The sequence below is a fragment of the Psittacula echo genome (genome assembly GCF_963264785.1).
Source record: "Psittacula echo genome assembly, chromosome: 1".
Lineage (NCBI taxonomy): Eukaryota > Metazoa > Chordata > Aves > Psittaciformes > Psittacidae > Psittacula > Psittacula echo.
The window spans coordinates 100,065,678-100,354,035 of record NC_137735.1 but is presented as its reverse complement, the minus strand read 5'-3'; the positions used below and the strand labels follow the sequence as shown (position 1 = coordinate 100,354,035).

At 40.1% G+C, this 288,358-nt stretch overlaps 2 protein-coding genes across 2 annotated transcripts; one reads left to right on the top strand and one right to left on the bottom strand.

Annotated features, from left to right (window-relative positions):
* Positions 1-77,258: 77,258 nt before the first annotated feature.
* Positions 77,259-85,820, top strand: LOC308219657 (aldo-keto reductase family 1 member B1-like; the record flags this gene model as incomplete). Its single annotated transcript, XM_080614919.1, has 10 exons — positions 77,259-77,327; positions 78,066-78,233; positions 79,241-79,357; positions 80,100-80,177; positions 81,076-81,198; positions 82,919-83,025; positions 83,232-83,313; positions 84,413-84,496; positions 85,359-85,441; positions 85,778-85,820. 10 exons carry the CDS (start codon positions 77,259-77,261, stop codon positions 85,818-85,820), a joined length of 954 nt encoding a protein of 317 aa, XP_080471045.1.
* A 3,636-nt stretch (positions 85,821-89,456) lies between these two features.
* Positions 89,457-284,138, bottom strand: CALD1 (caldesmon 1; the record flags this gene model as incomplete). The annotated part of the gene is made up of 15 exons (XM_080614850.1): positions 284,024-284,138; positions 183,341-183,453; positions 121,577-121,723; positions 116,331-117,378; positions 115,618-115,701; positions 110,654-110,802; positions 105,649-105,904; positions 103,894-104,034; positions 96,801-96,844; positions 96,633-96,711; positions 95,305-95,442; positions 94,157-94,252; positions 91,596-91,676; positions 91,228-91,261; positions 89,457-89,485 (listed from the first exon to the last, which is right to left on the bottom strand). The coding sequence occupies exons 2-15, from the start codon at positions 183,409-183,411 to the stop codon at positions 89,457-89,459; spliced, it is 2,397 nt and encodes a 798-aa protein (XP_080470976.1). The 5' UTR covers positions 183,412-183,453; positions 284,024-284,138.
* Between the last annotated feature and the right edge of the window lie 4,220 nt (positions 284,139-288,358).

Below are 288,358 nucleotides of genomic sequence, written 5' to 3'. Positions count from 1 at the left end.
CTAAGCCACATGATGCATATATTAAATAGCTGCAGTGCAAAATTAGTACTGCATGCTCAGCATGAGGTTAAAAGGTTCTGATAACTTTAAACATGAAATGACATGCTGCAACAGTGATTTGTCTGAGATCTGCAGTAAGCCTCCCAGCACACACTGGCAACTCAGGGAAGTGTTGCAGAGACCCTAAATGCAAGCGGCATTCTTAGCGTTAGCTATTGAATGAGACAGGTCAGATTCAGACAGTGCTCCAGAGAGGTCCCCACCTTCCCCTGCTCACCTCTGGGTTTTTGGTGAGCCCAGGAAACAACGGGACAGCATACTGAGGCTGTGACATATGCCAGGGACACATATCTGCCTGCAGGTATGCACTAGCTCTTTTCTCCAAGGGAAAGAGAAAGATGCCCTTATGGACTTAAAAAGGCTGCTGGCACAGAGGTAGATTACATTATTAAGCCCACCTCAGGTGCTGCTGTTTTCACCCCTTTTGAAACAGAAATGATTTGGGTACTGACAGTGCTTTAAGTAATGAAAAACAGGGGCAGAAGATGCAACAGAGCATCTGCAACAGAGCAAGGTGCAACAGAGCAAGGTGCAACAGAGCAAGGTGCAACAGAGCAAGGTGCAACAGAGCAGAGTAACAGAAGCAGATAAATGAGCCATGTGAACATGGCCCCCCTGCACTACAGTCAAGGTAAGGAGAAGTGCAGAAGAATAGAGTCCAACATTAATTTGTTTTGATTGCTTATTCAAGTAGTTCTTTGAATATCAATGGATTTTGGTACTGCCTAGAAGGCATCCAATTCACCTTATTTCTCTTCGGATTTGGACACTCAACATTGAAAATACATGAAATGTCTTTTCAGAAATTGAAATACGTAAAGGTTTAGGTTTTTGGTTTTGGTTTTTTTTTGTTTGTTTGTTTGCCAAATTCCTAATCATCATTCAGCATTCAGATGGTCTTATTTCATGGGAAATGGAAGGAGTAGAGTAAGCAATGTTGGTTTTGAATATGAGCACATCTGGCATGGCTTCTCTTCCTAGTGTATGGTAATAGTTCATGGTTTAATTAAAGAGAAGATAAAGGACAATCATGCTCTAATAGCATTTTACGATATCAGAAGTTGTGAACTATACAGCACTCTAGAATCAGTTGCCTTCCTTGTTTTCCCATCTCCTGAAAGCAGTAAGTTTTGTATCCCTGTAAGATGCAATCAGTAAAATGTCCCCAAGAGCTCATGAATTAAAGAAAGGCAAAAGACAAGCATTATCTCTCAGGACACCCAGGCTTTAAAGTAGAATTACCTCCATTGACAGATGAGACATTACAGACAAAAGAATTTATAGAGGGTAATGCTAGGCAATAGGAAGGATCACAAGTAGGATAGAAATGTATTTTAGATGAAAGAGTGCTGATGAATCCTTCAGGATACTGGCCACCAAAGATCAAATATACATCACTGATTTGAAACTTCTTGTGTACTTTCACTGTAACAGCAACCTGAACAGTGATGTTTCATATACCCATCTGTTGCAAATGATGCATGACGTTGCGTAAGGTTATGTATATTTGCTGATCTACCCCACTACTGAAAGCCTGGGACAAAGAGAAGCTTTACAGAACTTACAGAAGGATTTTCTAGAACCATGTTCTGAGTGTGAAGGATTTGGTTTCAGCTCACTACAAAACTAGAAGTCAACTGAGGTTAGCAGGTCTATTTGGAGGCATTGTGTAGGTTTCATATTTTTTCAGTTCACTTAGACTTAGCTTTGATACACTTGATTTTTAACTTCAATAAATATTAAGAATTTCCATGATAGGTTTTCCATTTCACTTGCAATGTCAGAAAGGATGTCTGCACAAAGAGGAATAGTACCAAGCCTGTATTAGCTAAAGCCTATTATCTGTATCTCTAAAACTGATCAAAAATACAGAACCACAAGGATTCAAAGACAGATTTTGGCTGGTTGAATAACACCAGCCTCAAGAGAGGTACAACTCCTTTGCACAAAAGCTGGCATCAAAAGTGATCTTGTATTTTTTCATCTCCCACTCTTAAAAATCTATGAATCCTTTCTTCAAAATAGTAACAGTGTCAAAATAATAATTAATAATAATAATAATAAATCTGTCCAAGCTCAGCAACATGCAGGGTATCATAATTCCTATCTAAAATAACACTGGCTGAGCAGTGAACCTGGAAGATTCACCTTTAGCTGGGAAACAGCAGAGGTACTTGTGAAATCATACATTTCTAGTCAAAATTCTGTGGAACAGAGATTTACAAAAGCACTGCCCTGGCTGGGCTGTAAGACATTAGCTTTCTCTGCAAGGAGATGCTCTTTTGACAGTGACCAAGACATCAGTGATAGCCCAGAGGAAGCACACGTTACTAGTGGCACGTTGTTTTCTGCGTTGGCAAGCATGCCTTGCTTGCTTACAGACATGTGAAAGCTTCACGTGAGCCTATCTGCTGGGCTCTGCCTTGAGCACAGGCTTTCCTAATGTTTTTTTCTCTTTACTTTTCTCAAAGTGAGACCTTAACCTTCCTTGTTTATTTCTTGTTTATGCACTTTCCTTGTTTATTTCTGCTTTTGCCTATGCTAGAAACAGTTCTAGTACTCCAATTGCTTTTATCAGAAGGAATACTCCTATAACAACAAATCACTATGGGTTTTCAGTTTGAAAGCCATTCATTGTAGAACAGCCTTGTTCTAATTCTGTTCTGTTCTAATACATTTTTAAAAACTTTGTACTTTTAGAGGAACACCTGCCCCCAATTAAAATGCACACAAGTTGGTTTCATCTGGGGGTTTCTGTTTGAAACGTAAGAGAAACTTTTGAGTGCAGATCCTTACTCACAGTAAAGCAGTGTGAATATTAATACTAGTAGAGTGATGTGGATCAATGCAAAGTGGTTGGTGGTACTGAATGGAAAGGAAGGGGAGTATTTTAATCAGCCTGTCATCTCCAAGTCAGTTTCAGCTGCAGACATCATAAAACACAGTGCCTTATTATACAGCACCGGGTGCTGGGCTCAGCACTCACTTGGGAAACAGTGGAAGTGGAGGAGATAAATGTTAAAGCAGAAGAAAAAACAATTGCTTGGAGATGGAAGAATTAATATTTAGTGTTGATTTTTTTTCTGCTGTGCAAATCATTACTTAAAATACCACATGAAATACCATATACAAAGAGTATTTTTCCCTTTTAATTTGGCCCAGACCCTTTGTTAGCATCCTGTTTAAGCACAGAAAAGGTTTTGAGAGTTCAGAGCTCAGTGACATTTTTGAGGTCTGTGCTCCTTCTCAAGTTATGCTCCAAAGAATGCCTAGGTTTTGCTGGGGAGATTATGAAGTTTGAAAATATGAACAATCACATGAGGAGAAAAATAAAAGAGAGAGAGCTAGCTGTAGGAGTGACTTTGCAAACCGAAGACCTGCTGCAATCCAGCATCAGGGGAGTGAAAATTAGAGCTGAAAAGGGAGCTATAGGAGAGCTAAATAACAACCTAGGGAAACATTCCTGTTTATTGAAATAAAAGCTGGGAGGGGTAAGCAGCAGAAAGTTCTCTGCAGAGAAATTAAAAAGGTACGGTAAGCTTGCTCCAAGTTAGAAGGAAGTAAAACACAGGAGCTGTAAATTCCAGAGAAGATGGTATTTCTGTATTGCTTTTGCTGCAAAATGGATCCCTTTTTTCAGGGCACCAGTCTTTGTGCCTTTAAAGCCTCACTCCCCCTTCATCTGTGCTCTCAGGTGTATTTCAGTATTGCCACAAATCTTCAAATTAACCAGAGAAATGAGGGAGGGCAGAATGGCACCAGTTTTGCAAAGTACCACCATAATTCCCTGATTCACTCCTTTTAGAGCACTAAAATGCCATCATTATCATCCACTGAGGCATCTCAGACCTAGTAGCTAGTCCATGTCCAGCTATAATCAAAGACCCATTGAGAAAGGACTGAATGAGTCACCAGACAGAACATCATTACCTCCTCAGAGTGGAGTAAACCAGCAGTTACCCTAAGATAAAGGATAATCAGATCTTGAAAGTTCGTGTCATTTCCTTCAAAACATATTTTGCAAAAAAAAAAAAAAAAAAAAAAGAAGGAAAAAAGAAAAGTCCACAAAAAAAGAATCATTGTAGTAATCCCTCCTGACCTCTTGGTTAAGAATAAGAAAGCATGGCCCTTTTGACCTGCTTCCCATGTCAGGGCTTTAACAGCTTTTATGAAAAGATCTAGAAACACTCCATTCAGCATCTTCTAAAAGCTCAAAGCCTTGAAGATGCTGACCTTGAAGATGCTGATTTGGGTTTATTTACATCATCAGAAAAACTGTACAAAGTTAATGCACTCCTTCGAAACTGGTCAGGCTTCAGAGGCACACAGCAGCCAAGCCTATAATGTGTTTTCTATGAGTAGCCAGGAAGTTTCATCTCTATTCCAAAACTCACTTGTCCAAATTACAGAAAACCATGCCAAGCTTGGAATCTCTTTGGCTCCAAATGTTAAGCTTATTAACTGTGGTACTAAACAGCACACAAAATGTGTGCCACGCGATTTACCACACAATTCTTCCAATCGTAAGAGCTTTTGGAAAGAGAAAAAAAAACCCTTCTCAAAATTATTTCTTTTTACAATTCAGCTCCAAAAGAGCTAGCGTGTCCTCAGTCTTCGAATACCAAAAATTCAGTACTAAAATATTTTCTAAACACAAACGTATATGAATTATGCTGGGATATAAAAATATATGTCTTTCACAAGGCTCTCCCAGAAAACAATCAAAGACAATCTTACTGAAATAAAGACAATAACAGGACTGTCTAGACAAGATGCTATATGTTCCTTCTGTTGCAGTCATCATTCAAATGTCATCTTTGCAGTTGTTTCCTTACAAATAATCCTTGATAAATAATTATGACTGTAAGGAAAAAAATCCTATCTTATTTCTCCATATACACCTCTGATAGGAGAAACACAATGTTAAAAAACAGGAAATGTGGTAAATTTTATAGGATTTTGGATAAATAGGAAATGAAGTATTAAATAAATAAACCAAATTCATTTTCCTAACATCTGGATCTTCTTCCAAGCCAAGGAAGAGGCTAACCCCACAGCTAATCATTGTGAAACTTCAGTGACCTGAAATTTGTAAACTGTACGAAAATACTGAGCCTGTTTCTGTTCAAAGAATAACACAAACCAACTGTGATAAACAGACTGGTACCTTTTTGTTTTGTTTATTCTGCTTACTTACCTCATTACGCATTCTGAACACTTGCTCTGCTAAGGTTTTGTACTTATTTACTGTTGGAAATGCAGTTTACTTGCACTGGCAGAAGCTCTTCATGCCACACTGTGGCTTCAAAACAGCCACATCAACATAGAAAGTTTAAAATACAATCACTGTATTAAACAAAAAAACCAAAATCAATAAAGTAACCAACAAAACCCACAGAAATTCTTGGTTGCCTACAACCAAGAACGCATGTTTTGGGATGCACCATCACTAGGAGTCTCCCTTAAGACTAGCCTAATCCTTCTGAAAACCTGATCCTTCTAACTCCTTATCAACCTGCAGCCTTTCCCCACCAGAGTAAATACAAGCAGACTGAAGACTACTAGACTGGTACTACCCCTTATACACACGGCACAAATTAAAGTCTTTAGCAGCAGCCCCTCCACAATCCTGTGGGCACTCAGGTATTTTCTCTCTTTTTTTCAGCAGATTTTTTCCAGCTCAATTTTGTAAATTTTCTACTATTAGGCTTCCTCCAGGCTTACATGAATGTCCCATCAGCACCAGGCAGGAGAAAAGTCATCCCAACTGCTCTGTCAGACCTTTCAGATTCAAAGCAAGCACTGCCTTTCCCTTTCTGTATCAGCTGGGGAAAAGGCAGCATTTCATCCTTTGACCTATTTGCATACATGCCTTGGTAACTGGAAAGCAAATGAAAGTGTCAGGAAATTTTACAGGAGCTGGAAAATAGAAAGGAAAAGAAGTCACAGAAAACAGAGAGCGAATCCAATGCACAGCCACAGTGCAACCAAAAAAAAAAAAAGAAAAAAAAAAAAAAGAAAAAAATCCAACTCTCTGAACTGCTGCATCCTTTAAAAAAAGGATTTTTGCCATGTACAGACAAACTGAAGTAAATCAAGTACAAAGCTTGTGATTTTGGATATGAAATTCATTTCAGCAACCAAAGAACTGAGCCAAAAATCAGCATTGCCAGTAGCAGGATCAGATATGCATTTTGGATACAAAATTAAGAAAATATTATTGGACAGCCAACAGAAACACTTGTCCGCTGTGCTGAATTTCATGAAATTAATTTTATTTTCTTGCAATTGAAAAAAAAGAATTTGGAAATTCATTATATCCAGAGATAGCCTTGGGAAAAAAATAAAGTCAGTGCATGGTTGACTTTTTATTTGAAAATATTCTAATGTGTGTGTGCACAATGAAGACTGCAGAGCCCTCATGGAGTTAAATGTAGCAAGGATATAAACAACACCTCTTTAGACTTCTTACACATCCTTCACCTTAGCACTTAGGATCATTCGGGTTTAGAAACTACCAAATTATCAATCTACATTGTCCTAACTTCCTGCTTATAGAAAGTAATCACTGGATAAACCTGTTGAAGTCACTGGAGATTAATATTCTAATTGCTCAAATTTCAGCTTATGGCTTTGACTTTAGTAGAGAGCCCTGTCTTTGCATTTTAAAGAAAATTGGCTTCAAAACTCATGCTTTTTAAGCTGGGTCTTTACATGCGGTTATCAAAGTTGGAAAATATCCACTTGAAAAAGTTTGGTTATGGTCAGAAGATTGACATTACAGAAATATCATCTTCTTGATTCCATATCTGGTCTGGGGGAGCTTTGATTCTGAGTTGCACAGGAGGGTGAAACAAGCATTTATTTCTCTTTGTATTGCCGGGCCTTGGCTGGAACAGAAGAGGTAGCTGACACTAGGAATCATTACTGAAGCTGTTAGCGAAAGTCATGCTGAATAATCCTTATTGCAGAGTGGTACAAGAAGCAGAAGGCATCTTTGGCATTCCAAACTGGAATGAGATTTTAGGTTGATAGATAGCGTGCTACATATCCCTGTTTGCAAGTTAAGAGACTGTTTCACATAAATAAGAGTGAAGGAGGATAAATAGAACATCCCACTGCCATTTTCACAGGATATTTTCCTAACTATAATTCCATTTGGCAGTTTAAGATTGGCAAAAGTTTTAACTGACACCAGTTCAGGGAAATTTCTCACCCTGATATACAGCATATAGCCTCCTTAAGACACTAATGAGGCTGATCGTTTAGAAAAGAAATCCAAATCTCTGATTATTCAGCACAGGCTTGTGAAGGTAAACAGCTCTTTATTTTGCAAAATCACAGAAAAATCATAGGAATAGTTGCAAGTGACAACAATTAGATACAGCTTTTAAATATAAATCTGCTTTATCTCCAGACATAAAATTTTTGTAACTGGTTGATCTTGCATAATAATTATTTTGCCATTTGTTTCATATGAGGCAAGGTCAGATTCTGATTGGTCTTTCTTCACAAAGAATGTGACTCAATGATTAGTGCAGTGGACTGGAAGAACTCTGGCTGTGATTTTTGCCAGGCTCCCAAAGCTACCTATCCTGATTTCATTAATGACTACAAAGACAGATTTATGCAAGATATGTTGCCTTTCTGAGCTGATGCAAAATGATATGGATATAGCAGCAGCTTGTGCATGCTTACAAATATTTAGGTAGAAGTTTATTGGGCACATAAAACAGTTTTATGCATATTTCTATAGAGAGGTTTTCATTGTTTCAGTGTGATATTAAGAAATCCTGTTCTGTATCTTAGTGACAGCTTTGTTTCAAATAGTAGAAGAAAAACAAACATCATTATTGTTACAATTTAATAAGCTTATTCAAAGGTCACTGAAATCAGTAGGAGTCTTTCCTCTTACATCAACAAGCTTTAGATTTGGCCAACAGTTTGAGAAGTACTCTGGGATCCTTTTGGATGAAAACATCTGCATAAATGAAAGCTTAATTATCTCTAGTGAAGCACTATGGATATCAAATTGCAGAGAGTCCTCAGACAAGCGATAAAGAAACCTGATTATGTATCTTTGGAGGTGTAGCCACCTTTGCTTATTTCAAAAAATGTTGCCAAGAAATATAATTATTATTTTGCTGAAGCAACATTACCTTAAACAGGAAACTGCATCCACACAGTCAGAAAGAAAAAGAGAGGAGTTAACTGACAGGTACAAGCACTGATGTGCTTTGCTAAGCTCACATTGCCAAGTGGAGCTATGATTATGAAAATATAATATCTAGTAGCTTCAAGTGTGGTTATGCCCCATTGACAAAGAACAAAACTGATTCCTAAATCTAAGAACGTTCTCACATCACCATTTAAAAATTATTTGGTGTGATTTGGCTGTATGTCTAAGACCCACAGAATTCAGTAGAGCAACACCATCGACACTTTTCATTGCTACTTACAGTGAGAAAGTGAACTTCAAAATAAAAGAGGAAGATAATTAGATAAAGAAGTCACGGTTTATATAAAATATTTTTAATTGTGTTTTCTCTGACAGTCATCCTTTCCTGCAATTAAGCAGATCAGATGACTCGAGGTTCACATGTAGGAATGTGCCACAGAGTTATTTATTTTCAGTGTTCTTTATCTGTCAATAGAGTCTGCCTCCTCGGTGCTAAATCAAACATATCCATGTGTGTTTTCCCCACAGTAAAATTTAGAAAATATTATGAATTTCAGGTTGAGTAAATATAAATTACACAACGTGATCCTAGGTTACATTTACATTAGTGTATTAGAAGCGAATTAGGAGATCAAAGCAGAGAGTGTCAAGACCTATACATGTGCACTGTAGACATCTCAGAACTTTAGCTCTAGTGTAGTGTCTGAACCATACTGTACATTTAGTTCAAAGGATAATTATACTATAAAACTTTGGTTTTTCTGATACAAGCCCCTTCATGGATCACTCTAGGAAGAGCCATTCAGTCTTTTTTCTGTCTCATACAGAGAATGCAGCACACTGCTCAGTCCCTGACACTATCACCTATCTAAGGCCCCACAAACATACACAGATCTCATTTCTATTCCTGATTTTGCTCCTGTTCTATTTCTTTCCCTCTCTGTACAAAAAAAATAACAACGATAACTTAAAAGAGTGCTTAAAAGCACGATCCTCAATGTATGCACTCAGAATCCTTCTATATAAATATGACTAAAAAATATGAAAAATTACTAGGACTTTCACTCTAATAAGACTTCATTAGACTAAAAAAATGTAGCTTTTTAAAGCATACAAAATAGATTTCATGGATTCCCTGTATATCTTGAAATACTCCATAAACTGCCAATAAGAAAATAAGAAGGTATCAGTACCAGGCAAAAATCTCAGGTCCAGAGAAATTCAGATCACAAATCTGAGGAATCTCACAGAATTTCACTTTGTATTTGATGACAAAAGAAGATTTAAAACTCCCAGCTAAGTGGGGACTCTCACCTCTTCCTGGTTAGCCATAAAAGGTCCAGAATTCAGACACTTTGGGGCCAATGAAGAAGAAGAAAGATCTACTTCAGGGTCTTCTGTTCAGCTTTATTTTTCCCCAGAAAGAAGAGGTAGTATATGTTGGCCTACTTATTCTGGAGACCTTCCTAACACTTCTTTGCATATCCTTTTTCTCCTAAGGACTTCTACCATCACTCTACTCAGCTGGAGCAGCAAGTCATTGCCAAATTCTAACTTGTTAGAAGTTCCATCACACTTAAGTTGTTTCAAAGAAATGCTGAATGTACAGTGAAATAAGACTGTTTAATCACATTTGGTGGATATATTACCTAGATTAAGGTTTTGGAGACTTGCTTCCCATCTACCTCAGCAATTTTATTCATAGTTTACCAGCTGTTAATCTTTGTAGTGAAAAATGGTGTGGAAGGAACTGATTTTTCCAGCTGATGACTAGATGGTAATTTGTCAAAACACCCACATGTTTGACAGAGGAGAAGATGGGGAGGGAGATCCAGGTAGCATTTCCTGGCTAATAAAAATCTGGAATATATTAGTGCTAGGGAGTGGGAAAGAAAGAAATATTAAATGGCAAGAGGATGGAGGCATCTTCGGTAATTCTACCTCCTTCAGAGATTATATGGAAAGGCTGAATGCCTAGAACCAGGGAAAGCTGGCTCCCTCTTTATAGCTAACTGCCTGAGCGTTATACCCCTGAGTACACTTCAGTACCTCCCTTTCCAGATGCAGTCTTGGGAAGCTGCACCATTCAGATTAACATTTGTATCATCACAGATCCCCAGAGGTTTCTCCTATCTTCTGCTACACTTTCAACACTCCCTCATTTTCCCACTTGCCCCTAGGCTGAAATTTTCTTGCACAACCATACACAGCAGCAGCCCCATTTTTAATCTGTATCTTAGGTGGCAAGAAACTTCCCCACTTTTCTCCTCCCACCATGGCTGAGGAATGGTTTAGTCCCCTGCCAGGAGCTGCCAGTGAGCTTACTTCCTCAGCTATTTCTCTATAGGATGCAGTGCCACAGAGCTGGTAACCTGTCCCATGCCTATCCCTGCTCCACCACAATGACTCATTATCTCTCTTTTGTGGATTTATTTCACCCACAAAAGTCATGGTGATGATGTATTTACCTTCATTCTTTGCAAAGCCCTCCGTGCTGAGGGTGACCCACCACTCACACTGGGGCTCAGCGCTCCTCCCTGTGGTCATCTGTGGGAGGAGGCTGACGGGAAGCACTGACAGCAGAGCAGGTAGGCACTCAAGCTGCCGACCAGTCAAGGAGGAAGCCAGTTCCCACACCCTGTCAGAGTAGGTGAGAGCCAGACTGCCCTATAAACACACAGCTGAGAAATAGGGATGAAGTCCCGCACTACAGAATTCACTGAATTACAGACCCCTTAGAGGAAACAAACTTGAGTACAGAAAACACAAATCTTAATAAACCCTAGCAACTAATATTGTTTTAATGCTGAAAGCAAGCTTAACTATTCCTTCCTATCATTTTGTCCCTTGAGTATGTACATTAGGATAAATTCTGATGCGAGTTATTTGAAAGAAGTTTGGAAAAATAAATTAAGAAAACAAAATAAAAACATAAGACTTGTGTTTGTTGACTGCTTCAGCATCTTTTTTAGATTCTTTTACTTGTCAGTGCTTACAAACTGTGTTACCTATGAAGAGATTTTTATATATAGATGAACTCAGAGTCAATAGGAGAGCAAAAGGGAACACTGCACTGGGGAATGAATATTACCAAACAGCTTTCAATAAACCAGATCACCATCATTTCATAAAATACATTCTTACCCTCAATAATTTTTATTTATATTTTCATTATTGAAAATTGGCTTCTGAGCAAACAAATTTTAAAAGCACTTTCTTCCTCTTTTCTCTATATAAGCAGTGAGATCTACAGGTATAACTAAGGTCAGGCGCAGGCATACACAAGGCAGGCAATGCAAACGGCAGTAACCTGTTAGTGACTGCAAGATGGACATGGCTCTGGTGCCCATTTCATCTCTTGCAAAAAGCAAACTTGCTGTGGCTGCCATTGATGCAGAGGCCAGAGCAGGTGAGCTTCATTCAACAGCACCATCAGGGTAGCAAGCCCAACTTTCCAGCATTTTGTTCTTTCCTGTGATGAAAGAAGTCACACTTAAAGCACTGATGCTTAGCACTGAGAAGAGGTGACTAACAAAAACACCATATTACCTGGTACTGTAGGAAAGGCAGAACACAAGAGCAAAGATAAAAGGTGAGACCTTGCTTCACATGGATGACCTCTCCTCAATCACTGCTTGCCATGCCTTTAGAATTAGATCTTTCAGATCTTCATTCAAATTCATCAGCCCTATGCCACGATCTAAAGATTTGTATTTTGCTGCTAGTGCCAAGGGCTTATCCCCTTCTGACTAACAGCTCACCACAGGGGTTATGCAATGATGAAACTGTCCTGCAGCACACAGGCAGAAGAACCTTCTTTGCTTTGCCCACAAAGCTGAATATAGTCAAAGATGGCCACGTTGTGCCTATCTTTAAGGCCAGACAAATTCAGGATTTTGGGCATCCTGGCTTTGCATCTGACACTTACAGGAACAACCTGCAAAAGCCACCTTCAAAGTCCCATATGTCTTTCTGCTGGTCTGGTAGATGGGTGGGACAACTTTCCCACCTATCCTATCCCTCACCCAGCACACCGCTTCTGGCTCTCCCCTCTGGCTGAGAAACATGCTTCTGATCAGATCACAGCATTTAGTGGAGTATGGGGCACCTTCAATATCCAGCTGGCAGTATAAAGAAGCTGTAAATACAAATACAGCTTTCCAGGACAGTATTTTAATATGGTTTTAAGCCCAAAGTGATTGTGTCTGGGATTCTGGAATTGTAAGACACAACTCCAAAGTTTATATGCACACAGGTAAAACCGACTGATTTTAAACCTGGGGTTCGCAAATCAAGTAGAGAGTAATGAGAGATTCACACTGGAATTTAACTGTATGCTGCTTGATGTGAACAGCATTGCCCATAATTTCTCTCAAAAAATAACAATAAATGGATGGTTCTATATAAAAATTTGAAGTTTTTATGCTGAGAAGCACAATGAATTATCAGTCTGTAAGATGACATATATATAAGTAAACTGACACTCATTTCTGTCATGCCATTTCAGTTTCTCAACCTCTCTCTTTCAGAGTTTTTACTTTGAAAGTATACCTCTACAAGAAAATAGTCCCACAAACTCAATTTGTTAGATTATCTGGACAAACACAAAAAATTATCATGAATGGTAGTAACTTTTCACCTCATACAGCATTAGATTTTAATAAAAACAGCATAAATTCAGACAGGCATTTTGCAATCACTGACCATTTGATGTCTTTTTTGAACTTAAGCCTATGTTATTTATTCATCTTCTTCTGTGCATAGCAAGAAATTACTGCAGATATCTCAGAGCACAAAACTCCAATGGAATAATGAACAAGAGTGTTTTAAAACCATACTTTTAACTGCAGCAGAAAAAGAAAAAGCAACAAACCTACCCAACACCAAAATATAATACTGTATGTTGACAGTTCTGCACTGAAGAACTTTCTGTTCTTTAGGGTTATGAGTAAAGCACTCTCATTCCTTTTTTATGGAGCAAGCCTCTTTTTGTTTCTCATCAAAACCGATTGCTACCATAGTTGTATAATAAAACTAGAGAATACAGTACGCCCACCTCTCTCCATTTACAGAATATTTTTTATGATCAGCCCTACTCCTAGCCAAGGATGACAACACACCTTAATACAACGAATGAGGTACCTTAGTCAGGGTATGTAATGTTTATGCCTCCTTTACAAAAAAAGGGAAAGTCGAGGGAGAGACATACAGCAACTCTCCTGCTATCACACAGCCATCAGATCTGCTGTGTGGAAGGCAGCATGCTCCATTCCCACCCTTTGCTTCAAAGCCTGCCCTGAATCAAACCCTCTGGTTTTCATACCAGAGGTTCAAGCACAAGTGAAAATGATGTAGTTGCACTCAGAAACAACATAGCTTAGGTCAGTGAGAAAGCAGAGCGATGAAGAGGAGAGCTCTGTGGCCTTTTTCAGGTGATTGACATGTTGTAAACAAAGATGATTGAAATCCTAGGTCTTAGTAGACACACGGATGTTAACAGCAGGCAAACAGGGAAATATCGTTGATGACTCATTTTGCATCTGTATTACTGGCAAAGCTCTATTGTGTTTTCAAAGATATGAAATATTTTTACAGATCTAAGGGAGTGTATAAAGGGAAAAATCCATAGGTAAAAGATTATTTGTTTTTAAAGTCTTAAAAATATCAGAATGCCAAGATTTATCTTCTTTGTTATACTAGGAAATCTAGTGAGAAAGCAAGGAATTGGGACAAGGGACCATGTACTACTTAGCTGGTGAAAGTAGCAAAAAAAAAAAAATATATATATATAATTTTGTTAATGTTTCCTCCTTCTTATCCCAATATAAGACTCACACAGATAATCCTGGAAATATTCCCATCCCTGGAAGTGCTCAAGGCCAGGTTGGGTGGGGCTTTGAGCAACCTGGTCTAGTGGAAATTGTGCCTGCCTGTGGTAGGGGGGGATTGGAACTAAATGATCTTTAAGGGACCTTCCAAACCAGTCCTCAAGTGGTCAGTCCTGAGGCCACAACAGCACAAACAAGCAGTGGGTAACTGGAATGACTTCTACTAAAGTATTAATACAGAGTGCAGCAACGCCTTTGCTAGCTGATACCCAGAAGTTCTGATCATTATCTCCCTCACTGAAGCCTAAGTTTCATCTGGAGGTAACAACCTGGTTCAATTTTCTATTCTGCTGCAAAGATAGGGCAGATGATAGCACTGAAAAACAAGAGTAATATGCAGAAGGTCAAATAGCAGAATAAACAACAGTATCCTGCACCCTGCAAACTAAACAGCAGCACAAGAATACTAAAGTAGAATTCTGTGCTTATTATCATAGCATCTGCAAACAACAAATCCCTGAATCTAAATCAGGCTGCCAGAGAAGTTTTAACATGAGGATCTAGCAAAACTGAAATACAAATGATTCAGCTGATGGTTTGGGTAAGGCAAAGAACAAATATCAGTCTTTATTCAGAATTTCTCTCTTTACAGCTCATATGGTTCATGATATATTGAGAGCATAACAGAGCAAAGTGACCTATGGTTTAGCTTGTCTAGCAGTGTAATTTTTTTTCCTCACATGGACCCCAGTCCCCAGAGCGTAATAGCAACTTTTTCTCCGTAAGTTTAGAGTTTTCTTTGCAGCTGCAGTGATGATGAGGATAAATATTTCACACCTTTTTCACAAGAGAGAACAATTCAGTTTGTATCTTTCAAAAAAAGACAAGCATCCCGCCACACATTGTCAATTTCATGTGTACTATATAAAGAAACTGTTCAAGTGGTTCTTGTTAGGAAAAGCCAAATATAACAATCCCTTTAATTATGAATGTAAAATGCTGAAAGCCTCTGTAGCTAAAGGAGCTAAAATTAATTGCAAACTATTGAGACAACGAAAGAGTCACAATATTTGCACGAAATGCCACTTAGAAACAGCTCTCTCCCTGTCTTCTACTGGTAAAGCATTAGAAGATAAAAAATACAAGAAAATAGGAATTTAATAAAGGAAAAAAAAAATAGAAGTTCAGATAAAAACCCTGCTATCAGGATGAGTGGATGGATTAGCAGGCAGAAATCCTAAAGATTGCAAAAGTAAATATGTTTTTTTTCCTTGCAAATACCTCTTCACAAGACATTTTACTTGTCCATATAATAAACTGATTTGCAACAGCCCCTCATTCCTCTGGAGTCTGCTGAAGTCCACTTATGGCCTGCATACATGGTAATATTTGCTAATTTGAAGCCTGTTTCACAAAAAAGCAGACACTGAAGGAGTGGTGCTGAGTAATTTCCCAGGTAAATGGTTTTGTATGACTTACATGTAACAGATACCTGTCACCACTCAGGCATCTTTGCATAATAAGAAGTAGCTGCAGCAGGGCAAGAATATACAGTATTATTCTAATTCTACTTAACACTAAAACTAGCACTACATGATTTACCTGGCTTCTGACCCAATATCTCCTCACTCCCATCAATGGCTTCAAACCTGCAGATATTTGCCCTCCAAGGGGCTCCTTGGATGTGTGTGTAATCGTGGGCCTAAGTCTTTACCTGTGTTTAACAAAAACAAAATTATCTATGAATTTTCATGGGAAAAATTGGAGGCCGCTTGAAGAGACTGTGGAGTAGTGCTTGGAACAAAGAGAGACTATTTCATAACTAAGTGATTTTGTATGGGCTCAGACTTATAACTGAAACACAAAAGGAACAGTTACTCGTGCTAGCTAAGTGAAAAAGGCTAAGTTTAAGCAACAGATTTAATCAAGAGGAGAGGCAGGATGATATTTGTAGTAATTTCTATTGAACAAGCCATATGATTGGGAAAATTACACCAGTTTTCAGGTATGCAAGTCTGAAATAGAAACAGCAGCTTTCCAATCCCCATGCAAGCTGAGAAACGCATTGCTCAGAGTTTAGCTAGAAGAGTAACTGTAAGATCATTTTTTGAGAGCAAAGGTAGTTAGCATCCCTGTGGAATAAAGTAATGCGATGAGTGTGAGGAAGAAAGAAAACAGATGGGATAATTTCACCCTTGGGAGAACAAAGGCTGGTCACAAAGACAAGTAATGTATCTCCTGTGGACCACACAGATTTTAATGAACCATAAACCACTCAGTAGGATCCGCATTTCTGGAAGCTAGTAGTGTCCTGAATTTTAGCTTTCAGGCTCATCTTCAGATATTTTTCTAGTAAGGGACCTACAGGTCTAAGGATGAGGACCACGGAGACTGATTGCTTTCTACAGAATATTTACTCCTTGTCAGTATGGGTTTTGTTGCCTTTTATAGATTGCCAATGAGGGTTTAGTCTGCTACAATAGGGTTGCTTAGCTTCCTCCCTACTGCAAAAGCACTTTGGGTACATTCCTGGAAAGGCAGATGCAGAATCTGGAGATGGCAACAGCATTTCTACAGAAAAGGGAGCATTTGCTGTTGTACAATAGCAAAGATGAACCGGCAAGTTCTATATGTTTTTCCCTCAGGTATGTGTTATATGTGTTATGAAGGGTAAAGGGCTTTGTCTGTGCTCAGGGTAATACAAATGTGGATTTGTATGAAGTCCAACACAGATGGTTCTGGGAAGGTTTATTTCAATACATAGGCTTCTTTAGTACAGTCTTGAGTGCTTCATGAATTTCATGCAATACCAGAGAAGGATGTTGTATGACAACCAAATTTATAAGACTAGAAGAGCTTCCTTTGTACTGAAGTAGCTCCTAAACTTCAAGCAGTTCTTTCAGAAACATGCATCCTTCTCTAGGAAAGCATCCTTTACATGTAAAAATCCCCTTCTTATTGAAGGCTTTCTTTAGAGCAGAGACAACAGTATCCGATCTTCAACTATGACATTTATCTTATACATATTGTATACATAGATAGATAGATAGATACATTTAGATATCTATATATATTATATGTATCTATGTATATCTTGATACTTATCATTAAGGTTGTTGAATTTAACAGCAGCAGCTGTGTTAGCTGTCAATCTTCTTTATAGATAGTTAACCTGTACCCTTATGTGGTTGGCTGTGTTAAAAAAAGGGACATCATAGAATCAAATTTATAATGGAGATTCAGAAGCAAAGAAGCTCCAGTATCTGTGCCTACAATAGCACTATATTCCTCTGATGTTAGATACATCACAGGCATAGTCATACAATTTTTAAGAAGTGTTCTTCCAAGCTAGCCCATGACAAAATTGATGGTATGGTGCCAGTGGAGACACAACTAGTAACTACAGTGTGGGAAGGAAGTTTTTATTTATTTATTTTTTATGTATTTAAAGCTGCTGCAAGTGAAGTGCAGAAGATCAACAGTAGCTTTCAACATAGTAATCTGAATGCTGTCTCTCTTGTAAGCATGCAGACAATTTGAGTCAGCATGGTCCAGATTGCTAGTGTAGGGGATAGTGGAACTAGACATTTCGATATGTAAACTGTCAAGGTAAGAGTACAAAACTGTCAAAACAAGCATACATAAAGCCAACCTAATCACAGTGACTTTTCTTACTCTTGACAAAATGCACATTCTCCTGCACAGAGATAAGATTGGCAAGATGTTCCTGTCTTCTTTGGACTGAGGAAGAAATTTGAGGCTATTGCAGTTAGTTAGTCCTGCAATTGTCCCTCCAGTTTTAGAAGGGATCTAAAATCAAAGTGCCACTGAAAGGCACATCCAAGTGAAGGCAGAGAGAGGGGATTTAATAGAACCTGCTAAATGTTAAAGCAGTGCTTAGTTCAGTACCATTCAAATCTACACCTTGCATTCACTCCTGCAGAGCTCCACGGGAAAAGAGTCTACGTATTTTCAAGAAGCCATAGATTAGGGATGTTGGTTACCCATCTGAAAGACTCATTGGCATAGGCATAATGCTGAGCTGCAAGCCTTGATGTCTAAATAGAAATAGTTACCAGAAACCAGATCTGAATCCTTTGTTTGAGTATAGGAACATTTTCAATAGCAGCATTCAACTTCAAAACATATTATTAATATCTGAGCTAGTGGCTTTTGTTTCATGATTAAAGTGCATGAAGTGTTGTACCCAACTGCCTCTTATGGATGCCATGCCAGAGCTAGACTTGGCTGTGCAACTGCTCCAGCAATCTCTTCTATATATTTTAAATTCAAATTGCAAATCAAGAGGAACATTTGACTAATATTACTATTTATCTAATATGAGCCCCTTCAGGAGCTGTCTGTGATTGCAGCTTCATTTACAACAGCAATATCTCTCTAAGTATGCTATTTGGCACTAGAACTAGTCTGAATTGGAGTTTAATAGACCTGAAAGGACAAAGCAAGGCTTGAGCTTCATCTGCTAGTAGCTAACTTCAGGCTTCTTTTCCTTGCTTTGTGCAGCTGCATAAGTTGCACACAGCTACCAGAACAAATGTCAGTCTACAACTCAAGTTGCAAGCACTACACATCACATATGCCAATAGCTCAGAATCTCCCCAGGACGTGATCATCTCCTCTTGACTTTGCTTTAGGATACTGTCAGAGAAGTCTGAAAAGGAATAGGCAATGGAGAGGCCAAGGAGATCTCCCCCATGTGTTTCTAATCAAAAAGGGCTTGAATTCTGGATACTAGACCAAGGCACCACAAACCATTAAGATAATATCTGCTAAGAAATGGGAAGTCATTCTGCTTCTAACTCTGGGCAAGTTTATTTCAAAGTTGGCTTCCACAACTGCATGCCATCTCTCAGTTAGCAGTAGCTACAAAGAAAGTAGATCCCAGCTGACAAGACCAAGATGACTCTTTAAGCAGAGGTTGAACAGGGCTTACTGAATACGTAGATCCTATTAGTAAAAGATCTGTGTTTGCAAATTTAAGAACTATACTCCAGAGGAGAGGAAGTACTCCGATGTAGACTGAGAGTCCAAGCTAGAACTTGGAGACAGCAGAGCTTCACTGGCACTCGGCAAAATACAGAGCAGCAGCACCCACAATTATGCTGTTGATACTTGTCAGTTATTAGTTTCAATTCTTATATAGCCCTTCCCATGACACTCTTAAATTCTACAGAAACATCAAAATTTTATTGCTGCAAAGAGGGACCTATGTCCTTCTTGCCTTTTGGGAGATGCCTGTAATATTTCTGCCATCTTTGACTCAACTTGGGGTTTTCTTTTTTGATTTCTGATTGCATTCTTTGAGGCTGTGAAGCAAGGTGTCAATATGCAAGACCTAAATGAGTGTCTATGACCTTATTATATAAAGTTTCGTTCCACTTCTCCTTATATCTCTGGGGTCTCAAAATGATGCTCAGCATAGTAAGTGGATAGGCCATACTATTTTGATTAAGGTTGCATCACACTTCATGGAACAGTTGCAGTAACAATCTTTTTCCCCTGAAAAATAGGTTCTAGGAGAGAGGGAAGCATTGCCTCACTTACAGGTGCAAGCTCATGCTTTACTTTGACCACCAAACTCTACTATTATGGAAGAGACTAGGAATTCAGAACCAAGCTGAAAATACCATGAAAGAGAGCTTGATGCTCCAGCTGGCACATCTGATAGTTAAGATACTCTTTTGAATGCACTGTTCAGCCTCTCTCACCTGGACTAGAAAATACTCATAAGCACACTTGAAAAGACAAATGAAAAGGAGCCAAGATGCACAAACTAGCCCTTCTGCTTTTTCACTTGTGCACAAGACAGTTCATCTCAGACTGCAGAATCTTAGCTAAGTGAACAGAACGAACAAGTTGTCATTCTTTAGTTCAGAAAGAGAGGTCAAACATGAAGAAAAAAGTGATTTGTACAACATTACCTCTCTATCATTATACAAATATTTTACTAAAGACAAATTTGAAACACATATCCAGGGACACCTTTCTTCAGTCTTATGATAGCAATTACTTTTCACAGCCAAGTTGGTTTCTCTCTCACAGACTCATTTCTACTGATGTGACTACTTGAAATCACACACAATCACCCCTCTTATTAACCTTCTGCCTATCATTATGACAACAAATGAGATCAATACTATATTTCCCTCCATTAAGACATCCCTCTGTCAAACTGAAAACATTGCAGAACCAGCCCACTTAATGAATGCATATAGGTTGATGGATGCCAAAGGAGCAGAGTTTGAACTTAAAGAGTGTCAGCAGTACCTATGAGGTAGACAAGTAAGCCAAAAGCTAGTGTATTATATACTTGCCTAAATCTTCATCTTTTTTATCTAGAAAAGAGTACTCTACCAGCTTTTCACATTTATCTAGCACTGCTTCCTTTCCTTTCCACCCATTGCTACCTGTCTTATTCCTGAATCTATAATGACACTCACGCTGTCAGTGATCGGTTTGGTGATCTTCACACTAACCTGTACAGCATTTTCTCTTCTAACATTATCTTCTCCAGAATCTACCATTTTATGACATGGAAAAAGCAACTAACAGTGAAGTCCCTGAACAGTGACTAAGAGCACCAGTTACATTCCTCAAACAAGTAGCTTCATTGCAGTTAGCCTATAGATTTTAAATAGCATCTCACCTTGCCAGACAGAGGGAATAGTTTTCCCCCCCCAGAGGCATAACAGCTCTGTCCTCAGATATTGGACTACAAACACTAAAAGCCAAGCTAGTCAATATACAAGCTAATATAGTATCATAGTCACTACCAGAAAACATAGTGTAAGAGAAAGCTTTTCCATTTACAGTATTTGACTTGCATCATTGCTGTCACCATGAGATGGAAGAAATTACCTTATCAGGCCTTTGCTGAAGAGCAGTCAGATCCTCCTGCTTGCTTAATGCAAGCTAAACTGTACTTGATCTCCATAGAAACAATAGGAAACAAATATGCTCTTAGCAGCAGGTAAGTGTCATGGTTTAATACCAGCCAGTAACTAAGTACCACACAGCAGCTCATTTACCCCCTACTTCTCCCCCTCCCCAGTCGGGATGGGGAGGAGAATCAAAGGAATGTAAAACCCTCAAGTTGAGATAAGAACAGTTTAAAAACTTAAATAAAGCACAATACTAATGTTATTAATCATAATTATAAAGGAAATAACAAGGGGAGAGATTATAAAACTATGCAGATGCACAATGCCACTGCTCACCACGTGCTGACTGATACCCAGCTCAACCCAAGCAACAGTCTGGGCCTTCTTGGTGACTCCCCCCAGTTTATATACCGGGCATGATGCGCTGTGGTATGGAATACCCCTTTGGCGAGTTTGGGTCACATGTCCTGTCTCTGCTCCCTCCCAGCTTCTTGTGCCCCTCCTCACTGACAAAGCATGAGACTGAAAAGCCCTTGATCAGGGTAAGTGCTACTTAGCAACAACTAGAACATTGGTGTGTTATTAGCATTGTTCTTGGGCTAAAACCAAAACATAGGACTGCACCAGATATTAGAAAGAAAATTACCTATCACAGCCAAAAGCAGGACAGCATGTGTTCTGCCGTCAGATAGCAAAGAGAAACCATGTCTGAGCTTACAATCCTCACCAATAGATTCCTAATGCCATTCTAAAATGTTTCTAGGGATATCATCTTTCAAGTAATTTTCCTCCTTATCTGAAAGAAGTAGCATCCTAAACCCTACCAGCTGGCTGGGGCAAGTCAGACAACATGCAGTAGCCAGTAAGGTATGGAGATCTTTCAATAGTTCTCTCAAAGTCACTGACAACAGGCCATGAAACCATCAGACAATGCAACACTACTTGCAGCAGTTATTTCTGTGGCTATTTCCTCATTCTGAAGGGCAATAAAGGGCCAGATTAAGCACTGAAATTGCACTCACCTTTAGAAAAGTCTTTTCATAGTATGCTCACCCTGCAAATCCAACCTATTTGGAACTAGTGGTGAAGAGACTTTCTCTACTGCACCTGAAGGGGACTTTACAAACAGACTTTCCAAAAATGTGTAGGTAGTAGCATCCATTCTGTAAACTTTGGTTACTAAAGATAAAATGTTCTATACTCTAGCCAGTCTAATAAAAATAAGGACAGTCAACAACTATCAAAATAGCGGCACTGATTAGGTGTAAAACACTGACTTTATGGACAGTTAGTTCTTAGTATATTTTATATATTGCATGGCCTGTAAGACTGGTGAGACTAGAAACGCAACAGCTCCTTGCAGAGTTATTAATTTAACTACTTATAAAAAGCAAAATGTAGCAGAGTTTTCCTGTGTGCAGCAGGACATATCATCAAGATGTACCCACAGTAACAGGTATGCAAGCAACCAACACTTACCTTGTGCATCTGTCCCCCATCCTGAGATGTAGTTCTATGCATTTCTTTTCCAGTACAGTTCCTCTGAAAAAGAAGCTGAAGTTACACATTGCAGCCTTGTGTCACTGCAGGGGCCCAGGGCCAGCCAGTCAGGACAGAAGCCCTGCAACATCTTTTCATCATATGTACATTTAGAGAAGTTATTTTTAAGGAAGCAAAATCACCTTCATCGTCTTTAGGCTACAGCTGTGTAGCACTTGGTCCTCCGAGTGGTGGGCTCTTACATTCCCTTTTTATTTCCACCACTACTATTAAAACATCTTTTCACGAGTTCAAAATAAATAAAGAAGCCAAGTCACATACAGACGATAACGTATTCCAAAAAACACCCTTGCTCACCTACATTCAGATAAAAGCCAAGCTCTTTCCCCAACCAAAGGAAGACAAATTTAGAAAAGACCAACTTCCAAAGACTACCAAGCATTGTCCTGGCTGCAGCTTTTCAGCAGCATAACTACATCAGATATTCACATACAGAAATACTACACAGTCTGCTGAACAAAAACTTTATGAAATCCTACTGAAATATCCAAACTATTTTGACAGCTTAAATAAAACTAAGTTCAAACTCTTCATGCATAAGTCTGATGTCTTAAAGTAGTCCTTCTAATTACTAGCTCAGATTTTACATAGCCTTGCTGATGACTGACATTAGATTGAGAGTTCAGCAAGGCAATAAAAATAAAGCATCTCCTGTCCTTGACAATAAGAGAAGGTAATTTGGGTCTCTTTATAGACTTCATGGCTCAGCAATAAGCACTTCACCACGTCTGATTCTAATTAATACCTCTGATCTTCTGATTGCAGCAGCATGTCATTCAGGTGACTTCACTTGAAAAAAAATCAATGTTTTGTTAGTAAACACTTGTGTAAGAAGGGCTTCTAAGTGTAAGTAGTTATCCTTGATCCTTCATTAAGGAAAAGGTGGTGGAGTTCAAAGAGGGGAAGACATGGGAGGGAAAGAAAAAAAAACCACCAAAACCCAAAAGAACTCAAAACCAAAAACATCAAACCAAGAAAAAGAACAAAAACACAACTTAAAAACTCTGGAACAAATTTTAGGTCTAATATAAATATTTTTCCAGGAAAAAACCAAGGTAATCAGTAATAAGTCTCTCATGTTTACTTGCAAGTGGGCCGTATCACAATTTTACACACCCTGAGGAAATCCTGCTGCCTTATTTTTCTGTGCTTCACTAACAATATGGGTATAATAGTACTGCCTTGTCTCATGAGCTTAGAAAAAAGATAAATCTGCTTCTAAATGTAGACAGGCTTTGGGAAAGGAAAAGATAGCACAGAGTGACATTATCCCAGGCCATTAGAAGATAATGTGGCATTTCCAGTGCAATGGCCAAACACAAATATCCATATGCCCATTGTGTGCTTGACAAGAGTCATGAAAAGGCCAGCACAGAAAGATACTTCTCCTGACACTACAGACATGGCTTAAGGCTGGTCAGATTGTCTGCTAGTGCAAATTGTGAGGCCCTCACAAATAAATGAGCTAGTTTATATCATCTAATGCCTACTTCCTACTGGGTGGGAAGTAAAATTAAATAGTCATCTTTCTTTCATTTGGGACCCATATCAGAAGCAGCATCTCAAATCTTCTAATTTGAATGTTAATTATGACATGCCAGTGCAAACCAGAGGCTAGGGTTGAGTCTCATCTCCTCCTAGATGGGCCCATTTGTTTCTCCTCTCCCTTACAAGTCTGTGGAAGACACATTTGGATCTGCCTTCTCAGAAGATGGGGAGCCATCAATCATAATTAGAAGTACAAGGGAAATATAGGGCAAAGTTAGATTAGCCGTTTAATGAGCTTAGATAAAAGAAAGAATACACATTTCACAGTGAATTACAGCATAAAGTGACTTATATGGAACCAGATCCTCATCTTACTTTCAACAGCAAAAATAAAGTTACTTTAGAGATCTGACAATCTTCTTCTCCCCTTCTGAAAATGAGAGGACTTTTTTTATTAGTATTATTCTTATTAGTATTATTTTTATTTAGAAATGAATCAGCAAAAGTGAGGAGGAGATGAGCAGTCAGGAGAAAGGTCTCACCTCTGACACTGAGAGTCTTTGTAAGTTTTATCCTCCTATTATCACTATCAATTTGAGTGATTATTCATGATGAAATGTCAGAAGAAAGCAAGGCTTGAGAAGGGACTGTGCGCCAGCGGGTGGGGTTTTTTCTCAGTTCAACAATCCAGGTAGCGGGAGAGCAACTACGATCAATTAATCAGACCAGTTAAGCCTCCCTAAAAGCATTATGGCCCCCCACCCATTGTGTACAGACCCTTCCACATGCAGCCGGCTGCCCAGGATTAAAGTACAAATCTAAATAAGCACAAAAGTGTCACTGCTGTTTCATAATCCAGAGCCTGCCATCCTACAAGAGCACACTAGGAGCTGGATACAGTCCAGCACAGCAAGTGCTGTGCATGCAAACCCAAGCACTAAGGAGCTTGCATACAGAGGGAATACCAGGGAAGCTGGTCGGCTGTAATGTCACTGTTGCACGCCTAGAAATCCACTCCCACCAAAATGGAGGTGAAATGACAGACAGGAATATTTAAGTAAGTACCTAATTTGCATGCTGAATCTTACACAAGTTCCTAACTTCTGGGACATCATTATTTTTCATGTTTTTCCCACATCTCTCTAATGTAAAAGACCCATGAAGATTTTAAAATGCACCTGTACCTCTCTCTAGTACTATTTGAGCCACAGCACAGAAACCTGTCTGTCAGAGGCCAAACCCAATGCTCAGTCACACGCCAGCCCACACGCACCCCTATTTAAGAAAAAGACATCAATTTGTGGCAGCCTGCCCTCCTGGGCTGCGTCAGTGCCTGACTCACCCTGAATACACAAATCCTCCCCCCTCCGCTGATCCCCCAGCCAGTGCTTTTCGTCAGCAGACGTTAATTCAGCAAGACATTCACACAAAAGATGTTGCCTGTATCCCCACAGCCAACCGCCCACCCCCCGGGACATGTTTCAGTGGCACTCCCTGCCTCCAGGCTCTTTGTGCACTGTGAGGCTCCGCTTCCACTCCTTCAGTGGTTCCTGCCCTCCCTGCTCACATCTTTGGTAGCTCCAAAGATCCACCATGAGTCATCCCTGCCAGTGTGCATGGAGATGGGTAGGGGTCCTATCAAGTGAGCTCAGAATAGGGGATACACTTACTAGGGCCATCCAGGCCCTTACACAGGCAGCACAAATGCTGCAGTAGAAGCAGAGGCACCATGCAAAAAGCGGGGCATAGGGAGTGGATGTGTGTCAAGAGATTCAGGAAGAAGGCTGGGAAATGAAATGTAAAGAGATTAACTAACTTAACAAAAATCACACAGGACATCTGCAACAGAACTGGAGGCAACACCTGAATCCCATAGCCTGGCTGTAACATCCTGCATCCTTTGGAAGAAGCAAGCAGTGCCCACAGTGGCAGGTTTGGGATCATCACCAAAAAGAGAGCAATATTAGCCTTTCTCATCCACATATCATCCACTTATTCTGCTGGTAATTATCTTGACCTGCAGAGCCACTCTGTGTTAATGATCAGTGTGCTATACCTTAGATACATTTTGGCACAAAACAGCACCTTTTACATGGGTCTTTCAAAACCTAGCATCAAACATAACAAAAAGTAACTGTCATGTTGTTACGTGCAACCTGGTGTTTGTGTTCAAGAGGCACATAATGCTATCCTGGGAGATTTTTTGGAGGCACTGTAATGCTTCTCAATCATTTTTTTACTATCTGTTTATAAAAGTTACCATTTATCTTCAAAACAAACAAATATATGCTTCTGGTCCTTATTTGAATTGACAACATAGCTTGCAATTTCAGTGGTTCTGGTCAAATGAATCAGCACATCTATGAATAAACCAGCTTAAGTCTGAGGTCCTGTTTCCTATCTCATGTCTGATTCACTAGCAAATCACTTCAGAGGATAGGAGTTTAATTTCTGCTCACACAAATTCATAAGTATTCCGAAGTCATAAGGAATGCCTTTATTCCTGTTGCCCATTTAAAAAGTCAGAATGTACTGCACTGCGTAAAAATGATCTATACTTGCAGCTAAAGAAAACAGTTCTTGAAATAGAGCTAAATTAGGTTTAACCATCCCTCACACATCCCAGCCTGAAGGAGCACCCTAGCAACAACCTTTCACATCTTGCAAACATTTGCTACTAATTATGGGTTCTTAGAGCAATAATACACGGCTCCATGCTTTAAGGAAAGAGGCCAAAACCAGCCTCAAAAGTAACCCTTAGCTTTTAATTTAAACCAGTGCCATACAAATTCTCAAAAATACATTGCAAAAGCTTCCCAAAACACTGCTCTGATTAATGGCTCTGAAAACTTGTAAAAGCTCGGCTGTCAAGCATTAAAATGTAGGCTGAGAAAAAGCTCGTGTAGAACAGCTAAATAAAAATCTTTTGAAATAGCTTTTCCGTATACCTTAAGCACAATACAGCAATACACAGCGAAACTCCAAAGAGCTACAGGGCTCACTCTGTACCAGTTCAAGGGCTCCTATACCTGCTTCCAGCATGTTACTTATGCCGCAGCAAGCCTTCCCTCATCTCTTACACATCAGCCAATCTTCCCCATCTACTTTCATTCCCAAACACACAGTCTTCTCTAGTCTAAAAGCTCCCCTATTACTGATTGAGCTGCTTTTAGCCTTCAAGTGCTCTTGAATTTCCCTTGACCCGAAGCAGGAGCCAGAAAGAAGCAGGCACACAAGAAACACTATCCTTTCCAGATTCCTCTTGGTTTTATTCTCAGATCTCATCTTAACAAGCAGCCAAGCCATACTCCAGCTTATCTGCTCCAGGTGACAATGCTTGAGCAGGGAGCATTGAACAAGATGACCTCCTGATGTCCATTCCAACCTCAACCCTTCTGTGATTGGCATCCATTGTGCTTACAAAAGAAATTTAGCATGGATAACCCTTTCCTGGGAAGTGGTGCTGGGTACCCTTAGACATAGCTGACATGTGAGGATGTCAGCTGGAACCCTGAAGGCTGGAACCCTTCCAGCAAGGCTCTGGAAGATACAACATCTGTTCAAGATGAACTTGGGTCTTAAGGCAGAATATCAGCTGGTAGGGATGTCTGTTGCTAAGAAAATGAGAGGCTGGGGTTTGGGTTTGGGTTTTAATTTCCTGCTCTTCTCACTTTGTACTATTTACCATTTCCTAGATAATTTTTAGTGATTCAAATCTGTGTCCACAACCTCTGTGATACCTTTTCAATTTTCTTCATGAAAGGGTAAGGAAGTTGTTACAAAACAATTTTATTTGTTATTAACGCAAGAATTACATTGGCTTAGAAACTTAAAAACTAATGCAACAGCAGAATGATAGAAATGAGTAAAGACACTAGACTACTGGCATTGACTCTAAAATACTCAATTATTTAAGTTATAGCAGCATTTCTTCTACTCGCTGGAAGTGAGAATATGAGAAACATCAAGGAAGTAAAAAAGTTCTATTGTTTGCTGAGGCTAGAGTCTCCTTCCAAGGGCTTAACAATGGATTTGAGCATCACAGGCTTTCCAGTTCTCTGTGTGCTTAAAACCAAGAATGAAAAAGAAAATGGTGGGATTTTTCAGCATGTAGTGCATTGGGAAAGGAATGTTCTCTTTCAGGGACCAGCTACTATGTCCCCTGCCAGGAGATTGAAGCCTGTTCATACTACTGCAAAACTATTACTGTAATAGCCAAAACTACCCCTGAGTCTCCCTAGGTCTGTTGGATAATTTATTGCTGAATATACAGCATGTCTCATGCAAATTCCATTTGTCAATGCTGACCTGTCAAACCACAATGCTTCTTATACATGGAAAGGAGGCATTTAGTCTTTATCTCTCACACCAAAGTGCTATATGGGACAGCACTTCGCTACTTTAAAAGGCTTACTGAAAATCCAGTATCTGTGTGAAGGGCAAATTGGTGGAGGAGGAGAAAGGAGGACTTACAGGCCTTCTAGGGACACGGATTGTGATACTCATATAAAGAAAATCCCAGGGTTCAACATTGCAGCAAAACAGTGAACCTGCAACTGCTTGATGATTGTACTGCTGTGTCTTCTAACTTTTTTTTGAGTATTCAGTTAGCTATAGATGTGAAGCAAAAAGCCCCAACCTGCTGTATCTGAGCTTCCTCCAGGCAAAAAACAAACAAAAACAGACAAACAAACTTCGATCTGGGTCTTCTGGAGCTTTGGGAAAATTTAAACTCCAAGCACTTCAGTTCTGGTCAACACTCACCTAAATCTAGCATTAACTTTTGATTTCCCGTGTTCGTCATGAGATCACATAGATAGTGAATTAAAAACTGATGAGTTTAAGCAATTTGATAGTGATGGCAAAATAATAAAATTTTCCTGCTGCTTCAGGAAAAAAAATCCATTCTGAGGAAAGCAGGCTTCTACCCCAAAGGCATCTCAGGATTTCATTAGATTATGGGCTTTGTTTTAAGAAAAAGAGAGTGTATTTTTAAGTGGCAAATATTTTTTGCTTCTACAGTATATCAGAAAACTGGAACATGTTGTATAACAAAAGTTTCTTGCTGAAGTGTTTGGAAATGATTGGGATGTCTAACCTGCTGAAAAATGATGTTGATAAACTTAGTTACAACCTTTGTGATAGACAGAGAACAGGCCCTTTTAACATGAATTTTAATAAATATCAGCAATAAGTGTGCTGTGTACAATTATTATGTCATTAGACTAAGATTGAGATGACGCAGCTGCTACAGGGTTGAATTATCCAACTAGAAATATTAAATGGACAAAGTTTGCCATTGGATCTGAAATTACGATTAATCAAATCTTTTGCCACTACATTATTTGAAACATAACTGATGCACTAATTCTTGGAGTAATTCTTTAAAGTTTTGGCTTTTTGAGCCGATAGCAAAAGCAGAGCTTCTGTTGCCATATCTGCTCTGTTGTTTATGCATATGGCAACTTCCAGTTTACAAAGAACTCATTCCTTCTCTGGCATTCTTCATCCTTGGTGTTTAAGAAAATTATACTTCCAAACACTCCTGATCAATATTCAACCTGTGAGGCTTCCTGTTATTTGTGACTCTTTGCAAGTCTCTTCCAGTGAGTGTTTCCAGGGACTTTTCTTAATTAATCCAGTCTCAAGCCTCAACCAACAGTAAGCACCAGCATGAGTTTTCTTGGTATGATTCATGTGCGGTTGGTTTTACAGATGACATGAAGACTCAAAATTCAGACACCCATAAGGCTGAAGCCAACTACAAAGCAGGGAGATGCCATTAAAATAGTGGGAGAAAGAGTCAATAAAAAGGGATGGAGTACTAATAGTTACAACATCCCCTTAGGAGGGAATAAAAATAAACAGCTCACAACAGATGGAAGATAAAACCAAGTAAACGCACTACATGATTTAAAGGGACTAGATTTCCATCTCATCTCCTTCTTACTATCCTAAGCTTTGCAGTTTGTTTTCTCCCAGAGGTAATGAAGTCCTGTTACCTGCTGAAGGTAAAAGGGAGAAATCAGGGGTTCTGTTTGAAACAATTAACTGCAATTTTCTCTTGCATCCATCAGGACAGGGATTAGGGTTCAAATCAGGACTCATGTTTTCTGGGACAAATACCAGTTTTAAGGCTCATTTATATTATAGAAAAGGTTGTATTTCACCCTCTTATACAAATGAAATTATGTTGTGTTAAGGAATTGCATTGCTATAAGCAACAGCAACATTTGCTACCTGTTGCTGAGTCTAGTTACCACCCATTACCATGTTTTTAGTCTTCTTTTACAAAAGGTTTGCACCTTAGTCCTTGGTCAGTAAAAAACCTTGGTCCTTAAAAAGGAGCAGTGGGGTCAGCACATGACTCATGTAAATGCTTTGCAGTAAAGCATATAGCATATCTTGAACCCTTTAAATGTCAAAATCTCTACTGTTTTGTTTATAAAGCAGTTTTAATAAGTATTTTACAGCTCTGTTGAAGCACAGCCCCAAAGCAAGGTCATCTCTTCTAGTTTTGATATCCACAAATTAGCACACCCCATAAGCCCTAAAGAATTAAATGCCATCCATGTCTGCACCAGTGTGATCCATCCAAGGTATCATAATGTTTTGTGGTTCAGTTTGCATAGCTGGCTCTGTGAATCATCTATAATGTATTTTGAAATGGAAATAGGTTGATGATGTGATGAAACAAAGCACATTAATTCCATGGAAGTTCAAGACTAGCACTCAGCAATTAGGTAAGGAAACAAAACTAGGCAAAACACTTGGATCTATGTAAGAATGTGCAGGGGAACACATTTTCTCCACTTCGTTTATATCGCATGTGCTATTCCATATTTTAGGCTGGTTTTACAATACTGGTAAAACCTACGTGGCTTAACCAGTGGTTGAAGCCTGCAAGTAAATGAAGCTTTGCAGCCAGTATGAGAATAAACACATCAAAGCATACATTTCTTTTCTTTTATTCTTTTTACTGGGATCAAGTTAGCTGTAAATAAAGTTATGTTGGTCAGAATTCTTCCCTCAGGAATATATATTTGTTCAGAAATGTTTCACAGAAATATATTTCCACACTATTAATTTTCCTAGGGTTAGGGAAAGGAACATTTTTTTCAGCATCATTATAGGGAAGCAGGTGATCTGGTTATGAAGTTTTCTGAAACAAATGTTTTAGTCTTACTAGTCAGAGTAACATTTTATTTATTAATTTTTTTAATTTTAAAACTTAATTTGCATAACAACATTGACAGGATGAAAGGAAACATCTCAATATTATTAATTTACCTTAAGTTATCGTAGGATCTTGTCTTCTGAAGCATATTAATGTTTTGGCTAAGTTAAAAATCAGAAAAGAAAAAAAAACAACCAAACTTTATTATTTTTCTGCTGTTGGAAAACTTATGCTATCAGTAATTTGAGTGTTTTATATAAACTGATCTCACCAAGGCATAGTGCTGCGTTATTATGACTTTCAAGTATTGTGATATTTGATTTGCGTATGTTAATTAATAGATAAATTTAAATAAAAAAGGAGAAATATTGCAATTTCCAAAATTCTGCTCCATTTCAAAGCTAGATTGAGTTTAATGGCAACAGGACAAGGACTTGACTGTAATAAATATCTCAAAGAGAAAAAAAAAACCAAACAGTTGAAAGTTGTATATGGCAAAGTATACACATTCATTTTTTGAAGGCCTCCTTGTAATAACATTTTAGTTGTGACAGACACTTATCTGCATCAGCAGAGCAACATGTTTTCACAAGATCAGTTATTATCTTAAATTTTATGAAGTACTTTTTTTTTGGCAACTCAGAAAGCCACACAGTTTATATCTGTGTCTTCAGTAATCCCTGCACAGGCAATGCCCATGAGAATTCTTTGTGCCCCCTTGGCCCCCAGCATACCAGAACCCAATGGAAAGTATCCACAGTAGAGATGATGTGTAACAGCATGGGGTTTCCAAGTTCCAGAGGCAGCCTGGGACCTGTCAACCCAATGGCCAGTACAATTTTACAGCTGCTTAGAGCTGTTAGTCAAAAGGCACAGTAAACAAGGCTTATAAATCCTTAGTTTTCTTATTTTGATTTTGGGCTCCCTCACCAGCTTCCATCTTTTTTGCGATGGTGTTTACTGTGTATTTCCCCATACATAGCTCCTCAACTCATTTAAAACATGCCTTTCTTCATTCATCACAAATACCTAAACAATCTGCCTTACCAGATTCCTTAATAAATAATGTAACACCAATGCTTAGCTCCCTTTGATAGGTGAATTTCTAATAAATGACAATATGAAAACTTACAGATAAAATTAATCTCTTGAAGTTCTCCCTTAAGTTCCAGCTGCAGCTGCAAAGCTGCATTTGTTCTCCTGTAAAGTACTACATCAAACCATAAATCTGCAACACTCCTAAATAGATCATGGGGAAACAGAAGCAATTTGTTGACGTGAGTTAGAGGCTTCCATCAGCTTCAATCCCATGACTCAGAGATGCCATCTTCAAGCAGATATCTCTGACAACTTTTTCTGAGCTGTATCAAGACACAAGGGAAAGCTGAATGTAGAAGTGAAAGATTTCCAAATACAAGTGAGGTAACATACCTGAGTACTTTTTCAAAACAGCAGGACAGGTGAACACAAAAAATAACCTTTTTAGTGTGTCCGCTACGGATGCCAGCTTTTTGTCTCTGCATTTTCCTCATATGTTATAGTTGAGGCTTGCAGAATGAGGCCAGATTGATTATATAAGATCTTTCTGGTGTTAACTCCTCATGCCTCTTTGTCTTAGCCTCTGTCACACAGAGCACTGACTCAATCCATTGCAGTAGTGACCAGGTACTGTTTGTGATCTTATGTTTCTTCCAAGTCATAAGGCTTACATGTGGATCACCTGGAAAACTGGAAACTACAAAAATTCCTAGGTGCTGGATAATCCCCAAACCAGTACCTATTAAAGCACTGTAAGAAAAATACATGTTTATTTAAATGACCTGAAGAAACAACATCTTTACAGAATGGGTGGGATCAGGTGAAAGCTTCCTGCAGCTAATTGCTCCGAGAGTTCATGCTTCCAGGACTCTTCAACCCACATGATGGACCTTACCTTCTTAATTAAAGAGGAGTTGCCACTTCTGCTGATACATGCATCTGCAGCACACAAAATGAAGCCTAAGGAAACAGAACATCAGGAGATTAGATGATGGTTGATCTAAGAAAATTTACCTAAAATACAAAGGGATGATAAAACATGGAAAGATTCACACATACATTGTGTGAATTTGCAATGTGAGACAGCAAAAATGTCAATGCAGTTTTAGAGCATTTGGTGCTTAGGCAACAAGGTACTGAGCTTGGGAGTAACAGGGGTTATTTCTCATGTAGGCTCCCGTTCTCCAAAGATCTCCAGACAAATGGGCTGCTCTGTAGGGAATCTGACTGAATCAGTAGGACTGTAAGCATACGCAAAGATCTGCCTTCATAGGCTTCATTGTAAGAGAGAGGCCTTGGAGACACAATTTTTTGTAGCTACCTTTGGTGCAAAGTGTTTAATTCCAAGAGCCTTAATTCTCAGACACAAATAACCCAAATGAAGGGATTTTGGATAAAATAACAATAACCATATATTTATACTTAAAGTATGCAATGTCAAAAATAAAAATAAGTAAAATCTAGGAACAGATTGTGTTCAGAGATGCACATTGTCACATCTTCACAGAGGCAAGAAAGCTAAAAGAAGTCATGCAAAATAAAAATCTCTCCTGACAGAACAGCAAAGGAGTTCAAAGCGGATCTGGCAGAACACAGGGTAGGTACAAAAAGAGCTGAAAACTAAAAGAAAGGTACAAAATGGTACTAAAGTTTGAAATTAAGAAAGGGCAGAATGATCAACCTGGAAATTGGTGCTAACAGCCAAATCTAGGTTTTGGTACTATAGTGGATGAAGAACAATGTGCCAAACTCAGTACCACAAACTCAATGAAAAATAAGGTCTCAACTTTGTAACTTCTCTAAATCTCTCAGAATTTTTGGGTTTGGGAAATATTGTTCTATGACAGATATGAAGAGAGATGCTCACAGAACAATTTTCTCAAGGTCACAACGAAAGAGCCACTAGATAGGAGGGCTGTTACACAGCATGGTCTCTAATGAGTGAAAGGAGCTCTCAATAGCTTAAAAATCCCCTTTTTTTAAAAAAAAGTCACTTTAATGGCCAAAGAGAAGTAAGAAAATAAAACTTAGATAAGGTTAAGTACAGGAACTGGAATCCATAGATTCCATCCAAATAAAACTGAAGAAACCATCCTGTGAAAAAAAGAAAAACTGCTTAATAGCTTTACAGACTTAAGCATACTATAAATATGTACTGAGTTACACTTCTCCTGAACCAGCACTTCCCCTCTCTCGCTCCTTGCACACCAATGCCAAAAGGTTTAAAACAGTGGTAAACTGAGACACTTTTGAGCAGAGTGGAGTCATTCCTGCAAAATGCGATAATAAATTTACATTCTCTTTAAACAAGTCACAACAGAGCTACTAACACAGAGTACAAATAATAGAATAAGCAAAGATAAAAACATCTGCAAATGTCTTTCTGTGTCACAAGCCTTTTCAAGAAGTGCCCAAGCTAGACTGAAGAGCAATGTGGTAACATTCATTTAGAGACGTGTTAAACTGGTCAGTGCACACCGAGACCAAACTTGCCTAGAATCTGAGGGAAAGCAGTTCTGAGGTTAGGTGCTGACCCATCATTACGTTTCATTCTGGCTCACATAAACATCAGGCACTTAAGTAACTACTTTACAATATATTTAAACCCCATGTAAAATAATGAAGATAACTGTGCAACAGCTAGAAACAACTACTTTAACCAGCCTCAGGCAGCTAAGAGCTTGAATTATGGCAAGCATCCAACTGGAACTGGTTGAAGCCAGCAAAACTCTTTACAGCTGGAAAGGTCTCTGGTGTTAATTTTAAGATTTCTCAAACAATGTGCCTAAAAGCGATGTGACGGTTGGACCAGAAGCTAATGCAGCGCATTGTGAAAAGGAGATATAGTGATATTTACATGAACCACAGGTGCATATATGGAATAGATTAGCTAAAGGTCATAAAGACTCCTGAACATCAGATAAAGATATTTGTGGGAGTATCCAATTGAAATTTCACCTTGTTTGTCTACTGCTTTTTTCAAGCAGAAAAATAGAAACAGAATTGTAACTACTCCAGTATTACTTTTTCTCCTTTAATATGCATCACGCACACATCTTTCTCCCCACCCACCCCAACCCCCCCCCCCCCCCCCGTGTTTCCTTTGGGGTTTGAGTAAAACATCTGAAATGCTTTTATAAATCTGGCTCTAGTGAGTGATATTTACTTGTGGAGTTCATTGTTTAAGAATAAGATAACCATAAATATCTATCAGAAATAAGCACTTTCTGAAACTCACATGCGATCGAGTTAAAATCGTGCTAACTTCCTGGGAACCCTCCAGAAATACCTATTCTTATCACCTTTCCTTGAAGTGGCATTCATAGAAACCAGACTATTTCAGAATACACAACAGTTTTCTCTTGCTATCATGCATCAGATTTAGACTTTGATACTGTGCTTTTCCTCATCTCCCACATCTCACAGAGATCGTGAGGAGCCACAAGTTGTAATCAGAAAAGGACTCAGTCCTGACATCAAGAATAACCATCAACTGGAACTGGCCCACATGCCTTTCTTGGGGTTATAAATATATTCCCCTAAATGAAATATATTTCAGAGCACCAACAATGCTTTCCTGGGACATGTTGGGATAGCGAGCATCCTGTTGGAGATGAGAACTCCATGCCTTTCATCTTCTGCTAATTTGTCTACTTAATTTACATTTTTCTTTTTCATTTTTCTCAGCTCTAGGATGGGAAACGACCGTCCCAGCCTCAGGGTTAATGTGGTTAAGATTGTTAATACAGTTCAGCCTAACTACAAAGATAGAGCCTGACTTTGTAATGCATGTGGAGGATGCTAGGCATCAGTTTTACATTCAGCAGAAATTTATACATATCTGCTAGGTCTATCCTGAGCCATTTGCCCAGTTATCAGCAGGACATGCTGCAAACATTGACACTCCTCATACCAGGTTGTGTACGTGAAACACAGTTTATCTTTGTGATACTGATACAAAATAATACATTACTAATTATATACCATAGCATCTATGTATATAAAACACTTTGTAACCATTAACATGATGTATGCCATATTATACTGATGGCACAGTATAGGAATAGTTCATGGATTGATTTCATTGCACAGCTAATGCCTTGTGCTTCCAAAGCAGAGGTAAATAGTAAACCAGCTTACAGCATTTGAAACCTAATCTTCACATCTGCAAGATAAAGCATTGGAATAGTGATTACAGAGAGTTTATGCCTAAAGCAGGTTTTACTGCTTGTAAGTATCATAAAACTACATACCATGCCTGCTACTTTAACTCTAGTAAGTGCATCTTGCATTCAGTTATGCAGTTTCCAGATGTCATTACTGTCAATTCGTTTGTTATTGCCCCAGTTCCTCTACTCTGGCCCTGTCTGAATGGTTCTTTTTTTAACATTGTCAGAGGATTTCTAATTCTTCAAAAGTATGCACCCCACATAAGATCCCTGTAGCTGCAATAGCAGTTGTTCCAAGTAATATGCAATAGCAGGACCAGCAGATATATAAACATATGAATCTTCATTATGTACAGCACTGGCCTGTTATCCTGACCAGCAAAGTGAGCCAGATCATTTCACTCAGTAACAATCCATTCAGACGAATTCACAGCTGCTTTCCTCTTCAGCGGAGAACAGGACAGGAAGGCAACCTGAGGCAAAATGGAAGCCCACTTTCACTGGGAGAACAGGTAGCTTTCAGTCTTGCAAGAGCTTGTGTGAAAAAAGTTAAATCAAAATCCCACTTGGGACCAAGCATGCCACTTTGAAAGCTTGGTGAAAATGCATGGTTTTGGTTAGAATTTGGTGTGACTTCCACAAGCAGGGTCAGCCACAGAGCTCCAGCGATCAACATGCATATGTGCAGCTCACAGCCTTATCAAGTGGTGACATTCAACCTCTGAAGACATGTCATGGTTTAAGCCCAGGCCGTACATCAGAACCACACAGTCTACTTCCCCCCCCTTTCTTCCCCCCACTCCCAGAGGGATGGGGAGGAGAATCGAAAGAATGCAACTCCCACGGGTTGAGATAAGAACAGTTTAATAACTAAGGTATAACACAAATCACTACTGCTACCACCAATAATAATAATGATGATAAAGGAAATAACAAGGCAAGAGAATACAACACCTCACCACCTGTCGACCGATAACTCGCCCCCACCCAGCAGTGATCTAGCCCTTCCGGGAACTCTCAGTTCCATCTCCTGGGCATGACATGCTGTGGTATGGAATACCTCTTTGGCTAGTTTGGGTCAGGTGTCCTGTTCCTGCTTCCTCCCGGCTTCTCCTCCTCCCTGGCAGAGCATGAGACTCACAAAGTCCTTGGTCAGGGTAAACATTCTGACCAGCAACTGAAAACATCGGTTTTATCAGTATTATTCCCAGGCCAAAAGTCAAAAACACAGCACTGCACTAGATACTAAGAAGGAGAAAAACTGACTGCTGCTGCTGAACCCAAGACATAACACTTACTGACAATGCCCACCACTGGAAGAGCATTGCCACAGCACTGGCATATGTCCATTGCCACAGAGCTGCTTCAGGCCCTAAGATTTCATTGAAAGTCAAGTTTCTAGTGTCTGTATTTACCAGTATAGTTTTCTAAATACAGAGCACATCCAAACCAAAGGCAGCGATTGCCTTACTTACCTCACCACTGTGGAAGTCTGAAGTCTATCAAGATTACTTATAGATGAGTATTCATTTTTTTATTATTCAGCATTTTTGCAATCCAGGCTTTCGTTGGTATATCACAACTTCCAAAACCCTAAATGCCATACTCACAACTGCAGTTCTTGACAAACACAACCATGTAATTAAGTGCTGGCAGTTACTCAAAAGTATTTTAAATACCAGGAAATGTGGAAACAACATAAAATAATAGCATAATACAAAAGAATAATAATACAAATCATAGAGTACATTTCTTATGTCAGCTATGTGAAAACACTCCAATTTTAAGTTTAGCTAAAACTATTGCAATATCTTTATTTTAACTGATCTGGACTGACATCAAGGGTAATATGTCCCATTACAGACCATAAATCAAGGTGAGATAAATGATGTTAAGTCTTAGATGTGATTCCTGTCTGTGATTCTCTATTTTTGCTTTTTATCTCCTGCCTTTTTGGATACAAGAGATTTGTTCTGGCCAAGCAGAAGTTATCTTTTCCCACAGCCTGCACAACTTTGGTGGAGACCACAGTGTTCTTGCCAAGTGGCCTGAACTCTATCTAGGGTTTTGCTCCAAGTGCACCAAAGTTTTCCAAGAGGGTATCACCTCACCATGGAGCTGTTGCCAGAGTCTTCTAGCAGCAGGAGATAAAAGGTCTGAGGCGAGTGATTCTTCAGCTTCTAAATATGAACCATCTAAATATAAACCATCTGATTTCAGAATATTCTCATAAATTATACTTCTAGTCACTTTCTTTAAACTTCATTTTGTTCGAAAACTGAACAACTTACAATATCAGTAACTATGCTTGGGACTGGTGGATGAACAAACACTTCAGAAAACAAGGGAATTGTCCTAACCGTTGTTTAAAGAACCTTTCGTTTCATACCATGGCTGAAAATTAGACACAGAATTGTAACTGTTAATGATGGAGGAAGCTCAAAACCTTCCAAGATGCTTTTCTGCACTCTTGATCATGGGAACTCCCTGTTCTAAGACTCACCTGCTTTGTTTCTTAATGCATAGTTGCACAGGGATTGATGTCCTGCCCTTCATTTTTGCTGTTTCCTCCACCCTTCCTCAAACATTCTGTAGACCAAAACCAAACCCTAACTCCTGCCAGCCCTAACAGGCATAATCTTTTAAGCATTTTGAAAAGCAGAACACCTACAAAAGACGGCTTAGGGAGACTTGAATCATGAGGCAAAGAGGTGAAAGAAATTTTCAGCTGATTCACCTCATCAGTATGTCTGATGCCAACCATAAAATAGCTTAAGTGATGTTCTTGGTCTCCTTAACTGTGAGGATTTGGTTTGCTCTCACATAATTACTTGCAGGTAGACACCATAAACTGAAGAAAAACATCAGATATCAGAAGACTGAAAGAAAAAGACAAGAATTGAGTATTTCAGTCTCTCTTGCTCTAGCCACTGTGACAATGTTTTGTTAGCAATATTTTACCAGTGGAGAAATTAAAGCTTGTGGATGGGTCTCAGCTGTAGAAGAAAGGGAGAGAAATGCTAGCCAAAGTGGTACCTTCTGCATGTTTCAGACTGGTCAGAGAGGCTCAGAAGGAGCGAAGGAGTTTCCTCTGACACAAAGGAACATGATTCACGCTGGGGTCCTATTCCTTCAACCGAGGGAAAACAATGAATGGAGGTGAAACCAGTACTCAGGATTTATTTCCTAGCATCACAATGTGTCAGAAGAATAAGACAGAAAGGCTCTTGTGCTTTCTACAGTGCCAAATGCCACAGACAAACTGAGTAAACAGGGACAAGGTAAGGATAAACTAAGATAAAGACTTGTCACCCTCAACTTGTAGAATAAGAGTAGAGTCGATCTAGAACTGCTCTGGCTGCCTTGGGACTGCAAAACCTCCCACATCTGCTATTCAGCCACCCTTAATGTATCTAACAGGCTGCTTCACAAAATTCCCATCACAAGTGGAGCTTCAATAAAATCATGCTTCTCAGTAAAACATAAACAAAATGCACAAAGTTATCACAGAGGCTGTGACACCTCTGAATCTTTGCTGCCTCTGGTGCTAGGATAGCTACTTCTTTTCTCTATCCTCTGCTTTTCCCTGACTGAAACAGAGAAACCCAGGCAAACACTGACTGTCCTTTGAATTGGGGGGGGGCGGGTAAGGGAGAGAGGGGGAGTTGGATTTAAAAAAATTATTGAAAAAAATAAGTACTTTATTTGCTCTTTGAGGATCCAAAAGACATTTGTACAACAAGCTAAAAAGACAAGAAAGTAAGCTAAATTTTCTTAAACGTTTATTCTAATTAGTGAACATGGTGGGATAAATAGCACGTCACATAAATGCCTGAACATGTCTTAAAATAACAAATCTATAATATACAGCAAAAATACCTTCGTTAACTCTTGACTTTTTAATTTTACATGATTCGATGGGTCTATTTCCAGCATGAACAGCTTTGAGTTATTTATACAAGGCAGCTGTATGTTATGCTTTTTACTGTTTTGCTAAACCTGAACATATAAATCTTCATGCTTCAGGTGAGATCTGCATTTTTATTTTCCACAGCTGAGCATTGTCTCATCAGCACATATTTCTCCAGAAGCCAGAAAAGAACCTAGTAACACCTGCAACTCTGCTCAGAGCATACACACTGCAAATCAAAACACAGAATGACACTGATGGAGATGCTTTTCTATGTATGTCAGAGACATGGAGAAAGGCATACAGCAAAGAGCTGTGTGGACAGTCCCTGCTGCAATCTGAGCATGGAGAAACTGGAAAAGAGACTCCAGAAAGGTGAGAAATCATTTGAACCAGACAAATAAATACTCCAAATTAGTTACTGCAAGTACCTTTCTGATAATGCAATATCCCACTACATTTTCTGAAGGATTTCTCTCTTTATTAAGCCAGATGCATGCAAGTGCAAGAAGGGAATTCAGATCATCAAACTACAGCTGTGTAGACTTAGTTGAAGACCAGAAAGGAACCAGCTTGCACAGGATTTTATCCGGAGGACAGGGCTTGGCCATCTACCCTAAGGTGAGATGAATCACTGTGGGGACTAGTCATGGTTTCTTTGCCTGATGGAGGAGTCCAAATGAGTGGGTAACATGAATTACGTAGATGTCTCAAAGCAGGGAGAAGGATTTGCACCCTTGTATCATTAATCTGTGCAGTAATTGACTGGCAACAGCATCGTTAGAAGCCAGTGGATGCAGGACCTTTTGTTTTCCTTTTCAGGGCCAGAAGCCAGCTCCCATCCTAGCCAGTGAGTGTAGCTGTCAGTTGCAGAAACTCAGAATTATAGCGGGCGTAAAATAACACCCATCCTTTCAGGAGCTGGTGCAGCATCATTCCCCACTCAAAAGCTGTTCACTAGCTTTGGGAAAAGAGCAAACACTATTTTTATGAACTTTTAGAATGCGATTTAATTTATTTAATGTTTTGCTGGTGTTTTTGAGAGAAAGGGCAGCAGAACTTGTGGAAGTTCTGGAAGCGTTTTGCAATATGTGTTAGGTTGGGAATAAGCATGAGGAAAAGCTCCTCTTTCAAGATACCTCTCCTTCCTTTCTGCTATGATAACCATGTCAGCTGAAAGCAAGCTAGGAATGTATGATATAGCTCTCACAGCTGGGGATGTTCAGATCTGAGATGTTGATGGGCAGTTGCAGAGCTAAAGTACATATACAAAATCAGAAATAGGGTTCATGCAGCAGCGTCCATCATTTTGGGTTATTCTGATTCAGACTTCTGCCTGGGGATATCTTTAATCTATGATTCTAAAGGAAAAAAAGGAAAAACAGACAAGGCAGCCCCAAAGAAACATTTCAACCCATTGCTTTAATTCTTTCTTCATAACTTACTGCAAGTCTGAACTACTTTTGGGTTAAAAAAAAAAAAAAAAGGATAAGAAAAAAAAAATCAATGTTTCCATACATCTGACACTTGCTCCTGCCTCCATTATGTGCACCACTGAAAAGCAAGGAAGATGTGCCAAAATAACACAAAATGACTGTTCTTCCTCCCATGCTCCCAGCAAGGCAAGAAGCACTGGCCTCACGAGAATGTGTTTTAAAAAGCAACTCTGTCTTATCCTGCACTGAACTCCATGGAAACATTAATGGAACACATTGCTGGACCGTAGCCTAAAGCTGGGGTTTAGCTCAGGTTTTTTGCATTTGTTCTTATTTTGTCTGAAGAGCCTACGCATCTCTGGTGCGGCTCTGCTGGCCTGTGAGGAGCTAAACTGAGCTCCCAGACTTCTTTTTAAACAAGATACCAAGCAACCATGAAATGGTATTGACTTCCAGTATTTGACCTAGTAACCTACAGGAGGAATGCAGGTAAAGCTTTGTTGACTAATGCTGCATTATGTAAAGCCACTATCAGATAAGTGCTGGTATTTTTCCTATGCTTGCCATGATGAATAAAAGCACACAAAGCTTTATTTCAAATATAAATGAGGTTAGACTGAGCAATTCCTGTAGCTCTTTTAAAAATTACACAGTTGGAAAAAGAATTGTCAATCAATTTTATAGAGAACAATGAATGCTAAACCTCATTCAAGACTGTTTCTGTACTGGTCTTATTTTCTTAGTATAGAGCGCATTATTGTGATGCACATATCAGATGGTATCTTTATGCCCTGTTTTTTGAATGATTTCATCTTTTGTACATAAAGCCACAAGAGAATCCTGAAAAACCCTTTCAATTTGTTGATCTGAAAGAGCATTTGAAAACTGGAGAAGCCTAGTTATTTCATATCCTTGACTTCATTATTTTTACAAAGTACAGCTACATGTGTTCCATTTTAACCAATAAGTAGGCCCCTGAAAATTATAAATATGCCACTCAGTATGCAGGGTTTTTTCCCTGTCTGCAACAGGATGTTCTGCCAACTAATTCACATTTGCATGACACTGTAATATTTCCATTAGTCTGGCTGATGAAAGTTTTGAGAGTCTGAACATGTTGGCAAGTTAAGGAACTTTAGCTCTACCTCTTCTTGAGAAGGAAAGAAGGAAAACAGAGTCAGACCAAAGAACTGAAACAAATCATCATGACTTAGAAAAACATGAATTTTAGTTAAATTAGCTTCTTACATTTGTTTTAGGTAGGAGAACAATTCCAGGTTTTAATGTTCTGCTGTTTGAAATGTTTTGAGTAAATCAACATTAGAAGTGAAAGGGGCATAAAAGTTGGGCATAAAGCCAGAAGAATAGGTCACATTCATGAGTGAATGTAGTCCAGAACTCTGCTATCTTCAAAGACAAGAAATGAGTCAAACACTGAAAGCAGCCAAAGGTCAGAAGGATGAGATAAAGGATAGCAAGGAGACAACCCTGAGCAATTCCCTACTTTATAAATCCTAAGAGTAGCTGTCAGACCTTGTCCATCGGAACCTTACCTTGGATAGGCAAATAGGGTCTACCAGAACAAGTCTCCTCCCTCAAATGGCAAGAGGCCAAAGCAGTAGAAATTAATGTAATACAAGAGACAATAAATAAAGAAATAGATACCTCTGACTAAAAGCAGGCAGGTAATCAGGATGCTAAAGCCTCTGCTGCTTTGAGAAAGAAGGGTCAAAGAAATCACATAGGCTCACAGGCTTTCCAAAGAGAAAAGCACTGTCCTGTTTGTATCCTCAGAGACCCATGTGAAATTCAAGCCCCCTTCAATCACAAGCCCTGGAATAGGGAAGTTACCTTTATTTTTGCTTCTTTACATTGGAAAACCCCAGCAAACAAAAATATGAAAGTTAAATGATAAAATATGGCAAAAATAATAAACTTAGATCAAGAATATTGGACAAGAACCCATAGCTCCAGATCCTGCTGCTGAGGAGAGCGGAAAAGAATATACCCTCCTAACCCTCCCATAGGTTTCTTCTTGTTGTCAGGCAACACTCCTACATACTTTAATGCACTCATTAACCACTGATTAAGGAACTTACAATTTACCCTTAATTAGCTCATCAACATCTTGCAGTCAGTGATGTGTGGCATACGCATTTCTAATCCTACTTCACTGAAAACTAACTTGATCTGCAGATTATTTTGTGCACCACTATTCCTCAGTGCAGGCTGTTTTCAAAATTGATATTATAAGTCTTACTATGTGGTAGAGCTGGAGGGTTTTCTTCTCAGGTTTACACTGGAATAACATTTGTGGCTTCCAGAAATGTTACACAGATGAGGAATCCAGCCTGTCTCAGCTCATAAGAGTTGTTAGTAGGTTTGTTTGGGGTTTTTTTAACATGTTAAGGAGTACACATTCATAAAGTCCTTTATTAAAAGTCCAAGTGCAGAGTGCTGCAGGACATTCTTTATCTGCAAATTCTTGTGCCTATGTACTGCTCCATGTAACATGACGGAACCTCAGACAAGAACAACTGAACCTACCACACTATTGTGTCTTATGTAAAGCAATCTTTTTGAGCCTGAAGCCATGTTTCAAACCCAGTAAAAATGTTAATGGTCTACAAAGTTTCCTAGCTAGTGGAAGATAGCTTTATTTTCTTCTTTTCCATGTGCTCTCCATTATAACTCTGCAGATGTCACTGGGATCATCCAAGGGATGACTGTGCTGCTGCTGCATTAAATCCTTTTTTAAGAGGTAGGAATAAATGTGATGCCTTCACTTGGGTAAAAACACCACTGGCAGAAAAAGCAGGATCCAGCAGATCTCTGATTTATGGTCCTGCAAAAGGTCCAGTAGGAAGCAGTTCAAAGATGCACATTCTCCTCATGATAGGACAACATGATGCTCTTGTTAATTAAGGCCACCTTAAACTTTGGGTTCACAGTTCCTCATGATCTTGCCACTAATTTGTTCACACTGTTCTTATGAATTGAAAACAAGCCTTTGAGGGACCATTTCAAATGTCTTTACGTTTCCATACCATAAAATCAGAGAAGAATAGTTCCAATCTAGCTAAGTGCAATCTTTAAAATCTGTAAACAGCAGCGGATGAGAGCGAGCTATGCCTAATGATCCTCAGCCCACTAGAACATATGTCTGTCAGTACCACAGACTAAGTGCCAGGATTTATTATGTAAATTATTGTACAACCATTTCTTAGGGCTCCAATACTAATGACTTGGTGTGAAAGCAGATCACGTGCAGAAAAGAAAATCAAGAAAGAAACCACATTATTCAGATCTGTTTTTATTTCTGCCATCTACCATCCGTTCTCCAACATCAGCCAGACTGTTTCTTGAGATAAATCTTTTAATCCAGTAGTGACTGCCAACAAGTTCCTGTGTTTGTGTCTGCGAAGGGGTCTAATAATAGTAGAGATATTTTGATACACACTGAGAACCAGAAAGGGAAATGAAAAAAAATTGACCCAAAAGACGATCTTACTTTGTACACTTTGGATTTCATAAGAAAGTATGTTTACACAATTCATGAAGGTTGCCAGCATTTTTGTGGTTGGTTGTGTGTTGGGGTTCTTTTTTGGGTTTTTTGTGGTTTTTTTCCTTTATTGTTATTATTGTTTGTTTTATTTGGGGGTTTTCTTTGGTTTTTTTAGGTTGCAGGTTTGTTTGGTTTTTTTTTTTTTTGTTAGTTTTGGTGGTTTTTTGGTTTTTTGGTTTTTTGTTGGTGGTGGTGATTTTGTTGGGGTTTTTTTCCCCAATAATAAAGAAATCTTATTAAAAAAAACCCACCTGGGGCTCTGGCATGGCTTGATGCTTCATTGTCTGCTGTTCAGAAAACCTCCTCTTCAAATATCCAAGTTCTGCCACGTTCTGCAGCCTCTTGAAATGATTGGCCAGAAATAAATGGTTCAAAATACATACTAACAGCAGCAGTCCTTCCACAGGTGCATAAAGGTAGGCATCACGAACAACTATGGAAAGAACACTTTATAGTGCCGCAGCTCCGTGATGTGGAGCCAACCCTTCTCAAAGCAGCATAGTCATAATTCTGCATCAGTGAGTGCCTAAAACAAAAACCACCCTTTTTTTATTGTTTCAGCTTTGTAGTGCAGGTCTGAGTATCTGCTGTAAGAAAAGTCCCAGCTGCCTTTCCTTTAGTTTAGAAATGGAAAAAAATAAGAATCCTTCTGACCTCTCTCAGAAAGACCCATTTTTCAAGTTAACAAGTTACTTTTCAAGAACACCTTGAAAATTTTAACTAATTTTAGGCACTTAACGAAAGCTATCCTGAGTACCCTAGGAGATAATGAGGCACTTACTGACAGCAACTGAAGTCTTAGTGGTATGAGAAGCTTGTTTTTCTGTACTGACTACAGGGGAGACTTGGGACAATTATTTTCCTAACTGAAGTGCATCAAGTATGTACCTGAAGTTAGGCTAGATGAATGCAGACCTACAGAGCCTAACATTTACAAAGGATCAGCGCACCTAAGGTGCTTCTGTGGACAGGTCATTCTTTTAAAAGTCTTTTAAAGCCCTGTGTTACATATTTAGGTATGTAATTTGCGCCGAATTCACTGGAGTTGGTGAATAAATACTTTCAAAAGACTTTTCCCCGAGCACATTTGAAAATATTACCTCTGTTTTTCACCTGTTTTGTGTGGCTGTGCACATCAACAAAGCAACGGAACGCCTAAGAACAGTTAAGAAGTTAAGGGAGCAGATACAGTTGAGGAAGAGAGAAAAATTGTATTACCTTGCTGATATTTCTAGCACTTCAGAGGCTACTGCAGAATCCTACTGGCTTTGTGTGATCGATGTGATTCATGATGGTCAAAGAGCCATGAGCAGCAGCCATAGCTGATGCCACAGCTGACAGCATTCCTTTTCAGTGGGAACATATAGGGGCATGAGGCAGTGATAGCATGCAGAGTCTACCTCTGTGGTATGCACCACTTTAACCCTTTATAAAAGCATGTTTGGTAAGGGCTTCTGTATTTATTATAAGATAAAAATACCCTTATTTTAGCAAAAAGAATCTGTTACAATCCAAACAAAACCTTCATTAAATGTAAACAAATGGAGCCTCAAAGGAGAAAAGCAGCACACACATGAAATTGCTTGGTTTTATTTAGCATGCAAAAAATCCAAAGAGAGTTGAGGATTTACCAGAGCAGATCTGATAATATCCCATATGTAACTAGAGAAAAGAAATCAAATACATCAATGTATCTAGCAGACCTTCACTTCTCTATGCTGTAGGAAGAAGTAAATTCTCTTCTCTCTCTTGAGATAAGCCATTTAAATCTGAGATATGTCAGTTGTGGCTTAACATATATTTTCACAATAATAAGATGCACAATACAAAAACCTGAGAAATATAGGCAGACAAAATTAGTAAGGAACATCCACCTCCACTCTTCCCACTGCTTCCATTGTAAAAAGAAGAAAACGCAGCACCAACCCTGGTTCCTTTCTTATTACTGACTTAGAAAGAAAATAATACCCCATTGGTGTCAATTTCCAATACATCTCCACATAATCTGCTCCTTAGCTCTAAAATACCCAGTTTCCAAATGCCAGACTTCTGTTCAGACACAGCTGACAGAATTGAAGGTTTTGTATCAGTACAATCCTCTTACACATAACGTTACCTGATGCAAACCACAGGCTTTCCATCTGCTATGTCATCCACTTGGTCCATTTTTATACCGCTAGTGACATGGCGAAGTTAAAGCAGTTCATCTTCCTAAAACTAAGACAATATTGTTCTGCTTAGAGGAGGTACTTTCCTCTTCAAAGCAGTAGGTGGAAGAGTCAGCAACAGTCGCATCAATGAGGATGGACAACATAGCCCAAATACACTGTCATCAACAGTTTCCTACTAGTTAACCCATCTTAATACCATGGACAATTATTTTACCAGTGGTACTCATGTCATTGCCTCCTTCTGGTACTTCCCACTACACTGTGCTCTCTGTGACAGCACAAGTACCTCCTAGATCAGCTCTTCAACCTGGCTTTGTCATCTTAGCTGCAGGCCACAGATTTGCACCTTCAAAATGCTCCATCAGAAATGTCAAACATCATGAAGAATGGAAAGGAGTGAGAAAAAGAGAAAACAGTCACTGGTAACATCTAAAACATGTATTTTTGACTCAGATCAGCACTATTAGTAACTTTAAAATAAAAATCTGTGCCGACCTAACAAGGTTTTGATCTGTTGACTACACCTTAGCCAGACATGCTTCCTGTATGGGGTACTGATATGTGACTCTACTAGGTAGCATGCCCTAGACCACACTGCAAATCAATATGCAAGGTAACATGGAAGGTGGACTGGACAACCTTGGATAGCTGTTGCCAATATTTATTGGTAAAAGTGATAAATAGAGGATTTCTATGGAGAAAAGCCAACTTTGTATTAAATAATTTGTGACAAAGTGTAATATAATTCATTTACTCCTATCTAGGACACCGCAGAACACATTGCATTGGTCACACAACTAAATGCAGTGAAAGGTGGAATAGGTATCTCCCTCCAGTTGAGATTTTATTTAATTATGTTTTTTATTCTGGATGAAGCCAAATTCCTGCATTTAGCCATGCTTCAGTAGACTTCCTGATCCTACCACTGTAGCATTACAGGTGAATATGGTTTATAAGAAGCTCAGTGAATACCGGAAACCGGTGTCAGCTCTAGAAAAAGAGTACTGCAGTGCAAGGCTGTTCACTGTATTAAATAAAGACTGAATTTTAAGAGAGTTGTGGTCCATTTTCTTCATTATAATATATGTGATCTCTGAGCCTAGTGAATAAAAATGCTATAAAATCTCTGGCCCAGAGCAGGTTATGCTTTTACAACAAGAATTAATAATATCTAATAATCTGTGAGTCGCTTAACCTCTGGACCTAATATTTCCACTCTGTGAAACAGAGATATTGTGTATTACCCTCACAAAAATCACTATGATGATGAAAAATATTTCTTATACCTAATCCTTCTTCCCAGTGAATATTTCCTTTTAGAAAAAGATAAAAAACCCAATGGATACATGAGCTTGATGTGAGCTCAGCAACATTTCCTTTCATTACAGAAGGCATGAAAAATATGCTCACATGGGACACAGGTTAAGGCCTTACTTCTGGTTTCTCTTCGTAAATTTGCACTCTGCTAGAAATTAGATGCTTTTTAGTTCTTTACTGAGGTTTGTCATGGCCTCTAGTGGTGGCTCTCTGGATGGGACATTTCCCTCATTCCAGACTGCCAGGCTAAATTATGGCTATGAACAAAAAATTTGTGTTGCAAGTTTTGCCTCCCACTCTCTCATGCAAGAAAGGTGGGTAAGAGCTTGCCAGCAAAGCTCTTGTATAGATGACGCTTTGGGACGACAAATATAGACTCTTAGAATTGGAAGAAATAACTCCATTTGCTCACCAACTCTGCAATCAGCTAAGTAAGCCCTTACCCAGCATTTCTTAATGTTTTAGCCTAGTGCCCCAAAATAGCTCCTCTTTCCTAAAGTTTACCTCAAAGCCTTCAATGTCTATGGTTTTTAAGGTATGCCCAACTTCATTCTTGGTCCAGTGGGAAAGAAATGTGAGAATGGTCTTTCCTAAGGGGACTCACAGGTTAACTTTTAACACCCTTGGACACACAGTCTGTCTAACCATGCTGCACTAACAAGCAACTGTAACGGCAGTTTTACGATCTGATTTTCTCCCAGAAGAAATATTTCTGAACTTCATTCCTTAATCTGTTTTTTGAATATTCCTCAGTTTCATTTCAAAAGCATGACACTACCCTCTGTTGAGGGAAGCATATGCATTTTTCCTCACATACAAGAAAAAACTTCTGCATGCACTGTCAGCCCTAAATGGCTTCTTTGCTAGTTGCCATTCATCATTTTTACCTACCCCAAAATAATTCTGTCCTGGTTTAGCAGCAGCAGTCAGTTTTTCTCCTTTTTAGTAGCTGGTGCAGCGCTGTGGTTTTGACTTTTGGCCTGGGGATAATACTGATAAAGCCGATGTTTTCAGTTGCTGGTCAGAATGTTTACCCTGACCAAGGACTTTGTGAGTCTCATGCTCTGCCAGGGAGGAGGAGAAGCTGGGAGGAAGCAGGGACAGGACACCTGACCCAAACTAGCCAAAGAGGTATTCCATACCACAGCACGTCATGCCCAGGATGTAACTGGGAGTTACCCGGAAGGGCTGGATCACGGTGGGGTGGGGGCGAGTTATTGGTCGGTGAGGTGTTGTATTCTCTTGCCTTGTTATTTCCCTTATCATCATTATTACTATTGGTGGTAGCAGTAGTGATTTGTGTTATACCTTAGTTATTAAACTGTTCTTATCTCAACCCGTGGGAGTTGCATTCTTTCGATTCTCCTCCCCGTCCCTCCAGGAGCGGGGGGAAGGAAGGTGGGGGGGGAAGTGGACTGCGTGGTTCGGCCTGTACTTAAAGTATGGCCTGGGCTTAAACCACGACAAATTCTTATTAAAAGACTTCATCATCCAAAACCAAGAGTCTTTGCTAAACACTGCAAAAGTCTTTTAATGGTTTCTCCTTTTCTTCCTCCTCCTCCCTTCTGTCCTCCAAAGACAGACCTCAGTAACATGAGAGACCCTAAACCAAGCAAATCACTGACACGAAGCAATGCAGCAATGGTAGCATTCACTTTAGACACCACATTATCTGTGTTTAATGGATCTGAGATAATCCATTCCCAGCAGAGTTGCTAGCAGAAACTAGGCTTTGCAGAGTGCTTGTCAGAGATGTTTGAACTAGACGTGCTCAGGAAAGGCCAAATAGAAGGTGAATCTATTTAAAACATTTCTTCAAGGGCTTGTACAGAATTCTCAGTCTTTAGTTTTTAGCTTCATCTGAAACGCAAAATCCTGAATAGTCAAATAAAATAATGACACCCATTTTCTCATTCAGGTCTTCAGCTGGGTTACCAAAAGAGGCTACAGCCCTCAACGGAGGAGCCCACAGAACAGCTTTGAAGTGAGTGCTTACGTGTGCTGGGAAACTGACGCACAGATAGAAGATCACACAGATACGACATGACAATGTCAGAAATAAACCCCAATTTTCCCAATTCCTAGGACCCCATCCTAATCCCTAAACACATTCTTGTTCTTGCAAGGGGTATTTCATAATGAACCATTTAATCCCACCACTGGATCTCATCTTTCTCTGGCCAGTGATATCCCATGTTGCTTTCATTATTAGTTTGTGCTATCCTTCGGCTCTCCTGCTCGACTCCAGCTCTCTTGACTTGGCTCACAATCTCTTCAAAAGCACAGTGCAAGTATTATTTCTGTTTCATGCAAAGTTCGCCTAAATTTGTGGCAGGGAAAAGGCTGCAGAAGAACTGTATCGTGTGACTTCCCAAATGAAACCAGCTGCTTATTATTTACATGTCTGTAACTTTAGACAAAATTATGTGAGCTGGAAAGCTAATCTTTGGCCACCCTTTGACAAAGAGAGTTCTTCATAATTATTTTTATTTACATTTTGCACTGTTAGCATAGAAATTTGATCACAGTTGTGACCTTGTTGTCTCCTGTCAGACAATTTTGCTGCTAAGCTAATTACAGTAGTGATATGGGATAGTTGACTTAATGTGTCTTTAAACTGTAGCTGCCAAGTCTACTAATAAGAGGCCAACGATCAGTGACATCAATTTCCACACGTCATCAAGGTTCAGGTGCTCTCTTGCAGTCTTTAACCTGCTTTCTGATAGGGTGTAAAGATTTCACACCAGGTTCCATGTGACTATAGACTGTCCACATCTGGTAACCAGAATACCTAATCTAGAGCTAATTTGAGAATACCTTTAGAGGCCTGTGTAGGTATAACTTTAGACTAGAGCAGGAAATTGTCACCATGGTCTCACCAAGAGTAGCTGGGAGTCACTGATGCCATAAGCTTATCTGCAAGTTGAAGATTCCATACCTTTCAAAAATCAGTTATCACACTCTGAAACAGTGAGTCAGTGCAGAAACTGTGTCCCTTTTCAGCCTATATATTAATGAGCATTCATCTTTGCAGCTACCAGTGGGGAGGAGTGCCTTATTTCACCTCAAGCATTTCAGAAATGAAGTTCAGTCCCCGAAGCTTCTTTATTCTTGTGGGGAGGCAGAGATCAGGAGAAATTTATATTTTTCTCATATTCTTCCTGGCTTACTTCCTACAATCTTTTCATAGTCATTCTTCCTGCTTGAGGTCTTGCGAGTGAAAACACCTGACAATACCTGGCACTGGTAAGTATATTTCCCAAAGTCAAGCTCTAGTGAGTGTGAGGGTGAGTGCATGAAAGTAGTGACAACACACCTAGAGGCTTTAACCAAAATTGAAGTTTTAGTGCATTCAGAGCATCTCTTCCTTGAATAACACTGAAAACCAAGCTACCATTCATATCTTTTACCCCATGTACTCTTAAGTGCAGATGGACTGTGTTTATGGCACAGTGTTGTGGTTTAAGCCTAGGCCGTAAATCCAAACCATGCAGTCTTAACCCCTCCCCCCCCCCCGGCCCTTTCTTCCCCTCCTATCCCCACTCCCAGAGGGATGGGGAGGAGAATACAATGAATGTAACTTCCACGGGTTGAGATAAGAACAGCCCAGTAACTAAGGTATAACACAAATCACTACTGCTACCACCAATAATAATAATGATAAGGGAAATAACAAGGGAAGAGAATACAATACCACCCGCTGACCGATAACTAGCCTGACCCAGCAGTGAACCAGCCCTTCCAGGTAACTCCCAGTTACATCCTGGGCATGATGTGCTGTGGTATGGAATACCTCTTTGGCTAGTTTTGGTCAGGTGTCCTGTCTCCGCTTCCTCCCAGCTTCCCCTCCTCCCTGGCAGAGCATGACACTCAGAAAGTCCCCAGTCAGACTAAACATTTGAGCAGTAACTAAAACATCAGTGTTATCAGCTCTGTTTCCAGGCTGAAAGTCAAAATCAGCGCTGCACCAGCTACTAAGAAGGAGAAAAAATGACTGCTACTGCTGAACCCAGGACACACAGCAACATCATCTAATCTGCATCTGTGTTCTGGGTTTTGATCTTTTTTCTCCCCTTAATATTTCAAAAGCCAAAGTTCAAAGACCCACACAGTCAACCCTTAAAAATATAAAATGGCTTATGCAACTTATTGAGAAATACATAACTATTCTCCTGAATAAAGCAGCAGATTTCATAGAGCTCTCAATAGAGATAATACATGGCATGAGATATCTTCTTCCTTTGGAGGAACTGATGATAATGCTTCACTGGAATATTGTGCAATAAAATATTTACGACTGATATTATGGAAAATCTGAAGATCCAAAAATAGGAGGTGGCAGGAGCAGGATGCCTCAGTGCCAGGTCCGAATTCACAGCCAGCATTTTGAGGCTCAGAACAAATCCTGCAATATACCTTCTTCTAAAAAGAATTTCTGGTCAGGAAGAAAGCTGACTAGTGGTATGAACTCACAGTAAAACAAACACACAAATCCTGGTACTCTTCAAAAGGTAATAGATTCAAACCTATTTCTATCCAATTATTTCTTCATTCTCAGAGGTCATAGAGGAATGAAAGTATTCAAGCTTTATCTTAACCCTGCCAGATCTGCATAACAGAAACCGGCTTGTAGCTTAAGGCAAACCCATACTTATTTCTAGAACCTTTGGCTCTCTGGCAGCACATCTCATGGACTGTGAGCATCCCACATCCTCAGCCTGCTTAAATCTCCATTTTAACAGATCTTCAGCATAACACATTAGTGAAAAAATATTAACTAACCAGCAAGCTAGGTATGCGGCAAGTTCACTGTCTCTTTTGACAACATGGAAGTACATAAGATGTCATTGACTTTCCCAAAATAATTTTCATTTTTTTAATGTTGAGAAAGATGCTTTTATTTCTGAATTTAATTCAAGTTCAGGACAACGGCAATTATGTGAAAATCCTAGGTCTTATGCAACACTAGTCTAACCATGTCCGCAGCTTTTCTCTTACAGTGATAACACAGAAGAAAGGCCCCAGCTATTCATGATTCTACAGATTTCATTTTCCTGTATAGTTTTGCAGTAGTCAGTGTTTTAGAATTTAATTGCCAGCACATGACTCTTTTGGATATTCTACATAATGAAAGTCCCGCTTGTAGTTTTAAATTAATATATGTATATTTGCACATGTTTCTGTATGTATATATATTTACCTAAGTGTCAACATAAGCTGATAAATATGCAGACAAATCCTGGAGAATGTAAATTATAGCATGAATGTAGCAAAGTCTGTTATATTTGGGTTTGCCTACTGATGTTCATTTTAATTCCTTGCTCTTACATACTCATTACTTCTAAAAGACTTGCCTTTATTGTTATTGTTACTATTTGATGTTACAGTAGCACTTATTGACTCATGCTTTGGTTTTTTAGGTATTATACAATAGACAGAAATGTCCTGTGATTATTTTCAAAGGTCTCTCTTAGCTCTGGACATGATCCATGGTCTGGCTGAGTCACGTGGGTTAGCGAAACTCCAAACAATCCTTCCTACCGACTGTGCAGACAATGCAAGGGACAGAAGCACAGTGAGGTGTTGGGATTTTGGCAGCTTATAGTACCTAAAATATACACGCTACTTCAAGGTTCACAGATGCTTTTCAAGGTAATTTCCCAAATGCTTATAACTCTGATTTTGTTCAGCTACAACTTCTTCAATCATTTAAGCTTGCTTAGACCTTCTAAAATTAATTTTTTATGCTTATTTTTGTATCTTGAAAAAAATCATAGCAAGTCTTTTAGTTAAAAAATATAACACAGAAGTGGCTGAAGCAGAAGTATTTTTTATTACAAGTTTGCAATTATGAAACACTTTGAAAACTCGGGATTTGATTTACAAGGTCTAACCTTGTATAAGACATTTGATTTCTGCATGGAGTGTAAGGGCCCTTTCTTCAGGATGGATACTTACAGTGTCTTCAAGAAGTTTTGAGAGTGACTTTCTAACACACTTACTTGGCCATTACGATTTTGACTGCCACTGGGAGTTTACTTAGGCTAAAGCTACTCTAAATAGCAGTAACTTCTAATATGTACTTTTGTGTGTATTAGCTCTACCAGGGTTACCAATTTCATTCACAGGCAACAAACTATAAAGGTCATGAATCCCTGATTAATTGTGATAATTTTGGTCTGTAAGGTTGCAGGAACTGATCCAGTTAATAAATTTGCTCAGTTAATAGACTTCCTTCCTAAGCCTTAACTCACCTTTGACTCATAGCAGATTAAGTGTAGGCAAATGCGAAGCTATTCTGGTGTCATGCTTTGCTGTTGCTCACAGCAGAGGCACTTATTTTAACTTGCATAACAATCAGACTTTGATAATTACAGGAGGAAGCTTCTTAGTATATAAATTACAGGCTGATGATCCAGATGAACTCTCTCCCGCAGCAGTCAATTTGATGCACTTAGCATCCCAGCCAAAATAATACTTTAGAAGAGACAAACATTTAGTTTGCTGACTTTGCCTAGAAGTGAGATGGAAGCAATTTACTGCAAATCAGTTATCAAACTCAAGCTTCAGTGAGACTAAGATATGCAAAGCTTTAGACGTATTATTCTTCTGCATCACTCCACATAGAAAGATGGACACTTCATTGTTTTTTCCAGGTTCCTTAAGGAGAGAAGGAATGCTTTTCATTTTTGCACATGCTATAACTTTCTCACATCTACTCCTCGTCAAGACCTCAGGCTTCTTGCCCTCATGTAGCCGCACAGCACTACAAAGCACTGCTGTTCAGAGCCACTCAGCAGAATCATGGAGCCAGGGACTTTGACAACCCTAGGTTACCTAAGGGGTTTTGTGCCTGCAACCACTTAACCCAACCTTTGCAGCAAGCTGCCTTGGTGATGCCCCACAGCAGAGGTGTTTTATTGGGTTTTGTTTCTTTTTTTTTTTAAACTTTAGTAACAATCCAACTTTGGTAGGTATGAGACAGAAGTTCTCAGTATGTGACTTACAGGCTGCATTTTGCAATTTGTACTTTGTGAGATCTTTTTTCATCTGAAGAAAAGTACCTCACTATTTTAGGCCAGAGATTAGTTGATGACTGTGGCAATACAGAAATCATAGCCCATTGCTGCGCACAAAGGTGGTGCGGCAGTTCCTAATAACTCTACTACCCAAGAGAGGGTAGACATGGAAGGAAGATATGGAAAGAGCACTTTGAGCTGCCAGGACTCAATAGCAATTTGAGCGTATTTTTCAGTTTGGTGTGACACAATACCATAGCATCAGCACAACTCCAAATCAGCAAGATTCTGTACAAGAATATTTACTGCAAAGACAAAGCAATATAGGATAACAGCTTTTATGGTAGTTAACAGAAAGAGGATCAAAGTCTATTTCCCAAAGATTTCTAACTTAAGGACAGAGAGGGAAATAAAAAATCATTTGATGAACTTAGCTGAAGGATTTTCAGAGAGCAGCCACTGTCTATTTTTTCTTGCCATGACTACTAAAGCAGCTTGGGATTCTATGCTGATCATGTCTGAAAAGATTAATTTACCCTGAAAATTAAGATATTTATGAATTACATGCCACCTCTTTAAAATCATAGATAAGTGAACAAAGTCCCTTTTACAGCTATTATGTCTCAGTAAAATATGCTGGAAAAGGATGAGGTTTTGGGTGAAACTTCATGTTACCTGAAGGCTTCCATTGACTTAACAAGGCCAAGTACTTCCTCGTTTCCAATTTCCTTTTTTTTTTTTTTTTTTAATTATAATGTTCTACTTTCCTTTGAGCACACAAAACTAATAAATGTATTTTTATCGCAAAGAAAGAAGATTTCAGCACTGCTGAAATTCAGCAAGAGCAAGTGGGCATGGAAATGCCTTTTATTTTTTTAATAAAAGTTTTAATAAAGATGCATATACAAGCCTTGCAGCTCTTCAATAACAGCCTGAGCCTGCGTGTTGCTTTTAGATCTCAGCTTCCCCTGAAGCCAATGAACTATTTTTTTTTTTTACAGGAAACAATCTCGTGCCAGCCTTAAGGCAATGAACAATATTATCTAATATATCTTTTCTATCTTGAACCTCCATGATTAGGTTTTTTAACTATATCAGAGAATACCTATGAACACAAGAGAGCAGATACACAGATCCCAGCTATTTGCTCTCCTGATGCGAGAGGAGGTACAGGCTCCCTCCCAGCCTCACACAGTGAGTGCTGGAAGGAAAGAATGCTCCCAGGGTCCCCAACTGCTCTGTCTTGCTGTGGCCCTGGGGCCAACCACAGCCCCTGTGCTGCAGCAATGCTTCAGTTGCTGGCTCTGTTACAGGGATATAGCAAAGGCCTTTATGGTCAAAAGGTCTGATTGACAGCAATAGTGCTAGAACCCAGAAATCATTGCAATCTCAGACCTCCTTGGTGTCCAACCACCAGCACAGGCAGCTTGGGTACAGGCATTTCCAGCACAAGGAGCAACTCTGGCCAGAGCAAATGTTGGAACAAAATCTACTCCCCTGTCCCTGACTTACAAACACAGTTCAATATGCAGCACTATAATTTTCAGCTTTCATTAGAAGGCTTTTTTTGAAGCATCTTATTTCTGTTTGTACTCAAAAATGTGCTCTGAGTTGATTTACACTGTAATAAAGAACATAATTCCTTTGGCAAATATTACAATTACTTATATATTCCAGTGAGAACACTGGTTTAATGAAAGCGACAACAGTAAGAAAAGCATACAAACAGTTCTTTCTGCCTGTTGAACTGTGACAACTGCTTTGCCTCCTATCCACCCTCATTAACAGTGAATATAGTTTTCCCCAACAAGTATTTGTAATAAAAAATGCAGGCAGTTCCAAGTTTGTGGAGATTAGCACTTTGAATTTAATTGCAGAAGCTTTCAGATGCCTGCTATGGGATGCATCCTGTTAAAGAATAGAACAAACCACCAAACCAGCTGTTTGCCAGGAGAAGGGCTGGTTCTGTTTTAATGCTCAGTCACACTTAACACCAGTATAAATAGTGCAATATACAGACTTATAGATCTAGGAGGGCAGACAAAAAGTATGAAACTGAAACAGCAATCGACAGGAGATGGCATGGAGACACACACACACACACACACACACACACACACACAAATCCAAGGACAACAAAAAAGAAAATGAAAGAAAGAGGAGTAAACTCTAGCTGTCATTTTATTTCTTCCTAGAAGACTCTGACAAGACAGAGAGTTTTGCTGCCTGGCATTTTCTCAAGCTGCAGGAGCACACAGAGGAGCAGGGCTGATAACACATTGGGACAATGATTAAAAGGGATTTTAGAAGCAGACCAGCCCAGCCAAGTGCTGCTCAACTCACTCATTCAAACAGCCACCATAAAACAGGCACACTTCAATTCAGGTGTAAGACAGAAGCCTGCAACTCTGTAGCTAGATAGCAGCTAAAATCAGTGTTGATTAAGGCACAGGAAAAGATACAGAGACTTTAATTTCTAAAGTCAGACACAATATGTAACAACACATCTTCCCCACTTTCTCCTTTTTGTCCCAGTCTTACCAATACTACCAAATAACCAAAATAGCTGAAACTGCAGAGGAAGCACCGAACAGTTTTTATTAGGCTTTCCTCCTCTAACCTGACCAGTTTTTCAACTCTCTTTTGATACCCTGCATCATGTAACATAGAAATTGAACCCTCTTCAGGATACTGGGCAACAGGACAGAAGACAAAGCCAAAAAGAGTCTCTTAAGTCACCAGCTCCTTAGTATCTACACTCTGAAGTCTAACAGGCAAAGTTACAGACAAGAAATGAAAAGCATCACAATTCAAAAGCTGTGGTCAGAAGGTATCATGCTATAATAAATGGCCGCACTAATAGGAACAGAGGAAAACCCAGCATTAACTAGAAAATTGCTACCTATGCACTCCGTCTTCCTTGAGCTATGTACCAATTAAAAGACTTATCTACTATCCAATATAAGCTGAAAAGTCTTGTCTACTTTCTGATTATGGGATTTCTGCAGCAATAGTTGCAAAAGTTCACCACCCAGTACATCCACCATATCTAGTTCATGAGTGGGAAGATGCTTGTGTTGTGTTGTGTGAGTTTTTTTTAAACACACTAAGTCAGCCTAGAGTACAGAAAAGGTACAGCTATTTCAGAAAACATTATTGGAGAGAAAAAAGAAGAAATAAACAAAAAACTACTTAACCAAATTGTCAGGCTCCTGATGGTACTAGCAAATATTGCTGTCCCTGACCAACCTAAGCCCTCAAGAGCCCCATGCTTAAAAGGGCAGGGGGAGGTGTGGGGGGGATGGTGTAAGAAAGGCCCCAGGTGAGGCTGATCAGAGCAACTAAGGCTTATGTGTGCCCACAGACCCTGGCCTAAATGTCTCAAATGACCGATTCTCCTACCCATTTGATGTATCCTAAGATAATTGCAAAGGAACAAGCAGTATATTACCTTGCATTTCTGAAACACAAAATCCATTCTGTATTACAGCAGAGAAGTCCCTGTGTTCTCTTGATGTAGGAGTTTATTTGAGCATCACAGTTAGTTAGGAAAGAACACATTTTTACTTGTGTTGTGTGAAAAAACCACCCATGATACACGTTAAGTTACTTTTTAAGCTCTGATGACTCACAGCAACAGGGACTGCAAATGACGCATATGCTGAGGCAATTTGGATCTTCAGAGCCACAGCAGCCAAACGAAAGCAAAACAATGCCCACTGGAGACCCAGGCCAGTAATCAATCTTTAGAAACATTCAGCATTTCAAGTAAGTTTGATCTAGAAAATGACTAATTTCTCAGGTGTTTCTGCAGAAGTGCAGAACAAGACAGAAGAACAAGAACATGCCAGAAAAGAGAAGTCTCTGGCTGCTTTGAGTAGGAAGACAAGGCAGGCCTTGTTCTCCCCACAACTTGTGTCTTCCAAGAGTGAACCTACTCTCTCACAGCCAGCCTCATAACATGACCATCTCCCTGCTTTTATTTTCTCAAACAAGAAAAAAACCAAACCCAACAATCAAAGCGGGGGTATTCATTTCTGGCGCTACTGCTTTTAATTAAATCAGTGGAAAAGCGTATGATACTGATTTCCATTGTGGGTAGGAAGAGAAGACTGGCTCCATGATCAAAGCATCAGTTTTATGCCACACAACATATACTTTCTGTTAGCTGTGTTTCATTATAAAGCTAAAAGAAGCAGAAAGGGAGTCCCGGGAAGCAAAGGTGAAGCAAATGGGACTAGAGGAGCCGAGGGCAACTAGTAGGAGAAGGAAAGTGAGAGGAAGTAGGCAGCAAGGGGAAAGCCTAACAAAGGGCTGTGGTGGTAAGAAAGCAATACAGCTCATGGGAACTGCAAGAATAGGCAATAGAGAGTCTAACTCCAAAAGTACCTATTCCCGCCAACTGAAAAGCTCTTCATGGCTGGTTTGGATGCCCCCCTTATGAAAACTTCTGTATAGGAAGGGCCTTTGTCTGGGAGACCTCCTTTTTCAGTTGTAGCTGTGGCAGCTTTCAAAAGTCTTCTTCTGTCACTGAAGACATGCATCTCATGGAACATAAAACTACAGAAAGAGCCACACACAGCTGTGGGTCTGGCCACTGCCTGCAGGCAATACCCTACATGAGGGTCATCAGATTGTGGTCTGGTATTTATATGAAATGATAAAGAGAAAAAGACAAACATTTTATGCCTAGTCATTAACAAACTAGACTAACACTTCATTCAGTGTTTGTATAGTTCCCTCAGAGTAATTGCAGACTGCACCTCCCACAGATTGCTGTTACTTAATAGAAAGTACAGATAACAGATCATTCTGTGTTACTTAGCTGTGTAATCTTCACAACCGTATGTAATTAAGAGTGTTAACCAAAGTACGAATTGAGAGGAAAAAGAAATTATGCTAAAAACTGGGGTGAAAGTAGGCTGTTTAAAGTGGCAAGAGAAAGGTTTGTATTCTAGCAAAAAAAATCAATGAAGGACCCTGATCACCAAGATTATTTAGTTTACCTTCTTCTGAAATGAAATTTGAATAGGTTGGAAGGGACCCTCCTGTGTAAAAAGAAAATGCTTTGCATGGAAGCTGCAGGCTGAGCTGTAGTATCACAGATCTGGAGATCAAGAAAGACTCTTACTGACTTCAGCTAGTTAAGAATAATTTTCTCCCTCACCTCCCTTACACACCTACCACATGGTGGTCGTCACCTCTTCAAATAGCTGGCTTGTGTGTTGGGTAGCACAACTGAGGTTGCCATCATTAGACATGAAATGCACAGATTTTTTGTCTTCTCTGTGGGTCTGACTGCAGCCCAAAGAGATTTGGACCAGACAAAAATTTTAAAAAATAGTAATAATTACATGCTGGCACATATCATGAGCTCTTACAGGAACACTGGAGAAACCTGGGATGATTTTCAAGGGAATGATGCTAGCATTAAAAAAATCATTATGCAGTTGACCATAGTAAGGCAGACCATATAGATATTACAGAATTATACTTTAAACCATTAGATCAAAGAACACATTAGCCAAGAGAGAAGATTCGCAATTTATAGTGACAGGGCAAGAATTTAAAAACAGTAAGTCCACCACAATAATAAGAAAGGAAGACAAGAAAAAAGCAATTTCAAAAGTTTCTGTAAATTAAAAATCCAGAGTCTTCCTTTCTGTGTGCATTGTGCATTTTCATGTGACTATGAGTAGGAGTCAGATAATCAGGCTATGAAAATCAGTGAAATGGAAAATGTAGTAACAGATACCGCAGGTAAGTTACAACAGCGAAATAACAAGCACAGTTATGGTGATGTGGTCAGTACTTTAGAATCGCATTAAAAGAGAATCCATTTACAAAATGTCACACCGTCCTCTGCTTAACATACCTTAGTGTATGGATGTTTTCTAGCAAGAAACAAAACACTTGGAAGCAGTCAAGTATTTTATGTCAGCTCAGTTTCCAATTTTCTTGTACATGTCAAATTAGCAATCTATTTTGTTTGCAAATCAGCAGCAGAGAAGAAATGAATTTCACACATAAGCTCAGCTAGTGTGAAATAAAAAAGACTAGAACAAAGCTTTAACGAAACTGCATCCAGCATCTGGGTAAATTATTTATGGAAAAGATAGACAAGTTTCTTCACAAGAATTTAGCAAAATATTTGTAATGCTCTGATAAAATGTGAAGAACAGTATAATCTTCCTTCAGCTTGCTGGAGCATAAACCAGTAACATTTTTAAAAATCATTATAATTTCAACAGTTGATAGTAAGGAGGCTTGTAAGTGTTGTGGTTTTTTTTAATTGACATAAGATGTTAAGAGCAAGATGTAAGTTTGATGAGGATGTTAGTATTCAAGTTACTGTCTCTCTACTACCAAGACAAGATGATACAAGAAAAGCCCCCACATCCTCTGACAGCAGCTCAATGGAGACAAGTTCTTCTCAACCCTGCTAGAGCACACAACTGAGATCTCCCATTCAGGTGATACTCAGGAGTATCGGGGAGATCAGCAAGACACAGAGCAGCTCTAAATATTCAGATCATTTGCATGCACTCTGCTTATTCCTTCTGTTTTGTTTTTTTTCCCCTTGAGCTGCACAGGAAGTGATGAAGCAAATGGCTTCTCTTTCACACAACAATCTTTTCCTCTGGAGTTACTAGAGTGAATGAGAGAAAGATGATTACCATTTTAATAAGGCAAATCTATTTCTAAGATGTAGCAAGGCTGATTCCTATAGTGTTCAAAACTTGACAGACGTGAACTTCTATTATTCAGAGAGGACACAAAGTACCAGCATGGGTAAAGGGAGTTTTTCCTTCAAAAGCTTAAGTTTTCTCATTGGTTTTTTAAAAAACTCTCAGTTGATACTGAGAGCTACTTCTGCTGGGAAAAAAAGGTATTGTGTGTGACGGTTGGAAGTAAACATGCCCAATCTCTTGTCCTTGTCTGAAGACAACACAAAGAGTTTATATTCACAAAGAGATAAAATATGCTTCATTCTAGATAGCTAATGCAGTGTAAAAATTCAGTGAAAATTAAAACCTATGTTGTTTTTATGTGAGCTATTTAGCTAGCATAAGATCTGTAAAGGACATGAAGGTTTGTACTGACTCTTCGACTGAAGCGAAAACTGCCATCTGCTCTGCATTAGGATTTTACCACCCAGTCATTCTGAATTTATTTTTTTCATTAGCAAATCCACTGCCAAAGGGATTTTCTCTCTCTCTGCAATAATCCAGTTTACTTCCTGTCTCTCAAGTCTGACAAACAGCTAATGATTGGTACGTTTGAATATATATTTCAGTTCAGCTGATCATTGCAACTGGACTGACATCTACTTGCTTTTGGGCTACTCCCTTTTTGAACTAGTTGTTGAAAAAGGACCAAATATCTTTATTCAAAAGCTGTCCTCAAATAAACTTTAGATTAATAGTTATTACTCCCTCCCTGGCATGTCACTCAATTTTATTTGTCTCTCTTTGGATTGCTTAAAAAAGACTGGCTCCATAATCTCCTCTAGTAATACGAGTCATGCTTCCCACATCTTCTCCAACCTGATTCCACTTGGACCTTTCTAAGCACAGGTAACTGAATGTGTAGGTAGTGTTTCAGATAAGGACTTACTGTGCTTCTTAATGGCATTAATACTGCTTCAAACCTTAATGAAAATACCTCACCCAAAACATCACAGCTTTTATTTATATCCAAAATGTATCGGTGAGTATAGACCATACAGCAGAAGGCTAGCGAGAGGATTCCAAATTAGCAGAGAATTGAGATAGTGAAGCCTAAAATTCTTCTTTGAAGGGCTTTTACATTTAGAGAAAAGATACTGAAGCCTAATGCAATCTTTATTTTCAAGAGTATTCCCTTGAAAATTTTCTTAGAAAAAGGTCAAATTGCACCTGAGATACCAATGGACATCAATACAGACACCATGAAGTAACTCATCAATGGTATGTTTTCTGTGCATTAAGAAGTCCAAGTGGAGAGAGACTCTTAAAGGACCAGATTGGCCCAGGATTGGGTTGCTTTGAGCCATCTTTCATGCTACAGTAAACAAGTAAGTGAAATTTCTGGGTCTGATCCAAGGCGTATTCAACACAGTGGAAACATTTGCCCTGATTTTCATAGGTTTCAGTCAGACCCAGGGAGAACTAAAACTCAGCTTCAGATAAGCCTTGCAACAAATGCAATGCAGATGTTTAGAAGCTGCGTGTTTCAGCTTCAGATACCTGTGAATCTGTTTTTCAGAGAACATCTGGATTCTAAAGTTAAAAAAAAATGAAAGTTTTGAAAAATATTATTGTAGCTCTGATGAGAAACCCCTCTTAAGTCTTTTTTTTATTTGGTGAAGATTTGAATATCCTGACATTATTAAAATTCATAGGTATGTTGTGTGTAAGAAACACCTTATGAGGATTTCAGCTTCTCTTTATGAGGAGTTATTAGTTCACTAAAAAACATAGCCAGAAAGAAGAATTTTCATTTAAGGAAGACAAATTCTTCCTTTCTTTCTCTCCCTCTCTGTCTCTATAGACAAATAAGGAGTTTGGTCCTTCTCTACACTTAATTCTTTTCTACAGAAAGAACCAATATTATTTCAATTTAAGATGATGCTTTCTTCACTGAGGATTTGCCTAAAGCCCTCATCTGTATTTCAAAGAACAACTCACATGGAGGATGACCCGATGTATCTAATCTGAAGCCAATGAAAGGATTTCAGGTGTCTAGAGCTTTCAATATAGTTCCTTTCACAAACAATAATAAAAAAAAAAAGAGGCATGTAGCAAACTTCTGTTTCTTTCCTATTAAAAGATAATGAAACTGAAACCTCCTAGAAACACAGTGACTTATTAGTATCATTTGTAAGTCAAAAGCTATCACAGCTACTACACCAAACAGAATAGGCACTCCTGTTCTGAATTGGACTCCTACACCTCTGAAGTACATCCATTTATCTCCTATTTCTTTGTGAAACCATGAGGAGATAGCAAAGTGGCAAAACAAGACTTTTTAATGACAGACGGGCAGAAGGAAGAAAGCTCCAGATCCATAATGAGAAACTGGAGATTCCCAAGTGCATCTCTGAACTCCCTCTTCAGTCTCACTTGGGCTGCACCAAAACTCTGAGCTGTGGATGGAGAGATGCTGACTATCAGCACTCCACAGGGCTTTCTGCCTTGCAAGACAGAGATCAGTACGTGTGTCTTCCCTCCACAGTGTGTGGTCGAAGCCTGGAAATTATGATTCCCTGTACCACTTTCTAATGTAGAAACTATACACACACCAATAAATCTTCAAAACACATCACAGCTTCCTTGATAAAAGGTTTAATCACTGATATTATTTCCCTTGCCCTAATAGGTATTAAATAATTACAAGAAAATAAAAGTTGGCCAAAATTAATGATGATATGGAAGACAACTGTCTAGAAAGAAGCAGGTAGTATTTGCTTCCTACTTTTTAATAAGGAAAATCTCTTTCACACTAATAGTGCCCTGTTTGCTAATAGAAATTAAATGAGAATCCAATGCCATTTAAAAGAAAAATCTTCCTTCTCTCACTCTGACTATATATTGATTTCGCAGGCTGCAGGGTCCTGGCTGGAATCTTGTCTGGTTTTGCCTACCAGAAATACTAGAGCTTCTTTCACTTCTCGTTCAGAGAAATGACATTTTAAAAATCCATTTAATCCTTTCCGTTTATCCAGTGATTATTGGATATTGCACGAACTCTACTTGCCAGAGGCAGAGCGACACTTTTTCCTAAACCAGCTATTCCTGAGTGGAACCACTGTGAAACTGTGCTCTCCTTACAGAGCCAGCAGTCTGCAGGCAGCAGTTGCATATGGGAAGGATTCTACTGCCTTGAAAGAATTGACATTATCTGCATATACTAAAGAGCCCACATACAGTGCTGAGTAGCTTACATGGGAGGGAGAACACAAAAGCTAAAGTTCTTAATGATGCCAGTTGTTGGAGAAATGCAGTGCTTAAAAGCCTGTCCACATCTTGTGCTTGACACCTGCAAAACTGAGTCCCATAGGCACAAGCCCAACAGAACTTCACAATTTAGGGGCTTCTACGCATCATTATAAACTATACAGGCAAGAAATCTGTTAAAAATCTTGCACCTAATAAGCCTCATCATGCTCCCATTTTGGTCAATGTGTTTGTAAAAAATGAGTTTAACAATCTACACAGTGACACATCTGTGCTTACAGCTGCCATTAATAACACTGGGGCTCCAGCTGCAGCAGCACCTGTCTTACCAGAAGGTTGCCTTTGCAGGGCCCTTCCCCATCCATTTTCCTTCATAAACACAAGTGAATGTGAAACAATGGGTGTTTTTTCGAATAGTGAATTCACTGCAGGAGCACCACTTAAAGTACCAAAAACCTCTCTGCTTTTATAAATAATTTCTTTTAAAAAGAGCTTTGTTGCTTTAAGTCCCTTGGAGGGAGCACATTTGGAATGGATTGCAAATTAAGACCTTTATTTTCCTCTGTCTTTTTTCAGCAATCCCTCATATATCTTTTTTTTTTTTTTATTTTAAAATTGTTATTTATCCCTGTTACTAATTTCAATTCTTATGGATGTCAGATTTTCAAATTTATATGAAACTCTATCAGTCTCTTTATTAAAATGATACATTTTTAATACAGAAATGAAAGAATCAAAGACATTAGCAAAATGGACTAAAATGAATGTGGTAGTTTTTTTCCTCCTGGCAAGGCCCTCTATCAATTCTCATGCCTTAGGATACATGGAGAATAAAATTAACGCTGCAGCCAGATTTCTAAAAATGTCAGCTCACAACAAAGGATATTATGATAATATTTGGAAACAATAAATTGTCCTACATACAGACAAAGGCTTCCCAACAGGGAAGATAATCCTTCTTACTACTCTGAGCTCAATAAAGTCTTAGTTATTACACTATTCAAACAATCAGAGATTAAATTTCCCCACTCAGACCAGGCTGGAGCTGTATCAAGCTCAGGTATTTTCATCCCACTGCCCCTGCGTGCCTCATACACTGCTGTGGGAGGGTTCCTACCAGGCTTCTGCACTGCACCAGTTCCTTCTGACCAGCCATCCTGCCACCCACATTCAAGACACAAGCCAAAAGAAATGCTTTGCTGCTCAGGGAGGTGATTCTCCTACAATCTCATCTTGGCAGGTAAATAAATCTGAAGGCACTATTTTATTCTTCATCACTTGTAGTTTTTTCCTGGGCTGTGTATAGGCTTTCTCACATACTTCCCTAATCTGTGATTAATGAGCAAGGAAATCTGCAAAATAATTCCTTGATCCTAATGTCTCTATTACCTAATGTGCCATGGATTGCAATAAGCTCTATCATTAATATTTCCTCCATGACACTATATTGCATTGCATGCCCCTTTGAGTAACTGCACGTTATTACAACTGTGAACACTCAGCTTTCCAATCCTAGAGCCACCATACTGCACAAAGGGTAGGCAGCTACTCATAGATCTTTCTCTAAATTATTCAAATAGAAATATCCCTGGTTTATAAGAAATCTGCAAATAGGTACGTATTAGGCTCCAAGCCCCTTATCTTTCATTTGTGAAGAGTAGTACTCCTCTTCCCTACCAAGTTATATCACTGAAGCTGTGCTCTCTATCAGATCTAAATCTTGTGGTTCTTGGATACAAAGAACACAAGATGGGCATTACGATGTTAACACAGCTATTATAATGTTATCCTAATAATATCTTCAACTCAAACATCTTATTTATAATTAATAATTTTCATCTTAGAAAACTGCATGCACACAAAGTTATTAAAAATTTTCAAATACAAATTATACTATGCTAAGCAACTACTTTTGAAACTTCTGACCAAAAGACTTGTAGTGGGTACATATCAAAAATTATGAAATTTATCAGAATATCAGAAATATGAAATTTTCCTCATACTTTGCTCTTCTCATATCAATTTATAGTTTTATAAGAAACAATTTTGTTAGGTCTCGGATAGGTAAATAATTCTTCACATGTAACAAATTATTTCTCAGTCCTTAAAACAGAAGCTGAAACACACTATCAAGTACATGTTCACCCTTCTTAAGTAAAGCTCTAGAGCACCTCTTAACTGCTCTCTCTGGGACACAAACCAAAGAGAGTCATTAAACACCCTTTAACTTAATGTATTTTATAAAAGACACAAAAAGATCTATCTCTCTCCTTCTCACAACATTTTGCTATTAAAATCAGTTTGTACAGCTCTATCCTTTAAATGGAAGGGCTCAGCTTTACTGTCTTTTAGTGGGATTAGGATTAGCCGCAAGATTTTTCTATTCTTTCTGGTATGAGGACCTGCACTAGACCTTAGCATGAGGATACCCATTTTGCCACTTGATATCCATGTTGATTTTTTTCCATCAATCCAAAAATTACATATAAACAGGTCATTGCAAAAGAAGTTTTTGTCACAATCAGAAAACTAATGTAACTTGCTGTAAAAAGAAAACAAACCAAACCAAAACCAAACCTAAACCACAGAAGTCTTGACCAAATACAGAGACCCAAACTTAAGTGTCCATTCATTCCTACACAAAGGCTCATCATGAAAATCTTAAAAATCCTAGAGGCTGCTGTATATCCACCATATTGTAATCCCAAAAAAACCAATTGAAACACAACTCTTTCAAAGCTGGAATGGAGCCAACTACAAAGTACAAAACCAAAAACAAACAGAAAAAAAAGCAAAAAACAAAAAGCAAACACAACCTAGCCAAAACTTATTATGAAAATGGAAAGTTAAACAAGTTGGACAAGTTTTACCACCATACTCTAAAAGCTTTCCTGCACCTCCCTTGCCAGGTATTTTAAGTTTGAGGGTTTTTTCCTAATAATAGTGCTCTAATCGAATAGTAGCTAAGCATGTGTTTGGGTATGCAGAAGAGAATGGCTTTTTGTTTAATAGCAGATAAGCTTTATCCCAGAAACCTCAACACTTTGAAAGAAGCCTTTTCCCTAATCACTGGCTTCACACATCCTCACATTGAAGACCACTGGTAAATCTGTGAAAAACAGTGAAGTGAAATCATAATACTGTCTCAGATGTTTTATTCTGCTCTTCTATATACTGTTTAGATCATGTGAAAATAAGATGTGTAGCCAAAGCCATATAATTGGCCATTTCACAGAATCACAGAATCACAGAATCCCAAGGGTTGGAAGGGACCTCAAAAGATCATCTAGTCCAACCCCCCTGCAAGAGCAGGGTAACCTAGAGTACATCACACAGGAACTTGTCCAGCCGGGCCTTGAATATCTCCAATGTAGGAGACTCCACAGCCCCCCTGGGCAACCTGTTCCAGTGTTCCGTCACCCTCACAGTAAAGAGGTTTCACCTGATGTTCACATGGAACCTCTTATGCTCCAGTTTACATCCATTGCCCCTTGTCCTATCACTGGACATCACTGAGAAAAGCCTAGCTCCATCATCCTGACACTCACCCTTTGCATATTTGTAAACATTGATGAGGTCACCCCTCAGTCTCCTCTTCTCCAAGCTAAAGAGACCCAGCTCCCTCAGCCTTTCCTCATAAGGGAGATGCTCCACTCCCTTAATCATCTTTGTTGCCCTGCGCTGGACTCTCTCCAGCAGGTCCCTGTCCTTCTTGAACTGAGGGGCCCAGAACTGGACACAATATTCCAGATGCGGCCTCACCAGGGCAGAGTAGAGGGGGAGGAGGACCTCCCTTGACCTACTAACCACACCCTTTCTAATGCACCCTAGGATGCCATTGGCCTTCTTGGCCACAAGGGCACAGTGCTGGCTCATGGTCATCCTCCTATCCACCAGGACCCCCAGCTCCCTTTCCCCTTCACTACTTTCCAGCAGGTCAACCCCCAACCTGTACTGGTACATGGGGTTGTTCCTCCCCAGATGCAGGACTCTACACTTGCCCTTGTTGAATTTCATCAAGTTTCTCCCCACCCAACTCTCCAGCCTGTCCAGGTCTCGCTGAATGCCAACACAGCCTTTTGGTGTGTCAGCCACTCCTCCCAGTTTAGTGTCATCAGTGAACTTGCCGAGGGTACATTCAGTTCCCTCATCCAGGTCGTTGATGAAAATATTAAACAGCACTGGTCCCAGCACCGACCCCTGAGGGACTCCACTAGTCACAGACCTCCAGCTAGATTCTGCCCCACTGACCACAACTCTCTGCCTTCTTCCTTTCAATCAGTTCTTGATCCACCTCACTACCTGATCATCAAGGCCACACTTCCTTAGCTTATCTATGAGGATGCTGTGGGAGACAGTATCAAATGCCTTACTGAAATCAAGAAAAACCACATCTACCGATCTACCATCATCCATCCACCTAGTTACTTCCTCATAGAAGGCTATAAGGTTGGTCAAACATGACTTCTCCTTGGTAAAACCATGTTGGCTACTCTTAATGACCCCTCATCCTTGATATGTCTAGAGATGGTGTCAAGAATAAGTTGTTCCATCACCTTTCCAGGGATGGAGGTAAGGCTGACCGGTCTATAATTACCCGAGTTCTCCTTCTTGCCCTTCTTATAGACTGGAGTGACATTTGCCATCCTCCAATCCTCAGGCACCTCTCCTGTTTCCCACGACTTACTAAAGATGATGGAGAGAGGCCTAGCAATGACCTCAGCCAGCTCCCTCAGCACCCGTGGGTGTATTCCATCCGGACCCATCGATTTATAGATGTCCAGATTGCTTAACTGATCCCTAACCCAATCCTCATCTACCAAAGCAAACTCCTCCTTTATCCTGACTCCTTCTGGGACTATAGGAATCTGGGGCCCCCGGGGAGAGTCTGCAGGAGTAAAGACAGAGGCAAAGAAGGCATTCAGCACCTCTGCCTTCTTTACATGCTCACAGTGTTCACATAAAAGTCTGAAGTGCAAGAGAAAACAAATAAACAAAAAACAAAACAGAAACAAAGCAGAGGAAATCGTATTATCAGCCAAGAGAAAAGATAACAAGGGACCAAATAGCATTAGGCTAGAGAGATTGGCTGAAGCTATAGGCTTAGACATCGAAGAACAAAAGACTTCTGCAAGTGAAATGGTAATAGCCGTTCTTGCCACAATAAATACTTTCTGCATAAATGCATAAATGCTGCTGATAAAGTGTTCCTATAAATTACCAGAGAAGTAAAACATACAAGGAGCATGAAGGAGTATCTCAGTTTCTTCTAAGCCATGTTTCATGGAGATTTTGCACCCTCTGCAGGTCAAGGAAGATATAAAGAAACTACAAATATACCCGTCCTATAATAAAATACGGTAGCTATGGGCGTAATTTCAAGTTCCAGCAACAGAGGACTTTGTGGGGCTTTTGAATGTGGTACTTCCGAGTTCTGCATTTATGGGGGAATGGCTGTTTTCCCTTTTCAGACTTTCCAGAGTGCTCTTCTTCAAGAATTAAGCTGTATATGATATTTATTTTTCCTTTCTCACTCCAAATAAGAACAGAGCACTATCCTGCTACCTGGATTCAGGGCACATGCAATGACCACAAGCTTTCTTTAGTCAAAATTATTTTGTTCATTGAAATAGTAGAAGAAAAGGGTTTTAAAATGACCAAAACCTACAACATACTCAGCCTCACCTAAACACAATCACCTTGTACTTCACTATATATTGTTAGACAATCTTTCTTCTTGAACTCATTCATATTCTTTGAACTCTCTGCATGAGACACTTTGTACCACACATGCTAAGATTTAAAAACCAGTAGCAATCATACAATTTTTTGTAGAGAGAAGATGATTTCAGGTAAAACACAATTTGTTCTGAAAGGATTCAACAGAAAGTTATTCTGCATTTAAAAAAATGGGGGTCAATATTGAAAGTTAGTAATATATCAATGTAAAAATGTAATGAAAATAAATCGTGCAAAAATCATTCAACCTAATACACTAGCACAAAAATCAATATAAATAGATAGAAGAAATTAAATCAATGGAGTTTGGAATTTATTTCCTCTAAAGAAAGTCATCCTCTAAAATATTAAAAGAGAAAAATCTTGACAGTGGCTGACAAAAGAGCAAAATAAATAATATTGTATTTAAGAGGGAAGTGAGTTTGATGGATTTAGTAAAACCAGTTATATATTATAGTGCACCCTTATCTGATACATCTGCCCTACTACATGTTACACTGCAGCAAATATAAACAAAGTCAGTGACTGATGATAAAATTTGTGATGAAAAGACATTTTGGACTAGTATCAAGTGTATTCCAGGGAAAGACTGTATACCATTTCTCTTGATGACTTCAATATGTATTTAAAAGAGACAGCTGCTTTCAATTGATTTTGAAACCTCCACTGACGTCAATAAGAAAACAATGTCAGCAAAAGATCTACGATAAAATCTGATGAGCTTTAAGACCAATTGTACTTTTGGTTATTTATTTTTTAAGTACTTGTTGCTTTCAGTGGGACTCTGATGAAAAACATATTTAAATTTAAGAGTATGTCACCCTACTTTCCCCACCACTCTCCTTTCTCACTACATCTCTCATTTTGCATATCTAATCTCATATCCTGCACCTTCTACATAGTTGGGAAACCAGGGGATGACTGGTTTCCTACCAGTTACACTTGCACTTTCTTACCAATTTACTAAAGGTCAGCAATAAAGCATTGTTATCCCAGGCACAGCTACAGGTTGGGTGAAGAAGTGATTCAGAGCATCCCTGCGGAGACCTTGAAGCTGGTCGATGAGAAACTGAACATGAACTGAACTGAGCCAGCTTCAGTGTGCGCTCACAGCCCAGAAAGCCTACTGACTGCATCAAAAGAAGTGTGACCAGTAAATCGAAGGAGGTGATCCTGCCCCTCTACTCTGCTATCGTGAGACCCCACTTGGAGTATTGTGCACAGTTCTGGAGTCCTCAACATAAAAAGGACATGGAAGAGGGCCACGAGGATCACATGAGGCCATGTGGAGGTCTTGAGTATCTTCTGTATAAAGATAGGCTGAGCAAGTTGGGGCTGTTCAGCCTGGAAAAGAGAAGGCTGCATGGAGACCTCATAGCAGCCTTCCAGTATCTGAAGGGGGCCTACAAGGATGCCAGAGAGGGGCTCTTCATCAGGGACTGTAGCAACAGGACAAGTGGTAATGGGTTTAAGCTTAAACAGGGGAAGTTTAGATTGGATATAAGGAAGAAGTTTTTTACTGTGAGGTTGGTGAGACACTGGAATGGGTTGCCCAGAGAAGCGGTGAATGCTCCATCCCTGGCGGTGTTCAAGGCCAGGTTGGACAGAGCCTTGGGTGACATGGTCTGGTGTGAGATGTCCCTGCCCATGGCAGGGGGATTGGAACTAGATGATCTTAAGGACCTTTCCAACCCTAACTATTCTATGATTGTTGCCAGACTTTATAAATTTTCAGGCTAAGGAAGAATTCATTATTTATGCCCTTCAGGTACAGAAAATTTAGAAGATAATAAGGATTAGGAGTGCCCTAGGTTCAGCTGGGATAATTTTCTTCCTAGTAGCAGGTGCAGTGCTGTGTTTTGGCTTTAGTCTGACAACAATGCTGATAACACATCAATGTTTTCTGTTGTTGCTAAGTAATGCTTACTCCGATCAAGGACTTTTCAGTCCAATGCTTTGCCAGTGAGGAGGGGCACAAGAAGCTGGGAGGGAGCAGAGACAGGACACCTGACCCAAACTAGCCAAAGGGGTATTCCATACCACAGCATGTCATGCTCAGTATATAAAGTGGCAGAAGTTACCCAGAAGGGAAGGGATTGCTGCTCATGTCAGGCTGGGTATCAGTCACTCGATGGTGAGCAATTGTATTGCGCACCACTTGTCTTCGGTTTCATCCATCTCTCTCCTTTTGTTATCTCCTTTTTCATTATAATTAGTATCAGCTGTATTAATATTAGCTATATTAATATTAGTAGTAGTATGTTTTACTTTATTTCAATTATAAACTGTTTTTATCTCAACCCATGAGTTTTACCTTTTTCTGATTCTCCTGCCCATTCCACTGGAGATGGAGGGTAAGCAAGTAGTTGCATGGTACTTAGTTGCCAGCTGAGGTACTAGGGAGGCTGAGAGACCTGAGGCTCTTTAGCCAAAAGAAGAGAAAGTTCAGATGCTATCTTATCAATATATATAAAAACCTGAGAGAAAGGTGCAGAAAGGACAGATCCAGGCTCTTTTCAGTGGTGGCCAGTGACAGGAGGAGAGGCAATGGTCACAAACGGAAACAGAGGAAGGTCTCTGTGAACATCGGGAAACACTTTTCGACAGTGAAGGTGACTCAACACTGGCATAGGTTGCCCAGAGAGGTTGTGGAGTCTCCCTTCTTGCAGATATACAAAAGCTGTCTAGACATGATTCTGGGCAACCTGCTTTAGGTGGCCCTGCTTGAGCAGAAGAGTTGGACAAAGTGACAAGATGTCCCTTCCAACCTCACCCTGCTGTGATTCTGTGGGTATGTCTCAGCCTTCACCCATAATTGTATTCTGCAAAGATGCCCAGGAGGCTTTTAGACTCACAGGTTAAAAAAGGTTTTATTAAACTATAAGTGACAACACTTGTCTTCCTACTGTTTGTTATTTCAGTATGTTGCAATGGAGAGTATTACACCACCTTTTACATTTCCTCTCTGACACAGCTGACCCGCCACATCTTTCATAAAAAAAAAAAAAAAAAAAAACCACAAAAAAACCCCAAAAAACCCACAACCAAAATCCACATCCTGAACATATTTCCTATCCCCTTCCCTTATTGCACGTGGCTATTCTACTCACTGGTCAGCTTCTCATGTTTGTGACAGGCTCCTTACTGTTAGTTCAGGAAAGTAGTGCATATTTCTTCCCCAAGGAATACTAACAGCAAGGGCTTTCTAAGTAAGTACTTTCATCTGAACAAAACTATTCCCAGTAACATAGGACTAGTCACAGAAGAGACTTGCTTTTTTGTGTTTCAGTATCTTAATAAAGGCTAACCATGAAGGAACACCATTGTCTTCTGGAAGAGTCACTCTAAAGTAAAGACAACTCAGAATCAGACAATAATAAAAATCAAGTGAGATGATATCAATGACTTCAAAACCACAGCCATGCTTAACAAAGTTGCAGACAAGTCACCTCTTGCATCTGTACACTCTGATTCATACAACAGCATGGCAAGGTGCTCCTGGGAGCTGCCAAAATTTCCAGGGAGTAGAATCACTGTGACACAGCTAAAACGCTGAGGTGGATGGGCCACACTCATCACCCATATCGTCCCCACAAAAGTAAAAAAAAGAGAGAGAAAAAAAAAAAAAAGAAAAAAAACACCTTTCAAACTCCCATAAAGTCATAAAGTCAGGTTTTATACAGCTACAAATGATGATATTTATCTCCATGCAGATAATGAAATCAGGTAAAAAAAGAACAGAAACATCTAACCAGAAAAGCCTGTACATGTAACAGTGTCCTTCCAGCACATCTTCCCTGCCAGCCCACGCTGTGGTTCAGCTGTTAAAATCTCTCCCTGGTCCTCCCTGGCCCCCAGGAAGGTCACTCCAAAATCGTTACTGTCTTAGAAGAAAAGTTTAGAGGGAGGAAAACTGTTGAGGATTGTTTAGGCACCTGGTTAAAAAAAGGAGAAAGGGACAATTATGGTTGGGCTTTACACCTTTCAGACCAAGATTTGATATTATTAAAGGTAATTTGTCACTCAATCTCAACAATTTCTAGTCTGTTCTTTACATTATTTTAGTCAACTCTTATTGCTGCAGCACCCAAGAGCCTTTAATAATGAAATAAGCAATAAGTATATGTCATAGGCTTAGTATAAAACTTTGTCAATGTAACAAGTCAGCACAGAAGAGTAGTGTGGTCCTTTCTGGCCTTAAAATCAATGTACCATTATTGTTTTTACAAAATCTCTACAGATTTGTTTCTGCCTTTTTGCTGTAGATCTTGCTCTCTCTTTTCTATCAAGTTTCTCACATCTCTTGCAGTAGCTTTGTTTTTGTTCTTTTTTTCTTTTTCTTGGGGGGTTTGCTTGGTGTATTTTTTCACATTTGCTTTCAATAGCAAAGACCTCCTCCAGCTGCTCTAGTGTGCATTCTGGTGGTGTCGTGTTAGCCCGAAAAGATGAACAGAAAGATGACAATGAAGCTCGTTTAGCCAATGGCTTAGAAACCAGATCAAGTTGAGCAGGAAGAAATTTTGTTCAAATGTAAAGCCAGAACATGAATCAGCCAATCAGCTGAAAATATTGTCCTGTAAAAGCACCTTGAATCATGCAGGTACACAAAAAATTTTAACGCATCACATCAAACATTGTGGTTAGAATGCACTAGTGGCACGAAAACCTCACAGTTGCCACTGTATTTTGATAGGCAAACATTATCAGTCCAAGCATAAATCATTTGCCTCTCATTCTCACTGTAGAACTCACAAGAAAACACCAGTGGAACCTGCACAACATGTAATCATGGTAGTCAGGGGTCAGCGATGAGCAAGGAGGACTTTACAGCAATATAAGCAAAAGAAAAAAGAAGACTCAAGAAGCAGGGAATCCCTACTCTGATAAACACAAAGCCTAGGCTTTGAGACACGTGAGATTCCTGAGGTAGGGTGTGAAATTACACCAGCTTCCTAACATAAAGCACCTTTTCTTCAAGACAGCTGTCAGCCAACTATCCCAGCCTTCCAAGCTTATGGCTCTTGATTTCTGAGCACTATATTCGTATCAGGTTTTGTGCAGCCTTTAAATGTCATCCCTCTCAAAGTATTTTGATCCTACACAAAAAGGTGGAGGATTATTCAGACTAAAGCACTACCTGTAGACAAGCTGTGATCACAAATCCCTTTTGCAGCCTCTGACACCCTACTGATGCTGGATGACATTTTAACTGAGCATTAGGAACTGACGCTTTCGCACAGAGTGCTGCAACGTTCCTGCGGGGAGCACAGCGTGAGCATGCAAAGGTGGGGAATGCAGAACTGATGTAAAGCTAAGACTACATTCTCTTTCTGACTTGCTCTGCGAACAGCAGGTGAGTGTAGTATTTTCTAGGATAAAAGGTGAAAACTTCAGTCCATTTGTCACCACTTAAGTGTAACTGAGAAAACGGCCCAGGGAGCCTCATGCAAGTCTCCTGGTACCCCTCAGGCTCTCTCTGCTGCAGAAGAATACATGCAAAGTGCCAAACTCACCACCACTATGGCATTTGCTTTTAGTTTATGCAGAGCAAAACCAAACAAACCCTGTTAGTATCACGTTTCTACAACAAACCAAAATCTCTCAATCACGGACACGTTGTGTCTCACATGTAATGAAATCCGGTGGAGGCGGGGAGGGAGGTGCGTGGAGGGGTGTGAGAACGGGGGATGGACGGCCCCACGCCTTTAAGCGGCTTCTGGCCGCCTTGGACACGCACAGACAGAGGGTCACCCGCGGACACTATGGCGAGCCCTTGCGTGGAGCTGAGCAACAAGATGAAGATGCCAATCCTGGGGCTGGGCACTTGGCAGGTACCGGGGCGGGCGGGAGGACGCTGGTCCGGCGGGCGCTGCGAGCGTGGAAAGGAAACAAAACACAAGAAGAAGAGCCGTAACCACAGCCGGGGCTCCCGCGGTGCGGCGCAGACTGCCGCGGAACCCGCTCTTCTGCCCGGGGACAGGAGGTCCGGTCGCGCCGCCCACCCGCAATAGCGGCCGCTTGTATAACCGGGCGGGCTGCCGGGCGGGGCCGGGGGGAGAGCGGGGCTCGGAGAGCAAACAGCAAAGGAAAAAAGGGCAAAACAAAAGGGGAAGGGGGGTGAGGGGGTGAGGAAGGTGGAGGGCGGATAAAAAAAAAAAGAGGAGGGGGAGCAAAAGAGGAAATGGACCGGGAAGAAGCAAAAGTAGGTTACGAGAGGCTGCCTGGGTGCTGGCAGCTCGCAACCCTGCGATGGCGTCCTGTGCCACGGGACTGCCTTCGTGGGCAGGGTTTGGCGAAAGTACTTGGGCAACATTGAGAGTAAAGAAGGGGAAAGGATAGTGGGTACATGCTGCTGGAGTCAAAATGTGTCACAGGAACTAGTTCCTTTCTGCTCTGTCCCATTTCCCTACAAAAATGCTGTTTGCTTGGAAAGTTGAAACTCAGTTTAAATACAGGTGACAAGAAAGTCCATCCGCAGGTGGAAATGAGGACTGTGCAGAGCTGTAACAGCAGTGAGCAGTGGCAGAAGGCCATGGAAGAGCTCATGGTTTGGTTGTGTTTGCTTTCAGGCTCCTCCAGGAAAGGTGGAAGAGGTGGCAAAGTGTGCTATTGATGCAGGCTACCGCCTCTTTGACTGTGCCTATTTCTACCAGAATGAAAATGAAATAGGGAATGCAGTCCAGCAGAAGATCAAGGAGGGGGCTGTGAAACGGGAAGACCTCTTCATTGTCACCAAGGTACAAGGATGCAGGATTATTGGGACATTTAGCTTTTCTCAGAAAGTAAACACTTGTTCCATCTGTAAAGTAACATGAGGACCTATTCCCTTCTCTGACCTTCACTTCATGGGTGTCATGTGTGCTATAAATTCTATCCTTCAATTGTAATTTGGACTGAGCCTTATCAGAAGCCATTGAGAACTTAGGAAATATAGCATGGCAGTTGCTAATCTAATAATTTCGTTGGGTCTATTAAGGCATTTAATTATACTGGTGGTTCATTTGCTCGCACCCTAGAAAGATCAGGAAAAAAAAGACAAATCAGATGTCTGAATTCAAAGGTGTTGTGCTACTTATTGGTATTCAAGACCCTTGAAAATGGTGTCATGTACAAAATGTAAGCCTGAAAGGAAATAGATATTAAAGTATAACTCCACTGCATTCTCTTCTCCACTTGCCTCAGCGATGCAATTTACCAGAAAATAGGAACACTTCAGCTAAAAATTATTACTTGGGGTTTTCATTAGCAAAATGATAAAACTTTGAGTATAATTAGGCTTTTGCACATGCTCTTAATTTCTGTTAAAGAACAGATTTTAATTTGAATAATGCTTTCAAGTTCTTCTATTTAAATTACTTGGATTTTCATTTCAGAAATTAAGTAAAATGGGCAACAATTCTCACTGTGGGCAGTAAAAAGGGACAGAACCTGGGTAGCTGTGAGCTGCTTAAGACTCAGAATTTAAGCTGAAAAAACAAAATCTAACACTAACACTCCTTCCAGAGTGTTATATTTATTTCTGAGAATCTCTTTTCATAAGTAGGAATACTGACTGTCCACCTTCATGGCTGACTCCTTATTTGTGGTATGTTTGTCCTGCCTTACCATGAAGATATCGGCATCCTTGTCTTCAGCGTGAACTGAGTAGGTGGGGAAGGAGTTTTCCTCCCAGATCACCAAGGGAGAAGCTTCTGTCCCCTGGATTGTGGAAACTGTAGAATCACGGTTCGGCTTCTTCCCGCAGTTATGGAACACATTCCACGAGAGGTCCTTGGTTAAGGTAGCATGCAAGAAGAGCCTCACTGCACTGCAACTGGACTACCTTGATCTCTACCTGATACACTTCCCTATGGGGTACAAGGTAGTACCTACATCCCTCTTCTCCTTGTCTGGCTAGAAACATGGTGCATTCTCTCATCTGTGTTGTGACCATCTTCATCATGCAGCTGGGATATGCTGTGGTTCATTTGGCTCTTCCCTTACCCTTGTGGTAGCAAGAATTCAGTCACTAACTAGCTGGTGGTATGTTTTAGCATGTGAATCTGGATTTACGCACTTGTTGGGGCAAGATAGTCGTAGGTATGAGCACTGCTAACAAGCCCGCTGGGTCCTCAAGGAAACCGTAACCAACACAGAATTGTGCAGTTTGGGATCATGGCCTTCTCCTGGGCCAGAACAGTGTGAACATCTCAGCTTTTGGAGATGCTGGCTTGGTTTGGAGCAACCAACAGTGGGAAATGAATCACAGTGCAGCAGCACAGTACTTTCACAGCCTCCACACCCCCCACACCCCGCCCCCCAAGTCTACACCTGTGTAAAAAAAACAACACTAGAATAAAGAGGAGGGGGGTGGTATCTTTTGCCTTCTACCTAGATTTGCCTGAGTTATGTAATTACTGCTAATTCCCACTTTTTATGTGCAGGGTTTGTTTTGTAGAAATATGGCCCTTGTCCAAAAAATGTGCGGTTTTTTTTTCAGTTATGTAATATGTTTTAATAACCTCCAAACTTGCTGCCTATCAATCCAGTCAGAAGTGCTAGTAAACAGTAGGAAATTCAGCTCTTAACAAAAAGTCTATGCATTATCTGCCTTGAAATAACAGGCTGGTGAAGAACTGAATCCTGTGGATGAGAAGGGTATGAGTATCCCCAGTGATACAGATTTTCTGGACACATGGGAGGTAAGTTGATGTTTGCTCTTGTGGGCAGGTGTCAGCACTAAAGATGCAGCAGAGATCTGCGTGCGCAGTGAAATTAAAGAATAGGTTTGGGTATGGAGGATAGTCACAAAAAAGTTGTATTTCATGATCAAAATGAGCAGAGCTGCTGCTACCTCTTGTTTTGGGGAGCAATAGGGGGATGTCTTTACTAAGACTAAAGAGGAGGAAGCTATCAGCACTGCCGGTGCTGTCATGAAAATATTTGTGTACATACAATGGAAGAATTGAAGCCTGGATTAATCCGGGTGTGGTTGTTGATTTAGTAGGTGTTTCATATAGATACGGAATTCTCATGCTTTTCGGTGTTGGCCGTCAGCACCTCTGGCTGTCCTTCAGTCCTCTTTTCTTTGTGCACTGGGGCCTGCTCCTACTACCTGCACCTCTGTGATGCTGCAGCTCTGGGAATTAACAGTTTTCTCTGCAGCAGCAGATTACAGGTGCAAGGAAGTATTTAGAGGTAATTGAGTATAAGGTAACATCCTCTCTGCTATGTTCTGCCAAATCAGAGGTAGTGTGCAGGTAAGGGAGGAAGTGGAGGGTCACCCGTGCTTTTTAACCTATGGTAAAATGACCCCCAAAGAAGCCAAAGCAAAATAATTTTGCTTCCTACTACAAAAGGGTTGGCCAAGCCATTCTTATATTACTTTCCCATCTGCACTGGAATGATGATGATGATGGCTTGACTTCGCGAACGAAGATTTGGGAAGGGCTTTACCTATGCTTACTACAAGACCGCTGATGACTAAAAAGGCACTGGAATGTAAAGCATATAGATAATACAAGTTGCAGTCTAGTATGAGTTGTTCATTGATTTGTCATTACCACCTCATAAACACATATGGTTGACTTTGCTCATTAGGCCATGGAAGAGCTGGTGGACTCTGGCCTAGTAAAAGCCATTGGTATCTCCAACTTTAACCATGAGCAGATTGAAAGAATCTTGAACAAGCCAGGACTGAAATACAAGCCAGTAAATAACCAGGTAAGATTTTTGTTTCTGTTGATGTCAACTAACCTTGAAATACTAATGCTACACTTCACATCTAAAACTGACTTCTGCCATGACCTTTGAATAGCTTTGGTGCCATCAAAAGGTCTGGCAAAGCACAATGGGTACCTCTAGTTTTCTGAAAGACTAAACCAGTACTGCCTGTGATAGGCAAGGCTTTGGTACAGTGTCAGTCTTAATGGTGTTTAGCTGACAGGGATGTCAACAGAAATTTTTTTTGTAGACTGGTGTGCATATATGCAGTGGTGATTTGAGAGCATGTCATACAAAACAGTATGGATTATGCATATCACAGTAATATCAAACACATGAGAATGTATCATTTTTAGATAGTGAAAAACAGTGAAAATATCCATTACCTTGTATAAGACCTTGTGTTTTTCTGCTGTATATCCTCTTTCACACTCTCAAGTGTGACTTGGACTTGGATGTCACAGCCAAAGTTGCCACAGGCCCATTTGTTTCAACCCTGGGATAACCAGCATAATTCCCACTGCGAGCACAGGCATGGGCACGTACAGAAATGCTCTAACTCACTCACTGAACTTATTTGTTTTTCAGCATAAACCATTTCACTGAACTTGGGCTCAGAAGGGAGGGTTGAAATATGCAGTTATATAACAAATACTTAGCACATACCTCATGAACGAAAGAAATCGCAGGACAGCAGTGGTATCAGGACCTTCTTCCATATAAGACTTCTTTGCACACAGCTGGGGGTGCTGAGAGCCCATCTCTACTGGCTTGGCAATATCCAGTAAAATCCCCACACTTGGTCCTGTGCAGGCACGTTGCTGCCTGTGCTGTGGTGCTGGGCTTGAGGCCAGTGTGTGTGCCAGGCAGGTTTAGCACAAGGGGAATGCAGAACTTGGAAAGATTTTATTGAGGGTTATAAAGTTCTGGTGGGTATGGACCCAACTATCCCCATGTTAAAAGCTCTACCAGCTTCAACACTTTAAAGAACTTCAGGTTTTGACTTCAGTTCGCTTCTCCATGGATGTGCCTGTGCCACACACTTTCATTGCCGTAGTAGCCTAATCTAGCTCAGGACTAGATAAACTACTGTACATGGATTTCACGTCACCATACCTCATAGCAAAGCTATAGCATTTAGAAATAGCTAAGTATGTGTATGGTGCCACATTCTGCAGTATAGACATAACCCTGTGGTCATACTATGGCTTGTGGCAACTTGAGCAGCATCCCCATGTAGGCTCTTGCTGTTTCCATTTAAAGGATGTCTTGCCCAAAAGGGTGGTCACGTGATCTGAGCTAAACTTGGGAAGCTCAGATTCCCAGGCTTCTTCAGGAATCAGGGAGACTCCTTGAGGAGAGTTTGGGTGACTTGGAGCAGAAACTAAACTTCAGGTATCCTGAGCTGCTTCTCTGAAGATGCAGTCCTGCTCTGCAGTCGTCAAGGAAGACTGATTTCCTCAGTTCCTGACCAGATAGCACTTTCACTCTTCTCATCTATTTCTCACTATCTTAGCATAATACGGAGCATGAGGAAGCCCTGTTCTCTGTGCTAGACCTCTAGATACTGCTGTGATGTGATGATGTTTTTATAAGGTAATTTTAATCATGATACTGGGAGTCTTCATATTTTCTGTGACCCAAGAGGAATTAAAATGTTATGCTCAGGAGCCCGGTGCAGTCTGCCTCTGTATCAACCACCATGCTTTTGTGCTTGCAGATTGAATGTCATCCATACCTAACCCAGGAAAAGTTGATCAACTACTGTCAATCCAAAGGGATTGTTGTGACCGCATACAGTCCTCTTGGCTCTCCTAACCGCCCGTGGTAAGAAAATATTCTTCTGCAGCCTTTCCGTACACAAATCCATTCATTTGCAACATGAATCTTTGAGGCAAATTATGTAAATAATGCAGGTATAATTGGAAAAATATTGTTGCTTTGCTGCAGATTATGTCACACAAAATTTCAGGCTTCCTGCAGGGAAGCTAACATCTCTCTATCATGAATATCCTGGCTTTTGTTTTTAATAGGGCCAAGCCTGGGGAACCTGTGCTGCTGGAGGATCCCAGGATTAAAGAGATTGCAGTTAGACACCGTAAAACCCCTGCCCAGGTCAGTGAGTCTGTCAGAGGAAACTATTTCTCCTCCTCTGACATCTTTTCATGACTAATGGCCAGTCTTAGCAGATGCTGCCTTCTCTAGAGATACGGTATAACAGAGCTGAACTGCACTTAACTCCTCACACTGACCCAGTTCTTACCAGCGTTCCTATGAATTATCAGGTGTTTTCTAAGAGGTCCTGATTGTGAGTTTAGAGGGGGCAGGGGCTGATAAGCAGTGGTGCATGCTTATCTCAGGTGTTCCCGCTTCTGGGGAGATTCCTTCTGCTCCCAGAGAGAAGTGCTTGCTCCCAGAGAACCCCTTTCCCCTGAGATTTACCTACAAATCGTCAAGCTAACTTGTCATTCCTTTCTCCAGTTAAGTTAGCAAAGTTATTCTTCAGAGAATCCTGTAATCGGCAGATTAATTTGATTGCTCCCCGTTTGCTTGTGTTCACAAAGAGCCATTGAAAGCTGCTTGATTATACAAGATGATTTTTTTCTCTGTTACTTACTAGTCACACAGATGAGTTCTTGCCCAGGGTGTGCAGAAACTGCACTTTAAACAAACCCACAGGTTCACAAGCAGCCAACCACAGTCCTATTTTAAGACAGGCAGAGCAGAACAAAAAAACCGTATTCAGCAGTACTCTTTTGAAGGGACACACACACACACGCAATGTTTAAAGTCTGTAAGTTTATTTTTCCTTTTAAGGACTTCAAAAAATCTTAACACAGGTGAAATACCTGTGAGACCGAAATAATCTGCGTTATCACTGGGGTCTGAGCACTCATATAATGCAAGCCAGAAGCATCATCATTCCTCCCCCCTTCCCCTTCTATCCTAAATGAAAATAAAAAAATGTCCTGCAGAAGCCAGGATGAAGAAACAACATAGGCCAGAAACAATTAGCTTGTCGGTAGACTGCAAGCAAATCCTGGTACATCAAACTCCTGTGTGCAAACTGGTAGAGTCTTCCAAAGAGTGAACATAGTTGTAGAAAAGGAAATTGGTTTGTGAATGAAAAAATAGTGGTAAGAGAGAACACAAAATTCATTTGAACAGATTTTTTGGTACCTCTGTGTTCATGCTCCTCCTTGTCCTTTGCTAGGTCCTGATCCGGTTTCTCATCCAAAGAGAAGTGGTTGTCATCCCCAAGTCTGAGAAACCTCAGCGTGTTGAGGAAAACATAAAGGTGAAGTTTCCATTGGGAACTGCTGCTACTTTTTTACACAGGATAGGCGCCTAAACCCATATCTCTTCCATGTTTCCATGGAGCAGCTCTTAAGAGGCATTGGAAGGGGAGTGCAGAGATGTAAAGATGGGGGCTCTGTGCTACCTAAGCACCTGCACTTGTTCTCTGCAGAAAAGCATTTTGTTCCTGTCAGAATAGAAATGGGTTACCCCAGGGCAGTCCAAGCTCTGCTGTCCAGAAAGGCAATCCAAGTTTTGGACTTGCCCCTGGGAAATGCTCAGTGAGCCTCTCTTTAGGATGTAAGGAACAAGCTGTAAACACCAGACCCATTACAGTTTGTCTCACTTCAAGGCTGTGGTTCCCCTTGACAGGAAAGTTCAGGTAGACATCTGCTCATAAGGCCTCTGTGTTACTTTCAATTCATGCTGCTAAATTTTGGACTTATTTCTCTTATGAACCACCAGCAAGAACTCTTAGACAACTGACTGAGGCAACTATTTGCGGTTGGTACCCAGTAGTCCTCTGTTGTAGCAGAAATATTTACTGCTGGTTCCAGTATTTGCAATACATTGAGTAATCCATCCTTGGCATCTTAAGTTTTTGTTCTGTGTATTACAGCACAAACTGCATTCAACCACTCAGAACTGTAAGACATTACTATGAACAGCACCTCAGAGAGAAAAGGGCTGTCTTGATTACTTCAAGGGCAGATTGGTATTTGGCTAAGAAATAAGAGGATTTCTTAACTGCTTAATGTGGATGCAATGTGTTCCTTTCCTCAAGTCATGAATACATGAAGCATATTAGTAGCTAACTACTCATGAAACTAAGTAAAAAGGGCTGTTCTTTTGTTTCCTTTTAGGTGTTTGACTTTGAACTGTCTAAAAAGGAGATGGACGTCATCCTCAGCTTTAACAGGAACTGGAGGGCAGTTCCAGTGCTCCAGTAAGTTCCTTTCTATTGTTGTTATCCACTAAGCCTATCTATATTTTCATCCGCCATGTCTTGAAAACATACATGACCAAGGCAAGGGAGAGCTCATATCTTCAGTCTTGCACCCCAGGTAACAATGTCCTGAAACTGATGTCAGAAGGGAGACTGATGCAGGACATTCCCTTCAGCATCTTTGTGTATCATGTGCTTGCTCACAAGACTATGTTAAAATTAATGACAGAAGCAAAACTTGAGTACATTGGCAGTGGGGCAGGGAGACTGCAGTAGAGAAATGCTGATGGTGATACTTTCTACAATACTTAAATAACCAGTTCTTTGTCTCCTCAGAGCTGTCAATCACAAGGACTACCCATTCAAAGCAGAATATTAATGCCAGTGGTTTCTGCAAGACCTCCATGTAACTCCTTCCAGATTAGAAGATGTACGCTGTAGCTTGGTCTTGATTTCTTCTTTTGTACTTGACTGTCATTATGAGCAGTTACTTCTCCTTTTTTAGGAGGAGGCCACTAGCTGGTATAAGAATGCATCAATAAGGATGGAACTTTTATAAAGACTGTTAGCAGAAATCTGGTTTTCATTAAGAGTAAAAAGACAATGCCTCTTCATTTCCTCTTTTCCTTGTTTTCCTTAATTAAAGACATGTTTAACAGAAAACTCTGGTTACTTACATGATTTTTTTTATACATTATTTCAAGTGCAGTCAGTCATACTGGCTCATGAGTTGCTGTAAAGGAATGTTCTCTTTATTTACTTTGCTTTTTACATAATTGTGATTTTTATAGTGTGAATCTCTAATGTTTTGGAATTTTATATGAAGTTTGAATAACAGCAATCAGTGCAGTGCTTAAATTTTTTCATAAAATTAGTTATGAAAACATGCCTGATGTCTGTTGTTTGTTTTTTAATCTTAATACAGGCAGAAATGAGCTTCTATAATTCCTGTACAAGGACAATACATAGAGACTACTTTGTGGCTTAAGCATCAAACAGGATTGTGCTCTAGCTAATGCTAAAGAACAAAGTTGTACCTGTTACCTCATGCAGCTCTCTCTGAAGAGCTAGAAACTGAAGTCTAGAGTGATTACTGGTGAAAGGTTGAAGACAGCATCTTATACAGTGACAACACACATCAGAATCCACTCCACTGAATATAAGGACTACCTACAAAATCAGACAGACCAGCTCTAGTAGTCTCAAACATAACATTAGATTTCTGCAGCTGTGCTGGCAGCATTCAGAACAGCCTGTCCAGACAAGGGTTGGCTTTATCTAAGGAAAACATAGAAAATATTTTCTTTAAAAACACCAAACCCTGAGGTAGACTCACATTTGTTTTAAATTATTTCGAGGTAGATATTGCCAGGCCAAAGCCACAGCAGGTTTGAAAAAGGCTATTGGGTGGCATTCCACACACTGACATGAGAAAGTCTGGCTAGGATGCCGAGTGAGCTGCAGGAAACTATGATCAGAAACTAAGATGACAATTTGGTATTGTCTGAAAAATCGTCACCTCATAATGGTATCAAAATGGCAAAAAACCTGCTGAGTCTGCCACTAGGGTATTTCTCTTTGGTGAATTCTGCCAGGAGGTGGTGCCAGCTGGTAGGAACAAACCATGACCACACCACTTCATGGTATTAGGGTATTAACCCTAAAACAGCATGCTTCCATGCTCTCAGAAAAGGCAAAAGAAACTTCTCTACATTAGCAAGGAAAAGTGTCACTTCACGTGAGGCAGAACAGGCACACTTCCAAGCATACAAGATCTTTTCGGGTGAAATTAGGCAGCGTCTGATTATTTCTTCCCAGCTTCTTGCTGCAGCCTTCCCATTGCTTCCTGGGGAGGTGGCAGCAGCCTAGGCGGCCTCTTTCAGATGGCCATTGACCAGGTTTAGAGTAGGGCATTACATGCTGTGCTGGTGTTAGAGCAAAAGCAAAGCACATAGGAGCCAGTAGCTCCCTAGGCTTGATCCCTGTGATCATGCAAAGCCTGGAAGCACATCCTGCTGAGGTAGACAGAAGAAACAGGATGGCTGTCACACAGAAAACGTTTTTTGAAACAGGGAAGCAGAAGGCTGTACTGCTAGGTCAGAACCTACTTCACCAGGCACGCTGGACAATGCACAGCTCCCATTGTGTACTGATAAGCACAACAACTAAGTTTTTTTTCTCCTCCCCCAAGAATTTGTAGGTTAAAATTGCTAATTTTCCCACTTGGTTGCCTACTATAGGATAGTGGATCAGGAGAGACACCCTTTGAGCTTCTTTTCAGTGACACAGCCTTTCCACTATTCCTATCCCAGTTACAACTGGCTCATTCCTACTCATTAAAAAACAGGGGGCTGCTGATGGAAATATTCCATTTATTGTGGATGCAGTTTCAGAATACATTGTTTGAACAAATCATTTTTATTGCAGCTATCGGATGTATTTGAAAAACTCAGAAGAGTGTTTACAAAACCCCTAAACAAAAAACATGACAACTCACAGACAATGTCAGGCACAGTTTCATCCCCTACAGATAACTACGTGCATGTCTATATGTAAACAGGATGTTTCAGACAAGCAGGGGATCTCATCTTTGGGTTGAAATAAAACATTATTCTTCTTTAGGAAGGAGTCAGATGCTGTAAGAGATGGAAGTGGTGAAAAGGGAGATCCTGGTGGTTCTGGTGCACAACAAAGCTGTTAACAATATGCTCAGAGGCTACTTCAGTTGCTTAGTTTATGCCACCCATACACTGTAGGATGTAAATGCTGAACTGCATGGCATGTAAATTCAAAACAAGCTGATGTCTTATAGCTGTGTGTTTACTATATACAAATGAAAACATCTGTAAATAAGATACTTGGGAGAGAGAGTTAAAAAGAAGCCCTATAAAGATAGAGGTTTACTTCATTTTCAGTGGACTTAGTGTACGGCACTGATGGATGGCAAGATCTAGTGTACAGTCATTTGAAACAAGCTCCAACTGTGGTTAGTTTTTTTTCTTTTTCATTATGGTAGCTTTATATAAATTAAACTACAATGTTTTATACAAGTGACCTATTTTTGACCCTCTATACCCTTACCTTTTCCTCTTTTAAAAACTATACTTTCTTTTTAATTACCCATTACTGGGCAACTGACATTTAAAAATTTTTAATACTTATCTCACCATACGTCTAATGGCAATTATGAAATCTTACTATAGAAAAATGTGTGATTCTGTCTTTATTTTTTTTTTAAGCTGTGATATTGGCTAATTATGTATGTTTATTACTAAATATAATACTCTAGCACGTATTAAAGCATTCTACCATTAGTAGTGCCTTTAGGCTAAACTTTGTAAAGCTATGTGTGTATATATTCTAAATTGCATTCAATTACTAGTCACTAACAACAAAAAGAAATATCAGTACCGCTGTCAGCTAACATAATCATCCAAATTTAAGTATTAACTTAAACTAGAATGGAAAAATTGATGCTTAAAAAAAGTATAAAACAAAAAAATTAAAACATGTTATTGATGCAGTATTTCTCATGACATGGGCAACTTACAGAAAATATTACATTGTCAACTAAAGATATTTCTTCCATGCCTTAGTCTAAAGTGCAGAAAGAAAAGACTTCTGTATTACAAAAGTAACCATTGTTTTCATAGGTTTACTGCACACCTTTCTTAAGCAACTTCACTTTACACACATTTTGGGTTGACTTCTTTTGCCAGTTGAAATTACTGTTCAGATACATAGTTATGACTATCAGTAGGAGAGTCTATATATTTCACAGCATGGGTTTCTTTAGGAATAAAGATCTTTAGGAATAAAGGCTCTTGTGCAAAGGCAGTACTATTATGATGAATGTCTAGACTGATTATTAAATACAGTGCTAATATACATGGTTTTAACTGGGATAATGCAAAAAGACATTTTGGTAAATAAACATAAATATAAAAAGAACAATTTAGCACTTTTTCCTTTTTTTTCTTCCCCAACTGATTGGTCCAGCGTCTTTAGTGGCTTTCTACGGTTCTTTCTCAAATTGTCTCAAACCTGCTGAGAAAGAGAAAGATCAAAGACCACTTGAAATAATCCAAACACATCCCTAAAGGAGAGATGGCATGGCTCTAGATTAACACCATGTAAGAAACCAAGACACAAACTGGATGGTGCTGTGGGTCATGGACTGGGCTTGCTCAGAGCTAGTCTCCAAGAGGACATGCAGGATTTCACCTCTTTCACCTCCAACAGCCCCTGGAAGCAGCTCAGGGAGAGCTCAGGAGCTTCACACTCAGAAATGTGGTGGTTGCTGCACCTAGCGCTCAACCCAGCTGCATGCGAGTGGCTGCTCTGCTAAGGTGAGCTGTGCTGCAGTGCTTGGCACACACACTCTGAACCCAGGACAAGTCTCCCGAGAGCCTCTTCCTACAAAGCCCTCATCTCGCTCAGGTTTTGAGTGTCTGAACCACTCAGCTGGGTCTGTGATGACACATGTCTGCTGGCACCTTCCACAGGAATAGAGCTGTGCTAACACTGAGCAAGCCTGAAAACCCCTCTCCTAACAGCTGAGTTTAAAAAAGAAGGGAGGGGAAGGAAAACTATTCTGTTCTGCGTTACTCCAAATTGATAAGAAAAGTTCACAGGTATATCATACCTCTGGCTTCGCTACGGATGTGCACACACTTTTCTTCACATATTAATGTATAGCAAACCAAATGTTTTTCTATATTTTATCATTTCATTCCTAGTGAAGAGTCAAGGGATGTTGCAAAGCTATTTGTAATGCTATTAAATTAATCAGTAAATTTCCATTCTTCCCCACTGCTCCTTAGAATCATAGAGTCAACTAGGCTGGAAAAGACCTTTAAGATCAAGTCTAACTGTTACTCCAGCACTGCCAAGCTCACCACTAAACCATGTTACTGAGGGATTTGTTTACACTGTTTCTGAACACTTCCAAACACATAATTCCTTTAGTTTTGTTTGGAGTGTTTTAGATTAAAATTTAAGCAAGCTAGGAGAGAAATTTTGCAATTTTGCCAATTTCTTTCTGTACAACTAGGTTGCCTTTCTTAAACTAGTAGTTTCGAAATGACAGTAATGTGCCTTGAGAAGACACTAATGCACAGCTTCAGTAAAAACAGTGCTGCTGCTGAGTGCGTTTGAACTCCAGTACAGTCTGGGTGTGCAGGAGCACATGGGGCTCACAACCAGCCAGAAGAATTGTTTTTCAAAATCAACACTGCTGAGTTTTCATCAGGCTTTACCATTACCCAGTGGCAGTGTTCAAAATCAGATGCAGGGCTCATTCTCAGTAACAGTGCTGAAATCTTCCATTTCTGCTCAAATAATGTTGCTGCAATAGCCTCATTTTCTGGGTTCTCCCTGCTCATGAAAGGCATATTAATTACTGCTGCAGCCTTAAAAGATCCTTCCCCAGATGCCTTGCATTTGCTGTAGTTAAATGACCATCCCATTCATCAGACCTCACGCAGTTTAACAATACTCTCCAGCTACAGCAAACATGCTATGCATGTAACTTGAACGAGGCTTTGCAATCATGTCTGGAATACTGCTAACCCTTAGTCCTTCCTAGAAAGGTGATTTAGGTTTATTTCTCAAACATTCATGTTTTGATGATATTGAAGTGGAGCTGTTGAAAGGCTAAAGACAGAAAGATGAAGGTTTTTTGCATCAATAGTAACAGCTGTAAAATTTTGAAACATGGATATGCCTGTGTGAAAACATGGCAGTGTTTCTATTTAACATGGAGGTATCTTATCAGAATTACTTACCATTAGTCTCTGATTTTTTCCCCATAGCTGATACCTGTTTGAAAAAGTCATAACCCATTATTAAACTTGAATATGTGAACACAAAGCTATTTATAACAAGAAAAAAAATCAACTGCATGCAAAGGACAGATTTCCACTCACAACACAGCCTTAAAAAAGCTGCTAAATAGGAATGAATATGAAAGTTATATGCTGCCCATGGCTTTCTGTATGTCATTGTACTTTCTTGCACAGATAAAAAGTCAGGATAACAAACAACATGTAAAGCCTAATTCCAACTGACTGACCATATGAAGACAAAAGGCACCTTCCTCCTAGAAAGCACCCCATAAAGCTATTATTCTTTTAACAATACACTGAAGTGTTACCTTAGAAGAAGAAGCGGGCTTTTCAACTGACTGCTTCTCCCAGAGATTACGTTTGCCAGACACATCTCCTGGTTTTAAATCCTGTATTTTAAAATTAATGTCAGAGAACACAAACCAACATTAGCTCAGGTTTATTTTAGTTTGTTGGAGAAGTCAAAATGTGACTTCCTTACAAAAAAATTTGAGGAGCATCCACAGAGTCTATCAATGACACTTTACATAATGACTCCACATGCTTTATGGCAAAAAACAGTTCTGCTGCATCTATTCTTAGTACTGCACAGACTGGCCGTAACTTATTATGTTCATCCTAAGGAGTAGACTGAAAAATTACTGCACATTTGGGTTTTTAAGGCAGGCAATTCCAACTTTTGCAAATGAAAAAGATTTTTTTAATATAAATAGTATTTCTATCAAGGGGGAATTCAAAAGCAGCTTGCCTCATTATTTTAGATCAGAAATAAAACATTTAATTAAAAAAAACCCCTGTAAACCATGTTGTAGGAATTCTAATACCACAGGATCCTCCCTTGCACTCTTACATATAGGTTTCAGAATTTAACACTTCAGTCATTCATATTCATTTGAATTTATAATGTATCCTTTAAAACCTTAGCATGTACCAATCACTAGCCCAAGAGAAAAAAAAAGCAGCTGAATTAAAGTCATTAGTAAATAGTAATAGTCTCTGAAAATTAGTGTATACGGAGACTTTAACCAAAACTTGATAAAAACGTCAAGCTGCTTGAGGAACAGCACGGCTACAGATCAAGATGCCATATGCTAGGCTAGTAGCAATGCATCTGCTTAAGGACAGTTGGGTTGGTATCTACCTCTGTGGTTAGCAAATAAAAAGACTCTTGAAACAAGTTTAGACATGAGTACTCTCCTTTTCAAAATGTTCAAATCATGCACAGTTTCCAAATCTTGCTCTTGCCATCCATAAATAGGTAGTTTTCTGCACATAAGAATTTCTAAATTGGGATAGAAAATGCCCAGCGATGAATGGAAATGTGATTTCTGCAAGAGGTAGAAATCATGCAACCAACATAGATGCTCTAGACTTGACCATAATATACAGCCAAAGAGGGTTGCTGAAGGTTAAGACTTTAAGCCAATATTGTACTTCAAAAGGAGAGTTCAGCAGTAACAGAGGAAGGAAGAAACGAGCAAAATTGCAGTGGACCATTCCATAATCCTGTAAGAATTTGGGATCTGTGGTAGAGGTTCATCATAAAGCTAATTGAGAACTTTGCTCCCTCTACTTTTAATTGAATGTTCCAAACCCCATAAGAATCTTGATGGTCACAAAAACTTCAGTTCTTTATTTTGGTGGTATGTGGTGGGGTAGGAATTTATTTGCTAACTAAGAAATTCTAGGTTTCCATTTGATTCATCCTTGCAAAAAAGAAAAAGAAAAAAAAAGAAAAAAAAGTACAAATCACACATTACAGATACATGTCATTCTTCACAGTCAGTTATAAACAGGTTTACCTGACCAACTTAGCAAACAGACCCTCAAAGAAGAATAGGAGGAGGTCAGGTTCCTTCAAGCAGATATATTGAAAGAAGAAAGAACAATCTATTGAGAAAGAGGGAAATGAAGACATAGATAGAAACATTTGGCTGAGTGGAAAACAAGATGTTAGTTTTACATTACCTAAAAGATGTAACTTAAGAGAGAGGAAAATCTGGAGGCAGATGCTGTTCCACAATAACTTCTGGTTTTATATTTATGTCCATAAGGACACGATCTCCATATAGCTACCAGTATATACCAGCATTAGGGACAGCACTGCAAATCTCAAGCTCCTCTTTTGAGCAAATAGGAGTGTGAATTAGGAAAGAGTTTTTCAGGCTGCAACTTTTATAAAATGCATGTGAACTGGCAGAAAAACACTACACAAGGATATGGGGAAGAAACCAGTTCTTGAATTAAATCCCGAATTTGAATCATTAACTTGCCATTCTCCAATATTGATATCTTCAGCTGTAGCTCCTCACCCCCAGCCTTCCATTACAATCCTCACAATTAGCTGTTCCACATCCACACTGCTGCTTCTCAAGCTCCCATCTTATTGCATGGATAACATTTTCTGCTCTGATTCTTGTTGAAGTAATGGGCATGCTAGAAGGCCTTCATTAGAAATCCCATTTAGATTCTTAAAGGATTAAAGTATTGTGCTTAAAAATACACTTGAAAGATATTTACAGGCAAGGGTCAATGCACAAGTGTTTCACCCAAGGTCTATGGCTGGTAATTTCTATATCAGTGGTGGGCCTTTCACAGGTGGTAGATTAATGTACTTCTCTACCAAAGAAGTGCTAAAAGAGGTCTTTTTAGAGCACCTCTAAGCTTTAAGGTGAGAACTGCCTTGCTTGTCTCCCACTTTTCTGACTATCCAGGAGTCAGCAGCCTTAGGGCCTCTGTGGGCTTCCAAGAGAGGACATGCAGCAAAGTTCCTCCAAAGACCATCAGCTGCTTGAGGAAGCACCATCACCACCTCTGCTGCAGAAGAGAACCCACCTGCTGAAGAGATTGTTCTTGTAAGTTTACTTACAGAAGGTTTTGGAGCAGGTGATTTGTTGCTCTCAGGGGTCTTGGTTAACCACTCATTGATACGACTGGAAACACCAACCTTCAGTCCAGCAGTTTCCTGAAAAATAATAAAATCTAATAAGAAGACTTTCACAAGAGCTTTTGCTATGTTTTCCACAGCTTAGATTTAAAAACAAAGCCAACCCTGAGTTTAATATAGAGATCCTCACTGAGACTATGGCTAGATAAGTGTCACCCCATGTACTCTGAAGATATTGTCGCTATAAACCACACAGTACTACTAGCCTCTAGTTTTCAGTAATGATAACTGTGAAATGACAAAATTATTTCCACTTTAGTGCTAATCCAGGAATAAACATTAGACATAAACTTGCTGTTTCTGTCATAACCCCAAACTCCAAGGAGAAAAAAAATCTTTAGCCTAAAAGAAGAGAGACCAGTCTATTTTTGTTTTGCTAAACTAAAATTAAAAAAAAAAAAAAAAAAAAAAAACAAAACAAAACAAAAAACCACCACAACAACAAAACCCCGAAAATAAACAACAAAGCCACATAGCAAAAGAGTTAAGTGGGCTAAAATTTAAATCATTAAAATAAAACTTTAAAAGATTAGTACAAATTACTGAAATTTCATGGTTATCTGTAATAACCCCCTTCAATCCATGGCTCAGTTCTTTGCCTATGATGAATGATTATCAATTCACATAAATTTCTAGAAAACAAATGTTGCCTTAAGAATTTACATAGAAAAAATAAAGGTCTCACAGATGCTTCTATGCATTGTCTATAAAATATCATCATTATCTTGCCTATATAATCCTCCTCTGCCCCCCAAAAGAATGTTTCCCAACACAAAGAATTTCTTTGTACTCCGCTTGAACTACTCAGATATATTTGTGTAAGATACCTGATGTGGCTCTGGAATGTCTCATAACTTAGCTCAGTATGTCACTAAATTCTTTCCTTATACTCAATATTGCAGCCACATAATTTCGAGGTCCACAAAATTCTGAGGACCTCAGGATCCTCTGGGATATTCTTCACCAATGATGCTAACAGGAGCAGCCAGGCTTATTCATAGGAACATGAAGGGCAATGTAAGGCACATAACATAATTCTTTATAATCACTATGTAAAATTAAACACATACCTTATTTGGTGTTCCTGTTCCAGAGGGTGATGAAAAAACATTCCCTTTCTCCCACATGCTCTTGATATTACGGACACCCTCAGCTGGAACTGGAAGGTCAGAAGCTGCTGGCTTAGCTGGTCTTGCAGCCTTTGTGCCCTGCAGAAGAATTAAGGCCAGTTGATTTTGGCACAAAGAGCTGGAGTTGCAGGGTGGTTTGACTCTGGGCAGTGCTGGGGAATGCAGCAGTTATAAGTGGTTCCAACAACGATCATGAAAAGATGGGAAGGAGTACCCAGCTCAAGAGGTGCCACTGAGACTCTTCCCAGTTTGATTTGCAGTTATATCCTTGACATGATCAGCTATGAAAATTGTAATCACTTAGATTTTTGCATCTGTTGAATTTCTAAGGCTTATTGAAAACCACATCTCAGCACACAACTGCTCCAAGGCTTTCATTTGTCCTCTTCCAAGTCTTAGTACTTGCATCCTGTGCTGATGGCTCTTTCAGGGACACTAAGGAAATCCTTATGCAGAGATGGGGGAAAAAGGCTGCTCTGTCATTCAGCGTCAGACTCTGATTCTTCTGTCACAAACAAATTTGTCTCACAATTCTAGGTGTAAAATTCAGCAATTATAGTATATTTTGAATGAGGTGTTTTTTTAAATAGTAGGGGATTGGGCTACATTGTCTAGTAGCTTCCACATTGCCTATATTCACTCCTTTATGAAAACAGTTTAAAACAAAAAAGCAAACATCTATTTTTAGTTGGACTCCGAAAAGAAAAATCCCTCAGTTCTGGCTTCTAGGCACATTATTGGCCACAACTTGTCAAATCACCTGGGGTCAAATTCAGCGTTTTGTTCTGACTCTGCTTTTTCTTTGTCACTACTTAAATCCCTAGTTCACTGAAGTGTCCTTGTTTGCCAAGGAATTTCACTCTGAAGTCGCAGCCAGCAACACAGGCCCAGTTCATTGCTCTCCTAAAGAAGCTAAGTCAGCTTTGCTCAGGATGACTGTCAGCTCTCTGCTGATAGTACTCTCAGCAGCCAAAAAGAGGATGCAACTGTCACTCAAGAGATGCTGACTGAGTCCTTCAAAAGCTACTCCAAGCTTACAAAGCAGAGTAAATTATAGCATGAAAAGGAAGACAGGAATCTGAGGTTTTATTTAGATATATATCTAGATGTTAGGTATAGGTGTGCCTCAAGTGTTTTGTTCTTGAAGTCACATTGAAAAAGGGCTTGTGACCAAAAATGCCTGCATTTCTTGAACAGTAAAACATAGGCTGATGAAAGTCTCAAAAGCCATTAGTAACTAGAGCCATCAAGACCTGGAATTAACTTACCTCAATTGCACTAGTGTATTGCTCAAGCCTACTGTCAATTTTTGAGACAACTGCAGTTGTATGAGTGGGTTTCATACCACTGTAGAAGTAGAGAAAAGGGAGAAAGAAATTATTAATCCCTCCAATTGAACATTGCTTTTTGGCTGAACTTATGTTTTATTGCTTTACCTCTTCTGAGCGGATTTGTTCAAAAATTCTGCTCTCTCCTCTATCTAGAAAAGACAGAAACAAGAGCTGTATGGTTAAAGTTAACAAAAAGGCAGCCTGTACAAGGCCAGGCTAAAATGTCATTTCAAATGTCAAAAGGCCAATCTGAAAGATATGCATTCCAACAGAAATCACCACAGACACAAACACAGGATTTATAGTTAGGAGCCTGTTATGGCTATATTTTCTACATTAATTTTTTGCATCCTGCATATTTCTTCAGGGCCTCATTTGTAACAAGAGAATAAATCACCAATACAGAAAGGAGAAAAGAAGTTCAAATTGTGCAAGGGGTTGACATTCACAAAATCTATGTAAAATTTACTCATATCTCCCGCATTTTCTGAGTTGAACCATCAGACTACACCAGGTTTGGGGATTAGTCACGTACCCTATCTCATACATGTTTTTGCAGGGTACTGATAATTGAATTTGAGCTCTAAAAAAACCAGTCAGACTGTACCCTGCTCATGTTCAAGCAGGGTCATTGCTGAGTCAATATTTACCAGCTGTTATTATACAAACTAATATCTCATATTTCATCATTATATTCTAGTTTGTGTATAGGAAAATATTGTCATGTTTCCAGGGACAAATAACCATGAAGGTCTCATATGACTTATGGCAAATGTCTCAATAATTTGAAAACAAAAATACTCCATCCCTGAATAAAGTTTTAAAATATTTAATGATGAGGGCAGTCTATTTGCAAACCTCCTCAAGTGTCTTCCATATTGCATTGTTCCACTTCTTGTCCCAGGATCGACAGTTCCACTTAAGAGTAAAATATACAAAAGCAGCTCCAGGGGATAGAAACGACTATTAATTAGCCTGGCCGGTTTCCTGGGGATTCCGCAGCCTCAGTATGTGTTGTCCATTTACAAGTTACTTGAACAGAGACTGCTGAGGCATTCACAGTTTTAAAATTAGGCAATGACAGCCATTCCTTTAAATGGCTCTCCTCGGTGCCTTTAGCAAGCTGTACCAGAATACTAAATCCCACAGCAATCCCATCAATGCATGTTTTATTTCTGAAGTCTGTATAAGCAAAAACTCCAGCAGTTCACTTCAGTGCAGAATTTGCCAAACAGGCTCACTGGAGGAACTCCAGCTGTCATCTGTCGAGCTCAAGGGCACCTCTAAAGCGCCAATACATATATACACACAATTTATAGAGTAATTTACATTAACAGTTTTAGTTACCAATGCATGATCTAAATACAGCCGTGAGTGGAAAGATGGGCTTTGCTCGGGTATGTACCAAGTGTCTCTACGCTCTATTGTCACAAGGCGGCAGCAGTACACCAGGCAGGAGCTGAAGAGCCGCCATGCACACACCCTGCTGGTCGGGATCTGTGGATCTTCTGCGAGCTTCAACAGTTCACAACTTAGTTTCACCCACAGGAAATACAGTCGGCATTGCCATAAAACAAACAAGTTAATTATTAGATGAAAAGTGACTAGACACGTCTAACTTAAACTAGTCACCGCTCCTCGAATATGGTATAGGAGGAAAATTTTCCCACAACACTGATTTCTGGGCCGCAAAAAAAGCTTAAAAAAATACTAATTGAAATGATGTGTTATACCAAAAACAAAAACCATGTTTTCTCCCCTGCTGTGCATAAATGGGTAATTCCCCAGGTACATCAGTGAAACCCTGGCTGGTAGCAAGGAAAAACAATATGGACTGCCTCAAAGAACCTGGACTAATGATAACTAATAATCTATTGACAGCATCTTCTAATTCAGATGAACTGAGAATCCATTTGAAATCTTACAAGAGGGACAGCTCTTCAAAGAGGCTAACAGTAGACTCTTTCTAGCCTTCTTACGTTAAGGAGGGAGAGATGTTTCCACACGTCAGAAAAATGTGGCTTCATTAGGCATTGGTGTAAGAAGGGGATAGGTTGTGGGGAAGAGGGACATGTATTCTTGGGGTCGTAGTAAAAAGACATGGGGTCATTATTTACCTTCTGGAAACAGCAGCTCTCAGAGCACCTGCCCTGAATCATTTCAGGAATAAGTCATGGATTGTTCAGAACAGGAGAGTAAGGAAGCAAACCAAAAAATAAGTTAAAGAGAAAAGCAGAGTTAGGAAGCGACCCCTCAGATCTGAACCAGGTGCCTTGTGTGGACAGATAACACATTTTCTGCACATTTATATGAGAATTTTTTCTAGAGCATCTTCCTCAAAATACAACATGCATAAAACAGAAGCACACTTTGAACACACTTAGAGAAAACACACCTGTATACGCACATGTATTCAACACATAGGTCAACTACACTCAGACTGCACAGCAACATCTAAAGGTCATATATCTACCACACACCACACAAACTCCATGCATAAACTTTAAAATGTTTGGCACATACTGTAAAGAGTATTACAAAATAGATCTGTAAGAGAAACAAGCAAAGCAAGGTGATTAGTGCAAAATGAAAGATATTTTATCAATTTGAGACCAGGAAATACAAATAAATTTTTTTTTAATGCGCTCATTTTAACAGGATCTTATTAAAGAGCTTGGACTATGTTTTTTCACCAAGGAATAATTTCCAAACCTCTGACACAAGACACACATACTCCAAAAATGCAGCCTCTAATTAAATTATGACCAGAGAAAAAAAGCACAGGATTTTGGGCTGCATCTCTCCCATGTAGCCTGAGTTGCTTGAAAGTTAAGCATTTAGTCAAAATTACTCATTTTGGTTCCTTCTACAGCCAGCGGAGAGGCAGAGAAGCTCACTTCACCCTAGGAAAGATGGTGTTGCTTGTCCACTGAGGGTGGCTCCCACTCCGTTAACTACTGAAGAAGTTTAGATTAGACAACAAAAGGCTTAGATGGACATGTACCCTTCTACTGGTAAAGTCAGATGAAATGAAACCAATGGTTCAATTCTCACACCCAATTATGGCCTTACTGTACGGGGTCAGTACATATAGGTGGCAAGGAATAAATTAAGGAAGATGTTATACAGAGATATATGTATGCATTTATCCACATTCAATATTGCACAGACATGTTTTGTTCACTGATTGTGCAAGAAATATCTTGCCTATTAAAAATGCAGTTGAAGTGTGGGTGTCAAAGTACACTGACTTCCATCTGTATATTCTCCAAGAACAGAAACAGAAAGAGGAATGAATTAATACACAATTTGAGCCAATGCCTCAGAAAACTAAAACCATCTAGATATTCCCAGTAAAACTTGTTTCATACAAATGTATTAAATGATTCTTGGGAATTTTAAACTGATTGTTAGATGTCATGTCACAGAAAGTGTTGTAAACTGATACATAATAAAACTTTTCTCAAAAAAAAGGTCAAGAACGAAAAGGAATAAGAAACGCACACAGAAAACAGAAATCCCTCTATTATAATTTTGCCTCATGCCCAACAGGTGGAAGAACCTAATGGAAAGCCATTTGTAGTGGCAGTACCTAGGAGTAAAGTGGCTTTTCCTCCCCAAGTGGCTCATGTGTTCTTTTGCTTCATTAAGCACAGTTGGGCTTTTACCTGCTACCAGCAGCACCTGTGCAGAGTGCACCAATTTACTCCAGTTTACCTGGCAGACTAGAGGTGCTGCCATCAGCATTGAAGATGGGGGAAAAACAAATGTCACAAATTGTGTTCTTACCACTCTATCTTCCCTCTGCTGCAAGAGCTGCTCATCTAGACAGAACTGATTGTGTGCAGCCTCTTTCCTGTCACTGCTCCAGCTGTCAGGTATTGAGAGCATGATGAGATAGGACAAGACAGGTCTTTAAGAAAAACGAAATCTCAAGCCCTGAAAAGTCCTATCTTCTGGCTCAGCTGTCAGCATTGCCTTGCAGAGAGTGCAGGCTGCCACATCAGCCCGTGTTTCCCAGGAGACATTTTCTACAATGACAGGAGATACCGCAGGGTCCCAGCCTCCTGCCGTGCTTCCTCCCCCCAATGCCTAACAGCTTTTGCATTTCTGTAGTGGTGGAGCTCGCCCCCCAGAGGAGACTCAGTACTGAAATATACTGTTCTCTCCTGATTAACCTAGAGAATATTTAGACAAGAAGTCAGTAGCACTTCTTTGCAAAGAAAACATGAGGAATGAACTTGTCTAAAAAGGAAAATGAACAAAGATTATGCAGGAAATCTCATTCTTCTACTGCAGCACCATTTATGTGAACTAAACCAGTGAAAGCATGAGCTAGAGCAGGACGGGAGAGCAGCAGATGTTGTTCCAGTCTTTGTCCTTATAAAATAAGCCAAGTGAGAGGGCAGAGGTTGAACAGAGGTTTGGTACTGCTGCTATTGCCCACAGGGACCCCACCAGCCCTGAGAAATCCAAGCTGCTTCTGTCCCTGAGCTAGTGATGAACTTTTCATGCTTCCTTTTCACTGTGCCCTCATAAGGCACCAGCCCTCGTGCTGTCACTAGGAAGACTTCATGCTGATGCGATAGCTGTGCTGAAGTAATGTCTCAAGTTTCAGGGAAATACTGTCTTTAACAGTTAAAACAACAGGATCTGTCAACACTGTGTAGGCTGTGATTTATTAGAGGCCTGGCAGTAGTTCTTTCTAAATATATGTGTATTATGCCTGTGTTTTTATACCTACATTTATATAGGTACATCCATGAGCCATGCAATACATGGAGATGGGTTGCACATCCTGGTCTCCCAATTTTGACTCTGCATGTCCTGCTGGGCCATGCCCTGCCTGATGGATAAATGCAGTGTCCATAAGATGTTAATATGCTACACTGCTTTTCATTTTATCTCCCTTCTTTCCTTTGTTCTTCTGATTCACTTAGTAAAAAGCATGCCCTACTTTCCTTATCTAAGTTAATCCCAGGAACTTCTTTTTCTTCCCCAAAACTTATCACATCAGGAAGGACAAGGAAGGAGAAAAAGATGCTATGCCAGATTGTGATCTAGAAGAAGTCAGAATGTGCACATGTATCATACAGTATTTTAATACAGAGCCTCCCTTTTTCATTATTAATTCCACCCACCCACAGTTGTGCATTTAGGGTTTTCACATGACTCATGACACATCTAACCAGATGACACATTCATCAAGAGAGAAAATATGTGCCAGATGCTTTACAAGTCAAAAGATAACTTGGGGAAGCGCATAACAGACAATGAGAAAGCTGTGCACCAACCAGGTTAGACCAGCCTGAGAAGTCTGTCCAAATGAAAGGTAATGAAATATTCTGTCTTCTAAAAACTGAAGTTTGACATTAAATTTGACATTAGGTTATTAAAATGGTATTATTCTCTCCTGAGCTGTTGATCACAGAAGGCCAAGAAACAGTTTAGGGTGTGAAGTTCAACAGCATTACATATCTGTTCTGGCCACCCACAGACACTGGACTGAAATACATACAGTCTGACCAATTTCCCAGAGAGAGAAACAGAGAAAAAAATGTGTACAGTTGCATGTATCAGTTTTTGTAACAAAAAACTTTTACCTAAAAAGCCATAAAAACCAGCATCAGTTATCACCATAAAAAAAAAAAGGACCTTGGATGTTTGAAGACGTTTGGAAAATTCCAGCTCTCCTCTAAAATACACTTAGTAGAATATTATAGCACTGGTCCAAAAATTTTCTGAAAGCTATTAACCTCCTGCCAAATCCATTTTTTTTCCCACTCTCCCCAAAATTATGATCTATATATTACATGTTTTCAAGTATAATTTCCTTTCTTCTGAGTCTCTGTGAACCAGAGCTCCAAATATATGTCATAAATGGCATCTAAATGAACAGAAAGAAGAAAACAAAGCCCTCCCAGGAGGGCTGGGAAGAAGCTGTACATTTATAGTGTCTGGTATTGACATGATCTTTTGCAATCAAAATTGCAAGACCATTTGCTCCTATTATCCAATAGGAGCATGTTATAAAGCTTGGCAATCTTCATTTAGAGCTATATGCATTTTGTCATTGTATTTCAGGTTCAAATGTATCTGAGAAGTCAAAGGCAGGTTCTGGTCAAAAGCATTTGGATTCTGACTGCGTTCGCTAAAACTGAACCCAAAACAGCATAGGGCTGAAGCTCCAGATTGGTTTGAAGTGTAGCTCACTCTGACCAGAAATGTGATTTTGACCAAATGCAGTCTGTCATTCAACAAATACAGTTCTTAATCCCATGGAGATCCACTTCACGGTTCAATGAGTTCCTACCAGACAGCTTCCTGCCTGATTACTTTTTCTCCTCGTGCTCACTAAGGGGCCTTTTTTTGACAAACACTTTGGATTCTTTAATGATTAATGACACAAAATCAGAAAAGGAAAAATAGTTGAAAACAATTAATAGATCTGTAGTTAGAGCTTGAGCTGAAAAGGCAAGTGAACTGAATACCAAAACAAAGTTACCACTTATTTCAGTGGGGCCAGGATTCCTCGTCCATGCTGAAAGGCCATTTAATTGATTTATCTGACTTTCAATATAATACAGGCCACAGAAGACCACTTAGAAATTCCTGCAGCAATAGAAGTTTCGGGGTTTTTTTCATGTTATATAAGAAAATGAAATCCAGCCCAGTACTTCTAGATGTTATTTTTAGAAGAATTAGACATAAACTAGAACTCCCACATGAGGCAGTTTCAATTAATGATGATTAGGCTGCATACATTTAAAGACAAAGTAAGCTGGCAAGGAAGAAAGTAATTATGGATGTGGAAGGAGAGTGAGAACATTTGTGATCTTTATCTACTCTGGCTCACAAAGGACTCCTATAATAAATTAACATTGAAAGTTAACAAAGTAATACAGCTCTAAGTTTCCAAAATAATTTTATCTTGAAGGTGAACGTCCTTTTTTAGACATTTTTCATCAACAAGAACAGGTAAACAGTCTAGATTCTGTTTTTATAAAGGATCTCTAGTTTTCAATCATCCCAATGAGCGAAGTCTTTCAACAAAACATTTCAGGCTAAGGTTTATTTCAGAGCATTGTCTCAGGTCTGATTTCAAGTATTTCCACACTGCTTTGATTTTTGGCTGTTGGTTTGAACTGCAACCCCCATTACCTTTTATATGCTGTATAGAAATTAGCAGGGAGTTTACCTTGAGAGATGAGCCTTTAGGACTGAAACATTTAAATGGCTTCTTGTCTTCAGATACACCATCTTCTGGCATTTTTTGACGTTTCTCAGCAGCTTCAGCCCTTCTCCTTTCAATTTCTTCCTTCATCCTCCTCTTTTCCTCCTTATAAAAACATGAAAGGTCACTTATTCTTTCAGAAACTACATTACCATTACATGGCTTTGTAGTCCTGCAAACATTTACCATGTTTTCTAAGAACAGATTTTTATGCCAGTCAAAGAAGTTCAGTGACCTATCTAAAACCTAGCAATGTATTGATACTCATATATCACAGTGTTAAGGAAGTAGGAAAGACAGCTAGTCGGTGTTGCTTTAGTGTCTACTCACAGTGAGGTCACCAGATTTTTGCCATGTAGTGCTACCAGTGACATATAAAGAGAGAAAAAAAGCACAATTATAAAACCACTCAAATTCAGTTTCTCTATATCCTCTTGTACCATCATTTTACTGTTCTGTCCATCTACTCTGGCACTTGTGCCAAAGTTAAGAATATATCACAAGGAAAAATCAATGGGTGCCCAAAAAAGTAAAGACTAAATGCTTACATCTTTTCTTCCAAAGACAGAACATTAATTTTTACTTCATAAGCTATGAGTCAAACCAGAAGCCCTCAAAGTATAAACATTGTAACCAGTGGTCAGCATGATCTAACCCACAAGGTACAGTTTTACTGTAAATATCTTAGCATATTAAAAGCAATTGGCATTCAGCTGCCAAACACTATTATTATTCATCTACTATTTGTTTTTCAAACAACTAAGATTCCTAAATGATGCACCAGAGATTTGGAAATCCTATTTATAGAGTCCCTTGGCAGAGGAAGTACAAGCAAACAGATGTGCTTGGGTACTCAATATTTAAATAGACAAGAATGTCTTCCTAATGAGATGTAGCCCATCATACCTATATATAACATTAGCATTCCAGCTCATCTGCAGCAGAATAAACTTTTACATGTGCTTTGTAATTCAATTTGTGTAATGTCAAAAAGATACCCCAAATAAATTAAGAACTCTGTGGCTATAACACTGTTCCCAACATTTTGAATCCCCAATAAGATGAAAACTTCACAGCTATCCCAGATTAAATCCTGACTCGGGAAGACATATATTAGAGCCCTGTATTTCCTGAGACTAGAACTGTTAAGTTTCTTTCTACCCTGGATGACTGCATGTTTTATTTTGGGTGTGACCCATCTATGTGCTGTGGTCACTTGATATCAAATATGGTATACTTCTAGTTAAATCTGAAGGCTAGAAAACAGGATGGGTTTAATGCTGGGTAGTATATTCAAAATCAAGGTCTGTTGCAACAAACCATATCCTGACAGATGCTAAGAAACAGCAGTGCTCAGAAGAGAACAAAATCCAGAGAGCCCAGAAAAAGGGTACAATTTAAAGTAAAGGTTCAGCAGCAACTCCCCACACAGCAACATTAGAGCCAAGAAGCAGCAGCACACTTTGGCCTGTATGTATTTGGTTGTGTTTGGTCTTGCTTTCCTTGTTCCATGCTCATTTCTTGTCCATCAAGAGTCTCCCATGGCCTCATTCTGCCCTTTTGTTAAATACAGACCCATTTACCTACAGCCCCTTCTTTGCTTTAAAGTGTCTTTACAGACACTGCTGTAAAGTGTGACTAACTAATGCAAGGACAGTGGAAGTAAAGCAGTAACAAGGGAATAAAACTAGAGTCCAATACTTCATATTTTATACTTACCTCCTCTCTGACTTTCCTCTCAGCCTCCTCCTGCTTCTTTTTCTGCTCCTCTTCCTCCAGGATTTTTCGGCGCTCCTCCCGCCTTTTCTTCAGTTCATCCAGCTCTGCTGCCGCCTCCTGCTGCTTCTCCTTCAGCTTCTCAAGTTCGTCGTTCTCGCCTCGGCGACGGCGCTGATCTTCTAGCCGCTTTGCAACCTCAACCTGAGAGCCCAGCTTTGCCTCCTCGGTGTTTGTGGTCCCTTTCAAATTAGAGCGTCTGGGAAAGAAATTAAATGGAAGGTGATGCAACATGGGTTTTGCCTTCCTTTGGCCAGATCCACCCGCTGCCATGCACTCAGAAGCAACATGAGAGCCTGTCACTCAAAGATAATTGCCTTATAAGACCTTTTGCTCTTTGCAAACTGTGACAGGCCCAAAACATTTTCATCAGGGGTTGGTAAGCTGGGATACTGAAAGGAGCAACTCTCCGACCCACTGCCAGTGAGGAAAGAGTCTTTCATGTGTTTATGTGAACAGGAGTTGCACCACCCTGCCTGAGAACTCAGGCCAGCTCCATTTTTAGGAGAATTCAGTAACTGAGCTTGAAATATTTAACATATCATGTAACTTCAGCAAGAGGAGTTGTATCTCATCAGCATCTCTATGGTATACAGTAAACTGTAAGTTTCACACCTTTGCTCTGCAGTATACAGAAGAAACACTTTCAAAAACACTCCATACAGACAAAGCAGTGGAAAGCCATAACTCCTCTCTGTTCATTTTAAATGAGATAAATTTGCATTTAAAAATCACATAGCAAAAATCTTATGCTATGTTCTGTGTGATGAAAGACATACTAATCCTTTGCTTTCAAAGGCGAGTACTTTTTTATAAACCCTGTAAAAAAAGAGAAGCATCTTTGGGGATGAACAAATTACTTGGGGAAAGCAGGATATTAGAGCAGGAAGGGAATCTTACAGCTTCAACAACGTTTTAAAAATCTAGAAAGGTTCCTACCAAACCTATAACACTTAATCGCTCTAACTCTCTCAGCATGTATGAACAGAAAGGCTCATGAAACATTTTCCAGGGAAAGTATGACTTTTTATTAAGGAATTGGAAATTATTCATTAATAGCAACTTTCTACAGGAGAAAACCAGAAGTTTTCAACCATCATTAATATCTGAGACAGAAAGAATGAATACCTAAAAAACCCAAACCCCAAAGAACTTAAATAGGTGAAGTACGTCCTTTCAACAGAGTCAGATAGCATCACCTAGTTAAATAATTACCACATCGGTGTTTAGACAAATGGCTTCTCCCTGACTGTATTTAATATACTGCTGACAAGGAGATAGATACCTAAGAGATATCAGCTATTCACAAGAAAGGGAATGTACTTATGGATTAAAAAACCCCCACTTTCTTCTCTGTTCTGTTGGCATTTGAAAAAGTTGGATATTAATGGCTTCATTAATGCAACCAGAGGGTTGCAGAGTATAATATCACAAAATGGTACAAATTAAGCATTCCAACAATAACTTGTAGAGACAATCAGATTAGAGATGACAACATGAAGAACAAATATCATACAAATTTGCAATCTGGTGAATCATACCCAATCATGCAAAAGAGCTCTTCATTCAGATAGATACCTTATCTAGATGGAATTAACCATAAAACACGGGCTGTAGGACCAGAACTGAATTACCTGTGGGTTTAATATCACAATAGAATATACTAACACAGAGTTCTTTGCCCCCACATGGTGTTACCAAATTGGATTAAATTACTTTCTAACACAACATGCATGATTTAGGAATTTTATCATTTAAAAAAATTTATAACAAAATAACATAACCAGATTGATGCTATTATATGAATTTTGCTGCTGCACTTCACCTGTGCAAGTTTATCATTTCAGTAGTAGGACCTGGCAGTTATTTTGCAATGTGCTTACTTTGTTTTACAAAGTCTTTTCTATGCAAGACTGCAATATCACAAAGCAAAGCTAAGGAAAAAAATGGTGCAGAGGTCTGAATGTGTGTACTTCCAGTACATTTTAATGCCCAATTTCTTCACTTAGAGTTACAAGTACACAATATGTATTTCCCTAATATCACTTTATCACAATCCCTTTCTGCTCTAGGCCCTATTCCCAAGTGTGGTTTTGCAGTGAAATCACTTAAAACATGAAAGCAGAATCACAGCATCACCCTCCTCCATGAGCATCAAGTTAATATAAGCGGCCATGAATAAGAGCTTGCATCAGATAATGACACCTAATTAAAGAAAGGAACTCATGCTTTTTAATGAAAAATACATATGCAACTAACTAAATCATTGTGAGGAAACATTCAAACCTTTATTTGAAATTTCATTTGGCCCATTCAAAAACAAAGTGAGTACCAATACCTGAGGTGTGAGGTATGATTTTTGGTGTCCAGCCTGAAATACCTCTGATTCGGTTTGCAGAGGTACTGAGAAAACAAAATGTTCCACAAACCTCTAATAAAGCACTAAATATCTCTAAGGTACCAGTGCATCTGTCCGTCACTGGCCATGAGAAATCCCTGGCTATTTTAAGGCCTTCCTGCTTCATTGCAAGGGAATGGCCTTTATAGCAAACATCCCAAGAACCTCACTATTTTTTTTCCTTCTTTTTTTTTTTTTTTCTCTTGGTCTCTGAAATCTTTGTTGCCAGCCCACCCAGATCTGCAAGATTTAGGCCCAAAGAAGATGCAAGAGCTCACTCCTGATAGACATAATGATATCTCTGGCAAGAGCAAATATTCAGCCCTCAGAATTAGGAGAACTAAAACCATAAAATTTACCGAGATTTTCTTAATAAATAGCCACCCTGGTTTATATCAGCACAGAAAAAAGGTTAGTCCTCAGTGACTTCAGTGCAGGCAACCTCAATAAAATTAACAGCTACTCTCAGCTTTCAACTAATGAAAGCCGAAGGTAGAATCTAGTCTTAACATTTTTATTTGGAGACCTCAGGTCTTACAAAGAAGGACATTTAAAGTTTATAGTTTATTTTATTCTAGTGCTGCTTTATTCTCATATTTTATTCTCAGGACTTCCCCTACTGCTTCTGCACAAACCAAAATAGCAAACAATAAACTGGCAGTAATTCTCTTTATTTTCCTCCACCTCCCGAATTCTTATGTTTTCAATAGATTCTGGGAATCTCTGTTCTCTACTGTCGACATTGGGAAATTAGTATTGAGATGCTGGGTGGAGGAAGAGTTTCGTAAGCACCTCTTTGGTGCTAAGAAATAAAGTTGGTTGCCAGCTTTCAGACAAAGAGGAAAAGGAAAGAAGTGGTTTGTGGGAGCCAAAAATGTTAGAACAATGTGAAAAAACATGTTACATCATATTTAGGACTTTTGCAGTGCTATATGAGAATAGGGAGGAAGGCAGGTGGGAGGGGAGATGGGAAGGGGAAGCCATAAAATGAGGGTTTATTCTATATTTCTCTTACTGACTGACGTAGAGAAAAGAAACACAGATAAGAATTTTCTCTAGCCTCCACTACCCTATTCAATTCTCAGTTCTCACCACTGAGAGTTGGCCAAGTTACATGTTTCCTAACTAGTATCTGATATGGTCATGTAAAAACAAGAAGATAGTTCCAAACAAAGCCCAGCGACGTGGGCGCAGTTCATTAGAAAATAAGCCAAGAGCCTTAATTCATGAACAGTAGAGCCTCTGCTGATGTTGCCAGCCCAAGACTTCTACTCAGATGATAAAAGGCTATTAAAAAGGCTTCTTCCCACATTTGGGAAATTATAGAAGAAAAACAGAAAAAGGAGAAAAACGAGTGGAAACTCAAATGTGCATGTTGCCAGTAAGGCTTGTCTCCCACAGGAAGTAAAGCAAATGAAAACACAACCAACATATTTTTAGAAAACCATTCTCATGTTATTGATGATGTGACCCAAGTCATGAAGCAGGACAGTTCTGAGCAAGGCAAATTTCCTGCTATTCCATGTCTATCTCTGTCTGTCTTTTGGCCTTAGGTCATGGTGTCTCCAGGGACTTTTGAACTGCATTTTATTCTGAGAAAGTTTGTTTTCCCCGGAACAATCACAAAGGGAATACTGAGATACAACAGCAAATCCCATGCACAGATTTCTCAAAGTCTCTGGAGAGCTTAAAATTTTCTTTGCCTCTGTCAACGTAAAAAGAGGAAGAGAGGTGCAGAAGAAAAAATAAATCAGATTTCTAACCTATTCTTTCCTGGTTTTCTGCTAAAAATAGGAACTTTTGCTCTGCTTTGTGTGTCCCCTCCTTTTAGCAGGCAGAATCTTTCTTTAATAAAATTTCCACTAATTTGCTCCCTTCATTGAATTTCCCAATATAGCCATAAAGCCATTTTTTGAAAATAAAAATTAAAATCAAACTGCCATAGATCTTATAAAAGGACAAAAATTAGAACATTTTTGCTAGGAGAGGATTTCACCTAACTGAAAAATCACTTTTATAGAGAAGCCGTTAATTGTAAGTTTTGTATTGACATCAATGGAGAAGCTCTTTCAAGAGTTAGGAACTGGATTGTTCTCCATATTGATATGAAGTTTGATTAAAAGCAGGTGGGAAATTGGAAATAGGTTATGTCAGTAAAGGTTGAGATCTGACTTAGAAAGTTAAGAGAGCACAAAATCTGAGCTGTTGTCATTATTAGCCTCTGTGAAGATATTAGAAATAAATGCCCTTCAAGGAAGGAAAACCCCAGCAGAGCAAAAATCAGCCACTAGTCTCTACTGAGGGAGCAAGGCTATTCACATCTGCTTTCTGTACTTCATTTTGTTACTACAGCAATATGCTGGCAGTTCATTATAAAATAGGCCAAGAGCCTTACTTCATTCCTAGCAACCCAATGAACACTAGAGCCTCTCCTGATATTCCCAACCCAAGTCTTCTACTCAGCAGCTACAAGGCTATTAAGCAGTGACCAAGAGATGGCTCCCTGCCCTGCTATAGCATAAGCAAGACTAATTCTTACTTGGAACTTACCCAAAAGCATTCTCAGTAGATTTAAGTTTTGGGGCAGTGAGTTCACGTTCTCCATTCTGTGCCTTTTGTTCAGGAACTCCCTTCTTACGATCCCAGATGGTTTTCATTTCTTCTTTGGGTGCTTTTCCTTTATCCTTGTCATCTTTTACCTGCTCAGGAGATACCATGAATCATAGAACAAAAACAAAAAACAAACATACAAAAAGTCACAATGAGGCATTCTAAATAAGAACTGAGGAACACAAATTTCTTGGTATTAATGATTAACTAAGCGAATGTCTTTAAAATGTTTATGGGGTTTATGGCAGTAGTAGTCTATAAAGCTCTAAACTGACCAACCACCACTCTGCTGTCCTGATCTGAATTCAAAATGAAAACATATTGAATAAAATAATCAGTCTTCTGGGAAAGTTTGTTGTGGCCATGGAACTATGCTATCATATTGCTTCATGCTGTAACTGCACCCTACTGGGGAACCCAACCATCTTCCCTCCCGCTGCAGTATGATTCACCTGTTGCCTATTAAGATTCTGCGTTGCAGACTCTTTGGGACTACGCTTGTCCATACACTCTTGGTGCAAGGTTTAGGGCACTGGTGCAATAAAAATAAGATATAACCTTCACCAATTGTCAGGTACCTTCACCAACTGTCAGGCTTGCTCGACAAAGTTCACACCCTTTCCACTGTCACAGCAGATGGATACTTCATTATTGCAAGAATAATGGCCAAAACACAAAATTATCTTCACATCATAGTAAAAGTCACTGACAAAATCCACAATCCTACCATGGGCTAGTCATGGATAGTATTATCACGCATGAATATTTAATCCTATGCAAAAGCTTTGTCCTATAAGTCTTAATAGTAATCAAGTATTAGTGCCTAGATTTCACTCTCCAGTATTCCTTCAGAGTTATGAGCTTGAAGTATTTATCAATGCCACAGATGGCCTGATCCCAGGAGGATGAGTCATGGCTAGATACTGATAATAGGAGGAGAATATGGATTGATTTAAATTCTTTATCCTCAGATGGAATTATTCCCATTCAGACTACTAGCCTAAGTAAACTTTCAACAGCAGCAGATGAAACATTTACCTCCAAATTTATTTTTTTCCCCCATATCTGCCATGTTGGAGGAACATTCCATCTGGCAAGCAAGAAATACCTTCTGTGAAAAATCATATGAAGACCTTTAGAAAAAAATAAACAACTTTTTCCCTTGTAAGTCAGTTGCCATCCCATTTGCTAGCTAGAAAGAAAATTAACTTCCATAACAGTCCTATCTGCAACAAGAACTTCTGGAGATGTAATATCTTTACCAAGAAAGGATCAGTTCAGATTCGCCAAAGTCAATGTCCTCCTCAGGTGTTGAATTAAGCTGCTGAGTGAAGTTCCAGAGTCAGTCAGAGGCTGATGTGACAGGCAATGCCAAGGTGGCACACACTACAAGGTCATACTGGGTGGTTAAACTACTTAAGCAAATTTGCCACTGCTGAGGGATGCTGGACACAACTTACAGAAGCATTTGCTCTGTCCTGAGAATCTGGTGCAGATTTTCCCCACCCTCTCCTGCCAACAGGCTTTAGCCTCGACCTGGCAGAAGCACCCTGACAGACAATAGGGGAGTTCAGTTTCCATGACCGTGCATTCTTTGGCCATGATGCTGTAACTACTAGCAAACAAGGCCATTATTACTAGCAGCCTCAAGGAATGGCTTTCTGTTTTCTAGGAGCCGGGCTGAGACAACCAGGGCTATTCATTGAGCTGAATGAATGGGTTAGACAGCAACATCTTTTGGGCACTCCCAAATAGGGGCAAGATTGCAGCTAGTCATCATGTTCATAGCAAAAATGTCTGCTGCCTGTTAGCAGTTTCCTAACCCTTCAGTCCCAGTCACAGTGATAACAAAACCAGCAATGTTGATTGTTGCAAGATTTTGCATGCCAGGATGTCTGTGTTGGGATTTGGGAGCATAGGATTTCCTTTGCTGAGATTTTCATCTAGAGCTTTCTAGGTCTCATTAAAAAGCCAATACTTCCAGCTGCCTGATGTATTGAAGTCCACTGGGGAGGGTCATATCTCTTACATCTTAATTGAAATCAGTGAGAAAAATAATATTAAAACAATATAGCTTAAAAAATAACAGGTTTGGATATAGCATTTTAGAAGCCAGTAGGACTTATGGTAATGTGTCTGCATTTGAGAAAATAATTAATGCAGCTTGGCCTCTTTGTTCAAAAATATCATAAACCAGGATATTCCAGAAACATTTCACAGCTTTTGGGCCCAATCTGTCTACTAAATTTAATGCCAAAACAGAGATTGATTGGCACAGAAGCGGAAACCATTTTGTCCCATTCCCAAGGCAGGCAACAGAAAAAGTCTCTTCCCTTGCCTCAGTGTTTCCTTAAATTACAGGCTAATTTACCAGAAGCTGCATTCAATAAAGAGGACTAGACTGACTCCCATTGGAGTAGATAGGTGGTATTACCTGAACTGAAGACGGTTCGTGTGCTTTCACAGATCTTGACCATCAAGTCAAGATAGAACATGACCAAAATTATGCTTAGTTAATTTCCACCTTTATCTGTTTATATTTTCATCTTTCTCTACACTCCTTCTTTCCTGTTAGGGTGTTATGCTAATATTTGAGAGTTGAGATTTCTGAATCTAGAATTTGAACACCTTCAGACCACAGTGAATCAGTTACTGAATTTGGGGCCATTTGGCAAATTTGATTCTTTATTTGGGCTCAATTACTTGGTGACTTAAAAGATGTGGGCATCTGGGTTTGGGGCTTCCATTTAGAGCCAGCTACCATACCCAGATACCACGAGAAAGCAACTGTTGCAGCACGTCTAGCCAAACTGGAATCAGGAAATACCAGGAGTCTCACATCATGAGAAAGCCTGTTCTTACGAACTTTCCAGGCCACTTTTGAGAACCAAAAATTGTGGGGCAGTTCAGAATAGGAGACAGATTTTACTTGCTAATTTGATCAAAACCTGAATTTTGAGGGCCAGATTTTGGTCACATTAAGAAAGGACATGTGCTTGTGTTGCACAACTGCAAAAGCAAAATCTGATTATGTAGGTACATTGTATCCCCTCAGGTTCTTGTTCATGATATACTGCCATTCTTGTAACTGCACACAAGGTTCAGAAATAGGCCTCATTGAATTTGTATGTCCTTGAAGAGAGAGAAGGAGTGGAAATAGGATCCTGATCTTGACTTAGAGCCTGAGGTTGTCAATTTTTCTTCACAAGCCAAGAAGCAAAAACTGAGATTTTCAAAACTGAGCAAAACACTTTGAATGCTCAGTTTGACGTGTATGTAGAAGATTTACCTTTCAGTGGATGGGTATTCAGCAATGCCCTTAAAGTGGGACTTTTAAACTGTCTCAGCTTGAGCAACCAAAAATAGAAGCAGTAAAATCGCAAGTAACTATTAAAAATCAATTTCCTGGAACAATTTAGCCTGTGGCTTCAGTTTTAAAACATGATGAGGGCTCCATTGAGGGTTGACTGAGCTCCACATAATCACAAGCAGGATGACTGTGTCTCAAGTCACCCCCAAAATCAATATTTGGGGTTAGTTACAACCTCCTTTTTATATTTGGTTATAATATTTGAAGATCCTGTTCAACAATGAACTGAAATTAAATGAAAGCCAATTCTGTCTTATGAAGAACTCTAAATACAATCCATTCCTTATTATTTGCACAGCTCTTCTCTCTGCTTTTGCAATTGGCTTAATTTAGAGTGATTGCTTAGTTTTTTAGTAGACTATTCTGAAGCATCTCCATTAGGTCTTATTTAAATCCTCCCCTTTCTGGAGTAACTTATTCTAGTATTCCAAATCTCTCTCCGTGTTCATTAGGAACACTTATTCTAACAATCTTCGTGAGTTCATTTGCCTTTTCAACCTCACATGTACCTTACTCAAAATATGATACCGTGGATGATCAAAACAGACAACTTGATATAAAACCTTGTGATATGATTTGTCCTCATCACTCTCTGAGGGTGAGCTAAGCATCTACACCACTTTCAAAATTTATCCAAAAACTAAAGACCCTGGACCAGATCCTCTACAACCTTCAATGCTCCCAAGCAGCTGGACAGGCAGCAAGCTGCCTGTTGCTAGATCTATGTGCTGTGGCTCCCTTTATGCTATATAGACCTGGCTGAACCCAAATGAGTCTAAACCTCCAAAGGCCTGACCAATCTCAATGTCTGATTAGAATCAGGGGGTATTTTGATACCTGCTGCACTGAACCAAAAGCACAGTTGCTACACAATATTGAATATGGCTCCCTGTATCCAGCTGCTACCTGAAAAGTAAATGGTTCCCAAATCTTATCTACTTACCATACAGTAAAACACCATGGCACCAGCTCCTGTGTTTACAGTGGAAATGCAATGCAGTAATTTTTGTAGATTTTCTCTTTAAAACAAAAGAAGAATCTTGGGTATGCACAGTTTGTATCATGGGGCATTGCAGTTTGGGGGAAAATCATTAGTTAAGGTAGTCAGGTAGCCAAAGGACCTAAATTATTATTATTATTAACCAGAGTAGATCTCAGTCATAAGGAAAAAGTTCACAGTAAAGTGGGAGGAAAACAAGAAAGGATGATTAGCTGATACAGCCTTGAAAAATTCATCCCTAGGGTGCAAACCATTCTTGCATTATTGACCACACTGACTTTCCTGAAGTATTTGTTCTAAGACAAACAGGACTGGGTTCTAAAGTCCCAAAAGAACAAAATACTTAAGCATTTACTTCATTTTAAGCACATAAGTAGCTCCATCCCTATTTATTTCAGTAGATTTACCCATGTCCTTGAAGTGAAGCACGTGCTTAAGTACTTTGCTGAACACGCAACTGTCAGTGATGTGTCCTTACTTATTTTCTTATCTCAAGTTTCCCTTCGACACCTAAATCAAAGGTTTACAAGTTACCTGATCTTTTCTGGAGGAAGGTTGGAGCTTCTCATCTGGCAACTTTTCCTTTTTATCTTCCACTTTAACCTCTTTTTCTTCCCCCTTTGTTTTTGGGGTTTAAATAATTTATTTCTTTTTAATATGAAAACATAGCTTCTGTTTGCACTTTTGTTTCTCCACGCTGTGTTCATGTACCAATCCTGTGTGCCCATGTTCATCATATGCTGCTGTGTCCACATCTCCATGTGCAGTCGTGCTCCCCCCACCCTCCCCAAATGCTTCCATTCCCCCGTATGGGCCTTTCTCCCTTGTGTGGCATCATGCTCACATGTCCCAGCAGAGCGTCCTCTCTTGTGACTGCATTTAGCACACACAGTTTACCAGGTGCTCATAGTATTTTGTGCCAAGACGTGCCTGCCTCCACCTCATGTGTTATTGCATTAGGCCAGTTTATAGCAGCTGAGAAAGAAAGCAGCAAACATGCAAAGGTCTAAACATGCAAGGCTTTCTTTCAACAATGGAGTGAGATCAGGCATGTTGTGCACTACATTACTGGAAAGCAGAGGTAAGGAGCTTATTTTAAAAGAGAGAGAGAGAGCACGAGTATTAGTCATTTCAATGCAGGAATAGATCTGTGAGGAAATTCCAATTCAATCTTTTTTTTTTTTGATTTGCATTACATTTCTCACAAGCCACAGGTGTCTTATTTTGGTGCAAAATGTTTACTGTACCTGTTTTCTTATCAAAGCTGCTTGAGGTTTTTCCTCTTGTGCTTTCTTCTCTTTTACCTGTTTATCTTCTATTTTCTTTTCTTCAAACTTTTGTTTTTCATTTAATTTCTCTGCTTCTAGCTTAGCCTTTTCTTCAGCTGCCCTCTTTTCCTCTTCTGCCTTAGCCCTCGCTCTTTCCTCAGCTGCCCTCTTCTCCTCTTCTGCTTTAGCCCTCGCTCTTTCCTCAGCTGCCCTCTTCTCCTCTTCTGCTTTAGCCCTCTCCTCAGCTGCCCTCTTCTCCTCTTCTGCTTTAGCCCTCTCCTCAGCTGCCCTCTTCTCCTCTTCTGCTTTAGCCCTCTCCTCAGCTGCCCTCTTCTCCTCTTCTGCTTTAGCCCTCTCCTCAGCTGCCTTCTTTTCCTCCTCTGCTTTCAACCTCTCCCTTTCTTCTGCCTCAAGTTTCTCCCTTTCTTCTGCTTTCTTCCTTTCTTCCTCAGCCTTTTCCTCATCCCTAAGCTTCTCTTTATCTATGGTATCACTTATACTCTGCTCCCCTTCTGGTACAGCATTTGTATCATTCTCTGCTTTGTGTTCCTCTGCATTTATACCTAGACTTTTTGTTTCTGCTACCTCTTCTTTATCTGTGGATTTCTCTGCTGTCACATCTACCTGATTTTCCTCTACAAGGGCCTCCTTTGGTTTCTCCTCCTGTACCTCTTCCTTGTCTTTTTCTTCTTTTTTTCCTTCATCTTCCCCATCTTCCCTCCAGTTGTTCCTTTGGTATGATTTGGTAACTGTTTCTGTTTCCTCAATCTCATGGCGTCCTTGGCGTGTTTCAGCTTTTTCCTCTTTTCCCGTGGACTCATTTTCTTCCACATTGTTTACTTCTCTCCTACTGGGCAGTGACAAGCTCCCATCTGTGATTGTGGGATCAAGTTCCTTTTGTCGTTCCAGGGCTTCCTGAAGGCGCTTTTGACGTCTCTCCTCCCGTCTTGCCAGTCTCTCCAGCAATGCAGCTTCATCATCTGCTCCCCTTGTGGTTGTAGTACTCTTGGTTTCCTCTTCTGCCACACTACATAAAAATGATAACTTTGCATTAAAAAAAAAAAAAAAAAACAAACAATAAAACACCTTTCTAACAGCATAAGCACTTAGCTGTTTCTAGAAAATCAACTTGCTGTAACATCATTCCATATTTTGAAAACACAACAGGTTGCATACTTCAAAATTTAGCAAAATGCTTCTGCAGATTAATTTTGGCATTTTGATGTGTATATGCATCTGGTGCTTCACAATGTCAGAGCATGGAAAGGCTCCTTTCCAGGCCATATCCAACAGCTACTGAAGCCCCCAAGAGTGTTACTGACCTCAGTAGGCACTGGAATAGTCCTGACACTTGAAACATCTGAAATATGAACAGCCCTGAAAAATTCAGCCTCCCCCCTGCACCCTGCAGCAGAATACTTGGAGGACTTCAGCTTGCTATAAGCAAGAAGAGTCTACTCCTGTTCAGCAACAACATCCATAGACACAGTCCATAATGGAATAAGCTGGTAACTAAGAGTGCAGTGAGGTTGTAGTTGTCTGTACAGAGATAATAATCTGTTAGGAAACTGAGTGAGCGCAGCACCTAATTTCAGAGATGCTGTTCAACACCTGTAGGTGCCAGGACTGAATCTTTTTCTCAGTCCCTGGAGGGTTTTTGACTCCTTCAGAATTCAGCTGTTTAATTCTCCTGTGTGCAGGTTTCTTCCTTATTTCCAGCTTCTCCCCACCCCACCCTTGTAGAAAAAGTTTACAATTTACAATGGGAAATGTTGCTGTTTTCCTGTCTATATCCATTCTCCTTGTCTTTAATAGAATACTATTTGTGCTCAGTATCTATTAGCTTGATATCACAATGTTTATTTCTAGTCATAGAATCATAGAATAGTTAGGGTTGGAAAGGACCTTAAGATCATCTAGTTCCAGCCCCCATGCAATGGGCAGGGACACCTCCCACTAAACCATGCCACCCAAGGCCTCATCCAACCTGGCCTTGAACACCGCCAGGGATGGAGCATTCACAACCTCCCTGGGCAACCCATTCCAGTGCCTCACCACCCTAACAGTAAATAATTTCTGCCTTATATCCAATCTAAACTTCCCCTGTTTAAGTTTTAACCCGTTACCCCTTGTCCTGTCACTACAGTCCCTAATAAAGAGTCCCTCCCTTGCATCCTTGTAGGCCCCCTTCAGATACTGGAAGGCTGCTATGAGGTCTCCATGCAGCCTTCTCTTCTCCAGGCTGAACAGCCCCAACTTTCTCAGCCTGTCTTCATACGGGAGGTGCTCCAGTCGTCCCCTGATCATCCTCGTGGCCCTCCTCTGGACTTGTTCCAACACTTCCATGTCCTTTTTACGTTGAGGACACCAGAACTGCACACAATACTCCAAGTGAGGTCTCACAAGAGCAGAGTAGAGGGGCAGGATCACCTCCTTCGACCTGCTGGTCACATTCCTTTTGATGCAGCCCAGGATACGGTTGGCTTTCTGGGCTGCGAGCGCACACTGAAGCCGGCTCATGTTCATTTTCTCATCGACCAACACCCCCAAGTCGTTTTCCGCAGGGCTGCTCTGAATCTCTTCTCTGCCCAACCTGTAGCTGTGCCTGGGATTGCTCCAACCCAGGTGTAGGACCTTGCACTTGGCATGGTTAAACTTCATCAGGTTGGCATCAGCCCAACTCACAAGTATGTCAAGGTCCCTCTGGATGACATCCCTTCCCTCCGGCGTATCAACCGAACCACACAGCTTGGTGTCATCGGCAAACTTGCTGAGGGCGCACTCAATCCCACTGTCCATGTCACCGACAAAGATGTTGAACAAGACCGGTCCCAACACTGATCCCTGAGGGACACCACTCGTTACTGGTCCCTTCTATCAATTGTGTTATGGCTACTGGGAACCTAGATATATTATTTGTGATTATATGAAACTGAATAAATGATGGACAGACTGGAAGACCAGCTCTGCCCACTCATCTTGTGACAAGTTATGTACCACTCCATATGCTTTTCTCCTGTTTATAGCTGTATAATCCAGACAATGCCCTTACCCAGGTAAGGGCTGAGGTCTAGCGCTTACTCCCAGCTCCTTGCAGGCAGGTTTCAGCTGCAGCTTGAGGCACCAATCCCACATGCCTTGACATTGCATGTCACCTTGGTCTTCACTGGCAAAGGTTCTGACTGCACCACCCAAGTCTTGGAAGGCGGATGCAGGGACTGTAAGAGTGAAGACTCCAGGCCCACTGTAGGGAGGATCTGGTTCGAGACCATCTTAAAAACCTAAATGTACACAAGTCCATGGGACCTGATGAAATCCATCCACGGGTCCTGAAGGAGCTGGTGAATGAAGTTGCTAAGCCATTGGTCATCATATTTGAAAAATCATGGCAGTCAGGTAAAGTTCCCGATGACTGGAAAAAGGGAAATATAACCCCCATTTTTAAGAAGGGGAAAATGGATGACCTGGGGAATTACAGACCAGTCAGTCTCACCTCTGTGCCTGGCAAAATGTTGGAGCAGATTCTCCTGGAAGGCATGCCGAGGCACATGAAAAACAACAAGGTGGTTGGTGACAGCCAGCATGGCTTCACTAAGGGGAAATCCTGCCTGACCAATTTGGTGGCCTTCTATGATGGGGCTAAGGAACAGATGGACAGGGGCAGAGCAGTTGACGTCATTTACCTGGATTTGTGGAAAGCGTTCGACACTGTCCCACATGACATCCTTGTCTCTAAATTGGAGAGACATCAATTTGATGGGTGGACCACTCGGTGGATAAAGAACTGGCTGGATGGCCACACGCAAATAGTTGTGGTCAATGGCTCGATGTCTGGCTGGAGACTGGTAACGAGTGGTGTTCCTCAGGGATCGGTGTTAGGACCAGTCTTGTTCAACATCTTTGTCGGTGACATGGACAGTGGGATTGAGTGCGCCCTCAGCAAGTTTGCCGATGACACCAAGCTGTGTGGTTCGGTTGATACGCCGGAGGGAAGAGATGCCATCCAGAGGGACCTTGACATGCTTGTGAGGTGGGCTGATCCCAACCTGATGAAGTTTAACCATGCCAAGTGCAAGGTCCTACACCTGGGTTGGAGCAATCCCAGGCACAGCTACAGGTTGGGCAGAGAAGAGATTCAGAGCAGCCCTGCGGAAAACGACTTGGGGGTGTTGGTCGATGAGAAAATGAACATGAGCCAGCTTCAGTGTGTGCTCACAGCCCAGAAAGCCAACCGTATCCTGGGCTGCATCAAAAGCAGTGTGACCAGCAGGTTGAAGGAGGTGATCCTGCCCCTCTACTCTGCTCTTGTGAGACCTCACTTGGAGTATTGTGTGCAGTTCTGGTGTCCTCAACGTAAAAAGGACGTGGAACTGTTGGAACAAGTCCAGAGGAGGGCCACGAGGATGATCAGGGGACGACTGGAGCACCTCCCGTATGAAGACAGGCTGAGAAAGTTGGGGCTGTTCAGCCTGGAGAAGAGAAGGTTGAGTGGAGACCTCATAGCAGCCTTTCAGTATCTGAAGGGGGCCTACAAGGATGCAGGGGAGGGACTCTTTATTAGGGACTGTAGTGACAGGACAAGGGGTAACGAGTTAAAACTTACACAGGGGAAGTTTAGATTGGATATAAGGCAGAAATTATTTACTGTTAGGGTGGTGAGGCACTGGAATGGGTTGCCCAGGGAGGTTGTGAATGCTCCATCCCTGTCGGTGTTCAAGGCCAGGTTGGATGAGGCCTTGGGTGGCATGGTTTAGTGGGAGGTGTCCCTGCCCATTGCATGGGGGTTGGAACTAGATGATCTTAAGGTCCTTTCCAACCCTAACTATTCTATGATTCTATGATCCTATGATCATGCCTCCTATACTATAAGTAGGTCAAAAGATGTAGAGGTTTGTGAGTCCAGATGCAGTCATGCCTGAGGGAATCTGACAGCAGGATGCATCAGAAGTATTACCCTCAATGATCCCCACCTAAGTTACCCATAGACAGCTCTGAGTACACCCTGGGAATGGGTCATGAGCATGGCCTCAAGTCCAGCTTCAGTGACGCTCCCACCCCACTGTGACAGTCACTTGTGCTCCTCACTGTGCTAGGTCCTTGTCAGAGCAAAGATGTCCTAACCTGGTGCTTAGAATTTAAGCAGCGAAACAGACCTCTTCAAGATACTTCTCTACTCTGAAAAAAAGTTACTGTTGACTTGTCAGTAAACAACTTCAGACATTTACCTGTTTTGGGCATTAACTTCTGATTTCTCTGTTACATCTCCAGATAGATCTCCCTCTTCTTTTTGCCGCAGTCTCTCCTGCCGAGCCCGTCGGCGACGTTCCCTGGCGGCTTCTTCCTCATCATCGTCATTTCTCTGGTAAGACAGCCTGCAACAAAAACAGGGAAACAAAACAAAGGGGCTATAGCATATAGGATACTATCACTGAAAAATTACAAAAAAGCAGTTGAGCAGGGTACAGTAAGTGTGGCTGCAGTGCCTGCTCCATACGCTGTTTAGAAAATATGCTTTGATGTTGAGATGTGTAGTTTCAAACCTTGGTTTTGTTTACTTTTTCAGAAAAGAACTTGACAAAATAGTCACAGTGAAGGCAGCAGCCATACCACACTGTCAATTTGCTCCTACAGAAAATAACAAAGCCATAAAAGCTCTGTAGCTGAGCAAACATCCTGCCAGACTACACCATGATCCTGCCAGAATGCACACAGCAGCGCTTGAGCAGATTCACTCAAGCCCACATAATTGAAATAGGACTTAGCCTAGCAGCTTTTCATTAGCCTCCTCTAAAAATCACATGCTGAAAATGGTGACAGTATTCTAAAATTGAAAGCCTAGAAAGCAGAGAGACACGAGTATGACAGCGGCTCTCAGTTGTTGGTTCTGAGTGCCAAACATCTGACACCTACAAAATTTTTGTGAGCCCAAAGCCCTGCCACGCCAAATCATGCAAGATCACTGTTGTGATGAAAGCCTACAGCTGAGAACCCATTGTGTTCATCTAACTCAACAGATGATTGCATTTAGCTTCATCTTACTTGAAAAGGAAAGCAAGACATTGCAATCCTAATAATCCTGTAGCCCGTTCAAATCTTTGCTAAGTGCATTATTACTGTGTGAGATAAATGGAAAGGCCTGCATTCCTCTTACCTTTTTGTGCAGGGAAAGTGAAATAGAAATCTAACATGTTCCAGACCCTGTCAGGACCTTCATTTACTTTGCTTATGGTCTGATACAAAATGGTTAAGAAGTCACCTTTCCTTTAGTAGTCACACATTTAAGCTGCATAGCCATGCACATAGAGAAAAAAAGAGCTCTGAACAGAGTGAAAGCAAGCACAGTTAAAGCTTGCATTTCAAGGCATTTTTTAAAAGTAAGGGGAACTAAAACATTAGTCATGAATCTTGCTCTTTGGATCAAAGACTCTCCAATCACCTTTTTCTGGTACTACTTTTCTCCTTTACTGAGAGAAGGGTGAAAGTACAGGTTCAGCAGAGATTCAATTATCACAATTTTGCTTTAAAAATTAAAAGTGCATGTTAAAAACAACATGGCTAGGCTACTTGGCAGACCTAGAGTAGCATTTTCATCATCTCTGCACTGAAGTATTTGATTTTTCTGCTTTCATGCTCCACTTCAAGAACTTGCAACCTTTTCCTTGTAGAAACTACTTCTCTCAAAGAGGGTGAAAACCATGAGCAGCATGGCCATGAAGAATAACAATAGAGGGAAGAAGAAAAAAGGAAGAAGAAAATCAAAAGCACTACAGGTGATGCAGGGAAGGTAAGGAAAAACACTTCCTGTCATTTATAAGGAATTTAAAGGGGAACAACATTTCATTTAGGTCTAGAACAGAAAGCATATGGATACAATAATAAACCAATACAGTCTTTGATTTGCAGAAGAGACTCTCTGGAATAAAACTGACCACTGAAAGCCCACTCTTTACTAAGATGTTCTGGCTGCAAGAAGCCTATGATCTTTTTACCTCTGAAGTCCAAAAATAAGGGTGCAAGGAGAGGGCACACTGCTCCTAGCCTGTGGCCTCTGGATAATGGCCATAACTGATTCAATTCCCAGTGCCTGTAGTTCAGGATTTGTCTTTGCAAGGACACCACAGGAGGAAGTAGTTTATCCTGCACTCTGTACCTACACAGAACACTTCTACACAGCAAGGAGAACAACCTCTTCTAAAAACCTCTTGAAAATGCCTTCTTAAAACCACCACTTGCTCAGAAAACTAAAAAAGGAAAGAAAAAGAATACCCTAAGCAAAAAAACTCCCTCAAATTGGTACACATTAAATATAAGTTAAATGAAAACAGATATGTATTTCCTGTTCTTGGACACTTAACACATAGATCATCTGTTAAGAAAACTGACAATCTTTCTCTCAATGTCCTTTGAAGTATATCCACTATCTTACTGCATATCATAGTGGTTTCCTACAGTGAGCAAGTACAGGAGGTATGGGTTCCATCCCTAAGGATCACCTTGAGTATTCAATTCTGTGCACCAGCATAGATACATAAAACATGCCCAATAACATGGAAATAGTCATATCAGCAACTAATAACAGTATTTTATGGATGTGTATATTTTATTTACAATTGTGGTAACACTACTTCCCAGATTGTACTTCTACAGGCTTGTTTGCTTGCCTTGGAAATACAAGCTTTGCTGGATGTGCCTGACTAGCCACCGCAAACTGATAGTAGAGTGGGCTGAAAATGCATGTTCAGGTTAGCTATGTTAATTAACAGGCTAATGACCATATCGTGAGCAAATTGACAGCAAGATCATTTATGAAACAATCCAACATGATCACCCCAACTGCCAATGACTTTCTATGAGAAATTCAGTCAGAAAGGTAGTGCAAGTTAGACAAATGCCACTTCTGCCCATGAAAAATACACTTCTCTGACTACACCGTTTATCTCACTACACATTCAATCTTCATACACTGAGTTCATTCACCCTAACTCACCTAGCACATCACTCCCTTCTCCTTAGTTATCTAAGTAGCTCCTCCTCCTTTGCTGTCTAGGATGTCCAACTAATTTCACATAGAAAATAAACTACAGGCAGATTCACAAATCCGTACACCCACCACTGGGAATGGGAAGACTGACCCTCATTCTCCCACTGTTACAGCTCTCTATAGCTATTCACCACAAGCAAAATGCATTTGAGAGCTCTTCAGAGCTTATCTTTCACTTGCCTGCATCTTCTGACATTCTTTAGACCAAGAGTGAACAAATAATAGAAAACGTAACTCCAAGATTTCAGCTCTGTATATCACAAAGATGGAAATCTGATGATCCACATTGGCCTGTGCTGTTTCTCCATCCTTGGAGAACAGCCTTGCTGCCCAGCATGCATACACACCCCACGACTAAATTAAACTAACCTTAGATCCATTTTTCACCTTCCACATAACTGTTCAAAGTCTTTACAGGCAATTGTCTCTCTATAGTTAGCTGTTCCAGCTATCTCAGGCAATGGGAGCACAGCACAGCGTGATCTTAAAGTAGTACACCAAGCCTTTTGATAAGTGACACCTCTTATTAAATATTCAGATGAAAAGATGATGACTTGGAAACCATCCTACACCTTGTTACCAAAGACAACATGCTCTTGGTCTAAATTTCAAGTAAAATAGAAGAGTGTTATTTGCTTCTTCTATTACCTTCTCTGAGTTCCTGAAATGAGAAAAAGCAGTGTAACCTCTATGCATTGCTGATAAGTTGTCCTAGTAAAGCATTAATGCTGAGTCTGTCATACTTCCCACACAGCACAACTCAAGTACAGGAAACTGAGCATCTCATCTATATGAGAGGACATTTCCCACCATGCTAGGTAGGGATAACAAGTAATAACAGACGCTCTGCTCTGTTGAGTGGTTAGGACAGATTTGTATCTCCAAGACTGAAATCCCAAACCTCCTGAAGTCAACAAAAAATCTCCTGATTATTTCAGTAAATCCGAACCTATCCTCAGACTGAATGGAGGGTACTCTACAGTCTAGAGTGGAAAATAGCTCTGCTGGGTTGGGAATATAGTGGATGAGGCCCTTTGCCTCAGAACATCTTAAGAGAGATTCAGCATTGTCTCTATTTTATGTCAAGAACTGAATTTGAATAAAGTTATAACCCAGTAAGAAACTTGGTAATAGCTAGGATGATTATGGGGCTGAAACCATTTCATACAATCCAGCTTCAACTGGTTTCCATTTGAAACTGCAAATCAGTTCAAACATTATCTAACACACTCTGGTTTTAGAGTTTCTCGCCCAGTACTACATTATTGTTATTATTGTCTGAATTATGGCAGCACTGAAATTTCCTGATCAAGTTCAGGGTTTTGCAGTGGTAGGCATTTCATAAAGACAGGGGATGATCTGCTCCCTGTTCTAAACACTGTGCTTCCTGATTAAAGAGAAACCTTATAATCTGTAGCACCACATGCCTTAGTTGTAAACTAAACATGATGAACCTAAATTCTTTTTCATTTTTCACACATGTAGAAAAAAAACAATGCCTAATTTAAGCTGGATTACACCACTCCATTCTAAAGGAGGCAGGGAGAAAGAAGAGCTGTGGATCGGAGTTTTGATTCTGCCTTAAGAGTGTCAGAAATATGTGAAAATTTTCCAAACAGAACAAAAAACTTTGAGTAGATTTTTTTAACTTAAATAGGCAGCCCTGATCTGCTTCTTCTTTTACCCATGATTCACACAAATGCCGGTCTATCTTCCCTTTCCCCTGCCTGAAAAAGGCGTTGTATTCATAGCATTACCCTCCCAACACGTACCTCAATTAGATGCAATTGTAGCTATTCAGACAGCTCTTTTCCACATGGCTTTGTTGTTTGGAACCTTTACACCTATTAAAGATTGATTTTCTCCATGGTCCATCCCAAGAAATAAGGTCATTCTTCCTGTATCAAACTGCTCCTCTTGCAACCTAACCTACCTCTAAGACCTTCATCCTTCATTACCTGACACCACAGCAGTTGAAGTGACATCTGCTGATTATTATATCTCCAAACTGATGGCAGATGGAGGATGTCAGTAAAATGTCCTTGATAACAAATTTCACTGCCAGACTCAGTCTATAGAAGCTGCATTTGTTGGCCTCCTGTGCTCTTAGAATGCCTTTATATTTACCCAGGCTCTTCCTGAAAGGATGCGTGTGGTGAGGATGGACTGTGTTATAATACCCACTGGGGAGTGCTCTTTGTGTCATTGTTGATATTCGGTCCCTTGTTATTTATGACTGCACATGTTTTTAGTTTTTTTATTGTTCATTTAATATGTGTTATGATACATGCTTCATAACGTGGTTATAAGCAACTGATCAATCTTCACCTCAAAAAAACATAACAAATGCACATGCTTCTAGAGGATTATGCCTCTGTCAAGCTTTGCGTGTCAAGTATCAGCTGTATTTTGTTCAAGTCATATCTAAAAATGTGGTGAATGGTGGGGGGCAGTTGTGGGGAAAACTATTTCTGGTAATCATTCCTCCATAATTCAATGACAGCTGCCAGCATTCTGCTCAGACCTGCTCAAGAAGATTCATTTTTATGACGGAATGAGCAGAATTTCAGTCCAAAGTGTTCATGTTTCAAAAAGATGTAGTGAGTGAAAACAGGGCATTATGCTGGAGACATGCAGACATGCCACACAGTTCTCAGTCCAATGTTGTGCGTGAATGCTGTTATTAACACCCATACTTTTTACATATTTCTCAATTTGACATGCACCATTTTTTTCACTTTGTATGTAGGAGAGACAAGTGGATAAAATTAACCAATGGCTGGAAATTAAACCCAGGCAAATTAAAACTGGAAATGAAGCACATGCTTTTAACAGTGAAGATGATTAAATATACAAGAACTGATGGAGCATCCATCTCTCGCATTTCCACATTAAGATGGATGCTTTTTTGGAAGTTATACGACAGTAAAATACCAATTTGGGTGCTCATTATAGACACAATGTGGTGAAATTCCATTATCTCTTAGGTATGGAAACTTATACTAGATCATACAGTGGCACCTGCTGGATTTCAGCACTACAATCTTCCTTTTACAGAAGGTACATTACTCCTCATTCATGCTCCTCAAAATTTATCTCACAAATATTTTTACTCTTTTCAGCCACAAATTCTGCAGAGCTACACAGCCTGTACTTCTGAGCAGGAAAATTACCCAGATACCCACACAATTCTTTGGGAAAAATAAAGACACTGGTATTCAATGCATTTCCTTCTCATTTACATGATTTTCATACTGTGTGTTTCTAATATCCTTTCTTATTTTTCATAGCTCAAAAGCGTTCAACTATTATTTTTCTGCTGGGTAATCACTTATTCAATAATTTAGAAGAAGAATGTTCTTTCTGTCAAATCTGGCATCCTTCATTTCCTACCATTCATTTAGAAGTCTTTCTCCTACTTTAAACATAGATCTAAAACACCTAAAAGATAAACCAATGAGCATTTTAATAACTAGTTTTTGTTTCAGCTGAGGAAAATCTTTAGATTGTTTACTCTGGTTAAGAATCTGGCTGTGAGATTGTTATTTTGTTTGCATGACAAAATAGCTAAATATGGGAAAGAAAAGCTCCTCTGAGAGGTCTAGCTTGTGAACATTTCTTTTTATGGCTTCTTTCCTTTTGATGTTTTTGACACTTAGGTTTTTTCACAAGTAAGAAAAGAGCAGCTACACTTATCCTTTTAATGGTTTGGCTCCAAAAACATAAGGTGCAAGCAATCCATATTGAAGAATGAAGTATAAAAAGTGATATGCAAGCCAATAACCACAAGCGAAAATGACTCCACAATGATGACAAAAATACTTGTTGACTACCAAGTAATCCATGCCAAAAGTAGCCAGAGATTTTATTGCATTGCTGAAGATGGCACTGAAGCCTTTAAGAACAGATCCTGGGTTCCCAAATTGCTGGTTTCTGTTGAAAATGTAAGTTTCAATTGCACAGATGTCAAGGGTTTCAATACCTTTTCTTAATGCCAACACTCATTTCTTGCAGTTTTCTGCTCATAGCAACACTGTTGCTATGGTTTTAGATTCAAGCCCTGAAACCTGGGCCTCGTAGTTAGAGCCAGTCTGTAACATCATGGCATCATTCTGCACAAAGGCGGAATGACTCATGCATGCACCTATTTCTTTTTTATTTTTTTTTTTTGCTTTCCTCATGGCTGAAAACTGATGATCTGTTTCATAATATGAAATGCAAGCAGATTCTCCAAGCACATTCAAATAACTCTGCTGAATCGCCTCCGAGTACCTCAGCATAAATCACATGCAGGGCCGCTAACATGAAGGGTAAAAACCTTCAGCTACTGAAACAATGTCAAATTTGTCTCTGACATATATTATATTTAGATAAAAGCACTTGTTGGAAATGTCCCAGGGAAAAGCATGTAATTCTCCCAATATGTGAAACCTGTAATGCTCTGCAGTTTTATTTCATCCACAATAGACCTGACATTGACCTGTCAGTGAGCAGTGCAGTACATTTAACTTGTTTTAATTTAGAAGTTTCACATGAAAAGAAAAGAAAAAAAGTAACTGGGCAGAAAACAATCACTGGCCAAGTGCCTTCTAGCTGATAACTATTACTTTTTTACTGCTTTCTTTGAAGCTTAGTGGAATTCACTCAGAAATCTGTTTCCCTGGCAGATGAAAAACATCCAAAAAAGTGTACAAAATAAGCTTAAATTCTCAAACTTGAAAAAGTGGGGGCAAAATCCAGTCGCTGTGCATGCCACTGTGGTTGATTTGGAATTTGTTGACTCTGTAGCAAATTGCTTTCTGCTTGCTGCCACCACCTCCAGTTTCCAGTGCTTTATTGCATATAAAATCTAAAATAATTTATGCCACAGCTTTACCCAGTAATGTTTCAGACATATGACTTGAGAATAATGGGCATTTTGCCTAGCTGAGGGATAAGTAAGGACTTAGAGGGTTTGCCTCAGAATGTACAATCCACAACTGCTATAAAGCCAAGTCAGAAATCTTCTTTGTTGTGTTTTTGGGGCCCTATACTTAATATGGCTTTCAAGGCACTTTTATACCTCAAATTGCTAGCTTACTGAATGTATGCAAAGTTAAGATCTAACTCCTTTTCTTCTATATTTCATTGCAAATAAAACTCCAACTGGCATGACTAAGAGATATACTCAAGAGAGAAGGAATTAAAAATGAAGACAGACATGAGCATTTGTGTCATAGTTTAAGCATACAATACTATAGATTTAGCTTATTTGTTAGACTGATATAACGACCTTCCAGCTGAACTGCACTTCTGGATTTCATATATGTAGGATTAGGGTGCAGTAGCAACTTCAACATTTTTTATGCCAGGCTTTTTATATTGTTCCAGGGTTGTTTTTTTTTTCCAAACAGTTCAATTCTGAGGGCAGCAATGGCAAAAAGCAGACCTTCCAGACATGCCTCACTACTGTAATCACCACATCAGCTGGGTGAGCTAAAACCAGACTTACAGGACATGGTGCTCGGAGTACAGACCACCTTCACCCTAGTGTAGCTATAGCAGTGACAGAAACAAGGGATATTTTAGCAAGATATTTTAGCTATAAGGAGACTGGATGGAAAGAGAACTGGCTTTCACTCCTCTTTGCTCAGAGTCCTGTTTAGCCCTGTAATCTCAGCATGCAATGTTTTCTGAAGAAAAAAAAGAAAAAAGTTTAAACTTTTCCTTTTTTTAATATATTATTTTTGGTGTTATTTTTTATGCCAAAAGAGTACGCTGCATCGTCCCAGATTGGCAAACAAGAACAAAGCTACAATTTCAGGAAAGCACAAATTGAATTATTATAAATTATGCACGTATCATTGACCTGGAAACCTAGCCTTCAATTTGATCTGCTTCTCTACTTTCACCCTGGATACCTGCTTTGAAAGCTTGCTTAATGCAGCACATTAGGAAATAGAGAGCCCTCTTAACAAATCAATGCTTGCATTTCATTCCCTCCACAAAGGTTAATATGATTGCTGCATTTTAAGAGCCCTGCATAATAAAAGGAAGTGCATGACCATGAGGATAGATCTCATACACAGGAAGTTTCTTGAGTTTCAACCTGTACTTGCTCTACTGAGTATCTTCTAAGGACAAACACTGAAAAAGTTAACTCAGAGAACCATTGGATTCATTAACATCCAAACCAATCTCAGTCACAGACTCTAATCCTCCACCACCATGCCCAATCTACTCGCAATCAATTCCCAGCATATATGTATTCATTATCCACCCTGCCAAAACAAGATGTGAAATTTGAGATGAAACATGGCTTTGCTTTTCAAAGATGACAAATCTCTATGAGCAAAATCCCCTTTTGCATTTGTAGCTTTTCTTCACTTGCCTGCCAGATTTTGCAGGGTGTAAAGAGGAACCAGGGGCCAGGACTCTCCAGTGCGTGAATCCTGACAGGAAGTTTATGGCATCCCATTGATTGATATCAAGAGCAACACACACCAACAGTGTTGCACCCATTTTGAAAGGAGTTAGTTCATCTGTCACTGAAATGCAGCTGCGCCCAGGGTGGATCAGCCTGTAGCCTATGGCTATGACTCCATAACCAAAACATCGGCCTCTGATTTAGGACTGACACTGAAACTGTTTATGGGTTTTAACAAGATTGGGACAGAAAACCAGTGAGGCAGGAAGAAGTAATGTGGAAGCATAGATCAAACAGGGACCAGGGCCATAGGAAGGGGCCTGGAACAAGACATTTTCCTTGGGCTGGTGATGGGGTTAAAGGAAAAACAGCAGCAATGGATGAGGAGCATCTGTCCCTACAGGGCACAAGATGGAGAATGAAGAAAGGTTGACAGAGAAATATTCAAGGACAATATTCAAGGGAAAAGGAAAAGAGATCCATCGGGGAGTAGCAAGGACTGAGAAAGCACCAGGACTGGGTAAGTGGCTCAGCCATCAGTACCGAACAGGTTCACACGCTATCCAAAGCCTGGCAAGCCAAAACCCAGCATGACTCGACAGAATGGAAACTCTAAGAGAGCAGGTCATGATTACCTATACTACACATCACTCAGGAGCTCCTTTGATCTTGCCTGAAATGTTACATGATCTGAAATGCCAACAAACAGTCAGAACCTGCTATTTTTATTGGTCAATTCATCAAAAGTATGGGTTAGCATTAGCCTAGGCTCTGTGAAGCATCAAAACTCCTCTGTATTTCCCAGGGGATTAGAGATTGTAACTAAATTACTATTGCTCACAGACAAACAAGTCCCTGAAGTATCTGCTAGAGCCTTCAGAAATAGAGTAAAGACTGTGCTGATGAACAAAGTACAAGGCATGTACTTAACACAGCAAGCCTGGAAAAATAGTTTTACCAGATAATCATTCAGATAATCATAGAATAATCTTTTTTTATCCACTCTTCCCGACACAAAATATGCAAGATGAGGACACAGCCTTAACATAGCACAGCAGACTAAATAATGAAATAAATGCTGCAAACAGGAAAACAGCTGAAACGCAAGAGCAGAAAATGCACCAAAACGGAGCGGGTTGTGAAGCCTGATACTAACTGAAATAAACCACTTTAGGGGGGATATGGCATTACAAATACATCCAGTGCTGTGCTACAACATATGGGGAATGGGAAAAAAGGTAATGGAAGTCAGATGTCTCCAGGTTTTCTAGTACCGATTCCCTGCGCACACAACTCATGGATGCTGTGCAGGCGCGGATTTGGTTTCAAGGGAAATTCATGGCTGTTCACTTTTAACATGGACAAGCATCTGTCTCTTTCTCAGGTGTTTAAGAAACCAACTGTCAACAGCCAAGGTGATTAGGAGACATTTTCAGTGAGACAGCGGAGGAATTATGAGTGCAGATCCTGTCATTTGCTAACAGGATTAGGGGCAGATACATTCCATGCATCTCTCTGAAAGCTAATCCCAATGTGTCTTTCACCTTCATGAAAGGTAAAAAGCCCTTCCATAAAACAGACCCATACAGATATGCAAGGTCACGTACAACACTTTGAACAGCACACTCGTGTTACAATGATTTGCAGACATCGTATAACGGCGTTGTGCAGTTTAAACAGCTGGAAGTCTGAAATGTAGCCATTGCAACTACACCCACATAAACACAAAAAAGTACCCTGGCTTTACCGCTGTGATCCTTATTCCAAGAGAAGTTATTTGTAAGAAACGACCAAACAACTCAATCAGTTTAAACTATTGGAGAAAGCCTTTGGAAAGCTGACTGAATTCATGAGAGCTGGTCAGTCACTCTGAAAATATAAATCTAAAAACCACTGCTCTTTAAAAAGCATTAAAAAAAAAAAAAAAGCGCCAAACCCCCAACTTTTCAATTTCAAAGATTCAGTAACAAATTATCTACAACTTATAAATTATTCAGAACAGAAAATACCCTAATAAAAACTAGGAAATGGAAGAAGATAACAATTTTCTTATCCTAAAAGTTCTTACGGACTTCCAACTGGGTATATGCAGCTGTCAGAGGCATAAGGCACCTAACACAAACTGCCGCAATATACAATGTTTCCAAATCACAGCAATTATTATGGTCTCTGTTGGGGTTTTTTTTGTTTATTTTGTTTGGGTTTTGTGTGGGGTTTTGTTTGTTTGGTTTGGGTTTTTTTTTTTTCCATTCTGGAATAGCCAGCTCCACATAGGGAACCAGTCTGTAATAACTGCTGGAAAATGCTTTATAATGCAGCATCCCCACACAGATAAGTTCTTCATGGACACAGCAAGCTAAGTGATAGTGCCATCTATATGCTCACAGCAACTTACTGATCAGGTCCTGTTGTTTCTTTGGCAAATCTTCCACTGCCAGTCAGCCATCCTCTGCCCTATCTGGTTAGCCTACCCCCAGCCCCTTTAGAGCTTTATGTTCATCCCTTCACCCTGGCCACAACGCCTCAGTCCTTGCCTCAGCTCCAGCCTGTCCGACAGGCAAAATACATTCATGATCCTTCTGCACTGGCATCTGGGTTGCAGGAGAGAGGCTGGACCTATGAGCTCTGAGTTGATTCCAGATAGCAATGAGTGTGCCCTTGTTGCAGAGCATAGCATTATGTTGTGTTGTGATTGTTCTTGCCCTTGCACACCATAAGCAAAGCACTGGTCCACAAAGTAGCAATTTGGTGACACACAATATACACTTGCTTTTATCTGTACTTCATCATACTGCTCAAAGAAATGGCAACTGAGTCCAGGGAAGCACAGGTGAAGGAGCAAAGCCGATGGGACTATATAAGAGAGGAGTGTGACCAGCAGTAGAAGGAAAGTGAGAGGAGGTGGCCAGCAAGGTTGGAAGGATAGCAAAGGGCTCCTGTGGCAAGAAAGTGATATGGCTAAAAGGAGCAGACTGCAAATGCAGACTAAAGAGACTCTAGTTTCAAATGTTTGAGGAGACAAGAGATGATAAGTTTCGACCACCAAAAAGAAAAGCCTTTTTTTACAGATTCAACTGCCATTTTTAAAGAGAATATAATACAATAAATTCATTATTAAACACACACACACAAATTGTCTGGTATAATCCATTACATTCCAGGAGTGAATGTAGACCAATGGTTATTTTCCCCTCATTGTTACATTAGTACTTGGCAGTTGCTAAATCCTTTCCATTGAAAGATCTCAATGTGCCTTACAAATGTTTATCAATGTTAATAATCCTTGCACCCCCTTCTGACTTCTGCATGGTGGGTGTTATTACTACTATAATGCCAGTTAATGGGATACAAAACAGAGACACAGATGAACAAACTTCTTTTAGCCTAAACCAGATTAGGATTAGCAGATAAGATTCTTGTTTTGGGTGCACTACTTCATGCCTGCTCCAAAACCTGTTGAAGCTACCAGCTGCACCGTGCTGACTTCCATCGCTGTGCCTGAAAGCGTGTGAAAGCCACGGGCAGAATTGATTATCCTGGGACTTTTCTTTGCTGGCATACTGAACAAAGACACATCCTCCCCTGAGCTCTCTCTGAGCAAGTGATAGCCTGCCTCTTCTCTGTGTAATGCCTCTGTTGCTAGGTACTTCCAAATCAGTAGTTTACAATTTAAAAAGGGTTGTGCCTGCTGGGAAATGGGAAAGGAAGGGTGGAAAGCTGGTTTAGCCCAGGGAATCTTGCAGCTGTGTCACTATGAAAGAACCTCAAGCTTTGTGCAGGGGTCAACATGCCTCAACACAGCCTGGCACCTTTTTGAAGCACTAGGATGTGAACTCATATACACTTAGGTGTCTGGAAGTATGGAAAATGGGGTGCAGGGTCCTCCCCCTACCATTGGAAGACAAGGAGTTAGCTTGTTGTCAAACCCTTCTGTTTCTCAATCTTCAACAGGTGCAGAAAGCCAGCTTGGCGATGTAGGACTTCCAAAAGGTGATTGAATGAGAAAACATCAGCTGTACACCAGAGAGATTCTAGTCTATAGGAACTGTAGACAACATCACATGGGAAGATTTCTGTGCACCATAACTCTCCGCACCCTCTTCAGTCCCACAGTGTAGATGGGACTGACCTCAGTGTCAGACAACCCTTCCAACACTGGCTTTTGCAGGACTGTGTTGATTTAAAGTCAAAATGTTCCCCATCTCACCTGCACTGCAAGAAGACTGCTTTAGGAAGACAGTGAGACTCCTATAACAATGCATTTGCACAGCGGATCGTTCCTTAGAAATAACAACACCAGAAAGCAGACTTTAATCTTGATCCAAACATGCCACTCGGTTCATCCGAGTATCCTCTTCCCAGTAGTCCACAGTAACTATTCATACATGCACTCCCAGGCAAGCGAGATACAATTCAATTTACCCTTTTATGAAAGTTCTTACAAAATTAAATTATGCATCCTGGAAGGCACTGGAAAGGGCCAAAAAACAAGCACTGGGTAGCAAACCTGTGTTTAATACACTTTTGTGAATATACAACATTTGGCAAGCAAGGATTTGGCAATGTAAATTGCAGAATATTTGGCATGATAAAGACTTAAGACAAGCATAAAAGAATTTGAATTCCTGCTCACAAAGAGTGTGGTCCAACCTGCTACCACAACTCAGTCTACTGAGATTACTGAGTAAGAATATGGTAATCATGTTTGAAGAAGATAAACTTTAGCAGCAGGTAACAAAAAGGTCTGGAGATCCTTCAAATTGGAAAAATAAGTTAAGCCTGCTTCTAGCATGACGATGGTTAAGTATGAGATGCTTAAGCTCTCAGGTGCATCAGTTCTCACCTGACTAATGCACAAGAATGTTCAGTGAAAAAAATATGCATTTGAGGAATCCAGAGACTAGCATGATGGGTGTTATCTATATTAATAAGGTATTGTAAGACCAATAAGTCTAATGCAAATTCAGGCATAAAATTTAAGCACCAGCAGTTCTTTGCTAATGTCATACTTACAGGTGCTTCTGCCTGCTCAAGATGAGTGTAAGACAGACACTGACAGTGTTAGTGCATAGCTATAAGCATATATAAACATTTTTTCTGGACCTTTCCTGAAGTTTGCTCAAAATAACACACACCAAATTCATCAAATTACCAAAGATCTGGAAAGCTCCAGGGAAGGTCCCACAACCTACTTTATGTTACAAAGAAAACTTCCAAATGGTTTTCTCCTCTATTTCATCTCCCCAGAAGCTTTTCCAGTTACTTCTCCAGTTTCTTCTTGCGTTCTAGGTAGCCTCTGTCACTCCCCACCTAATGGCATCCCCACCTAATGGCATTTTAACGGATGCCTCCATCTTCTTTCTCCAAACCTGTGAGCCCTGAGCCTTACATTCTCCCAAGACTGAACCTCTCTACTGCAATGATGTCATGCATAGTGAGAAGTGCTGGAAGTGACTGGAAGCCAGACACTAAGCATTAAACAGCAAAACCTCTTCTAGCTTTAACCTTGTGAAAACCATAATTATATCCTTTTTCTGGGGAAAGTAAACACATTGGCATGATTGCTAGGGCAGACCAGCACAAGAAACAACTAGCACACAGAGGATGTAACAGAAACAAGTACCGTTTCATAGGTCCAGAGCATTCACCTTCCTAAATTCAGAGGTTATAAGCATAGGACTGGATGGGAGGTAGCAACAGTACCTCCATGGATGTCTCGTACCTGATCACTCTCAGGGTGCTGGGTGAGTTTAAGAGAGGAGAAGAATCCAGGAAATCAAGCAAAGAATTAACTCCATGACTGCTCAAAGTGGCAAAGGACCAAATGCAGTTCTCAGATATGTGGAAGACAGAAATATTTGTCCTCAACTTGATAGGCTGCAAATTATGCACATGCTGTCAGTGGGAAGCTTTCACAGCCATATAGATAGGGACTGACAGGAATATCAGGATAGCATTGCTATAGTGTTGAGAGCTTTTCAGCATGTTTTTGGTCTTGAGGGAAACCTGCAGTTGCAATGAACTTCAGAACTGCTTTCCTACAGCCTTTATGGCAAATTTATTAGAGGAGCCAGAAGAAAGTCAGTCCTCAGCCTTAATCTTTCTAACTAAAGTAAAAGTTTAGCTAGCTTTGGAGGCAAATGTAACCTCTGCTAATTAGGCTTTGGGGCTTTTTCAAATCCTGAGAAAGAAAACTGCTGACACAATGTGCCTGACCACTCCTGTTCCAGAAGGAGGGAGATGACTAAGGCCAAGATGCACACCACCATTGTACACACCCAGAATCCATGCCAGTGATTTCCCTCCTGCAGGAGAAGCACAATCCTAAAAATCTTCTGCTTCACACAGGAAAGATGGGTGTTACACAAAATGCACAAGACTGTTATTCAACATTAATTTAAAAATGGGAGGTTACTTTTGAAGAAATTGGCATGCAAGAGAACATAGCGTGGGGTTGGAACACACTTCATTTAGGCTTTACAAAACCTCATACAATACAGTAGCAAGAGAGAGCTGAAAGGAAAGAACAAAAGAAATATGGAAAGGAACCACATGACAGAAGCGAGGCCACTGTAACTACAGGAACTGGGAAGCCAGGAGCAACATGAAAATGAACACTGAGACTACAAAGGTTCCACCATGGCCATGTCAGTGTGTGAGGATGGTCCACATCATTTGTGGGTGCTGAAACGTACAGTGTATTGACCCTTGTGAGGCTCACCCATCCTACGATCCTACTGCTGAGCTACAAACTTCATTAGAAAATAAAATCTCAAAATAAAAACAACAAAAAACCTGCAATAAGGATTGTGCCAGGACAGCAACAGTTGTGACACTTCCGTAATTACACTGAAGCAACTCCAGTGCAGAAGATATTGTACATGGCAAGCCTAAAATCTCCTGTTCAGAAACAGGTAATGTATTTTTATGGTTAAAAGAAAATAAGTTGCAGGCAATTTGGCTATGACAAACCAAACAGAAGCCAGAATCTCTCATCCTGTAGTGACAAGTGGATTGGTCTCAAGGACATACCTCTCGGACAGGCCTCCACTTTTCTTAGAGTGGAGATTTTCCTTAGAAAGGAAAACAAGTGCGCCTGGACTGACTGCTTCTAGGCTGCTTTCTCAAATTTTTGAAATGCACAACATGCCAGTTAGGAATTATTTTATGAATAAGGTTTTAAGGTGTCTGGAACAAGAATCATCTTTTTTTGTTCTGTAATACAACCAGCTTCACCTGGAGGACCTACAAGAAGACCAGATCCTCGAAGCAATAGCATAAAGCAGACTGAAAGTAATCTGAAAAAGATTCAGAGTTCAGAATCAAAACTGCCTGCACAGACTTAATCCTCCCTGACTGGCAAGCCAGGTTCTGCTGGAGTCATTTTTGCTCACAAGATTCTGAATATCTCTCACTGCTTTTTTAGTAAAGGTACATGGAAAAACTGTGGATGGAAATTAAAAAAAGAAAACAAAGTTACCCAAGTCCCTGATCTTCAAGAGGGATTCTGACTTTGAGGAAGAAGGGTCTGAATACAAACAGGCATCAGACAAAAAACCCTACCAAACCCCTCAAGAGTGGTTGTGCAGCAAGCTTTCAGGAGTAGCCTACTCCTAATAGTGCATCTGTACATTTTGTTTAATGTGAACTGGTACATCCAATTCCTGTTACCAGTGTTGTTTATTTTTCTTTTCTGCTTTATTATCATCCAACTTTATCTTTTACATCTTTTGCCTACAGTAAGCTAACCTCAACAATAACAGGATATGTACTCTACAATTATTATGGGGAGTTGGAAAAGGGAAAAACTGCTTCACAAGTGACATAATCAAGCTTACAATACTCAGAAGAAAGTAAATAAGCAAGTGACAGAGAAAACTGGGCATTTAGTGACTAGATTAACTGTTATTTCTCCTACAGTCAAAGAACTACACTGCAGCACTGGGTGGGAGGAGGGCAGCCACTTTATGTCACTTCTGATTTCCTGGTACAGCACAGACTGAATAAGCACAGACAATACTTGGCTTGATATTTCAGTTACCAAGAGGCAAACAGCAACTGAGGAAAAAAAGAATTTAAATACCAGCTTCTGTCCTCTCTTGAAACTTTGCTCATTGTAACTCAGTTTAAAACCCATGAATCTTTATTGACTTCAGACCTGAAGCCTGTATTTAAGCCTAGAATGCATTACTCATCTCTGGAATTCAACATGTGCCTTCAAAGCATTTTGAAAGAAAAATAGCTCAGCAATATAAAGCATCAACTAAACCTTGTAGTTGGTACTTTTCTTCAATGAGAGACTGAGAAGAGGTCATATACTTTGGACTGAAGTGTGATTTTTCTGACAACTTCACAAAATGTTTAAATGCGTTAGATGTAGAACAACCCATAGGACCACTGTGTTCCAACGTGCCCATTGTTCCCTAAAAAGGTGATTATGGTATGGTACTGATAAACTTGCATAAATATCTCTTTACCACATGCAGTTTATGTGTCAGTGAGATTTCATGGCAACACTTATGAAAAAGAGAAGGAAGAAGGGAGGGAAAGGCAAAGGGGGTGTAAAGGGGGAAGCCCTCTCTGACTGCCTACTCTGCAAAGGATATGAACTGCAGAAAAGAGGAACCATGTCAGCAAATGCCAAACCAATGTGATACCTGCCAAACCACACCTTATCCTTCTCAATCAGCTAAAAAAAATATCCGCTGCCTGATTTCCCTTACCTCACCAATAAAGAGCTAGGCTTTTTTCCCTTATTAGGACAGTCTCCATGCTGTAAAATTCTGGCTCTAGTAAGTGGCTTTAACAATATGTGCTGCACATCAGCACAAAAAGAAAGCAACTAATAAAAATAAAACACAGGAGGAGAATAAAAAGGCTGAGTCCTAAATTAAAAGGGACGACATCAGCTTAGTTTGAGCTCCAAAATCTGATCATATATTTTATGAAATGGAGAATTAAAATTGGAATGGATAAATGCATGAAGGCTAACATTATACAGATATATAATTATAAACTTGGCCTTGCAGCTACTTATACACACAAGAAGCCTTGCTGAAGTCAAGGAGACTTTTTTACTACACTTCAGTGACTACACAGCTCAAAACATACATCAAATTTCAATACATGAAAGCGGTGGAAAGAAAGTTTTTTTAATGTTTTCTTTAACAAAATAAAATGTAAAAGGAATGAAAAGTTACGGTCAAGTAGGCATCCATGTTTCAGTTATTTCAACTGATTTGTGGAAGTGGTTTTCTTGGTTGGATTTTTAAACATATGGTTTTGGATTATCTAGTTTACTGCATCTGCATTATATGGATATATATATGCATATATATGGCCAGAAGAACACAGAGGGCTTAAAATAATCACCAGAGAATTGGTTCTTTGGAACCTTTTTTGCTTTACTCTGAATTGGGAACCGGCTAAACGGGAAGGCCTGGGACTGTAGGTTTGCAGGAAAGGAACAGACAAGGGTATGAAGAAGCAGGATGAACATCTGCCACCCCCATCCCACACTAGTTGAACACCTATGCCAACAGTGTGGCTGTGGAGGAGCTATCTGAATTTAAGATCTGCAGTAGCAATGAATTTTGTAGTTTTGCTGAAGCAGACGAAAAATCCCTTGTCAGAGTGAAGTGGCATGGAAAATGTTCAGAGCTGGTTTATTTTAATTCAGAGTGAAGCAAGAAGGCAAATCCTACAACAATTTTTTTTTATTTTAACTTTTTTCTTTAAAATGTACATCAATTTGAATCAAAATATTAAAAAAAAATCAGAATGCTTTATTTTAAGTTTTAATTTAAAGTATTTCCTCTTGTTTTCATTTAGGCAGAAACCTAACATGAACTCCCAACCACTTCTGCTCTGAACTCTCAGTTCTGCCCAGAACTCTGACAATTTTTCTTGGTTTTGCTAAATTTACCTTCAGTCAGAAACAATTCTCATAGCTCATTTCAGGCATTTGGATTCACAGAGAGCAGTACCAGGCTGAGTCTGGTATCTCTCGCCACTGTCCTGGCTTGAACCAAGGCTTGCACAGGGTGGTCACGGTTTTCATTAAACTCTCCAGAGTCACTTGTTCTCTGACAAAATCCTAGAAATTTGATTCTCACAGAGTCATGACTTCAGATTCAGGTGGATATCTAAAACCTTACACAGATCAATCCATCTTCATGCTCTCAACACTCAGTGCCTTCCTTATGCTGGAAGCAAGACAAGCATCTTTCACTGAGGCAAGAAAGCTGTGAAATCTCACAGATGTTTCCTTATATGTCTGTCCTTTCCCTGCTATAATGTTTCTTTCACTGAGGATAATCTCACTTAAAAATGTTTTAGTTCTTCCACTAAATTTCTTCTGCTCCGTAAGAAGAAAGTTCCTAAATCTAGCAACAAAATCTCGAACTGGACATTCAGTCTTCCATAACCTCTGTTTCTGTTGTGTAAACCAGACACAAAGTACATGTATTTCATTCAGGCGGTGACAACTAATACATAAAGAATGCTTCATATACATAGAATATTGTTGTTACAGTATTTAACATAAGTATGTGGGTCCACCCACAGACAAACATATTTGCATCAAAACTACTCACCATCCCAAGTGTTTCAAACTTCATTCCAAGACAACAGGCACTGAGTTGCAACATGGATATAAACATTGCAGCTCACAAACGGACAGGACACTGTAAGAAAACTGCCTGTTTCTTGGCCCATGGTATACTTGGCACTGTTGGGGAACTGCCACTTTCAGAAATTGACTGAGATTCTTGCCTTTCAAAATGTAGACAAATAGGGTCACTACAGGCCTTGTGCATCTGGTCTATAGTTGCATTATGTCCATCTTATATATCTCAGTAATGTAAATAAGCTTTTACAAACTAAAAATTCAGGCCATTGCCCGCTGAGAAACTGAAATGAAAAGCATGGCCAACAGAGAAGACAAGAAAGAAGGAAAGAAATGGCTTCAAGTGAAAATGAAAAGCATCAAATTTTGAAGCAGAATTAACCAGATAACATAGTATCACCAAAACTGCTGCTGTCTGTGGAAAAGTGTCCCCTTCAACCCTTCTCTTCTCCTAAAAAGACCTATTTGGTTATCAGTATTGAGCATCCAGCTGAAAACCAGAAAAGATAACTTACAACATAATGAAAAGACTACGAAAGACTGAGCTGCCAACAACCAAACTGCCCATGAACAACCTGTGAAGTCTGAAGGAAAGTTCCAATTTGCTAGGAGAAAACATTCTACCTGTTAGCAAAGACAATTCTGCTTTCCCTAGAAACTTGCACAGTAAACACTTTAGCATCCAGCAAAGTGAGCCAGTTCCATCCCTATACATTTATTAAGCAGTCTAAATTTTCAGGCCAACTGGAATGATTTCTTGGCAATGGTGAGAGCTTCTGCTTTTAATTTCTAGTGTATCAAATGCTAACAGGATTATATCCAGCTATTAAGCAATTAGAAAATTTTCTACAAATACTTTAAGTATGCTGAGAGCATAGAGAGTATCTTTAAACGATGCAGCTGAAACAGTCATATAAAGGGGCCATTAGAGGACATTTGCAAGAAGTTAGCAATCACATTGCACCTCATTCAAAACAGTGCATAACAGCCTCCTCCTTTTCCCTGGAGAGTCTCCAGAGAGTTAACTTATAAGGATTTTAATACTCCTTTCTTTTCCATTACAATTTCCTGAGAAGACATGAGCACTTGGAATGATTACGTTATGCCTCAGCCTGGGAAGGGCAGTATTTCATCATGTATTTCACAGAGCAATGCTTTGAAGAAGCCTTTGTGGGTAATGCTAAAGGTGTCTTCCCTGCTTTTGGCCTGAGGTCACAGAGATGTTTGTTAAAAGGGAATAAATCAGTTTCCAAATTTTGGCCACACATTTGATTTCTGTTAAAGACTCCTACCCAAAGAAAGCCTTGCTTTTCTTCCCCAGATATGCTACTGTGAGTCTTGACAAAAGAAAACCCATGTCTGATTGTCAAGGTGTGATTGCTCTTGTTTAAAAATTGCTACAGGACACAAATCTCCCAAGATACAGGAGACCAACCATAGAGTAGTTAATCATGCTTCAAGAGAAGAGGATTTAATTGTTTTCACTCGGATATAATTTCACTGACTTCAATGAACTCACTTCACATAACATAATTGTGGGTGTTACAGTGTATGCAAGCTAGGGCATTCCTCGTAACACTTGCTCAATGCGTCAGAGATACGCCACACATAAAGTCAGCACACTGCTGGTTGCCTCTCTCACCCAAAGGGGAGTGGAGGAGAATCTCTCTCAGTAAGTATATCCAAATATTTCTAATTTTTTAAGCAAAACAGCCAGACCTTAACATATAGCTAAACCATCCCCAATGCAGACCAATGAAAGAATCCAAAGGTTTCAGCATGAGTCACTGAACTCAAAACCAGCTCCCCACTGTAGGTGTCAAGAGTCAAGGTTTCCACCAGTTATATCAGCACTAAAGTGCCCAAACCTAACCCACTTTGCCCTGTCTCCTCTCTTCCTTTCCCCTCACACTGGTTGCAGAGAAACTGATGCTCTGCCACGGCTGCTCCCAATTCCCGTATAGCAGTATGGGAGGGCTGGCAACTGTGGTTTGTGTCTGTATTCCGCCACAAACCAACACAAAACAAACCCATTTGACACGCTCTTAGTTAAATTATTATTTATTGCCCAATTTCTGAAATCATGGTGAAAGATTTCAGATTCCTGGAAGGGACTTCTTGGAGGGGCTGGGTTTCAGAAATCCCTGAGCAACCTCTCCCTCCAAAAGCACAGTATTTCACGCTGGAAAATCAAGAAACAGGCACCCAGAAGTCCCAATTGCTTTTCAAAACTTCCCCAAATTTTAAACAAAACCCTGATATAAATAACAGTATTTTAGAAACATAGTAGTGTCCTGTTTCCCACCCCTCAACACATAAAGCAGACAAACAAAACAACACAGGATCCAAATAAGGCAGATAATTTCTTTGGCTGTATTACAGAGACTAATTGATTTTCTTCTCCCACTTCCCTTCCACAGTCAGAGATGAATGTGTCATGAGGACTTTTGCTCAGTGAATTAAGTAATCTGAGTTATCTGAAAGCTTTCACACAAACTATGAAACTTCTGCAAACTTCCCATTAGAAGAACTCCAATTAGCAACCGCTCTTTCCAACATATTCTTCTGCCACTGAACAAAGCAATTTAAATTCTACAATTCAGGTAAGAGAAATGCATAAATGCAAAGGCTTTTCCTTTAGACAGTAGAGCACAATCTAGCAAAAAGAAGAGCAAAAGAATACAGTCTGCATTCAATGCTTATTCCCCAGTTCAACCAGCTTCCCAACTTATTACACCATTCTGTTCTTGTTTCCCATTGCCAACATCCAGCATTTCCTACACAACACCAAAAGGCTAAATCCATACAGATATCATAATAAATAGGCAACTCACTTGGAAAGACTTGACAAGTTCTGTCTGCAGTACGATCTGCTGATCATGTCTGCAGCGTATGAATCAGTGCAAATTGCTGCCAGCTCCAGGGAGCAAATGGACGGATGATCAGGGCGTGGAATGAGATAATAAAAATGCCATTATCCTTTCAGGCATGCGAGACTCATTGGATGCTCTTTCCACCCCACAGGTTAACCATTTGGTCGGTCCTATAGCTCCCCTAATGACACTATTTGCTTATTGTCAAGCTCATAATCTATCTTGTATCCTCCTCCCTTCCCTTCACTTGCCTCTGCTCTGTGACCATATGATTTATTTTTTTTTTTTTTTACTGTATTCTCTCTAATAGATCCTCTTCACTATGTCTGGGTCCCCGTCACAGAAACTCCTGCAGACTCAGCTGCTCAAGTTGACCAACAAATGCTTGCTTCCCATTCAGCTTTCACAAGAAGCACTCCTGTTTAGCAAGCTTGTCTGAGCATCAAGCAGCCTGAGCACTGCACGGAGGTGCCTTCACAAGTATTTGCTTGTAGGAAACTCACATTCCAGCCTGCCAAGAAATGATGAGGGGAGAGGATCCAAATATAAAACAATGGTCCAGGAAGCAGTCCTCCCTTTTGATCATAAATCATTGCTAAGCATTTTGCAGGCACTTGCACCCAGTCTAACTTGTGAAAGGTCAAGCCTGATCAGATGGCTTAAAAGACTGGAGGGTGATTGCCAAGGAGGAACAAATCCAGGGAGGTGGGAAGCAGCTGCAAGATGAACTGCAGTCCAGGTAAGTACATCTTGTATTTGCAAAGGGACGAAAAACAGGGCTGGAGCTAAATCCAACCTAAGAGACTCTCCTCAAGGCTCTTCCATTCAATCCAGTGAATGAGGCAGGAAATAGAAATGCAAAGTAAGTGATTTAAATAGAGGCACCACCAGTTACCATGATTTTACATGCTTGCCTCTCATACCCCTTTAAGCCCACATATGTGAGTAAACTGAAACAGCTTACTATGCAGTGCTGCAGCCATTACACCCTAGGATCTGATCTTGTTAAACCTCATAAATTACAAGAGTGGGTGCGGATGGATTAGTACTCCAAAGGGAAACCTCTACTGCAAGCTTGCCCTTCAATGGGAAGGAGTGTGTGGGTTCAGTAGGTGGCACTCTTACCTTGAAGTGAGCGTCAAGGCAATCCTCTCTGCAGGAAGCCAGGGAGGATGCTGGATGTCCAAGGAAGTGTCAACCTTGACAGTTTTTTTTCTCAGAGCTTGCAAGAAACCAACATCTGAATGCTTGAAGCATTGATACTCATTTACGTCCTGCTCAAATCCTGCAGTCAATAACCAAGATTTTTAACTCCCAAAATCTCCCTCTACATTTTCAGGGAGATAGATTTTTGTGAAAAGGTACGAATTCTGTGCTTTATAAACAGGTGAATGATTCACATGTACAAGACCAGAATTTTTTGTACACTCAGAAACAGGTCTAAAATACTCCAAGAAGTTGCTATTTCTTCATGTACACCTTCTGCAGCACCATGTTCTAAAGTACATGTGAAAAACCTCCACTTTCTAGTGTATAAAATATACTGGAATTCTGGTCTGGAGCAAGAAAAGGTCAATAGTGTTGATTGTAAAGAGAGAAAAACATGGATTCTATTTCTGTAATTGCAGAGAGATCTACAAGTGAGATGACGGATGGTATAGCAGGCGGGTCATCTCCATTTCTTCTACCCTTACCTCAAGGGAAAGAAGACATGTAAGGCAGTGCAAATGTGTACAGTCCTTAAAAAAAACTGTTGAGAGGGCAGTCATTTTTCACTCTGGAAGAGCATTAGTTAAAGACAGATTATATTGTTGTTCTGCCAAAATACACATTTTAATCAGATGTAAGAGTTGATGTTTCACCTTCACTGCGCCTATCAGTTATAAGACCCATTCAGCTGAGGAACTTTACTGTTGCAACAAGAGCTATAGGGACATTTGTGAGTCAGTTTGCAGCACGACAGAGGGCTCCTCCAAAGCCAACACATGCAATTTCAAGCATTAACAGAGTTGGGTGAGGAGCCAGCAGCTCTGTAAGTTTACATCAAAACAGAACTGATTCCCTGAAAGACTCTGACACAGACAAGATTTTTCCATGCTTATCTGTGGCAAAAGAAAAGGAAGGGAAGGGAAGGGAAGGGAAGGGAAGGGAAGGGAAGGGAAGGGAAGGGAAGGGAAGGGAAGGGAAAGGAAGGAATGGAAAAAGAAAAGGAAGTACGAGGAGGATCTGAGTCTTTTCTAGATCTTTGCACTTAATAATCTATTATTTCAAAGCCAAATGTTTGTTGTTTACTTTTTTCAGTACCTTAGCTGAGAGGAATACTCTCAGCACACTGTAGCCCTGAGATGAAGATCTTGCATATGCAGCAGGAAGAGGCAAACAACCTTCCCTAGATCATTTTAATTCTTCACATGGGCATCTAAAGCATGAAAAATGATGAGAGCAGGAGATGAGTGTCTCAACCTGCTTTCCTTGTATATTCTGATGCTTCAGAGATTATTACTTGGCTCCAGGACACCACAACCCCTAAGCAAGACACTAAAAAGAGAAACTAACTAAACTAGGGCATTCACACCAATGAATTTAAGTCAAATGGCCTCATAAGAATGTAGGCTCATCCATTACTGCAAGGAAAGAAATTAGAAGGCCTTTCCTAGCTTCTCGATATTAAAAGCAGCAAGATGAGGAGGAGGAAGGAGCCATAAGAGCTTTCCAAAGGAAGTTATTACAGGGAGGTTCCAACATCTACTCATACTAACAATAGGAATGTCCAGAGGTCATCCAGAGAGCCACTTAATGTTTTGTTTGTTATTTTAACCATTCCGTATGCAAGGCAGACTGTTCAGTGAGCTGATCACAATAGCCTGGGAATCTTTTTTCCTTTGAGATTACAGTGAATTTAGAACCTGACAGGGTCACATGCACTGTCCAGCTCATACCTTTCAATATGTAGCCTATACCTTTCTGTACCTGTTTTTCAACAGTGGATTTGCTGCACCAGTCACTGGTTTTGCTCTGTTATTCAAACATCTTCATGCCTCTTTAGCTCTTTGTTTAGTCCTTTTCCAAGTTGAGGCAGTTTTAAAATGGGCAGGCAAATAACTTACAGAAATATATCCGATTTGTTTCAGAGACAGTAAATAGCTCACCCTGCACAGCCTCTCCTCCATGCCACTGGTCTGAAATAAGTAGGCAGACTTGTAGTGAATTTTGCAAAGCTACTGGCATTTTGCAAGAGAAACACAGTTCTGTTTTTTATGAAAATCCATTCTAATGACATGAACATCTGCTTCTTGTTTGAAGAATATTTTTAACTGTTCCCTCCCTGGGAAAATAAAAGATGCCACAGTCTCTTTCATGTTCTCATGGAGTAGACAAATTCAGTTGGCTTTTTTAAGGTCTGCTCTGAAATGCCTCAGTACAGTTCACTGCAGGGAACTCAGTGTATACATCTCACAGGGCAAAAAGCATGCGCATTCACCCTCCTGTGAGATTTCACTCTAGGACACTGGCATGAGCAGCTTCTTCATTTCACAGATGAACAACACCTGGCACATTAAATTGTACGCAGCAGGTAAAGTTTGGTAACCCATTCGTAAGGTCTTGCCATAATCTCTTGAGTACTCATAAAAACAAGGCTATGCACTTCATCATTAAATAATGCTGACTTGTCTCTTACTATGTTTTGGGGTTTTTTCAAGTCCAGTTCTAAATATCACAAGTTTTAAACATCACTAGGAGATTCTGCCATTTGCCAATGGTAAGTCTTCCGTTCTTTTACAGGGTTTAGTACTAAGAAACTGTCCTATGGCTATGACATCTACTCTTCCTTTTATTTTTTAACTGTAACCTGTAGTCATATCCATCTGGATGCCTATAAAGAACAGCAGCACCAAAACTTCTAATGTGTTCAGTGAAACCTGTGAGTAACACTTACACAGCCATGTAAGTGGATATATGTGTTAAAAGACTTACTCAGATTGGACTATGTAGTTGTGGGGTTGGATATATGTGTATGCAAATCATGGAGTCACATGCAAACAGAGTTTACATGCTCACAAGGATGCATTATCATGGAACTAATGCCTTAGCAGACAGCAGAGCTACTTTTTGCATAGACGAGTTCTGCAGGATTGGGAACACAACCCTGTCACATTAAAACTCAAAATCCTAAAGCCTGAAATTGTAAACACTTGCAATAATGCACTTCCAGGTACTGAAGACCCATATAGAGCCCATGCAGAACTCAATCCTATCTGATGCCTGCTTTGCTTGGGCAGGCTGGCCTTGGATGACACAGGCAGAAGTTTGGTCCTCTGCAGGGAATTTTCTCTGACTGTCATCAGTTCTTGACATACTAATATTATCTTGCTTCTCACATGGAAAAGTTACTGACTGTATGTATGGCTGTAGCAGTAAACAAAACAAACTCCAAGACAAGCATTAAAATGGTATTCCAAGGAGAACCTCCACTGTAAATTGAAACCTGATTAGAAAAACATATTTGGTGGTGCTTGCATTCTCTATCAGTTACTTATGGGGCAATGCACAATCCAGAAATAAAGCAGCATAATATTTCAAGGGTGTGATAGACTATTTTAACCAAAGCACAGCTTTTGTTTTATGCCATGTTTTCACCTCTTTCAAATAAATGCTAAGATCCAAACAGTAGCCTCCATATAACAGCCAGGATATAGCTACCTTCTGGTAATTTAAGCAACTGAAATAGAGGAAACGGCATGAGGGAAGCATTCACAAAGGCTATCTTTACCTTCTCTCCCTATGCTCTGGCACTGTCTTTAGTGAGCGACAGACTCTGGTCCCCTCCTGCTCTGAGCAGGAGCCCATTTCTCTCCATGTGCCAGAAGCAGCAGAGGTAAGGGCCACCATTTCTCCGTTCACTTCTCCACCCATTCTTTTGTGCTTTGTGCATTTCAGGGACACATGCCAATTCTCACAGCAATAAAAAGGAATCTATTATTTTGGCTGGCAATTTTAAAACTTTGCTGTCTCTCTTGTACCTAAACTGTAGCTTGCTTCGAGCAATAACTGCTATTAATAAATTTCAGCTTTATCAATGCAAAGGATAGTAGTCAAAGCCCAGAAACCCATGACTGGAGTTGTAGGATTTCTCCTCATAGCCATGTAGGATAGCACTTGCAGAGTCCACAAAACAGAAAGCTGAATAAGCTGCCAATAATGTAGACTGGAGTTCTCTCCACTCCAACTCTTTCTGGCAATAGTTAATATCAACAACAGGTTTTATATAAAATTATTCATGTTATTTTTAATACATCAACATGTATGCTGTAAACATTATTATTCAGTTCAAACTTAGCCACAAAGGCCAGAAAAACCCACAATGTGGTAAGTGTGATACAAACACAAAGAATAGATGCATCTCTAGCTAAAAGAGATTATCCCTCAATTTTGCTGCTGAGCAGGCATAAGTGAAATCCTAAGCCAATGCTCCTTAACAAACACCTCAGTAGACACTAGTAAACTCATTAAGTGTGAAGCATGGGATCTATTCACCCTTGTGTGCCACCACGTATCAGCGGGAGCATCCACTGTCTTACTTTAGCCTGAAGGCATGGTTCAAGTCCAGGCTTCAAGCCTGATCCTTCTCTGCTGAAAGAGTTTATGTGTGTACAGGCACACACGCACGCAGCTCTGGAAAGAGAGGAGCATTTCCTGCTGGGCCAATTCATGGACACGTTCCTGCACCAAAAGCTCCTATCTTATGATACTCTGAATTTTACTGGTGAACAACATCCAAGCCCTGCTCGGCATCTCACTTCACAAACAACCCAATAAACTCAGCTAGCAAAAGCCGTCCGAATTCCACCGAAGGCGGCGAGTGTTCAACAGCTTATGCCACTTGAACAGCTCAGAGGTATTCCAAATACAAACCTCCACTAGAAATACTGAGTTTGGGCCTTTCTCGTCTCTGAATTTAGCTAAAAAACATTAAGTTGGAGCCCTGACCAGGACCCTGCCTCATGCAGATTGATGATTGGTTATATCTCTATCTCATTTTTAATATTTATTTTACTATCTAGTAACGGCCCTTAGCTGTTTTGGAAGGGGCTTTATTTCACTAGTTGCACAGGGATTACTGACTAACCGGATGCTCCCAGGAACTTTTGGAGAGCAAACAGTGTCAGTTTATTTAATAACTTTCAAAGTGAAACTAAAATCTTGTCCAAATCATGTCTCCTCTGATTTAATTAAAACGCACCACACATACTGCACTGCTCTGTTAATCATTAACAAAGTTAATTCGAGACAGAAAATGAGTCTTTTCTTTCCTTCAAAAGCCTCCAGCCAGAGGAAAACTTAAAAAAATATTCCAAAAAAAAGGACCAGTACAGTATGATTTTTGTTAGAACGGTCAACAAGCCAGTGTGTTTTTTTCCCCCTTCTTCTGTGTTTCTGATCCCTATAGGAATGCGTATTAGAAGGGTTATTTTTTTCTTGCTTGGCAAAATACCTTTCCCGAATTTTCTAAATATTGCCTGGTATTTGCGTCAATATGACAGTTATTGGGTTTGACAGGAATCAGATTGCTAAACCCACGCAAAAATGCTTTGGAAATTAGGGGCTAGTTATACGTTCAGTTTCATTCAAATTCACTTTAACAAACTGGCAAGGAGTGGATCTGAACCATCCCCGTCACCCCTTCACTTCTATGGTTCACACAGAGGTTTCTTCAGCATGCTAATCTCTATCCTAACTTTTAGACTCACTCACAACTCCTGCTGTCTGATAAATCTCCTTAGCACTCCTGTCCCAATCCATTTTCACTTTCCAAGGTGACTTAGCAACCCATGCAAGTTATTCTCCCTGTGCAGCAATCCTTTCCAGCTTCTTCCAGGAAGGAACCAAATAGGAAATTAAACAGTGTTAGAAGTGTAACATTTTGTTGACTATTCAAGAAACAGGATACATCCAACATATTTTTCTAACAGGTCTCCTTTTTCGAAGGAGACCAAAACAAAACAAATCAGAACAAAACAAAAGGAAAGGAAAAGGTTTCTTTCTTCACTTTCTTCTGGTCTTACGGAAACCTAAACACAAAACCTTCCAGCCTCACTGGTGCTGTTGTTATCTAATGGGATTTCCCTCTTGAAAGCAACAAAGGATCAAGGCTGAACACTTCCACAAGGCCTGTCATATCAGATCAGGATGGCATTCTATCAAGGACGGATTCTTGCCTCCAGCCATGGCTCACGCCTAATGATTTAGGAGAAAGCAATGGGAAAATAAAAAAAGGCAAACCACACTGCACCTGGTCCACTGAGCAACCATCTCCCTGCACAGCAGAATTCCCTCTGCCCCCTGCAGGCAGGCAGCTGGGCCTCTGATGCGTACAGACACTGCTGTCTGCACTGCAGGGTCTTATTGCGGGGTAATACATATAAAAGGGTATCAAGGAGTTAAAATGAAATCACTATAGATGTTCATTATTCACATAACAGCATGTGCATAAGGACATAATGATGTGGGGACTTAAATTACCCCAGTGTAATAAAAGACCCAGCTAGATTTTTTTATTTGTTATTTCTCTGCATACCCAAGTGCTAACACTTATTTCTGTACTGAAGGGACCCGGAATCTATTGTAATTTAGTGACAAAGACACTGCGTATCTACTTCTTAGATCCTCCTGTGGCTCTCATGTCACACCTTACACTATCAGGAAGGTCAAGCCTGAGCAAAATCTCAAGACCATGATTTCTTCCCATCTACACTGTAAACCTTCAAGCCCACATGAAGAGGCTTGACATGTCTGCAAAAGGACACCCCAGTGTGCTTGAATTTCCAGACTTCACCCACGCTACCCAGATGCCCTGGGTAAAGACAAGTGCAAGCACTGCCACAAACAACCATACCCCAGCTGAATGCTCCCTGAGCACAACCCAGAATGGCAAGCAGCCAGCACCACGGACGGAAAGCCTTGTACCACAGGCCTAAATGCTTTAGCATCTGAGCTGTTAACCAAACAGGTGAAACGATGTAATGAAGAAAGCCTTTCAGCTCTGATCTTCTGCTGAGCACGGTCAAGCCCCCAGCACCTATGCATAAGCCTTGGGCTCCTCTGCCAGCAGTAAACCTTGAGCAGCTCAGGAGGCAGACCCGTGGGAAGAAAGAAAATGGGCAGCTGCAACCTTTTACACTGTACATGGGTTGTTTTGTTATTTTTCTAGGTCTGTTTTAGTTTTAATTTTTAAACATGTTATTAAGGCAGCCATAATTAAATGCATTTTTAAACAAACATCTGTGCAGGTGAAAAGTCTGTCTCAACTTTTCACCATTATTGTTCATGGACTTAGGACAGCATCATCATCTGCCCAGCAGCCAGTGACTGAGGGATGAAGCAGCACCATGGGGTGACAGGTGAAGTACCTTAGCTGTAAGACTGCAAGCTGATCCTGCTTCTCTATCACAGTAGGGTTAAGTTCTTCCTTCAAAACCTACCCATCCACCATCACAACATCCTAAAGATTTCTGGACACAGACTGGGGAGATGGGCCTTATGATGAGGGTAACCTCAGAGGCGTATGAGCAGGGATAGGGTGGCATGCATTCCCCACACCTTCTTTTCTGTGGGTGTAACACAGGAGCTCACATGAGGGCTTTAACCATGTGCCTAAGTAAACATCCAAGCAGTTTATCAGTCAGCTTAGTAAGAGAGTGAGAAAAGTCTCACAGATCTGATAGTAGGAAAAGCAAATAAAAGCATTCATTTGTGTTTAAAAGAAACTTATGAATACAGATTTCCTTCCCATCATCTTTAAAACTCAGTTGCTGGACCACTATCACAGGGGTCGGCATCCCTGTACAAGTGTCCTGGATCTGTCATGTCACTACACAGTGTTCACTGAGACTTGATTTGGGTACAAAAATACACCTTTCCTAAATTTGCACTAGCCAGTAAAGTTTTTCAGCATGCTGCAAGATGGCAAAGAAAGGGCCAGAACCTCACCTATTATTTTGCTAGGCAAAGAACGGACAAATCTCCTTTGACACTCCTGAACACAAAAGAAGCCCTTACCAGCTCACATTGCTGGGGTGGTCTTGCATCCTCTGCAGTATACCACATTTCCCATACAATTCCTCATATTATGATGAAAAAAAAGTCAATAAATGGCTTAAGAAAAATGTAGCCTTTTCCACAAAACAGCTGGCAGACTTGTCATAAGGAGACTTAAATATCATAGCTATTGAAAGGGTCAGTAGTGGTCCAACTTGCATAGACAAATATTGACCACTGACTACAAAGAAAAGTAATTTTCACTTTCAAAAGGCAAATCAGCTCTCCAGATCTGCCAAAAGCTGCAGCCTGGGATCTAGAGTTCTGGCTATAGTTTCATAACAAAGTTTTGGGCCCTTAGAGGAGGCTTCAGAGCATCATGTTTTATGAATAAACTTCATGGGGTGGGAAGGGTTCCAGGAACTCCTCCTCCACAGGCTTGTATGGGATTTAGAGGTTCTGGAGAGATTAATGCATATGCAGTATTACAACCTTCCTCCCCTGAAATAAGTCATTATAACAGGGTCTTACCTTTCCAGTCTAAACAACTTACGTTTGGAAAGTAGGCATTTTCATCATTCCAAAATGCAGGCAACTGGAGACAAACCCGTTCCTAGAGCACCATCTTTGCATTTACAAAGCCTCTGACCAACATTTCCAGGTTTTCAGAGTCATAACTACCAACATCTCACTAAAACGGTTACTAGACACTTTTATTTACTGAAACTCTTCAAAACTATTAAAATCATATTTCCAATAAACATTGCAGAAAACTATGAAAGAGAGAAATCAGAAACATTTTCAGAAACTTGGCAGAGTTTCAAACACTTTTAATACTTGAGAACAATCTTTTTTTTCTTTCAAAAAAGGCTTGCAAGATTTTTCACCAGCATTCGTTCATTTACACTGAAGCTGCTGTGAAATTCTAAGCTTAAGACTAAACAAGGACTTCAGGATTTGTCCCTGTAGAAAGCAGAAAAACCTCATCAGCTCCAAATGCCAACGTAGAGCTTAAAAACAGAATGAACGCATTAAACAGAATCTGTCACAGTCTGCCAACAAGTAAGCTAACTATTGATGAGATGTTCTGTGATAAAACTGAGCTCTTTTTTAAAGTTGAAGCTCTTGAGAAGACTGTTTCAGGCTCTGATAAGCCAGATGGTATCTTAGCAAGAGCTTATAAAGCCTCAAAATAGCTCAGAAATCAATCAAGGATCTTTGGGCTTTCCCAATGTGTTTAGAGAGGAGAAAGGGAGCCAAGATGCATACTTCTGATATGCTCATTAAAACTGTCAAGGACACTGATACTTGTTCAATGTACACTGCATAATGAAATCCAAACCGATCTTGGGGTGGGTTGTTAATGGGTTCATTTCTGGTGTTGTGACAACAAGGGATTCATAATAGGCGAGCAGGCTTCTTCCTCATGGCCAGGTTGGGCAGCCTGTCTGAGGGCAATGGTGTAACTGAGGTGGTGATTCCAAAGGGATGCTGTCCACAGGGCATCCTGCTCCCTTCCTCCTCACCCACGTGCCCCATCCACCCATCCTTACACACAAGGAGGACCTGACAGTGGTGTGTGCAGTCCATGTGGCAGGAAACCAGCACTCTGAGCCCACACGGTGGGAGCTTGGGTGCTTAATGTAACTAAGACAGATGGGAAATACACAACTACAAGAAACATGTGGTTGTATGGGTTTCACCCTGCACTGTGGCTCCATGTGTCTCAAGCAAGCCCCAGCAAGCCACCCCTCTGCACTGTGGAAGGGACCAACAATAAGTAAGTCCTGCCTGACCAAGCACCATCAAGGACAAATATTACTTCTGCATCGCTTGATAGGATTTAAATGTACATCTGCAACACTTTGGATCTTATACAAAACTAGCTCGCCTAGACCAGTTCTGAACCCAAAGAATAGTGTATAACAGACATTTTGGGGGTGTAAGAAAATGTACAGAAAAGAAACAAGCATAGTGTGATCTTTCAATGGTATTTTATTCCTATCAGTATTATTTGAAAATACATTCCTCTTAAATGCAATCCCTTTACAAAAGCCAACTTTGTCCACACCCTTCTATTTGAATCCCAAATACATTTTTAAAAGCTTACTTCTCAAATCCCAAACCCTAGACACTATACCTCTCAAATAACCAAATCAAATTATGGTATGTTTTCTTTCTCCATTCTTCCTTAGGAGGAAAAATATGAATAATAATAATAATCTCTAGACAGGAGAATATTTTATATTTACATTTTTATAATTCACAAAATCAAAATAGGGACACTTTTTGAAACATCATAACATTTTTGTTATTTTTTTTCCTCTAAAATCTTCCCAGAAAAAACTCATCTACGGTAAGACATAACATACAAAATTTCAGGGGATACAAAATTCTTTGGAGGAAGTAAAGGGAAATAGATTCAACTGGGAAGATAATCCTGATCCTTAACTGTGAACTGGCTACTCCTGATGCACGTGACAAGGCTGAAGAGGTTAAATGTGATTCTGAGAGGAGTATGGTGAGTTTTTGTTTTTAGAAACTCTACACTTAATTGAAATGAGAGATAAAGAAAATTATTCTTTGATGAAGGATGAACAGGGTCTGGCTTTAGGCATTTTCTTATCAAGATGGCCATGTTCAGAACCCACCCACCAACATACCAGAAACCACTATTGGCAGATGCTACATGCAAAGGCATTTCCTGCATTCTGACTTTCTAGCTGAGAGCCAGATGCTTCACAATCTTTCCTTAAAAGCACAGTTAAAAGAGTGGGCGTTCAGAGCCTTGCCCAATCTTGCATGGCCTATGTAAAGACCAGGCAGCATCCCAACCGTGTGCTCAGCATCAAGCAGACAGTAGTCTCTTCCTTATTCTCAGGACTTCCCTGGCCCAGTAAACAGAGGGCCAAAGGACTACTTTTTCTGCATTTGTAGTTTGTAAACTAAACCTGATTAATTAAGTAGCAATTATTGTGGTCCCCATCCACGTGATGTGCCTAAGTATCACAACGAAAGGAAGAACAAACACTATTTTAAATAGTAAACAGCGTCTGAAAGGCCTAGAGAGAGCACTGTTTTTTACTTCAACCTACAAAATTCTCTACCTACACCACTTCCAACAAGTTCCTTCCAGCTTTCTCTCCTATTATCTTTAATATGTAATAGGATAATTACTTCTGTGAAATTCTCCAAAAGCACTTACCCTCACTTAGTAGTGAAATACTGTTTCAAAAGGAGGAGTTAGAACCTTACATAAAAGGTTTTCTGTCTAAACATTCCTACAGGCAAAAATTATGCAAGTTATAAGTATTCAGTCCCTACTCAACAAAACAACCAAAACAAGCACAGGCTAGTAGTTTTGAACCTGCTAACGCTGAATAAAGAAGGATAGCTTTCATTCAGTGGTGAAACACACAAAGCTCAAGTGCAATTTGCATAAGCAACTTAACAGACAGATCAGAAATAATTGTACAGTATGGCTGGCTAGAGATATAACAAACTCTTTTCATGTATATATACACAATCCCTACTTATAATAGTAGCCCTTGCACACACATTCCGTATTATTTTGTGTCATTCTGACATATGTCATTGTACATGCCCATCTACAAGAATCAAGCACAGAGAAAAGGAGAAAAACCTGTTATGGTAAGAATATACCTCCAGCATGCCAAAATCAGGTGGCCAAAGCACCGTAATTCTGCAGTCTTGGCCCTATGCATTATAGTCCTTTGCTACCTGATGAACCTAGATGCATGCAACATAATGGACTGGAAGAATCAGGACTAAGGGAAAGACATAGTTCCTCTATTCACTGTCTTTCTATGGCAGTGTAATTTAGAGCAGGTCTTTCACAGAAGTTACCTCAAAGCAACAGCTTTTTTCCTATAGACTTTAAGACACCACTGAGATCAGAAAATAATGTGCTCTAAACAGTGACAGATAGATCTTGAAACCAAATGGGGAATGCCTATCAATTTTTTCAACAATATAATTAAACTTCTGTTAAGGAAACTAGAAACTCTGCATAGAAAAACTAATTTGTTCCCATTTTTGAATGCATCTCAGCCCCAAGATCTTGGCTGCATATGGTCAAGCCAAGCAAAAGACTCAAGGGAACTGCCTGCAATAAAGAGATAACTTGATCATTATTTATTTAAGTGTCCTCTGTTGTGGGAATTGTGACATTATATCAGGATTAAGGGAGACAGGACCAAGAGATAAACAACGAGCATAATATTTGCTACCTTATGTTAAGAGTCACTCTATTTATTTTCTTATAAGAGGCTTAGACATCTCAAATAAATTTAGAAAAGGACCATTATTTAAAATGAGGGTAAGCATTTCGTTTGTCTATATTCTGCTTTACCTTTCTTCATTTGTGAACAGCTTACTCACAAATACAGGTTGGGAAAGAGAGACTGCTTGAGTAAATCCAAACAAATTACTTAGCTATCTCCTTCCATGTGAAGTGGCTCTTCCCTAAAGGGTAGGCTGAACAAAGCCATTTCCAATCCACCTCTCCACAAAGCCACAATAATCAGTCAGATGCCATGCCTTATTTCTACTTGTATGCACTACTGTATCTCGCAAGCTCCCTTGAAGAAAAACATACCTAGTGCAGGTAAAATAGAACAGCTGATACACTTCACAGCACACAAAATTTGCTTGGACTGTTTACCAGCTGAATAAGTATATGACACTAAAAGGTTAGGATACTTACACACACACATACATTTTGTCCCAGGCAGTCCCAGAGCTCATGTTTAGAGTCCACTACCAACTCTACAGACTCAGACTAAGACCTAAGAATAGCAGCTGGGTTTCTCTGCTCTGTGCATTCATGGCAGGAAGAGCAACGCTGCCAGCCGCAGAGAAAGAAAGCAGGGGGATGGCCTCATCACCCACAAATATGCACATCAGCTCAAATGCTGCCAGCAATGGTATGGCTGAGAGCAGTCCCAGGTGGACTGCTGCTCTGGCCTGGGTGAATGATTTCATCACCTTCCTAACAGCCTGAAGGAGCACACAAAGGATTTTACTAATTCTGTAACTTCCGTTTATTCCACTAAATGCAGCAATTTCTTTTGGTCTCTTTTTAAGAATGTGTCCTTGATGGGGAAGAGCAACAAGAAGAAAGGTACTCCAGTTTGGTCTATATTCCACACCTACTGTTAGCAAACCACCTTGCAGTAACCAGGTGCTCCAGCTCTTGTCTATGGGTCTGTTTAGCCCCAGTTTAAACCTAATGCGTTCCTCTAAATATTTATACAAGCCACATGCCCAGCACACATGATTGCTACCTCCAAATGGTATTCTCAGAAACAAACATCACCTGGTGCTTATCCCCCCTGAACCTGGATGACAGACATACTCAGAGTAAATATTCTGAGAAGCGTACACAAACCTGGGATCTCAAATCACTGGTTGTGTTCATTTTCTTCCTTGTATCTGCAGCAAAAAGAAAAAAGCATCCTTCCTTTTGCTGCATTGCTGCATTGTTTTTTTGTTTGGGGTTTTTTTCCCCTTTTTTTTTTTTTTGTGCTAAAGTACTAGCCAGTCAAACAAAATGGTTTTTGATGGACAGGCAGTTATTATTATTATTCCATTGCTGGTTTTTGCCCACATCTGCCCTATACTGATCTTGGCTCCAGCCACACTCCAGCATGAAAAAAAAAAAAAAAAAAGGAAGCAAGAATTAAACAAAGATTCTTTAAGTACTAGCAAAACATTTGGATTCAGACACTTACTTGTGCCCTTTAAAGCCATTCTTTTCAAAAATGTCTATGCAGCAAAGGCATTTCTCCTACACATAAAAATTCTTGAAAAACAGGAAAAGGAAATTAATGCTTCCTTCAAGATTCACCACTGTTGGCACAGTCTTGAGTCTGTTACGGTGATACTCTACTGTGTTTTTACCTTTGTCCATACTTACAAGATCTGCCATTTAATTTTGAAGTTAAGCGACCCATAAGGTTTGAAGGATAAACCCAAGCATTTTTACTGATGCCAAACACCTTTTTAAAATAATTTTTAAACTACCATCAAATTGCACAGAACATTATAAACATTATATTATATTGATTGTATTTTCAGAATTTAACCCAGAATTTTAAGAAATTCACAGGTTCTCACCAATGCACTAGGATGGCACAGTCAGGTATACCTTCAACATAGGTCAGTTGGCAAAATTTCTCCTGTTCTGGCAGCATTTCTGTTATCTAGCAATTTCCATCCACTGCATAGTATGCTTCCATCTTGCTGTATTATGGGAAGAAGACTCTCCTCACCTGAAGCCTTTTCTAACATACCTGTGTAGTACAAGAAATCATACACCCTCCATACTTACTTTAATTCAGTGGAATTAAACAGTGCCTGTCTTGATGAAAACGGGCTGAGCAGACTAAAATTTAACTTTAATCTCACGCAGATTTCCTGCAGAAATGCAAGAGGACACTTCAAAACCACTCAGGCCCCAACACAGTAAAGCTCTTCAAAACTCCCCTAAATCCTGTTGATAGCAGTGGGTGTGTACATGTCCAAGCGGTGTAGCCCACAGAGACGGATTAGGAGCTACCATATAAATTTTGAAGGCATCCTTAGCCAGGGAAAGCATGGTAATGATACTGATATTTCACAACATTGCAATCTGAAGATGCACACATCTACTTTGCTATTAAAATGCTGGTATTTTTACAAGAGTAAAAGGCTCCATCTGTATTAGTAACAGCAGTGGAAGACTTCTAACAGACTCCTAGACTGTGCTGTTGGGACCAATGCTATGTTGGCAGTGGGAACAGAAAAAATTGCAGGGACACAGCTATTACAGCTCATTCTAAAGAGATAACACTAATACAGTAAAGGATTTCTCTTTGCCCTTCTCCATACAGGCTGGGCACAGAAGAATACCTGTAGCATAAATTCTTTCCCCAGAAGCGTTATGTCAACTATTAGCAAACCTAATTGCTCATGAAGACTCTAAACAGAATAGTTAATTTCTTGATTAGATGTTAGGCTATATTTTGTGAGCTCTTAAGTGTCTGCTGAAGTCTTCAGCAAGGAGCGATGCAAGAATGTCCATGACAAAAATCAAGCCAAATTCAATCTTTGCGCAGCTTCACTGATGACAGTGTCCCCAGGTAATCACATCCTGCATTCATTTCACTGGGGGAAGCCCATAAGCAACAAGTGAGCGGACACAGCTCTTTGTTTACTATATACATTTGAATATAAAGGACTTAGTTACAGTCATGACCAGAGGCTGATGGCTCACTTGAATAAGAGGTCCCTTTAGTAACAGGATCTTCATTCAGTGAAACTGTGCAAAATCTTTGTACTGACATTCTCTGAGAACAGTTACGTATGGCCTCACAATTTTCAAAGACAAAATACTTTCCCAGCCATCCTGAATAGAGGACAAACAATATCAGGTATAGAAAAATATGAATGAAGAAAGCGCCATGAGTTTTTCAGCTGGTCAGCTTTCCCCTAGATCATCATTCCTCCACCCACAGCAAAACCACCAAAGGCACATTGAAGCTTCTCCTTTGACATGAATAATTCCTGGGCGGATGACTGAGAACTGGAAATGGAAGATTCTGTTGATGAGAAGACAGTGGAGAGGAAATAGAAAGAACACAAGCACAAAACATCTCTGAGAAGATTTTGCACCCCTTCAGATACACTAATTTTTAATTTCATGACACTTCAGATTCAAAGCTCCCTGACAGCATGTATAGAACAGCAATATCAAAGAAATTATGTAGTCCATTATGCTCTGAGAGAACAGCCCAAGTACCTTTTTGTTCTACCTTTTAACTAAAAAAATTAAGGTATGAAAGCTCAATGCAATGGGCCTAAAACTGGCATTATCTTTCATGGATCAAGTCTCACATAATGATGTGTGCAGTAGCAAAATTCTGCAAAAAGTCCTGCTGGGTCATTTTTATTTCCATCAGTGCAGTCCTACTGAGGGAGACAGATTCTGTTATGATTACTGTGACCTTGAATATTATGTAACTGCAATCTGGGACAGATTTTATTGTTGAAAAAATCTTCATGTAAAAAGAATAAGCCACTAATGTTCATGACAGAAGGGGGAAATTTGATCTAGTCACATTCTAGACAACAGAGAAAAGAGAAAAATACTAAGACTGAATCAAGCCCCAGTTTCATCAGATAAGAAAAGCAAGGTAACTGCGAAAGAAATCATTTCACTAAATCCCATAAACTGAGAATGTGAGAAACTTGGTGGTCTCCAGTCAAGTTTTCATGGACACATTACACCTGGCACCTTTACAGGCTAACTCAGCAAAACTGCCTCTCAGTCAAGGCTATGGCACATGCAGAAAACTTCCATTCATGAAGCACCCTGCCGTCTTTGGCCTGGGAGTTGAGACATCAATGTGGCTGCAATCCATCACCTTTCTTCTTGCTGACCTCCAGTGTTTATTGGCCTTCCTGCTGGAATAGCAAGGCCAGTACTGACCCTGGGGTAGCCATGAAACCAAGTCTTTGTGCCCATCTGATTGCTGCTGTTCCCCCTGGGTTTTGCTCACACAGGGGAGGAGTATTCCCAGGGTAGCTGAGCTTACTGCATACTCATTGTACTTCCCAGAGCTCTTTCCCCAGTTGATTGTTGATGGTTTTCAGCAAAGACCTTCCAAGACTACAAATAGCTGCCTGGGGTAGGTCATCAGATGCCTTTGGGCAGAAGAACCCACCTCTTTTGCCTGAATACCTGATGTATACTACATGTTTCTCCAGCGAGGCATATCTAAGCATTCAGCCTCTCTCCACTTACCAAGCAGCAGGAGTATTTCCCTAACATTTACATAGTCTTGAATGTCAAATTTTCTGTTTAATAGGAATGTTTAATAACCTGTGATCTTCAGGCAAACAACACTGCAGATTGGATATTAACCTCTGATCTTTCTGAATATTACATGGCTCACTCCACAGGTCAAAACAAGATGCAGTCTGGACTGAAAAGGGTTTGTGTGAGTTTTTCTGTCCTCCCAATTTCTTCTCTCTTATCATTAGAACAGAGAGTGGGCTCTGTGGCAGCCAGCCCTTGCCTCAGATGGAGCAGTGCTTCAGTACTGCATATTATGTGTACACATCTATCTCCATATTTTTGTGGCAAACATGAATATGATAGCCAAATTAACAGTAACATGAGCTCTCAAAAACACAAATACAATTCCCACAAAGTGAAGAGCACTGTTTTACAAGAAGGGTGCAGATGAGTTACAGACTGCAAATCCTGTACTTATCAACTCTACAGAGAAAGCAAAGCTATCCATCTTTCACCTCCAAAAACACCATCCCTTCTCATAGGGGGTAAAGGATGCTCTGGGGTTGCTGGCAGTGGCAGGGAGTTTGGGTAACATTTTCAAGAGCACTCAGACTGGCTTCTGCAGAGCCCCATTAGAGATCAACACTGTCAAAGACAAACTCACAAGGTATTGAAAAGCCTTTTAAAATCTGGCTCTCCAGACAGTACATATTTCACCTAATTTTAGTTGTGAAATAATTAGCTAAACTTCACCCTGATTACCTAGGGTTTCCTTGTCTAGAAGCTGCCTAATTCCCATTAACTGTGATGCTTTGCATGTGTCAATCACTTTCAAGATTAAAAGCCATATTTTTTAAAAATAAAGCCTTGACTGGAATGCAGATCAACTGTGAACTTCTTTCAAAGGCTTCACTTTACACTGTGTCAGCTTATACCTCTTTTGAACGTGGCCCACAATCTACACAGAGTTTTCAAGTTAAAACAGTATTTGATGATTTTGTAGATTGAAATTATCTACTGACTTATGTGAGAACAGGCTTTACTGGGGACCATATTTTTAAGTTAGAAGTATGGTTCAGCATACTACTTTTTTTTTGTCCAGCATTAACTTGATTATTGGTACAAGTAGCAGCTCTCACAAACTTGCCAAAAAAAGTGGAATACTTTCTCTGGGAGTATAAAATAGATTGGTCACTGTTATTCTAACAAGCGCATTAGTTCCATGTGCAAGAGAAATAAAGTGCTCATTCATTACCCAATTTACGGTGACAGCCTGGTGAGACATCTCGCTTACATTCTGATAGCCCCATGAAATGAACTGAATTCCCGCACAGTCGCAAAAGGCTAAAGTTAGCATTTTCCTTAAAAAAAAATAATAAACTCAAGCCTGCCTCTGGAGCAGATTGGCTGTAACCTTGAAACTTGAAAGAAATGAGGAGAAAGAACGAGAGGAATACATCATAAGAGGCTGTGGGGAAAAACTAATAGCATTGGGAATGGAAAATGTGGGCATTAAAAGAATTTCCTATTCTAAACAATGTGCAAAGTTAAAAATACCTTCTCCTGAGATTATCCTCAGCATAAATACTCACGATGGCTATTTATAGCTGTCTGGTAGCCTACGACAAAGATTTTTATTCCAACAAAGGAGCTGTATATGAATGCAGGATCTGTTTAAAGAACTATTAAAATGGAAAATAAACCACTCTTGCGTCAGCTAGCGGTAATGGTACCTGTTTCCATTGCAGTCTAAACATGGCTTTCCTGGATGCTGACAATTAAGCATTAAGTACTAAAGGGAGGGAATTAAAAAAAACTTTGGTATATTTATCACAAGCCAAATACCCATTCACATACAGGCCAGCAGCTGAAGACCTGCAAGGTGAGGTGCTAAGCTAAAATAAGGAGTGTGCAAGTTGCACAGCACCCCCATGGGTGCCCCGGGCACCCACACAGCAAGAGCCTGGAGCAAGGAGTGCCTGGGACAACACAGGGAGGGATGGATTATGCTGGGGCCACTGTGTAAGCCAGGTGCCCTGAGTACAATCCTGCACCACTGGAAAACCATCTGAGGTAGAGTCTTGTGGCACAGTTTGCCAGCAACTCATCTGATGGGAGATGTTTTATAAATTTATTCTTTTTCCTAGTCTGTTCTTCCATTTTTAAATATTTCACTAAAGTTGGTCTTTGGGAGTGGAGGGCTGAGAAATACATGGAACATGTTTAATTTACAAGAAAACAGAACACAAAGCACCACACATCTTCAGAAAGGTGAAGATGCTCATATAAAAGTAAGCATTCGCTGGCTCATATGGAGGGCTTAGACGCCACTTCCAGGAGTCCTGAGTGGTTTTGACATTCAAAACACAATAGGAACAGAGAGGAAGGGAATGGCAGGGATCACATAAAGAGCTTGAAAGAAAGCAGAGGCTGATTACTCCCAGTACGCACCAGCATATATTCTTCCTGTTTTGGCAATTTGTGAATATACTTTTGAAATCCATGGGAGGCTTTGCTGAGGTATGTTATGATATCAAATTGCACGTGCTGCTGGTATGTTCTTTCAGGGTAGGATACAGCTGTGATATGAATGGGGATGAGGTCTGTACACGATAAAGTGCATGTGTTGCATTCGATGAGTCTAACAGGATGACCAACGGCCTAACTTTAACATACCCCAGGAACTATATCCTTTCTTTTTATCTTCTGGTCCTAGGTAACCAGTTGCATCTTGGGATGCCAAGGTAGGTGACAGAGTCCCTGTTTTGTCAGATCTCCCTAAGAAGTTTGTCTTTCACTGCAATCACTGAGCCTGGGTCACATACGCTGATCACAGTTAATTAGCTGAGTTGTGACCACAGTTGGTGTTAATTATAATTGCCTGACTATGTTCTGCAACTTCTCTGTCAATCAGCTCTGCATACCTTGTGTTAATTAAGACTGCAAGAATTTTGGAGCAGAGGCCTTTCCCTTCACTGCATACATGTAAGGGACTTTGCAGTACAGTTTTAACCATGAAGTTCAAGTAATGTATTATTTTTCAGCCCAGCTTTTGTTTGACTTCAGTTTGGCTCCTTCTATTCAAGGTAAGATTTGATTTAAAAAGAGGTGTTTTAAGGTAATGATTGAGACTGAGTTGCAGTTCAAGAAAAGAATAAGAGCTTAAACTAGTTTCGAGTTCACATTCAGCTTAAATCTTTGGTTTCTAATTTTTGACTCCAGCTAATACTGAAACACTGCTGATTTGAAGTTACATACAGCTAGTAGTAAAAGAGGAGTTAAGCAAAATTTAGCTAATGCAGAAGAGAGAAGCCAAGCAGCAAAGCAAAATTCATATTGCATCAGCACGTTTCACAGTGATAACATAGACCCCTGTGCCCCTCGCTAGAAACGGAAAGCATTCCGCTCTGCTCCCCTTCTCTCTCAGGACACTCAAGTTTGCAGCTCACTACTAGGATGCAAGGCCTTTACCCTTATTTCTTAATGGAACAATTTACTACTTCAGAGAGTGTTCTCCATCTGAAGAAAACCTGGGCTGTTCATTGTTGCTTTGAAGGAAATGCAGAGCTTTTCTTCTTCCTCCTCCTCCTTTTCCTCCTCTTCCTCCTCCCCAGTTTCATTTGTAAAAAAGGGTTTGGGATAAACTTTCCCAGTTTCTGTGCTCTTTTCTAGCTCCCTGTCACCAAAAGTTTCTACCAGTACAAGTTTTCATGAAAAATGAGCATACAAGCATTTCAGCCATTTTTTTTGTAACAATGAAATCAATAAAATTTTGCCCACAGAAGGAATAACAAACAGGAACCTTTGACTGCCTCAATGACAAGACTCTGTCCACTTGCATGCAACTCTGTGTGGAAGCAGAGAAAAGTTAGCACAGCAAAATAAGCCATTTTGAGACATGGAATTTTAATTGTAGTTTAATCTATTGCACATAGTTTAGTGACATAATGAGAAGCCTATAAACCATACAAGTGCTACAGACTGACATCAACATTTCAGTCATAGTATATGGTTTTAGACACAGCAACAACCATGGCTGGATAGTACAGTACCTTCTGTTCTACCAATGGCAACTGAACAGCTTCATCTACATCTGACTCTCATTCTTTCTGGTATCCGGTATTACAGCTTTTGGAACTGGATAATAATTATTATCCCCCCCCCCCCCATCCCCAATTCTGTGGTCAGCAGCTCACTACTCCTAGCATATTTAATTGATAAATAATTGGGAGTGGAGCTAAGGAGGAGGAAGTCTAGAAAATGGAGTTATGTTACATAAGCAAATTTTTTTCTTCTAAAAGTCTTAATTTGTTATCTGCTCACAATATTCACTAAATGAACAAGCTCAGCTGCCACGTTCCCTTCCATAAGGGGGAACATAACATAAGCAAGGTGGCAGGAAATTCTGTCTTTTGAGGCTCATACCACTCTTTATTAAAAGGTGAAATTGCATTTGCCCTAGTTTATAAGATGCTCAAAATGCAGCTTGCAAGCAAGTTGCAGAGCAAGCTGCTCTACAAGAAAGCTCACAGCTGTTCTCTGCTTTAGAGAGATGATGCGGTCCTGTGGCTGAGACATGGCTTCTATTCCCAGGTCTGCCACTAAGTGATTAAAGATGAAGCTTGAGATAAAATACGTTATGACAGCCTAAACACATGATGACAAAGGCACATTTACAAGAAATTTGGATGTGGTTCTGGTTTAAGGAAAAAGAAAACAGGAAGACAAAAACAGGGAAAAAAATAATAAGCTGATACGGCCATAGCTGCTATCCCAGATGGTGAATCCAGTTCACAAATGGCAGAAAAGTACCTTCAGTCAAAGGCTCTAGTATTGCTCCTGTCCTACTTTCTGACTGCTTTCCCAAAAAATCAGCATCATGTTTGTTAGTTTTGGCCAGAACAATTCTCCAGATGTCTTCCACGTCCTCTCACACAGATGCTCAGCAAAACATTAAAGTTCCCTATCCACTGACCATTCAAGATGTGATTCTAAAGCTTGCACAGGCATTTGAAAGTCTCCTCAGTCTACCCTTAAACAGAAACTATACCAAGTGATACCTCAAATGGAAAAGAGTTACAAGAAGTTACTTTCCAGCTTCTGGGAAGTGTTTATTGGATAAAGAACAGAGCTGCTCTGCCCAAACCCTGTAGGTTGTGCAAATCAGCTCGTGCCATCTCAGCACCAGCCACCTAACAGCTAACAAGACCAGCATTATCGGACTGTCCACCTAATTATCTTCTCTTGCTAGGGGCAATCATCAACACGTGCACTGCAGTATCTCCATATCAACATCTAAGAGTCAATAGTGAGTGCATGGCAGAGAGAAACAGAGCCTCCACATCCCATTTTCTATGCAACAAAATATACACAAAGTTCTTACTAAATGTAACCAACAGAGGTGGGACAACTTCTGATCTAAAGACCTTAAAACTTATGCAGAACACTCCTCCTTCTAAAAATGTCCCATACCAAAATGACAGTGCAAAAAACTGGGCCTGGGTGATTTCTATATCAGTCTCCAAATTCTGTAGCTTGCAGCTTGGGGAAGATCTAATAAACAAATAGTCAAGCAAAAAGGATTCATGCATCCCCTCTGATAGGTTTTTGGGGCGTCACTGAGTCCCTCTTCATTCCCCATTAGCAAAGCTAAAGCAACAGCACTACCAAGTTACAAGGATGATGCAGAGCTATATACATTTAGTAAACAATTGACAAGATCTCAGATGCTCTGGTTATGGGGATGTGCAAAACAGCTTATAAGAGTCACTACAGTGCTAAAGGCAGGAGTAAAAATAGTTAAAATGGGATACTATTCTCAACAGAAGTTATGATTTTCAGCTTCTCTTCAAGCAGACTCCTCTAGCCAAATTTCTTTGTTTATGCCCTTATGCTTACATCTTTACTTCAACTAATTAAGTACTTAAGGTTTAAATAGCCTGAATTCTCCCTAACAAAGAGATTATCCTATTATAAAAAGTCTTCATTTTAACCCCCTTCTGCAACTCTGTTTATCCTGCCTTGCAGAACAACTTGAAGGCACTGCAGAAGTGGGCCTTGAACCTGCAACCCTTCCCCTGTAAAAGCTGACAGTTCACATGATAATAGCTTGCATTTACAGAATCATCTTTTGTTTCCAAAGTGTTTTACAAACTAGAGAGACACACATCTCTAACAAAATGCAGTTACTTCTTGAATAAAAGGTGGCAGCCTACAAAATCATTCACTCCGGTGGGACAAGGAGACATTTTAGCTATTAACTGTCAATGCTGTTCATAAAAATGACATATTCTTTACCTTAAAGCAGTGAAGACCTCAACATTTACCATATGTAATCCAAATAAAGAGAACATTCAGAATATTTTTATTAAAAACAATTGCCTTGAATACAAATGGCCCAATTTGCAGTATGTTGGGTAGCTGCCGGATGTCGATTGAAAATGAACACATGCTGTATATTCAGTGCTTGGTAATTAGGAAAATGTGCATGTTTCCCATGTCTGCTTCTCTGTAGGTAGGCCTAAAGGGCAACATTATGTCATTTCCCTTTGCGCAGGACTCCCTATTGACTTCCATAAAGAATTTGGCTTAAAAACTGATGACAGAGTACAGCCCAAGTTGAGGGAAGAACAACCAATAAATAAAGGAAGATGGGTTGATGACGGAAAAGTTATTCCTAGTCACCAAAACATCTTACCAATATTTTCTTCCAGCAGTATAATGAGGACAGGACAGATGATCTCTGCTCTCAGTTATACCAATCCTTTAAATACAGAGTAATTGCTAAATGTGCACAACCACTGAAAACAGAATTCAGACTGAAATGAGTGAAAGCACGCCTTGAAACACTGAATGAAACATAACATAGGACAGCTATGAAGGTATGACACAGCCTGTTAAAAGAGTCCTCTGAGTTTAACTGGGGCCCAACCCTTTCCTCCTAGATCTATCCTGCTTTAAAACATATTCATTAATAATTATTAGTACTTCAGAATTCTTCTGTTATCAGCAAGCATTGATGAGTTTAAAAGCTTTCATCAACCAAACTGCATGTTTTGCGATCTTTGTTCCATGTCTGTGTATTTATGCCTTTATATCCTCAAAGCAAGATACTGTATCCTGCAAAACCATGCAGCCAACAGACTCAGAAGTCACATTCCCTCCTAAGCCAGAATAACCACAAACATGCAAGACCTATAATGATATCAAAGTCAGTACATCAGGATCTCATTGTAAGTATGATGTGAGCACGATAGGTAAAATCAGGATGGAGCCAGTGAAGCAATAGGGAAACAGACGAAGAAAGTTAGACTTTAAAATGTGAGTCACCACAACAATATCTTCAAGCATTCTCTTTTCTCAAATAATGTCAGAGCTGGTGACACAGTTAAGGCTTTTCATTGTCTTCATAGTTTATTAGGTACTGTATTAGTCCACCTGAAAATAATCAGTAAATGAAAAATTAGATTACAGGCCTATTGAATATGCCTACATGTTTCTGGTTTGCCTTGAAGATATATTTTCTTCATTCAATTTATATATGTCCTGTACATATATTCAGTCCTGACAAAACACGATGAGATTTTCACTGCTTAGTAGGGGTTTTCCTCAAATTAATCACCAATATATTCTTTCTCTTTAGAATATCGAAATGACTCATCTGTTCCATGAAAAATAGCAAAACATAAGACAATAGCCCTGAAGGAACTTATGCAACCCTCCAGAATAAAAAGATTACATGCTAATGAGAGAAAAGACTCACCAGCTTGTACAAGAGAGAAGGGAGGGAATCAAACCTTTTCCCTAAACAAATTCATCTTGTGGCATTCCAGCACAGACAACCCCTCCAGCCATCATAACTCACTGGTTTGAAAAGGTCATTAGCACTCTATCCCTTTTTGTTGGGAGAATGAAAAGACAAATTCATGGGCATGACATGAAAACTTGTCCTTGGTATTGCTGTGGGATGACCTGAACCCTGAAACTGTACTGAAGAGTTTCTTAAGGGGCATTTTTTATGAAATATCAGCCCAGCACAAGCACATATATTCTCTACATGGTGTTCACAACTACATCCGGCAGCCAGAGTGAGCACAGCAAAAGCATTAATGCAAAATGCACAGCACTTCATGCTCCACTTTATTCCTCTCTTGCTACATTTCCCTACTCAACTATTTCTTATTCCTGCTTCTCAGAGCAGGCTGAACATGTGGCACGAGACATGTGATGCCTGTGCACAAAATCTAAGCTGCAGTGGGAAGCACTTTGTTATCCATGTTGCTGACCTTCAGAGGAATACCCCACTGTGCAAGCTGGACCATAAAAGGAATCCATGTGTAGACAGTGTTTAGAAAAGCCATCTCCTCGTCTTTCCCAGCTATAGTGCTGCCTTATTAAGACACTGAAATAGTAGCCGTTGGAGAATCTCAGCAATGTTTCAAGCAACAGTGCCCAGAAGAAGCTCATCATTTTGTACAAGCTAACAATGAACTCAAAAAAGCTGTGAGACCTCTGCAGCTTAGCAGCTGCAGGCTAGTAAAAGAAACCAATTCTAAAGAAACTACAGTCATGCTACTCCTATGGAAATACACGTGATTTCTTCCTTTCAGTCCAGCCATAAACATTTTCTGCATAGGAAAAAGTGAAAAGACAGATTAGATTTTGAGAACCTCATCTCAAGGGATGGCATACAAATGCAATCTGTATATAGATAATCAGACAGGCTTTCTTCTCCAGTCTCCACTGTGCTCTGGTCCTCTCACAAGGTGATAAGCACTAAGTGGGAGGAGTGGAGGCAGTCTTTTGTGGTTGTTGACTTCCCATCTGTAAGCACTTTTGTGAAAATTTGATTGCTAGGTTTTGCTGAAAAGTTTTCGAATTTACATGAAGGCCACAAACAAATTAGTGAGATTTCTTTTAAGACTTGTTTTTTTGTTTTTTCCTTCCCACCAAAAGGTCCATTTCCCTAAAAGCTGCTTATGCCACCTTCTTCCGTTTCTCTGCTCAAAAATGCAGGTGTAAAAGTTTGATTCTTTATACTAAGGAGGCATTCTGTGCTGAGGCAAACTTCACCCAAGCATCTTTCTCACCACTGTATTATAATGATGCCTTTCAGAAATATCCAGGATTGATGTGTGAAGTATCTGATGTTCTCCTTCTGACCAGAGGGCTGTCAATTTTATAAATGAAACCAGCTTGCCTCTGTAAGCACTGGCTGCTTGTCGGAATTTTACTCAACAAAATAATCTCCCTTGCCCCAACCCAAAAAACCATATTTCTGAGAATTAAACCATTACACAAAGGAACCCCTCTTGTGGTAAGAAGCTGTATGTCTTGTGAACAAGTAACTACATATTCTCAGATACCTCTGCAGTGCTTTTCTTTCTAGTCTCTCTCTTTATTCATTTTCGCAGGATACTACTTCACAGCATCATCTTGATCTTAAGGTCCTCTAGTTCCAACCCCCATGCTATTGCAGGAATCCAGCTGCCAGAACCAGGAATAGCTGTAGCTGCTTGCTGACTCCACAGCGGCTTGCAGTGAGTTCTGAGCATTCTGTTTCTTCACATGTGGTCAGTAGCAGCTGGTGGATGTGTGCAACATGTGATTCACCCATTTAATACCAGCCTTCCCCTGATCAGTACCTGACCTCATTCAACATGTAACATGGAAGGACTGAAGATAGATCTGTGTCCAAGCTTCCCTGTCTATCATCACCTGTGTCTCCCATCTCTTCACAGAGCCATGTTAACAACAGAAACAAGCAGCTGTCAGAAGAGGCAGGATTTGCACAGTAAGTGAAGATCAAAAGAGATTCCTCATCAGGGAGACCAGCACAGATGGACCTCACCACAGTCACAAAGTCCTTGTCTTCACACAGAAGTCACAGAAATTTACCTCAAACCTGGTTTGAAACCAAGTGCTTTGAATCTGTGGAAACCCCCCAGTTTGAACATATATGGGCTTACCCTCCCATGCTGTTTCACAATAAGACCCTTGCAAGAGGTTCAGCTGACAAGCAGTAAGTTGATTCATGGTAATTTGGTTACTTTCCAATGTGTGCATTTAATTAACTTAAAAATTTACCATGATACACATCAGGTGTAAATCATATAAAGAGGGCTCACAAAGAAGGAAGCGCTTGTCCAAGTGAAGCAGTTTAAACAAAGAAGATACAATATTGTCTCATGCTGGCAGAGGAGGGAAGTACTTGTATGGAAAAATAACATAAGACCTTTGAAGAAGCCCTTCTTTTGAGTACTAATTTTCAGCACTTCTCTTACATTATCAACACAACAACACAGTCTACCTACAAGATAACCTCTTGCTAGAGCAGTCTTTGTAGTTTGCTTAAATAGTGTCCACATTGAAAATGGGTCATGAGCTACCTTAAACAAAAGAAAACCAAGGAATGTTTTCAGCAGATATCAGAGAGAGAAAAAAAAACCCAAACAAACCAGAAAAGACAGTGACAACTAGCTAACTTCCCTTGATTTTCTATGTCAGCATGACGAACTTGCTGGCAGTTTTTCAACAGGCTATCCAGCAAAGACTATTAATAAGCAAGAAGAAAGTTTACTTAGTCCAACCAACAGGTTTTGACATAAAGGAAAGAAAACCAACACCTGTTTACATTGCTTTAATGTCAATCAAGATGAGGCTAACCTTTAACTGCCAAATACACTACCTACTGCTTTATACTTTCCAATAAACAAAAAGCATCTTGCTTACTTTTCCACTTCCCATCACCCTCACTGCTCCGCAGAAAGAGAAGGGCTCAGCTGTAAATCTGACACAACTACTGTATCAAATCTGTGTCTAATCTGAAGCTGTACCACTTCTGTTAACCTGACCCTCTGGTTAGGCTGTATGCCAGCTTCCTCAGAGACTACACCATCACTAGACTTCATTTCTAAGGAGCAGTTTCCCACTGACTATTTCTGGTCAACAGTATTTCTTGAGCTGTGTGCTGATGAAATAAATTGTCCAAGCAGCACAGCCACCTGATGTCTCCCTTCACTCTACGAAAGACCTTGATCACACAAGGACAATCTGCTGTCAAGGGGGATTTTCTTCATTTAGCATTAGCTAGTATGTAGGTTATGGTGACAGAAATAAAGCTGCTTATAAACATTTCTCTTTAGTAATTAAAACTTTGTTCAAAGGCACAGAGCCAAAAATGAAGGAACTAATTGACTAAATGAATTGCTTCTGCAAATTGAAATCAGTTTGGAGTTTCATCCACAAATCACATTTTTCCTCTATAGTTCTTTGAACTGAGCTGTGAAATGGTGACTTTACCCAGCCTGCCAGCAACGTGACAGTGTTTACACACTCTGCTTATTTGTGTGTAAAAATTGTAGCATTTGACTTCATTTAATCTATTATCTCTGCAAACAAATTGGCTTCAGCTTTTTAAAGGGAGGTCTAATCTTCTGATTATCTGGTTTAATTTCAGATATTAGATCATAAAGATGTTAATAAAATGCAAACTCACACTGAGAAGCAGATGCTCCTAGAAACCCACTAGCTAAACTAATTTCCATGTCACTCCTTAAAGAGTCTCTTAGTTGGGTAAAAACTGCAGATTCTATCATGCCTAATAACTTCTACCATTCTGAGCCCAGGATGCCTGGAAGAATAATGACCACAATTAAACAGCAAGTTCAGCCATGTTCTTACTCACTAAAAAGAGTGCACTGCAATGCAACAGCTAAGAGATCATACCCATCCAAGTCTGGACATTTGCTGCTTTAGAGCCTGCTTTTAGTTACTCTCTTCTGTTCAGGCACAAGAGCAAACTAAACACCACCAGTGCTCTCCTTCTGCAGCAGCTTCTACTCAACACCTCCTCCAGACACTATGTTGTGTCACCACATGAGCAAGGCAGTTCACACCTTGATAGCTGGGTTCAGGACCCCCTTCCCAAGTCCAGCCCTGGACGTGCTACCCGTAGGTAGGTGCTTGACCTCTGGGGCCAGGGTACTGGTGCAGGGCAGCCTTTGCTCCTGCCTTCCCTCTTAGGCAACAGCAAGGAGGGCTGCACTAGCAATCAACCTGCATGGCACGGGCTGCGAGAAGTAACCAGCTGCTTGAGAAGCACTTGATGACCCTCTGCCTGAGAAAGCATGAAGACCCCATATAGCCCATCTCAGAGTGCAGGCTGAACCACCAGAATATATGCTATCAGTCACTTGAAACAAACAAATACATGCTAAAGAAAATATTATTGTAGATGAATATATCAATGCACAATGTATTTTCCTGAAAAAAATTTTTGAACATTTTTTAAGATACAAGCATATTGAACCATCGCTTCATTTGTATGGGAACAATGACAGTATTTGAAACAGAATTAAATTTGTTGCAAATTATTACTGTTAATTCTACGAGGTTTTTTTAATCAAGAGAAGAAGGGTTAATGTAGAATTTTCAGACAAGTATTTATAAGGATATCCATTTGTGTGATGAGGTATTCACAATCTTACGGCCTGAAAAGGCTTTATACAATTAACTAAATTAACCCTGTTGTGGGTTAATTTAGTTAATTGTTGCTAGTTGTGGGTATCAAGAACATGGCAAGTAACTAGGCAGCTGGGGACTCAATCATATACTTACTGTCCAGAAAGAAATACAGACCAACTGCTTTTTTTATGAAGAGGAACTGGGTTAGGAAGCTAATAAGACTTAACAAGGGTTCGTGCAGGGTTTTCTGACAACTGACAGTGGCTGTCCAAATCAGTGAGGGTGGAGGATTACCCTGCCTAAGAAAGAGTCCGACAAAAGTAGACCCAGGGACCGAGAACCTCCTTTATTCTGGGTTGGTTTAGGACAGTCTTTGATCTCTGCCATACGGACTTAAGTGAAGGTAACCTACATGAAGGGGCTGATGTATTCCTTGACAAGGGACAGCAAATGTTGCTGGGGAAACTGAGGTGACGTGCCTGCCTCCAAGGGATATACTTACTGATAGTCACAGGCACCATACTGTTCTGCTGTGGCTGGTACTGGAAATTTGAAGGCTCTGTGCCTTCATAACCCTTAGGCCAATGGTTAGTTAGTGCAGCTTTTTGCATTTCAGGTTTCTGAAGTCTTTCATATGAGAAAATTCTGATAGCAGGTATGATTTACAGTTTGGAGGTACAATGACAGGTGCACAGAGCTGCAAGAGTGCTGCAGGCTACCTTTAATAGACTGCATACTGCCAATTTGCACTTAAGATATTAAAGAGATGTTATCTTTTCAGTGTAAATGTAAAAGTACAACCATTGACACGTATTTCTACTATACCTGCTACATTCCTTCAGCCTCATGATTTTCTTTGTGCAGTGCCTATGCTTCACTCTAACTCTGAAAATCATGATAAAATAACATGGTACATTACTCCTCATATGGTGCCCTTTAAAATATGCATGCTAAAATTGGCTGTGATAAGCACCAAAAGCTGTGCCTCAATACCCATATTTATTAAGCATTTAAGTAAGATCCAGTTCATCAAGGACCTCAGTCATGTTAAAGCTAATAAAAACACAGCAGGGAACAGAAAAGCAGACCTCCCCCTTTGGTGGTAGGTGGGTTAGCTGCTTATAGGCTTGGAGGGGGCACTTTTCATCCAAAAATTTCTCAGACTCCTTGATGCTTCCAAAGTAAACCTGCCACTCTGTTGAAAGAGGTGAAAGGCGTAGCATTTTGCCGGCTGTCTGGATGCTAGATTTGGGCTGTCCTCTTAAAAGCTTGGCTAGTATAGCAGATGTAGTACAGAGATTACAGAATGATCTTAACATACATGTGGGATTAATATATCAAATACTAAGAAGCTGATTTTATTATCTGCTTAGGAATTACACTGGGGTTAGCTTAGTAAAGTTTGTATTTTGTACATCTAGCTATTTGGAAGAACAAAGCTTCTTTTATAAAATATTTCTCCATGATGACTTTAAAGAAAATATAATCTGCAAAACACACAATGGCTATAAAATAAAGTGGCAAGTTCTATTCAGTTTTGCATATGTTTGGTTATCTCCTCCAGGGCATCCGAAATGCTACAATAGCAAAGATTTGTCTAGTATCCACCCTCATTGACAGTGACAGCAAGTAGGGTCATGCTTTTCTCTCTGGGTTAAGAATGAGCTCCAATGTAATGTGAAGGGCCAAATTCACCTCAAAAATCCAAATATGTCCTGTCAGCCCTGGAATTCAAGGTAGCTGTGAAGACAGGATAACAGCTGGAGCACTTTGCCTCAATTTGTTCTCAACCCTCACGCGCTTCTAATCTTATTTATTCATTGTCTTAATCTTTAACTTCTGGGCAGAAGATGTCATGTCTCAGGTCTACCAGAATGTGAGTATTTTACGGAAAGACAAGCAGAAACCCTCAAAGTGTTTGGAACTTCAGGATATAAGAAGTTCATGGAGAGATAAAACCACTGTAGCTTTTGTTCTAGTTGCAAAAGATGCTTGGACCAGACAAGGGCACAGCTCTCAAAGAACAGTTCTGAAATAAATCATGAATATCGGGAAACGACATGTTAGGCGTATGCAGCCAGCTTCTTTTATGCTTAAAAAGGCACTCCTTGAAAAATTCTATTAAGATCATATTCTGTTACACAAGCCTGAATTACAGCATAGTCTCTGAAAACTCTTAATAAAAATGTAAGCAGACATTTAGGAACAAGACACATGCAAGTCCTAATGTTTCAGGAAGTAGTGGCTAATTAAAAAGGAGCCATCTATGTTCGTTCCTCAACTCTCAAAACTGCTTAACATTTGTTACTAATACACATGCTATACCAGAGATAAGTCCAGTGCAGGAATGAGAACCCATTTCAGAAGCTATTTGTGGTCATTCAATGTAGATCTAACATGAACACTGACTTATCCTCACTGTCCTGGACAGGAGAACGGAAATTGTTCACTTTCTCTGGCTAACAAGAATGACCTTTCCTTGCTTTCCAGAAGCATTAAGATGCTGTGGCAACAAATGTGCTGTCTTACCCATCCAGAAGTTTCTCATTAAGTCTTGCAAAGATGCACCTTGTCTGTTGTTCCTGCTGGTTTTATCCTCTTAACTTGGTGAATCAGCCCTTTGTATGTTTACCTGAGCTACATCTGCCTCAACAGGAGCACTGAAACAGCAAAATGAATGTTAAATGTCTTGCTGGTTCTGTACTTACTTTCACAGGTCTGGACTGAAATTCACTTGACTCCAGTTGTACCAAAGTAAATTTGGGGACTAACAATGTGCCCTCTTTTAACTGAGGTTGCATTGAGCAAGTTACCACCCCAGGAGGCTTTCAGCTGGTTGCTGCCATCCGCTACCTGCAAGCTGGATTACTTCTATGAGCATTACACAATCTACACCTATGAGCATGAGCCACATGCCTTATAAAACCATTAAAATGACAGACTGGAGAGAGTTTGTGATTGAACTGTTGGATGCTTTTTTTAAAAAAAAAAATAAAAAGTAAAAAGACTCTTTACCTGCTGCCTGTAGTAATTAATGTTATCAGGAACCATAGAGCTTAACACCTGTACACCTCACCCACAATCCCTTTCCGTGTACGTTTAGTAAAATCAGATTTGTCTGCAAGAATATAAGGCCTTTGGTCAGGACAGCTGTGACGTCTGTCAGGAGATCCTACGCAGCCTATGAAGTAGCACAGTGTGTTTAGAAAGTCTACAAGTGACTTGCAATTTGATGTTAGATAGCCACTTTTTTTTGCTGTATGTTTACAACAGGATGACCCAGTACATCTTCTTCCCCATGAAATTACCTGCAATCCCTTTAGTGAAGAGCATTTCACAAGGCAAAGGCGTGGTTCAGATTCAAAGTTAAGCTTCAGCTAAATGGAGATCAGGCTAACACTGACTCTAAGATCTTCCTGAAGTCTGCAGTAGTGATGGTATGGCAATGAAGCTAATTGGATCAGCTTCCTAGTATGTTTTATAAGAAAGCCCCAACACCAGGAAGAGGTGAAAATACATTGCTGGGGCAATGGCAAGCCAGCCAGTCGTAAAACTGTGGGTTAAGTGCTAAAAAGATTAATCTGAGAGCCATTCTTTAGAGAGTTCAAGGGGCCAATTTTTGCTCTCAGTTATGCTGGAGTCCAGGAAGTAGAGTCTATTGTCACTCCAAGAAGTATTTCACCTCAGTTTTTCACTGCAGCTGCATGCAGCTGTGACAGGCCAAAGTGCATCAGCAAGACATTCACAAAGCACCACCACTCCTCCAGACACACACGCTCTACCCAGCCCCAGGCTAAATTCTTCCAGTGTCAGTTACAACATCAAAATGACAAAACCCAATTGTTTTGTTCAAGAGAACATCTTTTACTGCCTAGGAAGAGGCATGAAACAGCAGATGGTATTTTTATTTTTCTTCCCCTGTTGAAAGAAGTCACTTCCTTGTGCTTCAATTACATATGGGATTTTTTCTGTCAGTTAAGCGCAACCCATTTCTGTGACAGCCCCAATACTCCAGCACAGTATGTACCCTGTGGCTGGGAAGACAGAGCGTTCATCCAGTTCCTTCAAGGCTGACTCTGAGACTTGTCTCATAAATTATCAGACTGGAATAACTCAGGTAGGGCTTAATCCAAAGCCCATTGAAATTGGTGGAAAGCTTCCCACTGACTTCAGCCAGATCTGGAGCAGGACCTCACGGCTTCATACAACCACCATTCTAAGCACAGGATTCTCTCTGCCTCTGAGGAACAGGATAAAGCCTTGACTTTGCTGCAGATCAGTTAGAGGCATAGCACATCCCATCACCCAAATGGCTGGTAGGGACTATTTTCCTTGACCTCACCCCTGATCAATACAAACCACATGAAAAATACTAGGAGATGTGCACAGTTAACACTGCCATACTTTTTCCTGGGTTTCCCAGCCTATGCCTGGAAAGCCTTGTTTCTCCATGAGGTACAAGCGCATGGATTCCTGCAAGCCTCAGTGCATGTAATACATCATAGAATCATACAATGGTTTGGGTTGGAAGTGATCTTCAAGATCATCCAACTCCCCTGCCATGTGCAGCGACACCTTCCACTAGACCAGGTTGCTCAAAACCCTGATCTTGAACACTGCCAGGGATGAGGCAGCCACAGCTTCTCTGGGCAACCTGTGCCAATGCCTCGCCACCCCCACAGTGAAAAATTTCTTCCTAATGTCTTACCTAAATCTACCCTCTTTCAGTTTAAGGCTATTCCCCCTTGTCCTCTCCATACATGTCATTGTAAAAAGAATTCTTGTAGGCCTCCTTTAGGTATTGGAAGTGTGCTATAAAGTCTCTCTGGAGCCTTTTCTTCTCCAGGCTGAGCAAGCCCGAGTCTCTTCTCAGCCTGTCTTTATAAGGCAGGCTCTCCAACTCTCTGATCATTTCTGTGGCTATCCTCTGGACTCACTGTAGCAGGTATATGTTCTTCTTATGTTGGGGGCCCCAGAGCTGACAGGCTGGGGGAAATCTGACGTGCTGTGGGAAAGCTGGACAAAGTCCCTTACGCCTGCAGTTGTCTACATCCAGCCTAAACAGGTCCGCACTGCTACTCCAAACATGCTGATAGACATCCAGAGAACTCAGACAAATACAAACAGTTAAAAAATTCGACTGAACAAAATCTGAGTGGATGCAGCAAGCCCATGTGGGGAGTTCAGGACATGAGGGATACCTTGAAATAATAAAAGCTTAAATGCAAAACCTTTACTAGCTTTCTGAGTTGGTGGCGGTCTATATGAGAGTTGTCACAGCATGAACAACTAGCCAAAGCATGTGCCAGGGTGAACCACACTGTTGGTCTTTAAAAGACAAAACTAGCTTCTCCTCAGGATCAGTCCTAAGTATATCAATGCCAGGGCTACACAGCACAACTAAGCATCAATTCCAACAGCATTCTAATAGAAAGAAAACAAACAAAACACAAAGCCTAACATCAGCCCACAAAGACTGAACTTGCACTAAGCTTCTCCAAAGATGAGACATAAGTGGCTGGACATCAGTGGCTCCAGCATTACAGGCACATCCTGACCAGTCCTCATACAGCCTCTGGCCCCTGGGGAAGACACCATAAGGTCAAGCCACTCCCTCTCGGGCATGTGGAGCATAAGTCCATGCTCCTACAAGGCATCTTCATCCCTCGATCTCTCTTGGACACAAGCATCTGGCTGGAAAGACAGCTTTCCATGTGCCTTTATCCCAGGAACTTGGCAAAACGCATCACTGTGGCTGGCTGAGTTACAAATATTGCTTTTTGATATGGCTGCTTGCACTTCTGAGTTTACTGTTCAACTCAAAGAAACCTAAACAGTGTCTAGGAAGCCTAACAAAAATGTTACAGCCTACACATAATCATCTATCTGGCCATCTCCCAGTGGACATGCTTACCATCAGCAGTGGTTTCCCCATAGCAAGGCTATAGCCCACTGATAGGAGCACACAGGGAAATTCCCTGTGCCCAAGCAGCAGGTACCAGTGCTCAGAGCACTTTCAGCTCTCATGCAACCCTTTAGGACTGCATGATTCACTTGATCAAACACCCAAATGTGTTCAGACAGGGGGAGGTCTGGCAAGCAGACTGCTGTAACTTAAGACACGTACACAAACATTTTATAGTCCTAGTTTTGCAGGTGAAGATGATTTCCAAATCCCTAAAAATCTGAATTCACCAAAACCAACACAACATGACCTAATCATTTTCTAATAACTGTCCAAATGCTGTTGTCTTTAGCTCAGTGTGAGCAGTGTAATGCAATGGAGTGGATGCTCAGATCCTCCCTGGTTTTGCCCCTGCCAGGACAGGTTTCAGGGTATCCAAGCTCCCAGAGTTACATCTGAACTTGAGAATCAGGCTCTGTTATTGTTGAGGCAAACCAAAAATAAAAAGGCCAGACAAAATTATTTTTAAGACCTCAAGATTTTTAAAGCAGTCTTGTGACTTTTCAGGGGTCTGACTCATGATACTTGAATGCTTGAAGTTGGCAGCAGCAGAGGGAGTGCAGCAAGATTTAGCGTACAGCAATTTATTGCTAAAAGCCTTCAAATGTGTGGGAAAGGGCACAAAGCGCTTCTGCAGCGATTCAGCAGACAACAGGGATGTGGGCCCAAGCCCTTCTCCTCCAGCCAGGCTGCTGTGGGACTCGCCTCCTCCACAAAGGTTACCACACAGCATCCCAGCAAAGCCACCTCGGATGTGGAAAAAACACTTCCCAAAATCAGGCATGGCTGGGTAGGGAGAAGGCTGTTTCCCATGTCAGCAGCCACCACTCTCTGGCCCAGCCACTTGGCCTCCCCATCATGCAGGGGCAGGACTGGCCATCATTCTGCACGGTTCCCCAGGAAAGGTTCCTTCGAGGGACAAGAGTGAGCTGCTGGCTGCAGCTTTTGCCTCCTCAGGGCTCTAGTTTCCCCATGAGTGATCAGGGACCAGAGTTAGGACCAATGCATAAGATTGCAGGCTGTATGGTGACATATGGACACACCTAAAGTCCTGTATTTCAGCTTACATGGCAGCAAGGGCAGAGCCCCTTATTTCCAACCCACTGTGGCCATCACTGCATCTACAAGCCAGCTGCGCTACATCATTGATGCCCAGACCACTCCACAGCGTCTGCATACCCACGTAAGAGCTTGGATGCCTTCACAGGAAGTTCAAGACATTTTTCCATAGCAGAAAACACCTCCCAAACTACACCTCCCAGCATCCTCCACAGGCCACCCAGGACCTCTATTAGCAACAAACCCTGAAGTATGCACCTTCCCTTAAGAAGATGTTTTTTAAAGCAGAAGTATACTAGAAGTATATAAATACCATGTGCTATGCCATGCACTGCGCTCTGCAATCCCTCCCACTCTGCCCAACAAACATACATTGCCCCACGCCTTGGGCAGACCTGGAACAAGAAGGCAGTTCAGTGTCATTGCACATTTGCTCCTCTGCCTTCTGGGGAGGTCATCAACAAGATGAGAGCTGCAATTTGCAAAGGGAGGCTGGCACCTTTGGCTACCACACTTCAAATGAGTTTATTCAACCATCAGGCAATGCTGCTGCTTTCCAGAGACCACAGATTCAACTCAGAGCCTGATGAGACCTCACATATCCAGTTCTGCATGGCAAAACTTCCTTCAAAAAAGAAAGCAGGATATTGCGCCTCATCAACCTGTGATTTCCACCCCCAGGTACCATGAACTTCCATTAGAGAGCCCTGCTGATGTAGCAAGGCCTTATTAGAAAACTCATAGCAGGCATAATAAAAAAATGTATTTGGTATTGCATTCTGCTGACTTCCATTTAAAACTTCTCTGAAAATGTATTTTCTCCTACAGCATTCAGAACCCAAAACACTATGGCTTTGTTAACACATGGGAAAGACCAGAAAAAAAAAAAATGGAGTCCATATGTAAAATTAAATACAAAATTAAGAACAAAATGTGCTTAAAACTAAGTTCAAATTTTTAAAAAAATCACTGCAGTGACTAAATCAAATCTTTGCATCAGAGAAGACAATACAAAAATAAATAAAGCCTGACTTCTTCCCTGCTTGCTCCAGTGTAAATCATGGGAAATTCCATTAAGGCAAACAGAACTGAACAGGTGTAAAATGGGGTTAATGAAAAGTCATTCCCAGTGTTTTCATGCTGCTTCTTTCATAAATTGACATCATCGTACCCACATCAAGTTCTGTTCTCATTCACACCAAAGTAAATCTGCAATAACTGATAGCAAATGCTACCCTTGCTGCCCACAAAAAGTGACAAACATTACAAATACAACAGCAATTGCACAGTAACAGCAGACAATTCACAGATATGCTATACTAATATATCAAAAGTTCTCAGCTTTCAATGGATATCATTTTAGTTCCACATCTGAAATCCCTTTAGTGTACCACTCACTCACATGACAGCTCAACATGAGTTTTCCTATCAGTAATTTCATGTGGCCACAGTCCACATTCACTGTTTACATTTATCCATACAACGAAATAACTAGAAGCCATTTAACATTTACCACAGCCTGAGAAAATTAGACAATAGACACTCCTTACTTCCATCCTCTCTCACGGTATTAACTAAAGCTATTTTATAGCATGTATTGTTAGCAAGGACTCTTTGGTTAACTATAGCATACTTTGGAGTTTAGAACGAAAATACTCAAAGCCACTGCTAATCAAAGGCAAGCCACCGGCACCATTTTCCACACATAATACCTCACCTCTCTGCTTCAAGGCGCATTTCCTCACGCTTTTGCCTCCTGAGTTCTCTGCGGCGTTCAAAGTCATCCATGGTGGGTGCTCAAGTTGTTCAGAGCTCTGGAAAGATCCAAATCTAAAAGAGAGATGACCACTTAGATGAGAGAGAAAATACAATGGAAGTATTTAACCAACTGAGTCCATTTAGTTTTGTTTTGCTTTCTTAATTTTGCTGTAACTATTTTCTTTCTCCACCAAAAAAATTAACTTCCTCAATACTGTTGAGCTAAACAAGATTAATGAAATGCCATGTAGGATAAACACAGCCCATGCTTGCATTTAGTTTCCTAGCAAAGATGAAATCAACATGCTTTAAGTAAGGACTGTATACATCTGCTAGCCGCAGACTAGCTATTTGTAACATCACAGGTCTTTTCTACAAACAAAAGCAACAATTCAGCAGGATTTTAACTTTGAGCTTCCAGTTTTTACTGGAAGCAGTAAAAACACTGCACAAGAGATTTCTTATTTTCCTCAGCTGCACAGATAACTAAACGTTTTGCAGAAGTTAATTCTCATCTGTCCGTTCCAACCACCCTCCTTCAAAAAAAAAGGAAAAAAAAAAAAGGAGAAAGAAGAAATGAGAAAACTCGGAAAGAAAGAAAAAGAAGAGGAAGTTAGAAGAGTAAAGGTAAAGAGGAAAGAAGGAAAATAAGCCACAGCTTTTAAATACCACCCAGGAGGAGCCAAACTAGGTATAAATCCTGCTCAAAGAACCAAAAGTAGTAATGTTTCTTTTTCCTGTAGTTTAATCCACGCGCTTTCCCCGTGCCCTACCTTCTTTTTTATGATTTAGTCCATGAAATATTTTCCCCTTTACAGCTCTTCATATACAAAGCCTTTCCAGCCTTGGTTTATATCCCATCAAGCCAAGTATTACAGAATTCCCCTGCAGCCCCCAAACCAAAAATGACTACCAGAAAAGGGAAAGCTGTTCTCTTTTTGTCCCTGCTTTGTTTACAGAGCTGTCAGTGGTTAGTTAAACTCTGCCTGGAATCTGGCATTTAAGGCCTGCTCTAAGATTGCTTCCTGTGCAGGGCTGGAGGCCTCAGCTTCCTCTGCAATCCTAGCCTAGGCGCTGCACTCAGAGGATTTCCACCCCCCCCCCAGACTCCCCCCACAAAAAAACCCTTTTCCAGTCTGTTTAAAGACCAGCCATTTACACCGCAGAGAAAGCTAACATGCAGATGCAGACTAACATTTTCAAAGGCAGCTTATGAGCTGCTTGCAGTTTGAGAGAAACAAAGCCAAGGTGCATTTGTAAATTATTTGAAGTGCTCTGTTTGCAGATGTAGATCTGTCTTGCGGCTTTATGTTCCTGCCTGCCGGTGCAGCGTCCAACCGCCCTCCCCATAAAATCACTGGCAGTAGCAAAGCCTCTCATGACTTAAGGGAATCTGTGGCTTTTTCTGTCCCCTTTTTTGGATTAAAACACTGCTGAGGGCAGGGGGTTTGTGAAGGTTATTTTATTAGTTTACTTTTCCTGGGGGTGTTTTTCTTTCTGATTTGTTCCTGGATTGGGGGATTTAAAGTTTTGTCGTTGTTGTGACTTTTTTCACATCTGGCTGGCTGGGGTTGTTTTGTGGAGGTTCAAAGGGATGTTCATTTTGCAAAACTGATCATGACCGTACAATTGCTGCTGCCTTTTTCTTTTCTTTTTTAAACGTACAATTAGAAAATACGCATAAAAAGCAAGTTGTAACAAGGTGTTTTTCTCAAATCTTGTGTTTGTTTACTCTTACCACCATGTACCCCCTGAAGAACAACCAACAGCGAATCTGCTGAACTCTCACAAGAAGTATTTTCATTCCAGCTTATGTGTGCAAGTAAATCCTGCCTTGGTTCCTTTGCTAGAGGGCCCATGAGTTGCAGGACTGATGTGGTTCCCCCCCACTGGGAGACAAGAATCAAAGGAGGAATGGTACACTACAGAGAGCAAGTTGGAAGCAGCATGCTGGGTTTTTGTGCACAGAGGGCAGATAACAGCGTCCACAGGAACTAAGACTGCACCACATTTAGTCTGTAGAGTACAGCTGTCATCAGAGATTTAAAATATAAAGAGCTGACGGTCAGGCTGACACCTCATATGCTAGAACTGAGAAAGTCAAAGTTTTTCTCTCACTCTATATCCCCAAAGCAGGCAGGCTTTGACATCTGATTTATTTGCACCTTCACCTCTTATCCAGCCAGGTACATCCCTCTCTCCAACTTTTCTGACTAAGGTACACTCCTTCCCTGCCCTCAGCTCCAGATTCCAGGCACCCACATTTCCCCCATGGCCTCTCCAAGTGTTCCAGCCAGTACCTCCATCTCTTCCCTTCCTGCATGGTCCTCAGCACTATCTCTCGACTCCAAAACCTTAAGCTCTCTTGAGGAAAGCCAGGGAGAATAATAATAACCAACACAGAACTATTTCTGTTCTTCCTCCCCTCTTTCTTTCCCAGGAGCATAAGGGAGACTGCACAGCAGCTATGAGAAGTTCCGTAAGCTTTCTAAATCTTTCTCCGTCTCCAGGGTGCTTTTCTGTTGTTCAATGAAGATCAGATGGATGGGATGTCTTGGGAGGATATTTAGGGTTTATTATAGTGTCTCCTCTCAAAGGACTGAGGTCCAGACCCTTCATGGTATTCAGATGACTTGCAAGTCAAATCTCTTTTTCAAAAATGAGGAAGGCACTTGGGAAATGGAGGTTAGGTCAACAGCAGGACCTTTAGTTAGAAGAGCCATATCAGTGCGAGAAAATGAGTCATAAGCTAGAAGATCTACTTGAAGAAGTCAACTATTCAATGCTGTCTTCCCCAAAATGATCTGTTATCTTTCAGCCTCTGAAAACTACTTGGACAATAGCTTCATTTATCTCTCAAAAAATATTTGGTATTTCCACAGAGTATAAAACAGTTGCTGGGAGTGTTCTTGCTTCTCAGAAGATTGGAAAATTGCTTTCCTTACAGATAAGAATACCAATTATTTGAAGTATTTTCTACAAACTACTTTTGAGAGTATGTACATTTTGACGCTTCTTTTTTTTTTCTGAATTAGAATTGCTCATGAGTGAAAACGTCCTGGGACTAAATGTAACACCACCCAGCTCCACTCCAGGGGCTGCCTTCAGAGCCAAATGTGAAAACATCTCCCTGTGTGACCTTCCCAGGTGTACAAAGAAATTATTGGTTTACTCTTTTATTATATCCTTTTTTTTTTTTTTTTCTCTGTGCATTTTTAATAATTTGGTGTCAGACCAAAAAACTTCTGTTTTTCTGGAAAGAGAGAAACTGTCCCTAAAAAAACTGTTTCAGATTAAAAGTAGTGATTCATTCAGCCTAAAATAGATAAATAATATATTCAGTTTTATTTTAAATATAAAACTTTTGGTTTTCAATCCTTCCACAACTGAAATAATACTGAAAGAGTCTGAAGTGAACTCTCAAGAGTTTTCCACCATCAGAGTCAGAAGAGGGACCTATGGAAGAATATTACAAATATCTTTGACCTTACTTTTACTTTTCAAACGCCTTCTAGAGACTACTGAAGACAATTCTTGCTCAGGACCTCAGATTTTTCACAGCCTCAGATACAAGAGTCTTCTCTGGGTCCCTACTTCCTTCAATTCTGCGACTGAACCTTTAGAGATCATAGGATGTGTGATGAACCATGTGGTTTTCCTGAAGACAAGCAATGAAAGACTAAGAGAAGACAGATAAGCAGAGTAACTTATCTGCATTTACCAGTATTGCCCCATTATTTGCATCAGAATCGTAGCAAAGTATGTGCCCTGCAAATACCATCTCCCCACAAAACCACTCATTTCAAAAGCAGCACAAGTTATGCTGTCTCCTTTTAAACTCTGCACTTCACATAATGCCTTTGATCTTCATTTGACGATGCTTTATTGCTAAAATTTGTTAAGCTTTTCATTGTCTTACTAAAAAGTGCTTCCTTCAAGGACAGCCATAATTAAACCCTCCTGGTACAAAACGCACACATGAAAATCCCACTCTTCTTTAAGTTGCATCCCATGAGAGAGTTTAAAATTTTGTCTTCTTTCAGCTTTCCTCAAGGTGGAAAAATCAGACGAATGCACAGTAATTGTAAATATACGACAAAATACTTTAATAGCAATTAACATGAATATGCTCTTTGAAAGCAAGTAATAAATTGGCTTAGGTAGAAATATACACACAAGCACACATCTGTATAATTCCAGTATGGAAAATAAAATAACCACCTACTCTGACTCAGATTTAATATTATCCTCACCCTATTCCCATCACTGATTTCAGAGACAACTCAGCACCTGGGGGGCTTAAAAACAGGTGAGCTAGACTGATGATAAGCAAGTGAAAATGCAAACCGCTACTCAGGTTCTTAACAAACAGACACATCTTTCTTTCAAGACTTACCAGTCACCTTACCATTGCACTGAATAAGCTCCCAGACTGTGATGCTTATGCTGAGCCTCTGCACTAGCTTCAACCTAGCTGAGCCAAGAAACTTCAAGCCGCAGCATATTCCCTAATTTAGCATGGCTGTGTATTATTGCACAGGGCTCTATGCTGACCATGTCTGGTGACAGCATTGTGCAAGCACATGCCATCTTGTTTCCCTTCCAGTACAATGACACAATTACAGATTTCCTCTTGGTGACCTTCAGGCCCAACAAGGATGAAAGCCATGCCTGTTTCCTCAACATGGGATCACTCACTGCTCCAGCATTGTGAATACCCAGGGCAAACTTCATGCAGACAACTGCTAGGCAAATTGCAAGTCATGATGACTGCCCATGCAAGATAGCATGAATCAGAGCTATTGCCAGACCCTCTCTCAGTAGTTTGGCATATTTTTCATTAAAGAATTAACTCTACCCCAGTCAAAACCAGCACATGGCAGAATATAGCTTCATCCTGCACTGTTGTAGGACTCCATTTCCATGGGAGGTGGTAGAAATTTTAGGACCTGCAGGAAGCACAGAAAAGGGCTAGAGTAATTATAGTGGGTTGACGGTGGCTGGACATTAGGTGCCCAGCTAAGTGGCTCCGTCACTCCCCTTCCTCAACTGGGCAGGGAAGAGAAAATATAGCAGTCTTGTGGGTTGATATAAGGGCAAGGAGATCAGTCATCAGTTACTGTCACAGGCAAAACAGACTCAACTTGATTAGCTTTATTAATTATAACAATAAGAAATAAAAAATAAATCTTAAAAAAACCTTCCCTTCACCTCTTCCTTCTCCCAGCTTAACTTTACTCCCAAGTTCTCTACACCCTCCCCAGTCAAGTGGTGCAGGGAAGTGGCGAACGGGGCTGTGGTCAATTCAACACACAGCCTCTGCTGCTCCTTCCTCTTCAGGAGGAGGACTCCTCACACTCTTCCCCTGCTCCAGCGTGGGGTCCCTCCTACGGGAGACTGTCCTCCATGAACTGCTCCAATGTGAGTCCTTCCCAGGGGCTGCAGTTCTTCATGAACTGCTCCAGTGTGCATCCCTTCCATGGGGTGCAGTCCTTCAGGAACAGGCTGCTCCAGCATGGGTCCCACCAGGGTCACAAGTCCTGCAGCAAACCTGTGTGGGCTCATCTCTCTATGGGGACACAGGTCCTTCCGGGAGCCTGCTCCAGTGTGGGCTTCCTATGGGGTCACAGTCTCTTTCGAGTGCATTCCCCTGCCCCAGTCCTGGGTCCTCCATTGGCTGCAGGTGGAGATCTGCTCCACCAAGGACCAATATGGTCTTCAGGGGGACAGCCTGCTTCACCATGGTTTGCACCACAGGCTGCAGGGAAATTTCTGCTCTTCATTCTTCACTGGGCCTCTAGCAGCTTCCCATAGAAGCCACTGCTGTAGCCCACCAGCTACCAAAACTTTGCCATACAAATCCAATACAGTAATAAAAAGGACAATGCTGTGTTTCTTCTTGAAAGAAACCATGCCCAGTTCCTAGCCTTCTCCTCTCTTGTTTCCTCCCTCCTGCATCCCGAGCATCAGGAGGCAGGAGAGGTGCAAAGAGAAACAGCCTCAGGATTTACAGAAGTCAAGTAACAGCGCAGAACAAGGAATCCAATGACATATCATGGCCCAGTTCCTAACATTTGGGGTGATGCAGCAACCCAGCAACTGGGAATATTCCTGCTTGATTCTACTTCTGATTTACTACTTTGTGGCCTTAAGAGCTGAGCCTCAGTCAGTTTTACTCCCACAAAAAGGATCAAATGTCTCATTAAAGCTTGACATAAAGAGACTGCAAACAGCTTTGTAAGCTGTACTCCATTAATCCAAATGTCCAATTTTTCTACCTCTCTCCATGTGTCCCAAAGCCCTGGTGTAGAAGTGTGGACCTTTCAAATGTCAGTAAAGGACTGGTCAATATGAAGCACAAATATTTTGCTCCAGCTGGATATATGCCATGACTTCTGCTATATCCTTAGGACTACCGTTATCCTTTCTTTCTACCTCCTCCTCCTCAAAAGTGAAAAGAGAAGCTCTTCATTGTCCCTTTTGCAGCTGACAGTAACTCAGCAAGAGACACCCATTGTCTAAGTGTGACTTGTTCAATCTTGCACTCATGAAATGCAGGTATGACAAGCATTCTACTGCGATATCTGGGAAAATTAGAGTTCCTTAATCTATCTGTAGTCAAAATCAATAGATCTGTTTTCTATGAAAATCTGTCAGAAAACTTTCAGAAATTGTTTTCCCAGCTCCCCTTTTAATTCCACATGAGAAGCATTCAGTGCCACTGAGATCTTTCAGAAACAGGCACTTCTTTTAATTCAAAAGGTGGAGTTCAATGGATTGATTTGTCCATTGTCCCACCTCATTAGTCTGAAATGTTGGGTATAGCTGACAATCATATAGTACCAATAGTAAAGTTTACTTTTAAAGAGGCTCTTCTTTCCTCCATAAACTTGTGTTTAACTGTTCCTTTATGTAAAACCACATCTGCAATTGTTACTGTAAACTTGGCCAAGTATTCTTGTTGACTGCAGATAATGAATTCTTGTACATGTGCACACACACACACACACACTTGTATCAAATAGCTTTATTCTTTCCCAAACAAAGTTTGGGACTTTATGTAAAATAAATGTATTGAGTCACATGAACACAGTTTTATTCCAATCTAGCCTGTGCTTGTTTCATCTAACTATACTTCTTAGGACTTCCAAGGAAAATCCATCAATGGCAAACCAACCAAGTGCAGTTCATACTTAGCAACAGAAAATCAAACTTTGAAGGTTGCTCAAAGTCCAGTTTCTCTTCTCAGAACATTTCACTTCCATCTACATGTGTATGTCCAAACTACTGACTATGACAAAAAGGCAGAGAATTACCTAACATTTTGACAGGGTAGTCAAAAAGCAATTTGTTAAAGTTTCTGTGGCATTAGGTATGTATTCCATCTCACCTTTCACAGGAATAAAAAAAGCTTATGTACATTGGTTAGGCATTTTTAAACCTGATCAACTTATCAGTTAACATCTCTGTGGCCTCCTGAGCAAAACTATATAGTGATTACATAGAACAGAGACTCCCAGTTGATGCTCTGCAGACTAGTGGTCCACAGCACCACACTATGGTCCAGGTCCTTGATCCAAGTATATGCTGAACAGGCTTCACTCACCCCGGCTACAGCACAGGTTACCACAGTGAGTGCCACACATGTCCTTGCAGGTGCCAGCTCCTGCTCCTGCTGGGTGTCAGGTCCTGCTGCTGTAGGGTGAACACATGGAAGTGTTGACAAGGAGCTTTTTATAAGACATTGTCACTGCCACTGTGTTCATTCCATAGGTCTGCAACTAAAAGATCCATGGCTTTAAATACCTGCTCAGGTCCATCTCTCATATCCACGATCTAATTCAGCACTGAGGAAGCATTACAGAGCTACACCATCCCCGAATTGTCAGAAAACATTTAGCATGCTGCTGCTAACACTGCAATACATGTCCAAGCATGCAGCAGTAGGACCTATCATCACAGAGCTAGTCAACCGCAATGGAAAGTCCCCATTTGCCTTTATTCCCATGGCAAGGCTGAGTGCGGGTATGCCATTTCCACTCTTCCCACTTCCTTCCTCATCTTTCTCCTCCTGCACATCAACATAAGGGCCAGGCAGAGCTTTTTCTTGACATTTGGATTTGCATATACTGGTCCCACCTCTGATCTCTATGACATTTGTCTATCATTTCCCATTAGCAGGCAAAGGAAGAAACAAGACATAGCTGGAAACTGCTGGCACAGCTACTGGTTCTCATGTTAGAAGGATTGACCCTTGACTCTCTTCTTCAAGTGTCCTCTGAAGTATTTCAAATATGTTCTCCCCAAAGATCAGAAGATACTGAAATATTTTTCATATACAGAATAGAGTTGAAATCCTGGTCCTGTTGGAATCCCTGGCAGAATTCCCAGAGACTTCAATCAGGACTGGATTCCACCCTCACAGGCCAAATTCATCTAATATACACTACGAAGGATAACTGAGCTCACCCTGCATGTCAGAAACCAGTTTGATCTCAGATTATGCCAGTATAGGCTACTTTCTCTTCTCATACCTTTGTGCACACACATGCAAAGGCAGAATTTCTTTCACTCTTGCAATGCTTACTTGTGAGAAACAAATTATTTTTACTCATATCATTAACAATGATGTAATACTTAGCCTTTGTCATAGAAACAAAGCGCAGCTGAAAATTGCAGTGCCCTGTACTACTGTTTAATCGTAAGTGAAAATATCGTAGGTAATGACAATGAGGTGCCCATCTCAAAACACTGAAATCTAAGGGATTTTGTAGTCCAAAACATTTTGTAAAAGTGCTTAATCCCAAAATACGCACTGACTTGCATTCACATTTTCTCTGCATTCAAACACTGGGAAAATGGCTTGTGGGATATCATTCACTAGTTACCCTTGTCTTTTGTATGCTTCTACTAGTGACTACCTTCAGCTTCATCATGTTAATCTAATCAGAAGAATGTTCATATCATGCATTTATTGCACCTGCACGTTTGTCACAAATTTGTGCCCTGGCTGCTGGCCAGCTTCATCTCTTGCTGAAATAGCACAGAAAACCAGCACCCATGCCAACACCTTCCAGTCAGGAGCTGTTTGTTTCTTAACAATAGAAAAGGACTGACAAACATCACTAAGAAACAGATTAGGTCCGTCTCAGATGATTAAGCCATATTAAAGAGGAGAATGCATTTCCTTTTGCCCTACAAATCATAGAATCATAGACTGGTTGGGTTTTGGATCAAAAGATCATCCAGTTCAAACCCTCTGTCAAGGGCAGGGACACCTTCCACTAGATCAGGTTGTTCAAAGCTCCATCCAGCGTGGTCTTGAACACTGCCAGGGAAGGGGCATCCACAGCTTCTCTGGGCAAGCTGTTCTAGTGCCTCACCTCCCTCATAGAACAAATTCCTCCTAATAACTTATCTGGATATACCTTTTTTCAGCTCACCACCCCTATTGACCGTCATGCTTACATGGAATATTTCAACAATATGTTGTCTGAACTTATTTGTTTCCAATTAGGTTTTATGAATATTTTATCACCCTATTCACACTTATTCTCTGTATTGCTCAGGTCTTGAATTAAAAAGCTAAGGTAATATCATTAAAAATAATGAAATGTACAAGCAAGCCTAAGGTAAAGCTCCAACACCAACATTCACTTAGCCAGACTTCAAACTCCACATGTTTTCTGGAATGCATTTCAAAATACAAAATCATGATATATTAAACTACATAGTCAGTCATAAAAAAGTAATAGAAAATAATATGAAAATACAACGCAGCCAGCTTACTGTGCCTTCTGTTTTGTATTTTCAACCCTTTTTCTTTTCCTGTTAAAACATGCAGCCCTAGGATTCAGCTCTGCCTACCGCTAAGCATCACAAACTCTAGTGAGAATTGAAGGGTCTCTTGCTTGCTCTACTGAACCAGCAATAAGCAACAATACCAAGTTTAAGTTGTCATTCCTGCATCTTTAAAGAAAACATTAACACTACAAAAAAATCACCCCTAAAGTCTTTGATTTGCTAATCTTACTAATTCTGCCCTGAGAGACACCAAGTATTTTGAATCCAACCAGTTCCTTAGAAGAAATGATTGATAAATTTTCAAGGTCTCTTCTTTTGCTCCTAAACTTCAATTAACTCATCTTCCCCCCCAGTATCTGTATGCTTTCTTTGTACAAACACAATGCACATCACCATGATAGATACACTGCAGCTGAAAGTCCAGTTATTCAATGGCAGAGCATCATGGAATTCTGTGGAATTCCACCAGGAATGGTTCCAGCTGCAGAAACTTCTACTGGGTTTTTCCAACTCACACTTTGAAAGTCACTTTTACAAATGAAACCCAGATTAATTTTTGCCAAGTATCTATATCAATTTATCTCTAATGAGCAGCAATTCTGTGTCATTTTGGTTGAAAATTGAAGCATGAGGTCAGCACCAGCTTCAAGGAGGTACAGCATGGCAGCAAAACTGTGAAGCCTTTAACAGGACAGCTTAAATAGGGTACTGCAAAATAGATGCTTCCCAAGCCATTTGCATATTTGAAGTTTCTATCATAGACCCTACTTGATGCTGAGTTTAGGTGAAAGTAAGGAAACACTAAACGCAACGTCACCAAACCAGAAGACCCAACAGCAGTAAGGCTTTCTTACAACAAAAAAACAGTAGGTAAGATGACACACTCACATGTTGTGCATGAACCAGCATAAAACGTGACATAGCAAGATAAATATATTGCCAGCTTCCCTCAAGAGACTTGCAGAGAGGAGCTGTTAAATAATCTGGATAGTAATCGGACTGCTATCTAGACATTGAGGCACAAACACTTATTGCCAGCAAACACCATGACAGCAATGCATTGGTACATCCATAACTTTGTGCATGACTGTGCGCTGCTTTACCCTACAGGGGACCATTACCGCCAAAACTTACAACAGAGCCTGGCTCAGAGTCATTTAAACAAGACAGGTGGGGCCTGACAGCATCCCGTGTACTCAGTACTGAGAGTACACAGACATGCATACTTTCTTTGTGTTAATGTGACAAATGAAGGTTACACTTGAGCACTGTACCAAGCCAATAAATGGTTTAATTTTTTTGGGAGCAGTGCCTCAGACAATGCCTGTGTGGTCCAGAAAAGAAAATGTTTCCTTTTCCTTCAAAAAATAAATGGAAAAAAAATTCAACAAATCTCTGCACCTTGCATTATCTGCTACCTTTCCCTAAGTCCTCTTCCATAAGCATCCAAAACCCCTGTGGGGTCCCCTCCAGCCTCCCTTGTTGCCATGTAGGGTCCAGCCAGCTCAGAATGAGACACAGAGCACACAGGGCTGGTCACAGTCTAAGTTCTGGGCACCAAAGGCATATGAAGCAAATTTTTTCCAGTTAACCCACAGAGCAGGGTCTTTGTACACAAGATATGTGCACAAAGCCTTGGCCAAAGGCAGACAGACAAAGGTGGACAATTTCCAATCTCTTTGTAAATGGTCTACATAGGAAAGCAGCCTATATATACTATGCAAATAATACTTTGTAACTCAGTCACCTCATCCTTAGTTATGGCCTAGCTGAAAAAAAATTGCTGAACTCAGCCTTCAAATGTTATGCCTTCTTCAAAATGAAGAAAGCAGAAAAAATTGCACTTCTGACTGGCATGTGTGCACTGAGGCCTCCTGATAGTGGATGCTTCACAATTCACCAGATCTGATGGCTTTACAGGAGTGGAGTATAACTAGAGAGAGAACCTCTGCAAGGATACCCTATTAAATATGTGGAAAAAAGCGTTAGGAAGGCAAGGGAACAGAGGCAAGAATGGTAAAAGAGGTCTGAAAAAAGAAGTAGACTCTGGAAACGATGTACAGAGAAGGATCAAACTAAAATCACAGACCATAATGCTTGCAAACTTGAAGGATTTTTACAATCCATATCCCAGATAAAAACACTAAAAATAGCTTGCAACCTTAAGATGAACAAAGAAAATAAAAGTCGAATAAACTAGCCAGATTTTTCAGTGCTTACCTGGACCAAGTAAAACCTTTACACCTTGTAAATACTGACAAGTGTCACTTCAGATATTATTAAAGGTTTCCCTAAATCTAAAAGTTTGGTCTGCAGTTAAATTTTTGCCCCTTTGCTTTTCCAATATTGAAAGTAATTGAAAACAGAAGACATGCTTCTTGATGTAGCCTAACATTTAGGAACAGAAAGTATAAATGTTAGATATACAGCTGACACTGCACTTCAAGTTTGCACTCGCTTGCACCCGTATACCTTCACACGAAGCATGAACACTTAAAATCACATAAAATACCTGTGCAATATACCCTAGAACACTTATTAAGTGACACCACTTTTAAGACGCTGCAAATAAAAATCCACATATAGATGGCACCAGCTCTTCTCCTGGCCCACAGTGCTGAAGAAGACACAAACTCATAAGGTATTTCTTTCAAATAAAATGGTGTCACAAATGACATTACAAAAATTCTGATCAAAGCAAATCATATGTACAGGGAATACATATGATTGCACATATCTGAAACAGATCTGTTTACTTACTATCTTTACTACTGCTTTAATCTATATTATTTTGTTATTTACATTAAAAAGGAGACAGGAATATCTTTGGAGATGACTAAGCATTTTCTTGATTTCTATTAAGTACCAAAAAGCAGTTCTGCCAGTTTATTTATACTTAAGTTTCTACAACTTAATATGAACTTGGTTCCAAGAACTACATAGGTCTCCTTAAACTATGTGTCGCAAGAAGTCAACACTGTGCCAGCTGGCAGATTAAACAAACCATCAAAGTAGGCTCCTACTGAATTTAAAGGATTGTTTTTCATCTTTCCCCTCACTACTTCTCTACATCCAGATGTAGTATTTAGGGAATTTTTTCCAGTCCCAGTAAGAAAAGTGAAAGAAATGCCCTTGGCACTTAATGAGTTTTTCCTCCGATGTGGTCTCCTGTTGCAATTGGAATTTATTCCATTACTGTATGGCTTGCAATGGTCCCAAAATACCTCCAACTACACGAAAAGACAAGGAGAGTGTGTTTGGGGTAGGTATGGTTCTTCATTCAAAAGCAGGGACAGCCTGGGGTGATTGATTTTTAGTGGACGATATCATTCAAACCATCATTATCGTGGTATGTCACAATTCATGCCCTGCAGCCCCTTGTGCAGGAGACCAGCACTGCACAACATAGGTGGGAAAAGCAGAGGACACTAGGATTAAGAACAAGGAGCCCACTGGCAGAGAATCCTGTTTCCCTGCACTCCCTGCAGGATGTCAGCAATGAGAAAAAAAGTCCTGTGGTAAAACACTGTGCCTTCACAGAACAGAGGCCATCAAGCGTATCATTTTTCCTTCAGAGGTTCAAATCAGAGTTGTATCTAATCTCTGTGGACATTTCAGACTGATTGGAACTACAGGTACCAGAAGGAGGAGCATTGGCTTTTGAAATGCCTGGAAAATAATTTTATAAAAATGGAAATAGGAATAAAAACACCACTTAGGCCTCCCTCAGTATTCCAGATCCTGAGTAGCAAAATCAGTTCAGTCCCATAAACTTGCTACTGAACTAGAAAACAAAGAGGCCTTAAAACCAAGTATAGGCACATAGCCAGAGGCTGAGACAGCCAGCTCTGAAGCTTGACCATGACTCAGAACATCTTCTTCCCCAAGAGTGAGAAGCCCCTCCAGGCTTCCTCTCAGGCCCTGTCTGGTCCCACAAGGCAAGCAGACCTCTTATTTCCAGGCAGACTCCACAACCATCTTAGCTCATGGAACAGCTGCAGGATTTGGCTCAAACAGAGTTTGTTTTGCCAAAATTGTTCTGGGGGTTGCAAACATTCCCTGCCCCCTTCTTAAGGGGCAGTTTAATTTCTAACTGTATAAAGCTAAAGTGTAAAAACTGTATTTCACATGTATTCTTTGTTTCTAATACCCATTATCTGTAAGGGGACTCCCTTGCTTGGCTAGCAGTCGGGATTCATTAGACATTTTATGATGATTCTTTCTGTTTTGCAGATATATGATGAATCTCAGATGTTTAAATAGCATATAACAGTGCTCCATTGACCTTGCTCAGTACAGTTGGAAGGAAAGAAAGGTAATTTTACTCAAAGAAATGTTAAAAATGTGTCTACACTACAGCACAGATGCAGAGGATAAAGAAACTCCAGAGGGATTAAAATATTTTAGATTAATTTGGAAGAAGGCCACATTGTGTAAAGCCTGGTTAGATGGGTCTTTCCAATTCCATGCCGTATAAACAAACCCATTTAAACTGCATTTGTTAGAAGGAATGTTTTAAAGAAAAAAAAATCCCCCCAAGCAGTTGTAACTCAAATGACCTCCAGTTCTGTATTCTCTTCTTACTGCCTAAAGAACAAACATATGTACAATATATTCTAGCCAGAGCTAGTGCAGTCGCTGCATGATTCATACTGCTTGAAAATTAAGTCATTTAAGTAAAGGGATTCTGGCTCCCTCAAGCAAGGTTTTAAAACTGAAATAAGGCTAGATCTGGTTGGTTTTGTGGTTGGTTTTCAAGCTGGCTTTCATACTATGGACAAGACCACTGCTTATAGATCTCTGCATGGGGCTGGGTTGAAGGAAGAAAAATAAAAAAAAAAACTTAAAGGAAGAGACTAAAAAAAAAAAAGAATTAAGAAAAAGAGGGAAAACTCGAATAATCTGTACCATTAAGACAGCTATATAAGGATTAACCTGATGTTCAGTGTACCACTGTCTGGCAGAAGCAAGTTTTTAAAGTTTACTCACTTTCAAGGTCAAATTTTGCTACTTTTACTCACACAGAATGGAATTTTTGCCTTCTAAAGAAACAGGTCACAGAGTGTGGTACTAAATAACCACAAAAAGTAAAAGGTTGCTGACCCTTATGAGTTAATTAAGTTGAGACACAAAGGAATATGAGGGTAGCAGTGAGCCATCAAGAGGGATAAAAGCATGAAACACACAGTCGTTATGCATGATTAGCATCTACAAAACAGAAGGCACTTTAAGTAAAGGGACTTTTCTTATCATAAACCATAAATCCCGGAGCAACTTAACATGAGGAATACCCTCTTATCTGCCATGTGGATGAAGAGAGTTCTCCAGTGGTCCCAGGCTTCTTTGAGTTCTTAAAATGGTACCTAAGTATTTGACCATAACTCTGTCACTGCACAAATTCTTCTCACCTTGGGGAATGTGAGGCAGCTGACCCAGCCGAGGACAATATATTGCCTGTTCTCTCCCAGATACCCAAAGGAGACAACATAATTTCACCACTGAATATAACCATCTTGGAGGGAAATATGGCAACTTGACTGAAGTTCAGAACATTATAACTCAACAGTTTAGAATACAAAATGAGGAAAAATGTCTTTTTCATTAAAAGTAATGTACTTTCAAAGAATAAAAAGACCAATTTAAGTTCTGGGATTTGAGGTCTATCATCCCTTCTCTTAAGGAAGTTATTATGAGATGTTCTGAACTTGGTATTGCAAGATGCTATGATAGTTCTGACATCATGGCCATAAAATTCAATTGTGATGATGAGTTCTGCAGCTATCATACATTTGATAACACATCATTGGCTTGCTACAATGCTATCGGTTCAAGTTTTCCATGTGACCTTTTTCTTCTTGATGGTTACTGCACATTACAGATAAACATGTTCTCCAGCATCTCCTGTACATTTTTACTTTGTCTGCATCTATAGCCAGGCATGTGCTCTCATATTCAGCCTGGTTGCATGAATGGAATGGATACATTAAGCTCTCTTTGAAGATACTCGAATTTTGCAGGGATATAACCACAATCAGAAAGCTGGATTTTTACATCAACAAAAAATCTGTTCAGAATGTAGAATGTCTTGTGGTTGGGTTTTGTTCATGGAATGTCATGTATGAACCTTTGTTTGTTGACATACCACTCTACACATTCATGAGAACAAGATGTTCCCTAGTCCCTTAGACTATCATGGCAAAGCATTTTAAATAAATACTTCACATAATTTCAGAAACAGATGCTAAATAGTAAAATTGCATGTTTGCATCAGAAACGACCAAGACCTATTTATTAGTACTTAGAAATTTCTATTTTGTGCTTCGCATTATCACCATCAATACATGAAAAACGCAAAATCTGTTATATCCTAACCTTTCCTTTTGAACTCTATTTTTTAAATTTACTCCAATAAATTTATGAGTAGCAGTTAGTATTTTTCAATATTCTTACCTCTGCCCTTTCACTCATATGTCTGCTGCAATTCTATGTTCAAATATTTTTCTCTTCTCTACCATCTCACATAGTGGCTTTTATAGTGGCTTCTCTGCTCCATGTAGAAAGACACACAGGATTTGTATGACAACTTCTGTCACGGCCAAAACATCATCAAGTCATTCTAACTTCCACCTGTCTGAAAAAAACCCCACAATCCAGACCTGAAAAGTAACTCTTTTGAGATGCTTTCTTTTTCAATTTAGCATCAGAACTGGTAACCATTGACACAAGGAAGTTTATAAGGTATTAAGCCTAGATTATCAATGTCTTAGTAGTTCTAGCCTGAGTGTTGTTCCTTGCAGCACTCCTAGTTAGACTCTAATATACTAATAACAAAACTCCATTCTTAAGATCGCCCCATTCCCAACTGATTCAAATGGAGTATGTAATAAATTTTGAAATCTTACTGGCTCTTAGTCAAGTGGCAGAAGCATGATTAATTTGATTGCCTAATAAATCACATTGTTTCAGTTTAGTTAGAAGCTACAGCCAACTTTATGTTGCCTGAGATAGTCAGGAGATATGTTAAGGTCGTATAGATTGACAGTGGGGATGCAGGTATACAGTAATATAAAGCTGCCCAAATGGCTTTGCTTAGAGCCATTTCAGTTTATGAGTGGGCTTTATGAGCTCTGGTAACAAAGGAATATCCTGGCTGCTTCCACACAAAGCTCTTCAGGTGCATCAACTCTTGAGTCTTTTATCCCCTAGGCTCTTTGCACCCTCTTCACTCAGGCACTCGACATGGTGTGGAAGCTGCGCACAGCTCCCTAGCACCAGAAATGAGTCAAGACCCAAGAAGTGACTACAGAGAGCTGGCTCTGGTACCCCTGCATCTGCCTCAGGACTAATCTGCTGACTCAATAAAACTATACTCAGTTAACACTGATTGTTAGTTTGTTAAAGACTTAGTTTGTAAGGAATAAAAATCCCTGAAGATTCTGGTAAAAAAAAATAAATCAATTGGGATCAATTAATGAAAATAATTAATTAAATTAAATTTTACTTTGAGATTTGTGATTTCTTTTTTGCAGCATTGCCACAGGTTTTGCTATTCAATATTTTCTTCATACTTGTAAGGAAAATAGTGCTTAGATTATCCTCAGTTTTAACACAAGGCAAAAACATGACAGAGATTTGTCTTTTGGTGATAAAACTAGCAAAAATAGAACACTTATGATGATCTTGTCTTTGAAAACATCAGTAAAAAGCCCCTCAAGCTCCATGAATATGTTGCAGACTGCACATGTCACATAACTAAGGACTGTGATTTTTTGCCTGAGGCTCCCACATTTAACAAAGGGAAACACTGCCTTCAACAAAAGATGCTATTTTAGTTATGTGCCCTTTTACCCTGTCAGAGAAACAGCTGGTATCATAAAGTCACAGCTAATTTGTATCATGTCTGCACTAACAGTCAGATTCAGTTTGCATCAAACTTTCAAAGTTGGACTTAATACCAGTTGATGGATGACAGCTTTTCTTGCCTCTCCCCTCCTCAAAACATATTTAAACATTGTCTCCCATATTAAAAAAAAAAAAAAACCAACTAAATACAAATGGAATCTTTACCATGTTTCACACAAACAGAATATATTAAAATGTTTTAAACTCATAAATTTAAGATGTCCTAAAGAAGGTGAGAAAATTACAACAGGAGTTTTGAAGTTCTGCAACAAATAAATAGTGCTTTCAGACAGGTATGTGGGAACCAAGTGTAATGGAAAAAAAATTTCTTGTAAGAAGAAAGCTAAAAACCCCATAACTTGCCTCAGGTGATCTCTTGCAGTTTGGGGTATCTGTTCCCCTAAAAATATTTGAGTCTGCTTGCGGAGACTTTAAGGGCTTTTTCAAGTCAGCACTCAACAATTTAGGGAAGACCAATTTCACTTTTTTTTTTTTCAAAGGACCTGTTTCTCATTTATGCTATTAAATGTCATCTATTTTCATTTTAACATCCCCAAAGCAGGATGCCTGAACTGTGTAAAGGGACTTTCGTGAAAGTGAGAGTCAGGCCAAAGACCTAACAGCTCCTCACCCACAGCACTTGTGTGAGAAAGAGCTGCAAAGATCAGGCTCTTCTTGAAAACAGGCATGGTGGAACTTTCAGAGACTGGGAGTTCAAGCTCAGTTCAGATAAACATCTAACAAATGCTGGTGCACTTCTGAGCGCCTCCACAGCACCTGAGTCTACAATGTTAGGTGGAGACAAGATATTCTTTTCAGATTTCAGCTACTTCCCACTTCCAGATGATCTAGGAGTATTTGACCGAGGCTCTTTCATGACCTGAAAGCATCATCAAAATGTAATCAAGGGAAAATCTCTTATTTTTTTTAATGCTGAGCAGTATAGTGATTATTAGTGTTCTGAACAATTGGCCCCATTTATCAGAAAGAGATTGGTCTGCTCTGGAAATTTACATACACCAAGTGAACAGTGTCCCTGGGAAGTTCAAAGCAGCGGTATCAGTAATGCAGTTTTAAAGTGACACGAGAGCTTATTGAGACAGAGCTGAGAAAGCACAGTTGTCAATGAAGACTGAAGAATCCCAGCTCCCAGCTGTCTTTCCCTCAGCTCACGCATTTCCTGCCTTAGAAGGTTAATATTGTGCAGAAGACAGAAAGATATAGCTTCTGCTGTGCCTAAGCTGTGCTTGGCACTGCTCTCTGATGGACTCCTTGCCAGTGAACAGAGCCAAAGCGCAGCGTGCTCCTGCCACATCCTCTCCAGCAAACTATATCTGCTGTCTACCTACTGGGAAGATGCAGATAATCAACTCCACTCCCTTCACTCCAAGCACAGCAGTGACTCTGCCCCTACATATGATCCTTGTGCTTGTTCAGATTTCTTTTTTTCCTAATGTTCTTAAGCCTCTGTCTGGCAAGGCATGGTTTATTAGAAGCAGATTTCTCTTCAACTATTCAGTGTGTCAGTTTTACAACTCCTAGGTGGTGTAATTCCTGGAGAATAAAAAATATTCTTCATCCAAAATTTTGGATGAGTCACAGCAGGTTTACTTGTTTTGGTTCACCCTTAAACGAAGCATACGGGTGCTTCATTTAATGCTCTGGTTTTCTTTGTTTCAGCTGCCTGTTGGCTCCAAATTTCTTACAAGTAATAAGATTTTACTTGCAAAAGATGACCACCAGTTGGGGTCAGCAGCCAAAGACAACCTTACATTTTCATGGGGCTCTGAATTGCACTAGCAAGAACTACTACTGCTTCCCAGGCTTGATCCCCTGGTATTAAACTAAACAAAACTCCAAACAGTTGTCTTTAACACCTCTTCAGGAATGCAATACAATGCAAAAAGCACCAGGTTCTCATCTCTCACACAAGAGCTGTTACCAGAAAATGCCCTGACTGCACATAGAGGTCACATGAAGTCCCTAAAGCCACAGGGAAACTCAGGCAAGATTGACTGCTGCACTTCCACTTGCAAGCAGTAGAAAGAACAGATGAGAGAAGGAAGACCCTATGCTCATTTTGATTTAATTCATCAGAATAAAGCCATAGAAAAATGTCTTCAGAAACTCTACAGAAATGCTTTCAGTCTTGAGTGTTTAAGAGAAAAGCTGACCAAAACAGTTCTCGCAGAGTATTTCTTAATGGCAAACATTTTGACTTTTAACAAAATATACATTTCCTTTCAAGGAAGTTAATCAGTCATCACTAGCCAGTGACTTTGAATCTGAACCTTATAGGGTATCAGTTATTTCTTGAAGTAATTTCTATAATCATTTCTCAGATTGTCTTCCAAAGTCAGATTTGGCTGTACTTAAGAACTAACAGAAGACTTACAGGACTGTCATGATAATACTAAACTGTATTACTGCTTGTTATACTAAGATAAAGATATGTGCCTAGTTTCCAGTACTTTACTGAGATAATACTTGTTTCTTCATTTCTGAGTGAATGGTCCCCACCATTTGCTTTAATGATTTTCTAAAGGCAACTTTAGAAATGGCCTTTCTCCTGGTATTTTCATTCATGTCCCCTAAAGACCATTCTCCTACTTGGCCAGCTTCACAGTGTGAAAGAGGAGGTTAAGTGTGGAAAGTATTATCAGATTTTGCCTTTCCTCCCCTTCATGACAGAATTCTTCCACCACTTTGACAAGCGCTGGGCAAGCACCATGAGGACTTCAGTATGAAACAGATGACACTCACCTGCATTCTACACTTGGAGTAGATGAATGAGTCTCTGAGGAACAGATTTACAGATGCCATTTATGCACCACAAGACACTAGCACCAGCTCAGAAATGCACTGAAGCACAGTCTTAGTTTTGAGGGACTGAAGTGCCTTTTTTCAACACCACAGTCTGCATGCTCAGACGTGTCTACAAATAGAACTCCACTTGCTGAGCTGTAAGAAAAACTCTGGAGGGCAGTCACTGCTCTCTCTGAACATCCCATCCTAAGCATGGGGGCAGAGCACTTGCATTTCTGATCCCATTTGCTTTTGGGCAGTATGGCCTCTGTCTCCTTGGGTCAAATTTTAAATGAATTTACATAACTCATAAATGCACCATACAAGGAAACAACAGAGAACTTAAATTCGGTGATCTCACTGAGAGAAGTGTTTCATGAGAAGTTTTAGAACATTTAGGCTGGTGATGAATAAGAAAGAAATCCTGATTTTGGAATATCAGCATTTCCTACAAACTGGATATCTCAGACTGTATATGGCTTCACCCTTAAATATTCTCCCTGCAAAGGCTCAAAAGTAATGCAGAACTCCAAAATGGCAACCAGGGCAGTCAACAGCCTTAAACCATTATCAGCCCATTCAAGCACTTATACAAACCTTCTCAGAAGCACAGGCAAAGTTAAGAATTGTCCTTCCCAAGAACAATGACAAAACCAGCTAAAACGGGTCCAGAGCCAGCATTTCTGATGTGAGGGAGAAGGCTGCTGGAGATGAAAGGCAACACAACCATTGTTCAGCCTGCTATCATGTCTCTCTCCTCCACAATGCTCTTGGCAAAAAAAGGAGGAATGGAGGAAAGGTACAGGGGAGGTCCAGGCACACAGAGAACATGGTCACTCATCAGTGAGAATAAGCAGATCACTGTACGCTGAATTAACTGGAGATGATAGTACCTAAGGGAATTGCCTTGACCTTGGTGCAATATTTCTGACCCCATCAGTCTGCTGTCATAGGCACTGCTTAAACTTAGAACCAGTCCTCAGTTTGCCTCCAGGCTGAAATTTCAGTATACTAAGGGGCTAAAGTTTACACACATAATAAACACTTCCTTTAAATGGTTTGTGAGCCCTTACTTGCTCTGGCAGTGAAAGAACAATGTTTGCAAAAAATATTTAAGTCTTACATGTGGCAAATAGTCAGTAAACATGGTTACTTGGACTCTCACAGACTCCTCAGAGCCTGCTTGCCCTAAAAAGATGACACAACAGGACAGTAACACACCAGCACATCAACTCAACACAAATAAATATGGTTTAAGACTCCCACTGGAAGCAAAAAAAATTGTTGAAATCCAGTAAAGTAATAAATACAGCTATTAAAAGAATAGCCATACACCCACAAACTGATTGCAAAAAAAAAGTCAAATATTTTGATTTGAAGATAAAATTCAAGATAAAATCCTGTAACTTTACTGTCAGTTCTGAAGAAAGTAAACTCTGGTGACAGTGGTCTCTGAGGAACAGGAGTCAAGGGTCTGACTTCAGGGCTGTCCACTGATTTTCAGAGGGATTTGGGTCAGCCCACTAGAAGCAAGCAAGTACACAGGGGGCAAAAAAAGCCTCAATAAAAAAGCATAATCTTCCATACTCTTATCATAATCATAAAATAAGAGTACAGTTTGAAAAAGAGGGGTGATTGAGGCAGGATATTAGAAAGGTCCTGAATGGATCTAAAATAGTAAATATTGCTTATTATTGTACAAGAACTGTAACTCAAGAAGGAATCAAAAAAATTATGGAGGATAGTTTCATCAGCTATAAGATAGGGTTAGTTCAGATGTGACTTCTAGCTTAGAAAGTCCCAAAGCAAAGATTGTCAGATTCTGGGAAAGAACATAAAAGGAAAAGCCATTCCACACTCACGTGGTTTCAGTTCATTTACTGTAAGTGACTGCCTCAGTCAGAGATAGGATACTAACCTAGATGGACCCTTGTTCTGACCCAGCATGACAATTCTATAAATGTCTATTCAGAGAAAAAGCAAACGAGCTGCCACCCTTATACAAAGACAGTACAACAATTTGTGTGGGATCTAATAGAAGCTCATAATGGATGCTAGGGAATACAGTAGGAACAGGCTTCATTGAAATGGAGTATCTTTTCCCTGAAGACTCACTCTCCTTCAGCTTTCACTTGGTAATATACAGACCTACAAATGTAAAAATAAAATCTGTCAGCTTTCTTTAGAGAGCCTCATGCAATCCATGCCCTTTAGACCCAAGGACCTTCATACTGCCTTCATACTGCCATACTGCAAGGAGCTTCCTGCTGCAAGTAGAGGAGATGGATTATTTAGAAATCACTGAAGTAGAATTACTGAAAGTAGTGTGATCATAGTGTGATCATGCTTGCATTAATTTGCATTATTCACTAGAAATTCAGTCTTTTGAGGACTTTTATGGGGGGACTCGGTATAAATGACTATTCAACAATCTCGAAAACAATTTTACAGTCTGGTCTCTAGGTTTTATAGACACCAGTCATTGATTTGCATTGCTAAAGAACCCGAGGTGCCCAAAGCCAAGATCTCGATTTATCTGTTAGAAGTTTCAGTATTACATTCAAAAGAGATCTCAATCCGCTTCTGATGCTTAGCTTTACTATGCATGTATCACATTGCAAAAAGAGAGCAATGTAAGAGGACATCTCTAATTATCAAGGTCTGAAAAGACCAACCAAGAACTTGAAGTGATCTTTCTCTCACCTGCTTACACCAAGAACAGATTGGGATTTATCAGTCCACAGATCCCCAACTCACACACAGCATCAAAGTCCTTTCAGGTAGCTGAATTAATTCAAACTTTTTCACTAACTTGAAAAGTTGACTTTGCCCATTTCTATTGTTTAGCATGTTCCACTTGACTCTCATCACACAGCATCAAAGTCCTTTCAGGTAGCTGAATTAATTCAAACTTTTTCACTAACTTGAAAAGTTGACTTTGCCCATTTCTATTGTTTAGCATGTTCCACTTGACTCTCATCAGGCATAACTTCACGACATTCACAGAATCACAGAATCCCAAGGGTTGGAAGGGACCTCAAAAGATCATCTAGTCCAACCCCCCTGCAAGAGCAGGGTAACCTAGAGTACATCACACAGGAACTTGTCCAGCTGGGCCTTGAATATCTCCAACATAGGAGACTCCGCAGCCTCCCTGGGCAACCTGTTCCAGTGCTCTGTCACTCTCACAGTAAAGAAGTTTTTCCTGATGTTCACATGGAACCTCTTATGCTCCAGTTTACACCCATTACCCCTTGTCCTATCACTGGACATCACTGAGAAAAACCTAGCTCCATCATTCAGATCATGTATTAGGAGGATCTTGGATCTAAATGTCTTTTTCCGCTTCCGACCCTTTGCTCTCTTTCAGTCTCTTCAAGATTTTTATTTTTTTTTTTTAAATGGAGGCAACTCCCAAAAGATTTCCCTTTTCTTTTGCACAGTCACAAAGCCCTCTTCTGCTATTCTCCTTGTATTTGCTCTGCCCTAAACCAACATCTTTCTGAATTGAGCTCAATGTAATTTTTAATATCAATAAAATGACTGAATCATGCTCTCACTATTTGCTATCCAAAAGAACCTCTGTCACACCCCAGTTCCACTCTGAGCTGACTATGGAGGGCTAAGAAGAGTTTAACAAACAGGAAATTTCCATACAACTTAACCGTGAAGGAAGTTCAAGTCCAGGTCAAAAACCAGACTCCATAAATCTAAACCTTCCAATACAAGAAACACCACCAGGCTTTGCACACATTTGGGCCTGTAATCTTCAGTGGTAAAATTGGCACAATTTTTACTGATTCTTCAGTCCTTCAAATTCCCCTGACCATAAACACTGGGTTCATATTCTGTTCTCATTCACACAATAGCATTAACAGCATTTCAGACCTAGGCACACAACCAGCACTGGACATTCTAACACACAGCAGAATTCAATTTCCAGCTTACGCAGGTACTAGAACGTCAGCTAACGTGGGCCAGTATCCATTAAATGCAATTTTTAGTAAAAGAAATGCTTTTATCAGAAGTTCTTGAAAATGCTTCTATCGGAAGTACTTTATGGCTTAAAAATTAAGACTTTGTTATCTTGATTACAGAAACTACGGAAACCAGATCACATTCAAGGTCATTCAGAAGTTGACCTGTGACATTTTAATGTGTTTTATTAAAAGTATATGCGCACACACACAAAGAAAAGCAAAGCTTCACTCCCCTATACTCTGTTCATGAATTTAGTTTCATTGTACCAAGCAGCTTTGAACGGAAATAAAGTTATGGAGCCCAGTTACCAAAACTATGTGCTGCAAGTGCTCCATTTTATCCATTAGCTCAACAGCTAGGATTGTGACAGGGTTCAGATCTTGTCTCTTTTCTCAGGGAGTTTAGCCTACATCTCCCAGAAGACACTCTAGCACAAGGATGTTCTTCCACACCCTTTCCTACCAAGTGTTGGCGCCAAGAGTGTAAGAGGAGCTATAACACACAAGGCTAAAGGTCTGACTAGCTCTGTATTCTGTCTCTGGCAGTGACCAATAGAAGTTGTTTAGGGTAGAAATAAGAGCAGAGAAAACGTACAATGATGCTTCCCACAAATATTCTACAACACCTTGTGACTTCCAGAATGCCTGACAGGAAGGTGGAATCTGTGTATTTACTGATCTCCATGGCAGCTTTTTTCCATTATTATTTCCAGTAGCTGCCAACACTCAGTAAAATCTCATAACAGAGAGTCCCACAACTTAATTATGTGTTATGTGAACATATAGTTTGCTTTGGGCAAGTAATTAAACCTTCATACTGGCTCTAGGACTCACCTATGTCACTTCCCAGCTGAAGGTGCACTCACCTAACACACAGCTACATAGGAAGTATTCCTCATTGCATCACATATAATGGAGCAATCCCAAAGTATCCAACAGCAAGGTGGTTAAGAAGCTGTTTTGGAAATAGCACACCTGGGTTTCAGTCCCAATTACATATTTGATCATTTAGGAAAGTGAAATAACACCAGTAGGGAAAGAGTGTGAGCACCATAAGGAATAGTTGGAAAGTATGCTTTACAGTTCTTTTGGACAAAAGAGGTAACCCAGTCTACATACCAGGTTCTGAATTAGCAATCTATTATTTAAAAGAAGGATTACTCCTTCAATATTTAAAAATAGCAAATCATTTCACAGACTCATAGAACAGTTCCAGTTGGAATGCATCTCTGGAGATCATCTAGTCCAAATTGCCTGCTTAGAGCAGGCTGCCCAGGATCATATCCAATTGGGGTTTGAATATCTCCAAGGATGGAGACTCCCCAGACTTCCTGGGAAATCTGTTGATCACAATATTTTTTTTCCCTACATTTAAATGGAATTTTCTGTATTCCAATCTGTGTCCCTTTTCTCATGCTCTTTCACTGGGTACCACTGAGAACAGTCTGGCTCCATCTTTTTTGCCATCATTGCTCCCCAACTCCCATATTTACAGAGTCACAGTGAGTGACAGCCATAGAATGGCTGCTAAACTTGAATCTCATTCCGGCCACAGCTAGGAATTTTTACCCATATATTTTAGTATTGGCTTTTGTGCAAATTATATTTTTTGCCTCAGGTCATGAGAATGAGAAGAGGAAACCACCCTTTTAAAAAGCAGTCTAGGTGAAGTGTTTCTTTGTTTACCCATTTCTTCTAGAACTCTTCTTCTTTTGATTTTTATGTTGTCAGGGTTGCCACGTAATTTATTTTATTTAAGAAGACATTACAGAGGGAACACTTACATAAAACCTCTGCTCAGATATGCTATATGCACATTACAGTGTTCAGCAAGCAAATGTTGCCAATGAAAGGGGGGAACAGGAAGCCTCGAATTCATTCATTGATACCTAAAGAAGGTACCCAAAGAATTTGTTTTCTACAATGACCTAAAAGGGGAGGTGTGTTGTCTCCTGCGAACTTCTCGCCTAACCACTTACACTCAGCTTATCAGCACAAAACATCAGCATCCAACGTAAATTAAAAAGCCTCCCATGCAGCAATACACTTAAGTTAGAGTTTAATTTAAAAACTATAGTCAAAGCACTTTGACTTCAGGCTAAGCACACATTTAAGTGCTCTGCTAAACATGGACAGTTTGTTGTACCTCAGTTCTACTTCCCAGAGGGCTGCAGCCATCTCCTAGTTATCAGTTTTTCTGTCAGTGTTAAGAGTGCAGTAGTATCGCTGAGCCCCAGCTTTCTGAGTGCTATACAAACGGTAAGGAAAAAAAGGTTGTTCTTACTCCCAGAGTTTATTATCAGGTACAGAAGGGATGAAACTACATGTTAGAAATTTCTGATCTAATAGGTAATCCAAATTTAATATATTATTATGTTATATATGTTAATACTATTAAAGAAAGGTTTTAGAGCTCAAATGCCATCTTAATCTCAGCTGAATAATGACCATTAAGGCACAGCCCACAAGTCTTCCAGGAAATACTTCCATCATTTAAACACATAGCTACACGTATATACTATTGTTAGCTTTCAAATGTTATTAAGTACTCAGTCCATTATGGCGTCATCCTTCCGTAGCTTCATCTGAAGAAGATTTCAGGGATGCAGAGAAGTATCAATAATTACAGATTCACAGGGAGAATGTGAGCTGTAGGAAAAAGTTTCCTATCCCATTATATATTTTCTGTTTGAACCACACAGGCTGCATTACATACAGGGCTGATAGTCCTTTCAGAGTCTGGAGGTAAAGAGTCAGGGAGAGGAAAACCACACCATCAGCAGTGACTTTTCCAGCCCAGCTACAAAATATATTGGAAATCTGAAGAGCAGGGAGGAAAGAAATCCTTCTCCAACATTCACCTACTCTTTACAGTTCAACTTGTTGGGAAGCCACTGAACCTCACTTTCAATCCACTCCCAATGCCATATGCATAGCTCTACACAGAACAGCTCTTCAGAGCAGGACCTTGGGGTACCCTGAGCACACCCTATGCCATGTACTAAGCTGCTCAATTAATGTTCTTAATTACAAATTTGAATCAGAGCTTATAATCATGATTGGTCTTTAAAATAACATTAGACAACCATACACACCGGGGAGAAAGTCCGTGAAGGAGAAAAAAGCCCTACATACAGCCTTTCATCCTGGCATAAGACAGGATGGAAAGAGAACTGCTGGCCGAGGTTAAACACAACCAAAAAAAGGACTAGCTACTGCCCATAGTGAGTGGAAGTAAAATGCAAGATCTTTACATGGTTATTCTTGAAATTAGAGGCTAACAAATAAGCAAAGTATGCGTGCATCTGAGCAGATGTGGGCTGGAACATCATCCTCAGCCATGCAAATATAGCACTTGCTTCCTTCTTTGGCCACATTCATGCTACTAAGCAGAAACCATTTGCTAACCACACAGCAGTGGCATTCACATTAGTAGAAAACCAGACTCCTCATCTCTTCCTGCTTTGATCAGCAGTTACTAACCACAGGAATAAACAGAAGGTTGTGTTCTTCACTTTCTTCACGCAGGCTCTGCAGTTCTCACATGGACATCAGTGGCAGCAAGAACAGGCCAATCCTGTTTCAGAATAGCCGTTTGTCCTCATGTAAACTTATCTCCCTGAGAGAAGAGCAACATACATGGCAAGGAAAAGACAATTCAAGGAGGGTTTTCCCCTTTCAATTTGTGATCTGGAGGAACAACCTTTTAAAATTTAAAAGCCGAAGCTTGCCATATCCCTTTCTGATCATCTGGAGATGGAACATAGGCTCCTCTACATCACTGGCAGTGAATCCAGGCATGTCTGCTGCAGAACATGCTACTGAGGGAAACCATTTACTAGCAATAAAAAGTCCCCAGATCCTTGCAAATCCATTGTCCATTTCAGAAAAGGGTTAAAGAAAACTTAGAGCTCTAATCTAAATTATTAATAATCCAGAAAGAATACTGCATAATGATTCAGAAAATAGTCACTTGCAACAGACAGCAAATGGAAACTTGCTGCTGTAAAGCATATTTTGACAGCTGTTAGCATCATTCAACACGACAAGTGAAAGAATTTGCTCAAAACAAGCAGAGCAGGGCAGCTAAAATAAGTCTGTAATAACAAAAAGGTTGTCTCTTGCGAAAGTTCTGATTTTCTCCTCTCCTGTGTCTTCTTCATTTTTTGAACATGAACACGCTGCTGGGCTGGGTGTTAGGAGAGAAAGAGCTGAAGGGAGAATTCTGCAAGCTGCATCCTTTTCAGGGAAGTTTAATTAATGGTGTTTCAGAAGGATTCTGATTGACAGGATTAGTGCCAACACTAAAAATTACTATTTGTGGATACTGGATCTCACAGCTCCCATAAAAATAAAGCAGTTCAGAACGGAGCTTTGTGCAAATGAAGGCATTCTCTCAGCGGGGAAGGTTCATGTGAACCTTTGCTGTGGCTTCCCTTCACATGGGTTTTTCCATGGAGATGGGATAGCCGAAAGTCCCTGGAGAATACCTTGCCCTGGGTGCAGAAGATTGATTCAGGTTTTTTGGTTAACCCTTGGAGAAGGTTTTTATAATGAGCCAAAATGAAACTCTAGGAAGGAATGTTCCCAGACTTTACGGAGGGGAACATTTGGTTCCACTTTCTTTGCTTCCATATTTATTTTAAGTTTGTACTAAATACCTTTTAGTTTTCCAATTCATACCACCTTTCTCCTAAGATAACCTAGCATTCTGCTACTGACACTCAGCCCAAAACACAGTTTCACTGTTCTAATCTCTTATAAGGACTTGGGACAGATTACTGACCACAGCATTGCAATTTATCTGATTATTGTAAAGTCTTTCAGTAGTAACCCAAGTAAACCATCTTTTAGAAGGATAAAGCATTACACGAAAAAACTAGAAACTGGAAATAAGCCAATGCTATGCCACTGCAACAGCAAAAGAAGGGCCACAGCATCCTAGTTCACACAGGAGGCACCCACCAGTTTGCTGAGCCATCTCCCAGAAGCTGTGAAATGGAACAAAAAAGGTGATTCTTTCCACTTACTCCATCCCTCTCAATTACCCTTCTTGGACAGAACAACAAAGTAATTCAATACATCGATCTCTTCTGAGCGATTTTCAGGTACCTCATTTGCATCATACCTTCACTTTCTTGCCCCATGTTTTCTCCACTCTTCTCCTTTTCATTATAGAAGTTTCCCCAGAAGTCTCCAATCTCTCTCAAATACTTTTTTGGCCTTTAAAGTGCTTGGATAACATTATTTCTTCAGATTATAACCATTCATATGCATTTGTCCTTGCCTTTCTGGCTTCTAACGGAAGCAAGATGAAGCAAAGCTATACTTTCACAGAGGAAAAATATCATAGTACACCAGAATGCTGACACTTACTCAGGAATAAACAATGCAAACTGTTTTTTTAAAGTGGCTATATTATATATGGAAAGCTTGAAAATTACACATTGCAAAGACTGTCCCAGTAGTAACATTATGTGTTATTAATATATATACTTATATCTTTTTCCATGGTCTAGTTCCAGTGACCCAACAAACCACTACTTTTCTTCTAGCTACTATATTTCTGCCTGGGAATAGCTGTAGCCTTGGTGCTGTTAATTTCAACTGCTGCTAATTTTTGGTATGGATGACTGGTATGTCAACTGGTATATTTCAACTTTAGCTTAAAAATGCCTGCAGAAAGTACCAGATACTCATTGATATTCAAGGGCCTTTAAAAATCCATGTAAACCCTAAATTTCAGTCCACTCAGAAAAACAGATTGATTGTTACAGATTGACACCATCTTCTCCACTATATAAGTAATCAACTCTGTCATGACCTGCTGAGAAATGGATCATCACCCTGACTTCTTTATGTTCTACCCCACAGACTGAGGAAATGAAGTTACTGAAGAAGACATGGCAAGCATGTCTATTTTCTAACTTATAACCTAATGTGCAAACACAAAAACTGGCAGCTTGCAATTGATCATCACAAGAAAAACCACCAAGGCTGTTTGTCAATCTTCAAACACTACCTGTGTTCTCAGTGACACGAGCTTAGCCAAACCCGCTCCATTTATTTTTATGAATTACAACTCAGAAGTTCAATATGCAGTTTAAATCTCTCCTCACTTGGCTGCCAAATAAACAGCAAGGAATGTGCACATTAAAAAAAATAAAGTTATCTTGGTCACACCTATTACTTTTCCAAAAGGAAGGGCATGCTTAGATACTGCAGATGAGAATCTAGATGACTGAGCCCCAGCTACTTGTTTAGACTGTTAACCTTGCTTTCAATGGTAGGAAATATTACATAAAATCCATGTAACACATACAAGCTAAGTGCAAATGATGAAAGAAATCAACAAGGGAAAAGAGGCCAGAGAGCTGTTGTGATGGAAGAATAGCAGCTGGGAAAACTGAAGTTAACTCAGCTATGTTATTTTTTAATTAAAAATAAACATGGGTTTTGTTGCCAAGGGATTGGTTAGCATTCCATTTAAAAAGAAGAAAAAAAAAATAAGATAGGAATTCTGTTTCACTTCACTCTCACTCCCCTCCTAACCTCCCTCCTCTTTTCTGTCCCCTTCTTCCCCCCCAAAAAAGTATTTATAGATTTTGCAGAAAAAAAAAAACAGCCGGTTGTAAAATTTAGGTCAGTATGCAGCACCACACAGAGCCACTTAATTTTAAGGCATTCTCTTCCTCTCACATGAATGCCTTCTTGATTAAAAATCGTCAGAGACTATCATTTTAATATTGTTAATTATTTCATCTTCACTGCCAACCTCCTTTCTAGTTATAAAAGTATGCATGACTGCACTGCCTGAGACTGCATTTACTGTGTGTAAATACTAAAGACACTCTTTGGACAGCCCTTTCAATGAAGGTTTCAGCAGACCCATGTTAAAGCTTCCAAGTTCAGCCTTGCTTCTCTTCAATCAAATACTAAAGCAGCTTTTATTCATGCCTGGGTAAGGGTTTGTCCTAGGCTATTTTTATGGAATTTGCTTGTGTCTAAGACCAAGAAATGTCTTACACTGGGGTTCTAACTTCACAAACAGCAGTATGAAGTCACTAGCAGAGAAAACCCAAAGAATCCAAAGGTTCAGTTCAGGCTTTTCATACACTCCAAGGACCCAAAGGCCAACTACTTTTAGAGGCTGACTACCTCATAAGGCTCTCTCCACTATGTCTTTCATTCATCTCTTATACACTTGTGTGTTTTTATTATGCCTGACCTTAGAGAAACTTTCTACTACTGAGGTGTTCGCCACAAACCAGCCTTATGACAACTATTTCTCTGCAGTGCTTCCGTATCATGTTTCAAAATCTTACTTTGATTCACCAGCTTTTACCTTCTTTCTCCCCATCTGCTTTACTAGTTGTTTACATTTTGCTTAAGATGCTTTAGGCCATAATTCATCTGAAATACATATCCAGAGGCAGTTGAAATTGTTCTGATAAAACATGGTGGTGCAAATTTCCCCCAAAACAGATCAAAGAAATAGAGATTTTCTACTGAAATTTCCATCTTCTACTGAATAAAAGTATCAGTTCTGGTTGAGTCAAAGAAATAGCAGTCACTGAGTTGACTGGTGAGAAAAGATAATTCAGCTGAAATAAAAATACTAAAGGAGGCCTACAAGAAATCTGGAGAGGGGCTTTTTACAAAGGGTATGTAGTGACAGGACAAGGGGAAATGGCTTTAAACTGAAAGAGTGGAGATTTAGATTAGATGTTAGAAAGAAAGTCGTCACTATGAGGGTGGTGAGACGCTGGCACAGGTTGTCCAGAGGAGCTGTGGATGCCCCATTCCTGGCAGTGTTCAAGGCCAGGCTGGATGGGGCTTTGAATATCCTGGTCTACTGGAAGGTGTCCCTGCCTATGGCAGGGGGGTTGGAACTCTATGATCTTGAAGGTCCCTTCCAAGCCAAACCATTCTATGGTTCTATATCTCCTGTATCTCTGGTAAGTACCATTATGCATAGCAAGTCACCAGCCTAAGAGTTGTTCTGGAATAGGACTTGCTTGCATCTAACTGAATTCATTCCAGTTTGTATTAAAGAGTCCATTGAAAAGGGGAAATATAATATTTAGTTATTCAGTGCAGAGCAGCTCTAAAAAGAAAGAGTCCTGAACAAGAATAGTGCAGTATAAGATGGTCAATGCACCCACATATTCAGATCAGAAAGACCCAAGCTCCATCCCAGCTGCACAGAGTGGTATTTAAAACTTCAATCTTGCAAGGACACAAAGCCAATGGATTAATCTGAAAATGTCTCTCTGCCTGCCTTTCTACCTTATGAGGTCTTTCTCTGCATCCCATTGCATTTCCAGAAAGAGTCTGAAATTCTGAAAACATAAAGACAGAAATAATTTTTCACCCAGCTCTGGTCAGTATCTGCTGACTCTCATTCAGATTCCTCTCTAGTATCTGAATCTTCTATTGGCTCCATAGGAAATCTGTAGTCGACCACAAAACATAAGGATAGCTAGCTAAATAGCATAATGCATATTATTTGTGATGCAACAGTAAGCACAAGAGAAAGAGGATATTAGGTTGCAAAACTTTTTTCTTTATGCTTTGCATGTTTTTTGGAAAAGGAAAGAAAACCACATTAGCAAAATGCATTTGTTTTGACTCAAAGACATTGGCTCACACAGAAACATTGCTGCAGCTAGTGAGAGTTCAAGTCTCTGTTACCCAAACCATGTTAATAAAAAAAAAAAAAAAAAAAAAAAAAAAAAAAAAAAAAGACATAAAAAAGCTTTTGGAACTCTAATGTTATTCCTCATCCCAACCAAATGTAAATAAATTCAACAGCTTAGTGACCAACAGTACACAACAGAATGACTTTTCTGGGTAATTAAGCATCAAAGCAGAGCTGAAACATACTAAGAATATTCTTCTTTGGCAAGCCAAAACTGGATTCAGCATTAGAAAGTAAGAGAAGGGTGGAAGAATAGCTTGGCACTGATAGAACCAAAACACGCTACACTTCAGTCTCCTTCAGTTTTACACCAATTTCCATTTAAGAATAGAATTTAGTTGAATTAAACATCATTGGAGGGATGGTTTTATCTTTCAGATGATCACTTAATGTTTGAGTCTAAGGGTTACATGAAAAGGGAGAAGTCAGAGAGGCTTCTCAGTTAAACTTTACCTTTTCCAGATAGGGTGACTATTTGACTATCAAATAGTAGCTTCATAATTCTGACTACTAGAATTCTATCCTTCCCACAGTATTTTTGTTTTTCTTCAAGATCTGCAACAGCTCAATCTAAAAACTAAAATAAAGCAAAAGCTTTTATCCATTGCCTGTATAATGTCAGGGAGGTAGGTACAATCACACAAATACTGAGAACAGGGAAACTAAAATTAAACTCAAAAATACAAATGGAAGACAACATGTCCTGTCTAGTGGGAAAGAGTCGTAACAAAATCACTTAAAAATGTCATCAGCCTTTACTCACAATAGCAGTCTTATCAGTGAATAATAACTCAGTGATTCTGCTGTGTTTTAGAAGGCTAGAAGCCTCTTCTTGTCATATGATAATAGAACTATTTTGTCTTTTAAACCTCAGAGCAAGAATCTAGGCCACTGAAAATACAAGCATGTACCAAAATGGTCTAAACATTTAAGACCATCCACATGTCCCATCTTATTCTGGCAAACAGAAAATGAAACGCTATTTACAGCCCTTTGATATTTCTTTGTTTCTCATGGGAAACTAGTTGATGTTGTCTATTGTCAGCTCTCATTGTTAACAACACTCATGAAGAGTTTATTAATTTTATGCCTTGATGCCAGCTGTCCAAAGGAACCTTTCAATGAGGGTCATATTAGACCAATAAACAGCAAAGTATAATATAGACATCAGGATTCATTCACTAAGTGGAATTCAAGAAGGCTGATGTTGAAATTTCATGTATTTCTTATTTTAAAACAGCCTCAAGATTTCCTTAACCTTTAAGTTGTAGAAATACATAAAACTAAACAATAGTTTCTTACTCCACTGATTGCTTCTGTCACATAGTATATGAAACCAAGTTCAAAGAACATTCCCATTGGAATATGCTCCATCTTTCTTTCTTGATCCTATTGAAAATCTGGGAATGAAACAGTTCATATGTGAAATGATGCCTAGTTTCATCCATTCAATGGATGCCAAGTTATGGCTTCTCCCAGTTGAGAGCAACTTTTTTAGCTGGAATTAAAGAACCCTATACCGTCAGAATACATGGCACATCATGGAAACTCATGGCACATCATTGAACTCACTTTGGAAAGCCTGGTCTACTGGGGATCCACCTGTTAGAGAAGGGGAATTGCATCTTCAATCATAGGCTTGCTAGGCTGGTGAAGAGGGCTTTAAACTAAACTTGCCGAGGAACCTTAATCCACCCCATTCCTACCAGTTCAATGGCAAATGCTCAGCGCCTGGAGAGGGATCAGAGGTCTGCAAGCAGCACAAAGAAATTTCTGCCACTCCCTCTCTCCAGCCAATAAGTCAGCTTCATCAGAGTCCCAACTTAAATGCATCTTTGCAAACACACATAGCATGGGGAACAAACAAGAGGAGATAAGAGGCAGGGTTGCCTGCTAAGCTAGGATCTTATTGGTCATAGAGAAATGGTAGGACAAGCAGGGGCAATGAGGAGGGCATGACACCCTCTATTTCAGTGATCAGCTAGAGTGCATAGAGCTCTGCCTGGGGATGGATGAGGAGCCAACAGAGAGCTTATGGGTCAGGATTATGAGAGGGCAGGGACAGGTGACATTTTAGTGGGGGTCTGCTACAAATTGCCGAAGCAGAAAGACTGAGCAGCTGAGGCCCTCCTCAGGCAGACAGGAGCAGCCTCACATTCATAAGTAGCCTAGAAGAAATACAGAGAAATTGTTTGAGCAGCCAGGGATCAGGTTAGGAAAGCTAAATCCCTGACAGAATGAAATTAATCTGGCCAGGGATCTTAAGGGCAAAAAGGAAAACTTCTATAGGTACCCCAATGATAAAAGGAAGACTAGGGAAAACATGGGCCTTCTCCAGAAGGAGACAGGAGACCTGGTTACCTGGGTTATGAAGAAGGATGAGGTATTTAACTTTTTGTCTGTCTTCATTGTTAAGTGCTCCAGCCACACCAGCCTAGTCACAGAAGGCAAATGCTGGGACTGGGAGAATGAAGAGCCACTCACTGTAAGAGAAAATCAGGTTCAAGACTATCTAAGACACCTGAAGGTGCACAAGTCCGTGGCACCTGATGAGATGCATTTGCAGGTCCTAAGGGAACTGGCAGATGAAGTGTCTAAGCCATTAACTATTATATCTGAGAAACTGTGGCAGTCCAGTGAAGTTCCAACTGATTAGAAAAAGGAAAACATAACCTCCATTATTAAAAAGGGAAAAAAGGAAGACCCAGAGAACTACGGGCTTGTGAGTCTCACGTGAGTGCCTGGCAAGATCATGGAGCAGATCTCCCTGGAAACTATTCTAAGGCACAAGGAAAATAAGGAAATGATCGATGAAAGCCAACATGGCTTTACTAAGGATAAATTGTACCTGACAAATTTGGTAGCCTTCTATGACAGGGCTGCAGCATTGGTGGATAAGGGGAGAGTGACTGACCTTACCTATTTGGACTTGTACAGTAGCTATACTCCAGAGGAGTAGCTATAGAAAGAAATCTGGCCTATGCTTTAGATAAAAAGCATACTCAAGACACACAACACAGGGAAGGAAAGGGGACGTGGAAAAATAAAGCAATTGGAAACAGGTTGTTAAAAAAAAGAGGAACAGTGGCACAGAAGCATCAAAAATGAAGATTGGGAGAGCAATTGGCACAGAGGGAATGAGACCAACCAGAGAAGTGGTTACCAGGTAAAAGTTTAATCATAGGCCTGACCTAGCTTCATTACACTAGAAGTCCAAAACAACTCTTACAGCTCCTCCAGTTTAAGACTAGGGCTTGTTGCAGAAGCATGGTGTCACATTCAGGACCAGTATCTGAAGGGGCCTATAAGGATGCTGGTGAGGGACTCTTCATTAGGGACTGTAGTGATAGGACAAGGGGTAACGGGTTCAAACTTAAACTGGGGAAGTTTAGATTGGATATGAGGAAGAAATTCTTTGCTGAGAGGGTGGTGAGGCACTGGAATGGGTTGCCCAGGGAGGTTGTGAATGCTCCATCCTTGGCGGTGTTCAAGGCCAGGTTGGATGAGGCCTTGGGTGGCATGGTTTAGTGTGGGGTGTCCCTGCTCGTGGCAGGGGGGTTGGAACTAGATGATCTTAAGGTCCTTTCCAACCCTAACTATTCTATGATTCTATTTTATGATCTTACCAAAAAGAGGAGATCAGAAATAGATAACCAAAGAATTTTAAAAAAAAAAAGGGGGGGGGGGTAGAGAAAGGGGCTTTGAGAAGTTATATGGACAGTGCTGTAGCTCTGAGTTTGATCTACAAAACAGCTTTCCTCTAAACAATTAGATTGCTCTCCTCCAAGCCATTCATCATCTCAGATATTTTTCTAATTTTGAATTCTACCCACTAGAGAGCAGAAACCTTCTAAATAATTATCATCTAGGGATTCCTCAGCTGGAATTTGGGCTGGCCTACAAAATTCCTCCAGATAATGCTTCTTGAGTTTTTCCCATAGACCTCACTATTGCAGTGCAATGCTTGGAATGCCAGATTCACTCTGCAGAAATTAGCCTTCTGCGCAACAATGTCAAATTCAATCACTTAGTACCAAGATTGTGAAAACTAATAGTATGCTCCAACTTTTGTGTTTGAACAATAACTTGCTTCTAGGATTGCTTTGAAGGAGATGGGGGCAACCAAATAAGTAATTATGTGGTTTTTTTAAGGGTTGTTAGATTAGCAATCTCAGAGAATGAAGTCTTTTACTGGTCTACAAAGCCGATCAGTGAATGTCAGCAGCAGCCATGTCTGCCTAGTTAGGTACAGACAGATTTCCAGTTAATATTTGGCTACTTTGCATTTTCCATCCAGGATGCCAGAGTGGGACAGTGGCTTTAGTGACCTTTCTCGTAGCAAATCACTTATTCCATACATGTCATTGCCCATCAAAAAAATTGCATTCCATCATGAGGAACGTGTTTGAAACTCCACAAGGGGAAGGTTTCAGGTAATATGTTATCTCTTCCCCTAGCCAAGTTTGTATGCTTTCTTGCAATACACAAACACAAATATATCTATATTCACTTTTAGTCAACATTCAACCATAGTAAAGTTTTTGTTTCTTTCTATGGTATGAATATAATTTCCGCTACAAGACTGAGTGATTCCATTTTCAATCTTACTACAAACCTATGAAGAAAAGAGTAATTTCTGTTCTCATTTTACAATAGGCTGATTGTAACAAAGGGAAAATAGCTAATTTGAACAGTCACAGACATTCTGTGAATGAAAAACTTATATGGGGGCCTCCCAGTGTGTCAAACATTGGTTTTGTGTTGGTTTTTGCTTTGAATTTGCTTTTTTTGGTTGAGTTTGTTGGATTGTTTTTCTTTTCCTCCCCCATTTGGTTTCCTTGTTTTCCTTACAGGGAAAACAGAGGAGGAAAAAATAAAATAAAATAAAATAAAATAAAATAATAAAATAAAAGGCAACTTTTTAAGAAATACATGCTTCATTTCGTAGAAACACAGAACTTATTTCTGTCAAATTCTTTTAGTGCTATGCTCTGAAAAGGGAGAGGGCACGGTGACAAATGTGGCAGCAGGTGATAAACTCCTGTCCTCTTAATAAACAGCAATTCTGTTGCTGTTGATTTCCTTGTTTGAGCCAGAACCAAAGCACATGTTTTACACAGACTGAAGGGCCTCTTTATACATCCATAAATGACATCCAAACCATTAAAAATAATAGGAGGAGGAGGAAGGAGAAAACAGAGGAAGCTTCAGACAAACCCTATGTACTGTTTTGTTTTAAGCATACAGAACGTCAGAAGTATCTTTAGTGCCCTATTGGAACTGTAAGTAGGATCAATTGCTTGGCAATTGACCAGACATCTGTGAAAATTCTACATGGTTTTAAAAACTCCATATAGTTAACGTAGAGACCATGATTTATAATCCCCCAAACTGTGCAACACACATCAAGATAAATCTAATAAAATTTCATACAGACATTCATGGGAAAGCCAAATTATTTTCTATAATCAAAAATTTCTACTTGCACGCTACCGTCTTAAGGGTTCTTGCCTAACTGGGATTCTTGAAATTAGGATGCAAAGCTTAAAAAGTACCCACTTATTAACTTTCTTCATTCTTTTTAAGAGGAAGATATTCCCTGAGGGCATTTGGAAGTCATATGTGGTATATGCATCTACACTCTGATATGAAATCTCAAGTTGTCTTGAACTATTTGCATTTCTTCCATGAGGTGTTCGTGGCCTAAGACTCATGAGCAGACCAACCAATTGCAAACCAAGCTGTCATAGTTTTAACTTCAAACACTCATAAAAATTACTGTATTCTCAGAGGTGCAGATTTCTGTGCAGATTTATTTGTCACCATTTTCAAATACCTGCCTCAATACAAAGACATTTGTTTGCATATAGCAGTCACAGCTTTGTTTTATCTCTTCTGGTGCTCCATGCATCACTTCCCTGGTAACATGTCCACAGCCAAGTAATTATGGACCACACTAAGTAAACTTTCTTACTAAAGCAGAAAAGTAAAAAAAAAACCTCACCACACACACCCCCAAACTACAATTTCACCAGTTCAATCTTGTCTTTACAACCGCAGTCTTTAGCTGTTATGAAAATGGCTTTTTCCAGGAAATAGAAAGCTGCACTACTTCAATGAGAGGTACAATTCTGAACAGATGCAGCTAAGCCCTTACAAATCCCTGGGTAGACATAGTTATTTCAGTTTGAGAGGTCAGAGTGTGGCTGGGAGTTGAAGCACTCTAAAGATGATGCAAATCAAAGCAGCTTCTCCTTCAACATAGTGATTTCTCCTACTTGGAGTTCCTTCTGCTTTGAGAGAATAGATATAAATCAATCTCTCAAAGTAGTACACACCGTTCACTAGATTTTGTGAAGTACTGTTCTTCTTTTAAGGATTAAGAAAGGAGCTTTTTTCCTCATGTCTGCTGGTACAGCTTAAAAACTTGTTATAATGACATGGTGCTGGGTGACTACTTGGCTGTAGAACACAGAAAGTCAGCTTCTTTCCAGTTTAAATGCAAAAGGAAAACTCAGCACTGTGGTATAAGGGAAGTGTGGGGACACATGACAAGTACTCTTGTACCCACAAGCATGTGCCAAAGGTGGGGTTTTCAGTATGTTTTTGAAAGTAAGACTATGCTAAAAGAAAAGGCATATGCCATTTCTGCCTCTGCACTTTCTGCTACCTCCTCACCATGCTCGTTAGTGCAATCAGATTATTTGTTCTCTTCTCTTTGGGAGATCTTTATATGTCCCATGTGAAGATGGCCAGCCCAGCTACTTGTACAAAAGTCATTTCAAGAATACGAGCAGTGAAGACACAGCTGAAGCACCACTCAGCCTTAATAAGAGAAACTACCATGGCCTTAGCTGCAGTTGATCTCCCACAAGAAATAATCCTGGGACCGCTCTGTACTAGAAAGGAACTAAGCATTTGGCTTGCTGGATTGGTCTGAAGGATGAGAGCAGCTTTTTGATCTTGTTCTTTTAAAGTTTTACCCTACTCTTTCCTCTACTCTGAAATACTCAACATCAAACAGATGTAACAACATAAAAGGCTTGTCACACACCACACAGTGTAAAGACTGATTTTCAGCCTCCAAATTGTAAGTAAAATCTGTCTACGAGACATAACCTGATCTCATTTATATACCAGCATCCCCACTGCAGGCTCTACGTATTATAATATTCACTCCTAGTAACTTAAAGAACAATCGCTGTTTATGCCTACAAATGGCTGTATTAAGTAATTAGATATTTTAAAGGAAACCAACACCAGGGTAATCATTCATAAGATCATAGAATAATTTAGGTTGAAAAGACCTTTAAGATCATTAAGTTCAACCCACTTCACCAGAGTAAATGCTCAATATCAAGAATTTCATTCTGGATGCATGGTAATGTAATAGAAAGGAAAACACAGATAACACTAATATCAAACATTAAGAAACAAGCTACTAAGAATTATCAGGGTTCTAGTCATAAACAGTTTACAGAGGAATAGAATATATTTTTAAACAGGAATCAGCATGTTAGTGGGATGTTTGTTACCATGACTAACAAGCAAGCCTATTTTCCACAGATATCTATAAGATACATCATTTATATCAATAACTTGACTTCAATTTCCTGTGATCATTTGTCAACTTTTTATAAAATAAACTTGGAAACAAAGTACTAAAGTGATCCTAATGGAGAAGCTTTTATTACAGAGCCCTGGAAGAGGTTCTTCAAGATTGCAGCCTACCCTTGCCTTGCTCTCAAGATCCAAAATGAGTTCTGACAGACAAGTACTTGGCTTGGCCAACATGCACATTTGTAGGAAGACACAAAATGTAGATTTCTAAAGACATAAATAACAGTTAAGTGCCCAAGTCTCATAAGTTTTAATAGGACTTATGCACCTTGTACCTTTGAAAATCCTTTTGAAAAGGTCTATCACCTTCAACAAAGACTGAAAAGAATTAGGTTTAGATAACCTAATTTTCACTCCCATTTAGATTGAAATGTGACATAATGCTCCAAGCATGGATAAATTAGTCTAAGTTTTTTAGATTATTTTGAGATCAGTAGAGCAGTGAATGTTTATTACCTCAACTTTAGTAAGGCTTTTGACATTTGTCTCATAACATGCAACATCCACATAGATAAAAACAGAGACAGATTGAAACCTGAAAGAACTGTCAGGCCCAGAGGGCTGAGAGCAGTATTTCAAAACCCAGTGAGGCTAGTCACTAGTGAGGTATACCAGGGTCAACACTGAGACCAAAACTGTGTAACATCCTCATTAATGACCTGCATGATGGAAGAGTCCACCCTCCACAAGTCTGCAGACAACATAAACCTGGGAGGAGCAGTTTATACACCAGATGGTTGTCCTATTCAGAGGGACCTTGGCAAGCTGAAGAAATGGTCCAACAGGAATCTTGTGAAGTTCAACAACAAGAGGTCACAGAGTTTCCATCCTTAGAGGTATTCAAAACTCAACTGGACACAAGCATGGGCAACCTACCTTAGTTGACCCTGCTTTGAGCAATGTGGGAGAGCTACAAAATCCCCAGAGACCCCTTGCAACCTCATCAGTTCTGCAGTTCTGCACCTACAGTAGTTTCATGATGACTGTACACTGATGCATCTTGCAATACATGTAGCATAGAAGTACAGTATGCAAACATACAAATCATATTAACTTCCATAGTATAAAAGTATAACAGGCCAGTTCCTTAGGTCATAACTTCTCTGTGGAAACTAGTCCTATGTACATCCATTTGCATCAGTTTAATTTATGAACATTAACAAGGTTTTGTTCTGAAGAATAAGTTCCGATCGTACCCTGATAAAAATGCTTCTACCAGAACTCTTTTTAACAGCTCAGCATCTTACACGAAACCACTCTAATCATTGCCTTAATCAACATCATAACTTCCAGTACAACTTGCAATTAACATATGGTAAATAGCATCCGCAAATTAGACTATCATGTGCACTGAACATGTGATTCTTGTTTTCACTGGAATGCAGCTATTTGTGCTGGATCTCATCCAGGGTCTCTGCTTTGGCCTCTAATGCTCTTTGGATGAGCAACCCTCAACTTTCTGCTGCAGTTAAGCAGAAGACAAGATTCCTGCATATATGAATGAGGTCATAGATATGAACCTTGAAAGGAGATTCATTAGTCATTTTTAGAGCTTCAATACTTTAAAGTAGACGCAAATAAATCACAGAACACATCCACTTCATCACTGCATACCATCATCACAGACAGCAAAGTTAAATCTGTATTAATCACATATATCCCACCATTTCTCTTTTTGTTCCCTGTCCCTCATTTCCCCCTTTTTCTTTTTAAACTTCATGGCCTAGAAACAAATACAGGCATTTTATCATTTTACATAATTATTCAAGATCACATCTCTGCTGCGGCTGTCTTCTATGGACAGCTAAAGATTCAGACTTTCCAGGGCCACCTATAATTGCTCAGCATCTGTCAGGACTAAATGCTTTACCTTGACAAATAATCAATCAATTTATTATTAGTGATCTCTTTCCTCACACATGCAGCTTTCTGTAGAACAACGATTCTTTAGTAGCAACAAGTGACCGCTTCAAAGCTGCATACACATATAGGCTAAAAGACTGACTTGCCCCATGCACAGTTTTTCAGAGAGCTCACAGCCTCTGCTCCTAACAGATCTGCAATACCCAAACACAGAGCAGCAGCAAACCACAGAGCAGAAGTATCAGATGTGAAGCCCCTTAAACCTTCTGCACATTAAAAAAGCAGTAGGCGACTAGGATTTCTAAGCAACCTTACATTCAAAGCATGAAGGAAAGCAGAAAGCTATTCTTAAACTTCCATGTGTTGCTTTGACTTCCAAAACCAACAGAGGAATATGCTTCAAATTTTTTGGGGAAAAAAAAAAATAAAACTGGTTCATAGAAGGAGTTTCTACTTCTACCTGCCTCAATAACTCCTGCTAGAATTCCAAAACAATATGAAAAGATTGGCATGGTGACAATTCTACTGAGAGTCCCAGAGGAGAAGTATGCTAAGGAGACAGCCACTGTCACCATTATCAGTCAAGCTAGAAAAAATTGTTTAAGCCTTTGAAAGACACCCTTTTACCAACAAAAGAGAAAGCTGTGACCTGAGACTTAAGACTTATCTGCCTAACTCTACCATGTGATTTGGGGAAAGGTTTTGGGGTGAGATTGGGGGCAGGAGTTTGCCTCAGTCCTTCTTCTTCCCCTGCTGCCCTTTGATTCTCATCTGGTCAGATTTTAAGTCTTTGAGGTCTTGGAATGCTTTTCAACATAAACACTGCTTGAGCACCTCACAAGTGTGGTATAAAACTATTAATACAGATAACAGTCTTTTGATTTCTTTTCTCTGAGATAGAGAAAACACTGATGAAAAGTCAAAGGAAGCACACAAAATTTTCCACACTAATCAACTGACTGCACGTTGCAGAGTCAAGGTCCATTATGAGCAGTGTAAGAAGCTTTGCTTCAGTCTGAAAGGCAAAGCTCAGCTGTCATTTCCATCTGTGTAATATACATAGCAAAGGTTTATGTGAAAGTTCCATCACGTGTTCTTGTTGCTGTCAAACACAGAAAAGGAAGAAAATGGAAATATGTGTCACTGAAGTCATTTTCCTTCCCACATAAAACCTCAGGCTGAGATGATGTCAGATTTTACAAGCAAAACAAGTTTGAATGGCAACAACGTTCAAGAGGAGGAAATCCAGAGGAAACCTGTTTATCAAAAAGTGGTGCTGATGATCCAATAGGCAGCATCCCTACAGCAAAGTCCATAATGAATAAAGGTCTTTGTGTGATATGTGGCTGCAACTGCTAGAGACTTTTGACTTTCATAGATCAGAGGGAAAAGGTGCATAAGAACAAATATCTTTTTCCCAAGCTAAATAAATCCTGAAGGGACTGTAAGACTGCCTTTACTCTCAAGGCCTCCAATCTTCAGCTGATACATAAAAATCATATTGGTCTAGTAACTGCTGTAATTTCTGACAGCTCTTAATCTTCTCTACTAAATTATGAATCATGTATGGATAAACCTCAGGAAAAAAAAAAAGAAAAGGAAAAAAAAAGCCCCTTGGATTCTCTTACTGGAGTAAAAATAGGAAGGGTGGACATGGGGGCCAGTTACACTGGCATTGTTCCAGCTGGAAGCGCTGCTTCTGCCAGGGAATTTCTCTGCAGGAGAGCTGTGGTTGGGTTATGTCCTTTTTGCACCAAAGTGGACAAAACAAGGACAGAGAACATAACCCTCAGTCTTGACCTTTCATCACCCCTGAAACTCCCACCATAATTTTCACAAGAGTATAACTGTTTGGGAGAAATTAAATTCAAGTTCACTCCTAATCTCTAGATTAAGACATATGTGTACCCTACCTAATTTATGAGATCCTGGATACCAGGATTCATCTGCCTGTATCAGAACAAGTCAAGTGGGCTTTAGCAAAAGCAGAGATTGGACAGTTTGTTTAAAGTCAAGTGGAAACTGCTTTCCCATCATTTTTCTTTCCTTGCTACCATTTCATATGCCTTACTATTCAGTAGAGAAGCCTTCATTTGAGGTAAGATTTGAAGAGGATGAGGGAAGGGGGGCAGAGAGAAAAACTGACCAATTTTTTCCCCTTGCGTATGACTTTTTACAAAGACAGGTGAGGAATGTACATGGCACCTTATCTGATGTATTAGCTACTTTTGTCATTTCAAGGTAAACTTAGACTTGGAAAGAAATGCAGCAAGCTTGAACCACATTAAAGCCCTGATTTAGCAAAGTGCTTTGAAACACATGCTTACAGTTAAGCATATGCCTAAATGCTTTGCTGAATTAGGACCCATGTTGGTAAAAGGGGCAATTGATTAATGGCTTCTGACAACCACCAGAAACTAATGAGCCACAGACCTGGGCTTTTTCCTCCAAATGACTCTACTTAAACCTGAAGGAAATTTCATTATGGAAACAGAAAACACTTATAAATAAATCATACATATCTCCTTTGCAAATATTAATTTTTATCTGCAATTAGTGGTAAACCCAAACTTCCTTTCTTATGGTAATCGGAGACAGTGCCATTTGCCCTATGTAACTGGTTCCTCATTCAGACCCATAAATTTCTTTCTAGAATTGCATGGTTTACAGAAAGCTCTGTGAACCCAGCTAAATCAACCATGAAATATGTAACATCCAACATGTTAACCAAAAGGTTGCCTTACAGCAACAAACTTCAGGATGAATCATACCAGCACTGTACAATTCACCTAGAAATTAAGAGTTCAGTAAAATGATGTTCTGAATCCTGCTTCAAACTGCTTCTCACTGAGACACATTACAGGATCAAATCCCAAGGAATAAATACGAGCTATTCAAGCCTTGCCACATGAGAGATGGAAAAAGTCTAAAACAGTGAAAGGATAGCCCTGATCTTCTAAGATGCAACCCAGATCTCTGCTTGCCAAGCTGTAGGCGATCATGGAGGTTTTTTAACTGGCCATTGGTTTAGCTCATGTTATTTGCCTTTAGAAACAGGAAAATCCTGCAGCCAAGGCACATCTACAAGAGCCTCCAAGTGGCATTCAAGTCTATTGTCAATCCTAAATATCATTAAACAGCTCTTACTTTTCCTAGTACAATTATTATTGCAGAGCACAGACGAAACTTCCAGGATGATAAAAGCAATCACTTATGTTAGTACTGTGAGGTCCTGATTTAATAGAGACACCTAGAAACTTCAAGATGTTAAGTTACAGAATAGGGTGAACTAATCTGTGAAGTCTCACTGTTATATTCAAAAGGTATCTAAAATGATTCTCCCTTTTTCCATTTTTTCATATGTATTTTAGTTATCTGAACCAATTTGAAGAGTAGACTATAAAATATTTTTATTATATATGCTATATAATTAAAAATAACCTTAAAAATATACTACTAATGCCATACAGCAAGACTTAATGGGTGTTTACAGTGCTTGAAAGGCAGAGATGGAAGTATCCTTCATACAAAATGATAACTGGAAGCAGTTAATTTCATGGAATCATAGAGTGGTTTGGGTTGGAAAGGACCTTAAATTCATCTAGTTCCAACCCCTGTCAGGGGTGCCTCACGCTAGTTCACATCGCCCAAGTCTCTGTTCAACCCGGCCTGTACACTGCCACGGATGGAGCATTCACAACTGCCTTGAGCAACCATTCCAGTGCCTTACCACCCTCACAGTAAAGAGCTTCTTCGTCATATCTAACCTGAATTTCCCCTGTTTGAGACTGCCTCCTTCAACCTGCTGGTCACGCTTCTTTTGATGCAGCCCAGGACACAATTGGTTTCTGGGCTGTGAGCGCACACTGAAGCCGGCTCATGTTCAATTTCTCATCAACCAACATCACCAAGTCCTCCTCCGCAGGGCTGCTCTGAATCACTTCTCTGCCCAACCTTATCTGTGCCTTTCATTCATGCTTTTCGTTTCTTTCATTCATACACTTTTTCTTAGAAGCACACTAGTCACCTGTAATTCTAAAGACGAGTAAGGTAGCTTGAATTCATAACTGGCTGACCAGTTACACTTAGACTGAGGTTTCACAATCACTAGCTTTGTGCACAAACATAGCACCAAAGCCTGCACATCTGATCATCTGTGATCACATTTTTGTCCTATTAGCTTGTGGAGTTTAAACTAGCATTACACCTTGGTACCAGATCTGTGATCGTTTTGCAAGCAAAGACAATACCTAATCCACCAAAAATCCTGCCAGCATGAAGTCAACCAATCAGCTTGCTCACTAGTAACCGGAATCAGTAGAGAGAACTTGTGTTGCAGTTGCATTACACCAACTACAATGTTTCCTACAGATTACTAGGAGCCCTAATGCACAATTTACTTTATCACTGAACCATGACCTGCTGGTGACATGGGGACTTCAGCTTCCACAGTTTCATTTAAATGTTTCTTGAATATCAATTATGGCCTTTGTAACAGAGATGAACTTTAAAGGCAGCTTTGAGGAAAGAAAAGTGACACGCTAACATGACTGAGCCTTGGGGAAACAATCAAAACCTATCAAGTCACTGGAAAAAAGTTGTTTCAGTTCCCTAGGTTTGGATCAGATCAAATATGCACACGCTTTAACAATGCCCAGAGGAAAGGGTGGGGAGGGAAAAGGAAAACATTTTATTTTTTCTTCATAAGTCTACACAAATAAGATATTACATTACTAAGTAAATATACTTAATGTGTTTACACTTCCGTCACACTATGAAGAGGAAAACAATTATTTACCTTTGCACAACTGATTTACCAGTATGTTTATTCTAATTCAGAGCCTGGCCAAAACCTACTTGAAAGCCTATTTCATGTTCTTATTAATTTCAATTAACATTTTGTAAATGTGCAAATACACAAATTGAATTTTATTAACAGTACCTAGCACTCAGTTGAGGCCTACATATGTAGTACAGTAAAGTGCACAAGATATACCTAGGTTCAGACAGACAATTATCAGCACGGTTTCAAAAGACAGAAAAGGTGTTGAGCTTAAAAACATATGTCCTTATTCATTCAGTTCATGGGAAAGTTTGAAACAGCGGTTATTTCCTATTCCTAGCACAGTGAAAATCTACAGTGTATCAGTTATCACCCTAAGAGGTAAGTTTTGCTATTTCTAAAGGCAAATAACGTAGCTAGGTAGTCCCCAGTGCAAGAAAGCTTATCCCTTTAGTAAGTCTCTTCTGAGAATATTGGCCAGATTCAGCTTGACCCTCACAGAGCCCACAGAGTTGCACCATGGACATCTGGGCCCATCCATCACACCCACACCTGGGCAAATAATGTAAAAAACTTGTATTCTTCAAAGGATTAGAGCCTTTTCTCTGCTTGATTACAGTAACAGACCCATTGTGAACTCTTACCATTATGCTTCATTACAATAACAAGCCCAATTTTATATTTCCTTAGCCTTGTATTTCCAAAGCTTTTTTTCTCTACTGCATAGTTATACTGACAGACACTCTTTTTCATTTCCCCTCTCTTTTACAAAGTAGAAAAAGATGGCTTGAATTGAATGACTGGCTGAGTAGCATTAGAATGTATATGGAGCTTTCCCTGCAATGCTGCTATTGTGAATTAAGCATTTTTTGAGCCATGGTAAATCAATGTTAGGAACTGAAAATATTTTTGATATCGATGTAGATGCTATAAATTTACATCTTTCGGAGATGTGTGTTATAAGTGCTGTTATTTTCATTAACAATTGCTCACCGAGCAAGCATCCAGGAAACCAAGCACAAAGAGATCTGGATCCCACTACTATGGTAAACTTACTTCAAAGACTCCAAAATCTTTCAGTCATGAGGTAACAAGGAGGACTGGAGGAGCAAGAACCTTGCCTTAAGCTGTTCATCTTATATGGAAGGAGAGTGGCTTCCACTCTTAATAACATGACATCTTCACTTTCAACAAAACATGTTTGCTCTTCTGTCATAGCATTGCCTCTTCTTTCTCAGTATTTCTAAAACCAGATATTAAAAATTACAATGAAGCACACTCATAGGTGTTGAAGAAACTTGGCTCCAGCTCCATCCTGCTCTCCTAAGGTGTTTCTCTAATTGCTGTTCTAACCACTTAGAAAAACTCATTGAAACATTTCTTGCATCCATTTCCATCAGTGCTCCAGGGCTGGCCTCCGTATTTCAGCCTGTTTTGTTTTTCAGCCTGACCTACCCTGCGAAGCCTATGGCTGAATATGCTAGGCAGACCAAGTCATTGACCAAAAAGATCAAGATTCTTTACTGATACATATTTTGCCACTAACAGCTTAAAAAAAACCCATAAAAGTTGGGAATTGCAAGTGAAGGCATTATTGACTAGTATCAGAACATGTAAAGCTAGGCATTTTTCAGCTTTGCGCATTCTAAACTTGCAGACTAAATCTCTCCAAAAATCATTATAGTGATTTGGTAATTGCTCTTACAAACACTAGATAGCAATTTACTAAATGCGGCAGTAATTCTCAGTTCTTAAAAATAAAAATAGGAAAAATCCCACCACCAAGGGCTGATACTGAGTCACACTGCAGGAGAAGTGTCATGTTTGGAAACACAGAAATTACACAGTGCCTGGAGTCCTGAGTTCATCTGTAGGTATACATCAGTTCAGGAAAGATATGGACAAACTGAAAGAGGATCCAGAAGAGGACAACAGAAGTTTTCAGAGATCTAGGAAACATGGTCTCCATAAAGAGGTTGGAAGGGTCAGGTTTGCTGAGCCTAAAATACATGGTAATTCTCCTCATACGTATTAAAAAGAAGAGAATTATAAACTCTTCGTATCCACTGAAAGCAGGACAAGACATAATGTGTTTAATATGGAGCAACTGAGACTGATTTTCTCCCTTGACACTAGTGATTTCCTTATCAATTATGACACCTGGGGAAGCTATGTAAAGAGAAAGATAATTAAGCACTGTTACAGGTCAACTGAAGCAAACTGCAAAGCTCTGCACAGGGGCACTGCCAGAACAGAATACACCACTCAAATTATTTAAGTAGTAACTTCTGGTTTAGGTCAATAGAATGGACTAGATTACTTGACAAAAAATTTTTCTAGCCTACCTTCTATATTTTATAATGCTACCTTACAGTTTCATCATAAGTACTATATGTGTGTCTTCAACAAGAACAGCAGTAAGCTGGAGCTCATCAAAAGACCACAGGAAGGAGAAGGAAGTATACAGTCATTACCTTCTCTACAGAAGCACTTGCAGAAAAAGATTCCTAAAGATTCAGCTGGCAAGTTAGCATATGCTTATAGCCAAAACGTATCAAAAAATCAATGACAGATGTAACAAAACCAGAACCAAAGATACTTTGACTGTGGAAATCCTACTAACCATAGGTAACAATCAAATCAATGTACAAAACCCCAATCTAAAGCCAGATTGGGATAGCTGTACAAGTATAATGAAGTCAAGATGCAGAAATATTTTTGCCAAGCATATGGTTTTAAAGTCCATTAAATCCATTTCTTTTCCTTAAAGCAAAAAAAATCTGAACCTGAAAATTTAAAGAGAAATTTTAGAGAGATACAATGGACAGTTACCAGCTTTGGCTTTCACCAAGTGCCTATTTTGTGTCCTTGAAACTTTCAGCTAACCGCTAATATTTTCACATGGATTTTCCAACATATTTAATTTGTTTATAGAATTCCTTTTCCTATTATTATAGAGCTCTGATCTGTTATTTTTGTTTGGATCAAAAGCATAACATCAGTGATGCCAGCTGTAGCTGCTACTCTACCAATATCAGCATTCTGCCTCCAACAGCGCCTATGAAATATTCACAGTATCACAGTATGCTAGAGATTGGAAGGGACCTCAAAAGATCATCTAGTCCAATCCCCCTGCCAGAGCAGGAACACCTAGATGAGGTTACACAGGAATGTGTCCAGGTGGGTTTTGAATGTCTCCAGAGAAGGAGACTCCACAACCCCCCTGGGCAGCCTGTTCCAGTGTTCCGTCACCCTCACCGAGAAGAAGTTTCTTCTCAAGTTTAAGTGGAACCTCTTGTGTTCCAGTTTGTACCCATTACCCCTTGTCCTATCATTGTTTGCCACTGAGAAGAGCCTGGCTCCATCCTCATGACATTCCTCCTTTATATATTTATATACACTAATAAGGTCACCCCTCAGTCTCCTCTTCTCCAAACTATAGAGACCCAGCTCCATCAGCCTTTCCTCATAAGGGAGATGCTCCACTCCCTTAATCATCTTAGTTGCCCTGCGCTGGACTCTCTCCAGCAGGTCCCTGTCCTTCTTGAACTGAGGGGCCCAGAACTGGACACAATATTCCAGGTGCGGTCTCACCAGGGCAGAGTAGAGGGGAAGGAGGACCTCTCTCGACCTACTGACCACCCCCCTTCTAATACACCCCAGGATGCCATTGGCCTTCTTGGCCACAAGGGCACAGTGTTGGCTCATGGTCATCCTGCCGTCCACTAGGACCCCCAGGTCCCTCTCCCCTACACTACTCTCTAACAGGTCGTTCCCCAACCTATACTGGAACCTGGGGTTGTTCCTGCCCAGATGCAGGACTCTACACTTTCCCTTGTTATATTTCATCAAGTTTCTCCCTGCCCAACTCTCCAGCCTGTCCAGGTCTCGCTGGATGGCAGCACAGCCTTCTGGCGTGTCAGCCACTCCTCCCAGCTTAGTGTCATCAGCAAACTTGCTGACAGTACACTCAATTCCCTCATCTAAATCATTGATGAATATATTAAATAATACTGGTGAATATATTAAATAATACTGGTCCCAATACTGACCCTTGAGGCACTCCACTAGATACCGGCCTCCAACTAGACTCTGCCCCATAGACTACAACTCTCTGGCTTCTCTCCTTCAGCCAGTTCGCAGTCCACCTCACCACCTGATCATCCAGACCACACTTCCTCAATTTAGCTATGAGGATGCTGTGGGAGACTGTGTCAAATGCTTTGCTGAAGTCAAGGTAGACCACATCCACCGCTCTGCCATCATCCATCCACCGTGTTATTTCCTCATAAAAGGCTATGAGGTTGGTCAAGCATGACTCCCCCTTGGTAAAGCCATGTTGACTGCCCCTCATAACCCTCTTATCCTTGACATGCCTTAAGATGGCACCAAGGATAAGGTGTTCCATCACTTTCCCAGGGATGGAGGTGAGGCTGACCGGTCTATAGTTACCCGGGTCCTCCTTCTTGCCCTTTTTGAAGACTGGAGTGACATTTGCTTTCCTCCAGTCCTCAGGCACCTCTCCTGTTTCCCAAGACTTGGTAAAGATGATGGAGAGTGGCCTAGCAATGACTTCCGCCAGCTCCCTCAGCACCCGCAGGTGCATCCCATCTGGACCCATGGATTTATGGATGTCCAGATTGGTCAACTGGTCTCTAACCCACTCCTCATTGACTAAGGCAAACTGCTCCAGTGACCTGACTTCATCTGAGGTCTCAGGAGTACAGGGCTCTTCAGGACTGTCTCCAGCAGAGTAGACAGAGACAAAGAGGGCATTCAATAACTCTGCCATCTCTGTATCTTCTTTCACCAGGGCACCCATCCCGTTCACCAGTGGGCCAACCTTGCCTCTGGTGTTAGTTTTATCAGCCATGTATTTGAAAAAAGCTCTTTCTGCTGTCCTTGACCCCTCTTGCCAGATTTAATTCTAAGGAGGCCTTAGCCATCCTAGCTGCCTTCCTACATCCTCTAGCAGCAGCCTTATATTCCTCCCAAGTGGCCAGCCCCTCCTTTCATGACCTGTAAACTCTCCTCTTCCACTTGAGCATACCCAGCAGTTCCCTATTTAGCCACACAGGTCTCCTGGCCCTCTTCCTTGTCTTCCTACGTGTCGGGATGCTCTGCTCTTGAGCTCGGAATAAGCAATTCTTGAATGTCAACCAACCATCTTGGGCCCCTTTACCATCAAGCAGCCTTGCCCATGGGATTTCCCCTAGCAATTGCTTGAAAAGGCCAAAGTTTGCCCTGCTAAAGTCCAGGGTTGCAATGCTACTTGCTATTGTACTGGTCCTACCACACAAGATCCTGAATTCCACCATCTCGTGGTCGCTGCAACCAAGGCAGCCCTCAACCTTTACTGCTTCGACCAGACCTTCCTTGTTAGTGAGGATGAGATCCAGCAGCGCTCCTCTCCTGGTTGGCTGATCCACCATTTGCATGAGGAAGTTATCATCCATACACTGGAGGAACCTCCTGGACTGTGGCTGGGTTGCTGAGTAGTCCTTCCAGCAAACATCAGGGAAGTTAAAATCCCCCACGACCACCACGGCCTGTGACTGTGAGGCCGCTCTCAGCTGCCTGTAGAAGGCCTCATCAACTTCCTCACCCTGATCTGGTGGCCTGTAACAGACACCCACAACAGTATCGCCCCTGCCAGCCTGCCCCTTAATTCTCACCCACAGACTCTCAACTCGCTCGTCCCCTGTCCCTGGACAGAACTCAGTACATTGCAGCTGCTCTCGCACATAAAGAGCAACCCCACCACCCCGCCTGGCTGGCCTGTCTTTCCTGAAAAGGACATAGCCCTCCATGAGTATATTCCAGTCATGCGAGCTGTCCCACCATGTCTCTGTAATTGCCACCAGATCATAATCTCCTGACTTAACACAGGTCTCCAACTCCTCCTGCTTATTTCCCATGCTGCACGCATTGGTGTACAGGCATTTCAAGGAGGGAGCTGAGCTCACCAATTTCACCCTAGGATTATAGGAGGCCTCCCAGTCTTCATCAGTTCTAGAGTGCTGCCCCACTGGGGCAAGCCCAGTTACAACCCCATCCCCCTTCGAATCTAGTTTAAAGCTCTCCAAATGAGCCCTGCTAATTCACACCCCAGCACCTTTTTGCCTCTGTGAGTTAAACCTTTCCCACGTGCCATCATCCGGACTGGAGCCTTATAAAACCAGCTGTTATCAAAGAATCCAAAGCCCTGCCTGAAGCACCAGTCTCGAAGCCAATCGTTTACAGACTGAATTTTCCCATTCAGTCCCACATCATCACCGGAAGATGGAAGGAGTGAGGAGAAGATCACTTGAGCCCCAGACTCTTTCACCATCCGCCCCAAGGCCCTGTAGTCTTTCTTCATTCCCCTCAGACTGCGGGAAGCAGCTTCCCCCCCACCTGTCTGGAAGACCAGCAGCGGGTAGTAGTCTGTCGGGTGCACCAGGCCTGGGAGCGTCCTGGTGATATCCCTGATCCGGGCTCCAGGCAGACTACACACTTCCCTATGATGAGGGTCAACTCTGCATATCGGGCCCTCTGTTCCTCTCAGAAGGGAATCGCCTACTACAACGACCCTTCTTTCTTTCTTATCAGAGGCAGTCTTGAGGTGCAAAGTCGACCGCCTTTTCCTATGTGACCTTGTAGGCCGGCCTACATTCTCATATTCAATGTGAAGATGAAAAAAATCCACAATTCACCTATCAAAATCATGCAATAACAAGCAGGATAAGACAGGTGAATTCCTTTTCTGAATCCCTGAGTATTCAGCTCACACTCTGGAGCATAAAATCTGCATACCTTTAACTTCATAGGCACATTTGCACATTTTATTAAGCATTGTAACCAAAATCTTCTTTTGTATCCATGCGACTTAATTAAATTCTTGGCAGGATGATTAGCTAAAATTCTGGAACACACAGTATCACACAGTATCACAGTACGTTAGAGATTGGAAGGGACCTCAAGAGATCATCTAGTCCAATCCCCCTGCCAGAGCAGGAACACCTAGATGAGGTTACACAGGAATGTGTCCAGGCGGGTTTTGAATGTCTCCAGAGAAGGAGACTCCACAACCCCCCTGGGCAGCCTGTTCCAGTGTTCCGTCACCCTCACCGAGAAGAAGTTTCTTCTCAAGTTTAAGTGGAACCTCTTGTGTTCCAGTTTGTACCCATTACCCCTTGTCCTATCATTGTTTGCCACTGAGAAGAGCCTGGCTCCATCCTCATGACACTCCCCCTTTATATATTTATATACACTAATAAGGTCACCCCTCAGTCTCCTCTTCTCCAAACTATAGAGACCCAGCTCCCTCAGCCTTTCCTCATAAGGGAGATGCTCCACTCCCTTAATCATCTTAGTTGCCCTGCGATTTGGGGGGACACAACAATAGGAAGATATTTCTCCCCAAAACACAAGTAGATGTAGTAGCAGCTCTATATCTTACTCTATTACACACCACAGACATACAGAAGGAGGCATACAAAACCAAAACAATAAAAAACCCCAAGCATCCAAAGCAACATCATAATTCTGTTCCAAGAACACCACAGGTGGCCCATAATAAAATCAGTGCTTAAAAATAGCAGCCTTTTATACACATAAAATAGGCTGGATCCAGAACATATTGCCTAATCTGGTTCTGCCAGGTAAGGTTACTTCCAATAAGAAAACTGAGGTATAGGAAAACAAAGCATCTTGTTGAATTCTTGTTGAATGTCTCTCACACAGCTCAATACAATAGCCCAATCCTAGTGGTTTAGGATTAAGTCAAGGAAAGGTCCGTATGCAGATGCCAGTAACAACTGAATTAGTTGTGATGTTGACAACAACACTATAGCAGGAAGGATTTCTGCTAAGGCAGCTCAAAGCCAGCCAAAACACAGACTGCATTTTCAGCCAGTGCAGTGTGGGTCACTTTGGCTTTTGTGCCATGTTACCCTGCAACAATCTCCCCTCTCACTACTAAGGATATGTTGTCATCTGGTTGTAATGGTCTGTGGTTAAAACTATGCCTTATTCTAGTCAAATACAAATTCTGTACAACTTTATCTTCATATTCTTTATAAGTGGTGATTTAGGGGGCTGCTTAGTTGGGGTGTTGTACTGTTTGCACATTTTTATGTGCAAGCTGGACAGTGTAGACAGGAAGCTTTTAGATCCAAATCAGAACCTCTTATGTTCGTCTCATAGCTAAAGTTGGATCAGAGTTCAGATGAAACGGTGCCAACACTTTCAAACTGCTCTCAGAAGATTTTTAGCTGGAATATCTTCTGAACAGTAGCTGTTCTTGCGAAGTCCACCTAAGGCCAAAATTCCATAGAAATACTTTTTGCAAGAACTGAACTGCAGCCCTACAGCATAACTCCTGTCTCTACTGGATCTAAAATGGGAACCAACAGGAGTGTTTCTCTACTCCCTCCTCATTTCCCTTGAATGAATTCAGAACTGAGGCTGCACTTCCATCTAATTTGTCTCAGTCTGATGTATTGTGGGAATGCAGAACATAAGTCACCTAGAATCTCCCTCCTCCTGCCACAAAACCACATGCACTTTTGCATGCCAGCCTTGTACTTTCAAACCTTTCATGCACCTTTCAGTCCTCATCCATGGCTCTGGTCCATGGCTAAAGCCTTCACCTGGCCAGTAACTCTCACACAAGTGGTTTTGCAGTCTTTCAACCATCAAAGTCTATAAGCAGCTATTTACAGTGAAAAAATCGACTTATCACTAAGAAAACTTTTTTCAGGTATGTTTATCCTCAGCTACCTCAGAGCATTCACTTCCAAATATAAACTTAGCTTACTAAATCTGTATATCATGGATGTATTTCTAAGCCTCAAGGACCACTACTGCAAATTTTTCAACTCACACAAGCAGTACTGGACCTGATTAAAAAGACTGCCTGGCTTTCAGATATGTTATAATATTCAGAGAACCCTTCACTGGGTATATATATATATATATATATATAGCACCAATAAACACCAGCTCCTCACAAATTAACATCAACTGTATGTTTCTGCAGTGAAAACTTCACCAGCTTTGTAATTCAAAAGATGATGGGCAGAGGATTGTTGGACAAATCTGCTTCCATCTGCATCTGCTACATGCAGCAAAGTATGGTGCAGTTTTCTTTAATCCAGTAAATCTGTACACTGGGTCAGTGAGAGGATTAACAGCCTGGGCTCGGAAGAAGCATTTGTGATGTTGTCATATTCACATGAGTTCAGAGTACATGCAAAAATAATATTTTATTCTCTCCATGCTCCACCCCCGAGCCTGCCACATTTTTTATTATATTGCATTCATTTTGCGTGGATATAAACACACCGAAACAAAAGGCTCACTTCCTTTTCCAAGATTTTTGGCCGATTGTATATTTGCTTGTGCAGGTCTCAATAAAAATCCACAGTTGGGCAAAACAACAAAGAAAATTTGGACATGTTAAAACCGTGTTCTCAATGGGTCTCTAGTGAAATATGCAGATGTTACACTCAATAAAAAGTTCACCCTGTTTACCTGATTTAGTTCCGCTTTTCTTTTAACAAAGAAGGTGACAAATCATTATACACGAGAAGAATTTTTAATGATCATCCTCCTCAATCTGTGCGAGCCTGGACAGCATAAGCCTACAGGTCATGTAGTGTGGTTTGTTGCAGCCTTTTGCCCAAATATTTTACGTTTCCACTTTATATTTTCCAGATCACATACAAACTTGAACCAACACTCACAGGAGCCTTACCAAAAGCAGCTATTATAGTGTTATCATCCTCTAACACATACAGACACAGGGGTCAAGAAGTCAAATGACTTGTATATCATACACACCATCAGCAAAAAGCAGGGTCAGAACTCATGAGACCATTCAAGCCTCCTGGCAGCACAGTGCTGTCTTTAACTATAAATCATGGGCATGGCTTCAGCTATTTTTGCATCTTTGAAGAATATTCCCAAATTTTGGAATCAGAAGACTCAAATCTGAGTCTTATTTAATTCTGTTACTTAGAGTAGACAACAAATAATGCATGATGTGGTAGCAGAAAAAGTCCAAGCAATATTAAATGAAACACAAAGGCACCCTCACAGGGCAGAAAGGTAATATGCCTAACACAGAACTCTGGTGATCACACCTGGAATGCTTTATTCAGCTCTGGAGAACTCATTTCCTGAATGACAATAACAACCCCAGAGGAAGATCACAAGACAGCCATAAAAATGTTAAGCAAGCAGAGAGGGGCTGACTTACAAAGAGAGATTAAAAGTGTAAGGATGCACCAACTGACTAATCCTAAAAAGGGGATGTGACAACTGTCTGCAAGTAGAAGAGCATCAGCAAGAGCAAAGCATCATTTTAGTGAAAGTTTACAACAACATGGAGTAGTAGTTAATCAAAAATTATGGGAGCATTTATTGATAAAAACTTTAATAATAATATTTACTAGAGTATGAGGTGACTTGATAATATGCTTAACCAACACTACTGCCTCTCAACTTTTCATCCTTTAAGAACACAAAAATTGCCAGCTAAATCCTGAAAACACCCTATTTTGCAATTTTAGGTTGAAAATGGGTTTCAAATTTTCCCCAGTGGAATATTCTATCCCCGATTGGGGAATTTCAGACACCCATAACCCTGAAGCAACACAGACATGCTTTTGCACTGCTAAAGGTATAAGCTACAGCTCTGACTAGGAACTCCCTGACACAAGAAGACCTGCATGTACTGATAAGCAATGTCCCAGATGGGGCATTGGCCAGTGGCTCAATCATGAAAATAAATGCCAGATCCTCATCTATTTGGCTTTGGGATAATTTGCAATGATGAGGGAACCAAACAACTCAATATTTAATATTTTCTGTTTCTCCTCTTTGTTTTCTCCAGGAAACAGGACAGGCACATAAGTGGACCTTGTTGACAGTTCAGCAGAACACAAAAGGCTCCATTTACCAAACTCAAGGAAATCTTGTTACAACAGTTTAACAAGTCACCAATCCACTTGTTCACCCTGCCCCTCTGCTGGGGGCTAACCATGCCTCTGATGAGTCTGCCAAAGGGAATGGGCATGCTTGTGCCTTAGCCAGTCAGATTCACTGCACTCTGGTTTTTCTTTCAGCTGAATAAGAGCATAATATTTACCTACTGGGCTTCTACCAGGGTCTGTTTTACAGAGTGATCAAGATATATGGATGAAAAGCACAAGGGAACCACCAACTTGTGTTATAGCAATGTCAGCTTTGGGTACCTTTGTCTTGGGAAATGCTGTACTTTTGTTGCCAAACTTTAATGACAGATTTTAAAGGGTTTTGTCTTATTTTATTAAACCTGCTAGATCTTAAAAGCAGTGGCTGTCTAGTCCATAAAGTACGAGCACAAACAATAAGTACATCAAAAGCCTATTGCCTAATATGGTTAAGAAAATGTTTGACTGAAGTCCAGAGCAGAGTGCCAAACTTAACAACTCTGCAGTAAGCCGAGTGCCACAGAGCCCTCTGCTTAGGCTCATTGTAGTTTCAGTTTGGTGCATTTACTACCTACTCGTATAACTAGACCACAATTGTACTTCCGCACAGTTACAAAACCCAGATACTTTTTTTTCTTTCTCCCCTGCCAATGAAAGTTAATGTTAGTTTCAGAGATAGAAGCTCATTGGAGTGTTTCCCTTCTTGAGCTAGCTATATTAAGGAAATCCTGGGTATCCTGAGGATATAAGAAAACATGCACTCCATTAGGCACTCTGCATTTGTGTAAGCATCCAAGAAAGTGAAGGATTTAAAGAACAACAATACAGGAACACATTTTCTGTACCTACTGCTAATGTAAAAATGAGATGTTCTACAATATCAAATCCAGGGCGGGTATTTTCCTCACTTTCTGTCCTGCTACTACTGTTATTTCAGAAACTTAGCAAAACACAGATTGCTTACCTGCTTCTGAGTTCGCTGCAAAATAAGCCTTGCTCACCCATGTTACATATTTGCAGGTCTGAATTTCAAATTTCACCAGGTTTAGAATTTTAAAAAATACTTCAGACAAAAAAGGGTGACAAAGCAGATGAATGGCATTATCAAGGCCAGCCTTTCAGTCACACTTCAGTTCTCTCACTCTTAATCGAATGCCACTGACATTATTGCAAAGTCTGATAACAGGCATTTGGCGACAGAGGAGAAGTGGATCATTGAGCTTATATCAGTGAAACAAGTCACTTTAGGCATTAAAAGAACAATGCCACCTTGATTATGCAAAAGGGTTAGCTGGCCTCTCCCAGATCATTTCCTATGAGATCATATGCAGACTTGAAAACAGAAGGAACTGGTTTCAGGAAGTTTGGAAGCCTTTTATGGCTTATATTAACAAGGCACAGGCTGTACCCTAAAACTGATTGTACATCAAATTCTATTATGGCCACATGCCCTTGGTTGGAATGCCTTTAGCATATATGATAGTACAAACAGCCACCAAGAAAAGCAGCAATTCTGTCATTTGATCCCTGTGACTTGGCTGGTTTGGTTTTTTGTTGGGTTCTGAGGGGAGAAGAGGGAGTTTTAAGTACTGGGTATTAATTTTCTGGATGTGGATAGCACACAACACATTACAATGGGGTATCTGTTAGGTCCCCTAAACATTAAAGCATCCTAAAGATTCTAGCCACAACTCTAAAAAGTTAAATACCTGCCTTATATAAGTTGGAAAAAAATTGCTACATTGCAAGATTGTGGAATGATATCTAATAATTATTAGAGGCCAATTTTGATATTTCTTCTCAATAACTACTAACAGAAAAACATATATCTACAGAAAACCACACCAGTGCTTGAAAAATACTTTTTTTTTCCCCATATGAGGTCTTAGCTAATTCATTTAGTACCATTTTCCCAGTAAGTTTAGTTACCATTCGTTTGTTCTTGATACAAAAAATGAGAAAGCAAACCAGAAACTGCACTCCTCTCCTAAGAATTAATGCTGTGCTTTTTCTTATATTTTAGAATTTTAAGTTTAGACATTATTTTCCTGGTGATGCATATGAATGAGGCAGATGCCTCACATGCACCAGGACTGCCCTGTGGTTTCAGGCAGACCTATGAATCTATAAAACACATCTCAAATGCTGTAACTCTGTTTGGAAGTGCCAAGGCATTATGAAGGTTCTGGTTTCAGCCTCTTTAGCAAGGCTTACACATCACTTGGGTTTCATGTTAAATCTTCGACAGTGCATAAATTGCATGCTGAGCTTTATAAGACCTGCCCTGTAAGAGGCTGAATTTCATTGTGAGAGGCAAACTAATCTGTTAATTGAATTAGCTAACATTCACCTATTAATAATTATATTAGCAGATTTTGTTTTCAGTTTAAAGGAAGACAGCATTTTCAAACAGCAGCTCTCAAAGTAATAAACAAGTAATAAACTTCACTTCTGTATACAGATGGTGAAAGAGAGCCATGGATAAATGCAGTTAATTGCCCAATCGCAGCTGGGCATTCAACAGCAGCACCTATTGCATCCCAGTTAAGTGCTTCCCCTTCCCCCCACCAGGATGCACTTTCTCCTGCCATCTGCACTGCCCGTAATGCTAATATAATCTGCATCACTACTGCCATGGCTGGAGAACCAAAACATTTAGAATAAAGATTCTCCCAGTGTCAAACTGCCATCCGTTATTAGAAATAAGACACATTTCTGTTCTAGTTGGGACTGAAGAGAAATAAAAGGCACCTGAGCAGAGAGATGAAAAACTCACAAATGACTACAATTATTCGCTATCTGCTGTTCTCTGGGCCAAAGAGGATACAACAATTAAAGAAAACCATTGCATTTGCCTAGCTTGGGGAATAGCAACCCCTGATACAATCTCCCAGGAATCCATCCTTGGAGCCTTGCCCATCACTATTTATAACTGAATAAATATTAGAGGATTCACATTTTTTGCCTTGAAAAAACAAAACCTCTGGCCTCAACATTTCTTTGGGAAGTGCTTCGGAGAAGGCTGTTACTCTGCAACAATGTTTCCTTCCATTAAAACTCCTTCTTAAAATACACGGCCCAAAGGAGGAGCGCTAGACCTCAAATACACCACAAATATGGTCAAGTCTGTCTGCAGGCATTTAGAGGCTGGGAATTTACCAAAAGTATTATCCTTACAGAATTAACCAACTCTGTCAGCGTAGTTAACAGCCTCAAAAATTTTACTCTGACATGCCTTTGTTGGGAGAGCTCCCCCATTGCATATTGCATTGCTTTCCAATACATAAGGATTAATTATTCCCAAGAAGTGAAACTGAAGCCTTTACACTTCTACATGCAAATAAAAAAGAACTGTTTGGAAGCCAATACTCTTCAACAAACTATCACTTCTAGGTTTCTATTGCTCCTGGCTTTAGCCCAGCTCACCATGCGCCTCATCTCCTGATGTAAGCTGTGATATCCAGAACCCAGAAGAGCAGGCAAGCTACGGCTGACCATACAAACTCAGTATGCACTCAGGAATGCTGCTTAACACTGAGATCTGCCTGATGATCACCAGTCATCATAAAAGGTGTACCACAAAAATGGTGCAAGATAGGCAACATGACTCAAACACAAGCCTTTATCTGCTCTTCACTCACTACAAGTTAATGCAGACACTACAGCCGTCAGTTCTGCCATGTGTATGACCACAGCTTCTTGGGACACTTACAAAAGATTACTGTCACAGAAAAAGTCAAGATTGAATCTGTAATATCCCCCATCCAAGGCACAGCCCTTGACAGTGGCCAGTCATTTCAGAGAGGCATTCAACAAAAAGGTTGCCATTCAAGGCAAGTACTTATCATCGAGGTTGGCTTCTGCTTCTAAATCCCTTTTAATTGGTTTCCTTCATCTTCACTGCTATAACTCTGCATTGTTACTATTTTATATAAATGTCCCATGCTTTTGGAGCAGTGAATTTGTTACACATGACATCATAACCTCGCCCTGTGTAGTCAAAATGATGGAGTTCTTCACTTAGAGCAATTTGTGCTAAACAGCAGTTATAAGCAAGACTCCTATCAAGTGCTGAAGCAACAATCTCTTGAAAGGCAAATTTCCTCCCACCTGGCAGGCAGAATAATTTCACATGTCCCTATCAAACTAAAACCAGAACACCTAGGGGATATAGAGTCATTGACTTTGCTAACATATTCAGCAACACTATTATCTTAATGACATATAATAGTCTCCATATTCATAACCTTTCACCAGGAGAAAGACTAATATGGCCGTTGAGCTGAAATAATTACCTTAGTCTATACCATGTGTATACAGCTGATGTGTGTGTGCAAATGTGACTACATATAGGTTTAATGTCCAGAAGCCACCATAGGAACCACAACATGGAAGAATTTTCCACTCTCAGAGAGCTATGTTACTGTGCACATACTTACTATAATCCTTAGCACATAAAACACTAACAAAAGGAAACATCAAGGTGGAAGACTCCCACATACCCAAGCAATTTCTGACAGTCAGTTCAATCAAGGACAACCAGAAAGTATCTTTCCAATGTGTTAAATTCAGCTGAACACTAACCACACAGAATGGACTCTTTCCACATCAGACCTCAAGTTTCAAAGGAAACTAAGTTAACATTGAAGTTAGTGTCTCAGCTAACTTAAAATACCTCCAGGAAAAATAAAATACACATAAGTATATAGATAAGAGCATTAATAGCATATCTCACCAGTTATGATGTCCCTGAGCCTGGAAGATGCTGCTTCTTCAGCTCCCAAGGGATTCTTTGAGTAACCAAACAGTTATCACAGGCACTGGAAAGACAGAAGTACTTATGGGTTGGAATGAAAAGGGCACCAAAGGCAGAACTTCACAGTACCGTAGCACCACTGATGAAGCTGACTTGCAGCTCCTTTTCTTTTTTCAGTGATGCAGGTCATTATTCCAGTGAGGAAGAAGAAAACCCCAAAGCAAGAAAGGACAAACTGCAATATGCATCCAAAGCCTCATTAAGGGAAAAGAGTTGCTTCCCCTTGCGGGGAAAACTGCTCCTTCGTTAACCTGATCCTGCTGCCATGAGTGTAACTCAATCGCAATGTAATGCAATTCTTAGAACAGCCCAGGAAGCATCAGCCACAGAACTGAGAATTTTAATAGCCAAACTGCACCAATTAATATGGAGCCAAACATGATTATGCCCCCATGATTCGCTTCACAAAAAATATCTGAGGGAATTCCCTATTTGTTTTGGCTGTAGACCAGCACAGTTCCTTGATTGCTGGCTGCTTCCAGTCAAAGATGCAAAAACATCTGGCTATTTCTGCATAGCTGCTGGAATACATTTATACAGTTTTCAGTGACAGGTTGTTTGTCTGTCTTTACATGTACTTAGTCGCTTTCTGACTGTTACAGTGATAAAACAGCCACCTTCAAGTAATAGCCAGGATAAATAACAACAGTTTGGGCAGTGTGCAGTGAGACTACAAATTGCCTCTGAACAATATCTTAGCAGGAGAACACATTCAGATATTCTGCTTAGAGTAATGTAAGCCAACTGGGAAGCTGCCTCGAAGGCTCTGGTGGCTCCCATCCCCTTTCCTCTACAGAGGCAGTGAAGAGAGAAAATTTCCACAAAAAATTTCACACACCTCCTGTTTCACAAAGATGGGGGCCTACAGATCAGTTCCTTTGCTCATCAGTAACAGTGTCAGGATATTACATGCTGACTGGAAATTATGTTGAAGCACTGTAGTCTCTCACAGTAGGGCAATCCTGGCAGGCCTGTCCCATGGTATTACATGTATAAACACTTAGATGGTAGAACCTGCATTAGCAAACAAAAATGATGGCACTGAGGACTACCAACTTCAATTCCCCTGGAAGTGGCTTGATTCTCTTTTCTATAAGCTAAATAAGGAAACAAAATGCCTTCCTTCATTGCCACATCCATGAAATGCCATACCCTTTGAAGTGTTGTTTGGCCAAAATGCTGAGGACAACTCCTCCAGTTATGGCACAAATATTTAAATGCTTACAGAAAATAAAAGTTTGATTTCTGAACAACTTTTGAGTCCTGGCTTACGGCTGTTAAAAAAGGAGGTGTGAACAACAGCCAAGTAACTCATTGAAACCGTATCAGGTATGGCTCTGATTCAGAGGAAAACAGTGTATGCGCTGAATTACCCTGCTTTCCAGCAACTCTGGCTGCAGAGGTTCCCAGGGATTACTTGGCCTGGTTTTATTCAGCTCCTGAGATCAAAAGACATCACACCAAGTGGATCTGGGCTGCAGACGTTTTAAGGGAGACAAAAATATTTTTCAGTGAACCTAGCAACACCATCTTCCACTTATGATCACCTCAAGAGACAACATGAAAACCACCACCCATCACAGGAAGTAGTTCCTCTTTGATGTGCTAATAGCAAGCAACCCACAATGAAGAACCACACATATGCGCAACAACATCTTAAATGCTCAATAAGGTAGTCATCTTCAGATGCAAACTCCCAACTCTTACACCAGACCAGGACGAAAAATAAATGTGACAGAAAGGTGTCTGTCTGGACTTCCCAGATGCTTTCGGAAGTCTCCCTTAGGATGTAATTGTTCACAAGATTTTTTATTTACATATACATTATATATATATATATATATGCATTATATATATTTATATACAACTGGTTAAAGGAACATAGTTAAGATGGCAAAACAATAATTCTGCCTACCACAGCAAGGAAACTTCTTTTACACTTTTATCTTACATATTAAAATAGGTCCTCTAATTTCTCCTCTAAAAGCATTTAGAAGAGACCTAAAGCAGTTTTGCCTGTTTTCACAGTATCTTTCACTACTGATGCGAAAAAGCACAGTTAGCCATAACCTTGCTCAAAGCACAGCTTTAGTCTCTTGCGTAACTCAAATATGAAGCTGAATTTCTAACAGTTTGTGTTAACAACAATTTGATGGCAACTCAACATGTGATATTCAATTATATGACGGGAAAAAAAGCGGTGCAGGTTATCAGCTGTCAGTCTACAAAAACACAGCATATGCATGAATGCTGCACATATAGGCAGAATCCTGTTTTAAAACCTCTGATCAGACATTTTTGGTTAAAGCTCCCACCATTCACCCATCTATCTTACTGCCTCCGGCATCAATCACCAACAGAAACATTTGCATTTTAGGAAAGAGCGTCTTTCTTGAGGCTCCTGTAAGTCTTGAATGTATTTACTCCAGAGAAGGTCATGTTCTATTTTTCACATTTTTCCCCTGACATTTTTGTTCCGTGTTTTTCTTTATTGGAGACTGAAAGATAGAGATTCTGGACGTTTTTGTGGGACAACTGTATCCGGCACCCATCCAATTCCTAAGCCAATATCAGTAGTGAATTTATAGCTCAAAGAAAAGAAAATTTTGAAGAGACAGGGTTTTGTGGGAGAGGGGGGTTGTTTGGTTTTGTTGTTTAAATCTGCAAAGCTGTTTTTTACAAGTTCATCATCGGGCTCACAAAGGAAGAGTGGAATTTAAATCATCATCCTCTCTAGAAGGATTCCTAGCTCCTAGCCACACCATGCTGAACACCTCACCCATACTCCAGCTCCTGAACCTGGGGTTATTCCTACTTTGGTACACACTGGCAGGCCTACTGAGTGCCTCCTCCATGTTTAACTGACCACTGGTAGTCTACGTTTCTATTAATAAAAAGATAACAGTCCAAGACAAGGCAGTGAACCAATGACAGTGCCTTACAATTTGTTGCTCCAAAGCCAGGAGAGCAGCTAGACAATCAGATATGGCAGTGAACACACTGAAGACAAGGTATTAATGGATGTTCACACGCTGGCTGAGACCGCTCTGGCCCTCAGCTCATTCCCACGTGTTTCAGAAAGGGAGCCAGCAGCAATTCATTTTTCCTAAGCATAGCTCCTGATCGATCCCAGCAGCCAAGCACATATATGAGCGTTCAGGACATACTCCCTTGCCTGATGGCCCATCCTTTGTTACATCCTTGCACAGCACAAGGAAGGCCCTTGGAGCAATGGCTCCGCAGAGTCAGCAGGACTGTGACACCCCACAAGCACACCATGCTCCTGCCAGTACTCCCCCATCTGCTTTTCAACCTCTAGCCAGCATAGGTTCAATGCTAAAACACCAACTCCAGGAGAACAGTTTCTGTAGCACCTCCAGAAAAGCACACACATAGAATCATAGAATCATAGAATAGTTAGGGTTGGAAAGGACCTTAAGAACATCAAGTTCCAACCCCCCTGCCACGGGCAGGGATGCCTCACACTAAACCATGTCACCCAAGGCCTCATCCAACCTGGCCTTGAACACTGACAGGGATGGAGCATTCAACAACTTCCCCGGCCAACCCATTCCAATGCCTCACCACCCTCACAGTAAAGAATTTCTTCCTTATATCTAACTTGAACTTCCCCTGTTTAAGTTTTAACCCATTCCCCCGAGTCCTATCACTACAGTCCCTAATGAAGAGTCCATCCCCAGCATCCCTGTAGGCCCCCGTCAGATACTGGAAGGCTGCTATGAGGTCTCCACGCAGCCTTCTCTTCTCCAGCCTGAACAGCCCCAACTTTCTCAGCCTGTCTTCATACGGGAGGTGCTCCAGTCCCCTGATCATTCTTGTGGCCCTCCTCTGGACTTGTTCCAACAGTTCCATGTCCTTTGTATGTTGAGGACACCAGAACCGTACACAATACTCCAAGTGATGTCTCACGAGAGCATGCCTTTCTATAGACTGAAAATCACAAGCAGACAATTCTTTCCTTGTTTGGCTGCTCAAGATGTGCTGCTTTTAAAAGCACAACTTTTAATTTTTCTCCTATTTGTGATGGAAGCATGTCTATGCCAGCTAAACATTTCACAGATGATCTGGAACATCCCAGAATAATTCCTCATTTAATTAAAAGTACATTTTTAAAGATTTTTATCCTCTTCCCAGTAGCTACAGTGTAAATCATAACCACCTTTATGAACAGGAAGCTTCTCAAAGACACAAATTCCACTCTGTTAGTTTCAGACTGGTATGGTTCACATAACTTATTAATGAAACATTGGGAAATCTCGGATTATAAAGGTGAGAAAGACTCTCTCACAGAATCCCACAATTTCAGGAAAAAAAAAAATCTAAAGGCAGGCTCCTACAACAGGCAGAAACAACTCAAACCTTATTCAGGCAAAAGAAGGCAGAATATAGTAAACATTTTGAATTTAAATGATGCATCAAATAATGTCTTGGGAACAGGTGAGGGAAGAAAACAACTTTTATTGGAAAAGAGATCTACTGAAGGTTTGAGACATTTTAGATGAAATATGTTTTGGAAAAAAATGGAATGAGCCATTTGAAAAAGATGCAGCATCTTTTGTTGGTACTGCATTTTTTATTTGGTAGAAGACTACTTTATTCCATAGATTGTAAGAGATGTTTAAGATTCTGTAGGTTTAGCATTACATCACTAATGGTTAATAATGAAATTCCAGGCAGTAGCAAAAAAAAAAAGAGATTTAATGATAGTACTGCATGAGATATGGATAGGGGGCCCTTTGTGCAGATTTACTGATAGGAATGTTGAATGTGGGTTAAAATAACATAGTTGTCTGGCTCACTTTGCATGCTAAAATGTCATGTGACAGAGCACAAGTTATGCTATTACTTGAATCTCTTTTAAAAAGTTAATCTAATTCTGCCCTTCACTGGATTTTTCGAAAGATTTGCCATTTGCTATGGCTCTATGATGCCCATTTTTATAACCCATCCATATCCTTGATGACTAATATTTGCATGGGTTTAGTAGCATGTTTAATACTAGTTGAAACTACTAGATTAGTCCCCTTCAAAGCAGAGTGTGACATAGTAGACAAAGCACTTGGTTGGCATCAACTCCAGGCTGGTGCTGCCACAGGAGTCATTTTTCTTTCTTGTGCTTCAATTTCTCAGACTGACAAAAGGGAAAGCAATGCCAAGCTGCTTTGTAAAGAACTTTGAAATCAACACAGAACAAGCAGTGCCCAATAGCTTGATCTTACTGCTATTTTATACTATAGAAGGAAGGCGTCTTTCAAAGATTTCTTTAAAAATAAGTAATAAGAAAGCTATTGAGCATCTTACCAATACATAGGGTTGGGAATTCTTGAGAATAACCATCTATTTTCTGCAGGTGGATAACCTGAGTTTGGGAAAAATGACCTACTGGAGTCTGAAGTATGATCAACTGGCATCAGTGTATAGGAATTTTTCTAAACCCAAGGACATTTACTATAACAGCACTTGCTTTGGGACTAAAAGAAAGTTTAATATAGCATCTCAAATAATTGCTGCTTTGTTAATTCTCCAACAAACGACTCCCAATTAGAGTAGTTCAGTTTTGTGTTTTTATGCCAAGGGCAGATAAAGAAAGCAAAACATTGCAGAAATACTGAGGAGAAAAAAAAATGTCTATGGAACAATGTATCCAAAGAACAACCTTTGCTTTAAAACGCAGGAAAGGGCTGTGTTGTCAGATCTGTGACAACTCATGAATAATCCCAGGCTGACATTTGAGCACCAGCATAAAAAAAATAAGAGAGGTGAATGAGCTGTTGAAAGTCTCCTCCTTTGAATACAGCAGCATGGCTCATGGGTCACTCAGTGACCCATGTTGTAAGCGTCAGAGAGACCTGAGCTCACAGCAGCTTCTTCCATTAGGGTTCTGACCATGCTAATGAGAGTTGCACTAAATAAGGTGCTTCTACCCAGTGGGAATACTCTTGATCACTGGACACTGAGGGAAGTGCACAGCCCAGATTGTTAAAGTGGGCTAGATCCTCCATCTCAAGCTCCCACAGAATTCAATTTCTGTCTTGTGTGCATTTCAGATAAGCACAGTGCAGAGCTTTTCATTATTTGGCTTATTTTTTAATACATATATATACACACACATACATATAAAAAAAGAGGAAATAACCCCAGCACAAAAACACATTCTAGATACAAAAAAAGGTATATGGATGTGTATGAGGACAACAGAAAGAAGAACACAGCAGACCCCATCTTTAGCTCCTTACATGGCACAATTTATAATTCTGGTTAAAAACTGATCTGTAAAGAGAGAAGATATGAATTTTCTGTTAAGCTTATAATTAGTGCCTTGCTGGTTTTTACAGTTGAAGAAAAAACTGGAGTGTGTTTACAATTTATTTTTTTTTCAAAAGCTTTTAATGATTTTGGTCTGCTTGTATTAGGCTGCAGTAACAGCATTTGATTTCCAGGGTAACAACAGCCAGGTCTAAAATATCCTAATTGGACATCCAAGAATCAAGGCATTTCAAAAATAACTTGGAAAAAACCTGCCCTTTGTTTTGGCCTCTTCTCTTTGACAGAAAGAGCATCCACTTGCCAAATTGAGTAAGGAGAAATATGAACAAGCAAACAGACCTTTGACCTATTACAAGAGCCAGACTATTGTTTTATATCCCATGACTGTCTGTGACAGTATAAAACATGAATTTAATAAGACTGTTTGGGAGCTGTAAATTATGCTTGCATACTCATTCTGATAGGGTCAAGATTTTTGTGTGGTTTTTTGTTCAACTGGTCCATTTCACTCTAGAAGAATGGTGACTTTTGATTAAACCATTGCAATTTCTGTGCATAGTTCTCAAGTCTGCCAACAACGACAAGTCAAAATAAGTAGGTCTGAAATGTACTTGCAGTGGTTGACACTTGCACTGGTTGACGCTGCGTTCAATTGGAATCAATCTGAGACGTTGGGAATACTACAGTATGAAATGAAACACTCTGCATTTAAGCACTAAATGTTTGTACTGGATTTACAGACATCTAGTAGCCCAGGGTACGGGACATCCAGAAAGCTGGTGTATTACAGCCTGAGACTACTGCTAAAAACAGTTAACAGCCAAAAATCAGTGAGACTGCCAAATCTGAGAACCGACTACAAGTGGATAGGAGAGAAGCTTTGTTATCAGTTTCAACAGAGCCAGAAACTGCATCTGTTTCTTACATGCTAACTTTTGCTTTTATTCAAAATCACTAGAATAGTTTCATTTTAAAAGAATCACAAACCCTTATTCTGACAATATTTTTTCAGTTGGGTTTTTTTTAATACATATAAAGGTTGGTCTCCTAAATCTATTTTTAAATCTAAATTCTGTGATGTTTTACAGACAAACTATTTGGCAACCTGATCCAAAACTCACTGAAGACCTTCAATCAGGCCCTTCATCCTGCAACTACTGAAGAACAAGTGCTGCCAAATTATACCCTTACGTCTTTGTTTCTGGAAAGCAGCCAGGACTGTCCATGCTATGGAATGGAGGGAGCTAAAGGACTTCCTTGGTCTGTGGAGTCTCAGACTCCAACTCTATTACCCTACCAACAGCTCCTTGGAGGGATTCTTCACATTGGAAGTTATGAAAATAAATGTAAAATATATGCTTACACATCATAAAACTGAGGGGTTTTTTTTTCCATTTTAGACTTCAAGATTAAAAAAATTATGCCATGAACAATAAAATGGAACTTACAAACCCCTAAATAATAAAGGGTTATTCACTGTGGAGCTGTTTCAACTTTCCTCATAAAAAACGAAAAATGCATGAGAAATGCAGAAAGTCAGCATTTCTCCTATTTATCAACTTCTCTATACCCTTTCCGCGTGCAGCAGTTGCATATATTAGGGTTGTTCCCCAGCTAATAGAAAAAAAACCTAAAAAATCATCATGTAACATCAAGCCTACTAGTCTTGAACTAGGTTTCTAGTTTTCCCTTTCCCAATTCGTGTATAAATTAAGACAAAATCCTGAGGTTCACTATGCCTCAGTCTCTTCTGTGTAATCCAAATGATACTTTCAGTGAGGCTTGGCACAAAATTCACATTTGTAAAGATCTTTGAAAACTTTTAAATGAAAAGTGCTTTTTTATGAAATGTATTATTAATGACATCTCACCAAAAGTAAAAGGACTCTATACTTGAACGTTGGAAGACTATTCTTACTTACTATTCTATGATTCTATGATTATAAGCAGCATTTTTCTTTTGGTATTTACCTTCAGCAAACTAACAGTCTAATTGAAAGGGTGAGGTCAGCTCTCACTTCTGATTCCCAAATTTCTGGGGACATTTACCAACTATTTCAACAAGACTCTTCAATATGCTGCACACCTGCCATAGCACCTACCTTCCCCAAATGGCCAACCACTTGTATCAAAACTTAACTGCCCTACCTCAAAGACAGCAGAACTTTATATGTATATATAAATACTAGTAGTTGATTCAAACAGGAGTTAAAAACCAATTTCAATAGATACTTACGTCTCAGTTTACTACACACTGATGATCTGCACAAGAGAAACCCACTTTTTCTACTTGGAAACTGAGTTATTCCTCAAATTTTCCATACTCAGTCAAGGCACCATGATATTTTTCTTACTTCTCTACTTTTAAGACAATACAGACTGACTGCTGACTTTCACATTGGCTCTCAACAAAGGAGAACTACAATCCTAGATCATTAACTCCTCCTTTGCATTGTAGAAAAGTTATCTTAAAAAATAATGTGTTGCTTAACTGAATTCACTTTGTACAGCAAGAAATTCCCAACAGGTAAGAGAACATTTTCTCTTGGGAGAACGCTGTGGGAGGATTGCAATTGTGGCTCCATCTCTCTGTATTATAATGAATCAAGACAATGAAACTTCCCTCTTGGCAGAAGGTACAGGATTGCCCCATTGCTGAATGAGGTTGCATCACTGCTGACCCACTGCATGTAAAACAGAGCTTGACTGCACATGGCAAAAATAATATGAGTAATTCACAGCAGCAGTAGTCAGTATAGAAGAGAAAAAGGGCTCAGCCAGAGAGAGTGAAACCAGTTTCTCATCCCCCTGATCCCGCAGCCATGGGAGATAAAGCATGCCACAAAGCCAAATAGCAGAGTTAACATTCATCTGTTTCCTGGGACTGGTGTGGAAGAGTTCAAGAAGTGAACTTCAGAAGACCTCTGTGCTTGGTGCTTGCTGTTGGCCAGTCGTGCTCCTCTGTAGCCATCCCTTCTGCTTTACTCTTCCGCAGGATGTACACAGACATTCTCATCAGGTATGGAGATACCAAAACATGAAGAAAGGGCAACTCTGATATTCAATCACACCCCCAAAATGCCACTGTCATTACGGCCATCAGCCATAGATTTCAAAAGTCTGAATCCAAGTCATTTGCCAGAGGATACACAGGAAAACTCAGAGGGAATGATAGATCTGCCAAATCATAAGCAGTACTTTATTCATTAGGCAACATTTTCTCTGAGATCTCTTTGTTGTTGCATCTGGGGGGAAGCTAAACGTTTATGAAGCTTTAGCAGTAGAGTTCTGCTTCTGCTTCCTTAGAAATGTTAATGTTACACATAAATCTGTATGTTTTATTAATGGCATCATATATCTTCCCAGGCATTTCTAATTTGCCCCTTGTTGAGCTATCTAGGTACTTTATCACATAGGGTTACTCTGTGTCAGGTATTAATATTAAGACACCGTGTCTTGTCTTTCATAGAAAACTACATGTTCTTATCTAAATTGCTGAGACTAATAACTTAAAACATTGTCCCTGAAAACATATTTGAGTCCTGTATATTCAGATAACTAGGGTTCTTTCTTTTTTTTTTATTTCCCTCTCAGTGAGTGAACATAAATTAAGTCTTCACAGGAATTAACCCAAGAATAAGCTGCATTCCCAATTTAGAGAAAGGGAAGAAGGCTGTACTGTAACAAGGAAACTCACATCTCATCTGACTGTGACCACATATCACACCAAGCAGGACTCCCAAGGGTAGTACAGACCTTTTGTTCCCCAGCAAACCCATGCCTGCAGACATATGCACTAGGAAACAGCATTTCTTTCTCCCTGGAAGTTTCTTCATTGAAAGTAAGCAGTATTACACATAGTCCCCATTGCTTAATCCATTCAATTGAGTATGTGCTTTAAAACCTGGATATGCGACAGTTAAGATTGTTTTCAACTGATAACTGGCCTAAGGATGTCCCTTTGCTTATTACTTCTTTGATCCAGATAAGCATTTGGCTGTTTAATCAGTCACAAACCTCAAGCAGAAAGATAGAACACTCAAAAGCCTTACAACCCCACATATTTAATTTAGCCTAAAAGCAATTTCTGGGCAGAAAGAGAAAATTTAATTAACTCTTTTCTATAAAATGTATGGTAAGATGTGTAGCAAGATCTTATGCATTCCTTTGAAGTTTGTCATACATTCCTTAATACCTTTGACAGCCTAAGAAGTTATGTGTCTGCTTCTGATTAGATAATTGAAATAAATCTACACCAAATAAATTCAGATCTCTTAAAATAAACTGCAGAGGTACATGAACTTTGTAAAATGCATGTAGTATTTCAACCAAAAGGCATTTCTGAGAAAAAAAATATATATATCTATCACAAAGGAATTTATTTATCTATTTTTTTCCATGCATGTAGACTGCAGTTAGCATCCAAATTTTAATCCAGACTTAATTCCAGCTAGCATCAACTACAGTTCCTACGTGAACTGAAAACCACAACAGCAGAGGAAAAATGCATATTTTATAGTTATTGCTTTCTCCATTTCAAACCTTATAGTTAAATGTTCATTGAAAATGGGAGATACCACAGTGTCATCACTTACTCCAAGCGCAGCAAATATTTGCCCACTACTTCAACTTGATACAACACTGACAAACTATAGGGAAGACCACTGCTTCACATGATAAATCTCTATTCACTACACCCAACCCAACAAACCACCAACTAATCCACATCTCAGTACTGTTTCTGCCAGAGTACAAATCCTAGAAAAGTACATGTTTGTAATATATACTACAATGCAGTATAATATAGAGATGCAGATGGCAAGAAAATTGTATGTATGGCTTGGCAATACATGAAGAGAATGAGAAGAATTCGACAGAGTACAACTGAGTAATAGCTGGTTAAAGCCATGCAGCTACCTAAGGTTCAAAAAGAGCACAGACATCAAAGCTTTCTGTGAAATGCTGAGAGTGACCACATAAACCTGAGCAGTGGTGATCAGACGGATCTTATCACACTCTTACCACTGAGGCAGTCCTCCCAAACATTGTGCGATTGCCTACTGAAACCGCAGAGAGGAGGGACACACAATGAATGCAAGATGAATCATCTTGATAAAAATCCTCATAAACTGAGAGCTTAGAGCAAGACAGCCAAAGAGAAACCTGAACACATTGAGAGTTTCAGAGTGACAGTCTTCCAAAGATGTTAAGACAATGTTGTACTTGAAGCAGCCAGAAACTTCTTCAGAAACATCCAACAGTCACAGGGGACTAATATTTCCCATGTCCTTGTTCCTGGGACACTGGTACTGCCAGATCCAATAGCAGTCAAAACAAACAAGGCAAGTTTAGGCAAAGGGATGGCACAGAACAGGGCTCTTTTGAAATCACTCCCAGACATGTCTACATCACTTAGGAGCAGGCCCAGTCCAAAGCACTAGTGTTGACAAGATATATGCAGACTTGTAGAACATCCCTGGTCACCAGCCCTGCGTGAAGGTACATGAAGTCATAGAACTGATTAAGTGCCTGACATTCACGGAAAAATATCAAGAAATGGTGATGAAAGATGCAACAGAGAAGCCTATACGAGCACTTATTTAAAAATATAGCTTCCGGTCACAAGAGAACAATTTAAAAATGTGTCATGGAGCCCTATTAGAGAAGTCAAGCCTCATCAAATTCGTGGGCAGAGAATGGAAGCAAAATTCTGAAGATACAAAGATGATGACAAATTCTGCATTAAACATGGGTCCATCTGTCTCAAGCTAACCCAAAACCACTTTGATGAAAACTTACTTCTGAAGTCTCATGTGATGGCAGATCCCCCTTCTGATATTTTACATAAGGTCCACACTTAGCCAGTAAGTCATCGTCAAAGCAGAAGGCTGGTGCTCTGTCATCATGTGTCCTGCCCAGTACCCAAGTGGGACATTGACCTGGGGCCAGATTCATAGTAATAGATTAAGCATTTTAGCCTGTACAACTTTTAGTGCTTTTCAAAGAAAGAAAAAGCTGGAAGCCTTAAAATTTTTTAAGGAGAGTGTAATAACAAGTTTTTTCTGAGGTTACACAAACACTAGAATTACAACCAGACATTCACAGGAGATAGCAAGTCTTAATGCTGCCTATAAACACCAAGTGTGCAATAACAGGTAACACTGAACATCAGGATCAGCTGTTATGCTAAGGACATATAGGCACAAAACTGAGGATATCCAGCTCCTCTCATCGAAAAGCTATCTGTTCCAACTTCTTGTACATGGCAAGCTATCATCAAGCATGAACCAGAAATGAAATTGTAATGTAAGCCCACCGTGGCACGCTCATGTTAAAATTAGGTAAGTAATACCAAATGAAATTCTAACCTTCAAATAATGACTTGCTGCACTGGGTGAAGGCCATCCCAGACTTACAAAATGTGATTGCCTCCACTCCTGCCGAAGCATACAGGTATAATGCACTGACAATCGACTGCAGTTTACAGAAAAGTACAAGACACAAACCTACATTACTAAAAGACTGATGATGAGTGGGAAGATGGTGTCTATAATCATCAAAAACTTTGGGAGAAGAGTACAGGGAAGTTAGATAAAAACATGCATCTAACATCATAGAAGTGTCTTGCACTTTTTTTCCCCTGGACTGGACAGTGTTATTATTTGGTTTTGGTCCATTAAAATAGAGTGTATTTTTTTTCCACTCAGTATCACTTTCCACCATCAGCTATGTGGAGTGTCCACACTAAACAAGAATAATATATTTTCCACCTGATGGAACAGTGCCACAATTAACAAAATTGCCACTACTAGGCTACAACATACTAAACAACATCACACCTAAACAGGAATACAACAGCCTTCAAAATCTGTGTAACATTTTGTCACCTCCAGTAGTGCCCAGAGCTGATATTTTTTATCTCAGTTTCATGACTGTATCATTCAAATCACCTGCTCATCTTCTGTTCATTCCTTCCTAGCCTCTTTTATACAGCATTATTTCAGACCGATTCTTCAACAGCTGCACCCATCTTTCTTGTTTCTGCCTGTCTTCTCTATCACTGCTGACAGCTCTACCCTTCTTCCTTTCTCCCAAACTTGCAGATACAATGTTATCTTCATTTTTCCTCACCTTTCCTCCCAGATTCAATAGTCGCTTAGTAAATTCCACTGCCATTTCCCCTATTTCTATTCTCTTAGTCCTCCTCAGGAGTATGAATGCAAACTTACAAACTAAACAAACAAAAATAAAACCAAAACCCCACAAACATTGCTGATTCTTCTTAACAGCTGTTTTTCTTTGCAACCTTCCCAATCACTTGGGATTATAAATGCCATAGCAGAAGTAGCTTTCCTTCCCACAGGCACCCCCCATTTTCTGACCATATCACCCATGAAAAAACCTACCATGCATCCACTGTGATCTCTGCAGAAAAATTAGACAGTATATAAAGATTCTAGAAGAAATGGGTTTTGGTTTTCTGATTCTAAGTCATGCCCACATTGTCCTGTAGAACTATTAATCAGCAGCCACTAGTCGGATCTAGTGATAAACACAGTGCAAAATAGTAATACTTCATTCTTAAAACTCTGAAAGCAAAATTAACATGAAAGGCACAGGTGGCTCAAGGTGAATTCATTCCATTCTGTATAAGGTGTAGATTAAAGTAAGTATTTAATATCTTGTTCCATTATGTACTGAAGTATCTACTGTCTACTGAAGCACTTCATAATTAAAGATGAACTCATTCTTAGTTATTAAAAAGGATTGCTCTCGTTCTGGAAATACAGCAGAGCAGCGTATCTCACATCGTGTGCTTTTCTCTAATTTATGTGAGTCATTAATGTGAAGTTGTGTCTATAATAAATTCCAGTTTAAAAAACACCCATGGAAGTACCCATTCAAGAAAGCCTTTAGCATGTACATTGCTGGTCGCTCCCAGTTTCTAATTCCCTAATGCACAGGACCTCTAAGTCATTTTGCAACAGACCAGTATCAGCCTTTATCTTTGTTCTGTAAGAGCTCATTATTTTCCATGCACTGTATTTTGTGTGTTTCTTGTCTTTCTAGATGTCTCTGGACAGCTTTTCTGTGAGAACCCCAGCACACTCACACTCTGGCATGATCAGAAAGAATCTAACTTATCTAGCAGGACTTATGACCCTAGTGTACATGTAGGACCAATATCAGTTTTTACATAGCACACTTAAGAGGACTACTAAATTGAAAGTAAAAAGAAGAAAAACCTGTGGGACATTGCAACATCAAGCAGATGTCACGTGCTACCACCAACTAGAGATGAAGGATCAACCAAACCTTATTCTCTCAGAGGTTCATCACCCTGAGTGTAAAAGTGTGTGTCTAATTTACTCGGCTGCCTTCAAATTCCAGCTATTAGATAGGATTTTCTCTGCTAGAATCATAGAGCCTTTTAGTAGCCAATATCTGTCCCCAAGGAGGTACCAAGATTTGATTTTTGAGTCTTCTAAAGATACAATCCCTCATTCCGCTTTTCTTATTTCTGGATATATGATTTGGCTTTTGAGTTCATTACAACAATTTATCTGAATAGACTCACTTTATTGAGTGATACAGATTACACTGTACAGCTGCCTTATCTTCATCACTACCCACTATCCCACCACCATCCTGATCCTGGTATCATCTGTGGTTTTTATATGAATTATAAGTAGCAGCAGCTGTAGTATCTCCCAGTAGTTGCTCTCCTTAACTTTTGCTCCTTGCTTCACTTTTTCCTGAGGTTTACAGTTCTGGTGTGTTATCGTAATGACTGTTCAAGAAAGACTAGCATGTCTGATACATGTTTCCCAAAATCATGTCTGAATTCCTGAGAGACCATCTGCTTTAAGATTACCAAACAGAACTACTGTCAGAAAGAGCCAAGCCTCCCCTGCTAACCCATTTTACTTGAATAATCCCATCGGAACTGAGGTACTTTTCATATCGGAAAGGCGTGTTTATGAGAGTTATGGGTTACAGAAGTAGACCCACAGTATATTTTGTTGAAGTTGGAATATATCCCACCATTGATTTTATGCATAAGGCTTAAAAGCCCCAATTCTCCCTCATCCCCACTCTGCAACTCTCCCTGTTCTAGTGTGTTATTTTTTCTTAGTTCTCTAATGAGTTATTTTTGAAACTTAAAAAGTAACAACTAGGCAAACCCCAAAACTTGTAGGTATAGGAGAGGGCAGACCACAGAATTTCCACAACCACCAAGTAAGCTCAGGGAAATCTTTAAAATATCATTCTGCAAGTGATTTGCAAGAGGGTGGGTAAATGCAAATATTTGATAAGTACTTATATTTTTCCCTAAGGTTTCAAGCACAATAATGAAACTGTAAGCCTGGAGAACTTGGAGCATTCCCAGTGCCAACTGGACGGTCTTAACCTCTACACTTTTAACTATATAAATGTGTAGCGTATTTGCTGAGTGGATATTTATATGCACTTCCTGTTTGAATACTAACTTTTTAGTTACTGGAAAAGAACCAGAAACTCTCTATTCCCTTGGGAATCATTTTCCATTAAAGAGGCTTTAGATAGACTATTTGTTTTTTCAGATTTGGAAAGAGAACCCAACGGAAAGTGTATTTTGAATATCTTTAGTCTTTTTACAATAACAGTCAAGGGCTAAATGGCTGGAAAGATTTGCAGATTTATTTTTTCTAATCTACCCCATGACACCTGATGATGTTTTGCACCAGGGGGGCATGACTGCCTTAGACTCAGTCCTGACAGTTTTTTACTTGACCAGAAAAACAACTATAGTTGTTATAAACGAACAGCCCTACTGACAGTCCGCATAAAGAAGGCCAACTATTGCATGAGTATGAAGTCTGCAAGCATCCCTTTCTTCTTCCTAACAGCTGGGCTCTTTCAGGGCAGGAGGGAAGTTTGATAAAAGCTTCTGTTTAGGCTATCTTCTTCTAGAAACAAAATTAATTTCATTTCGACACAGCTCGCCCAGTACTTCTTATAAGCAAACTTCCATGAAATTATATTTTTAAAGAAACACGATATGAATGATCATGCTGAGTACTGAGGTACCTTACCATTAGCATGTTTTGCCAAAAGGGAAATTAGAGGATATGGGACGACCAAGTACTGAGTGAAAAAAATAGCTGCTTCTGTTTATAACTGCCTTGGGCTTGCCAACAATCAAGAATCATTGCAGAAAGAGTTGAAAAGCTAAAACTCCTAGGAAGGACAGCAATGAACCAGCAGTCTAAAATAACTGCAGGTATTGCTTTAAGAGAATATTCCAGATCACAGCATTCAGAATCTTTCCTGGGTGGCCAGGATTTCAAAGGGAGGATAAACTGACGGAAAAGAAGATAAATGAAGATATGGGTTGGTGATTTAAGAATCCCCATCTGGACCAATATTCTGGCTTTGCTTATTTGAGTACAGATCCAGGGTAAACTGAATTTTAAAACATGCATCTGGATTTCTACCAGTGAAAGCAAAAAAAGAATGTCTGCTTTTGGTAAGGTGTGACTTCTGAAAAACCCTAACTCCACACCCAAAATGCCACTTCACTTAAGCTGGCTCACTATTTTAGTGGTGTTTTCAGGAATAACAGCACTACCTTCAGCTGGATCATTGTGGCAATTTGCTCATTTAAAAATCTGTACCAATCATACATTGATTATTCACAGCGGCCATTGAGCTTCAGATTTTCTTTACCCTGCCAGTCACCATTGTGCAAAAATAAAATATATGAGGGAGAGAAAGCCTCAGATAATATTTGTACATTTTAGCCGAGTGCAAAATTTGATCAACAATGGAAGGTTCGGCCTTTAAAGTAAATAGTCCAGATGACACTGTGGAAACAAAAAATCAGTAAGTTGCTTCAGAAGTAAAGAGGCTAGTCATATCCTATGCAACAATAGCCATTATAATGCACAAGACTATGCATTATAATAAAATCTTCTCTGTAGGGGACCTACCCAACTTTATATTGCTGTTTCATGGCACCACAGGCTTCACACCTTCAGCCAGTGTTGAAAACAACCTCATTGAACATGCATGCTTCAGAGGTTACTGCAACCTGGCAAATGGAGTAAATTCAGTGCTGATGACAGCTGCTGGATAGACAGACCTGAAGGTAAAGTCCTCTGCTTAGAAGAAGTTATAGCAGAGGTTAAGCAATGCAGATTTCATTATGCTTCCATAAAGTCAAAACTAAATCCTGACCTATAATCTGCTTATGATTAGAATAACTATAAATGGATGTAGTAGAAGAATATGTCCTAAGAACTCAATTGAAAAGCATTTCCTGAGCACTGCTGGAATATATTGCTTTGCATGCCTTAAATCACTGTATAGCTGTCAGACAGCAACAACATTCGACAATTTTTCTGACACCAGCTGAATGTGACCTTAAAATTCTGCATCACACCGTGTCATTCAGTCTCTAGAACTTCAGACCATGTAGATTCATTCAGTAGATGTGTCTTTAAAAATGAGCCATCTAAGTAGAGGTCAGAAACACAATCAAAAACTAGTATCTAATTACAAGTTCCTAGTATGTTGCAGTATAGAAGCACAGAAGCATGGAATTATTAGGGTTGGAAGAGACTTCTGAAGATCATCTAGTCCAGCCCTCAAAGGCTACTAAACTGTCACCATTCACAATCTTAAAAGATCTCAGGAAATCTATCCATTTCTTTTAGTTAACCCAATTCAGTTCTATATTTTTCAAGGTCAAGAGTCATCAGCAGAAATAAAAAACAAACCGACAAACAACCCACAACAAAAAACCCAGTAAAGATTCAGTGAAGTCTGGCTAATGAGAGTTAATTCAAATGTAAGACCCCTCCATGAAGCAAAAGTAAATTAACTTCCACTTTTTTGAATACGCTGTGCTTTATAATTGCTGCTCTTGGAACTTAAGTAATTGATTCTGCTTTAGCTGAAGTCAGTACAATACAGTATAAGACAGATGTCTCAGCCCTTGTGAAACGGCTTTGTCATACTCCAGTTTTTCCTCCACTGCCTAAACACTGAAGGGAAGAAAGGAGGGTTGTCAGCACTTACTTCATGACACAGAGAGAGCTCACCATGCCATGCAGCACTAGCTGAGTTTAGGGAGGGTGGAGAAAGACACCCTTTGCATCCTGTTAAAATTTCTCTGTAAGTAATGTCACCACTAGCTTTGGATGCCTTCCACCCCAAAAGAATGAATGGGTACATGTTGTATTTCATTTGGATACATTTCCAAGTCACATATTGTTTTCTCCTCTTCCATAGGAGAGAAATAATTTCACAGTAATTAATCTCAGTTTAAGTGCAAAGTTGCCTCTCACCCCACTCTCCCCACATTTATCTGACTGAACCTAAGTGGATAAAGAAAGACTTCTAGGGAAAGATGAAACCTTCTATCAGCCCAACATGCATAGCCATGGGGTCTGGGAGAAAAAAGAACAACCCAAACAAAAAACTTCAGCAATTCTTCAGGTCACTTGTTAGGAAGCTTGTAGCAGGAAAGAATGCACTTCTAACTTATGGCCTTTCTCCCCAGCAGATTTGCAAAGAGATAAAGAAAACTTTAAATGAAAAAGCGAGAGAACTGAAAATACAGGGATTTCTACCAACCACTGCATTTATATTGTAAAGCCACCACAATCTATTGCCAACTTATGCCAGCTGAAGTGCTGGCCCTCAAAGTTTTTATATTCTGAACAGCTGACTCCATGCTGCAGTCAACAGCTGTATTCTCAACTGCATCCCTTATCAGCTTCAAGCCACTCTTCATTGCTTCAAGGACGGAACATCTGAAGGAGGAAAAAACAAACATTCCAACTTCTTTTAAATCAAGTATAACAGTCAAAAATATCCATTTTAACAGTAGCAGCACAAAACCACATCTTCTCAAGGTATTTCTACAAAGGAAAACCAATTCAGCCTACATGTGTAAATATAATTTGGTTAATTTTTTAATACAAATTTTTCCACATAACCCCAGGAGGCAGAACATACTGCTATGCTACTCCTGCTCATACTTGGTTTTAAGACACTCAGCTTGATAAACATCTGCATTATAGCTTCTCCTTACATTTAGAATGCTCGGAGTCTTTTAGAAGTCAGACTTCGAAGGGGGCAAGCAAAAGGAGAAGTCACCAACCATCAGCGGTCCAGCGTGCATTCTTACAAGATCTAAAATAGTTAAGATTTCCTAAAGTACCAAATGGTTTCAGGTGCAGTCTCTCTTCAAATTACACTTTTCAAACTCCCTTCTTAAAAGCCTTGCTAACACTCATACAAGACTGAGAAGTGAATTTAAATCCTTTGTAATTATTTTACTACTTTAACCCTAAACCATTCCATTTTCTGATAATTAGGGTCAAAAGTACCATCCAAATTCACTTCAGAGTTATACTACACGTTAAGAATTTGCAGACTAGATATAATAAAACGTAGATTAAGCAATTTGTTGCTACAGATACCACTTTTCTGTATCTATACACTCAAAGAATTATAATCATGCAATAGTGTAACTAGATGTATTGAGCTGCTTTCAGCAGGTATCACCAAGAGCCAGATTTTTATCCTCCCTGCTACTAGAATGAATTCTTCATGGTCCTTTCAGATGGGAGGACCTAAACAGCAATAAAGTATCTGTTCTAATGTCACATAAATATTAACTCCCTGTCTCCTATCCAGAAAGCCTATCTTTTTTCCAGTTTGGCATAAAAGCAAGATCTTTGATGAGCAAACTTCAATAAAGCCACATCACTGCAGAGGAAGAGTGTTCGGGCAGGGGTCTTGGAGGCTAGACATTACCCCATTTGCCCATTTTATTAATTTTATTATCTTTTGTTTAAGGCAAACGATACAGATTAGAAGCTTTAACAGTTTGACTCCAAGCTACTATCCATCAATGTAACTTCTACTAAAACCCATGAATTCATGCATCCGGAGTGATTAGGTTTGTGTAAAATTAAAAACAAACCAGATGCCCAAAAGATGTAAATCAGTAAAGACCTACTGATGCCAGCAGAGTTACAATGATTTATACAACCCAGGAGTTCAGCTTGGAGAAGCTTTCTGCATTTGGCATTCTCAGAGCATACACCATTCTCTCCCTTCGCCTCCTCAGATTCCCATCAAATGCAGCCCTGTAACAGAAGTGTTCTTTTCCTTACTTGGCTTCAAGTCATGGCTGCAGCTCTCAATAGTATATAACCTGTCAAGATAAAATATATTTGGGGACATACAATCTCTACTGAGCTTTTTATTGACTTAACTCTACCATTTCTGAAAGGCAGCCAAAATTCCTAAAGTTTTTCAAAGGACTTTGTTTTCTAAATATTATCCATGGACAGATATAAGAACACAAAAATCCTCAGTTGTTTGTGTAGTTTGAGTTATATGCCATGCATTGCCCATCATGATATATTGATTTTCTTTTGCAAGTCAATGAAACAAATCTCAGCAACAAGTTGCTCAGTGTTAGGGACCACGTACAATGCAGAGTACCCTGGGAACCATTTGAAGCAGGAATTTTGCCCATGTGATGTCTGCAGGTCATTCAAAAACTACAATTATCCTACATTAAAAAAAAAAAAAAAAAAAAAAAAAAAAAGGAAAAAAGAAAGAAAGAAAAGAAAGAAAGAAAGAAATCAAAAAAAGGCAACCCAGAGCAAAACACCAACAAAATTTAGACCTCCCCTGCAGTTTTTTTCCCAGATGCTGCTCAAGAGGCAGGGGGGGTTACAATCAAGATACAGAGTTGCTATTAGTGCCACAAAACACTCCCAGTGTCTCCTCTCACAGGAGGAAAATGACCCTCGGGAAGACCAGAATATGTGACTGCAAGAATTAGGTCACCTCTCAGCAAAGTCCCACAGGTACTGTCTCTTTGTTAACTCCCCACAGAGTAGCCCAAAGAGGGATGAGTCACACACACCTCAACTATAAAGCAACAGAGGCTAAGTTCATCCTTGTCCTAGAGCCAGAACTGGAGCAAAGATGGAATGGTAGCTACTTATGCACCCCTAAATCAGAGACAAAGAACCCCTAAGGACTGTTATTGCCTATGTTACTGCCACAAAAGACTCCTCAGGGAAGAGAATTACTGTGGGGATAGGAGATGAACTGGCTGCAACTCCTTGCAACCGTGCCTCAGTATGGACCACACACCGGGAATGATGCTTTTCCCTCGCAGTGTAATGCTGAGGGATGGTTACACATCTGTCCACAAAAGTACAGATGCTGATATCACAGCTGCTTCTTGCAGTGGTCCCCGATTCTTCTTTTCCTGTAGCCATCACACCTCAGCTGGACTTAGCTGTAATACCAAGATCCTCAACTGTTTTAAATCTGACATTGTTTTTCTAAAGGGGAAGGGTTAAATGAGGGAGTTCTTTAATTGCTCAATGGAGTAACTTTGTTATTTTATTAGTAGTCTTGCCCTGTAACTTAAACTGGCTACTCAAGGCAATAATTTCTAAATGCTGTTAAGCCTCCCAGAGTGCAACTCTAAAAAACCCAGTGCTCTAAGTTGAGACCGAAACTGTAAACCTAATAATTTACTCCAATTGTTTGGATTGGTGATCTGAAATCAGTTGGTCCACGTTACTTCACCAACATGAATTCTTTGCAAGGGGAATTTAAAACTGCTGAAAAGAAGGAATTATAAACTTGCAAGATCAAAGAGCAGGAACAGAAAAAGCTTAGCAGTTGATGATAGCCTTATCTAGCCATTAGTTCTATGAGCATCACTTTAGTTAACAGTATCACAATGCACTTATCTCTTCCAGGGCACTTTTCATTAAAGGACCTCTAAACACTCTGTAGACACTAATTAAGTCTCAAGTCACAACATTCCTGTGAAAAACAGGATTTCTAGACGTTCCAAAAGGTCAGAAAATAAGTATACGTTTGTAGTAGGTGAATAAGCTCCTACCTGCAATAGGAAGTGACACAAAAGTTAGTTGAGAAGAATCTGGAAAATACTGAAGAGAGCAACACCCATGTCAGCAGTGCTTTCTGCCAGTGGTCTGACCGGGGAGAAATCTTCCACAGCCTTTCATGAGCTTATTGTTCTCATCATAGCAATCCCTGACCAACACTGAAGTGCTTTGCTGCAGTCAGTCCCTTACCCCTGTGCTACCACAGAAATCAGAAATATGTGTTTTATAAATAAGTAAACAAGACAAGGCCAAAAAAGTCTGCTAAAGCAAAACCAAAGCAGCACCAGAAATGGAGTGCAACAGTCCCATCTCCTGCTCTAGCACACTACCACCTTCAAAGAGATCAATGACACCTCTCAGATGCCTTAGGTGTTCCCAAAGATTTTATCAAGTGTTCAATTTTGAAGCAGTCCACTTAGTTACAATTTTACCAGAGCTTTTGAAATTAAAAAAGCTACTCTCACCAAGATGCTTTAAACAGAAGAAAATAGTGGGAAGAAATGTCAAAGGTCAGAACTGCAACTCAGTTTACTTCACTTTAATGTACACACAGAAGAATGCAAGGCAATAATTTCTCTCCTACATTCTGTCTGCATAGCACAGCTCAAGCTATCACCTCCGTCTTCTGACACTAGTCAGCTATAAGAAACAAGTATCTTAATGTTAAACCTGGCCAGCTGCAACACATTTGCTAAAGTAATTACATTTATTTTTACAGATTACATGTGCTTAGGTTTCACTTACTGATGTACTAGAAAATCAGAGGTCTCAATTTTGCAGACAAAGTTCACCACTGTTATAATCAAAGACAGCATCCAGGGCTTAAAAGCTGCTAAGCATACGTACATTTAATAAAAAAGATATACTGTAGCTAGCATGTACTATAGGATCTATCTCTTATCTGATAGCTCAAAGTACCTTATATTCCATTCTCCCTTTCCTCGTCACATTAACAAGGCTATGATAATTAGACAACAACCTAAATGTCTACATCTTTGATCTCCTTTTAAATGAAGCATTTTTAATCCACATAATTTTATGCACAAGCAATGACATTATTCTGAGTAAGCATCTGAGGTTCCTAACAAAATTCTGGTACTTCTGGCATTGACTGAATCACCCGATGGCAAAGCAATATTCAAAATGAAATTTCAGATCCTGTTGCCCTCCATCATCAGTCATGAGCACATCTAGAAGGTAGGAACTGTAAAGCCACTGACACCATTCAGATGGGTGACTAGGCACATGTTTCTTTGTGCAGCCTGCAGCAGCTATTAGTAGGAGAAGAAAGGGTGAAACAGAATTGAAAAGGCATTAACGAAAACCCCCAGAGCAGCCAAAGAATTGCTCTTTTCGAAGAACTCCCAGTCCAAACGATGACAATTAAAAGTCTCTAAAAGCACTGGATTGGGGAAATTCAGATTTTATTGTGCTGTGTCATGGCACAGCCCAAAACTGGAATGATTTCTTCCAAAAGCAGTGGGAAATACCATGCCTTAGAGTATAAATGGAAGAGTACCTTCCACATCTGATGTGCAACACCTCTAATAAGGTATTTCACTGTCTATACTGATCATCTTTGAATAATGTGCTGGGGATATTCAGAACTGTCATTTTTCTCTAGCAGACTCTTTCATACTCTAGTGAACACAATTGCTTGTTTTAATCTTGAGGGAGAGAGGAAAAAATTGCTCTTTTTACATGGCTTCCAGAGATGCATTCTGTATGACAAGTGGTTAGCAATCAAACAGGCTTCAACAGAGGTAAACCTGGCTCAAGACTTCTCAGGTTTCAAATGCAATAAGCAGTAAAACACTAGAGTATAATAATTGCCCGAAAGCTGCTTAAGTTCGCCAGAAGCTTTATATTGCTGTGATCTTATTAAACCAGAAGTAATATCTGATCAATAAAGCTGAAGTGAAGCAAAACACATACAAAATAAAGCAAACAGGCAAAAGACGAAGCAATATGGGATAGTTTTATGACCCAGTTTTATACAAACCAGCATGTCTGAGACTTGATGCCCTCTTAGCACTGCTGGCACAACAGAAAGTTTTGAATTGACACACTTGCCTTGTTAGGAAGAAACCTGCTGAGAGCACACCTGCCTCCCAGAAGAGTTTCTAGGGATCACTGAAATGAAAAGGTGAATGGTGGGCAGTGATTTGACTTCACTCTTTGGATTAAATACAACAGTCTACTTCAAGATCTAATCCTTTATAGTTGGCAAATACCATTCGACTTCCATTTAGTTTCCTCCATCCCTATCCCTTGCAAAAAAATTAAACAAACCAACAAAACCATTTCTGGTATCACTTAAGGAGCTTAATTCAGCTTTACAAAACTTCATATTTGCATTGGGAATTTGCACTTAACATTGGGCATCTCAGTCAGACATCTTTTGCATAATGCATATTGTAGGGCACATTAAAACAACATGCAATGGGCTGGAACAAGATTCAGCTGATGCTATCCATACAAACATTGTAAACCACTAATTACATTTCTTTTTAATGAAGAAAAAATGCATAAACAACTTCCATTTGCAAATATCAGTGATTTCAGTTGAGTGGAATTCTGCCTCTTCATCAAGCAGCCAAGCTTTGGAGCCACTACCAACTTTATGAATACTGAATAGGGGCATTATGTCCTTACAGAAAAGGCATATGGGTAAGGAGGACAGGTCGTCTTTTATGCACACAACAAGAACACCGACACAAGTGGATTATGTTTGTTTTCTACCACTCATGTAAATGTCAAAATATAATTTGTATCAATGATATAAATGAGACATTCCATCTCCCATAAAAATGGCCCTTCAGTTGAAGCCAGTTGCACCTGTATAAATGCAAAGTCACGTGTGGTACACAAAGGATTTCTTTCTGGTGTTTCAGAGAGATACTTCAATGCTCCTTGTGCAGCAGGCAGCACCAAAGTTGTACGAGGAACACAGCTATTTCCATGTAGCCTCCTGTCCTTTCTGCCATTAACATTTTTCAGCATAAAATTGCAATTATTCATTTCTGACAATGGTCTCCATCCCTGCTTCTTTCAATGACTTTCCACACAACCTTAGTATTCAAACAAGAGCTCTCCCACTGAAGTTTCTCTCTCTCTCAGCAGCATTTAATTTGCTTAGCAGGAAGATCCAGAGAGGACTAAAAATCTCATCACAAATCCTCCAAGCAACAGGGCCTCTATGTCACGCTTTCCACTGTGAATCTGGCAAAATACTGCAGCTAGCAGAAGCCATTTCTGCCTGATGGCAGAACAGCATCCTACATGAATAAGTCGGTCATCTCAGACCAACTCTGCAAGAACACATTTATGCATTGCCATTGGGAATAATTAGCAGTTGTTTGAACCACAGGACCACTAGCTTTTGCTGTGCTTTTTCTGCGGACAATATAATTAACTTTGGCTCAAATAGCGAACAGTAAGAATGCTGTAATAGACTGAGAAGAGATTTGTAACCTCACTCCACAACAGCTCCCTTTTAAACAAGCATATAAAGCCATTTAAAACACTACCTGTGTTTTATTGCCTCCCTCCCCCCTCAATGTGGCCTTCAGATCAAGTTTAATTATCATCATTCTGCTTTCCTTCAATACCTTAAGCAAAAACTAAAGTTACAACTACATAACTCTGTAGTCTTTAAATGTTTTCCCACCATCACTGGGACTGCAAAGAATCACACTGCAAAACACATTAGAATAAACCTTTACACCACACACCTGTAAACACCACAATTTCAAAGACTTGAGTAAAGCAAAAAGCATCTTAAAACTGTGTTTACACTGGTGGGAAATCTGGTGTTAAAAATCAAGGGAGCCATGCTAAATTCTAACCCTAAAACACAACGTTTCAAAGCATACACTGAAGAGACTGCAGATTCTGTGCCTCAGGTGCTGCTGAATGGGAGAGCAGCAAGCAGGACCACACTAAAACACAAGAATCAAGAAACCAAGATGACAAAACCTCTCTCCCTGGTCTTTCTTCACTCTTAATCAATACCTGTCACATTTTCAACTGTACTTCCTCATACACAGAGCCACAGCAAAGTCCATCTCAGAGTTGCAGACTGTGCTGTGAGCACCCAAGCATCCTGCTTTTAAATAATACCTCTGTTAGTCTTCAAGTTTTAAAGCTCTTCCCCCTTTTTGAGACCAAAGCCATAATTTCAATAGAGTACAGCCACCTTCCTACAATTTTGCAAGATTTAGCTAAGCTGAAGGCTGAGGTTGAAGGAGGATGTGATATTGCACAATTTTAAAGAGATTTGACTCGAGATATACAGTTCTTATTTCACTGCTTCTTTTGATAGCTTCAAGGCAGAATAACTGCAGATGTGGTGGTTTTGTATGATTTGGCTTCACAATAGCCGACACAATTCCTCTTTTAATTTGATATGGTTGAAATTAAGCAGCAAAAACCTGAAATTCCCTGCAGAACACTTATTCTGTCATGTTTCCTTACCATCTCCTCAAGGAAACATCAGAAATCCAAAAAAGGAAAAAACTCAGCCTAGCACTCAGAAAAATTAGATACTTCTTTGGTCATCCCTGGTACATCATCCCTATGTTTCATTTTGGGCTTACAGAGGGACTATTCAAAACAGAATTTGGTTCCTTCTCTCCCAGGTGGCCCAGCACATTTACTGCAATGTGCAGCTATGCCCATATATTTTATATGTATGTAAAGCACATTCCCCAAACTAAAACACTCTCCCAGACCAGTGGGTCTCTACCTGATTTCGGCCTCATTTACTTGCTTGCAAATGAAAAGCAGCTCCACTGAAGTCAGTGAGGTAACACTTGTATTAAACTCATGTGAGATCATGTCAGAGCCATGGTCCATAATAAACCAGCTGCCGTTAACTCTTCTGCAAGTTTCCATTCATTAGGGGATTTTTCTGCTCGAATTCACATAAGCAATATCCATGGGCCAAGAAACACATTTTAGAATGATAGCTATTTCCCCTTGCTAAAAACTAGAAAGTGAAGCAAAGTATCCCAATCCTCACTGAATAACTACAGCTGATTGTATTTTGTTAATAAACAGAGGTGTTTATGGACAAAACATGTGTGAATATACTTCAGGGAATCATCCTGCATTGCCTACAGGAAAGGGACAAAAAGACCTAAATATGTCTTTCCCAGGTTTTAATTTTTGGTTTAGTGGTGGATTTGGAGGGTTTCAGGATCAGGGGGAGGTGTTATATATGCCTATAGCTTCTGGTATTTAATTCTAAATCAGGGAAAACCCTTGAATGTAAATATTTAAATTCAGCCTTACTGACCTATAAGCACTGAACCAAGATTGATGAAACCAGTTCTATGCCTGCTAATGCCAACAGCCTTTCCATCAGTGACTTTCCATTGCCTTGAAGGGTCACAGGAGAGACAGAAATAATGTACTCAGATTATAATGTTTTTTCCAGTTCATCACACCAGTCTCCAGGCTTTCAGAACTGTACAACTGTATTTTGTCGTAAGTCAGATTCATAGTCTGTCACCACCTCAATCTGTTCATTTATAACAAAACATATTTCCTACACATATAGTAAATTCCTTTCATTTTTTACTAAGACGAACTGATCTTTATCAGATACGCTGACACAGAAGACACACATACCATTACTCCCTCCTCTCTTGTTAATATTAATTTTGCTATATACTGACTCCAAGAAAGGAGCTCGCATCCATTACAGAAGGTAGTGAATAGAAAAAAGAACAAAGAAAATGCTGTCTATCCCGGAAAAACAACTGGGTTGTTAGCACAGATGGACCCAGGAATGAAAAACTAACTTTCTGGTTTGAAAGGTAAAGCAATAAACATCTTTACTGACCATAGAAGTCCTTTATTAGACAATGGACTGAAGCTTTAAGGCAGCTCACAAACACTACAACAGGGAAGAGTAATGTTCTAAAAAACATTAACACAAATCAAAAAACTTATCTTGTAAAACTGTGATTCTGACATCCTTTATTGAAGGACCCCAACAAACAAAGGGAAGGGGAAATCTCAGTTGTGGTCAGTGAAGAGCAAGAGAGTGGAACATGAACTTCTGCAGAGCTTCTCTACAGGTAACCAGAATGAGATTGCACAAACATTGAGCTTACATACAAATGAAGGGAGGCAATAGCAGAGGAAAAATTAATCCAAAGCATACATCATTTACACTTTCCTCTTTTAAGAAGAAAAAAGAAAAACAAAACAGTCTTACATCTTGCATTTGGAACACCAAAGATGGTAAAAATGGAAGAAACAAATTTTTTTTTAAACCATGCAATAATACTTATTGTATTCAATGTGCTTATTATTCAAGGACTTTTCCCAGAGGATCCAGATGCTATTTAAGAAGCTGATATAATGCAATCCAAGTTCTGAATGAAGAAACATGAAGATCAGATATCTAGTTATTTTGGCCTCCAAATTGGCTATCCCTGATCCTTCCAAGAGCTGGAAACCAGAAGTAATCTCATGAGTTACTGTTGCATTACCCAGCTGTCACAACTTGACAGTGCTGTGCTTCTTTTGGCCATGTTAGGGTTTCTCAGTGGGCATTTCTTGGCTTGGCCTCATGATAATGGTCAAACGACATCTCAGAATTACTGCCGTCAAGAGATGAAAATCATCAACATCTCAAAGCAGTCCTAATTTACATCCTCCCTCTTGACCTTTCAGATGCAGCTGAGGGAGCCAGTTTCACCTTTAAAAAAAAAAAATTAAAAAAAAAAAAACCCACACCTCTTCTCACTGAAAAAAGGAAGCAGGCATAAAGGGCTACCAAACAGAATGGTCAGTTTTCCTTAACACTAGAACCAGAAGCAGTGCCATGTGTCAAAAAGAAATTTACTGAGAAGCCAAATCATTTGCGGGCTGCCAGTCAATAGCTAACCTAAACTGCCAGGTAAATCTGTAACCACCCTATGGCAGGTCACCTGTAAGAAACTCTGCCTTCCTCACATGGACAAAAATTCATATTACCAGTTTCACTTATTGAAAACAGTAGATGTGCCCAATTGTATACGGAAACAGAAGCTGAAATATACCTCTGTCACAGAGCTGTGATCCTTCCTGGGAGGCACAACATTTTGGAGAAGCGGAAGACTGGCTTCAAATCCAGTCAACCTATTCTCTGGCTTACTACAACATCCATTTTAACCATGTCAGCTTAAGTGGCTTCAAAATATGAGTAACTGGATATTGTGCAATGAGGCATGCAGTCTGTGAGATCAGACTGATCAATCAGCCCTTCAGGCCACAAAGATGTGGGTTTTCATCAGATTTCACATAGGGGTAGGATCCAAGACATAATCTCTAAATCTGCAAATATTACACAATCATATTTCTTACTCAATGTAACACAAACTCTCAAAAATCTCCAGCAGAGAACCTTAGGTATCTCCACTCTTCTTATGATATAAAACGCAACCAAACTGCCTTCCCCACATGATTTTGATGGCAGAGAGAGTACTGATCCCTAAACAAAATAAACTGAAAAGCAAGAATGTAAACACAACTGTGCTCCAGTGACTTCGCATCTTAATGTCATCTGTGTAGGGTTTCACTGCAGTAACTGATGCGGTGGAAGGAAAGCCCCTGAAGGGTATGTGGAGCACTGGGGACTGCTTCTGAAACTTCCATCCAAAGCACATTGCTCCTTTCTTTCCCCGAAACTCATACCGATTCATACATACACCAATTTCCTATTTGTTTCACTTCTGTGGTCCCATCACTGTCTCTGAAATTCTGGCATTTAATCATTGTTTTTGCTAAAGTTAGTTCTTTATGCCTATTGAGAATAGGATTTTGTCTGCTAATCCCAGCCTTTAGTCATATAAATCCACAACAGATGCACTGAAGACAGAGGAGCTACATCTATGTATACTGGTAGAGGAAATGTCTTTTTCTTGTTTGGGTTGTATAGGGGGAAAGAGAGGAAATAAGCTGGTGTGTCTGGTTTTATGGGGGAGAGTTAAGTGGCAAACCAAACTGACTGCAGTTTACAGGGGTCTAAATAAAGGAACAAGAAAAAAAAAGTAGTTACAGAGCTTTTAATAACATAGAGCAAACTGCAAACAACCTACAAGCAAAAGTTGCTGCCTTTCCTTTTTATTGTCATAAGGCATTACTTCTTGATTGTACACTGTGTCCAGTGAATAAGCCGTTTGCGGTTGGAGTGAATGAAGCGCAGACCTTTCCCATATATGGCAGGCCTTTTAATCATCAGGGAGCAAACTAGCAGTGGAATTTTACTGGCTTTCTGGGTTTGCAGTGCCCTCTCTTGTATGAAATACCATTTCCCAGTGAGTGCTTATTACTGGGATTTTGACCCAATTTCCTGCTGCCTTGTTCTTCAGGGATGAGTAGCAAGCCAAACAAAAAGAGTCAGTTTCTGATAGCAAGCAGTCCACTGTGAATTCCGAGTAACTCAAAGAAATCAAACAGATTTGCACTAAGGTAACTGAGATCAGACACTATATATACATATATATATATATATTTACATATGTATCAAACAATATGGTTTACATCACTGTTATGTTGTAAAGCAGGATCAGAGTCAGGCCAGCTGATGCCCAAGTTAGAACTTCTCCCCCATTTTCACCAATGCAACAGAAACCAGGCAATTGATGTTTAAAGTTACTGGCATAGCAATAGGGAAATTCTCAGCTGGCCTGCTTTTGTCAGTGTAACATACATTAGCCACAGAAATGCTTGGCTCAGTGTCATCTGGATTGCCTAAACACTCTTATTCATATTTATAGCAATTAAAATGCTGCACTTCAGTCTTCATAATCCCAGTTTTGTTTGAAGTGGCAAAGCAACACCTATGGCTTATCAAACATCTGAATGAAACCCCTCATTTTCATAGCAGGGGTGTGGCACTGTGCGTGGGGCTAAGCTGTTCCCGAAGCCATGCAAAGCAGCAAACCCTCTGCTATCTGAGGACCCGGGGTGCAGCACTCCATAGCCTCCTATGAAGGATGCTGACTAGAGGTATACAGCAGCACCAATGGGTTAAAGCTGTGCAGGTGAGAGCTAACCAAATTCTTCTGATCTCAGAGCTAACTCAGCCCACTCCCATTTCCAAACATTGCAGCCAAGCTCTAGGAATTTTTTTCCAAACCTATGAGCTTTAACTAGGCAGGAGCAAAGCCAAATTCTGCCCTGGCTCAATGGCTTTTGAAATTGGTGAGGGAAAGCAGGTTATTACTAGGTCATTAGGAAGATGCAGGCTGAAACTCCTTAGAGCCTTTGCTGCATCTGCAGCTGATCCCAGAAGACTGAGCAGAAACCGTCCTCAGTAAAATGACTTGTATTAGAAAATTATGATCTGGGCTATCAAATAAGCACTGGTAGGTCCTCTGAAACAGTGAGAAGTTAAAATAAGGTTCTGCATTTCCTTCTGGAACGAGAGAGAGAGATTTTACTGGACTGAACACTGTGGCTCCAAAAAAAAAAAAAAAAAAACTGGGAAGGGAGGAGGACCATTTCACCATTAGAGAGCTCACTGACAAAGAGAAGAATGAAGTGTGAAAAGGGTAGTAACATACCCTGTGGCAGTCAGAAAGACAACGGGAACATCAAAGCCTTGCAAATAAGAAACAAACAAGGGCCTGATCACAGACTGCTTTCACTTGGGCAGAGCTCCCTTTGAAGATAACTGGAATCCAACTGGCATGAGTCTGCAGGACCAAACCTTGGCTTCTGAAGGAGCACAGGAAGTGCTCCTCCTGTGCTCACTTCTTGCACTGCTTCTCCCTAGCCGGTGCCAGCTGCCTGGCAGAAGGACATAAAACAAGCTGCCAACAAATGTCAGGACCTTTGTTTACAGAGCTGTCATAGGTTCAGGTTCCCACAGCAATCTGATGAATCATGAATGCTGGTTCTCCCTCACTCCAAGTTATTTAACTTTTAAAAGTGCACACAGCAATTTCCATGTCCTTTGGATCTCCTTATCCTAAAAGAAAGGTTGGGAAGGTCAATGCAGGTGGAGAGGGGTTTGCGCGCACACACACGCGTGTACATGCACGTCTATGTGCAATGAAATATTCTTCCTGCGTTTAGCAATACCCTCATTTCAAATCTGTTGGCCTACAGTTACTTGTCTGAATAGATCAAAATCCAGAGCATTTACAGCAAAATTTTATCTCCAGAAATCTATTTATAACCCTTCTATGAGCTAAATTCCAAAGATTTTTTTTTTTTTTTTTTTCCCATTTAAGGACATAAACCAGAAAATGTGCAAACGGGTGGGTTCCACTTTGCTTCACACCCTGGACAGCAAGTCTCAAGGGAAATGCTCTTTATTTGTACTCTGTACACAAGAGGGTGTGGAAACATGTAATGTTGTTTCCATTGCCTGAAATCTTTCCCTAGTATTTTCCCCCACTGCAGCCTGGCCTGACCCCAGGAGTTACAATTTCAAATGCTCTCATCAACATGAAACTGGATAAGCAGATAAGGTTCAGCAGCTTCTCTTCCCAGCCTATGACACTGTGGCAAGCCTGTAAGCAAACACTGTCATCCTATGTTTTTGTACACACATGACAACTTCACAGGAAGGCTCTGTCTCAGCTGCATCAAGCACAGTTAAATCTGCAAGCACCCAAGAAATTCCCTTCAGATATGTCAGTGCAGTGTCACTGCTGGCCCATCTTCCACCTCATCTGCTGGGCTTCATGGTTTTATATCCACAATCTAAAGAAATGAGTTCATAGTATAATACATATATGTGTGGGAAAAGAAACAAACAAAATATAAAACCAAACAAACAACAAAAACCAACAAACCAAAGAAAAACCCCAAACATACAAAAAAACCCAGAAGTTATATTTTTGCTGGGAAATCTATCAATAATAAGGTTTTAACCAGTGCTTAAACTTGGCATTTGGCATTACAAATTCTTTATAGACACTAATGAATTAAGCCCCAGCAGCCATATGGGCTAAATACAAAAAGGCACAGATTACCCTTTACTTGAAGATACAGAAACAGACACACAGCCATTAAGTGACTCACCAGGTATTTATGACCACAGGAAAAATTTCAAAGGAGAAATTACCCCGGCGGCTTAAGATATGGCTGCGTTTTTCCTTTCTCTCTTCTCCCTGCTTCCTCAGTTATTTGCTCCTGCCCCCGCTGCAAGCCAGCAGGACAGTCCCCACAAGAACTTCTTCCTGGCTTCAACCCAGAGTTGCATGGACACTGCTATAGGTAGGATCTTCCGATCAGGAGGTGCCCCTATGCTTCATAGACAGTGTTTTTCCTCTTCAAAGGGCAGACACATGGGGCAGGGAGGGAGAAAGAGGCATCAGTTAGTGGTGGTGGTTCCTGGCCATAGGTGGAGGAGGTGAGTGCCCCAGCTCAGAGCCCACTCACCTCTCCAGGGGGAAGCCCAGCAAGCCTGGGCACTGCCATACCTGGATGCACAGCAGTTCTGCAAGACAAAGCAGCCGCCACCAGCTTTACAAGTGAGAAAGTCCAAAAGGCTGCATTCCTCACAGAGGTTGCTAGTTGATGCTTGGGAAGAGGGACAAAGTAGAGATCACACTGCTAATGCTAGTATCTGCTTTGGCAGCCAGGCTGCCAGCCCCACACCATTTATAAAGCACTAAGCACAGTTCCAGAGAAAAACACACATGAAAAGAAGCACTTCCTTATGCAGGATGTAAACCATACAGCTAACATATCAGACCTTGCAGCTAAATAACGGTGTTACGTGCCCTAACCGTCATGGTTAATCAAATCTGTTTCAAGAAAAGTAGCAGCAAGCTCCCCCAGGGGTGGGAGGGATCCCAAATTACAATGTACTGAGTGCCCTTCCCCACTGGGCTAGCTGAGCTGTACAAAAGCATCAGGAAAGGCAAAAAGAAATTGTTCCATAGTTCAACTGTCCTATGACCTCAGTGTTTCATCCAGAAAGGTCAGATCTAATCTGATCTTCAATGCCTTCGAGTCAAATATCAGCCTTAGCCAAATCCTCAACAAACTGTTCGGATGCATTCAACAGCTACAGCTCCCCAGCAAACACCACCACCTGAAAAGTAAGTGCCACCACATAGGGAGGTGACTTGCTTCCAGGGCAGTCGCCCCCAAAATCTGTTCTCACCAGGTTGTGGGATTTAAACCACCCAGGAGCTACAAACAAACCCAGCAAACCGGCCCCTGCACATGCACGCTTCTGAAGGTGAGAGCTCTAATAAGAAGGAAGCAGCTTTCTTGTTACAAGCTGCCAGGGGGGAGTTACTAAGAAGAGACAATTTTTAAAGAATGAAAACTTGCTTTGAAGATAGGCTCTCACTCTTTGCAGTCACAGGCCTGTGTGCCTCAGGCTTTGTACACCTGGAGCCCGATCCTGCTAACTCCTCATAAAGCTCCCCTCAAAGGCAATGAAATGTTCACGGGATTGCGCTTCTCATTCTGCCCTGTTACCTTTTTTGGTGCTTTCTCTGATACCCAGGAGAGTCCAGAGAAGCACAGCAGATGAACAGCGAATCTTGCTCTCTTGGCCCTCTCTTTCTTAGGTGTACATGGTTTCCTGTCCCCTTTTGCTCATATGCATCAGGCAAATGTACTAAGTTGTACACTTGGCAGACAGGGGTTAACAATTCCACTGAACTGTAATACAAATTAAAACTCATGCAGCCAACAGCATAGGTCTCAGGTAGGCAACTACTATTTGTCCTGCAGGAAGGGAATCCTACAGGCTCTCATTTTCTGCTATAAAAAGATCACCCCCATAGGCAAGGCCACTCCGGCTGTATGCAGGGAAGGGTGAAAAAAGGACTTCCAGCCAGGCCCTTGATAGATCCTTCCTGGCGTTTTTCTTTTCATATGGCAGAAGCTACCCCACAGCAAGCCAGCAGAAAAGCCTTGCCTTTTCCAGTGCAATAAGTGGCACTGCACTCTAACACTGTATGGGTCCAGACGGATGTTGACCAGCGTGCATCCATGCCATGTGTAGTCCCATGAATGAGACCTGGAGTAAGAAACCTTTCCATCTTAATGCAATTTAATTTTCCCTCTAAGGCTAGCCAGAGGAACTTACAACCCCTCTTTCCTTTCAGATCACATAGATTTCAATGCCATTATTGCATCATCTATCAGTGTTGGACTGGAAATAAAAGCACAAGGGAAGTTACCACTTTCTCAGGCCACTCCATGTCCGAATAATATTGTGAGTGTATAAAGTAGCAATTGTGGAAAATCCCTCATTTAATGCTTACATGCTTACATCACTCACTCTCAGAGAGTATTGAGACTACACAGAACTCCCCTTGCATCAGAACTTGCATCCATTAATGATGGTATTGATTTCACCAAGACTAATCTGTGAATGAAGGCTGTGGAATTGATCCTCTTGTCGTTGCATGCTGCAACAACGGGGAGTTTTCAGGAAATACAAATTATTTCAATTTAGTCTCCTGTTCACAGGCATCTTATCCAGGGTGTCTCCCCTCCCATCACGACTTAGATATTAATGTGTGCAGGTTTTACTGATGAACAAACTTGCCCATCAAAAAAGTCTCCCAAAGAAAGGCAGACCTATACTTTTTTAAACACATGGAGAAAAGTTCAGCCTCCAGCCTAAAACCTTAAAGTCAATTTAATTAAGCAAATGGACTGCTTCCCTGAACCATCGCTCCGTTTGTAATTTATGTTAAAACAGCCCATTTCATTTGTTTTGGTGCATGGTATATGTAGTCTTAGGATGCCATCCTGTCTCTCAATGGCAGGAGAAAAAGGCATGAAACTTGTCTGTAGATGCATATGCTCACAGAGAACATACTGCTACATTTAATGAGACAGAGACAGAAGGGAGGTAGGGTCCCAGGGTTGATGACAAATCATACAAGCACAATCACTCACAGCATGATATCTAAAATAGACAAATTATAATAAATACACAGTTCTCACAAAAGAAACACTCTGCCTCCTTATTTTCTTTGAGCTGCTGCCAAGGAGGGAATGTGTTACTTTCACAAATTATTCTCTTGTATGCCTTTTAGCAAGAGAAACCTTCTCAGCAAAGCAAAATTCCATTAAAACTGCATACTCTGAAAAGAAATACTCCTCTGAAAAAAAATTATATATGCTTGACAAAAAGTAATTGTTCAAAGTTATCTTGCCCATTTTTCCAAACAATATGTATGAGAAAAATCAAATCTATCGCTGCAGGTCTGGCCAGAGTTTGGTCAATGTCTGCTGCTCCCAAGTATCCGTCTGCTGCTAACTTCATCCCTCCCTTCATTTTTTCCCAGCTCTTTCTCTGAGAAATTCCCTGCTATGCAGAATATCATGCTATCAGCAGCCAGCCTTGCACAATGCTTACAAACTGTCCGAGCATGTCAAAGGAGCTGGGAAGCAGAGTCTGCTCACTGGCTCTCTCCAGCAGCACTCTGACTGACACAGACGCAGACTTAAGAGCTCCAGTCCTACCCAAGCGCATTTTTCTCTCCCTTTTAACAGGAAAGACAACTTCACAAGAAGCATTCTGGCAGTACACTGCTACGCATGTTGAGGGCTGAAAACAAAAACGGATGCCATCTATTGTCAACAGTACTCCTATGAAAGGCTGCCATGACAGACATCTGCTCAGCAAGGATCTGATCAGTTACATTAACCAGAGCTTTACTGTATCTGTATCAGTTACAGCAGGAAGACTGCCTTTACAATCAGGCTGCCCTGAAAGCCCAGGTATTAAGTTGCAAAATGAAAAGCATTTCATCAGCCATTACTACATTAAGAGCTTTTTCATTGCAATTCCTTTTAAAAAAAAGAAAAAGAAAAAGAAAAGGAAAAAAAAGGGGGGGTTGGAACACAACACACAGATTATTGCTCTACTAACAAGCCTGCTGCAGGAGTGGGACCAGCACACATCCTGTCCTGCACCCAAAGCCTTGCTCCCAGCAGCTCCTCATTACGGTCCATTGGGGTGAGCAAGCATGCAGCCCCCCCTTTACCCACCCAGCATAGATATCTCCCTTAGTTCACCTCAAACATCTGGAAAGGGGGTGCATAGAGAGAGAAGGAGAGTAAAAATAGTACCCGACACTTTCGCACTGTTCCCACAACTGGTTAGATTTCGCATGCTGCTTAAACTCTAGCCATAACGCAAATGCAGTCAGACCAGCTCGCTTCCAAACAAATACGTATCTTAAGTCCTTACCTCTGGCTGAAAAGTTTTCAACTAGTAGGAAGGAAATGAATAACTGGCTGCTTGGGCAGGAGCACAGCAAGAAAAGCACACCAGCAGCCTCACACACAGCTCTATTCAATAAAACTACAGCTTTTCCTTGGCCCCTCCCAAAAGTCAATGCTAAGTGAATACATATCCCTTATGTTTACAATTGGCAGGCAGCGGTATGCATTGTCCTCAATTTATTCTAATAGGCAGCCAATGACTGTGCACAAGCCAAGGTGGGTTCAGCCTGCCTGCAGAGATGCCTGTCATTCCCTAGGCATGCTCAGGAAGCCACTCATCAGAAAACCAAGACCTAAAAAGCTCCGAAAATTCGTGCAAGCTGCCAAAACTGTCTTGCTACATGCCCTTTTTTGGTTATCCTTAGCAGGGCCTCTGAAAGTAAATCCTCTGTCAGGAACAATCATAAGAAATGTTAATCTTGGAGAAAGAGGTTGTCTTGTTGGACACAAATGGAGCTTAAAAAAGGAAACACACTGAATGGAAAGGGACACAGTAAACATATTTACTTTTTGCACCAGTTTTCAAAAAATAAATAATTTCACCACAGCTAAACTTTGTTGTTTCTTTTTTTTTTTTAACGAGGACCACATGTAAAAGGGAGCAGAAACGCTCTGCAGTGCAAGCTTGATTCTGCAGAAAAAGAGAGACACCAGTGGGAAAGGCACATGAAAGACGAGTTGGCAGGCTTCACAGCCTGTTTCCATTTCAGATAGTACAACAGAAGTTACATATAGAATATCGGTGTTCTGAAAAATATCTTTTAATGGGATTCAAAACTTTGATGATGATATTTAGCAAGTTGGAATAATTGGATACAGAGGTTTAGTTTATAAGTATACAGATGTTTATCTAGACATTAAAACTATAAGGATAGCCCTACATCTGCACATTCTGACCAACACTTTTCACTGCCATTGAATACCATAGCTAAAGTAAGCTTGCATTAATTTTTATATTTGTTTTGCTTTACTGATTGCACACTAGCTTCCCAAATTATGCAGGCAGCTTAAAAAAAATGAAAGAATGGATGCAGACTGATGTTGGAAACACAAAAGCTACATAAACTAGTTAAAGTGTGAAAATAAATGGGAAAATTATTGCCTAGCAAAACAGCGCAGTACATAGCTCTTGACCTGAGCATATACCAGCCACTAAAACAAGGCTGCAGGAGAACTGCTGACTGCTCTAAGGGGACAGAATTCCAGACCAAGAGACATTCTGCAGATTCATATTTGACAATAATATGTACAAAACTGGTTAGGAGGAAAATATGTGTAAGATGACTTCGCAGCTAAAGGGGCTAAACTATTCTAATGCCTTTCTGGGTCTTTTTTTTTCTGGCCACTGGGCCCCACAGATTTAGTCACATGTATAATGCGAGAAGGATTCAGTCCACAGACAGTAAACTAATCTTTATAGCACAAAAAAAAATATTCAGAACACCAAATCTACGCAGATTTACAGCAAGCAGCTATAATGATTCTAGTGTCACTTTAAAATTCACAGTCTTATTAAATGCAGGAAAAAGTGGTGCTTGCTTTTAGAAGGCACTTTCTTAATTTTAACAGCCCTTTGGAAACAACTTTTAATGCCAGACATCTCCCATGATGTGGCTGTGATGTTTTTAAACATTAAAAGTAATACATACAGCATATATGTAACCTTGCTTTGCATGACTGACTAGAAAAGGGAGACAAAAATCCTTGCTCTCAGATCATTCCATTAACTATAGAAATTATTACCCTATGTATCAATGACCAAATAGAGGTAGTGACATTATTTATGATGAAATTACAATTATCCAATGGATCTTACCATCCTCTAGATTTTCAGAACATAAACCACTGAAGAATTCAGGCTGAGGTGCAAACAAGATTAAGGGACGGTGATGGTCAGAAAACTGAATCATAGAATAGTTAGGGTTGGAAAGGACCTTAAGATCATCCACTTCCAACCCCCCTGCCGTGGGCAGGGATGCCTCACACTAAACCATGTCACCCAAGGCCTCATCCAACCTGGCCTTGAACACTGCCAGGAATGGAGCATTTAAGACTTCTTTAGGCAACCCATTCCACTGCCTCACCACCCTCTCAGTAAAGAATTTCTTCCTTATATCCAATCTAAACTTCCCCTGTTTAAGTTTAAACCTGTTCCCCCTTGTCTTATTGCTATAGTCCCTGATGAAGAGTTCCTCTCTAGCATCACTGTAGGACCCCTTCAGATACTGGAAGGCTGCTATGAGGTCTCCACGCAGCCTTCTCTTCTCTAGGCTGAACAGCCCCAACTTTCTCAGCCTGTCTTCATACGGAAGGTGCTCCAGTCCCCTGATCATCCTCGTGGCCCTCTTCTGGACTTGTTCCAACAGTTCCATGTCCTTTTTATGTTGAGGACACCAGAACTGCACACAATACTCCAAGTGAGGTCTCACGAGAGCAGAGTAGATGGGCAGGATCACCTCCTTTGACCTGCTGGTTCGCGCTTCTTTTGATGCAGCCTCTTGTTCCATCATTACCACCAACCCTTGCTAATCTCAGTGTCCACTGCAACAGGAACCTAGCAAGTATTACACCACCTAAAGCTGAAAGCAACTTTACTTTTTGGAAGAGACTAACCATGAGTTCAGTGCTCCCATGTAAAGCATGCCAAACTCTGTGTTCCAAGTCACTTTGCTATTAAAATCCTGCAAAAAGACCAATTTTGCTTTGTGGAAATGGTATTATGAAATGTAAAGTTTGAGCTGAATTTCACTTAAACTTTTAAATTCCATGACTTGAAACTTCAAAGCCAATGAACTGGCACAGATACCTGAGTTTTTCTGAAGATGTTACTGAAAACCTGAGCTAGGAAGGAAGCAGAGTTAAATTCCAGTGGGTGCCCCGTTGCATCCTAAGACTGGAAGCCACCTGTAAACATGTAATGATAAAATGCCTAAATCCACAATTGTAAGAATTTGGGGAACTTCCATGGTAGTCCCTGCCCTCAGCAGCAGGGCTGCCACTCTAGCCACACCTCCCTATTCCCTTTAACAATCAGACTTTGTGTCATGGCGCAAAGTTAAAAACCTTTTTGGGAGCTGAATAACCCAAATCCTGGTTTATGACTGCAAATATAAGATACAGAAAGAATAGTACATGCAGAAATCAAACCCCCAAACCAAGCACAATTTCAATATCTATAACTTATCATGCTAAGTAAGGGCCCTGCAAGTGCTCATTGCTAAGCCCTTGAGCTCCATAACTCAGGGCAAGGGTGGGACTGCTTGTGATAAGAGCCAAAGCGCTTGTACCTGGCTGGGCTGTTAGCTGCTTCTTCGAGATCTAAGCCTGAAGTCCCTCCCTCAGAAGAATCATGTTAGAAGTACCTGGAAATCTCTGTTCAGACTGTAGCTCTCACAGGTTTATCAATTTTTCCTGCAAAACTTACAATCTAAAGCTGAAGTAAGTCTGTGCCCTAGAAAGTACACTGTAAATCATCCTCTGGGAGGCTTGTCTGGTTGCTGCTTACAGTCACTCTTAACGAACTTGTATTGTGGCACTACAGCGTCTTCAAGACTCAGCAGGGAGCAGTGGCCAAAGGGACCGCTTGGATTATTGCCATTCCAGTCCTCCAATTGCCTTCTTCCCAAAGCAGTTGCAATGGTAGAGTTGTGCTCACCACCTGGAAAAAGTCTTAGGGATATTTGGGAAAAGATGGTATTTTGCTTTTCAAAATGAAGTCACTATTTATGACTGAGTTTCCCAAAATTATTTTTCTTCTCTTTATTTGACATGATGCATGTGGCCATTACTGGGTAGCGCTAAGTCTTCCACCACTGTCCCTGCAATGTCTTCAGCTGCCATTTCAGCAATTAGGGGGAAATATGTTCCCCACACCTGCATATTCCCACAGTACAGCAAGACGAATAAAGAGCATCAAATACATCATGGGGAAGGCCATTCTTCTCATCTGTACCCAATTTGCCTTACATGCCTAAAGTCCATTTTTTTTTTTGTTGTCTCCCACAGCTAACAGTGGGTCAAAACTACCCTAGCGCTCCAAGCATAAAGACAGAAGTCTTTAGAAAGGAGCTTCTGTGCTACAGCTAGCACAGATGCTCCATGTTTAGGTTGGGAGACCAAAGCTCTGCTTAGGAGAATAGCAATAGCATGATCTGTGCTAGGAGTAACCAACCCTATTCCCTAGCACACAGACGGACACAAAAAGGCAGGCTTCCTCCTGCACCAGGGTAATGAAGATGTGTTGCTCAGCCTTGCTGACAAGAAAGTGGTCTTTATTTCCAGTCCTGGTACCAATAACAAA